Source organism: Ursus americanus, chromosome 1 (genome assembly GCF_024610735.1).
Source record: "Ursus americanus isolate L20-20 chromosome 1, mUrsAme1.1.p, whole genome shotgun sequence".
NCBI classification, from domain to species: domain Eukaryota; kingdom Metazoa; phylum Chordata; class Mammalia; order Carnivora; family Ursidae; genus Ursus; species Ursus americanus.
This window is the reverse complement of record NC_142127.1, coordinates 88,288,824-88,532,616: the sequence shown is the minus strand read 5'-3', so window position 1 is coordinate 88,532,616 and position 243,793 is coordinate 88,288,824. Positions and strand designations below refer to the sequence as shown.

At 43.3% G+C, this 243,793-nt stretch overlaps 1 long non-coding RNA gene and 1 pseudogene across 1 annotated transcript; one reads left to right on the top strand and one right to left on the bottom strand.

Moving 5' to 3' along the window:
• The first annotated feature begins 328 nt into the window (after positions 1-328).
• On the top strand, positions 329-108,313 carry LOC148110813 (uncharacterized). Its single transcript, XR_015726567.1, has 4 exons — positions 329-459; positions 2,396-2,506; positions 79,742-79,847; positions 108,032-108,313. It is a non-coding gene; the product is annotated as an uncharacterized LOC148110813 (long non-coding RNA).
• Positions 108,314-113,207: 4,894 nt separating this feature from the next.
• LOC123798337 (U2 spliceosomal RNA) lies at positions 113,208-113,308 on the bottom strand (annotated as a pseudogene).
• Between the last annotated feature and the right edge of the window lie 130,485 nt (positions 113,309-243,793).

The window sequence follows — 243,793 nt, the reverse complement described above, 5'->3', positions numbered from 1 at the left end:
AAGAAAGAGGCAGGGTATAAACATGGTATCTGCTCCCCATGTCAGGCAAGTCCCAGAAAGAAGCTAGCATGAAAGGTTCCATGCAGAAATGCTCTCTACCTCTGTTTGGAAACACTGATAAGTGGAATATAATGAGTTAAAAAGCTGTGCTTAGTATTGCTTGGTTTTAAACTCCAAACCATTGAAAAAAAGGGGTATATATGAAAAAGGTCTTACTAATAAAGTCCCCTAAGCAATCTTTAGAAAGCTGATAATAGTAACCATTGTTTATTGGGTGTGTGATCTTTGCCGTACTTTCTTCTCAGTGCCTTCTGTGTGTGAAACTCACTTCATGCTCACTACAACCCCTGGAAGTCTGTGCCACCAGTATCCCGTTTTGAAGATGGGGAAACCGAGGCATGAAGAGGTTAAATACTTTGCACAAGATGAGAAAACCGGCAAGTGAAGCCGGGGTTCAAGGTCAGGCATTCTGTCCCCTGAACATACTCCCTGTTCACTTCCAGTGCAGAAAAATGAGGTTTGATAAAATGTTGCATCTCTGATTCAGTAAAGGAATTCTGAGTTGCCTCCTGTGCACTAGGCAGTCTTTGAGTTCCCAGGAATACACAGGAACTCATAGCCTGGAGTCAGAAGACATCTGACTTGATTTCATTGGTTTCTGTATGTTTCAATGCAACTTTTTTGGAGGGATTCTACACAAGGTGCTAAACTTGCTTAGGTCAGTGGGGGATGTGTCATTGGGGAGGTGGCCTTGTAGCTGATTCTTTAAAGACACGTAGGAGTGGTTTGGGCAAAGAAAGGGGTAGACGTTAATACCAGGGAGAGGAAAATGCACGTGCAAAAACACGGAGCAAGGAAAAGAATGAGGTATTTTATATGAACTGTGGTTGTCTGAGGGTTGTAACACAGCGGCTGTGGTGTTCGGGGGGCAGGAAGTGAAATTGGAAGGGTGGGCTTGACCATGTTGTGTGGACCTTGAGAGACAACTAGGGCACTTGAGCTTACTCTGTCCACTTATTCCAGCTATTATGAGCACGGTGATTATGATTTATGGTATTGATAAGTACTTGGGGGAACCCCGGGAGGAATGGCTTAGTCATAAGATGACTAGTAACAGTGGGAAAGGGTGGTGATTTGATAAAGAAGAGGAAGGCGTCCAGGAGACCAGCTTAGGCTGTGCGGAAAAGCCTAGGTAAGAATATTGAGGACCTGAACTTGCTACAATGGAACTGAGGATCTGGAAGGAATGAAATTGAAAGATATTTACAAAGAAGGGTGAAAAGTTCTTGGAGACTAATTTGATGCCAGGAGCTGAGCTGAAAGAGACAAACAAGCTCACTTTTTTTTTCTTCTTTCTAAGATTGATTTATTTTTTTGAGAGAGAGAGGGAGGGGAGGGCAGAGGGAGAGAAAAACTTAATCAGATGCCGTGCTGAGCACAGAGCCTGACATGGGCCTCGATATCAGATCGCGACCTGAGTCAAGACCAAGAGTCAGAAGCTTAATCAACTGTGCCACCTAGGCACCCCAAACAGGCTGACTTTTGGGTCTTAGGCTTGGAAGACTGAAAAAAATGTTGCCATGAAGGTAGAGAATATAGGAGTGGGGGTAGTTTTAGGGGAAGAGTAAAGGATTTGGATTGTGCCATGTTGCCTTCGAAGGGCCAAGAAATATGAGAAGGGAACATAGGCGGGAGATCAGGGATGGTGATATAGAAACAAGATTTACTTTTTATTACCGAAACTATGTAGCTATCTGATGGTTCTACGTGCAATTTTTGTGGACCCCTACTCCCAGCTGGAGAAGTATTTATTTATTTTTTTTAAGGACACATTTGCACTTTACTAGTTGATAGAGAACATATGTACCAGGTAAAACCATCACTCAACTCAGATTTTTAGAAATGCAATTTACTTTTTTTTCCCCCCAAATTGAACTCAACTGCCGTTTTTACTGATGGTTTAACCCCTCCTTCCCTTTGTCTTTTTCACTCATGCCCGGACCGCCCTCTCCTCTGGCAGCCAACTGTTTGTTCTCTGTATTTAAGTCTGTTTTTGATGGTTTAAACTTTTAACCCTGCTCCTCAAAGTAAATTAGTTACTTGTAGTTTGAAATCTGATCTAGTTCAGGTTAAATTTTTGAAGCGGAAATGATTTTCCTTTTTCTTTTTTTCTTTTTCTTTCTTTCTTTCTTTTTTTGTTTTTTTTTGTTTGTTTGTTTTGTTTTTTGTTCTTTTCTTTGCTGGTGGCTTTTGAACAGAGATAAGCTTCTACAGTATCATGGTGGTCTTGGGAAAATATCTAGCGATGCCTAGGAAAATGTACTTATCGTCGTGTGGGGAAAAACCTTTGAAATGTTCATTTGTGTGTGCTTTAATCTGTTTTTCCCTCCTCTAGGTTCAAGGAAGTAGTTTGTGGGTAGGGCTTATATCACGGACCACAGACTCTAGAAACAGATGACCTGGGTTCAAATACCAGTTCTGCCACTGCCTAGCTGTGTGACCTCGGGTAAGTTACTCCGTCTCTTTGTGCCTCACTTTCCTTGTCCGTAAAATGGGATAACCGTAGGACCTACCTCATAACATTTTTGTGAGACTTAAATGCACAGCATGTGTAAAGTGCTTAGAACTTCGTGCTTTATTGCCTATGCACTTCGCACATAAAGAGGCTATATATGTTTTATATTTTATTAAATAGTGCTTTTCTTGCAGGATGGAATGTAGACGTTACATTGAAATCAAAGTCTCTCTCTGTCTTTGTATATGTCTGAAGCGACCAGCCTATTTTCTTGGTGTTCTAGAGTGGGAGGGAAAAAGGAAGGAGGCAAATATCTCGGGAGTGGCATGGCAGAGAGTGGGTAACCCCAGAGTGGGTTGGGGGGGGTCCTGGTGGTACCTGATGAGGAGGTTTTGGAGGGGATGGTGGTGTGGGGGACCTAGGGAGGCTGGCCTTGGGGCCCAATGGCACTGGACCCGAAGGGACTGGACTCTACAGGCTGGCACAAGGGCATCCTAGCAGGTACCAGGTAGATCCATTACCCTTGGCCAGAGGGCTCTTTCCAACATTGCCACCGTTTTGGGGAGAAGTCTCTTAGGAGAATGGAAGTGAATTTGTTTTGTTTTGTTTTGTTTTGCCCCTCCTGGTAGGTAAGAGACCTGGGATGAGGTACAAATGGTTTGAAAGAAAATGACAACGGATGCCCCTTGCACCTGTGAGCTAGTGGGCTCTCTGAGTTCCACACCCAGTTCCAGGGAGGGGCAGGAATGCGGAGCAAGCACATGCTGTCTGTGTGACTCGTTTTTGGGTTTGTGTGTGTGTGTGTCTGTGTGTGTGTGTGTGTGTGTGTGTGTGTGTGTGTTGTTTAATTTAATGTATTTATTTGAGAGAGGGAGTGAATGACAGAAGTATGAGCAGGTGGGGGAGGGGATAGCAGCAGAGGGAGAGGGAGAAGCACACTCCCCGCTGAGCTGGGAGTCTGGACACACCGATGCCTGGGCTCGATCCCAGGACCCGGGGATCAGAATCATGACCCGAGCGGAAGGCAGATGCTTAACCAACTGAGCCACCCCTGCACCCAATCTTTTTGTTTTTAATGAAAACAAACAAAAAAGCTCTTTCCTCGTCCTACTTTGGCCTCCCCTCGGAGAACTAGAAGTAGAGTCCTTGGTCTCTGAGCTTAAGCAGGCCCTCCCCAGAGCGGCGTCAGGCAGGAAGAGTCAGGTCCATTCCCCTCCACTTCCCTCAGACCCTCCCCGAGACTGACTGCCCTTCTGTGTTTCACTTCCTGTCCTAGTCTTAAATGCTCCCCTGTGCAGCGTTCCACAGCTGCTGGCCCTCCGGTCACCTCCCACCCCCATCACTTCCCTGTTGAAGGGGGCTTGGGGAGAGTTGAAAGGTGCTACATCAACGCACGACATTTCCTCCCCTGTCCCCTCAGCTGTGCAGCTCAGCTGTGTGTCCTCTGGCACCTACAAAATCAAGCACCTGCTGTCCAGATGTTTGCATCTACGGGCCGGCAAAGCTGCCTACAGCGAGTCCTTTAGCACGAAGACAGGTATTTCGTGGAGGGCAAGATTTAATGGACTTCTTGGCCTGAAAAGGCTTGCGGTGGGGGGGGGAGGTCATCTTTTCCATTTCTCTGCCTTCAGGAAGAATGAAGCTAAACAATCGAGTTCTTTATGCTTTAAAGACTTTAAGTGGAAGAGTCCACAACTTCCCTTGGGCTCATTGTCTGGTGTTTTCCTTTATGATGACCATATTTCTTTCTAAGTTTAAGGGAGGTAGGCTAATATCATGCAGAGCTAATGCACAATAATCATTCTTCCTTCCCCCCAAGATAATTACTAGGAAGGGAGGAAGGGTGGTGGTGTAGAATGACCATTGTCTTTGGGGTCCCACAAACCCATGTTCAAATCCAGTCTTGGCCATGTACTGGCTGTGAACTGCCTTCACCCCCGATTCCAGTTCTGTCCTTTTAAAAATTTGGATAGTAGTCCTTGTCCAGATGAGTTTTGAGGATGAAATGGACAATGTAGCATTGTTGCTGGCTCAGAATCAGCCCCCAGCAAGTCTTAGCTATTGTCGTTATTGTTATGGACAGTCTGTTTCTGCATTTAGGCAAAAAATAATTTTGTCCAGAATTAACTACCATCAGCCCCTTTATGCCAAGTGCTAAACAAGGCATCTCACTAGTACTTTTTCTTTAGTGCACAATTTCTTAAGGTAGGCTGTGGTCCACCTGCATCAGAACTGCCTGTGAGCACTTGTGAAAACTGTCGAAGCTATGCCCTAGCACCCTTATTGATTCAGAATCTGTTAGCTGGGCAAGGGAATCAGCATTTTGTCACGCACTTCAAATAATTCTTAATCATCTTAAAGTCTGAGAGCTACTTTTTAGGGTATGTTACAAAGGTCGGATGGCTCATAGGTCAAAGAAGACATATCCCTTGGTGTTTCCTGGAGCACAGAACAGGAGCTTTGCCACATGTCCCTTTGTTCTTCCCAAGGGCCAGCAGTCAGCAGTGCTACCTTCCTGGAATCACAAGGGCACGTAATGTTAGCACGGAAGCAACCTCAGAGGTCACATCATCCAATCTCTCACCAAATAGAAGAATCCCTTTTATAGAAACCTAGAGAGTGGACTGCAGGTTCTCCAGGGCAGGTAGGGAAGGTGGGACAAAAGAGCAGGCACTCAGGAACAGAGAAACAACAAGAAATGTCTGGCCAAAGACTGGAACAACTGGAAATATTATGGGATGCTCGTTGTATGCAGAGCCCAGCACTGGCTGTGGCGGGAAGACATAGAGGAAGGAATAGATAGGGCTCACCGTGTCTCCACCACGCTCTGCATCCGAACAGGAACTGAGAAATCTAGTTGGTCATTTCAGTGTTTTTAAGTGACCAGATGTTGCATGCCAGAATGTTGAGGAGTTCAGGGTCCCTTTGGAGGACAGAGTAGGGAACAAGGGAAACTCATGGAAATCGACAGGCAGAAAAAGAAAAGAACCCAACAAGATAGAGGCCACTGTTGGTTATTAAATTAATGAATTCAGTTATGGAGCCCTCCTGGGTGAAAAGCCTTGGATTTACAGAAAATAATCAAACATTAATGCTCCCCTCAAGGGGCACATAATGTGTGGGAAGAATAAAGACACTGGAATAAGATTCGAATTGGGTCTCACCACTTAGTAGCTCTGGGAACCTGGCAAGTGCCTTAATCTTACTGAGCCTTAGGTTTCTCAATAAATGTTGCTAATAATACCTACCTTTCTGGTTGTGGTAGGACGAAAGTAAATAAAGTGTGAGGAGTATCTGGTACAGTGTCTGCACATAGAAGTACTCCACAGTTGTTACAGTTCCCTTCTGGAAGAGGAAACATAACTCCTACCTAATCACTCAGATGCAATGGCACCATTAGGATCCTATTGAGGTTGCTTTTGGTGTCGCAAGGGCAGGATGGCCATGACTCTTGAAGACTGGAGCCCAGGTGCATGATCACCATGCTTTATTCAACCAGGAAAAACTCACAGAGCCCAGAAGTGACTGCAATGTTTGTTAGATCCTTGAAGTTCCCCATAAAGGTTATCTGGAGTCCTTATCCAATAATCCTGAGTCACGCTATGTGAGGACAGAGACAGTAAAACTCCCCAGCCCTCTGAAGGACAAATCCAGGTTAAGCAACTGTTTTGGTCATTTTGTCTTCTTATTATTATTTTAATTTTTTTTAATTAGAAAAATGTGGGGAAAAATTAAAAATCACGTGTATCGCTTCCATTTGAAAACGTTACAGAAGAAGATTCTGCTTTTGGGTAAATCGGAGTAAGCACATTCCAGCCTGTGTCTCCCAGTGAATCCAAAGCCTGTATAAAATGCATGGAGCAACTATTTGAGGACTCTGAAAAGTAAACAGTATCATATGGATTGGGGGAAAAGGTTAGAATTTTTTCCCTGAACTGGGAGTGAGTTTATTATTTCTCCTCCACTCTGGTATTTCCCTGACTTCAATCAGCCCAAAATCTTCAAGCAGGCAGGACGATGCAGACAAAAATGTCCAGGGGAAGTCCTTGAATTCTGGCTTAAGTAGGAAGGAAAACTCCTAATATTCAGAGAGAGTGTCGATGTCCCTTGTTTTCCTTTTCTTTTGGTCTTTTCTTCATTTCTTCTGTCCCAGCTCAAGCAATCCCATGATAGCAGCAGCAATGGGAGCCTGCAGGTACCTGAAACTGTAGGGAAACCCCTTAACTTGGTTCATGGACTTCTGGTCTAACCCTCTGGGCTGCTCATGTTGTAGACTTGACCCTAAAGAGCACATATAGATTTTGAGAACTGAACAATGCGATATACCACTATCCAAATCCCAGACTGGCCACTGGGTAGTATACCCGTGAGACAAATTCAAATAGTACTACAAAGGTGTTGAAAGCTGAACTGATGATACTGGAACCATAATCCTTATAAGGCTAATTAGAACTTGTGGCCTAAGTGCATTCTTTGTAGGATTTAAACACAACCCAGAATCTCAGAAAATGGTGCTCAATATGTCTAGGATACAATCCAAAATTACTTGGCACACAAAGAACCAGAAAAATCTTGACCCATACAGAGAAAGATAATCAACAGAAGTCAATGTCTCACTAACATGGACAAAAATTGTAAAGCAGTGATTAAAAAACACTCTAACAAGTAGGGGAGAACACTTCTGAAATGAGTGAAAAGATAGAAATTCTCCCCAAAGAAATAGAAGAGGAAACTTAGGAAAAGAAAGAAAGAAAGTGTGTTAACCCAGAGATAAAAATAAAACCTCACTAGATGGGTTTGTTAGTAGAACAGAGATGATGGAGGCAAGTCAGAACATGAAGATAAATCAATAGAAATTATGTAATCAGGACACAGACAGAAAAGATTTAAAAAAAAAAACAGGCAGTCCTCAAGGACGTGTGGGACAATAACAAAAACATCAGATATTCATGTCATCAGGGAACCAGAAGGAAAGAAGAAAAAGCATAAGGCCGAGAAGAAATTGTCTGAAAACTTTCCAAATTTGATGAAAGTCAGAAACCTACAGGTTCAACAAGCTCAGTGAACCTCAAACCTCAGATAAATCCAAAGCAAGCCACATGTGGGTACATCCCAATTAAACTGTTGAAAGCAAAAGACAGAAAAATCTTGAAAGCAGCCAGGGAGAAATGATGCATTCCTTGAAGGAAAACCTGATTCTAGTAACCAGATTTCTCTGGTTTCTCATCAAAAACCAGGGAGCCGGAAGAAATCAGAACAACATTTTTCATGTGCTGAAAGAAGGGAACTCTTCATCTAGAATTCTATGTCTGGCAAAAATATTTTCAGGTATGAGGGCAAAACAAAAATTCTCCAATGAAGGGAAGAGAAAAGAGCCTATTACCAGCAGGACCTGATCTAAGGGAATTGCTAGAGGAAATCTGCAGGCACAAAGGAAGTTATGCTAGGAGGAAACTGGGAACATCAAGAGTCAAGAAAGAGTAACAGAGATAATAAATAACTCAGTAAATTTAATAGACTACCTTTCTCCAGTGAGTTCTTTAAAGTCTGTTTGATGGTTAAAAACAACGACGACAAAATACAATGTTGTCTGACAGAATTTTCAGTGTTTAACCTAAGATGACTATGACATAAGGGGTCAGTGAAGGGGCCAACTGGTAGTTTCTACATTCCACTTAAAGTGGTAAAATATTGAACCAAACTAGATTGGGAAAGTTGAGTGTGTATATTGTCATTTCAAGAGCGACCACCAAAAAACCTATAAAAAGAGATACAGTAAAAAATACAGTGGATAGGTTACAATGGAATACTAAAAAATGTTCAAATAAACTCAAAGAAAGCAGAGAAGGAGAAATAGAGAAACAAAACCCAGAGAGGACAAATAGAACAAAGAACAAAATGGTAAATCTGAATCCAAGTGTATCAATAATTATAAAAAATTCCCTTCAAATGATTGGTGTCGGTTAAAAGTAAAAGGATGGGTGCTGGAATGGCTGTACTAAATTGAGACAAAGTAGACATCACAGAAAAAAAACTTACAGAAAAAAAAAACTTAACAGAGAGAGACATTATACAATATATAACGATTAAAGAGTCAATTCACAAGGAAGACCTACCAATTCTAAATGTTTTGCCTCTAACCACAGAGCGCTAAAATACAGATAGAATTGGAAAGAGAAGTGGGCAATTTCCCAATTACAGTTGGAGACTTTAGAAGTCCTCTCTCAGCAATCGATAGAATGAATATGCAGAAAATCGGCAAATTTGTAGAACCGGACGACACCATCAGCCGACTGGACATTATTGTCTTTCACACATGCCACCTAATAGTGGCAGGATACACATTCTTTCTACGAACACACAGAACTTTCATCAAGATAAACCATAACCTGGGTTATAAGACAAACCTTAACAGACTTAAAAGACTCAAAATCATACAAAGTATGTTCTGTGATCACAATGGAGTTAAGTAGATAACAGAAAATGTTCCAGAACATAGGAGGAAAAGGAAAACCTTGGTGATTTTGGGTTAGGTGAGGATTTCTTCGCTATGTTACCAAAGCATGGTCCACAAAAGAGGCAACGGGTAAATTAGACTTCATAGAAATTTAGGACCTCCGCTCTTTCAAAGACTTTGGTTAAGAGAATGAAAAGTTCAGCCAGGGACTGGGAGAAAGAAATTGCAGCTTACCTTTCTGATAAAGGACTTGTACACAGAATATGTGAAGAACTCTCAAAAGTCAGTAAAATTAAAAATGAGCAAACAATTTGAGTAGACACATCATCAAAGGAGGTGCACAGATGGCAAATACACACATGAAAAGATGTTCAACATCGTTCGTCAGTAGGGAAATGCAAGTTGAGGCTACGATGAGGGGAAGCTACTCTGCTGTGAAAATAGCTAAAAGGAGCAAAGGCCAAGAACCGTCAGGAGTCTAGTGGGGCTCTGCGCAGCGGGGAGTGGTGAGGAGTGTATAGGGGACACAGCGTGGGTGTGATCAGATCCTGTGGGCCCAAGAGTCCAGGTCTCACAGGCTCTGAGTTATTCCATGGTGTTTTCTCGAGGTGGGCTGGATTCTGATCCGTGAAATCTTGATGTTTCTCTTGGGGCCAACAGAGCTTTATTTCGAGATGCCCACTTTTGCCCCTTCAATGTTTTTTAGACCCTTGGGAAGGAGAAGGCGCAAAGCCCCATCACTCCTGCTTCAGAAGATGAAGGGCTCGTAGGTGTTGTCTAGGTGACATAAGGGAAGTTGGAAATTTTCATGAAGAGGAAGCCCAAGACAAAAAGATACAGGACTTTGCATTTTCTTCTTCATTTTCCAAGGACACCTTGGAAACCTTTGGCCGTGCCACATGGCCCCTTTGTCTAAGCACTTCCTCCTCTTGTCCTTTCCGTCCCAGTCCCACCCAACCCTGACCTGCCTCATGAAGCCATCCATTCTGAGTTTGGCTCTTCGACTCACTCCTGCACCTCAACGTCTAGTTCTGGAGCTTAGGTCTAGATTCCAAATCCTGCTGGTCGTTGGAATTTGGGAATTACTTTCCTTTTCTGACTTGATTTCTCTTTATGCTGCATCCAGTATCACTGAGTACAATTTCAAGCAGCTTCGACTCCTCAGTAATTATTCCCTGAGATGGTGTATAGGGCTTCGTGGGGAAAAGCTGCACGCAGAGTTCACAGCCTGAAGTTATGATGGGGAGTCAAGCAGTGTCTACACAATGCATTTATTCATTCGAGAAATGTTTATGGAATACCTACCGTATTCCTGGCACTGTTTAAGGTTAGCAATGAACTTTAAATGAGTTCCACTCCGGCTGGGGAAGAGAAAGAAAAAACCCACAGCAACAACACATTGATCACTATATGATACATCAAATGACAAAAAGCATTATGAAGAAAATCAGAGGAGGGTTAAGGGAGACAGAGGGACAGGTGCAAGGGGACGAGGGGAGGTTGCCATTTTATAGGGGGTGGTCAGGATATGTGCCCTGAGGTGAGGAGGTGGGCAAAGCGGGAATCTGGGAATCGAGTGTTACAGGGAAATGGAAAAGTATGTGGAGGGACCCTGAGGCCATATCTGTGTCACAGCAAGGAGCTGAGTGTGACCTGAGCAGGCAGGGTGCAGGCAGGACACAGGACTTACCACAGAGGTGGCTCCAATGGCGACTCTAATGTAAGTACTGCTTTAGAAAGTGAGGACCAGCTGTTCAAGGGTCGACCAGGAATGTTGAGGCCCCCAGAGAGGCGTGTCAGCAGGAAGCTGCCACCATCTGTGGGGTGGAGGGGACAAGGCGTGGGGTGTGGTGTCACCGGAATCCTGTGAGAGACAGCTCAGGAAGGAGGGCTCCTTGGTGGAAGCTGAGGAGGGGAGGGGTGCAGTCAGAACCCCAGAACCAAGCTGAGGCAGGGAGGGAGTGGGGAAGGATGTCCCTGATCTTTCTTCCTGCTGCCCTCTGATCTCCTACCAGCACCTTCCACTGGCTGAATCCAAAACACGCCAGCTGGAAGCGGCATCTTCAAGGCCCAGCCTGCTGAGGGGACAGCGCGGGGCAGAAGGACAGAGAATAGATCCAGTGGTGGGGCAGTGACCGTCTAGCACTGAGAACAAGAGGGAGAATGGCCACTTGGTGCAAAGAGAAGGAACAAGTCACTTTTAACTCAGAGGCATGGAGGTAAACTGCCAAACCAGATCATGCAGCAGAAAGCAAATGTCTTTTGGTGTTTCAGTGAACAACCTGGGCAGGCGGTCTCTGCAGGGGAGGCTGAGTGGCCTGGCCTATGCAGGTCAAGTGACCATTTCTACAGTCATCGGAACCAGGTTGCTGACCCGCCGGCTGTGTGCACCGCATTGTAGTGTTAATTTCAATCACACCGTTTTTCTGTCTTTCCTCTCATTTCCTCACTTAAAAATTAGACATAGTTCTCCTTCTGTCTGGTTGGCTTTCCTACACAAAAGTCTTTGAAAAGAATAACATCTAGTTCGGTTCAAGAGCTAGCCTGGGATTTATTCTCCAATCTAGGCAAGCTTGATCATGAAGACAGGAACTTTTAAAAAGAATGTAGGGGTCACCTGGGTGGCTCGGTCAGTTAAGCGGTCGACTCTTGGTCATGATCTCAGGGTTGTGGGGTTGAGCCCTGTGTTGGGCTTCATGCTGGGCGTGGAGCCTGCTTGGGATTCTCTCTCTCCCTCTGTCCCTCCCCCTGCTCATGCTCTCTCTCTCAAATAAATAAATCTTTATAAACAAACAAACAAACAAACCAACAAACCAACAAATAAATAAATAGAATGAGATTTAGAATCAGTAGGCAGTCCTGCTCCAAGCCAGAAGCACACATCGCCATCCACCCTACGAGTTAGCAGCTCCGATTCCCAGCCTCCGTCTCGCCCCACATTATCCCCCAATACAGCGTCTTCTCAAAAGGTGGTGCTGCAGATTAAGGAGAAACTCCTTGGCAGCCGGTTCTCGGGCTGTCTGGGGAGTCACTCTGGCAGGTCTCCAGGGATTGTCTGCCTCCAGGGCTCACCCTGGGAGTGCCAGCGCGCCCTGCAGACCTCCGGCAGCCCCGCTCCCTCCTGGCCCCGCACCCAGCAGGCTGGAGTGATCGTGGAGGGAAGGGAGTCCTGGTGGCCTGTCAGGTTGTGCTGTGTGGTTGTAGGGTGAGGACTGAAGTGACATCAGGAGAGCAGGAAGGGCAGGAAAAGCAAAGATGGAATGGGACACTCTCCAAGACTTCTCCTATCTCAAGAAAGAACAAATGAATAGCCTTCGGATAGGGGAAAGTGGGTCACTGTACCCCTGGGTAGCTGCTGCCTGAGCGTTGTGGGGTTCTGTGTAGGAAGGTGGGCACTCAACATAATCATATTCATGGAGACAACCGTCCCTCTTTTAATTATGGAACCCTTAGAAAAATGAAAAAGAATTCACTTAACCCTTCTGATGTGCATTCCATTTGGAACAATTAGCTCCATTTCTTTGTAACGGTCCTATGGGAATGGGTTGGGATATTCCAGAACAGTCTTGGCTGGGGTTTGGCGAGTTGGGCTAGTGTGTGTGAAGAGTGATTTATTCTGGTCTTTTCCTACAAGAGAGAACAGACGGATGTGGAAGCAAGATGCTGAATGAAGGACTACCCATAAGAAATCCCCCGTGCAGCTACGGGGTTCTTAAATGATTTAGGTGTAACGGGTTTAAGGCTCTCAAAATGAATTTTATAGTCCTCAGATGAAGAAATGAGTTCTGAATCAGTTTCTTTAATAAGAAATTTCTTTTCTACTTTATCCAGCACAAGCTTTGCAGTCTTCAGTGGAAATCTCTGAAGCTTGGATTGCTCATCTGTTAAGTGGGGCCAATATCATTACCACGCTGGGTGGTTGTTAGGAATAAATGAGGAAATGCCAACAGCAGGTCCTTAATCAACACTTATAAAATAAGGATGTGTGTCCATTTATAAAATAAGGATATAATCAGGTCCCTGTGGTCAGGATAGCTCTAAGGAGAAGGACGTGGGAAAATAGAAGGAAATAAGAGAGCTTCTTGGAATAAACATGCACTCGGTTCCAGTATTTTTTTAAATTTATTTTTATTGTGGGAAGATATACGTAACATAAAATTTATCATTCTGGCTACTTTTCAGCGTGTGGTTCTGCAGCGTTAATTAAGCACCTCCCCACGGTGCAGCCGTCACCACCGTCTATCTGTCTATCTCCAGGGCTTTGTATGGGATTGCAGCCTAAAACTTTAAGCCCATCAAACAATAACTCGCCATCCCTCCCTTCCCGCAGCCCCTGGCAACCAGCACCCTACTTTCTGTCTCTGAATTTGACTGCTCCAGGTGCCTTCTAGAAGTGGAATTATACGCTACTCGTCCTTTTGTGTCTGGCTGACCTCTCTTACCATAATGTCAAAATCCTGAATTGGAGGTCAAGGCCAATGAGCAGATAGACTGATGAGGGCAGGTCTATTGGGGAAAATGAGGCACTAAATTCATTGATGCTAGTGAGGAAGAGGGACAGACAAATCAGCTGTGGCTTTTACATCTCCCAAACCACTGGGACCAGGAAAGAAAAATCTCTATTTCCAATTTTTATTTGCTTTCTGCATTCATCTTAAGGACTATTTCCTTCACGAGTGCCTTGGATTTGCCCAAATGTGTGCTGACCCCTGCAAGAGGGGTGCTCCTTGGCGCCTTCGATGGCCTCTGTGGATAAAGGAAACAGCTCTCCAGACCCCTAGAAATCTCTAATTTCTCTTCTGGCTTTGCTACCCTGGGCTGCTGGGACCCCAAATTCAACACTTCCCAGATATTTCTAGCCCCCTCCGCTGTGACCTTAGGCCAGGCCACCGTTACTTTTTCCCCTGAGACCATATGTTCTCCCCGCCTCAAGCAGAGTTGTTGGGAGCACAAATCTGAACATGTCATCCCCATTAAAACCTCCCAGTGCCCACACCCCTCCCTCCCTTTCACCCCTGCCGCTGATCTCAGGGTGAGACTGAATTTCTTTTTTTTTTTTTTTAAAGATTTATTTATTTATTTATTTATTTATTTATTTATTTATTTATTAGAGAGAGACAGCCAGCGAGAGAGGGAACACAAGCAGGGGGAGTGGGAGAGGAAGAAGCAGGCTCCTAGTGGAGGAGCCTGACATGGGGCTCGATCCTGGAACGCCGGGATCACGCCCTGAGCCAAAGGCAGACGCTTAAGGACTGTGCCACCCAGGCGCCCCGAGACTGAATTTCTGATGTGGCCTTGCCTGCTCTGCTGCTCTCCCTCACTTCATCCTAGGCCCTTCCACACTGCCCTGCGGCCGCCCTGGGGTGATTTCAGCTCCGGATGGAGCCTGCGGGCCCATTGCAGTTCATTGTTTAACCGTCTGTCTTCCCTCCCTGTGAGGGCGGGGGCTCTTGAGTCCAGGGCTAGAACGCCCATGCTTGTCACAGCGTATGACACAACTGCTCTTTATTTAACAGATGGCTGACTTCTATTAATCAGGGTCTTTTAGTCATTTATTTTTCATTAAATCATCCGTCCCCCCAACAAATGAATGGTGGTTTTATTTGAAAGTAATATAAACCCAACTCTAGTAGCTTAAGTTTTTTAAAAAGGAGGTTGCATACTGGGAGGAGTAACAGAAAGCCCATGGGTGGGAGGGGTTTCAGTCACACCTAGATCCAAAGGTTTAAACGAGGCGTCTTCTCCCCCTTCATTTCTGCTCACATCTCCACACCACTTTTGCAACCTTGGGCTTTATTTTATCCTCTAAGAGATAGGTTTCTCCTCCTTCCATGCTTCCAGGATTCATGTCTCTCCTGTTCCATGCCTCCAAAGGTAAACACCTTCTCCACCAGCTTCAAATGGCAGAACCCTGGGTGGGAAGGAGGGGGGCAGGGGTGGGCGGACTCTCTCTGCCCTGGCTTGAGCCACATGTCCACATCCCAGACTGTAACTTTAATTAGGGAGATGTGGTCCTCTGACTGACCATGCCCAAGCCAGGGCCCATCCCCTGTGGCCAGGAGGAGGGTGGACTAATATAGAAGTTAGTTATAGCATAGGGTTGGGAGCGGGCATTCTAAACCTAGATCTCCTGGGTTCCCCTTCCAGCTCTGCCACTTAGTGAGTGACCTTAAGCCAGTTATATAACTTTTCTGTGCCTCACATTCCTTGTCTGTAAAAAGGATATAATAATAGTATTTGCCTCACAGTATTATCCTGAGGATTAAATGAGTGAATATATGTAAAAGCACAGAGGACAGTGTTGACTACATGGTAAGCACCACGTAATTATTTGTGAAATAGAAATAGCCAAGCAATGCAATAGAGGAGATTCATTCAAAGAAACAACCACCTCATTCATATTTATGAAGAATTCCCTATGCACTAGACAGTAGTGTTCATAGCTAATAGGAAAAAGACAGATGAAAGTTCTTTCTTTGTTACATTCCGAAGTGCTATGCACAGGATGCAGAAGGGATGGTCTGCATCCTTGGAGAAATTAACAAGTTGTTACAGGACCGGAAGCTCAGTGAATTGTACAGTTTTTGTTTTGTAGGGATCTAGTCTAATTAACAAGAAGCTACTGCCTAGCCGAGTACTAAATTGTCGCCATCAGCATGGGGACAAACTGGTGGGAAGGATGCTCCTGCAGTTATGTTGCCCTGCACAGAGGTGAGGAGAGGTCTCCAGGTACATAGTGGTGGGCGGAGGCTCACTGAAGCCCCCACCCCCCAGCGGTGGAGAAAATCAAACTTTAGATAGAATGGGCTACTCTTTGAGCAAAGTGGTTTTTTGTTTTTTTTGTTTTTTTTTTTTCCCCTGGGGGTAGGTTGGGTGAAGTGGGACAGCAGGAGACTCAATTTGCTAGCTAGAGCTGGAAATCAAAGGATATTCTTTCTGTCAATTGGGGGCCAAACTGAAAGGGACCTTTAACTACTATAAGGGGTAGTATTTTGTTCAAGAGCATATATATGAAGTGGAAATGCATATTGAACTTTTTAATGATAGGCCTGGTTTCTAGTATTCCATCATGAACCCTTTTAAATTATCAATATAGTGCAGAAACGATGTTACTTTATTAAATGTAACCTGTAATGATTTAGTTTTTTTTTTCTTATAATAATATTTTTTTATTGTATTATGTTAGTCACCGTACAGTACATCCCTGGTTTTTGATGTAAAGTTCGATGATTCATTAGTTGCGTATAACACCTGGTGCACCATGCAATACGTGCCCTCCTTACTACCCATCACCAGCCTATCCCATTCCCCCACCCCCTCCCCTCTGAAGCCCGCAGTTTGTTTCTGAGTCCATTGTCTCTCATGTTTCATTCCCCCTTCTGATTACCCCCCTTTCTTTATCCCTTTCTTCCCCTACCGATCTTCCTAGTTCTTATGTTCCATAGATGAGAGAAATCATATGATAGTTGTCTTTCTCTGCTTGACTTATTTCACTTAGTATTATTTCCTCCAGTGCCGTCCATGTTGTAGCAAATGTTGAGAACTCGTTCTTTCTGATTGCTGAGTAATATTCCATTGTATATATGGACCACATCTTCTTAATCCAGTCATCTGTTGAAGGGCATCTCGGCTCCTTCCACGATTTAGCTATTGGGGACGTAATGATTTAGTTAAGCATTATCATGAAAATATTTTACAGGCATCCCTTTGTCATAATACATGATTCTGATATTGGTGGGGAAAGAATATGCTGTGTAAGGACGCACTTGACGCATGACCCAAATTATTCATGAACAATGTTATTCCACAGTCAAATCATATTTTCTCTGCCAATCTCCTCCCATCGCCTGAAGGAGGTTGGGTGAGGGGAATAACCTGTGGCCACTGGATGGAATCTACTAGATTTCATTTTCCAATGACACGAGCAACTGTATCAGCTTTGTGTACTTTCGTATCCGCATCCCCTGATACCGAGAACAGCTAATTCTCATTGCCACTTACTTTGCTAAGCCCTTTGTGTGTTCATTTAATCTCTTCAGCTCTCTTAGGTACGTTCAATCATTTCTTCATCTTACCTGAGGAATCTGTGGCTTGGATGGATGTTGCCCCCTGAGATCATGTGCCTTGTAGGTGGTAGGGCCACATTTGCACTCAGGAAGTCTGAGCGGAGAGCCTGAGCGTGGGCCGTTACGCCAGCCTGGCAGCTGTGCAGGGGTTCAGTATGTGTGGAAGGCATAAATGGCAGGATGGGATGAAACCATGTGGCTCATCCAGGGACTCAGATCTTTAAACATGGCATCAAGGGTCCCTCATCTTCTGAAACTGGCCAGCACGGAGCCTCAGACTCTGAAAGGTGACCCCAAGCACCATATTTGAGATGTAGGGACTCTTCAGAATGCCTTCTCTGCTCTTGGGCACGTAGGGCGGCACTTGTGTTGATCTAGAGCCTGGGGTAAGGCATTACTGATGCCACCGCATGCCCTACAGAGACAGGGTCTCATTCATTTTAACACAGACCCGGGGACAGAGATGATGAAGGAATTGTTTGCCTCACTAGAGAGGCTGGAGCGTGGGGGCTCAAGAGGGAGTAAACAGGCACTCATCCTTTTTCAATGGCTGTGATTACTTCTTGAATCAGCAGAGCGTTTGCTTTGCAGCTCTGCTGTTTGTTCGTCTTCCTTTGCCTTGTATGGTGCTGTATTGGGATATTTTGCTTTTTGAGACCAGGATGATCTCCGGCTCGTATTAGATGCCTAAGAAATCAAATCAATTAATGTCTGTATGCATTATATGTCTTTTTAAATAAACTTCCTATTTTAAGTATAGTTTTAGACATACAGAAAAGTCACAAGATGGTATGGAGAGCTCTCATATATCACACAGTTTCCCCTATTGTTGATATTTTGCGTGGTGATGGCACAGTTGCTGCAACTAATGAATCAATATTGAAACGTTAATATTTTAAAGATTTATATATTTATTTTAGAGAGAGAGAATGAGAGCATGTGCTTGCAAATTGGGGGAGGGGCAGAGGGAGAGAATTTCCAAGTAGTCTCCCAGCTGAGTACAGAGCCTGACGCAGGGCTCAATCTTATGACCCATGAAGTCATGACCTGACCAGGACCTGAGTCAGACGCTTCACCAACTGAGGCACCCAGGCGCCCCTGAAACATTATTATTATTATTATTATTATTATTTTTAAGATTTTTATTTATTTATTTGACAGAGATAGAGACAGCCAGCGAGAGAGGGAACACAAGCAGGGGGAGTGGGAGAGGAAGAAGCAGGCTCATAGCAGAGGAGCCTGATGTGGGGCTCGATCCCAGAACGCCGGGATCACGCCCTGAGCCGAAGGCAGACGCTTAACCGCTGTGCCACCCAGGCGCCCCTGAAACATTATTATTAACCAAACTCCACTCTTTATTCGGATTTTATTTGTGTTTCCTAATGTCGTTTTTTCGGTTCCAGGCTCCCATTCGGAATAACACGTGACATTTAGTCATGTCTCCTTAGGCTTTTCTTGGCTGGGGCAGTTTTTCAGACTTTCCTTGTTTGTGATGACCTTGACAATGTTGAGGCATACATATAGCTCAGATGCTTTGCAGAATGGCCCACGGTTTGAGTGTGGCTCCTATTTTTGTCATGTTCGGACTGGGGTTATGGGTTTTTGAGAGGAAGTCTACACAGCTGCAGGGCCATTCTCAATATACTGCAACAAGAGCCCTACTATCAACTTGTCACCGGTGATGTTGACGTTGGTTATCTGGCTCAGATAGTGTTGGTCAGGTTTTCCCACTGCAAAATTACTTTTTCATTTCTCTGCATACTGTACTCTTTGTAAGCAAGACTCTACGATTACCCTACATCTAAGAGGTAGAGGGTTTCACTCCACTCCTTAAGAGGGTAGTATCTACATAAATTACTCGGTACTCTTCTGCTTGGGAAACTTACCTATTCTCTACTATTTACTTATGCCAGTGTTTATTTGTGTCAGTATGGATGCATGTGTATTTACTTGCTACTTCGGGTTATATAATCTAATACTATGTTGCTTGTTTTGTTGCTCAGATTGTTTCAGTTTTAGCCACTGGAATTCTGTTGGTTCCTACTTCTTTTTGACATATTCCTGTTGTTTCGTTCTTTGAGCACTCCCTTATTTTCTGGCCCTATAAGGAGGCTCCAGGCTCATCTTGTCTTTTCCCTGCCCCAGCTCTAGAATCAAGAGCCCTGGTTCCTTTTGTTGTATAATGGAATTAGCAACCAAGATCTGGGTGTTGGGTATGCTTGTTGCTAGCAGAATGTCATTGCTTCTAGACCCTCTTAAGAAGGCCTTTCAGATCAAGAAAATACGTATGTGTATGCTACTACATATCTAGTTTTCATATGGACCCATCAGTGTCTATATCGAGCTAAGCAGGAGTCCATCTGGCTATCTCTGGCTAACCCAGGACCACGTGGTTCATCGCTTTCCTTACCTATAACCTCCCACACCAGCAGTGAGAAACCTGGCTGCTCGTATCTGACATGCATTTACGTCTTTGTTCAGCCCCGGGACACAGGTACAGCCGTTTCAGAACTGTTATCTTGCTCCACCGTGGGAAACAACTCTACCCACTGGAGTAGAGTGCTGACGCAGAGTTCTCTCAAATGTGCGTCAGCGACGACAGATTTTTCCCCTCAGAATCATTCTACCCCATGCTGGACATCGAATGGTTCTTTCTTAAAAATCTCGCTTCGGTGTGAATGTACTTAAGACCACTGGGCTGCCCACTTAAGAATGGCTAAAATGGTAAACTTTAGGTTAGGTTAGTTCACCGCAACAAGATAATACGTTTCACCTTCCTCCAGATATTTGAATGAATTCATCTCTAAAGCAGGCTGATTATCAGAAGCCTGGTCTTTGTAGTATGAAGCCACAGTCTTCACTTGTAAAGAGTCTCCCACGTGACTGGCAGCTGCTTCTGAACTAGTGGACTTTTTCTTTTAAGAAAAGAAAATAAATACACAGCTGGGGAGGTCCTGGGCCCTGGGCCCTGCCAGCAGAGCTCGTCCCTCTGCACGATGAGGGGAGGTGCGGGCTTCTCCATGGGCTGGCCTGGGGCCCTCGGCCGAGCCCTCCTCCTCATCCCCTGCGCAGCCCGCCTGCAGGCCTGGCGCAGCAGCCCCGGCTCGGAGCTGCCTGGGCATCTCCCACAAAGGCTGTGCTGAGTTGCAGAAATTCAGAGCCCTGCCTCCCCGCTCCTCGGCATGATCTCAGCATGTCAGAGTTGCCACATGAAAGAAACCTGCTTGTTTCTCAGCACAGGTTGCCAGTCGGATAACCAAGTTTTGCCTCCCAGCCCATAATAAAACCTCTATTAAAGCCCTTTATTACCTTTCCCAGTCTGTAGAGCAGGCTTGCCTGGGACCAAGGACTGCTGAAGTCGGTTCCAACGTGGGTCCCCTGCCCCTTGCCTGCGGCTGTCTTCTCTGACACCTTGGAGGCCAGTAGCCTGGCAGTGAGCGGGGCTTTGATTCCAGAGCCTGACCTGGCCTGTGTAATTAGATGCTCTGGCTAGACCCTATCTCATGTCTGAGTCACCCAGAGGAGGGTGCAGTCAGTAGGCTCTGTGAGCCAGTCCATTCCCTTGTGCTGAGAGCTTCTGTCTCTACGGAAAAGCATACAGAGCCCCAGACCCTGGTGTGGTGATTCCGGGTCCTCTCCAAATCACTCACACTGGCACAGCCCGGATTTGAAGTAAGGGGACGTCATTTTGCCTGTATGGACTGATGAATCATCTTTGCTTTATGTGCTGCTTTGTGTGTTTGAGTGTAGGGTACGTAAATAAAAGACTGTAACCTAAACAGCTGACATCACCCAGACGTGAGAGAGTATGAGAGCCCTTGGGGACTAACTCTTGTGTTCTCACAGGTCCGAGGTCAAGAAAGCCACTGGAGGACATTTGAGAGGGAACCTGAGGTCAGAAGGCTGTTTAGCCAGTCCTTGGCTGAAGGATCTTGGGAAAGTCATGCATCTTCTGATTTTCTCTTTCTTTGGGAAAAAAAATGGGGTTAAAAAGATTGGTGCATACATTCAGTAAGAAAATGCCTATGAAAGTATTTTGTAAACTGCAACCCGAGAGGTCAGTGTATTACTGGTTAGACCAGATCGGACAGTAGATAATATCACTGCACTTCCCTAATGTGCTCCGTGCTGGCCCCATCTTGCCCTGTTCTATGCAGTCGCTCCGGATCGTCTTTCTTATCCACTGCCTGTGGCACAAAACACCCTGACACACCACCCGTTCCACCACCTTCGGGGTTACCTCTTGTTCTAAAGCTGTACCCCGAAGTCATCTCCTTTTTAGTTCCACTTGATCAACTACTTCTCCCCAGAATTCATTCATACACCACTCTGGTGAAGCTATCTTCTTACCAACTCCATCCGGAGGTTCCTGCGCTGTCCCCCTGGCATGTTCCCAGCCCCCCCCCCCCAGAATGACATGTACCCTCAGCCTTCCCCTAGATCAGCTTGCTGTAGAGCCGTGCCCCACCTTGACCATAACCATGGCCATTTCGGCCCTCAGTGAGTCCCTCTCCTTTGAAGCACAGCCCTCCTACCACACTATCGTTCTCAGTTGTTCACACGTCTTAGCACAGCCTCTCCGACAGAACCATGTGGTCCCATTGCCTGGCATGGTCAAGATCAAGAGCACTTGCTCAATAAAAAATGTGTTGATTGGGTGGTAAGGCCACAACGGTGGGGCTCTGACTTCTTCTACACTCTTTGGCACAGGTTTCTTATCCAACATCACCTGTGTTTCTCAGTTCTGATTGGTAATTTCGCATCATGCCATAGACCAGGGAAATGCTTCAGATAGGTACCCCTAACTGCACCCCTTGCCTCCTGTAGCCCCTCAGCTCATCTCTGGCATAGTTGAGGGGACTTCTTTTCACCCCTTCCTCATTTTACTTCTTGGCTTTTCACCTGCTGTGAGTTTGGGTGCCAGGGAGCTGACTCTGCATGCAGTCCTAGTATTCGGCATGGGAGGGAGAAGTGAGGACATAGTAGCATGGGCATTCTAGAAGACTCTCAGTGGTGTCCAAGCAGAAGAACAGGGATATTGATCCACGTGTCACTTACAAGGATTAGCACTGTAATTCTACATAGATGCAATGTGTGAAATCCTAGGAATGAGTGAAAGCAATGTTCAAAGTCCTGGGAATGAATGGGGCAGACTATAGGAAGCTTCTGAACAAAGCCCAATGCTTGGTCTTTGACATGTGACATCGGCAGACTCCAACTACTTTACACAGGAGAGTAAGTGGGGCCCCAGGGTCAGACTGGTTATTTGCAATCCTGTCTCTACCCCTTAACATTTGTGGGATTTGGGGATATTTGCTTGACCTCTTTACTGTCATCCCCTCAGTTTCTTCTGAAGGATAATAGTATTTGTCTCAAGGGGTAACTAAGTTTAACGACATCAATGCACGCAGTAAATGTTCAGTAAGTGTTAATAACGGGGGATTTTCTTATAAACCAGACCATGCCCTTCAAAGTGTTTCCTTATCCCTGCTTCTGCCTCAGAATTCCTCAATTTTTCTCCTTCCTTCTATGGTCAAATTTTGGAAGAATGTAACTCAATGCCTTCATTTCTTAACCCCCCACCTATCTTAACCCCCCCATCTTTATTTTTATTTTTTTTTTCTTCAAGATTTTATTTATTTACTTGACAGAGATAGAGACAGCCAGCGAGAGAGGGAACACAAGCAGGAGGAGTGGGAGAGGAAGAAGCAGGCCCACAGCAGAGGAGCCTGATGTGGGGCTCGATCCCACAACGCCAGGATCACGCCCTGAGCCGAAGGCAGACGCTCAACCACTGTGCCACCCAGGCGCCCCTCCCCCATCTTTATAACTTGGCTTCCATTTTTATCCTTCATGGAGGCTTTCTATTTTTAACATGTTTGATAACACTCCAGTCTCGAACTCATCAGAGGACTTTGAAGCTCCCTTCTCTTAATGGAATTTAGCATTCGAAGGCCCTCTCTTTCTTGATGTCCTCCTCTTCCTTGTCATTCCTTGACTTCCACTACTCTTAATACCCCCTCGTTCTCCTTCTTTGATTCTTCTTTGGCTCTTCCTCCTTTGACCACATTCCTTCAGTCAGCCCTTAGCACTTCCCAGTGTGCTGTCCCCAGCCCTCAGTACTTCTTGATTCCTTTTCTCTGCATGGGCATTTCACAGCCAGTGCTTGAAGTCAGTTCACTGCACAAAGAGGTCCATGATGTCTAACTCAAGATAGCATCAACTGCATGGTCAACAGGCAACAATTTAGCTCATGCAGTTGGTTCTGGCCACCATTCTTCTGAGCGAGCTGGTAATGGGAAATGGGCTTCTAGTGTTTCTCTTATAACAGACCCCAGAATGCAAGCCTGCTACTTCTCTTGGTGGCCCAATGGCCCCTCCACTCTGGAACAATTCTTGGTCCTACTGGACTAACAGCGCGATTGTATCTCAGTTTCAGATGTTACTTCTCCCTGAGGGACTTGCAGGGGTCATTTTGCCTCTGCTCAACATTGACCTTGAGTGTGGCCTTCAGAACCTAACCTCTATAGGGTTGCATTGCTGTCATCTCCCACACAGGTACCTGACTTGTCTCTTGCTAAGTCATTTATCTGTGACAGGTACAACTTGTCTAAAAATAATTTTATCATCACTTTAGTTTCCCAGTCCCATAACTTCTGAGTTCTTTATTGGCACATGCTGGAAAACCTTGAAACAACATTCGATATTTTCTATTTCAATGCTCCTTTATTCTTTAGGATATTGGTGGTTCCTCTTCTGGCCTTTGCTAAGAGCTTTCCAAGGAGTCTCCTCCCTCAGTCCTCTACCCTTCCATTCTCTCTCCTCATTCTGGCCAGAAAGCTCTGTGTAAAGAGCAGAACCAATCCTACCACATCCTTGCTCAAAAACCTTTCTTGACTTGACAGTGAATACAGACGGAGGTCCTGAACCACTAACTTATTCCTTAAAGCAGAAAACCTTTCCTGTTGCCAAAACTTTGCCTGCCATGTTCACTCAGCTTGGAATACACCTCATCTTCTCTGAATATCAGAATCCATTTCAGCATCAGGACTTCGTTCAGATGGTACCTCCTCTCTAAAGCCTTCCTGGATCTTGCTGGTGCAGAATTAATGACTAGCACTTGGGTTCCTATTGCATTTTGTTTATATTTCTGTGATGACACTTAGCACAGTCTGGCTAGCGGTCACTGGGTAAGAGTCTGCCTTCCCCGCTACGTGGAGGGCGGGGCCTCATGTTTCACTGCCTTAGTGGTCTTCTAGATCTCGTCTTCTTTCAACCTCTCAGGGCCCAGCCCAATTGCACGTGGAGGTTTTCCATAAATATTTGCTGTGGAAGCGAATTTATTTTGGGTGTGGTTGTAAGAAAAGATTTTCAAGTGGCAAGTGTGGTTCCTTTGCAAAGAACTTTGAGATCCGCATCCTGTTCTAAGGCAGACTAGGTTTTGGGGTGAGGAGATCCTGACACTTTGGTGGCACTATGTCCCACCCTCACTGGCCGCTCACCTTTCCCTTTGGAGTCAGTTGCCCAGGAGTAGCTGGATTTATAGCCATACCTTCTGAATCCAAGTCACTAAGGATTTGGATAAATACTGGCTGAGGCCAGCCCAGAGAAGCTGTGTTAGATGTCCAGTGTTGCACAGTAAACCACCAGGGAGAAATGGCCTCGCCCTACAGTTCTCCCCAGTCGTACAACAAATGTCACATGTATTCTCTTCTCTAGTAGTCATTTTCTGTGCTCGGCTTGATCCCCACTGTGCTTTTGGGGATACATAGGAGGTAAGAAGAACAAAGCTTAACCTCATAAGAAATCTGCTTGACACAAATGGTTATTTTCTTAAATCACCTTTATTCAGCTCTTTATGGTTCCACTACTTCTCAGCACTTCCTGTCTGGTCTTCATTTCTGGCTACTTTTCCTCTGCCCACTCTTGAACCATTGTGTCCCCGGGACTTACTCTTCTTGCTCCTTTATCCATTTCCATGACCTGAACTTTGTTTCCCTGCTGAGAACTTCCATATTGGCTCAGACCCTGGTTCAAACATAATTTCTTGCTTCCCAGATCCACAGAACCTCTTCAGTTCTCTCATCTATTATTTCCTGAATCTTATGTCCACTAAGGTATGCTGGGCCAAAGGATCCTTATTTCCATTTTATAGAAAAAAACACTGAGACTCAGATTCGAAAGGCAGACTCGAAGTCTCATAATATGGCGGCCAACCTGCAGGACCAGAAGAACATGGGCTCCTTGCTCTGTGTGCAGGGCCGAGAGCTTGTAGCCATGATGCAGGAATTTCCAGGCATGGGGCTCCACTTAAGACCCAGTACGCCACATCTTGGAGTGCTGTTCCCCCTGGTAAGATGAAAGGCTGTCTGTACCTTTTCCCTTCTCTTTTCTCCTTGACCTTTCCTTTGCCACGTGGCATGTATTTACTCATGAGAAACTTAGCTTGGATGCCACATTTTTTTCTTGCTTTCTACTATAAAATTTCCCAGATGAGTGTGCAGGCAGGAGGAAGTTGAAAGACTTATACAGTTGTTGCTGATGGTGGTGGTGGTAGTGATGTGTGTGTGTGTGAGAGAGAGAGAGAGAGAGAGAGAGGGAGAGTCAATGAAAGGGTTGCTTACCATTGTTACCTGGACCTTGATCGCTCTTAGGTTTTGCTAAAGTCATAAGTCAAGGGGTGGTCTCAGCTTCTAGACATCTCAGGATTCATTCCAAAAGCCAGACTTTTCTCTTGTGTTATCCTGCGTTCATTCCTTCTCCTGTTGGGAGGAGGCCTGGGGGCGGATGTTGCTTTTTTGGTCATGTTCCCTAAGGGACAATCGTTTTATTCTCCCCCTGTTCTCAGCTCCTACTGGGTCAGGTTTGAGAGCCAGATCCTACTGGGGGCTCTCTGTCTTTTCCATGCCTCTCCTCCATGGCTCCAAGCCCTCGGGGAGCGTGGACCTTTGTCCCAGCACCGCCTCAGCTCTCTGGAATGCTTTTAATCCTCGGCCTGGGTGAACCAAAAGCGTCTTCCTGTGTGAAGCTAGTGGAACATCCCACTTGTTTCCTTTAGCTCTCTCCTCCCCCCACCCTCCAGGGCTTGTGAATGGCTATTAAAACTGTGCTGTATTAGTCCTGATTGTACATGGCTGAGGGAGTTGGAAGTTCACAGAAGATGGAGGTGATGGGTACCTAGCTCCACCCCGTTTCCTCAGTTTACAGGCTGGTTAAGAAGCCTGCTCAGGGCCACATGTGCAGTTAATTGGCAGAGCTAAAACTCAGGCATTCTGACCTTCTGACCGTGGCATGGTGTTTTTTTCCTCAGGGGTATAACAAGACGAGGAAGAAATGATAGGAAGTAAGTATGAGAGAACCATACATGGGATGGAGCCTTTGGCCCCTGAGTCCTTTCACAGAAAATTGAAACCAGTAGTTCCTATCCCATCAAGACCTCTCATGGATTTGCTAGTAACCTGTGCGATCATTACTTACAGATGTAAGCTTCTTGAAGGAGGAAAGACTGGGAGGAAAGGCTCTTCCCTTGGGTTCCCGTTACTTACCCCAGGTCACTGCTTCTGTGAGTCAGACAGCATTACCTACCTAAGCTTCTGGAGAGTGAGGGTCAAGTGGAAGTTACAGCCTCCACTGTGTTGAGAAGGCTGGCTTCATAGAAATGCAACTGTTGGAAGCATTTGAACTAGACTTACCCATCAGTGGGGGAGCCAGTTGGCATTAAACTGTAGCCCTAAGATGGTGAGGTAGTCTTTAGAGAACAAGCTCCCCCTGAAAATAGTCTACCTGTCCTGACGCTGACAATCACCATTGGTGAACCTCTTCTCTGTCCCATGATGTGCTTGTCAGGAAGCACAATGTTTGGAGGAAATTAAGACCTAGAAGAGAAAGGATGGATGCTGGGAGAGAGGAAGGCCGAACCCAAAAGAAAAGGGAGTAAACTGGGGAAGACGAGGTGCCAGGAACAGCCGGGGCTGGTGCAATGGATGTGAATTGCTCTGTCACGCTCAAGGTGTGGACTGGTGTCTCAGACCATTTGGGCTGCTGTCCCTAATAGCATAGGCTGGGTACTTTATCAACAGCACTAACTCATCTCTCACAGTTTTGGAAGTTGGAGGTCCACGATCAGGGTAGCAGCATGGTTGGGTGAAGGTCCTTTTCCAGGTCACAGACTTCTCATTTACTTTCACATGGTGAGGGATCTCTCTGGGATCTATTCTATAAGAGCTCCAATCTTATTCATGAAGGCTCTACCCCCATAATTCTAATCACCTCCCAAAGTCCCTAATACCATCACCTTAAGCATTAGGTTTCCAACTTATCAGGTTTGGGAGAACACAACAATCACACTGTGGCAAATGGAAATTTCCTTCATTCTTGTAATAAAATTCTTGTATGTATGACAAAATCTGCGTCTAAGCCCCAGCTCACAGGGTGGATAAAAAGTCCATTTTTATGTCCCCCCGCTTTGCCCTTTCTGGTTGCATTCTTTGGTCAGTCTTTCGGAAGACACCCACTGGACAGACCTGCATGACCAATTTATTCTTATTTATTTATTTATTTTTTAAAAATAATATTTTTATTATATTATATTAGTCACCGTACAGTACATCCCTGGTTTTTGATGTAAAGTTCTATGATTCATTAGCTGCGTATAACACTCAGTGCACCATGCAGTACATGCCCTGCTTACTACCCATCACCAGCCTATCCCATTCCCCCACCCCCCTCCCCTCAGAAGCCCAGGGGGAATGAAGCATGAGAGACTATGGACTCTGAGAAATGCATGACCAATTTAAATTCAACTTTCCAAGGACGAGGTTTGGCCAGAGTACCTAGTCCCAGCTCCCAGAGTCTTAATACCCAATACTTCGTCACTGGCCAACCGTGCGACAGCCCTACCAGAGGTTCACTTGGGTTGTAGCCTTTGGGTAAGGGCACAGGGTTGTGCTCTCCTAAAACTTGTCACTCCCTATCCTCTCCGATATGAAAAATACAACTGCATCCTCTCTGACACTGGGCCACTGTTTCCCCCTGGATAGCAGCCTTCATCTCCTTCTCCTCTTGGACAAAGTCTGGAAATGTCTCCCTTGACCATAACACTAACTAACCTAACTAAATTCTTGAGACACTCAAGATCCTAGAAAGCATTGGCATGAGGGATCTTGGTGGTTTTTTTCAAAAACATTTAGAGTGTGAACCATAACGTGCTTCATCTCTGTGGTCATTGAGCTCCAGATGACTGGTTGCAAAGTTGTGTGTTCATCAAACGAACCTCATTATTCTCATTGATGGACTTGATACTAAATAAGTATTAAAATCTGAACTTACCTTAGAATTGATCTTCTGTTTTAACTTGGGATTTTTCATAGCATTTTATTAGAATAAAAGCCAAACATTTTTGGAAGCCACTGGAGAAGGTGACCAGACATCTCCCAGCTTGGGGGGCAGAGGTGGGGGGTGGGCTTCGGATTCTAAGCAGTTGTGTGTATGCTGACTCCACAAACACCTGAAAGACCCCCATCCCTTCTTGGCACTGACCTGTCTTCCCTCAGCCTCCTTACATCACAGCAAGGCAGAAAGAAAGGGAAAACAAAGCCAGCAGCGGGCTGCTTCTCTCTCAGGAATTCAGGGTCAGTGAGATAATGTCTGTGGAAGAGGCTCTGCAGGGAAATCTGCTCTGCAAATACAAGGGGCGCTCTTGTTATTTCTGGGCCTCCCGAAGCAGCCCAGGTAACTTGGCTCTTTCATCTTAATGGCCAGTTGATTCTGGGTCTAACTCTTTTCTCCCAGAGTTCAGGTTTTTCTTTAAAGAAATAATTAGCAGGTACTTTTAAACCTTTCCAGTGACTCATTCTTCTTTGAAATACTAACCTGAGGTTGTCTTCTTCAGAGAATAAAATAATAATGAGAGCAATTTATTTCATAGCTAGACCCAGGCCAACTAGCGCATGCCCTATGCCCAGAACTTAAAAAAAAAAAAAAAAGATCCCTAGTTTCTTTCAGCCCCAATGTGTCCTGAGAGTCCATTACCAGGGCTTTTCCTTTGAATGCTTGGGGTCTCCATAGGAGGAAAGAGGTCAGTGAGAGATCAGAAGTGGAAACCCCATAGGCAGCAGCTTGGGGGAGGGGTCTCCTGGACTTTGAACTCCTACCCATCTAACAGATCAGAGAAAGCCTTCATAGCCCTCCAGAGTCAAGTCTCCATCCAAAAAGAGGATGGGAGATGTTTTTCTATCATGGAGTTTCACAGTGTTCCATTTGTTCTTATAACGTCTCAAGGATGATTAGGAAGAGTACGTGGCTGACCAAGTGCCCTTTGTACTTGTATGATACGAAACGTTACTAACTTTCCTTGTAAGAGCCCATTCTCCCCACATCCCACTTCTACCAATTTTGACTCTCTCTGCATCCCCTATGAGATCAGTAAGGCAAGGATATCACCCAAGATGAGAAGAGCTAAGAAGACACTTTGGAAATGAGCTGTGTTGAATTCTCTTGTTGTCCCGACAGGACGCCAGAGGTCAAGAGGAAGGGAGAGCCCCTTTAGAAGGCCAGTACATGGGTTTTGATGCAACTGAGATTAAACCCAAAGTCTCCTGACTTCTTTGCTTTTTTTACTTCATAGCTTCAGATATTAAACTTTCACTGTGTTTACAGGAACGTGGGCCAGGTTTGGGAGTTAGGAAGCTTACGATCTTGGCAGAGGCCTCACACGTCAGGTTAAGTTACTGTATTTTGGTCTCCAATCCCTATTTTCATCTTCTGTGGGAGTGAAGGGCAGTGGTCAGCATTTTCGCCAGCCGACAACGGAGGCAGCTCACTCTTGGAGGCGTGTTTATCACTGTGGCTTGTGTCCCCAAGTTTCTTCTTTCTCTTCATTTGGGGGGTGGTGGTACAGACTCAGGAGTCTGAGAAAAGCTGAATCTTCAGGTTCTGGCAAAATGTTCCCATGTCTGAGGGGAGATTCTGAACTGTTCAGGGAATGGGAGATTAGACCATCTCGTCCAGTTGTTCGGCCAAGAGAACCAAGTGCTAATAAGATGAGTGTGGAGTTCCGCAGCGTGAGGTTTGTAAGCAAAGGTGACCTCACGCTACCTGAGCGGTTATCCAGCAGTCTTCTCCAGCTGGCTTCTGGCCTGTGATGTACTAAGCTTGAACAAAGTGCTTAAATTTGCTCATCCATAAATAAGCTTCTCTTTTCTCGAATATAGAATGGGAATAAAAATAATACCTACCTCCGACGTTGATAAGAGGAACAAAGAGATATTGCCTGTATTGCATGTGGCACGAAGTAAATAATCCATTTCACTAATTTTTATTTCTACTATTTCTTGGCATTTTTGTTGACTTCTTTGTTTTTTATTTTATTTTATTTTATTTTTTATTCTTATGTTCACTTAGCCAACATATAGTACATCATTAATTTTTGATGTAGTGTTCAATGATTCCTTAGTTGCATATAACTGTCGACTTCTTAATTCTTTTTAAGGTGGAATCCATGATCTATCTAGGGGGCTAGATGGTGTGTGAGCTGGGGGTGGAATGTGGGGACTGTGATTCTGTGCTCTGTGCCTTTCTTTGTAATGTCTGTTAACCAGACTTCCAGGGCTTTCCCTGGGCCATTCATCTATGCTCTCTTGTGGGAAAGACTGCCAGATTTATCTTCTCTCAGCTAGACAAGGACACCAGGCCAATTTCTCTCTCTTTATGGCCAAGTTAGAAGAAATCCAATTGGAGGGGGACAGCTCACCACCTTCCACGCTTGTAAATGAGAGCAGCTCTCTTCCCTCACCCGGGGCTAAGTTATTGTGAGGCTATAAAAAGATCCCTGTCCACTTCAAAGGACTATTTTATCAGCTCATCCATACAGATCCTGTTCAACTCTTCTCATTTTCAAAGGCAGAATGAAACCCCTTGGCTGAACCCCCAGCTAGGCTCTTACCTTCCTTAAAATATCTTTAACTTCAATTAAACTGATTCCTCCTGGCTCCTTTTAGCAAAGAAGTTGTCTTCACAAAGAGTTCCCTAACACTCCCTCCTCCTCCGCACACCCAGCCCAGACCCAGTCCCCGGGATGTCATTCTGATCTGCAGGCAGTTTTGAACAGTTGAGCCATGCGGCTCAGCCAGGCCCTGATGCCACTGGACCTGTTTCATCCCCTCTTGTTCCAGAGCACAACCCACTCTATACCACTTTTGTGGCTTTGAGAGAGGGGCCGTCAGTGAAGCGCTGACTTGGAAATTCACAGCCTGGGTTTGTAGACCTCCTTCCGTCCCAGACTCCTCGTGTGAATTCGGTCAGGCCTGGGCTTCATTTCCCTCCATGTAACATGAGGGGGGCAAATATAACCATTCACAACGATCGATTACTTTGCTGTCATTGCCTTTGTCTAAGTCTGTCTCCCCAACAGAGTGTGTTCCTTGAGGGCAGAAAAAGTTTTCCCACCTCTGCATCCACATTTCTTGGAAAACGTTTGTTGAATGAAGGTACCTGAGCTCTCTTCTAGTATGCATTTCCATCATAACCATGTCTACTTGTTGGTGCCAGATATGGCGTCTGTGCCTCCTTAGTTTCTCGCAGCTTCACGATCTCCCAAACCCTTAGCTGCCTTCCTCTGCCAGGACAGCAGTTTCCAGGTGGAGAAGACTGAATGCCAGACTCCTCGGCTCTTCCCACCTCTTCCAGGTGGGGTGCAGTGCCACACTTCAGGTTGAAGGATCTGGCTTACCCTGAGGCTTTTGAAGGGGTCAGGTGATGTAACCCAGGACAGGAAAGATAAATCCCCCGTGGGTAAACTTTGACCAGTGGAGGAGAGGAAATAGGAGGGTGTCTACAGATAAATTCCTGTTTTTTTTCTACTTTTCAAGACTGTTTTTTTTTTTTTTTTCCTTGTACAACCTGTGCAGAGATGTCTAGGGTGATTGAGTGACTCTTTGGACTTCTCTGAAGCATGTAAAGCTGTGGCTAGGTTGATTGCTGTTGCTATGGTCTAAATGTGTCTCCCCTAAATTCATATGTTGAAATCCTAACCCCAAAGAAGATGGTATTAAGAGGCGGGGCCTTTGGGAGTTGCTTAATTCTAAGGATGGGGCCTTAATGAATGGGATTGGTGCCTTATACAAAGGCTCCAGAGAGATGCCTAGTCCCTCCTACCCCATGAGAACACAGTCAGAAGGCACCAACCATGAATCAGGTAGAGGACCCTCTTCAGAAGGTGACCATGTTATCACCTTGATCTTGGACATCCAGTTTCTAGAGATACGAGAAATACATTTTGTTGTTTAAAAGCTACCCAGCCTCTGGTGTTCTGTTATAGCAGTCCAAATCAACTAAGACTATAATACATCATCTTTGTTCTCATTCTTCCTTGTCTCATGTCCCTTTTCCCTCACTCTTGATGCCTTAGGACTGTACCTCCCAATCTAAGTCTCTACTTAGATCTTGTTGACTGGGGGAACCCAAGTTAAGATGCCGTCTATCCAAATCAACCTACTTGAATCCTATTTATCCATAGGGGTTCGTGGAAAGGCAGACCTAGAAAAGATGATGCTGTCCTCTTACTTCTTTTAATAGATAATACAACAAGGTCTAGAGAAAGGAAGTGACTTTCTCAAGGGTAGCAATTGGGCTAGTACTAGAACCCAGTGTCTCTAATTCCTAAACCCAAGATCTAGGAATAGGAACACGGAGAGGGAGGAACAAGTCCTTTTTTCTCCCTGTTTCAGCTGGTGGTTCAGTAAGTGAGAGCTCTTCACAGTGGTGGCAGCCTCACAGTGGAACTTCTCATTCCTAGTTAGTCCCTGCACAATTTGTCAATAATACGGGACATCATAAGCAAGACAGGACAAAAGACATTTTGTACAGAGAGGAACCATTTGCTTTTGATCAGGAAAAACAGAAGCACTACCCTGGATGGGACTGAGAATCTAGTTATCTGCTACACACAGGGACTTTGGGAGCAATGCAAAATGAAATGGTATCTTCGCTCTCTCATTTGGGCTTAACTGTTATTCTGGTTAAAGCAAGGGTCTGGACAAGACTTTTTGAAGGGTCCTTTAGGGCTAACAAGTGAGTCTTTGTGCATGGCACCATCTGAGCTCCTTCTTTTTCCCAGGGATGTGACTAACAATTGTGAGTATGAGTGCTTATCCACATGACTGTTGTCTGTTTCTAGGATAAGAGAAGCAAAGAGAACAAGGAGCTCATAGAAACACAGAATGGAAGGGAGCTTGGGATTCACAGAGTTAACCATTTTACTTTACGCGGATGAAGAAACCGAAGAGCCAAAGGTCATGTGACCTGACCAGGGTCAAGCAGCTGATTGGAGCAGATCTGGATTTTGAAATAACTTAATTTTCTAATTGAGAAAGGTACTTTAGAAAAGAAACTGAAGTTTTCCAGAAGTTGGATAGGGTAAGAATCATAAAGAGGACTCTCTCTCTCCTCCTTCTTTCCTAATCCCAGGGCTAAAATGAAAGGCATCCTCATGCTAAATTTTAGAACATTCGGTGGTCTCAAATTTCCATGGCTGTTCCTTCTTCTCCTGTTTCTTTCCTGAGCTGTGTGGGAAAAGAGAATAATCTGAGAGAAGCACTAGGGTGTGATAGTGATGTCGATGGTGGATCTGAGTCAACAGACAAGGGCCGTCTTACTAACTTGGGAGCTTGAGTGAATCACGCAACTCTTCTGAGGCTCTACTTTCTTACAGACTAAAGTGGGGATAAGCACATCCGATTCACAGGACGGTAGAAAGGAAGAGGTGAGATAACACGTGTCTAAAAGTATCAGGAGGGTCCTAGAAGGAACCAAATGAGGAAGTACACTCAAATTAGGATAATTCAAGGAGAGTTTACTTTGTAAAGAAAGGACTTTACAGAAGTGTGGGCAGAGTTGACAAATCACACAGGTAGAGCTGTCCCAGCGTTAGTACCATGGAGGGGTGGGGTGAGGGAGGCCTGCCAGAGCACCAAGGTAAAAGGGTGAGGGGAGGGAGTAGTTGCCAGAACCTGGAAGGAGAGAATCAATGGTCTGTGAGAGGGTCTTGGATAGGAGCCACTGACCTCCAGTTGGAGGAGGTGTCCAATCCAATGTGACCTTGCAGACATGGAGCCAGGGCAACAAGCGTGCTGCCCTCCCTCGTTTCCCTCCCTCTGATCTTCGGCCAAGGCTCTACTGGCTGAACCCAAGTGGGAGTCAGAGGGCATGGGAGCCTACTGATGTAATCCATACAGGTCAGCCTCCCAGGGCAAACAGCGGAGTGGAGCAAGGCAGAGAGTGGATCCAGAAGGGCAAAAGGAACATGCTTGTTAAACTCTGAAGTATTTAACATAGGGTAGTGGATTCTGTGCGGTACCATCCAGAACCACCACACTGAAGCTTGTGTTCCCCCAGATGCTGCCAGTGCTCCTGGCTGATTGCTTGCAGCTGAATCCTATTCCAAGACTTGCCCTTGCGTTATAGGCCTCCCCCCGCCATCTCATACTCTTCCCAAGGACAGCTGCCATCCCTGATTGATCTATACAGTGTGTATAAGGGTCCAGGCAATTTGCCCAAATTCTAGACAATTCAGAATGACCATCCCAACCGCAGAGCCCCCTAGAGAATGGGCTGAGACTTTGTTCCAATTCCATGGTGGTTCTTTCGCCCTGTACCGCTTCCTTCCCCCCCCTCCCCCCGCTAGTTGTTGATCTTGGCTGTGTATCCCTGAATGGGGATACTCATCTCTGAGTCTGCTTGTTGGGGAACCTGACCTGTGACACATAGGATTGTACCATTATTGTTGACATGTAGATTTTGAATAACTGTTGTAAGCCAAGCCTTGCACTTAGCTTATAGTTGTGCAGGTTACACAAGATTGTACGGGAGCCTCCAGCCAACTAAGTCAAATCAGAGCTGACATCTATTCTGCACAACACTCCCTAAGCTGTCCCTCCTGGCATGGGCTTGTCTTTTTCTCATTTATACAATTTCTGTACGGGCTTTTGCAGCCTTGGCTTTAGGCACTTTCTTTTCAATGACGTGTCCCTAAGGATGAGAGAGAAAGGAAGAACACAATGTCTGGGATGAAGTTGCAACATCCTCTAGAAAATTAAGAACAGGTTGTCTGTTCTTATAGACTCTCAGAAGGTGGCATCGAGGGTGAGACAAGCTTCCTCAGTTGGCCCTCAGGAATTTAGTCTGTGTTTCCTGTTGCATCCCAGCTGGTCTCATTCACCAGAGCATGGCTGGTTTGAAGTGACTTAGAGAAGGAGTGGGATTTGCATTGAATTCTAAGTGGAATTCTCTTGCACAAGAGATTTCTTTTTTTCCGAACTTGAAAAGCTAATTCTGCCTTTCTGTGGTCACTGGAGAGGATCACTAAGAATGCCCTTAATTCAGCTTCGACCCTCTCGTTTTATAAGAAAATGAAGTTGGGGAGGGGAAAGGACATTCTGCAGGCCCTGTAGCTCTTCAGTGGCAGACCATGGGTCTGGTGTTTTGACTCCATCACACGTCAGTGCCACCGAAGCGCTAACATTTTATTTGGATGGTGAAGAAGTGTTGAGGAAAGGAAGCGAGGGAGGGGGCAATGGCGGTTTTTCCAGCAGTCCCAGCTCATTCTCCTCTGGACAATCCCAGGAGAGCCCTGGCGGTGGGTGTGCTTCCTTCCCTTCTTGGCTGCAACTGAACTTTTGAACTCCCAGGGCAGGATCCGCAGAGGCCACAGGGAGCAGACAGAACCATGCCTTTCATGTAGCTCGAGAGAGAGAGGCCACTCTCCTTGACCAGCGGCTGGGCTTTTCACTTGATGTAGACATTTCCCGTCTTTCCTTTGCTTAAAAACATCCCTGCAGGAGATAAAATATTATACATTTATAGCTTTGGCTTGCCAAGAACAGCCCCTTAGCTCATCTCATAAATCCCCCCAAGCCTCCCTCCAGTAGCAAGTCATGGTCGGTCCTGCCAAGCTTGGGGCAGAGCCGGCGTCACTGATGGGCCAGCCCCAGGCCAATTAGCAGAGCCACTCTGCACCCTTGGGAGCGTGAGTCTCCTTGTCCTTCCTGCCCTCTGAACTTTGAGTCACAACATTCCCACAAGCAGTCAACAATTACCTCCAAAGATAATTTATATTCACCCTCTCTCTCTTTCTCCTTCTCCCCACCCCACCCACCATTCCACCCTGCTTTGTCATTCTAAGTTTACATTAAATGCAAGCTCTTTCTAGTCACTGGTTCAGAAGTCTCAGGCCAGGCTCATGCCTCCTTAGTCAAATCATAGTACTTAACATTTATAGATGAAAGAGTGTCTTCTTAGCCAGCCACAAGACTTGGGTAGATTATTTCCTCTGTGTTAGCTGGGTGTCTCTACCTACCTTGTAGAGAGATGGGAGTTCTAGGGCCCAGAGCAGGTGGGAAGACAGGGAGGCAGCTCTGTCTTTTTCTACTCTCTCTTTTTCTGCCAGCTTTGGGCATCCCTACAGGTTGCCTTGGGTCTTATCCAGTCGTAAGTTGAACCAACACAATTGATTTCTCTGACTCCAAACTATTTTTCCCTTTGGACGCTCTTCTTGGCCTCTCTTTTCCAGGTGTTCTTCCTTGTGCTGTATGTTAAACTTGGTTCTCTTGTTACGCTCTATTTATTCTGAAGCTCTACCTGCTTCCTTGTGCTCTCTCTCCTTTTACCTCTTTCTTTTCCCTTCCAGTCTCTCCAGTTCATAGGACAACAGGTGTAGTGCAATGTCATTAGCAGAGTAACTTTAAAGGTCAAGCCAGACAGTCTCATGTCATGGGTTAAGAGTCTGAGACTGGAGGGGTGAAGTGTCTTGCCTGTTGTCATCAGGACAGTGGAAGCCAAAGCTATGAGTAAATCCCACCATGCCTTACTCCTTAACCAATGCTCTTTCTGTGATACCACACTGCTTTTCCTTTTCTTTTGCTTTCAGAAATTCATCTCTAATAATTGCTTTTTGCTCAAACTTCTATCTTGGCCCTTTTTAGTTTCTGCCTGTATCCAAATTTTTGTGGACCCTGGAGTGGGAGGGAATGGGAGAAAGCCAAGGACTCAAGTTGGAGGCTTTGCCTTGATCACTAAGGTGGTTGGGCTTGGAGCTTTGTTCCAAAGCTAAGTTACATTATTGATATGAGATACCATAGGTATGGGGCCTGGGATGCTTATGGGTTCCTGGAAGGGTGAACAGTGATGAAACTACCTTCTCACTCTGATGCTTGAATGGAACAAATGCTGAGACATATTGCTTAAATAAGGGAGAAAACAGACATTTTGTTCCTTTCTCAGCCACCCAAGGAGCACAGTTGTAACCCTTTCTCTTGGAAAGAGAAATCAAAGGTTTCCAAGTAATCAGAGAACACAAGATTCATTTTCTCTCTGGGAATGACACATGCCTTGTCCCTTGCTCTTTTTTTTTTCAAGACATAACATCTCAGTTCTGGGTACTGCGGTGCAGCACGATCTGTGCTGCTTCTGGGGTAGCCAAAGATGGCAGAGCTGAGAGAGAGACAGAGACGAAGACAGAGAGAACTGCCTTACTGCCTGAGCACACAGGCGACCAGCTGAGCGCTGCAGAGGGTTCACTGTTAGTGGCTCTGTAGACAGGGCAGGGATAAGCTTCTAGCCAGGCAAGAAGGTTCCAATGAGATAAGAACCAATCTCCTCTGAGGGAAAGGCTGGTTGGGGGATTCTCTATGTCTTTGTCATGTCTTGCTTTGGGCCCAACATCCTGTAAGCCATTTTACTCCAGGTGCTGACTGTCACATTCCCTGGGGACAAGGGTCCCAAAGAGCTCCTTGGAGATCAGTATCCCCCAGGAATGTGGCAAGCTTTTGAGGGTCTTGCATTTTAGAGCAACCCCAGCCAGTGGTCAAGTTCCCTGAAAGGTAAGGTAATTCCGTCTGTGTGTGGGCACCCAACCCGGTCAGTCTGGGAGTCTGCACGAGATAACAGAACACTGCTTTTGAGCCATACTGACCTCAGTTAGAATTTCAGATTTATTTCTCAAGTCCCTTGCTATCTTTGTGGGCTTGGGTGAGCTTTTAAAAGACTCAGTTTCCTCATCTATAACACAGGGCTAATAATTCTGATTTATGGGGCTATGGAAAGGAAAGAGCGGGTTTATAAGTACCTGGAATTGTGTCTGGCCCCCAACAGGTGCACAGTCAATTTTAATTTTGTTGTCCCCAATGCCACGTCGGCTCTTCTACCTAAAACATCTCTAAAAACAACCTGAGTTCCCTGGGATCCAACAATCTCAAACTCTTGAGTAACTTTGTTTTCTGCCTTTGAAGAGTCATAAGTAAAAAGAAAGAAAAACCAGAGCACAGCTTTTAAGGGCCATCACAGGGTCATAAGCATTTGTGTAAGGGCCTGAGATGCCCAGATTCTGCCCTGGCTCTTTCCTCCTCCCTGTGTGACCCTGGGCAAGCCTCTTCTGATGTGTGGGCAGGGATCGGTTCTCCTTTCTTCCCCAACTCTGGGATTCTCTCCTCCCACTTCTAGATAGTTATTTGGACTTCTACCAGATACTTAATCAACAAAGAAAGATTTGTTGAGGTTTTATCACTGTACCAAATGAAATTAGAAGGTAGAATCAGTCAAGGGGCACATGCACCCCAAAGTTTATAGCAGCAATGTCCATAATAGCCAAAATGTGGAAGGAGCCCAGATGTCCATTGACAGATGAATGGATAAAGAAGATGTGGTAGACACACACACACACACACACACACACACACACACACTGGAATATTACTCAGCCATCAAAAGAATGAAGGAATGAAGTCTTGCTATTTGCAATGACGTGGATGAAACTAGACTGTATTATGTATTAAGACAATTGTCATGAAACTAGACTGTATTATGTATTAAGACAATTGTCATATGATTTCACTCATATGTGGACTTTAAGAAACAAAACAGATGAAGGGGGAAGGGAAGGAAAAATAAAATAAGATGAAAACAGAGAGGAAGGCAAACCATAAGAGATGCTGAGCTCTAGGAAACAAAGTGAGAGCTGCTGGAGGGGAGATGGGTGGGGGATGGGGTAACTGAGTGATGGGCATTAAGAAGGGCATTGAGTGTTATATACAACTGATGAATCACTAAATTCTACCCCTGCAACTAATATTACAGTATATGCTAACTAAATTGAATTCAAATAAAGAAAAAAAAAAGAACCTGGTATGCAATTATAAAAACAAAACGAAGGTGGAATCAGGCATTTTAGACAAGATTTTAAAGTAGTTTACCCCAAGTAAGCAACCCAGATGACCCTGAACAAAGGTTTATTATTATAGATTGCTTGCAGGTAGAATTTTCTGGGTGGCTAGGCTACTTTATGTTGAATTGATATAATCCCTGTGTTAGAGGGCAATCTAACAAAGATGGTAAAATACAAATCCTTCCATGGCTTTCCATTTTCCCCAAATCCTTTGCACACCCTACAAGACCCTCATTATGAGGCCTCTGCCTATCTCTCTCTCTCTGCTTCAGCTCCCCTGGCTTCCTTGTAATTTTTGTGCCTCTCTCTCCTCTCCCACGACCTGAATGCCCTCCTCTGATTCCCCCAGATAACTCTTATTCATTTCTGAGATCTCAGCTTTGACATCCCTTTCTCCAGAAAGCTTCCCCATCCTTCAGACCCCTCAGCTTGCTCAGAATTGGCTCTGATTGCTACCTGTACCTTCCACTCTTGCCCACAATTATGATTACATCACTTACCGTGTGCTGCTATTTAATGTCTGTCTCCCCTTCTTGAACTTCACCTCCATGAGGGTAATGCTGGTCTTCGTCATGCCGGTAACCTCAGTATGCAACACAGTGCTTTGCCACTGTAGAAACTTAATGGGTGTTTATTGTATGAGTGGATGAATATGTCAGGTTAAATTTCACTGCAAGAGCCGAGTTCTCACATTAGACAACAGTGCTGGGCACCAGACAACGCCTGATACATTGTCTGACTGGTGTAAATGGTGGGATAGATGGAGAATGCTCTGAGTTCAGGGAAGTGGTGGTCACTGTAAATCGGGCAGGCTTCCTGGCTGAGATCCTTAACGGGTGTGGGCCCCTTCATTCCTCTCACATTCCAGTTCATCAGGTTTAAATCTACAGACAACTCTGCCCAGATTCTTAGGATGTTTCCATGGGCCAGAATACCAACATGAGTAAGCACTGCCACCGTTGTGCTAAGTTTATCCAACAGCAGATGCTGCAGTGTATTGGCTGGAATTTGTTGATCTCTTATCATGGCAGGGTCCGAGTCCATGTTCCAGCAGCTGTTTCCGGTATATTCTTAGGGTCATACTTCTGGGATGGTGTTAATCCTCCTACTAACTTACAGTGGACAGATAGCAGCTGGTGTGCCATCTTAGCTGCATAATCTTTCTGGAATAATCTACAACGCCCAGGGGAGCATACCCTTCAGTACTTCCGTCTTTCTATAGTTACCTCACATGAGGGCAGGCACCAGGTGGAGCCCTGGGCATTGCTGTGTACCGGGGGCAGAGGAGGGACCAACAGGGATTAGGGAAATATAAATGGAAGAGCAGATATGTCTAGTGTCTGCAAAAAGGACAATCTAAAATAGGAGGCAGAGCATCTGAGAATTCTTTGCCATCATTATATGCTCAAAGTACACCAGAGTGCTAAGCATTTCACCTGGAACTGTGAATAATACATCTTTTCATTCCTAATTACTCTTTTTTTACCTCTGTGAAAATTGGCATGGTGATTATTCTGTATATATTTTTCTTTTTTAATCAAGATATAATTGAGATCCAACAAATTACATGTGTTTAAAGTTATAAACTGGTAAGTGTTGACAAACATATATGCCCATAAAACCATCACCACGACCAAGATAATCAATGCATCCTTTACCCTCCAAAGTTTCTACTGGTGCTTTTGTACCTTCACCTCATCCTTAAGCAGCCACCAAGCTGCTTTCTGTCATGATAGATCAATTCGCACTTTCTAGAATGTTATATAAATGGAAATGTAACAGTGTGTACTCTTTATTGTCTGTCTTCTTTTACTCAGGAACGTTTTTTTTTTATTCATTCATGATGATGTGGATATCAATAGTTTGTTTTTATTGCTGAGCAGAGCCCATTGTATGGCTATAATATGATTTATGTATCTATTCATCTGTTCATGGATGTTTTGGTTATTATAGTTTTGTTATTACAATAAAGCTTCTATGAACATTCACGTACAAATCTTTATATAGAGATATGCTTTCATTTATCTTTGGTAAATATCTAAGAGTGGAATTAGAGTGACTGAATCGTATGCTTAATTTCTTAAACTGCCAAACTGATTGCCAAAGTGATTGCACTATTTTATATTTCCACTAGCAGTGATGAGAGTTCCAGTTGCTCCACATCTTTGTCAACACTTGATAGGATCAGTCTTGAATTTTAGCCATCCTAGTGGGAATGTAACAGTATGTTGTGGTTTTAATTGGCATTAAGTTAATTCGAGTTTTAATTTGCACTAACGACTAATGATTAACGTGGCATCTTTTCATGCACCTGTTTGCCATTTTTGTATCTTTTTTGGTGAAGTATCTTTCAATCTTTTGCCCATTTACAATTTTTTTTCTTATTAATGAGTTTGAGAGTCCTCTACCAAGTCTGAATTTGAAAATATTTGCTTCGAGTTTATCACTTGTCTTTGTATTCCCTTAACTGTGTCTTTCAAAGTATAGAGATGAAGTCTAATTTATCACATTTTTAAAAAATTGGTCACACTTTTGGTGTTGTATTTGAATATTTATCACAATTTTTTTTCTGTATTTTCTTCTAAAGGTTTTATCATTCTACACTTATACTTAGGTCAATGATACATTTTAAGTTATTTTTTTTTTGTATACAGCTTATGGTATGAATCATTTCCTTTTTTGCATATAGATATCAAATTGTTTCAGGATCATTTATTGAAAAGATTATATTTTTCTCTACCAAATTGATATTGTACCTTGTCAAAAATCAGTTCATACATATATGGGTCTATTTGTGAACTTTCTCTTCTGTTTTATTGATCCATGAGTCTTTCTTTATGCTAACATGATACTGTATTGATTATTTCAGCTTTATATTAAGTCTTGAAGTCAGGTAGTGTTAGAACTCCAATTCTGTTTTCTTTTTCTTTTTTACATTTCCATATACATTTTAAAATAAACTTGCTATTATAATAATAAATTTTTAAACAAAAAATAAACTTGCTGAATTCTAGAGAAAGTCTGCTGGGATTTTGTTTTGAAACACATAAGCAAATTTGGGAAAGAATTAATATCTTGATAATATTTAATTTTCTGAACCATGAACAAGGTATATAGCTCCATTTATTTAAGTTTTCTTTAATTTCTCTCAGCAGTGTTTTGTTTTTGTTTTTGGTATAGACATTGCATGTATTTTCTCAGATGTATGCCTTAGTATTAGATATTTTTTGATGCTGTCGTAAATGGCATTAATTCTTTATTTCACTTCTGATTGTACATTGCTGACATATAAGAATACAATATTGTATATTCATCTTGTTTCTTGCAATCTTGCTAAATTCATAAGTTCTACTATTTGTGTGTGTGTGTGTAGATTCCAAGGGATTTTCTACATGATCATGTCATCTGCGAATAAAGATGGTTTTTACTTCTTCCTTTACAAAACAGATACAATCTAGGTGCTTTTAATTTATTTTTTCTTGACTTACTGTACTGGCTAGAACTTCCAATAAAACATGGAACAGAAGTTCTGAGAGTAGACATATTGTTTTGGTTTTTGATCTTAGGGACAAAACTTTAATCTTTTACCATTAAGTAATGTCTTACTATGGTTTTGGTATCTGGGTCATGCTAGCTTAGTGAAATGAATGGAAAAATATTTCCTCCTCTTCAAATTTTTGCTAGGGATTGAGTAGAATTGGTATTCTTTCTTCCTTAAATGTTTAGTAGATTTCACCAGGAAAACAATTTAGCTTAGAGTTTCCTTTGGGGGAAAGTTTTTAGCCACCAATACATTTTCTTTTATAGATACAGAGCTATTCAGGTTATTTCTTCTTGAGTGACCTTTGATAGTTTTTGCCTTTCAAGGAATTTCTCCATTTCATCAAATTTGTCAAAATCATTTGAATGAAGTTGTTCATACCATTCTCTTATTATCCTCTTAATATCCATAGAATCTGAAATAATGTTACCTTCTTCATTCGTAATATAGGTAATTGTGTTTTATTGACTTTATCAAAGAACCAGCTTTTGGTTTTATTGTTTTTCTCTATTATTTTTCTGTTTTGTACTTCCTTGAGCTAGGTCATATTCTTTGTTATTTCCTTTTCTCTGCTTCCTTTGGTTTTAATTTTCTTTTCTATGTCTTAAGATAAAAGATGAAGAGAACTAGACAGGTATCTTCTTATTATGTCCTTCAATTTGAATTTGTCTGATGTTTTCCCATGATTAGTAAGAGTTACAGATTTTTGGGAAGAATACCACAGAGGTGAAGAGCCCCTTTATCACATCATACTAACATCTACCTGATACCAACATGACTTACTACTGGCGAGGGTGGTTACTTATTACCTTACTTGGATAAGGTATTATCTGCCAGGTTACTATTTTTCTTTTTTGATGTTCTATTTGTTAGAAATGAGTCATTAAGTTTAATGGACACTTGAGGAGACAGGAATTAAACTCCACCTCCTGGAGAGAGGAGTATCAAATAATTTGTGGACATAGGTGAAAACCACTACAGTAATTAATAAATATTTTGGGGGAGTATGTAAATATTCTGGTTCTCCTTAAAGTTTCCACAGTAATTTTGCCATTCATCCATGGATTTTGCCTACACCAACTTTGGTGTTGTAATGATGACTTTATATTTCTCTGATTCCTTCTATATTCATTATTTGGAATTTTTCTGTTAGAAGTATTTGTCCCTTCTCCTTCACATATTTACTTACTCAATCATTTCTTTACAGCAGTATGGACTCATGGATATTTATTTTATCCTATGGGTTGATTTTTGAGTACATTGTGTATCATTCTGTACAACATTCTCTACGTTTCCTGTAGGAGATCTCAGACACTTTATACATCAGACAATGTGACTCATGCACTCAACGTTTCATATATCTGTAAAATACATTGCCATGAGATAAAAGACATTGAAAATACATAATTCCATGAAATGATTTGACTGCCCAAACTTTACTTATACACATAAGTGAATAGAAGCCTCATTCTTTTCTTTTCACAACTGCTTTTCCTCCAGATTCCTAAGGCCAACACTCAAAATCTCAACAACGTCCACAGGATTGCTATAATCCTGTCTCTGTTGCATGTGGACACACATCTCTGAAGTTGACTCGTCTTCATTGTGTTTGGGGGGAAGGATGGGTTGTAGCAGAGTTTGAAGGCAGGAGAAAGAGAAAGAGGGCTTAATCTGACCAGCACAATGGATCAACTGCTCTCTACCTACGTGCATACGATTGAAAATAGCGGATAGATAATTTTGTGATTGGATCAGAATTTTCTTTTTTTTTATTATGTTCAATTAGCCAACATACAGTACATCATTAGTTTTTGACATAGTGTTCAATGATCCATTAGTTGTGTGTAACACCCAGTGCTCATCACATCTTGTGCCCTCTTTAATACCCATTACCTGGTTACCCCATCCCCCTACCCCCCTCCCTTCTGTAACCCTCAGTTTGTTTCCCAGAGTCCAGAGTCTCTCATGGTTTGTCTCCCTCTCTGATTTCTTCCCATTCTGTTTTCCCTCCCTTTCCCTATGTTCCTCTCTGATATTCCTTATATTCCACATATTAGTGAATTGTCATTGTTTTTTCCAAAGAAAAAATAAAATCAGGCAGAGAAGAAATAACAGATAGGGTGATTTAACATGAAATATAAAACCTCTTACCATCTGACAGCTTTCTACCTTGCTACTCGATATCAAGAATTTTCATGGTTGAGCTTTCTCTTCACTGGACTCTGGGTGAGTTCTCTGCACTAACAAGTGTATCTGAACATGGCTCTCCAGCTAAGGCTTTCAGATCCTGGGAACTCCAAGAGAAAATGAGAACTATATAATCCATCATGTGATGGCATTACCTACCTGGATTCATATAACTGTTTTGGCTGAGATTTTTTATTGAGTTCGTTTACTTTTTTGCTAGCCCATCTGAGTTGAACAGTGCTTTTGGCATGGATCAGCCCCCATTGCATGTCCTTAGCAGTTGTACCTTTATGAAGCAGAAGGGGGCCAAGCAGGGCAATCTGGGCTTTTGAATGATCCCATTCATTCCACAGAGGCATTACTTCCTGACTCACAGCCTCCCCAAAGAAAGCTCTTTCCATTTCCTTTCTGGTTCTCCATGGCTCTATAACTTTAGCTTTTCATTCCCCTGCCACGTGGGTCATTTCCAGTCTAAGTTTATTTAGGCCCAGCGTCTTTCTTCATATACATGTATATGTTGGGTTTTTCAATGTGCTCAGTTTCCTCCCCTCACCAGCTGCCTTTTTCTAAGGATGACAGTGTTTGCGCTCAAACAGGAAGGAAATCCATCCTCTTCGTTCCTGGGGCAGCCACCTGCCTTCAGCCTCCGGAGCTCTCCTGTTACACTTGATTTGGGGTAAGCTGTAGAACTGGATATGGTGGAACAGAGGTCCAGAGTCATTTACCTGAGCAGTTTGTATCCTTTGGCCCCCTCTTAGCTAGCTCTGTGTATCTCCAGTAAGGTTCAAATTCTTTTTTCTGACCTCTCTGGCTCATAAATTTCACCTTATGTGTGAGCTCTGTGTCCACATTTCTTGGTTTGTTTTGACTCACACCAGATGGGTAGTTAGAGCGGATGAGTGGTCCATTATGAGTATTTTAAAATACGTATACACTTCTATGTATGCATACATTCATTTAAACTTGTTCTGCTGGCATTGACGAAGCAGAGAGGAAGCACATATCATGAGCAGATGATCCTAATGTATTCAATTATTCCTTCAAAAGCCATTTTCAGGGCAACCAGCATTGTCATGTAGCCATTACTGTGGCTTTCAGGTCACTACCATGAACTCATTCATGAAGTCGACTATGCAACCAACATCTGCTGAGAACCAATTATGTGCCAGTCTCTCCTCAAAGTTCCAGAATGGCAAGGATGGACAAGACAGGGAAGTGTCCTTGTCCTTAAGAACTCACACCCTAGTGTATTCATGCAAAGTGTAAAGGAATAAAACTAACACTTGTGTTGGGTACTTCATATAATGTACTAAACTCATTAAATTCTCACCAACATCCTATAAGGTATAGTGATGTTTTTATATGACCTTCTCAGTATCCTCTAGTTCTCCCACCTGGTCCCTTTCTCATTATCTTTATCTGTGGTGAAGTTCACAGGGATGACACAGACATGAATCAAATATGCTGCGGAATATGTACAAAATGGTCAAGATGCTAAGGGTCAAGAAAGAGACATTGTTCACTGCCCTGGGAGGTAAGGCTCCTCAAAGTGTTTTGTGCATAAGGATTACTTGGGAAGCTTGCTTGAAATTTTTTATGCCTGGCCTCCAGTCTCGGAGATTCTGATTCTGTACATTTAGGGTGGGAAGCAGGGATCTGTGTTTGAACACATACCCTGAGTTATTCTAGTGGAGAGATTTTTTGGATCACTTTGACAAAGAGTGGTCTAGAAGTAGGTAAGACTCCTAGGTCATACAGGTGACTCCTTTAGGAGCCCAATGTGGCCAAATTAGTTTCTTTCTTTTTTTTTTTAAGATTTTATTTATTTATTTGACAGAGAGAGAGAGAGAGAGAGAGAGAGACAGCCAGCGAGAGAGGGAACACAAGCAGGGGGAGTGGGAGAGGAAGAAGCAGGCTCATAGCGGAGGAACTTGATGTGGGGCTCGATCCCGTAATGCCGGGATCATGCCCTGAGCCGAAGGCAGACGCTTAACCGCTGTGCCACCCAGGCGCCCCCCCAAATTAGTTTCTTACTGATATTCTAATGTATAAAATCGTTGCCAGATGGATTTATTTATCCATTTCTTGATTGTTTTTCTGGATATCACTATCATTTAATACCTTACTGTGAATTATATCATCAACTACACTGATCCTTGACAGAAGAAATGAATGCAGCATAAAACATGAAGTGAAGATAAAAAATAGTGGGGAAAGGCAAAGACCCCATTCCCAGGGCTCAGTTGAGAGACAAAGCATGAGGCTCTGTGTGAGACTTTTCTCACGAGTCACTGCTTCAGGCCAGGTATATGGAGACTAGCTCAGTGCCCCTCGCCTCATTTCTTCTGCCTGAGACCTACTTCATGCGCTCCTCCCTCTTCTCTGAACTCTTTCTTTTCTGATTGGACATGTCTCAGAATTCTGTCTTCCTGGGGCCTTTCCAGACTTCCAGACATCCCTTTACCTCTTCACATCCTCTCTCAAGATTCCCAGGCCCTTTGCGTGTTGGGCTGAGCATGTGTTCCCGAGTATGTTATTGGTTACAGGTATGGCTCTTAGCCCACAAACTCAGGTGTGTAAGAAATACTGCCTTTATTTTCTCTAAATCAGCAAAAATACAACTCTGATTCCTCATCTCTTCAGACCATTTGGAAATTCAATCTGCTCTTCTAGGGGTCCCTGGGCAGGAAGGCACAGGAACTTTGGGGAGGACTTTCTAGTCATGGACAATGGTCTCCATTGGTTAGGGCTGCCTGTCATCCCTTCATGGTGCTACTTCCAGTCTGGTGGCTCTGCTTATTTGTATCGCACTGAGAATATCGAGACTCTGTGGAGGTTGGACCCCCACTGCACATGGACTACGTCCCTTTGGTCTCACAGGTATCCTCTCTGAGTTTTTGCATAGTCTCCCCAAATAATGCTACCAAGGAAGAGGGCATGGTGCTTCACTCATGGTGGGAGCTAGAACAATCTGTTTGAATAGTTTAGGTTTTGTTTGGAGGTGAAATTGAAAGCCAACTTCTTCTGTCTTTTTGTACAAGTCACTGTCGGGAGAAATATTAAGGACTTGTGTCTTTTTTTTTTTTTTTTTTTTTTTTTTTTGCAGTTAGAGAGGAGGGAAAATGATTTCTTTTTTTGGCTGCCTTTTTTTGGAAAATAATAATATTGACATTGAAAGCTTACTATATAATAGGACTTGGACTCTGCTATCCTGTCTAATCTTTATAATACATTTAGAGAGAGATAGCAACCTCTAGGGTTTGCAATGATGGGGGAAGAATAAGGGACTGAGAGAGAGTACAGGATTTATCTAATACAAAAAAATTTAGGTACGGAAAAGTGAAGTTGACATGGGTCTCTTGGCTCTGAGACCACTATTTGTCTTCCCACATACTATGGGTCTATCTGCTGGTGCTGTACATTTGACTAAAAAGATTATTCCTCTAACACTCCCTTTCTTTAGGGAGCAGTGTGCAAATTTAGATTGCTAAACTGCTTTCCCATTTATGATGACAGCTGTAAAACATCTTTAGTATTTAGACAATGAAATCTTAGCAGATGTCTAGGAGTTTCAGTTAAGAGTTTCTTTGGTCATTTGCTTGTGGGTAGAAAGAGTCTAAGAAAAATCAACCTTTGAAGGTTACATCCTAAATCGTCATAACCACTGAGCGTCATTTTCTACTTTTGACTCCTTTTCCCCAAGTAAAATGTGTAATCTGTTATAAAAAAATCAGACAAAAACTTATTTTCATGGGCAAAACGATCCTTATGGTTTGATAGAAATCGTCCAGTGTCTAAAGTCACGTTGGGAGAGTTAGGTCACTTTCCAGTATGTGTTCTGTCCTCCAAGTGGCCTGTGGCTAAATCAGCCCAGACTGATGCATGCATGACCTCATTCAACTTCAAACTCTCTAGAGGAAGAAATCCTTCAACTTTTCTTCTTCTCTTATTTCACAATTCTCTATCTTAAGCATGCTTTTCTACCTGTGCAACTTACATCTTGCCCGCTGTGATTTCAGTGGTTTCCTCATGATACATCTTCAGAAAAGATGGAGAACAGCTGGCCTCTGCTCTGTGTATAATAACTCCTCTGAGACCCGAATGCTGTTATTCATTTCCTTACCTTTAGTGGAAGACATTTTTGCCGGACATTTTAGAGGGTCCACCGGATACAGCTTTTAATAAAATATCCATAAACTGGAGGAAAGCCACCAGATAGGAGATGACCTCTCTTGGAACCAAACCATCATCAGGACCATAAAATTCAAAGGCAGAACCCATCTGGAGGAGTCTGGGCTGCTGGGACCCGCCACCTTTGTTTCCCTTTTCTTTTCTTTTTTAACAAGTCAGTGTTTTATTCTAACCCGTGTGGTTAGAATCATCCATCAGTGGCAAGATATTGGCACCACTGATATTTACTCTCAAGTAACTAACTTAAAATCAAAGGGAAATAAGTTTAGATATGAAGAAATCACAGCAAGGAGAACAAAAGAAGGTGCAGGAGTTGTCATCATTTGTATTTTGGTTCTTGTTACTTCCAACATTCGATCATCTCACAACTTCTTCTGCCCCATGGTGTCCCAGGCACTGCCCGAGGCACTGGGGCTATAGGTGTGACAAAAACAGGTCATCATAATTATCCCCTTAGATTAGATATCAAATTCCCTCAAATAAATCTTGTTAATTACAATCCCTGCCACTTAAAACTCTTTAAGCCAAGATAGGAAGATTGATATAAATCCACGGAAAGAAAGTAAAAAAAAAGTGAAAAATATTTTAAAAAGTGATAGGCAGCATAGTCTTTGAAGAACCTTGGAATGAAATGCCTTTGGCAACTGTAAATGCCAAGTCTTGAGGTTTTGGTGTCTTAAGGAAAGGCAAGGAGAGAAATGTTCTGGGAGCACTGTCAGAGGGAGCAATGGTGGGAGACGAGGTCAGAGAAAGCCAGAGGTGGGGCTGCTTGCAGACCAAGCTTCAACCTTGGGACACTTATGGAAGACACACACAAGAAGGGGATGGTTAGGGTCCCTGAGAGGGCAGAGACTTGGCTGTCTCCTCAGCTTATACAACACTGTCTGACTTGTAAATGGATCAATAACTATTTCTTACACTGAGTGCGTTCATGCTCACCCTCTGATGTGCCCCCTCTCAAATGTTTTCTTTCTTGTCAGGCAGCTTCTTTAAAGAGGCAGGGGATTGAAAGCACCCCTCTTAAGCTGCCAGGCCATTGGGCAAGACCAGGACCTCCTGCGAGGTACATTTTACATCGATCGCTACAGCCCTGAGACATGAGCTTCGTCTCACGGCTCACATGAAATTGTGGGGAGGTCGGCAGTAAAGCACATACCACGCTCCTCGTGCTGAGCCAAAGCCGGAGCGTAAGTGGCAGCTGCTTTCTCTGTCACAGCCCCCTTCCCTCAACTGGTCTGAGCCAAGTTGCTCTACAGTCTCTCTACGTAACTTTTGGTTTGAACCAAAATGTGGAACTTTATATTTATTGCCATTAAATTTCATCTTCTTGGTTCCTGCTCTTTGCCTTCTGGACAGGGCTGAACCCACTTGTTCTTGGGAATGTGGGTGAGAGGCCATGCAATCTTCAGAACAAAGGCCGTCATGGTGTTTTCTTAGGAAATGATGGTGGTAAGAAGAGCGTGTGGCAGGTGGGCTGCCGCGAGAGACAGATGAAGAAAGCCATGGATGGAACATAAGAAATAGGAAGATCAGTAGGAGAAGGAAGGGAAGAATGAAGCGGGGGTAAACATAAGGGGGAATGAACCATGAGACACTGTGGACTCTGGGAAACAAACTGAGGGCTTCAGAGGGGAGGGGGTGGGGGAATGGGATAGGCCGGTGATGGGTAGTAAGGAGGGCACATATTGCATGGTGCACTGGGTGTTATACGCAACTAATAAATCATGGAACTTTACATCAAAAATAAGGATATACTGTATGGTGACTAACATAACATAATGAAAAATTATTATTAAAAAAATAAAAAAATAAAACCTTTTCTAAGAATGTCAAAAAGAAAAGAAAAAGAACGGCATGGAGTCTTGTAAGACAGGGCAGACTTGGAAGTCAGGTTGGTTTGCATTTAAATCACAGGTCTGCCACCTGCTAACCTGAGAAGTAGCTAGTCTGTAACCCACAGCAGACCCTGACTACAGGAGGTGGTTACTGCTGGCTGAGTTGTTAGGCAGTGTTCCGATGGGGTTCTAACACTCCTGGGACCCTCATGCAGAAGACATTATTGTTTCCAGTTCCTAGTTGTGGAAACTGCGTGGTTAGGGATTAGTGGCAAGTAATCGCTAATGAGTGATTGAATCAGGATTCAAATCCGGGCTTGTTGCATGCTGTCCGCCCAAAGATCAGAGACTCTGTGATCCCCCTGGAGGTTAGGGAGGTTAGAAGAGGTTTTTCTAGTGGGATGGGAGGCCGAGTCTGAGGGGAGAGCCTGCTAGTAGTGTGACAGTGAGGGCACGGGGCCCCCCTACACAGTAGAGCTGCTGCAATGATCCAGCGAAACCACAGAAGCGAAGAGTCAGCGCAGGGCCCGCCCCCTATAGTAGGTGTAAAGAGGCCCGGGATAGGTAAACTCTTAGGAAGTGGGGGCATTCCTTTGAGCCTGGAGTGACTTCGGGCTGTTGTATTCCTTTCTGCCCTATTCACTTCTCTTGGAAAAGTTTGATCAGCTCAATTTATCCCTTAGATTACCTGGAAGTGGCCAGCTCCCTTTGGGGTAGACTGGCTCCCCTCCAGGGAAGTGAGGCAAGAACTGGAGGAGGCAGAGAGAAGAGCAACAATGCCATCTTGCCGCACTATTGTTTATGTGTGATTTACTGAATGCCTAGCGTGTAGGAGGCACGACACACTTGGTCACACGGTCACATTTAACCCTCCCTGTCTCTTTGCACTGAGCACAGGTTGTACGACCTGTCCGTGGTAGGGGCAGGCCTGGAAGTTTGACCTTAGACTCTCACTTTAGAAGTTCAGGTGAGGTTGGCTCAGCAACGGGGATGGCGTGGATTGAAGGGGTGTCACGAGGTGCCAGGGCCTTGGTCCAAGCTTTGGCATGCAGAGAGCTTTTGCAAGGCTGGGCTGGAAATCGCCCTTACGAAGGGTTAGCCGTTTGTAAGATCTTGTGGGTCCAAGACATTAGGTGAAGAATCTGACTCCATCTTTCCACTCACCATTCTCAAGCCAGCTTGGGCGGCTCTTCATATCCTGCATTCCCATTAGTCTGTTTGGACACACCAGGAGAGCACAAAAGATCTGTGTAGAAAATTAGTGATTTAGGTTCTTTTTCAGAGAGAAGATGGGAGACGAACTGTTTTAGATAACTTAACACATCTTTTTCTTTCTATGCTGGGGGCGGGGGGCGGCACTTGAGTTTTATTTTAACCCCAGCAGCTTTCGCGGGGCTCTCACAGCTGATGTAGTAGCGGGGAATAACTTAGCAGCCCTTGAACAAAGTTATGCAGTGTGGAGGGGGGAGTTTCTCTATTTCCTTATTTTCAGTTCCAGAAGAATCCAACCTTCTGTGGAGGCTGTCTGACATAGGCCATGGCCTTGTCGGTGGCTCCTTAATTAACAAAGAGCTTTTTATTTATCCAGTGCAAAGCCTGTCTTACCTCCTTCCCCATCCACTAAGCCAGCCATGCAAATCAGCACGTACTGAGACCTCAAAGCAATCCAACAGTGGACTTGAAAGAATCCATGCAGCTAGCCGAAGGGAGGGGGTGGTTAATAAGCCTGGTCTCTCCTTTTCTTCTCCTTGCATTCAGTTTTTATAGGACTGTCAATGCGTTTGCTGGGGAAAAATGCTGGGGCTCCCGGAGGCAGTCAGGGAGTTGGGGTGGTTAGGGGTGCATTGGGAAGGTAAAGGGAAGTGTGGCTTGGACGGCAGCCAGTGATTGGACAATTCAGAATTTCCACAGCCTTGTGCTTGGGGAAAACACTTGGCAAAGCTACAGCTTGAAATATATAAGCCTAGCTTTCTAGCCTCGAGGGCCTCAAACGGTGTACGTTCCCTTCCCCTGGAAGCCTCAGGCTAGCTTTAATCTCTCTTGCAGAGAGTCCTGGGCTGACTGGCCCAGAGGAGCTGGGCTTTCACCTGCAGGCTCTGGCCCCCCTGAATAGTTATAAAGGCCTCTTAGGCTGTCAGCCTCTCAGGGAGCAGCCCCCGCTGCTAACAGAATTAACGTGGTGACTGGCGGCCTCCATACATTCCAGAAAGGGAGGATCCACCTTCTCCAGGAGATAGCGAGAGGACAAGAGTGCCAGGTTTTACGCGATCTTTGCTCTCAGCTGAGCTGTTGGGGGAGGGAACCAGCTACGAAGACACCACAACAGTTGCCTCAGTAATCCGCTCTGAAACTCACTCATCAGAACAAGAGGAGAAAAGATGAACAATCAACAAAGTAGAAAATGTTTCCCAAGGTTGGGACCCTTCTGTGTTTGAGTATCTTGCCTAAAAGACTCCTTTTGCTCCAGTTAAAGCATTAAATGGTAGAGGGAAGGGATCCAGGGCTTCTTGGCTGTCAGAGTGGTGAGCCACCATCCATTGGGTCCCCATCCACTGGGTCCCCACGGGCAGTAGAGCCTTTCAGTACTCTCTTACTATGCATGTGCTCCCTTTGTCTTTGGATTAGAGCCATGGGAGTAGTTCTGGCCAATGGCTATCATCAGAAATGATCTATGCTACTTCTGGGCCAATGCAGAGAAGAGCCACTGTGCCACCTCATCTCCTCTTCCTCTGCCGGGGCAACTTAGAAAGGAATATGCTGAGATGGAGAGGGAACTCGATCCCTGAGGCAGTGGTTGGAGAAAATCCCCTACCAAGCCCCCTTGAACTTCCAGTCAGTGAGAATTCAATTTTTGTTGTGTTAAGACACAAAGATTAGGAGTTGGCCTGTGCCAACCACCAGCAATAATCATCCTCATAGATTGGTGTTGAGCTGGTTGTTTCCAGGGAAAGTATTCTAGCAAGAAACGGCTATTCTCCAGAACAGGCTGATGGAAGCCTGTCTCTGCGTAGTCTTGCACATAAGTTTTTGCGAGCTTCTTCTGTGGGAGCTGGGAGTACTAACAAATTGCAAAAGGGCATCTCTGGATTGCTGAGGTCTCTACAGCTTGATGATTGGAAAATACTTCCCCAACGTTCAGAGAGCTCTTACTGAGTCTGCCAACATTCTGGCTGCACCAGCCACAACCAGTGGATCTGACTGCATTGATTCAGTCAACAAGTAATTACCAGGTACCTACGAATGTATGGTTGCATCTCCCATCCTCCCAAGATGGCACTTACATAACATGGTGGAAGGCGCGCACTCAGGAATGGAGCTAGGTGCCTAACCATATCAAGGACCGCCCCCAACTTCTCAAGAACTTGTTAGGTAAGAATCCTTCTGTTGCTCTTACAGATAAGGAGCCTGACTTCCAGAGAGCCTCCAGGTTACAAGGCCAGGAAGTGCACACACTTCTCAACTCCCAGACTCCCTAGCTTGTGCACTCTTTTTGTTACACATGATTGCTCCAAGATTCCTTCCCTGATTAGTTACATGACAGTCTCAGGATGTTCTCTCCATGGTCAACTTTGTCCAGTAGGCAGAGAACTTTCTTACAGGTCACGGGATAGCTGGTTCAGATTTCTGGTGAGGATGTGTGGCCCAAGAATCATGAAGTAAGTATGTTTCTAAGAGACATGGATATACACCCCATAGAGTCAGAAGTAGGACAGGGTTTGGAGGAAATCTGGATTGGTCCCTTGCATTCTTCTGGGATGATAGCATCCCTTCCCGCTCTGTCCACACCTCCCCCATTAGCATATTTGTTGAGGAGGAGATAGATACTATCATCCTTTTGATTGTCTCTTTTCTGTGGTCTTCCCTTTTTGGCTGGCAGGGAGATTTTGTTTTCCATTCTGAGTGCATTTTCTTTGATTTAGACTTTAGTAAAGAAGGAGAGTAACTGTGAATTAATCCATCAAAGGATTGCTATAAAATATGTCTGTGGCCCTGGTGTGAAGTTTTAATAATAATGATTACTGGATCAGGGATGGGGAGAAAGGCTGGAATTAAAAGAAATTTTCTAAAGTCAAAATGCGTATTCTTCGAGCCAGAATGCGAGAGAAAAGAACAGACCCAAGATGTGGACTAAGGAGTCATCTTGTTTCAGAGCCAAAGAAATTGCCAACTCAGTAAAACATTGCCTTTGATGCTTTTGCTGCAGGGACTTTCTCTTTAATGGGAGGTAATTAATTATCATCATCCACTCTTACTTAGTAATAATTCTTTTATAGGCACTTGGGCATTCCACTTGCATGCCATTGTCTAATATCTAAGCTGGAGGGAAGTGGTTCTTGGGTGGATGAAAATTGCATCCCTGGACAGCTCCTGCCTTGGGGCACGTTCTGCTTAAAACTCTGTGATGCACTGGGTATATGGAACTTTGAGAGCTAGACGTTTTTTTGCAAGGCCTGTGGAACCCTGGGTCATCATATTCGGGATGGCCTGAGGGAGTGGGAAAGAGTGGACACGACCCGGTTCTTGCTCAGGAGGCAGAAGGACACCGTGAGCCCCTTGGTGATTACTGAACAGTCATCCACGATGTGCTGCCTTCAGTTCATCTCTGTTCTGCCCGAACAGCATTGGGCAGGTCACTTCCTGGGCTGAGCCCTCCAATCTGAGGCAGGCATAACAAGTGCTTCTAATCCTGACCTCACTCAGCTGTTCACGAGGGCGACTGAGCTCATCCAGCGGCTGAGAGCCACAGAGCTCTTCAAGGACAGGTGTAAAAGAAATAAAAGCTATTAAGGTTGACCTCATGATGATTACATGCCTCGAACCAGTGTTGCAGCAACCTGCCCCTGTGTTCATGGCCTTTTCTCCCCTTACATTTTTGGCTGAGAGTTTGTTTTTTATCATGAAGGCGGATGGTGGGAGGCAGGATGGGGAGTGGGGACTGACATTTAGAGGGCATCTCAACGGTCCAGTACTTCGCCAGGGCACTTCATCTGTGTTTCCTTGCTGAATTCTCACCACTGCTCTTGAGGTCGTACCACTTGATTTACAGGTGGAGAAAGTGGGGCTCAGAGAAGTTAAGTGCCGTGCTCCCAATCACATGGCCAAAGCTGGTGTCCATGGGGCCCGGAGGCTGGGCTGTTTCCGCTCTGCAAGACCACCTTCTAGGTAGAAAAATAAGGGCAAGAGTGAGTCAAAGCCAGGAGGAGAATGAAGCCAGCTTCACCATCCCTGATCTTTCCATCTGTCTTATTGTTTCTTTAGGATTTATCTATTTGTTTTAGAGACAGAGAGAGAGTGGGAGGGAGAGAGGACAGAGAGAGAAAGAGAGCGAGTGGGGGCAGGAGCAGAGGTAGAGGAAGAGAATTCCAAGCAGACCCAGAGCTGAATCTGGAGCTGGACTTGGGGCTCAGTCCCAGGACCCTGAGATCATGACCTGAGCAGAAACCAAAAGTTGGATGCTTAACCGACGGAACCACCCAAGCGCCCCTCCCTCTGTCTTATTCCACACCTCCCTCCTTCTAACTTAAACCGTGTCCATCCCAAGAGATCAGGCATGGTGAAATGGCATGGCTGACAGTCTCCAGTCCTGCCCTGCATTCCTGATGGCAACATCCCCTTTCCCTCCCTCCGCCCTTCTAGGGGCAGCTAGGAACAAGGCCCTCTCACCTTGCTCCTCCAGGGCCAGAGCACCCTCCTCCCCTCTCCCTCTTGCCGCCCCACCCAGAGCCTTGTCCTGGCTCCTAGACTTGCCAGGCTCCTGGCGACAGGGAAATCAGAGGAGGAACATGGGCTGCCAGGTCGTGTCAGGTACCTCGGACCTATCTGGGGAAATAAATGGAGCGCCCTGCCCTTTCTGCAGTTTCTGGATCACTGAGAAGATGGAATTCCAGAGATAAAGTTCCCTCCCTCTCCCCACCATTGGCTGTTGCTAATGGAGCCTGTTGATTTCAGTCTTTGGAAAGGGGTGGAGGGGGACCTTCAGGAGCGCAATGCTGCAGGTGCTCCGCAGAGCAGCCCGGAAGCCACGCGCTTGGTGCTCAGCTCTGAAAAGCCCCTGTTACTCTCGGTCTCTCCTCTTTAACTGTCCTGCATGGCGTTTTCCCAGATGAAATGTGCTAAGAGAAACAGTAGCTAAGGAGCCGGTACTGAGCAGAGAGAAAGTCCTTTACGTCTGAGAAATTGATGACCTGTGTTCCAGCTTCTATGGGGATGGAATTGAGACAAGAGATGAGGCATGTGTGCATGTGAGAGAGAGGGATGGATCACTGAAGTCAGATATTAAGAACTTCCAACTTGGGAAGGATATGATGTGAGGGCTAGAGGTGGAAGAAAAAGAGAAAATTTCTTTCTTCCTTTCTTTCTTTCTTTCTTTCTTTCTTTCTTTCTTTCTTTCTTTCTTTCTTTCTTTCTTTCTTCTTTCTTTCTTTCTTTCTTTCTTTCTTTCTTTCTCTTTCTTTCAAGATTTTATTTATTTATTTGACAGAGAGAAAGAGAAAGAGAGAGAGTGAGAGAGCACAGGCGGGGGAGTGGCAGAGGGAGAGGGAGAGGGAGAAGCAGGCTCCTTGCTGAGCAGGGAGCCCGATGTGGGACTTGATCCCAGGACCCTGAGATCATGACCTGAGCCGAAGGCAAACGCTTAACTGACTGAGCCACCCAGGTGCACCAAGAGGGTCATTTCTAATAGAGGTCTCAGCTCAGGGGAGAACTTAGAGGAAGGGGGTGCACTCAGAGGGTAGCTTCTGGGCCAGGTGGTTTGATGGGAGATGAAATAAAGCACAAGCCACCGCTAGGATCCCAGAGCCCGAAGGCATCATCTAGAGAAGAGTACATTCTGGACTGGGTGTCCCTTCCTTTTTCATTACAGTATCATCACTGTCATCGAAATAGGTGAGCTGCTTTGTCTCGCAGGCCATGGAAGGAAATTCACACACCAGAAAGGAGTTCCTGGCTCAAATGTTTTTCTAACCTCTTAAATTCACAGCCTTTCTAATCTCCCAGATCCAAACTGCACAGTGGTGATCTCATTACAAAACACTTCATACGCACTCTCTGTCTACGGCCAAGTACCTAGCAAGGGAAGCTGGCTGCATACGCACTCCTCTCCTCGTGATGTATTCCCTGAAGGGTCTTCCCAAGCATCGTCTTGTCCTAAACACCACAAACAGAATTCTGTTTGGTGGAAGAAGATAAAGAGGTTAAGCAATCACCCCGAGAATCACTGAGGAACAGAGCTGGGGTGCAAACCTGAGCAGCCCAGCTCTAAGACTTGTGCTTTGAACCTAGATGTTGGAGAGTCTCCGCTTTGGAGAAACGACCCATCACATGACAGGGTTCCTGCCTACTTACATTCTGTTCTGTTATTTATTACTGCTGAGCAAACCACCCCTCAAACGTCATGCCCTAGGATTTGCTTTCCAATTCTGAGAGTGAGAAATTCCGAGAGGGCACAGTGGGAATGGCTCTTCCCTCTCCATGACGTTTCAGGCCTCAGCTGGGATGGCGCAGGTGGCTGCAGGTTGGAAGAGCCAGGCTGGGGGATCCAGTTCCAAGATGGCTTCTTCACTCCCAGATCTGGTGCCTTGACTGGGCTGGCTGTCACCTGGGGCGTTGACTTATGGCTTCTTTCGGTCATGTTGGTGGCACAGAGGAGACTCAGGGCTCCAAGAGTGAGTGCCCCAGTGAAGGTGGAGCTGCCTCCCTTTGTAGCTAGCCTTGGACATTATCTAGCCTCCCTTCTGCCATCCACCGCTGGCCAAGAAGTCTCAGACTCACTCACAGCTAAGGGGAGGGGACATAGACTCTTCTACCTCTCACTGGAGGACTGTTAAAGCACTGGGTGTTATATGCAACGGATAAGTAACTGAACTCTACATCTGAAACTATTGATACACTATATGTTAACTAATTGAATTTGAATAAGTTAAAAAATAAAACCACTATATATGTATTAAAACTGTCAGTGGGTTGAACACTTCGGATCTCACACATCCCAAGGACAAAGTACTTGTCACACGGTTTTTTCTTTCCTTTTAAGATAACATAACACAAAGGGTTGAGATGGAGAATATGTGGGCCTTTATTGCCTGAAGGCGTCTTCTTTCTCATCACCATGGTGACGCAGTGGGGAGGCTATCAGCCCCGGACAGAAGAGCAAGTGAGCACCATCTTCTTGTGGGGTGTTGACTGAAGGGAACCGAAGAGCTCTGCCACCTTGGCTGTGGTTCACATTCCGAATCAGCCCACCTGGTCCAGCTCTTTCATTTTACAGCTGAGAAGGCTGAGGCCCAAAGAGGAGAATAGACTTGTGGAGAGACTTGTGGTTCAAGATGGCAGCCACTAGCCACGGGCAGCTATTTAAGTTGAAATGAACTAAAATGAAAAACTTGCTTCCTCGGTCACATTGCCAGTGCTCTCCAGCTATGTGTGGCTGGTGGCTACTGTACGGGACAGTGCAGATACAGAGCATTCCTATTGCTGCAGAAAGTTCTCTTGAACAATGCCGTTCTAGAGTCATACCATCAGTCTAGTCTAGTCTAGTCTAGGGCCGAATCCTAGTCTAGAGCCCTCCCCCTCTGTTGACCAGGCCCAGAAGTTCCCCCCAGGGAAGCTGCAGTGACTTGGGGCATTGTCTCCAGAGGCTCAAAGCACATCTTAAAGCACAGAGCTCGTCTCTTGTTTGGCCCATGCACTTTTCTGGCTGACTCTCTGGTTAACCAGGCGCCACCTTCAGGTGTGCTGAAAGACGCTGAAGGACAGGGAATGGGTGGCCCTGGGGTCCCTGTTGGGGCTGGGAAGGACATAGGAGATAAACTTTTGGCAGCGGCATGAGGGGCTAGTCCTTCAGAGCCGGGGCGAGCCCCCTGCCAGGGAAGGGAGGCTCCCTGTCCTCTTGCTGCAGTCAGCACAACTGCGTTACCGGCATTCCTCTGGCTGCAGTCCTGGCCTGTCAGCAGGCCCCCGGCTCCTGTTCTTCAGCCTGGCGGCTCTCTGGAATCACATTCCATCTTGGATGGGGGTCCTCCCTTCAAGGGCCTCTTAGATCTGCCAGCCTCCCGCTGCCCTCCTGGGGGCCAACACTGCCGCCCTCTGCCCTTTTACCTGCTGTGGCAAGGAGAGAGCCATGGGGACCTCCTTCCCCATTCCATTGCCAGGTGCCACCACGGTCTCTAGGTCCCAGTGCCCACTCAAGGGCTGAGTGGCAGATGCCTGAGTCCTGGCTCCTGTCCCCAGCTCCACTCCCAACCCTGTAGGTGACAATGGTCGTGTCAGTTCAGCTTTATGGACTTCAGTATTTCATCTGCAAAATGAAGATGGGGGAGGCTTAGGTCAGTGCTTCTCACACTTTACCCAAATCTCCTGGAGAATCTTGCTAAAATGCAGTTTCTGATCCTGTCGGTGTGGGGTTGGGGCTGAGATTCTGCATTTCTGGTAACCTCCTAGGTGATGCTTCTGCTACTGTGCAGGGCAAAGGCTCAGCTCTTCTAGAGAACTTTCTGTGGCATTAGAAGTGCCCTTTATCTGAGCCCTCTGATATGGTAGCCTCTAGCCACTGTGGGTATTGAGCACTCAAAATGTGGCTAGTGAGTCCAAGGAAGCGACTTGTAAACTTCTCAACTTCAATTAATTGACATTTCATTCTGTGTCATTCATCTTGGACAGCATGGATGAATAATCTCTAAGACCTGCCACTGATGAGTGGTACGAATTCAAATAGGTCCCTTAGGCTCTCGGCACTTGAGCTTTCCCACTAGTAAAGAAAAAATGATGTGAGGTATCACTCTTTCTGTCTCACAGGGCTATTGGAGTGGGGCAGTGGTAAGTTCTAGAATAATTTGTAGATTGTATAGATGTGGGTTACATAGTAATGACGTTGTTGTTGCTGTTATTATTATAGGACAGGCTGGTGGGAAGTAAAAGGGACCTGGTGTCAGACAAACCTGGGTTCAATCTCTACTTCCAGCACTTTCTAGCTCTATTTGGGCCCCTGTGAGCCTCCATTTTCTCATCTCTAAATTGCAATAAACAGTAACTCTTTCACAAGACTATCGAGGGAACTAAATGGGTAACAGGAAGTGAGGAGTACAATGCGTGGACACGGTGCTCAGTTCATGTTAAAATGTCACAGTGGAAGGTCCCTCCCCTTGTCAATGGACTGGGGTTCAAATCCTGGATCTAGCACTAGTAGGTATGTAAACTAAAGCTACTGAATTAAACTCACCTTGCCTCAGTTTTACCATCTTTCAGATGAAGATCATACTACTTGTCATACAAGATTCAGTTATTCATTAATTTTGCCATTCAGTGAATGTTAATTGAGCTCTCTCTACGTATCAGATTTTGCACTACGTGCTTGAGATTAATGGCAAGAGAAAATGAAACTGTCCATATGATGTGCTATGTGCTGAATCAATCATCACAGAAAAGGATAGAGTACTATGAAGCAGAGACCCCAGGGGCCGCAAATGTCTGCAAAGGGAGGCTCTGGGATGGCCTCCCTGGGGAAGAGACATGGTATGGGCATGACCACACATTTGCTAGCTGGACACTGGAAATGTGGGTCTGGGGCAAGGAAGACAGGGGCTATGAATTCATGAGCTGTCTACTCACAGTTGTTGGAGAGCAAAGGAGACAAGATCTGTATGGGGTCAAGTGCAGGCTATGCCTGAGGGACTTCACATCCTTGAGGGGCTCAGTATACAGTGGTCTCTTGTGCCCTTCCCTACAGGAAGCTTTGGAACAGCCTAACCTCTGTACTACAACCTTCCATCATCATTGTAGCTCAGATCTGCCTGAGTCTGGGACAATTCTCTTTGCTGGTTGAAATGATTTATCAACAAATTTGGAGGCACCAAATAAAATGCCATTAGAAATTTACCAGCTGGTGGGCATTTTACTTCATTTCTGGATAAACAAAATGTCCATAAATTCAACCTAGATGGAGAATGAGATCTGAAAGGGTTTTCTGCCCAGGAGAAATGGCGGCCTGACTTTGAGTTACTGGTCTGCACGCAGCATCTCTGAGTTTTGGCTGCCTTGCAGTCTGTCCTGATCCTTGGCCACCATGTAAAAAAAAAAGGACCACTTCTGTCAGTGAAGCTTAGTAGTTTTGAATGAATAAAGCATTAGGTTTTCTTCACAAGGAAGAAGCTTGTTTTGAGGGACAAGCCTCTGCATCTTTGTGTAGCCATCAGCACTGCAGTCCACTCGGGGTGTTGGTTATCAGGGTGACTCAGCTCCCTGGCCCTTACCCCCAAGGCAGATTGCAGCGTCTAAAGGAATGAGAAAAGCCACAGCTTACCCCACTACCCTGAAGCCCTTGCTTGGAAACTTACTCCTTTCCCCCCACTTTTACATATTCTTGAGTCTGAGTCAAATTCCCTGAAAAGCAATTATTAGACAGCCAATTTGCCAAATGGCCAATTTCACTTACTGACTAATGTACCAAATTTACCAAATTGGATAATGTGTAATATTTGACTAGAATGTTTAGCCACTTTAACGGGAATTTCTTAAAATTAATATAAACTTCTCATTTTTGTTATGAATGATGTTACATAAAGAAACATATTTTATCATTAGTAATGTTATTTCAGCATTTCACATGGGAAATTTTCAGTTTATGCTAATATTTATGTGTAACTGTTTTAACTGATGGCTACTTTTGATTTTGTATGCTTTGGAATATAAATTTTAGTTTAGTCTAGTTTAAAACTGATTCACCTTGCATGTTTTCTACTTTCAGATTAAATTTTGGATTTTCTTGATATTGAAGATCTAGTTTAAATTTAAATTTAATGCTTTTAATGGTTTTTTTAGTGCTTTTGAATATAAATAGAATAATAAATTTAAGTGCCAAATTGCCAGGAGGACGAAAATTATTGAATATATGAACACCACTGAAAAGTACTTGATGTTTAGAGAAATGGAAAATAACATCGTGGCACAACAGAATTCAGCAGTGGTTAAAAAAACCCATTCCCCACACATAAGTCTCTCGATTTTGTAGCTACTCTCAGAAATAAACCATGTCTTATGATAAGTAACATTGTCCCTTTTTGGCAAATCAGCTAAGCAACTCAAAGATATTCTTATTTTATTTAATTTTTTTAAAGATTTATTTATTGTGGACATTGCTGTTATAAACATTGGGGTGCATGGGCCCCTTCTTTTCACTACATCTGTATCTTTGGAGTAAATAGAAGTGGATGTTATATGCAACTAATGAATCATTGAACACTACATCAACAAGTAATGATGTACTGTATGGTGGCTAACTTACCATAATAAAAAATAAAGACATTTATTTATTTGAGAGAGAGAGAGAGAGAGAACACATTAGTGGGAGGGACAGAGGGAGAGGGAGAGAGAGAATCTCAAGCAGACTCTGTGCTGAGCGAGGAGCCTGATGTGGGGCTGGATCACAGGACCCATGAGATCATGACCTGAGCCGAAACCAGGAGTCAGACGCTCAACCAACTGAGCCACCCAGGTGCCGTAGAAAGATATTTTTATTTTTTTCATTTTATTATAGCTTTATTGATAGAAAGGCACCAATATATAGGCTCTGAAAGATATTTTTAAACGTCAGTTTGGGTTTTTGCCAATCTTCTTGCATTTTTAGTATTTTGCAGATAGTCAATCTACCTTGATTTATTATTCCCAGTCACTAGCGGCCACATTTTAAAATGCAAAATGATTGCTTTGTTGCTTCTCAATTGGTTCTTCCTAGACGATATGCCTGGTTTTTGACGCATGACTAGTGTGGCAAATCTCTTCTGGTCATCTTCAAAACCCTTCCACTGTTTTGGTGTGCCACTTCCTCTTGAACCTTTCTACAAACTGCTGGCAAGTCAATGTAAAATCTTACTTAAATTAAAATGGAAATAAGTTAACTTTAAACAGCAAGCAAAATAAAGCAGAGTTTCAGATGTCATTAATGTATAATTTAAAATTTAATTCCACAGCAAAACCATTCAAAAGAAATCAGAAGTAGCTGGAAGAAAATTTCCACTTAAAAATTATAATATGCCAAAGAGATTTCCTTATTTCACACTGAAATTCAGGGGATAAATATTTCCATTAAACATCACAACATGTGAATTTGGAAAATTCAGTGAATTGGTCATTTGGCAAATTGATCTTTCTAAGAACTGGCTTCCTGGGAATTTGCTTTCAGCAAATTGGCCTTCCAGAGAATTAGCTTTTACCAACTGGGCATTTATTGAAATGATGGGTTGATTGAACTGAGCTGGTGGGTTTCTTTTTTTTTTAATGGGTTTTTATTTTTTATTTTTATTTTTTTATAATAATATTTTTTATTACATTATGTTAGTCACCATACAGTACATCCCTAGTTTTTGATGGGTTTCTACTCCTTTCCACCCTCACCTCTGGATTTTTCTAGAATCCTCTATTGCCCCTACCAAACCCCTGTGAATCTCTAACTAGCTGGATTTCTCAGGGGTGCAGATTCATTGAGGGCACTTAATGGCCAAGCCTTTAAGAGGTAGAGGGAATATTTATATAATTTCTTTGGGGCCTTGGGCATGCCAGAAACTCAGGCTTTAAATGGGTCTGATGATATGGGTGTGGTATTGTCCCCTTCCTGTCTTTGCCTTGAAAAATGCAAAATTACCGAATTGAGTTCCATCTATGCAGCTAGAGGGGGAAAAATATTAAGGCCCCTCATTTAGTTCTAGAGTTGGAAGAGACCTATGATCACCTAGTCTAGATTTTCTTAGCCTCCACGCTGCTGATGTTTTAGACCAGATAATTTTGTATTGCAGGGGCTCTCCCGAGCACAACAAGATGTCTAACAGAATCTCTGGGCTCTCTGCACTAACTGCCAGTAGCACCTCCCAAGCTGTGATGATTGAAAATGTCTCCGGAGTTGTTAAATGTCTCCTTGGGAGGAGGGTAGTAAAATCATCCCTGGCTGAGAACCTCTGATCTGTTCTCCCATTCAATCTAGAACTTTCCTTTATACTTTATAGCATATACCGTCTGAATGTTGCAGGACCCACCTTCTCACCTTGGTGTTCCTGGAAGTCAGCTTTACTGATGTCAGGAGAAGAGCATGGACTTTGGGACATACCAGCCTGGGGTCAGATCAAGTCTCTGATTGAGTGTGTGTGTGTGTGTGTGTGTGTGTGTGTGTGTGTGTGTGTGACCTTGGGCAAACCTCTTAACCCATTTCAGCCTGTTTCCTGACATGTCCTAATTCCTGCTCCATAGATTTATTGCAAGGACTAAATAGCAGTGTATATAAAATGTTTGGCCCTTTGGTGTGCTTGATAACTTTATTCCCTATATTGGGCCCCCATCCCCCATCTTTAATTTTTCACCTACCATGGTGAATGCTTGTGTCCCTCAAAATTCATATGTTGAAATCCTAATGCCCAACGTGATGGTATTATGAGGTCAGGCCTTTGGGAGGTGATTAGGTCATAGGGTGGAGCCCTCAGGAATGGGATTATTGCTCTTATAAATAGGTCCCAGAGAGCTCCTTTGCTGCTTCTACCCTGTGAGGCCACCATGAGAAGTCAGTGGTCTCCACCTGCAAAACGATCTTCACCAGAACCTGACCATGTCAGTATCTTGATCTTGGACTTTGAGCATCCAGAACTGTGAGAAATAATTGTCTGTTGTTTACAAGCCATCCAGTCTGTGGTGGTTTGTTACAGAAGCCTGAATGGACCAAGACACTCTCCCCGGCCACGGTCCGACACCTCTGTGCCGTGCCAGACCATCAGCTCTTCGGACCTTGTGATAGCTCTCCATCCAGCTGTTGCAGGAGGCATCCTGTGCCTGCTCCTGGCTGACCCAGCTCTATAAATCTCGATTCCTTCTCAAACATTCCAGAGACAACAGCCCATGGCATTGTAAGGGGAAGTTCATCATTAAGTCTGCATGAAGCTGGGCAGAAAGGAAACTTGAGGCTGGCACCACAAAGGACTCCTGAAGGCCTTGCCTTGCCTGGAAGGTGTCCCCCTCCAGAGGCTGCAACAGTCACCGCAGAGGGGCTGGATGCCCCTTAGCCTGTGTCCAGAGGAAGTGGCAGATGACATCTTTTTTTTTTTTTTTTTTAAGATTTTATTTATTTATTTGAGGGAGAGAATGAGGGGGGTGGGGGGGCGAGAGAGAGGGAGAAGCAGACTCCTGCTGAGCAGGGAGCCCGATGCAGGACTCAATCCCAGGACCCCAAGATACCTGAGCCAAAGTCAGATGCTCAACCGACTGAGCCACGTAGGTGCCCCCCCCGTCACCAGAGACATCTTAGAGCTGCGTACCCCACGAGGTCTCAGGCTAGGAGACTGTGGTCACGTCGCCCTTGGCATCTCTCTTTCCCCACTAGTTGCCTATTTGGAAATAGCTCCCCACACTTTCCAGGAAGTATAAATGAGACATGAACCCTCGAGCCTAGGGATCTGAGAAGCCACATGACCCCTCCAAACCGCCAGCATTTGCTGAGCAGTTTTAAAAAGAGCATTGGCATCAGGGAGCCACCAGATAGTTCTCCCAGGGGACTTCGACACTCCTCCCCTTTGGGGAGGCCACTGGCTGGGCTCACCTCATATGCCCCCATGTGTAACCTGGACTTAATAGAGCTCAATTGCTCTTGTCCATTTCATGTCTGGAAAATACAGGCCCCAGGTTGCTGCCTTGGGTCAGGGGAGGGATTCTGAGTCAAAGTACTGGGGATCCAGAAAGATCCGCCAGTCAGGGATGTTAGGCCCTGGATGGGGCTGTGGATGGAGGGGATTTGTTTCAGTTGATGGTGATATTATTTGAGAACATTTTCTTAAGTGCCAGAGATGGCTTTTGTTTCTCTGGATGAGGGAAGAGGAATTGGCTCTAAATGTTTGTAGTTTAAGTGGATGGTCTCCCAAAGCCCCATTAGAACCAGACTGAAATCATGGATAATGTTGGGACTTGCACAGGACGGAGTCTTGCCTGCATTCCCTGGAGCAGGAGAGCCTGTTGGCCAAGGGGATTAGACCAGATGGTTTAAGTACAGGACCCCTGAAGCTGGCCTAAGGCTCTGTGCAATTTACTCCTGGACAATCTCTCAATTTATGAGTCTAAATCACATTAAGCACAATTGTGAATCACCAGTGTGGATCCCTTGCAAGGTTTTGAAGATAAGGGCTCCAAACAGGAGATTTCCCTGCACCCAGGGAGGAAGACAAGAACTGTAATTTCTAGGTCCATGAAAAAACATTAAACTGCTTTGTGGGCATCTCTGGAAATGTGAGGAGGAGGAGAGAGGCAGTTTTAAGGTCTTTTCTTCTCTGTGATTTGGCTTGGCTGATGGAGAGAGGGGAAGAGTGAGAGATGGTCACTTCCATTGGAGGTACCCCACTAGGGGACTGTCTACTCTCTATGGAAGGCCTGTGCTATGCTAGACCTTCGTGAAACAAACATGACCTCAATCCCTCCAGAAGCATCAGGTCTTGGGCTGGAAAGAATATCTATCTGGATCTAGTTTAGTCTCTAGTTCAGTTTCCTGCCTCAACTGTAGGGCTGTAACCAAACTTTTCCTTTAGGACCACTTAGGTTGGGTTTCAAGGGTCTTTAGACATAGTTAGCCCCCATTGTCATGACCTCAGAGGAAGTCAGAGAACTGAAGGGTCTCAGAGGCCAGTCAGCTCAATGTGGCAGTTCTAAAGTTAAAAACCTGAGGATTGGGGGGGGGGCGCCTGGATGGCTCAGCCGTTAAGCGTCTGCCTTCAGCTCAGGTCATGATCCCAGCGTCCTGGGATCGAGCCCCACATCGGGCTCCCTGCTCAGCGGGAAGCCTGTTTCTCCTTCTCCCTCCCCCTCCCCGCCCCCAGCTTGTGTTCCCTCTCTCACTGTGTCTCTGTCAAATAAATAAAATCTTAAACACACACACACACACACACACACACACACACAAACCCTGAGGATTGGAGAAATGTCATGGCTTGCCGAAAACTGCACATTGATTCATGTCAGAGTCTGGACCGTGATGTCTTTCCTCCTAGTCCCAGGCCACTTCAGTGAAATACCCCCTGCCCCACCCCACCCCACCCCAACCCACCCCCGTGTTCTCCAGTTCCACCAACTGAAGAGTATTTCATTGCTTTTGTGGGTTTCACTTTTTTCTTTCTTTCTTTTTTTCTTTTTTTTTCTTTTTTTTTTTTTAAAGATTTTATTTATCTATTTGAGAGAGAGAGAGAGAGAGAGCATGAGCAAGGGGGATGGGCGGAGGGAGAGGGCGAAGCAGGCTCCTGCTGAGCAGAGAGCCTGATGCAGGACTCAATAGGACCCCGGGATCGTGACCTGAGCTGAAGGCAGCCGCTTAACAGACTGAGCCGCCCAGGCGCCCCCCCCCCCGCCACTTTTTTCTTTTCTAAACAGCTGTCCTTACCACTGATCACAATAATGAGCCATGCAGGATAGTATCATCTATATGCTCCCTTTTTCCTTTTTCTCTTTATTTTTTAGCATGTCACTTTTTAATTTTTTTTTTAAATTAAGACTTTTTATTGCTGTATAGTTGGTATACAGCATTAGGTGAGTTGCAGGTGTGCAACACGATGGCTTGACAATGCTGCACATTACTGCTCGCCATGAATGTGGTCACCATCTGTCGCCGTACAACGTGCTGACAACATGATTGACTGTCCCTTTCCAACTGGAAGTTTGTGCCTCTTTTTTTTATAATAATATTTTTTTGTTATATCATGTTAGTCACCACACAGTACATCCCTGGTTTCTGATGTAAAGTTCCATGATTCATTAGTTGCATATAACACCCAGTGCTCCGTGCAATCCGTGCCCTCCTTGGAAGCTTGTGCCTCTTAATCCTCGGCACTTATTTTATCTGCCTCCCTCCTCACCTCCCTCCCCTCGGGCAACCAGTTAGTTCTCTGCACTTATGATTCTGTTTCTGTGTTTGTTCGTTTGCCTTGTTTTTTAGATTCCACATATAAGTGAAATAATACGGTGTTTGTCTTTTTCTGTCTGACTTATTTCACTTAGCATAATACCCCCTAGTTCATCCATGTTGTCACAAATGGCAAGAACTCATTATTTTTGCAGCTGAGTAATATTGCATTACTCATTTTATATCTATCTATATATCACATCGATATATATATCACATATATCACACATTATATATATATCATGTATATCACACATTATTATATATATATATCTCACTTTTTCTTTATCGATGGGCACTGCTTTTTTTAGAGTTGTTTTAGGCTTATAGCAAAATCAAGAGGTAGGTATAGAGATTCCCCAGACTCCCTGTCCCCGCACACGCAGAGCCTCCCCCTTGACAGCACCACTCACTGGAACGGCACATTTCTTTACTGAGGATGAACCTACATTGACACTCAAATCATCCAAAGTCCGTAGTTTACCTCTGGGTTCAGTGTTGATACTGTGCTTTCTGTAGATTGGACAAAACTATAACGACATGTATCTACCATTGTAATATTCCCCGGGGAATTTTCACTGCTCTGTGCTCTGTTTATTCGTGTCCCTCCCCCACCACTAGCACCTGCAGATCTTTTTATTGTTTCCATAGTTTTGCCTTTTCTAGAATGTCATATATGTTGGACATACATACAGTATGGAGCTTTTTCATACTGGCTTCTTTCACATAGTGATGTGCGTTTAAATTGCCTCCATGCCTCCTTTTCATGGCTCGGTAGCTTATTTCTTTGGAGGCAGAATAATGACCCATTGTCTGGATGGACCTCAGTTCATTTATCCGTTTACATACTGAAGGCCATCTTGGTTTCTTTTCAGTTTTGGCCATTATGAATAAAGTTGCTATAAACATCTGTGTGCAGACTTTTGTGTGGACATAAGTTTTCACCTCTTTGGGTGAATATCAAGGAGTGTGATGCTGGAATGTATGATAAGAGTACATTTAGACAGCCACACTGTATTGCAAAGTGGCTGCACCATTTTGCGCTCCGACCAGCAAGGATGAGCATTCCTGTCGCCCCACATCCTCATCAGCATTTGGTGCCATCAGTGGTCTGGGTTTGAGCCATTCGAATTAGGTGTGTACTAGTTTCTCACCGTAGTTTTAATTTGCATTTCCCCGATGACATAGGATATGCAGTATCTTTTCCTTATGCTTATTTACCATCTGTATCTATAACAGAGGGGGTGTCTGTTAAAGTCTTCGGCTCATTTGAAAAACCAGGTTGTTTGTTTCCTTATTGTTGAGTTTTAGGAGCTCTTTGCATATTTTGGAGAACAATCCTTTATTAGGCATGTCTTGCGCAAACATGTTTTCCAGGTGTGTGGCTTATCTTCTAATCCTCTTGATGCTGTATTTTGTGGAGCAGACATTTTTAATTCTAGTGAAGTCCAGTTTATCAATTATTTATCTGCTGGATGGTGCCTTTGGTGCTGTGTCTAAAAAGGAATCGCCATCCCAAGGTCATTAGGCTTCTTTCCTATGTTACCTTCTAGGACTTTTATGGGTTTTCACTTTATATTTAGTTCTATGATTCATTCTGAGTTAGTTTTTTGGTGAAGGCTGTAAAATCGGCATCTAGCTTCCTTCTTCTGCGTGGGTGTCCAGTTGTTCAAACACCATTTGTTGGAGGCACTAACTTTGCTCTATTGTATTGTTTTTGCTCCTGTGTCAAGTATCAGTGGACTCTATTTATGGAGGTTCCTTTTTTCCTTACTGATATTTAGTGGATATTTATTTGCTCAACAACAATCATTGAATATTGACTGAGCCCTATCTATGTGCCAGGGATGATGTTAAGAGCTCTGTGTCTATTACCACATGTAATTCTCAAAGTAACTCTAAAGTACCTACCTTTGGGATCTCCATTTCACAGATAAGGACACAGAGCCTTGGAGAAATAGCCTAACTGCCCAGTTTGCACAGTTAGACATGGGTTTGAGTCCTAATTCTGCCATTTTCTCCCTGGTACTTGAGTTGGTGATATTGACTATTACGTTATGCTAGATCTCCTACTCATTTCCAACGAATTCCAGTTTCAATTCAAATTAGCTCTAAGGTCATGAGTAGACTTAAGTACTTCCATAAGGTGGCCATTTGCACACTGGCTTGCAATGTTTTACCTTGCCTATATTTTTTCTCTTTTCATAGGGACCTTCCTATTCTTCCAACCCCACATGGAAATGAGCATGGCCACCTTCAACTGGGCTAGCTCTATTTCTTCAGGGCTGGAAAACACTTTGGGCCACATGACGCTTATGGAATAGCTGACCCCAAGGTTAGAGAAGACACATCAGTCACAGTACTGCCAAAGGAGAAACATGTTTTTGTTATTTTTGTCTTCTCGTTCAAAAAAGTGTATTCTAAAAGCTACAAATCTTGATGCATCAAATATTTTGAGGCTCGTGGTGTACTATGACTGCTCTGGATATCCAACCTGGAGACGTTGGGGAGAACTGAGGCCAAATAGGTCACGAAAAGTCTTAGGAAATGTCTCTTAGGAAAGAGATAGTCCAGATGCTCCCTGACATGGCCCCAGGACCTCTCTGACAGTGAATATCTCCTGCCCCCTCCTTAGATGCATGCTTCAGTGTAGCCCAATTTAATCACTCACTGTTTTCCAAGGGTATTTCCTAGAAATTTCCTAGAAATTGGCCCCCGTGGTCTTTATAACTCTATGTCAGTGCTTGGTAAGGCATTACCTTTTTGGGACGCCTGGCTCAATCGGTTAAGCGTCTGCCTTTGGCTCAGGTCATAACCCGGGGGTCCTGGGACTGAGCCCCACAGCGGGGCTCCCTGCACAACTTGGAGTCTACTTCTCCCTCTCTCTCTGCTCCTCCCCCTTATTGCTCCTGTTCTCACTGGCGTGCTCTCTCTCTCTCTGTCAAATGAAAAAAAAAAAAAAACCTTTAAAAACAAAACAAAAAAACCCATAAAACAAAAAACCCCATCACCGTCTCAGTGGAGCTTGCCCTGTGTCTCTAGCTAGAAGGAATTTCTCCATCCCCTGAGTTCCCCTTCTAACTTCTTATCACACTTGGCACAGTCCACTTGGTAAAGTAGCTGTGTGCTGACGTGTCTTAGCTTAGCTGACCTTAGAAGTGAGAAGCCAGTGAAGGGTTCTAAGCAGCAGAGTAAGGGTCAGATTCCTGTCTGAAAGTTGTTCTGTTTTCTTACGGAAAGAGCTTGGCCAGAGAGAGTCTGACAGAGGGTGAGATCAGAAAGAGACTTCCTGACCTCTGGAATGAATTGGTAGAGACAGTTGGAGTAGATAAGAAAGCTCTTGATTTTTGAGGGTGTTCAGGGGGCTACGAGTCTGTTCTTTCTGGCCTCTGGTTTCCCAATCTTTTGCCCAAGGATATATTTCAGTTCAACATATCTTCCCTTTTCTCTGACATACCTAACTACATGGGTGCACATGTGTGTTTGTGTCTTTGTGTGTGTCATGTGTGTACCCATGTGTGCTTGTGTGTGCACACCCATGTGTGTGTGTTTGTGCTGACCTGCTATTGTTGTCACCATTGCGGCCAGTGTCCCGGACACAGATGCAGAGAGATAGAAAGCCTACAAATGACAGTGGGTATAGTTTTGGAATGAATAGGGCTGGAGATTAGATGCTGATAAAGGAAGTCTATTTCTGCTTGGCTTCCTGAATGTCAAAGTGTTGGGAACCCTTGAGCAGGTGACTGAGGGGGCAGACTCACCCTTTGACCTTGACAGCTTAAAAATAGGAGGATCTCTCTACCCATCCCATACTTGCATCTGTTTATAATAGGTGAGGGTCATTTTGGTGGGAGGCAAGGGCACTGCCAGGGTGACCCAGAGGGCCCTTCCGGGATGAATCACCTGTGCCGTTGTGTCTCAGGCTTCCACGAATGGGGAGTATGTGTTATTATTGTAGCCATATGAAAACTGAGAACACTACATAAATTCGTGTTATTGAGCAAGAGTGGTTATGGTGACGTGGTATGTTTTCTCATTGACCCTTGCAATGTCTCTGTGCTTTCCCTACTTTGGTTTATTTAAAATTATGGTCTCCTGTAGGAGTGGAGATAGAGGCTGGCTTAAAGGCAGAAGCCTGTGCCTAGAGGAGCATGGAGGGGAGGGAAGGAGGTGGTGGTGGTGGCTTCTCCTTGCACTTGGTGAGGACTGTGCGTGCTTGGGAGGGAACATCCTGACCTTGTAAAAGAAACCCAGAGCAGACACGTGGCAGCTCCCAACTGAGCCCTCACCTCGAGAGGGCTGCAAATTGAATTAACAGAGATCTCAATTCTTTTTAAACCAGGAAGCAAATTTATATTTATTTATTTTTGTCAAGACTCAGCTTACACCCAACTAGTTTTCTCTGTGATATTAAGGCCCGAGTTGTAAGATGCCAGTTAATTTCATTTGCATGCCTAATATGGGGAGGGGCGCTAAGGGTGGAAAGAGGAATGGAGGAGTCTAGTTTATTGAATATCAATGGAAAGACTCTTGCAGATATTCTTTCACTAAAAGAAAACTAGCATCCAGATTTAAGTGATTTGTCCAAGGCCACATAGAGCATGAGTGGTAAAACTGGCCCGGAAGCCAAGGGACCTGACTTTAATAAGGCTTTATTAGTAATCCTAAAAATTAGTTTTCTTATGGTCAAAACAGTTTTAAGAATTCCCTGAGTCGATAACGACTTCCAGATTCTTTCTTTTCTGTCTGTCCGTCTCTAATACGCACACACACACAACATAAGTAGGAGAGAGAACGCCCAACTTCAAATTACATTAGAGTCAGAACGTGAGCTCCCAGGTACAACGCTGTCAGCGGCAGACCACGTCATCGGGAACAAAGAACCAGGTAGAATATGGTAAAGAAAAGAGGGGTCTGGGGGCTTTGATGATAAAACCACAGATAAACTAACCTCCAGAGAGAGAAGTTTGCCCTTGAGTGAAAACTAATGAGAACAACTCTGAGGCCAGCTGGGGAATTGAATGGAAGACCTTGGCTTTTCATGGGACAAGGGTTGGCAGTGTGGGTAAGGAGTTACTTCTGAAGGAGAGGAAGCCACTGGGCAGGGGTGCTTTTGGAAGCTTGTTAGTGAAGGGAAATAAAGAAGTGAGAATATTTTGCCAAACAAAAGAGAATCTCAAAAATCAGGAGAGATACCAATCCCTCCCTCCAGAAAGTGCCATCAATAGAAGAATCTACACTTTCCAGTACCAACAGAAGAGGGTGCTCTTGAACTAAGAAATATTGTCAGTCACCCAAACACCACAGCTGTGCCTACATACAACCATATATAAACTCTTAAGAATGAATACCACCAATGCAAGGCTAATAAGGAAACAAAATATGAGCATCCAAACATTTCAGCAGAAGCAAATGCTCTTATCAAAACCAAACATGAAGCAGAAGAAAACCTTGACACAACACCCAGACTCCATTAAATATCCTAAAACAAGCATCCGGAAATATAAAACTGACATCCTAGATCAGAAGTTTCAAGGCTCAGAAGAGTAATAGACAAAAACTCGGAACGTGTGAGGTAAGAGTTGAATGAACTCAGGAAAGAAATGAAGGACAAGACAAAATCACCTAAATATAAAGGCTAAGTTACAAGGTACTCATGGGACTAGATCTCCCCGACCACCTAAGAGACGCTGAGGAGAGTCTGAAAGGGGCTGACAGACGAGGAATGAAGCAAAAAAGAACACAGAGACTATAATTGGTAGAAGATAGGCCCAGAAGAGTTTTCAAAGGAAAAACGTTCCAACGGAAAACAACTACTATTTCACCCTGTGAGCTAAGACAAATTACCAAAGTTAAAAGTATCACGAAACACTACATCCAAAACTCATGGAGCACTGTGTGGTGATAACATAACATAATAAAAATAAGTAAATAGAAATAAATAAATAAAATAAAAAAACATATTATTAAAGATTTTGTTGGGGTCTGATTACAAAAGGAATACACTTTAATATTTTAAACAGGGAAATATAATACAGAGAAGAATAAAACATAATTTTTCATTTAGGTGTTTATGCTTCAGATTCTTTTCATTTTGTAGGTGTTTTTTGAATTTTACAAAATACTACTTATTTTTTTTGTTTTTTAAGTATTATGATCACTTTTATATGTCATTTTAAATAATTGCATTATATTCAGTCACACACATGAGTATTAATTTATTTAGCTATTCTCTCAATGTTGGAAATTTAGATTGTTTCAAGTTTTTTACTGTTACGAACCGGCTGAGACAAACATCCTAGCAGGTAAATCTTTGTAAAAATCTCCGATTATTCCCCTGGAATAAATTCTTTTTAGTGGAAAAAAAAAAAAAAAGAAAAAAAGACTTGAGTTGGCAGGTTTAAAAGCCCCACTGTGCTCCTAGGAAAATTAACCTGGAATGGTGAAGTCCAAGACACATACCAGGAAAATATCGGACTTACTTAAAGACAAAGAAAAAAATTCTCTAGGTCTCCAGGCAAAAAGACCAAATCCCTTACAGAGGAAAGAAGAGCGAGTAAGCATCAGACTTCTCATGTAAAATGAGAGAACAATGGAGCTGCATTTTCAAGAAACTACAGGAAGTGAATAGGAATCTTTTCTTTCTAGATGAGCTCATCACCAAGGATGAGGACTGTGACAAGCAGTGTTCTATGTGCAAAAGCTCAGAGGTCACTTGACATTGTTCTGTAAGGGGTCGACTAAAGGGTGAATATGATTCAATCAAAACAAGAGCAGGACCAGGAAACTTGGGCAAGTGGACTGAGATTGAGCATCAGGTATATTTTGGTGTAAATCTGTAGTAAACAAGGTTGGGACAGCTGATACATATTCTGAACTGAGACAATACATTGTTGCATAGGTAAGGGGTAGGAGTGAAGGATAGTACTTAAAACAGACAGACCAATGAGTCGAGGCTAAATAAGAACAAATGCACTAAGGGCATGATGATAGGTATTGGTGAAAAGCTAACTGCTTTTCTGACCTTCCTAAACACAAGAAGAAATATAAAATAGGCCCAGAAAACAAGCCACATAGAGAAAAAAGCTATGTGTACTAACAATTTTATACACAATATGAGTTGAGACCAAGTACATCAGTCATATTAATAAATTATATCTGTGATATCATAATAATTTGTTAATAAGCTTATTAATAAATTGCAAAATACCTCAGTAAATATGTTATAATTGACTCACAGCAAAACTTAATTCTATGAGATACATAAGACACACTTATAACAAAGTGGTTCAGAAAGGCTAAGCATCAAGGGATTAACAAAGATATTCCAGAAACATGGAAACAGTAAAATAAATAGGGCATAAAGAGCTCCTCAGCATAATTAGTGAACGTATGGATATAGAGCAGATCTCAAGCCTTGGTAATATAGAGAATATATTCTCTTCTGAAACCACAAACATGGTGTTCACAAAAATGGTCCACGTGTTGGGTCACAAAGAAAGTCCCAGTAAGTGCCAGAACGTAGAAATTAATAACAAAACTTAAAAAGGTCCTTCTATCTGAATTTGAAAAACAATAATAAATACTAAACTACTATTGGGTGAGAGGAGCTATATGACACAAAATTGCAGAATTAAAAAAAAGAAGCCCAATAATTAGAATGAAAATGCACACATCAGAATTTGTGAGACACAATTAAAGCAGTGATCCAAGGAAAACCCATGATCTTAAATACTTAAATTGATAAAAAAAATTAAAATACACAAATTTAATTCCCAATTTAAAAATATAGAAAAATCAAAAGATAAGTCAAAAGAAAGCACAAGGAAGGGAATAATAAAGAGAAAAGAAGAAATTAATGTGGGAGAAAATAGTAAAAAGAGTAGAGCCAACAAATGAATCAAAATTCTGGTTGTTTGGGGGGAAAAAAAGTAAAATAGACATGCCAATAGCCAACCCAATCAAGAAAAGAAGGAAAACACAAACATACAAAATAAGGTAAGACTAGAGGGAAACAACCATTGTAACAATGAAAATAAATCATAAGTAGACTACTTTACAAAACTGTGCAAATACATTCAGAAACTATGAAATTGATTATTCTCTGTAAAAATGTAATTTACTAAAACAGACCCCATTTGATATAGAAAGCTCAGATAGACCACTCTCTGGAGTGGAAAAAAGATGGAAAAAGTTACCAAATGATTATATTGAAACACAAGACCCAGATGTTTGCATAGGAGAATTCTACAAACCTCCACAGCTCAGATAATCTTAATGCTCTGTAAATTGTTTCACAAATTGTCCCAGAGTGTAGAAAATGAAGGAGAACTTCCAAATTCATTTTAAGAAGTAAGTATAATGTTGATATCTAAACCTAATAAAGATTAGTAATAGCAGTAATGATAATAACAATAATGTAGCCTAGAGGGGAACTACAGACTAATTTCCTTTATAAATATAGTTGCAAAAATTAATTAAAATTTTAGCAAAAAGAATCTCAATCCACCATAATAAAATAAAACATCAATAGCAAATTTCAGGAATGCGAGGAGCTTCAATATGAAGAAATCCATTAATATAATTTACCTTATTAATAGATATAAGGAGAAAAATCATATTATCTCCATGGGTGCTGAAAGATTTTCAACAACATTTAAATCCCGTTCCTGAAAAATGCACTCAATAAAACAGCAATTAATGGATACTTTCTTTACGTAATTTCACATATGTACACACATGTATGTATGATTTGTGTCTATATGTATGTATATGTCCTAAACTTAGCATCTTATTTAGTTGGGAAGCATGAGATGCACTCTGGCCAAGACTAGAAACCAGGTAATGATGCTCCCTCTCTCTACTATTATTTAACACTGTATTGGAGCTATTGATCAATATCATTAGATAAAGGTACACAAATTTGAGAAGAAAAACTATCTCTATACGTAGGTGAAATGATAGTGAATCTTGAAAACCCAAGAATTAGTGATTAAACACATGGGAATTAGATAAGGAATTTAGGAAGAGAGTAAGATATAAAATTCACTTACAAAACTCCATTGCCTTCATATGTATATAGATAGCTAATTATAGGATACAACGTAAGAGGGAAAACTCCTTTATGGTTGCAACAAAAAGGTGAATCTTAAATATGTATTTTAGATTCCACATATAAGTAAAATCATATAGTATTTGTCTTTCTCAGTCTGACTTATTTCACTTAGCATTATACTCTCTAGATCCATGCGTGTGGTTGCAAACGGCAAGGTCTCATTCTTTTTTATGGCCGAGTAATATTCCTGTGCGTGCGCGCACGCACGTGTGTACATATATGCATGGATACATATATCTTTTGGGGGGTGGGGGATGGGCAAAAGGGCTGAAAGGACATGGGAGATTCTGGCTTCCAGTTATGGAATGACTAGGTCATGGCGTTGGAAGTTCCAGCACAGGACATACAGTCAATGGTAGTGTGATAGTGTTGTCTGGTGACAGATGGCAGCTACACTTGTGGGGAGCACAGCAAAGCGTATAGAGATGATGAATCACTATGTTGTACACCTGAACCGAATGTAGCATCAGGCGTCAACTGTGCTCCAATTAAAGAAAAAGGAAATATGTAAAATCTACATAAGGAAATTTTAAGATGCTCCCAAGAGACATGAAAGTAGCCTTGAGCAGCTAAAAAAGCATCCATTGTTCTTGGAGAGAACGACTCAACATCATTCAGATGTCAGCTCTTCTCAAGTGATTATACAAATTTAATCCAATTGCAAGAAAAAAGCCAACAACCTTTTTTTTTTTTTTAAGTAAGTTGATTCTAAAGTCATGTAGAAAAATAAACACACAAAAAGAGCTAGGAACTTCTGGGCAGGGAGGAGGGTGAGGAAATGAGGGAGAATGACCTTACCTGACAGTAAAACACACCCTAATTGGTCGCTGGTTAATACAGGGGTACTGGTGTGCAAGCAGAGGGACCAGAGAGACCAAAACCAAAGTCCAGAAATGGATTCAAACATGCACAGAAATGTATTATTTGGTAAAGGTGGCTTTTCAAATAACTGGAGAAAAGGTGAACTTTTTAATAAATGATGCCGAAACAGCTGGATTGCCATTGGAGAAAAGATAAAACTGGATTGACACCTTATGCCATGTGTGATAAACTAAAAGGATGAAAAACCTCAATGTAAAAAATACAAAATAAGGGGCGTCTGGGTGGCTTGGTCCGTTAAGCATCTGTGTTCAGCTCAGGTCATGATCCCAGGGTCCTGGGATCGAGCCCTGCATCAGGCTCCCTGCTCGCGGGAAGACTGCTTCTCCCTCTCCTCCCCGCTCATGTTCTATCTCGCTCTCTCTCTTGCTCTCTTTTAAATAAATAAATAAAATCTTAAAAAAAAAATACAAAAGAAACAATCACACCAGTACTAGAAGAAAACACAGATGAATGGTTTTGTAACTTGAGTGTGGGAAAAAGATTTCTAAATGTGACTCAAAATCCACATGCAAAAAAAAAAAAAAAAAGAGAGAGAGAGAGAGAGAGAGATTGACAATTTCTACTACATAAAATTAAGAAAAAATTGCATGGCAAAAGGTAAGCAAAATCAAAAGAAAAGTGGATCACTGGAAGAAAATGTTTGCACCGTGATGTATCAGAAATAAGTGACTATCTCCCTAATGTCTAAAAGTATTTTTAAAAATTGAGAAAAAACCTTCCAATCACCCCTTTCCACAAAAATAAGAAAATGATCTTTAAACCCACAAAAAGATGCTCGGCTGTACTCAGAATAACAATAATACTGATTACAACTGTACTTTTTTCCCACAGATGAAAATGGAAAAACTCACAAGTTGGACCATCCACTGCTGGCGAGGCTGTGGAGAATCAGGCTGGGTTGTGTGCTGGGCTGCAGTGAACAGCTCCCACAGACTAGGTGAGGGACACACAGAAATGCATTTTCTCACCGTTCTGAAGGCTAGTCCAAGATCAAGTTGTTGGCAGGTTTGGTTTCTTCTGAGGTCTCTGTCCTTGGGTGCAGATGGCTACCTTCTCACATGGCCTTTCCTCTAGGTAAGCACATCTCTGGTATCATTCTGTGTGTCCAAATTTCCTCTTCTATGACACCAGTCAGATTGGACGAGGGGTTACCTTACTGGAGTTATTTGAACTTATGCACCTCTTTAAAGGCCCGATCTCCAAATATAGTCACATTCTAAGGTACCAGGGGTTAGGGCTTCAATATATGAATTGTAGGGGGAGATAATTCAGCCATAACCCAGGTACATACATTGCTGATAGAAATTTGAATGGTATATAATCGATTTGGCGGGAGTTATGGCAATAGCCAAAAAATTATCTGTGCAACATTTACCCTCTGCCCCAGCAATCTGATCCCCTAGAACTTTGCCCTGAAGCTGACCCTTCAAAACAAACAAGCAAAAAGCACATGCACGATGTTACTCAGCAAACTGTGATTTGTGGGAATAAAGTCATGGAAACAACCTGAGTGCCAATACAGGAAATATTGGTTAAATAAGCTGTGATACATCCACACATTGGAGTAGCTATTCGACTATAAAAAGAATGGGGGAAGATCTCTATTAATTGTTCAGTTATTTCTGGGATAGAATTCAAATTAAAACTACAAAGTGAAAAAGAGGACATATAGTAGCTACTTTTTATGTAAGAAAGGAGAGGAAATAGGAAAGAAGAACACACACACACACACACACACACACACACACACACACACCATGTTTTTGCAAAAAGAAACTTGGGAAGAATAAACTAGAAGCTAATGAAATAGTTGCCTCCATGACAGGTGTAGGGTAGGAAGGAGAAAAGGGTAGAGGGATGAGGAAACAGTGACACTTTACTGAGTTTGCCTTCTCATAAAGTTTTTACTTTTAAATCATCATAACATTATGCATATTCGAAAATAAAATTAAATAAACCAGAGCCCAAACCCCTAATTTGAACAAAAAGAGAAACAAATGAACCCTACTGTACAATCGGTTGATAGCAAAGCCCCAAAGAAAGAAAGAATCATCCCAACTAACTGAACACAAAACCTTGGCTGCACATGCTTAGTGGGATATAGTCTAAAGGCAAAAAAGAATTGCAAAGAAATTTGGGCTTTGCGTGGTAGGTTTGCTGTAGGATGTGGTACTGGCGTCACAATTCCCGTACTACTTTGTGCAAATTATAGGATAGAGCAAATGAGTTAGCACTGGGTGTTGTTAGGAACCAGGTTTTATCACGAGAGAAGGGAGCTACAAATATGGGATAGGAGGAGATGAAGAGCTCTCTGTATTGGATTTGAAAGTATTAGAATGACTCATGATTTCAACACATATTTCTTAACTCTGTTGAATGGGGTATCAGGAAAGAACAGTACAAGCTGAATCTGGAGTATCTTACTGTCTCTGAAAGCAAGAGAGTGTTCAAAAACCGATGCGGACATATCAAGTGAGCACAGGAGCTAGACTGAAGAAGTTCCCACTAGCCAACTTAGGGAACCATTGAGTGTCCCAAGAACAATGATAATAATGTCTTTTATTAAATTGAAATAAAAACTGACTTTCAAAAACAAGCAAGCACACAAGACAAAATGAGAGGAGAGAGTGGAGAGGGGTTCTTCACAGAAGAATGCTGGTGGAATGTAGAAGGAATGACAGAAAATGACCATTTTGTCACCATTGAGGTAATGATTAATTCAGGCAAGGACAGCAATAGATACTAAAATCTTTTGGTGAAAGAGTCTTGAGTAACAAGATATTCATACCATTTTAAAGTTTAACTTCACAAGTTACTTACTAATTAAAAAAAAAGTTATTTCTACTTTGAAATAAATCTGTTAGGCATCTTTTAACCAGTAATCAAATAGCATTACCCATAATGGGATAATCTGACATTATTGTTTCCTGATGTGATGCATGGAGAAAGACCCAATGTCATTTACGTTATATCCTTGCCAAATATGTCTACTCGGAATTTAAACATGAGAAAACAGTCAGGAAAGTCCAAGTCTGTGGGATTTTGGGTGTTGCAAAAATCTCACTCTCAACGAAAGACAAGGGAAAAAAGTGAAGGAGTTGTTCACGAAGAATAAAAGGACATGACAAATGACTAATCTGTTTTACCAAATTTGACCTTTGATTAAAAATAATTAACCATTAAAGACATTGTCAGGATAACTGGGAAAATTTGAAAATTTCTTGTGTACTAGAAAGTATTATGGCATCAATGTTAAATTTCTCTAGAGTGATCATGGCATTGTGGATATGTAGGAGAATGTCCTACAAAGAAGAAACCGGTCCTAGAGAGGATATTTAGAAGTAGGAGCATAAGGTGATGAAATCAGGGGAACTGAAGACCTAATACTTCTAAGTACATCTAAAAAGTAAATGGGATTTCAGGTCTGTTTAGATGAGATAGGATGGACTCAAAGAGAGTGTGTCTAATTTGAGTGAATGGGTGGATGAAATTGGCAAGTGTACATACTGAGTTGAGAGAGCTAAAAGACACTCATGAGGAAACCTTCATGGGACCATTAGAAAGGTTAGTCTAAAAGTCAGGAATCTAATTAGAGACGGAAATTCCAAACTGAGGTGACAGCTGAAGATATTGTGGGAGGTCAGATTTCCCAAGACAGTGTAGAATGGGATGACAGTGGGGTTGCGCACAGGGCATTGGAAAACATCTGCATTCCTTACCCTATTGTCCTATCCATCCACTGGAGCGCATTTCAGCATATCAGAGCTTCAAAGAACATGGCTTCACTGTCAGTTAGGAACACCTGTGCATAGTAAAATCCCACCAGAAAAGAAAAGTCATTGAGATGGTCTGTCTTCTAGTGGTGTCAGAAGAGTTGAGGAAACATAGAGTGTGGGGGACCCAGTCTATAATGGCAAGAGTGGGAAACCATTTCTACTTTTATATCAAGGGGCACAGAGAAGAAATAATGCTCCTGGTACCTGGTGTGAGTTGGAGCCGTGGAGGAGGGACTGCCCGGTGGGAAATTTAGACAAAGAACGTGCCTGCTGCCAGAGAGGCCTAACTGAAAAGTAGTAGAGGGGAGAAGAAATACCCCAATCTCTCTCACATTCACATTAAAAACACTGAGATAATTCACATAAAATTTCACATAACATAAAACTCACCATTTTAAAGCATATAATTCAGTGGTTTTTAGTATATTCACAAGGTTGTGCAATCATCCTCATTATCCAATTCCAGAACTTTTTAATCATCTTGAAAAGAAACGCCATACCCAGGAGCTGCCAATTGTCTCCTTCCCTCAACCCCTGGCAACTACTGATCAGTTTTCTGTCTCTAATGGATTTGCCTATTATGGAAATTTCTTCATTTGAAGGAATCATACAATATATGGCCTTTTGTGTCTTTCTTCTTTCCCTCAGCATAGAATTTGCAAGTTCAACCATGTTGTAGTATGTATCACTACTTCCTTCCTTTTTTATGGGTGAACAATATTCCAACATATGGATATACCACGTGTATCCATCCATCCATCCATCCATCCATCCATCCATCCATCCATCAATTGATGGATATTTGGGCTGTTTTCACTGATTTCCTGCTTGTACAGAGCCTCCAGGTCAGCCAGGGCCAACTCAGGTCTTTCGTGAAAATGTGTATAACTGCATGCATAGGGTGTCACAATCTTCTAGATTTTCCAAGTGCCTGCAGAGAACTCACTGTCTAGCTTTTTCTTCTAAGCATTTTGCTTGGCCTATTGTTTTCCTCCACGGTCTCAAGCAGTGCCCGTATTAAGACACTAGCAGATAAATGATTTCAACAAATGCCTCTACCCCGAAGACTTTCAGTCCTAGGCAAGTTCTGAGGTGGGTGAAAAGACTTTGGAGTGAAATGTAACTTCTTGAGTGTCTACTAGAGAACCAGGAGGCAGGTCAAATAATTATTATTCTTTGGGAATGAGTCTCTGAAAGTGCTCCAGCTTCATTCTGCCCTGTCAGGTACCAGGAATGCAAGTTATTTCTCAAGGCTTCCGCTAAGCTGGGGAGTGGGGATGGGCCTAGGCTAAGAGTTGCTGCTCTTACTGAGATTCAGTTGTTTTTCTTGAATAAGTTACTGGGTTGCTACAAGCAGAGTTCTGAAAAAAACCGATTCTGACAGTTTTTGGAAATTTTATGGTGGCTACTTTTATGGAGGGGATTTTTTTTTTTTGGAAGTCCTTGTTCTGCCATTTTGATGACATCGCCTTGCACCCCTATTTTTAATATCCTGTTAGTGGACAGGGCATAGCTGGCAGACAATGGAGTGGGGCAGGGGTGAATGGTAAATCATTAGCTCATCCTAGAACAGTAGTCAGGCTTTGACATAGTACAAGATCAGTGGTCAGTCAGAACCTATCTAAGCCTCAAATAAATCAAAGTTCTCCTTTGATACCTGTAAGTCAAAAGGAAATACAGAAATAATTTTGGTCAAGAGATCTCTCTTTTTTAAATAATTTGTTATTATGTTATGTTAGTCACCAAACAGTATAGGCTTAGTTTTTGATGTAAAGTTCCATGATTCATTATTTGCATATAACACCCAGTGCACCACGCAATACGTGCCCTCCTTACTACCCATCACCGGCCTATCCCAATCCCCCAACACCCTCCCCTCTGAAGCCCTCAGTTTGTTTCCCAGAGTCCACAGTCTCTCATGGTTCATTCCCCCTTCAAGAGATCTTTTGAATCTTTGAGACACCAATATGGTCCTAGTTTCAACATCTTCTTGCAGCCCTAGTGTCCACCGTTTAATACAATATCCTTACTATACTCTAAGGAAAACCTTTTTCAAACCAGCATTCTTTTTAGGAGGACTAGATGAAGAATTTTCTTCCCTTATTCTTCCATCTTGCAGATGATCAGGTCTTATAAGAAAGAAGAAAGAAAAACATACAACAAAAATCCATATGACACCACACTATCCCTCTCTCCCAGAGGTTTATGCTGGCCATTTAAGATAGGTTCATTTTTCATTATCTCCTCCAGTGCCATCCATGTTGCAGCAAATGTTGAGAACTCGTTCTTTCTGATAGCTGAGTAATATTCCGTTGTATATATGGACCACAACTTCTTAATCCAGTCATCTGTTGAAGGGCATCTCGGTTCCTTCCACGATTTGGCTATTGTGGACAATGCTGCTATGAACATTGGGGTGCATATGGCCTTTCTCTTCACTATGTCTGTATCTTTGGGGTAAATACCCAGTAGTGCAATGGCTGGATCATAGTGTAGCTCAATTGTGAAATAAGTCAAGCAGAGAAAGACAATTATCATATGATTTCTCTCATCTATGGAACATAAGAACTAGGAAGATCGGTAGGGGAAGAAAGGGATAAAGAAAGGGGGGTAATCAGAAGGGGGAATGAAGCATGAGAGACTATGGGCTATGAGAAACAAACTGAGGGCTTCAGAGGGGAGGGGGTGGGGAAATGGGATAGGCTGGTGACGGGTAGTAAGGAGGACACGTATTGCGTGGTGCACTGGGTGTTACACGCAACTAATGAATCATCGAACTTTACATCAGAAACCAGGGATGTACTATATGGTGACTAACATAATATAATAAAAAAACATTAAAGTAGAAAAAAAAATATAGGTTCATTTTTGTAGTCAGTCTCAGAATACTCCATTTGTCCTCAGCAGGTGTGGAGAATAGCCTGACACCATCTTATGTAAAACAATTCTTCACAAAACTAAAGACTGTTATGAAATGTGTGGGTCTTCCATCAGATATCTTTCCCATGAAACCAATGTGCCTGTGGGTAGAAAACTTCTGGCCCACTAGGAGAGGAACTTTGATGTGGTCTGCAAATTTATCGGGTTCCAGAAAGCAATCACTAAGGTACCACTTACTCAAGCCCTTTAATCTCCCTGCGCTGCTAGAATCCCGTCGACTCCTCTCTCCTTCTTGACGAGGCACGTGTGTGAGACAATGTGCATCATTTAGGTGGTGAAATTCAGCCAGTGATTTTATATTCTGTGACTAGCCTAGGGCTCCTGAGGGGGGACTTTACTGCTCTATGTTTGTCATGAAAGAACAATATGAAGACCCTTCTTGAGGAGGGCTGGGGACGTTGTCTATCGATCCATGAATGTCTAGAACTCCTGTTGGGGTCTTGGATCACCCAAGTACATTCACTTACCCCTCCTATGCGCACTGCGGTAAGAGACCTCATGGTGAAACTGGATTCCAGGCAGAGTGGCCCAAGAAGACAACTGCAGACCTGGGGGCAGTGGTATAGTAGTGATATAAGCAGGAATTATGGTGGCAGGATTTGACCCTGGGCTCTCAGGCAAAACTGATATTTCTCCTTATGCAGAGTTTCTCATTCCTTCTGCCACCTTCCTTTGCTCTACATCCCCACTTGCTTTTGACATCCCGACTTCCCGGAATCTCAAAAATCAGTGTCCAATCGGATTTGCTTTCCCAATGTTAAATTAATTAAACAGGGAGGCCGTTAGACTGAGGTGGCTTTAATGCCTTAGTAGCCCATGCAAGCAAAGTAAAACCCATGTCTGTAATGCCTAAGAAATTGAAACATAAGGATAACCAATCATAAACAGCCAACAAGGCTTTCCCAAATAATGTGTAGTTACAGCCAATCAGATAATTTCCTTACTTTGTTTCTGTGTGTCCTCTATAAAAGTCTTTTCCCTAGCTCCCGTTGGTGAAGTTCTCCCAACCATTTCTGGTTGCCCAATTAGAATTGATTTTTGCTCAAATAAACCCTCAAAAATTTAATATGTCTCCATTTATCTCTTTTTTAAATAATATTTTTTTATTATATTATGTTAGTAACCATACAGCACATCCCTAGTTTTTGATGTAAAGTTCCATGATTCATTAGTTGTGTATAACACCCAGTGCACCATGCAATACGTGCCCTCCTTACTACCCGTCACCAGCCTATCCCATTCCCCCATCCCCTCCCCTCTGAAGCCCTCAGTTTGTTTCCATTTATCTTTTAACACCAGCATACCATGTTCCAATTTTTTCCCCTTTCCTTCTCACCATTAAAATCTACCTACCTCACATTCCTATAGCATCAGAACGTTGGGCTGACTACTAATATATATCAAGATGACAACCACTAAAAAGATGGCTGTTATTTCTTCCAAGTAACATGTTTGACTTTTAACAGTACCTTTCAATCTTTAACTTGAAAGTGCAATCAAATAAAATTCCTGAGAGACAAACCATGAGACATTCTTGACTCTGGGAAACAAACTGAGGGTTGCGGAGGGGTGGTGGGAGGAGGGATGGGGTAACTGGGTGATGGGCATTAAGGAGGGCACGTGATATGATGAGCACTGGCTGTTACACGCAACGGATGAATCATTGACCACTACATCTGAAACTAATGATGTACTATATGTTGGTTAATTGAATTTAAATTAAAAAAAAAAAAGAAAATTCCTGAAAAAACAGCAAGGTGCATGAGCTGAATATTTTATAGTCACAATCCCATTCCTCTCCTGTCTACGCCAGCTCTCCACAGGAAACTTTTATTTATTTATTTATTTATTTATTTATTTATTTATGACTCTTAAGTACATTTTATTTTTAAATTTTTAAAAAAATTTTTTGTTATGTTAGTCACCATACAGGGCACTTTAAATACACAGTCAATTCAGTCAATACACAGATGACCCTATGGAGAAGGTATTATTCTATCATTCATAAAGACGAGTGACACAGGTAGTCAAAGGCAGAGGTGTGATTTAAACCCAGGTTATTTCTGATTTCAAAGCCTGCAGTGCCTTTCCCGGGGCAGCTACCTGGGCTGGAGGCAGTTTGGACTGAACATCTCCTGCCAGAGACACTGTGGGGGAATTCATGTACTTGGCCTCACCACATCCTCCCGTTTTCATTCTAGTCAGCTAGGTAGTCCCTTCCAACTTAGAAATCTCCTTCCTTGCTCTAATTTTTATACCTTTTCCCCAATTTAAAAATACTATTATTTTTCCTCCCATTTTGGGCTGAACTGACAAGAGAAACCTCAGGCCTTTCTCTTTCAGTGGCTTCGAGTTGCTCAGAGACCAGGGAGAAACAATAAAAAATGCTGATCCGTTGGAAACAGTCCTTCCATGAGTCTTGAAATTAGTGAACGTTTAATAGCTAGGTAGCCCAGAGGAGGGTTCTGGATGAAATGAAGGGCCATACATAACACCGTTATCTCAAAGGAAAGGCAGAAAAACACCATTATGCCCTTCTTTTCTCCTCCATATGTTGTGAGTTGTGAGACTCAGGGGAAAGACACAGCGTGCCATGAGGGGTGTGAGGGAAATGTGAGCACTGGGAATGATGTGTAGCATACTCTGATCTTAATGAAACACCACGTTGGGAATGCGGTAGGCACGAGCCAGGAAATTCTAAGGCCCGACTTGCATTTCAGGGAGAACAACTCCCTTCTGATGACCTGTGAACAGGGTATCTGTGATCAAGTCGGGACCACCTGGCTTCTTCTCCTGCCATGTATCCAGTTGGGAAAGAAACCTGGGGCAGGTGGGCTAGACATAAATTATTCTCTGTCTCAGTTTCTCACATGTTGGTGAGATTCAGGCCCCAGCAAAGAAGGGATTATATGTTTGAATTTACCTATGATTATTATAGAGGAATCAAAAGCCAAATTTGGATAATAATTGCTTGCATATTAGCTACGACTCTTCCTCCATCTACTGCTGCCTGGGGTGGGTAACTGAGCTGGCCGAAAGGGATCCTAATTTCCACGCTAGGCTTGAAGTCATCTAGAGGTAGGACTCTGGGTGAACATACCGACTATGTGAACTTTGGTCATATTCCGCAAATGTGGCCGTAATCCATGTCCTCAGTGTATAGGTTATTATGCTCTGTTTGCCTTCACGGGATCCTATGTCCTGATTTTTTCTCTTTTCCATCATTCTCCACTACTCTTTACAAATGAGCAGTATGTCCTGTACATTTAGCCTGAAGCAGAGGGAAACAAAGCCACTCAGAGATTCAAAGGAGGGTGAGGCTAGCCACTGGCGAGGACACTTGGACCCAGTGCCAGAGACCCACAGGGTGCTTCGTACGTAGTTGGAATTGGATCTCAGTCCATATTTGTTGATTTTCACAAAATGGCGGTCTCTGGATTTCAGGTTGTTGGCAAGAACTAAATATAAGGTGTGGCAATGTGTTTGACCACAGTTAGAATTTTTTGGTTGTGGTGAAATCTGAGGGCAAGATCGAAATCCCGTCTTGCTCCCTCAACTAAAGCCACTGAAAATAGTTCCTCATTGTGGTTTCTGACAAAGAAAAGACAGCTCTAAGTGGTTTATTACACAAGGTTCGGAAGGCTCATGGACATCTAACAGCTCCCACCACGTTGGATTTTGATGGGTTAAGTGTAAGTGAATCAGGAACATACGGATTAAATTTCCTCTCCAATACACACGGGCTTGAAATGAGGGGAAAAGGTGCTTGGGGCATAATGCATTTATTTGCCAAACCCAAACATTCAAAAAATAGTTCAAGATGTCTCAGTAAATTCAGCCAGCTTCTCTCCCTGCAGTGACTGTCTGCATACACATGTTGATAGGTACACAGAGAGCCACGCCTAGTCTTCTGGAACACAAGTCTCTGGTACAGATAGCTGTGAATTCCCAGATAGCCTAGTGATAGTTTTAGCAGTCTTTTCCCCGAAATATGAAACAAAAATTCCTCAAGCCATCTCCTCTCACCCCATATCTGCTCCACTACATGTCCTCATGAAGTAGAGATTTTGTATTGACCAAGAACCAGTGTCTTAAATACTTAGATCGAAAGCCCTTACTTTGTCTCCTGTTTGCCTGCGGTAGCGTATTAATGACTATTGGCTGGCTTGACGTGAGACCCATAAGTGGTGAATATGTGGCTCAGTGTCTCTGGATCCAAATCTATATATGCTAGATTACAGAGGTTAAAGGGAAAGGAGGAGGAGGGCATAAGGGTATGAAGTGAAGGCTTCACTGGGCATCTGGTGGTGAGGACATGGAAGAGAGGGTAGAGCTACAGAGCTAGGGGGAAGTTGAAGTCCAAGAAAACTGCTGAGTCTACACGTCCTGTGGCAAGCAGACGGGAACAAAGGGTTCCACCAATCTAATTTGTTTGGGCCAATTTTAATGATGAAAAGTAGGGATGGGAATTGTTTTTTTTTGCTGGTGGATCGGACTGTCTTAAGTTAAACTTGTATTGCAACAACACAATGATCACATCAGAATCTACTGTGGTTGTGTCTGGCTACCCACTGAGGTATTGGCAGGGTTTAGAGATGGAGTGGATATGGGGGGGCGGGAAGGAGAGAGAAGATGCTTCCAAGTGATAAGCCCGCTACTGGGCAGACTGAAGTGTCAATGCTGGGTATTGGAGAAAGGGTATAAGGTGAGGATGATATACAGGGATGCCTTGAAGTATCATTAGTCCATATTTATTTTGGACTTATATGCATTCTTGTGCTTGTTTAAAAACTGTTGTAATTTAAATAATATAAATAGATGAAGCTGTCCTAAATCCTTATTTCACTTTCTAAGAGAAGTACATAGTACAGTACAGAGCATTCTACAGATAAAATCTCAGTGAGTTGAATTTTGATGGTCACCTCCATTCCTGACTTTTTATTTCCCCTGGATTCTTATTCCTCTCTGTTCCTTGGGATTTCCTTTCTTTGTTCACTGAAACATGGAATTATGCTTCTTTAATTTTAATAGTAGTGACAAAAAATTCATATTAGACCTTTAGCGCCCCAAAATCTGTAGGATTTCCATAAAATCTTCTATATAGAGAGAGCATTTGATGATATTTCTGTGTTGTTAATATTCAGCCCTAAGCTTTACAAGTTAAAAGACTCAGTCATCACTTTAAAATGACTACTTAAATAAGACTTGGTCAAGTTCCTTGATGAGATGTCATTTTATTCCCAATTTCCTCTCCGAACAGGGAAAAAGGAATAAGGTTGCCATCATCCTAGTTATAGAGATTAAAGCAGAGGGATATGTATTGAACCTGAGTAATGCTGTGGGTAATTGGTGAAGTTAAGAAGAGGAACCAGATAAATCAGAGGGTATCAGAGAAAGGAGAGGAGAACTGGAAAGAGTCATATGGATGGTTAAGATGGAATAACTATCAAGAAGTGAGCACCAGGGGAGCCTGTGTGGCTCAGTCGTTAAGCGTCTGCTTTTGGCTCAGGTCATGATCCCAGGGTCCTGGGATCGAGCCCCACAACGGGCTCCCTGCTTAGCGGGAAGCCTGCTTTTCCTTCTCCCGCTCCCCCTGCTTGTGTTCCCTCTCTCGCTGTGTCTCTCTCTGTCAAATAAGTAAAATCTTAAAAAAAAAAAAAAAAAAGAAGTGAGCACCAGGACAGCAAGCATTTTAACTGATAGTATATGAGAAACAGGACTCCGATCTCAGGTATATGTAGGAATGGCCACATAGCTGACGGTGCACATTGCTTTCCAATGAACAGGGGTCCACCTGGGAGAGGACAAAACTGAGGGGTGATAGGTGGGCTTCCAGAAAACTCAGAGGTGGAAGTGACTGTTACCATCCCCTGCATCCTGGATGATAAATTTGATAATACATTTGTTAGACTGGAAAATGATACCAAACTAAGAGGTTGGGAAAAGCAAAGGTCACAGGAATAGAACACACAGTTGTAAGTGTTGTGAATTAAGAAAAAAGGCAAGAACGTGGTGATCCATCTGGGGTGAAAAATCAAACTAAGTTCCCCAAGGGTCCCAAATTCTCCTCCTCTGATCGAAATGGAACGAGAAAGCGTTCTTGAAGCCCACACAACTTGATGAGTGTGTGCTACGACCAGAAACTGTGTGGGGTGCTTTCAAATGTGGTATTTTAACTCATGCTGAAAACACGTGAATGAAAAAGGTTTTATGACTTTTTACAATTGACCGTTGAGGAAGCTGAGGTTTGAAAGGACAGGACTTGCCCAAAATAGCACAGGTCACGAGTCTCAGAGTTGGACCTGGAATGTGGAGTTCATGACCACACACTCCATGTCTCTCTTACCATGCAACACTTCCATGATTTTGTGGGAAGGATATTTCTGTGTCACTACTGAACAAAAATGGGCCTTTAAAAAACAGAAAGTCAGAGGACTGGACGTATGACCTTTCCTTTAGCTGCTCGGGGCTGTTGATTCTTTCAGGACCCTATTTCTGAGTTTTATTATTGGTCCTGGTAACTATCTCACCATGTAACCATAGACAAATCACAGAGTTACTGAAGTCTCAATTGCCTGGTCTGTAAAATGAAAGCCTTGAGCTGGATCGTGAGCCCCTGACACTGTGACAGTCACATTTTCAGGGATCTCTGGAGTGGCTGGTCACCTGCCAACTCGGAGTCTGCAGTGTTTCAGAGGCAACAAACCAGAAGGAAAAGGAAAAAACACAGACTTGTTTCTGGGACAACCGGGAAGTGAGGAAGTGGGGGAACCGGTCTCTGACCTTGCTCCCACTCCTTATGGCCTCTTCGATTCTTTAAATGTCGACTTGTGAGTCTACACCCAGAGGTCCTTGTGTCAGTTTCCACTCAGCCAGTTCTCCCAAGAGCTTGCCAACATGGGTTTAAAATGTTATCTTGTCCCTGGAGCACTTAGTCTTGAAGAGTTGACTCTAATAAGTAGAAATTAAAGATATAAAAAAAAGCTAATGGATTTTTGAAATGCCAGTTTCACGACTGTGTGTAAGAATGGCATGGAGGAGATAGTTGTCGGAAAAGATGCAGTAATTGGATAAAGATTGCCATAATCAAACCCAAGTTTGAATCAGAGGTGGCTGAAGGAGCCCAGGAGCCTGCACACAAGCAGTTGGGTGGGATACAGCTTTCCCGCCCATCGACTGTTGCTCATGACCACTTGGCCCTGCGTGTCTCTTCTTTCACCAGACCGGTCAATGGAACCAAAAGTTCCGCATCCTGACTGTGCTACTATTTGTATAATCTTCACAAGTTACTTTGCTTCTCATCTTGGTTTTCTCATCTGTCACATTGGGTTGTTTCGAGGATTAAATCTGATGGAAGGCATGCAGGGGAGTGGTTAAGACAATCAAGTCTGGGACTAGACAGTCTAAGGGAGAGCCTAGCTTCCTCCATTTACTAGCTCAATGAATGAGAGCAGCTTACTTTACCTTCCCCTGCCTCAGTTTACTCATCGGCAAAGTGCTGCGGGTAAAGACATCTACCCCATTGTCTTGTCAAGGGTAAATGAGTTACAATGTGGTGCAACAGCGTCTGGTTCCCAGTAACTGGTGTAAACCTGTTCACTCTCATTGCTGCTATTAGGATGGCTTGCCTCCTTACCCTATACTCTGGTGGAAAAACTCCTTTTGTTCTCACTCCTGTCTAGGTTACACTCCGCCGGCTGTAGGCAAAGTCCATTTCGTTTGTTCAATTCACGTGACCAGAAGATAAGTGAACAATGACTGAATGATTTGAAGTCTCCCTGTCTTCAGAGTTGGAGGAGTTAGGAGAAAAGCTGTGAGCTTTTTGCGTGCGGGAGACCAGGGATGACTCAGCGTGCAGGAGCCAAGCTGTCCCCATTCCCACTCCTCCTCGCACAGGAGCTGCAGAGAGGGAGGCTCTGGGGGTTCCCACCACACTCTGGGTTTGCTGTTTGCCTCCTCAGAGCACCCGTGTTGATTTAAATCATAGCTCTGCAGCGGGGGCACAGCTCTTGGGGTTTCCCTAAGATCCCCGCTGAGTCGGGGGAGGGGTGGCGGTTCTGAGCTGGGAGAACGCGCAGAAAATCTGCCAGTCCGCAGCTTTGAGAAACCAGGCAACCCCCAAGGGGGATCCAGGTCTGGGGCGCAAAGACCCCCAGGGAGCCAAATCGCCAAACAGTGAGTTGCTCCTAAATAGGAGTGGGGTGGGGGGAGGCGGAAGAAACCAGTGAAATCTGTAGGCATTCCCTGCCAACCTCACATCAACACAGAGAAGGCAGCGCTGCGGGCTGTCTGCAGGGTGAGCGCGGTGCGAGTGCGTGCTGGCGTGCACGCGCATGCACACGCACACGCACACACGCGCACACTCATTCTGTAATGACCTCCACGGAAAACTCCTCCGCCATCCTTCCCATCCGCGGTGTTGGAGCAATTAGGTAGGACTTGGGCAGGATGATTCATGCTTCAATAAATTCAGTTTCAACAAAACATAATTATGGTGAGTCACCTAATCGCAGCTGTAATCACGGCCCGCCCCTCCAGAAGTCAAAACAGTTGAGGGCATTCAGCAAGGGCGTCTGGTCCCTCATTATGACTGAAGTTTGCATCTTTTGCCAAGCAGCCATACTTGGGACGACAGTTCCTTTCCAATTTTGTAAATTGCGGAATATCTCAGACATACATAAAGGGGCAGTGCATACCCTCGTGAAGACCCTTGCATGCGCCAAGCAGCTGAAAAAGAAAATGGTACAAATATGCTTGAATCCCTGATCCTATCCCTCTATTTGTCCGTAGAGACAGCAGTATTTGCTTTCGGCATTTCTCATTCCCATTGCTGCCTCTTATATGTCTGCACGCTCTCTCTGTAGCCTTAAAATCACATAGCACTGTGTTCATGTGTTGAGTGTTATTAAAAAAAAAAAAAGTTTTTATTTATTTATTTATTTATTTTAGAGTGGGGAAGGGCAAAGGGAGAGGCAGAGAGAGAATCTTAAGCAGGCTCTGGGCCCGATGTGCAGCGGACACCAGGCTTGATCTCAACACCCTGAAATCATGACCTGAGTGGAAATCAAGAATCTGTGCTTAACCGACTGAGCCACCCAGGCGCCCCTTGAGTGCTAAATAAATGGCATCATTTGTCTATCCTTCTGCAACTTGGTTTCTTTGCTTTACTTTTTGGTATTTTTCATATTGAATGTATATCTCTAGTGTTCTCATATTAACTGCTGTTTAGAATTCCATATACAAATACATCAAAATGTATTTTTTATCCATTCTCCTCTTGATGGACATTTAGTTTGTTTCTAACATTTTCTACTACAAGTGATACTTGCATGAATATCCTTGCACATGCTTCCTGTGCCCACATGTGAGTTTCCCTAGGGGTGTCCCAGGAGTGGGGTTGGCACTTACTGGGTATCTGCTTTGTCAATTTTAGATGCTGCCAAATTGTCCTCTAAAGTACTTGTACCCATTTGCATATCCACCAGAAGTTTAGAAGAGTTTCTGTTGTTCCTTGTTTTCTCACCAGTACTTGGTACTCTCAGACTTTTAATTTTTGCTTATTTGATTAGTGTGAAACATTTCCTCATATAGTTGTAATTTACATTTTCCTAATTCTTGCTGAGATCAAGCAGCATTTCATAGGATGAGGAACCACTCAAATGTCTTCTTTTGCGAATTGTCTGCTCGCGTATTTTGCTCCTTGTCCATTGCTTATCTTTTGGGGAGGTTTTTGGTAATACGTTAAATCTGTCTCAAATATGGCAACTTATAATTTCTGTTTCTTTCCTTATCAATTTTAATAAGTTGCATTTTTCAAGAAATTATTCCTTTTATCTAAGTTGTAAACTATGATGGTATAAAGTGGTTTCAAAGTTCACTTACTTTTTTAATATCTATAGGATTTGTGGTGATAATCCATTCTTTATTCCTGACTGACAGTGGTGACATGCTTTCTTTCTCTTGTGAGTTTAACTAGAAATTTGTTGATTTTGTTTTGTTCTTCAAAGAACCAGCTTTTGGCTTTATTTTCTTTATAAACCATTTTCACTTTCATCGATTTCTATTCTTATCCTTATTTCGTTCTTTTTACTTTGGGCTTACTTTGCTCTTCTTGGTAGAACTTGCTAAGGCAGATTAGGTCATTGTTTTCAGGACTCTCTTCTTTTGCACTTAAATCTATGTTTCCCTCTGAGCACTATGTTAGCTACATGTTATAAATTTTTGTCTTGTATTTTCTTTATCATTCAGGTCAAAGTATTTTCCAATTTCCTTTGTGATTTTGTATTTGACCCATATTTATTTAAAGGTATGCCATTTAATTTTCAAATAATTGGATTTTGCTAGCTATCTTATTATTGATTCATTCTCTTGTGATCATAGGATATGATCCACGTGATTTCAGCCCTTTTGAACTTATCGACACTTGTTTTATAGCATAGAGTATAGTCTAGGCTGGTGAATGTAAAAGGAACTGGTGCAGCCACTCTGGAAAACAGTATGGAGGTTTCGCAAAAAGTTAAAAATAGAGCTACTCTACAGCCCAGCAATTGCACTACTAGGTATTTATCCAAAAGGTACAAACATAGTGATTTGAAGGGGCACCTGCGCTTCAATGTTTACAGAAACAGTGTCCACAACAGCCAAAATATGGGAAAAGCCCAGATGTCCATTGTCCAGCCACAGATGAACTGATGCTGAAGATGTGAGATAGATATAGATATATATGGTACATATCACATATATATATATATATATATATATATATATATATATATATGATATTACTCAGCCATCAAAAAGAATAAAATCTTGCCATTTGCAGCAACATGGATGGAACTAGAGGGTATTATGCTAAATGAAATAAGTCAATCAGAGAAAGACAGTTATCATATGATTTCACTCATTTGTGGAATTTAAGAAACAAAGCAGAAAAGCATAGGGGAGGGGAAGGGAAGGAAAAATAAAATAAGATGAAATCAGAGAGAGGGACAAACCATAAGAGACTCTTAACTCTAGTAAACAAACTGAGGGATGCTGGAGGGGAGAGAGTTGGGGGCAGGGGGTAACTGGGTGATGGGCATTAAGGAGGGCACTTGATGTAATGAGCATTGGGTATTATATGCAACTGATGAATCACTGAACTCTAAGTCTGAAACGAACAATACATTTTATGTTAATTAATTGATTTTAAATGAAAAAAAGTAAATTGAAAAAGAAAAAAATAAAAGGAATGTGTATTTGGATAGAATTCTATAAATGTCAATTAGATCGGGGTGTTAATGGTGATGTTTATGTCTTTTAAGTGTTTTATCATTGATCAGGGAAGGGTGTTAATACCTACTATGACTATGGAATTGTCTATTTTTTTTCTATAATTCTATTAAGTATTGATTCATGCAGATTTCTTATTAGGTGCAAATGCATTTATAATTTTGTCTTCCTGGTGAATTGTCCCTTAAAAAATTTATCCTTGATTATACTCTTTTTAAAAAAGATTTTCTTTATTTATTTGAGAGAGAGAGAGAGAAAATGAGCAGGGGGAGGGGCAGAGGGAGAAGGAGGCTCCCCGCTGATCCCGGAGCCCAATGTGGGCTGAATCCCAGGACCTCAGGATCATGACCTGAGCTGAAGGCAGACACTTAACCCACTGAGCCACCTAGGCACTCCTTGATTATGCTCTTTGTCATAAAGTCTATTTTAAAAATCTGATATTAATATCATTATTGCACTCTTTTTATATTTACTGCTTGCATGGTACATATTTTCCATCCATTACTTTCAAACTACATGTGTCTTCATATTGAAAGTGTGCTTGTTGCAGGCAGTGTAGTTGAGTCTGGCTTGTTACATCTACTCTGGCAGTCTCTCCCTTTTAATGCTTAGACCATTAACATTTAATGAGATTAGCGATCTGGTTGAATTTAGGTTGACTATTTTATTATATGACCATTTGTTTTTTTGTTGCTCTGTTCTCCTTTCTCTGCCTTATTTTGGATTATTTGACTATTTTTAGTATTCTATCTTAATTTAAATATTGGCTTAAAATTATACATTATTATATATTTTCAGTGGTTGTTTTATATATTTGTAAAATAGATAGATCCACAGTCTATTAAGATTTAATATTACCACTCATGTAAAATATAGAAATTGACAACCCAATGGGTCCCTTTACTCCACACCCACCACACTTTGTATTAGAGTTGTCATATGTATTACATTTACACACTGAAAACCCCACCAATATACACTTTTTTAGCTCAAGCAGTTACATGTATTATAAGGAGCTTAAGAGGAAGGAAAGTAGTGTTTTATATTTATCCAGATGTGCTGGCTTTTTTGATGTGTCCACTTGGGTAGGCTGAACTATGCAGTCAAACACAGATCTAGGTGCTGCTGTGAAGGGATTTTGTAAATATAATTAAAGTCCTTAATTACAACCAGTTGACTCTAAATTAGTCAAAAGGTATATTACCTTGGGTTAGACCTTTACAGGAGGGCTTAGGCTTCCCTTGAGCTCAGAGACTCCAAAACCTGTGAGCTTGTAGCCTACTGATTATCTTCCCTTCTTGACCACCTGCTCTAGCCAGACCCATAATTGTATCAGCCAATTCTTTGTAATAATCCCCTCTCTCTCTCTCTCTCCCTCTGCCTCTACTTCTACCTCTACCTCTACCCCTACTCTTATCTATATACTTCTCTGGTTGAGCCATGAACTATATACCTGATATTTACCACTTACCATTTTTGATAGTCTGTTCTTTCCAGAAGATGCAAGTTTTACTCTAGCTTCATCTTCTTTCAGCCTGAAGAACTTCCTTCAGCAGTTTTCTGTAGTACAGGTTTACTAGCAATGATTCTCTTACATTTTCTTTATATGAAAATATCTTTATTTTTACCTTCATTTCTGAAGAATATATTGCTGAATATAGAATTCTGGGTTGGTAGGTATTTTTTTTCCTTTCAGCACTTTAAGATGTTGTTCCACTATCTTTTGCCTCTGTGGTTCCTGATGAGAAATCCCTTGTCACTGAAGTCATTGCTCTCCTCCATGTAGTGTATCATTTTTCTCTCACCACTTTCAAGATCTGTTCTTTATTTGTAGCTTTCAGCAGTTTGATTACAGCGTGTATAGGCAGGGTTTGCTTTGAATTTATCAAATGTATGATAGGATTTTGTTGAACTGCTCGAATTTGTCTTTCACCAAATTTGGAAAGTTTTTTTGATCATTATTTCTTCGAATATTTCTTTTGCCTTGATCTTTCTTTTTCCTTCTGGGACTTCAGTGACATGCATGTTAGACCTTCTGGTGTTGTTTTACTTTTACTGATTAATTTTTGGAGTCCATTTTATATCCTGGCTATTAAGCTTTTGTCAGCTTTGTGTTTGCAAATATCTTCTGTTAGTCATCATTTATCTTTCCAAATTTTATAATATTTTTTGTTATATATAAGTTTTACATTTATTTTAATAGAAGTGAATATATCAGTCCTCTTTAAAGTTATTGCTCTGAACTTCTTGCTAGACCCATCTCCAAAGTCAAGAGAGACAAAGGCAAAAATAAACTATTGAGACTTCATCAAGATAAAAGCTTTTGCACAGCAAAGGAAACAGTTGACAAAACCAAAAGACAGCTGACAGAATGGGGGAAGATACTTGCAAATGTCTTATCAGATAAAGGGCTAGTATCCAAAATCTATAAAGAACTTATGAAACCCAACACCCAAAGAACAAATAATCCAGTCAAAACATGGGCAGAAGACATGAACAGACATTTCTCCAAAGAAGACAACCAAGTGGCCAACAGACACATGAAAAAATGCTCCACATCCCTTGGCATCAGAGAAATACAGATCAAAACCACAATGAGATACCACCTTACACCAGTCAGAATGGCTAAAATTAACAAATAAGGAAATGACAGATGTTGGTGAGGATACAGAGAAAAGGGAACTCTCTTATACTGTTGGTGGGAATGCAAGCTGGTGCAGCCACTCTGGAAAACAGTATGAAGGTTCCTCAAAAAGTTAAAAGTAGAGCCACCCTATGACATGGCAATTGCTCTACTAGGTATTTACCTCAAAGATGCAAATGTAGTGATCTGCAGGGGCACCTGCACCCCAATGTTTATAGCAGCAATGTCCACAATAGCCAAACTGTGGAAAGAGCCCAGATGTCCATTAACAGATGAATGGACAAAGAAGATGTGGTATATATATGTACATATATATATGTATATATATACATATATATGTGTGTGTGTGTGTATATATATATATATATATATATATATATATATATATATATGCAATGGAATATTATTCAGCCATCAAAAAGAAAGCAAAGCCATTTGCAATGATGTGGATGGAACTAGAGGGTATTATTCTAAGCGAAATAAGACAGTTGGAGAAAGACAATTATCATATGATTTCACTCATTTGTGGAATTTAAGAAACAAAACAGAGGAGCATAGGGGAAAGGAAGGAAAAAAAATAAGATGAAATCAGAGAGGGAGACAAACCACAAAATATTCTTCACTCTAGGGAACAAACTGAGGGTTGCTGGAGGGTAGGGGAGTGGGGGGATGGGGTAACTGGGTGCTGGATATTAAGGAGGGCATGTGATGTAATGGGCACTGCGTGTTATATAAGACTAGTGACTCACTGAACTCTACCTCTGAAACTAATAATACACTATATGTTAACTAATTGAATTTAAGTAAAAAAATTAAAAAAGTAATTCCACTGGTCTGAATGTCATCCCAATTTTATATTGTATTTTTGTAATATGTCATTCCCCTTGTTTCTTTAGAAAAGTTTTTGCCATCATCAGAGGAAAGAAATTGTCCATCTAGGAAGCCTTCCTGGTGTCCAACCAGTACCCAAAAGAAGGCCAAGTTAACTATAAGTGATTTTTAAAGACCACTAGGGACTGCATTGGCCCTTCCAGAACACTTTTTAAATTTATTGCTGATTTTCCAGAGAAGGGATTTAGGGGAGGGAGAGGAGGTGGTCAACTGGCAAATGCAATCTCTCAAGTTAGTGAGCTTTGGGAAGGAATGGCTGTTAATCAATAGTTTTGTAATGTGCAAAGACCACTAAGCTTATTAAAAATCAGTTGACCTTGAGAAAGAACTCTTGGCTGTCTTATCCCATCACTTTTCCAACTAGCAAAAGCTATTTTGCCCAGGAACACCAATTTTGAGTGTCTTTGGTAGAAATAGAGGGATTTAGGCTCCCTCAAACTCCAGCTAAACTCAAATATCTCAAGCTCAAGTCACACCTTTGCTCTTGGGAAGAGGGCTCCTTCTCTAGCCTTTCTTGGTGATCAGTGAAGAGCTACGGGAAAGAGTTGGAAAGCCTCTTTTGACCACTTTTCCTATGTTGAGCTACATTCACAGCCAGAAAGCATTTCAAAGGATTGGTTTATATTTGGCTAAAAAAACCCAAAAAACAAAAAAACCTGGTAGTTGTGATATACTTAATCTTTCAGCTCTTTTGACTTTGCAATAACTAGTCTGTTCAGAACCAATGGCAATGATCAGGTACTCTGGGGCTGCACATGTGTTGACTGAATGTTTATCCCAGTGTGTTCTTTCTTGCTGCAAGAAAGGGTTGACACAAAATTCTTACTCTGCCCAGTGATCACTGAAGTAGCAAAAGATTAAAAAAACTTTTAGCTTTTTTATACGCAACTAATGAATCATCGAACTTTACATCAAAAACCAGGGATGTATTGTATGGTGACTAACATAATATAATAAAAAAACATTATTATAAAAAATAAAAAAATAATAAAAATAAAAAAACAAATGGACAAACAAACAAACAAAAAAACAAAAAACAAAAACTTTTAGCTTGTGTGTATGTTGTACCAAAAAGCTAGTTTGAGAAATCCGAGAAATACACTATTCAATTTTTATTTTTGCCAAATTGTCCTTCAAGTGTAACATCCTCTCTTAAACATACACATAGATTGAATCCTTTGTTTTTATTTTCTTGGTAGGCACAATTCCCTGCAATACCTTTATATTGTCTACAAATCCCCTTGTCGTCTCCAGGTTGTACTCTAGGGCTGGAAATGAGCATATTCCTTTGCTTCTTTTCTTTTTATTCTGAATTCAAAGTGCTTAGAACCACCTCTCAAACACACACACACACACACACACACACACACACACACACTCCTCAACATAAAAATGGGGTGAGGTCTCTTAAGCCTTCCATTGGCTCTTCCTTGGCCATTCACAGACAGTCAGCAGTTTTCCCCACTAATGGACGCAGGCACACCTGTATCAACATACTGCTGAGCTGGCCCACGGACTATCAAAAATAACAGAAAATATGAAAACTGTAGGTTTTGACTTAATTATATCACCTCTCTGTCTTCTATAAATTCTGTCTTCAGCTGCGTCAGGTCAGCATGGCTATAGACTGAGAGAAGTGTTCCACAGGAGAAAAGCACTGGACCAGGGGCATGACATACCTGCTTATGTCACACTGAGAGCTGGATAGCTCAGGCAGACCATTTTTCTGGTTCTCAGTTTTCTCGTCAGCAAAAATCAGGGGTCACAATGCCGAGTAGGGCTAGTCATTTAGGGTAAATGAGATAAGCAGGCCTGGTTGGTTGTTTGATGCCCTAGAGTTTATCTTCCCCCTATGACACCTGTCTAAAGAGGAGGGCCCAACTTTGATCGTTGCCATGGGACTGAGGTCCACGGTGTTTCCAGATCTTCTGGTTCTTCTAAAGCTGCAGTTATATGAATTTTTAAAAAGGAATATCTCAACATCTAAGCATTGGCAACTAATTCAAAAATTTAAAAATTAAACTTTCCGTGGCCCTAATAAAATATGTCTCAATCCCTGGGTCACCAGTTGTAACCTCTAGACTAAATGGTATTTAAAGTCTCTTCCAGTTCCGAAATTTTATACTTTAATTATCCAAATGGTCTGAATTGAAGGCAGAACTGGTGTTTGAATATGAGGAAGATTTTCCTGGCACCCAGTTCTTATATTTTGAAACAGGTGACTGAGGGAAATTGTGAAATGTCCTTCAAGTGATCTTGAAGAATAAGAGACACCTCCTTCTGTCTGGGAGCAGTTAGGAGCAGTTGCCGGGAGGGGATGGAGATGTTCTCTTGCAATTCTTCTCAGTTTAGATGTTGTAAAAACTGCATTTTGTGAGTTTTGTTTCACATGTCCTCAGGTCCTTCTCGGGGAGGGAGGAGGTGATAGTTTGGTTTCTGATTCCCAGGGCCTCTCCCTGCTCAATTCCTGGAATCATCCTGGGGGACTTGTAAGCTGAAATTTAAAGTTTCAGTTTCTAGCTTCCCTTCTAAGGTTTAGATTGGGTTTCATAACTTGAAACCGAAATCAGGGCAGTAGTTGGAGTGCAGATGAAAATGTCTACAGCTCCAGCTGTCTGCAGACTGATGAAAAGCAGAGAAGGCAATACTAACGGTGGAGATGAGTGATGGCAAAGATAAGAGACTTTTAACCTAGCTCCGTTTTCGCTACAGTTCAGTCCTTAAGAAAATCGATCCTGATGACCTCTATCCATTTGCCTATGGATTAAAAACACCTAAGACACACACAGACATCTTTTGTACACTTGGCATGTTCACGCCCAGAATCAGAGGTTCAATAAGCAGGTAGAATGCAGTGTAGTTACTGATTGTATCAGGTAAGTCCTAGGTCTCTTATTCCACAGTAACCACAGCAAAATAAATACACTACGGCCCTTCGGAAGAGGCAGAAGATAGAGGCCAGAAAGAAAGAAAGAACATACACATATTTAGTTATTAATCAAACCTATTTTGACAGCACACTGCATATTGACTGGGGAGAAGAAGTAGAGGAAAGCCTGGAGAAGCAAGCTCGGCAAAGGATCCACTTTCATGTATCAATGAGTAACCCAGATCCTTGACCGAGCCCCAGTGCTTGTGATGGCTAGATGGGAAGATAGGGCTGTCCGAGATGGGAATTCTCCCCTCACCACTATCATCCCCCCAATTTAAGTGCTACTCTTGTACCTGCTAAGGTGGGTGAGGGGCAAAAATGTCTACTTAGATACCGTACGCGGTGGCCGCATGTCGTCTGCACCTGCAGCATCAGTTCTCCCTTCTGTGACCCCACCGTGCATTCCGCCCGGGGTACCACTGCTCCAGCAGTGCACACGGTCTTGGCGAGCCTGTCCATCAACTGGCAAAATGACAAATGGTTGGATCTAAATAGCAACAACCAGATTCGCTCTGAGGAATTTGAATAAGTGGAGTGACAAAAAAGAAGTCCAGAGTCCATCCAGACAGAGCATCCCGAAGAGACAGCTGATTTGTTCCCTGAAGCTATTCTAGGCCCTGTCCTTTTCTGAGGTCAGATAGTTCATTTTTTCCAGTGACTCACAGAACTATCCCATAGCCTTAAGAAAAATCCTACTTTATATTTAAGTTAGCCAGTCATTTCTGTTGCTTGCAATCCAGGAAACTTAACAAGTATGTCAAACATCTTCCTTGTGATTTCACCAGCCGAGAGCTGATGGTGAGGAAAAGACAGACCGAGAATCTATTGCTAAATCATTAGCTTTAGTAGGGGATTTGATGAGGTTATCGTATCCAAATTCAATATACAAAAATCAATTGTATTTCTATATACTAGCAACAAATCATTAAGAAATAAAATCAAGAAACACATACCACTTATAATAGCATAAAATATCAAATACTTGGAGATAAACTGAAAATTGCTGGAAGGGAGGTGAGCTGGGGGGAAGGGATAATTGGGTGACTGGCACTAAGGAGGGCCCTTGATGTAATGAGTGCTGGGTGCTGTATGCAACTGATGAATCACTTAATTCTACCCCTGAAATTAATTAAAAAAATACCAAATACTTAGAGTAAATGTAATGAGTCTTTATGTATATAATCCCTATATAGACATCTATAGAATCTTATTGAAACTAAAAAAGACTTAAATAAGTAGATTGTCTTTTTAAGCTGCTAGTTTGAGAGATTTTTGAAACAGAATCTCAGAGCTGACATAGTCAAGTTCACCTTTTTTGGAGATAAGGAAAACAAGACTAGAAGGATAAAACAGCCTATTCAAGTTAGCCGAGAAAGACTTGCTCAAGTAGCCCACTACCACCGGCTTGCTGTCCTGGGCTGCCAATCTGGGCATCCCTACAGTTGGGGCTAGACCACACTCCATGTCTCCAAGCACCAATGCTTAATACTGGCTTTGAGTTGGCTCAGCCACTTTTCTCAGGCCATTCTAACAATGAGGTGTCTTCTTTCTCTCCATCTTTCTTGAGTATTTTAGTACCCATGAAAAATTGATAGGATGGACTCACTATGAGATTGTCTGCCTGAATTAGGCATGTAAATCCATGTTGATTTCTAGGGTTGGCAATCTGCAGTTCTTCTTCTGATTATTTGAAAGTATCAGCTCATCGCCAGGAGACTCACTCATTCCACCTAGCTCAAGGGATCACAAACCAACAAGAGGCATCTTTTCATTACATTTTTCCAGTTTCTGGTCATAGACATTGTATAAACTCCCATTTCTTCTTTTCCATGTGGAATAACCAGACTTCAATAACCAAACTCAGACTAAGAACTGTAGTTTCCTCCCAACCCCCATGCTTGACTTTCCCTCTGCTGTTTTTTCCTCTCTTCCATGGGTTATTTTTTCCAACTTGGGAGACAAGGAGAATGTGTATCCCAGGTAAAGCGAGGAGGGAAGGGAGGAGCCATGGCACAGACACATCAAAAGAGCCCTTTGTGCTCAGGGCACATTATTCCTGGAATCCAATCAAGTGCCCAAAAACCCGACCAAGCTTTTCAGACAGCACAGAAACCAGTCATGCAGGCCTCTTGGGCTTTGCTTTTTTAAAGCTTTATAGGGTACACTGAATTATTTGGTTGGGTCTTTTCAACCGTGTGACATTTGAGTTTTCAATGGCACAAATGGAGTTGATCATTAATTATTTGGACGCTTTAATTAAAAAAAACACCCAACTTCACTGTGGATTTATGAGGGTCTGCTGGGGGGCAAGGACAAGGAGGCCTTTAGTGATTCCCTCATTTGAATGAGAGTGAGGGTTGGGAAGGTCTAGAAAGGAACGCTATAGAATCGTCTTCCAGGAAGGTCTTAAACCCAAGTGAGGGTTTATTTGAGGGAGGAGAGGCCTACAATGAAGAAAATGGAAAGGACACAAGGGAACAGTCCTGGGACCTGCCAAATGCAGGGTGTTTAATAAAAATCAATGGTTTAGCAGGGAGCCATCGGGGGCTCCTGAATCAGTACCTTTCACATGAAAACCAGAAAGTCCAGTGGATTGGGGTGGAGGAAGGGCTGGTTTTTGGAACATTCGATTAACTGAACCCGGGAGGGGAATTTGTCAGTGGAATGTTGAATGCCCAGAGGGACAGGGTCAGTGTCTTCCAGTGTCAGAACAGCGAGATAGTGAGGGCATGATGTTTGCTCTCTTCATTTCGGGGCATGTTCTGCAACCTTGCCTTCTAGTCTAACAGGGATGTGTGTCCTGCTTTAGTCTCACACACTCTCCATTTCCTGAAATCCTGAAAGGGCTCTCCCATCCCCAGAGGATTCCACTCCTCAGTGCGTCTTTAAGAAGGCACCTCATCTCAGTGACAAGTGATCTCGGCTGGGTCTGGGGAACATGGGAAAGGAAATAAGCGCTTCTGGGGCGCCTGGGTGGCACAGCGGTTAAAGCATCTGCCTTCGGCTCAGGGCGTGATCCCGGCGTTGTGGGATCGAGCCCCACATCAGGCTCTTCTGCTATGAGCCTGCTTCTTCCTCTCCCACTCCCCCTGCTTGTGTTCCCTCTCTCGCTGGCTGTCTCTATCTCTGTCAAATAAATAAATAAAATCTTTAAAAAAAAAAAAAAAAGGAAATAAGCGCTTCTCCAGAGACACCAGGAACTCCCATTTCTTCAGCCTCTTGCATCCAAAAGCCTCAAGAAAAAGAGATTCAGCACATTTTAAAAATGATGAAAAGTGCTTATCCTTGACGTCAGAGCACAGCCATCCCATATGTGGGAAAGAAACACAATGATTTGTGTGCACCTCTTTGCTGGTTTCCCCACTTGGATTTTTAAAGCCCCTGCCTCTAGTCGAAGTAATTCGATATGAAGAAAAAAAAATCCCCCAAATCTTGGATGCCCTTGATGTCTTTCCTTCTAAAATGCACAAAATTATTTTAGGAATTGTTCCTACGGTGCCAGCTGACTAGACAGTATTATTTATCCCATTTTGCAAAGGAAAGAAACTGAGTCTGAAGGAACTCAAGCAACATGCCAAAAGTTATAAAATATTAGTGGGCTGGAATTTTGTCCTCTTGGAAACAGGCGTTTCTCACAAAGACGTCACAGTCTTATCCACGGGATTATAGAGCTAGGCTATCCAGATGGTGTCTCAGGAAGAAATCCAGAGCATTTACAAGTGGGTTGTTTTCCCTTACAGCTACTTCCATGCAAAGTACGCATCCATTTTAGAGAGGAGGGAAATGAAAACGATCCAAATTTTTTTGTGGCAAGTCTGTCTGAGGTGTAGCGGGTGGAGTGGTGGGAGTGTTTGTTCTGTCCCAAGTTTAGGGCTGGAGGGGTCCTGAAAGATTCTGAAGGCAAACCTGGCTGAAGTTGATATTTGGAGGTAAAATGAGAGAAAGACTGACTGAGAAATATGCTACGATGGGCCCGCTCATGAAAGCAAAGGTGAGATTTAATGTCTCTTCCCAGCCTCAGAAGATCAAGTTGGAGGGCAAAGTGTCTGGGGGGAGGAGTCCAAAACCCGAGAGGAAGGGTTGGACCACAGCTTTCACCCCTGCAGGTAGAGAGGAGTGGGCCATTGTTCCAGGAACTTGTGGGCTCCCCAGGAGTTTATCTACCTCAGTCAGTCAGGGAACACACAGGGACAGCAGCAGTGGTTTCAGCAGGTAAAAGTACAAAGACATGGTCTGGAGAATATGTTGTTTTACCTCCGTTTTCCTCACAAAGAGAGGCAGGGGCCTCACCTGAGTGTGGGAGTTCTGGGGTATAGTGATTGAGAGAGGTTAAGCATTCCTGGCGGCACAGTCCAGGCTCAAGGCACCGACCAGTTTTCATTCCAAAGTATATGGGTAAAAGCCAGCCATACTCTTGCATGTGCACCTAAATTTAAGATACTCTAGTATGATAAAGCTTTATCATCTTGTTTCTAGCTCAGGGCTTCTAGGTTTCGACACATTTTGGGGCTGTCTGATGACGAAAGATGAGACCTGCTACGTACGTGGTATTTATTTGGGGAACTCAAATCCTGAAACAGAACCACCGCATTTGATGTAACTCTACCTGGAACCTTCTTCCCCCTGGTCTTTCTCTAACAGACTCATCTTCTTCATTCTTGTCTCAGCTCAGTTCAGCTCCTCCGAGACGCCTTCCTGTACGCCTAGGTCTGAATGAGGTCTTCGTGTAAGGTCTCTCCAAGCGTCCTGTATTTTCCTTCAGAGACCTGAAAAAGAAGTTGCAAACTGATAAGTTATTTAATCCTTCTTTCTGGCACTGCGTAGAAAGGTCCTTGAAGGTAAGCACCATGTCTGTAATGCATGCTTCTAATGCTTCCGCTGTCGAGCAATATTTGTTGAATGAAGGAAGGAATGGTCTCATCAGGAAAGCTGAGATTCAGTCTGGATTCCGCCACCGTCTGCCTGGGTGGCTGTGGTCTTTCTTGGCTCATGTGTCCTTATCGGCTAAATGATACCGCGAGGATGGATACACTGAGGCCCCGGTAACAACGCCTCTCCAGGAGCCACTGTAACCCCCCTGTGGTTGGGTCCTTCTTGCGCAGCTCCTTCAGCTCTTTCATTTGCCCCCCAAATAATCCCAACTCCCCACCATATTAATGACAAGGAATCTTTTCCTGTTGATTCCACGGCTCTCTTGGAGGATACTACAGCTCACAACTCTTGCCATTCTACCCCCTAAGTTCCCTTTTGACATTTCTTCCTGATTCGCTTTTCAACTCTCTGCTGCTGTTTCTGCCTTCCTGGGCTTCTCTCTCTCCACTCTCTGCAGCCTCCCGAAGTTCTCTCTTTTACTTTGAACAGCTGCACCCTTGCCTCCACAGCCTGCTCACTCAGCTGCCTCAGGGCACATGGTCGTTTCTCCTCAGATGTCTGGTGAGCTGGCTGCATCTCAGCCTCACTGTGTGGCCCGCCCCTCCCTTCCTTCCTTCCTTCCTTCCTTCCTTCCTTCCTTCCTTCCTTCCTTCCAAGATTTTATTTATTTATGAGAAAGAGAGAGAGCACGAGTAGGGTAGGGAGAGGGAGAAGCAGACTCCCTGCTGAGAAGGAGTCCGATTTAGGGCTTGATCCCAGGACCCTGGGATCATGCCCTGAGCTGAAGGCAGACACGTAACCAACTAGGCCACCCAGGCGCCTCATCACTCTGTGTTTCTTTCCAACTCCACATTCAGTGACATTGTGTCGGTAGCGTACGTCAGCCGCAGTGGGAGTATTTGCCACAGAAATCGGCAAATGCTAGAAGCCAGGGATTTTCTGTCTTGGAGAACCCGTTGTTACACAGTTACCAGCACACCACTGTCTGAGTTCTTCCAGCTAGGTTATCACCTAGTTGAGGAAGTTGGTTGAACCCAAAGACCCTTCATCATTACACTTAGACATAGTTTTTAATTCCTCATGGTCTAGGCAGAGTAGTAGGAGCTGAGAACGGTTCATATACAATACAATGGTAGTTGTACTGGTCAAGGTCGCTCCAGGCAAACATAGTCTATGCCAGATAGGTCAAGAGAGGAACCTTAATATGGGAACCCAGCTACATGTTAGGGTTAACAGAGCTAAAAGGGCACATGGGTGAAGCAAGCCCTAGATTAGCAGGATGCCACGACTCCCTCTAGGGCTGGAGTGACGGGGAGGGGAGGTGGTGTTACCAGAGTTTGGAAGCTAGAATTGTAGAGGGAGAGGATTCCCAGTGGAAATGGGACCCCAGAGGAGACTAAGCAGCTGTTGGGATGTCTCCCAGAACATGAATGAAGGGAACACCTGGGATTTTTCCCTCCCCCAGAAAGGAAATTGGCCAACCTTAATCAGAAGCCATGGAATGGAGTTTGGGAAATGTAGCAATCAGGGGTCAGCCCCCTGTGATGCAGAACAGGACAGAGCAGGGCTGGCAATGAATCTGACGATAAACAGGCAAATCATCATCCTAATAACTTATCATATTCTGGATAATAATGTCCCTAAAGGGACATCCAGTGCCTTCAAGCTTACAGCCAGTCACATGGCTTTCCTAGAGTCCCACAGTCAAGACTCATTCTATAAACCCAAATAATTCCCTTGGGTCTGGCTCCCAAATCCATTCTACAGTGAAGACAGATAAAGTTCCAAAAACTCATTGTAGGATACTGACAATCCGAAGATAGCTTCATGACCGCAAGAACCAGGGATGAGCACATTTGTGGAAAGATAGAAGCTTTCCCATCTTTTACCAATGGGGCCAAAATAGTAACAACTAGAGACATCTCCTCCCCGTCTTCCTTTTATTTATTTGTTTCTTATTTTCTAAGAATCCAGGTACTGTACCAGACACTGGGGTTACAAAGGTGTTCCAGAACTTGTCTTCAGAGAACTTACAGCATGGGTGGGAAGCAGATAATCAGAGGCAGTGGCCAAGGGCCTGGGCAATGCTGGATTCATGGACTAATCCTAAAGAAACACAAACTTCTGCTTCTTGGCCTGCTTTCACCTGGGCTGGCAGCAGGGCAGGTCATGGGTTGCTGGGGCTCTTCTCAGAGGCTTCAGTGGCTCCCTGGCACTTGGACACATTGGGGTTAATCCCTTTCTTCCTCACGTGAGGCTCATCTTCCCCTGAGGATATTTCTACATTTGCCTTTTGGTAAACACGCTTTTCCACTTGGCTCTCTGCTCATTTTCCCATAGGGGGATAGTCTCAGCATCTTGTCTCTTGTACTGCCAGTGACTATAACTCTAGCGTGCTATCAGCTCAGCACATGTCGGATTTCTTCCCTGCCTGCAAGATGAGTCTGACTCTCAGGCCTAGATGGGGCTGGGCCCAGTGACGTGTTGGAGCCATGTCTGTGCTGTGGTGTGTTCCTGCCAACACACTCCCAGAATTGGGGCCCCTTGTCACGTCTGTCATTCCAGCTTATCAAGGGATGCCGGAGTTAGCCAGTGATCCCTGCTCAGCTCGGACCTCCAGTCTGTCCCCTCCCAGACAGTCAGACACAGAGAGCAAGGCATGAAGAGAGCAAACGTGAGACTGTGAAAACGAGAGAATGCGGAGAGTGGGCGTGGGGGAGAGAGAGAGAGAGAGAGAGAGAGAGAGAGAGAGAGGCTCTTTCCTGCTGCCACGGTGGCAGTGGCAGATACTGGAGAGAGGAGAGATATGTAAAGAGGATTCAGAGGAAGTTCTCTGTGTGCTCTGAATTTCCAGGGGGAAAACACTTGTGAAGTTTCTTTCAAGAAACTCAAAGAACGAGGTGCCTGGGTGGCTCAGTCAGTTAAGTGTCTGCCTTTAGCTCAAGTCACGATCTCAGGGTCCTGGGATTGAGCTTTGTGTCAGTTGTCTTTCTGCCCTTCCCCCTGCTTGTGCTCTCTCTTTCTTTCTCAAATAAATAAACAAAATCTTAAAAAAAAGAAACTCAAAGAACAACATGTATAATTCAATTTTGTGATTTGGGGTGCTTTCACTTTTGGTGGTGGGATTCCAAGAAACTCAACTATATTCAGGATACATTCCAGGGGCCTGGATTTCACTAGGTTGTTGAATTACCTGGTGTTCAAATTATGAGCAACCCTGAGCCCCTGCAGAAGCAAAATGCACAGGGTGATGGACAGAGCCCTGGACGCAGTGCAGGAAGATGTGTTGGCTGCTTCCCCCCCACGTGCGTGCACTCAAGCAAGACAGTCATCATCTGCTCATCAGTGTCCTCATCCACATGAGGCGACGATGAGTGTCCTGGCCAATTTACTCAGGTCTGTCGGGAGGCTTGGCCAAGTGGAAGCACTTTATAAATTGGCATGTATTGCAGCCATGCAAGGGGATGTTATTTAAATGACATTTCCTGGTAGGGTGTGGCTGCCTTCCACAAAGTGAGGGTCCGCTTACTAATGCCACCCTAGTAGATGAAATGGGCCCTACTCTCATCTTCTATTTTTCTTTTTACTACATTAGAAACACAACCCTCAGGGCTTATAGGTGATAATTGCTAAGCAGTGCGTCTAACTTAGAAATGCCTACAAAAATTCCACTTGACTTGGTTTAAATTGTCTGCATTGTGGAGGAGGAAGCCATCAAGGTTTCTCCAGAAAGAACTGTGTGACCCAGGCCTGGTGGGTTAAAGCTTCGAAGGGCTGGAGACTCTAGCAGCCAAAGGGCCCTCCAAAGTGCACTGGAATCGAGTTTCTCAAGGTTTCAAGGGCGTGTTCTGCAGTCCACTCACTGAGCATTTGTGTGTACGTGTGTCTTTGTATGTGCCACTGCATTTATTAGAGGATGCGGTGGCGACTTAGGGCAGGTAGGTTTTGAGTGCCAACAAACTGCTTGCTTTTCAGAAAGAGTAGAGTTTTCCTTGGCTCCACTGCCAGCTCCTTTATCTGTTTTCATTTTAAAGATGTGTTTCCAAAGCACCATTTCCTGAAATCTTTTGGCTGCAGCCAGGTATGAGATTCCCAGATGCAAGCCCAGGGAGAAGGTGAGCTGCCAGGGAGAAGTTTACAATAGGGCGGGCCATTCAGAGGAGTGCCAACTGAGGTCCTGCCACGAACTGGAGACGAAGCCAGAAACAAGGACCCTCCATGGGAAAAGTTCTCCCTCTAGCTCTGACTGGAAAGTCGAGTCTAAGAATTTTAGTTTGAATAATCAGACTGAGCTCTTGTAATTGAGGAGGGGATATCAAGCTTCAAGTTTAACAGAGTAAGACGAGTCGAAGTGAGTCCTTTCCCATGAAGCCTTTCTGCTAACCCCCTTTATAACATCTCCCTGTGTTTAGCGTCCACCCTGTCTAATCTTGATCACATCTTTATGTGCTTACTGCTGCTTGGGTAAATATCTCACCTACCCTACCAGGATTTGAGCTCTGAGCTCATGTCACATTTACTTACAAATCTTCAGTATCTGGCACAGTGCCTAGAATGCTGTTGGTGCTTAATAAATGTTGGTCATGTAAATGACTCAATGATGCAAACCTAGAGCCGTCAATAAGGTTTTGATGAAAGATTCACTTATTTCATATACATTTACGGAGCACCAAAATACGCCAGTCCCTGTTCCAGGCAGTGGGAAAGAGGCTGGGAACCAAGTACACGTGAAGATAAACAGAATGACCTAAAAGATAACTTCCTTTCCCCCTACTTTTTATATCCCTGATTATTGACAAACTTTTGGCAATGCTCAGGTCCTTGTCTTGTCTTTCCCATATTTCTGGCCCCTTGGCCCTGTCCAGGGCCTGCCTTAGGCTCTGGGACTTATTTTGTTGGTCCTCAATAGATCTTTAAATAGCCCTGGGCTAGTTAGTAAACAGTGTATCTCTCAGCTCTCCCATCTGACCTAAACACTCAAAAATAGGTTTTTTTAAAAACCAATTCCCTAGCTGCAAAGCTGATAAGAACAGATACTACACTTGATCTTAGCCAAAAGACCAAGAAGCGATCCCAGTTCCCTAGCTATCGAAGCTTACACACTTGCATCGTAGCTAGTTCTGGAGACCAAATCCTCATGTTTCTCTCGGACCCAGATGGAATTTAGATGAAAATGAAAAGCTGCCTTAAAGGACAACAGAAGTGGCTGAAGAACCCTAGGTGGACATATGTGGAGAGGGGAGGGGCAGAGATAGGAGCATTCCAAATGGAAGAGCGTTAGAGAGTCTCACGGTTTCATGGGAGTCTCCTCTGTTTCTCCCACAATGGCTGGTATTCTTCAGATTTCATCGTGGGAGAGTCCTGAAGAACATGGGCTTGGCAGATGGCAGTTCCCACGTTGTTATATTTGCAGAAATGGGAAGAACCGGCACAGAGAAGGGAGTGATATTTTTCCCCCGTGTGGCCCCACAGGACTGAGTGGGGCTCTCTGGGTCCGAGTTACAGAGAGGGAACTTCTTCCTTAGCTCAAGGGAAACCCTTTTTGTTGTCTAACAGTGAAGTACGCACAGAATTAATGAGCTCCCTGCTATTGGAAGTTCTCAAGGAGAGAGACTAGATGGAAAGTTAGGGGGTTGCTGAGGTGGCTTTTACCTCAAATGACCTCTGAAAGTTGAGATGAACTGTGGTTCATGCATTCCTCTGTCTGACAATGCTTCTGGTCATTGGGCACTGGAGTATCTGTTCTTTTTTTTTTTCATTTTTTTAATAATAATTTTTTATTATGTTATGTTAGTCACCATACAGTACATCCTTAGTTTTCGATGTAGTGTTCCATGATTCATTGTTTGCGTATAACACCCAGTGCTCCATGCAATACGTGCCTCCTTAATACCCATCACCGGCCTATCCCAATCCCCCACTCACCTCCCCTCTGAAGCCCTCAGTTTGTATCCCAGAGTCCATAGTCTCTCATGGTTCATTCCCCCTTCTGTTTACCCCCTTCATTCTTCCCTTCCTTCTCCTACCAATCTCCCTGCTATTTCTTATGTTCCATAAATGAGTGAAACCATATGATAATTGTCTTTCTCTGCTTGACTTACTTCACTTAGCATAATCTCCTCCAGTCCCATCCATGTTGCTGCAAATGTTGGGTAATCGTTCTTTCTGATGGCTGAGTAATATTCCATTGTATATATGGACCACATCTTCTTAATCCATTCGTCTGTTGAAGGGCATCTCGGCTCCTTCCACAATTTAGCTATTGTGGACAAAGCTGCTATGAACATTGGGGTGCATATGGCCGTTCTCTTCACTACGTCTGTATCTTTGGGGTATGTCAGAGCTGCTGAACTGCTCCTTTCTGGTTTCTGTCTGCCAGGGTCTGAAATTGCTAAGCGTAGCCTATGGAGGGCAAGTTGGCTCAACCTTCCCCGCCAGCAGACCAAAGATGGCAGCTCCTGGAGGTTGCATGAGAGGTAATTTAAGACAGCAGGAGAACTTGTGGTCATGTAGCCAAGTTTTGCGGACTGCCAAACGGCTGGATGCATACCTGCCATTCCTGGTCATCTCTGTTCTTTTTCCCTTGCATATTCTAAACAGAAGCCTTTTGGCTCAAATCCTTCCTCTTGCTATAGTTCCCATCAGTCTTCTCTCTTTCTTTACCTTTTAATGGTTCTGAACACTGGCTCCTTCCCTTTTCTATGAAATAGGCTTTTCTAGGATTCTGTTATTCATTAAAACAGGGCAGTGGGGCATGAGGGGTGAGCTAAAGGTGTCCAGGAAGTCTGCTTTTCCCTGGCCCCTTCCCTTATTCTATCAGCTGGTAGGATGCTGAAATTCCATGGGACTTTGTTAAAATGTAAAGACCGTCCCACCCCCACCCAGGAGGCAGTCACCCAAATAACAGTTAGACTCCAACTATATAGTGCAGAGTGTTTGTTCCAATTCTTTTCCTCTGAGAGTATGGGGCCCTGGGTGGGAAGCTGAGAAGAAAGAGGGAGCTATCGGGGTCTTACTGCAGAACAGGGAAGGAAGCCACGAGGGCTGGGAGGTTCCAGACTGGTAAACTGTCTCACTTGAAAGGGGTCTAGTCTGACTTCCTCTTTGTGCAGATGGGGAAACCAAGGACCATGGAGGCAAACAGATTTGACCAACATCATGGGTGACAAAGGCACACTCTCATCTTTCCCTGGTTTGCCTTTAGGATTCCTTGAAGGTTTCTGTCTGAATTCTTTTCCAGGATGAAAGTGAGATTCTTCAAGTTGGAAAGTGTGGGTAAACGATGGTTACTGCAGTATTGCAGAATGACAGAAAACATCATAGGTCTATATCTCGATTTGAAGCTCTGTCAAGGCCAATCAGTGCTCCTTCTCTGGTTCATCTATTTTGGAAAAAAAAAAAAAGAATAGTAATTTCCTCTTTCATAGAAATTGTAGGAAACGTGAAAGGATGCTCTTGGGTTTCTAGCTCTGGATGCCAGATCTTATATTACACATCCTCTCAGGCCCTTATCTGTAACATTTTTGCCTATGGAATTCCTAGCATGAAGTTGGTATTCCCCACATGCTTTCAAAGTAGGCTAAAAGTCCACCGTTCATACTTGTGGGAAGCTGTCGGGTGGGGAGAGGAAGTAGATTGAGATCCTAAAGACATTGCCTACTATTCTATGGATTCACTATGCATCTTGTAATAGGACTTCCCAGACAAATGACAGATATTGGGACCATATACTGCTCATCCCAGGGGCTCAGTGGGATGGCAGCAAGATGTCCTTGCCCGTCTAGGACTCAAGCTGTCCTGTATAACCATATCACCACTGAGCAGAACAGAGGCTCAAAATGGTCTTGTAATCCCTTTCTCCTTTGGAGGAGATTGTCAGTGTTTTTTTTCAACACTTTCAAAATCGCAATTGTTTATGGTAACCAGAGATGGTAGAACCTGGCTGAGGGGGGAAGGCTGAGTTTTATCTAACCCCTAATTTAGTTCTCTTAAGTTTGTCCAAGTTCCTGAGACGCTTTTCCCCTGTAAGTTAAACCATTGTTTGTCAAGGGAAATATAAATTAAGAGCTCTATTTTCTGAGTTAAATGGAAACTTGGTCCAGGGAAGCAGATTCTTGCTATGCTCCTCAGATCTCCAATATAACATAGGAACCAGAGTCAGTGTATGACTTAGACTTGATGAATTCTGAAGGAATCCAAAACTCAAGGAATGTGGGAGTTATGCAGAGCCAGGAACCCAGCCTAGGTTTGACTCATCAGAGCTTTTCATAATCAGGTCGGAAATTCCATGGCATTATTGAAAGGAGCAAATCTCTTTCCCTTTACACAAAATGGATTCTGAAACTATCCATATCCTCTAATTGAACTCCTGGATGGATGAGCCAAATGTTATGCCCAGACCAAGAACAGTGACGCCCTGGTCATCCCCATGTTTATTGTAGAAGGGCAGCTAAACTTCTAGTACCACATCAACTGTCCAATTATGGATCTCTAGATTGTATGATTTGGAAGACACGCAATTAAGGGGATAGCTCTGGCCAAACTTGAGTTTGTAAAACTGGTATGAAGCCAAAGAAGTAATACAAACCTCCTTCAATTTCTCTTTGCAGGGCTAGCAATCATGCTTTGTAGGCTCAAAGCCTTTACAGTAAAGGCAGAGATATGGGAAATCACGTGCTTTCACGGACACTCACAAAACACTATAAATCCATCTTACGCACCTCCCCGACCTGATGACCAAGCCAGCAAGCCCAGCATTTCCCATGGTTACCTTCACAGACCTCAGAAAGCATGAAGAACAGATGATGAGCAAAACTATTACAAAGCATTAATGGGCTGAAAACAACAGCCCTATTTAGCTAAATTATTAAAAGCCACACAGATAATTCAAATAAGTCCCCCTGGGATAGTATTTTTCAAGAGTGGTCAGTGGCTGACCACCATTTAAAAAACACACTTGGGGTTAAAATGCAGATGTCAGGATTCTACATCCAAATCCACTGAACTCAAGTTTCTGGGGGTGGGCGGTGGGTCCAGGGATCTGCATTTTGAACAAAACGTTGCCATAGACTGAATTGATGGTCAGCTTTGCACATCTATGTACTATGATTTTTATTTTTTTATTTTTAGTTTTTAAAGATTTTATTTATTTATTTGACAGAGAGAGAGAGACAGCCAGCAAGAGAGGGAACATAGGCAGGGGGAGTGGGAGAGGAAGAGGCAGGCTCCCAGCAGAGGAGCCTGATGCGGGGCTCGATCCCATAACGCAAGGATCACGCCCTGAGCCGAAGGCAGACGTTTAACGACTGAGCCACTCAGGTGCCCCTGTACTATGATTTTTAAATACAGTAAATGCTGTTGGGATGAACAAAAACAACTCAATTCAGAAATGCTGAATTTACATAGCTTTGCATCTTGTTATAGTCTCTTAATCCATAGGTACCAAGCATAAGACAGTGGCTGATGAAATTTCTTGGCTTTAAAAAATGATATTCACACACTTAAAGGCTTGCTCTGCCCAGAGATGTAAAATATACGTTACGTGGCTGCAGCCCTCAACCCACGGCTGTGGCGTGTGGTCCTGCATGCTGTGGCAGGAGCCTGGGTTGTGTTGGAATTAGGAGGTGGGAGGAGGCCTGGGGCTGGCAGAAGTGCTTTGCCTGAGTGATCCGAAGCCTGGAGAATTATGACTCCGGGATGAGGTGGAAATTGGCACCTCATGGCTTTGTGAGGCTACTCTGACTCGTGCCTTACCCTTTCGGGGTGCCAAGTTGCAAGATTAGCTCTATTGCTTTGGGAGTGGACTTGGTGTTTGGAAAACTGGTGACTCCTTGGGGTCAGAGCACCACCACACCCTCTTCCTCCTGCTCTCCGTGTTGACCACCCAGTCTGAGCACACCACCTCCTACTCCTGGGATGGTAATGTGGCCTGACCTCCAAAGCGGAGGGCTGGGAAGTCCTGTGGGCAGTCCTCCTGAGGTTACATCAGGACACGTGTCTTTGAGGCTGTCCTCTGGGGGCTGGCATGAGGAAGTCAGGGGTCCCTTCCAACTCTGTTCCTACTCCAGTTCACTGGACACATGGATGTGTCATCACTCCGCAGGGGCAGTCTCAGAGAAACAAAGCATATATGCCACTCGGATGAATTATGTAATTGTTTCCTAAGAGCTAAAAATGAGAATTTTCTAAAATCATTCTCTCAATGCTAGGGGTATTAGAAGTTCATCACCTCTTTTTTGGATATTTAGAAACATAGTGGAAGAGTTCCAAGAAATTAACTGACTTTTTCCCACTGATATTTACGCCATCCAACCCCCTGACACCTATGTGTGTATGTGCGTGCGTGTGCAAATGTGCACACACATGTATGCACACACACATACACACATGTACACACACATACTCTTTTTGACCTAGTGGAATGTTCTCAGGGCAAGGTAAGGCTAACGTCATGTCAGAGAAGAGAAACAAAGGCTATCTTTGGCTGTAGTCTTTTTTAGTATAGAGGTGTAATTGACACATAACATTATATTCGTTTCAGGCATACGACATAATGATTCGACATTAGTATACACGGCAAAATGATCATGACAGTGAATCTACTTACCGTCCATCACCGCATGGAGTTACAAGGCCCATGACCTTAGGGAAATGGAGAGGAGAGGACTCAAAGCATAGTACAAAATGCCTGGGAGAACCATCATGGACAATAACCCCCCAGGCAGAAGTGGAGAAGGGAACGGACAGGAAAGTCATGAGGTTTTACTTTTGGTGGGTGCCAGAAGGAGAGGTCCTGCTTCTGAGACAGAAGCTCAGGTTAGGAATGTCTGTGCTGTGAGTCTCAGCAGAAAATGCAGTACCGATGTTTCTAGGCCTCGGAATTAGCCCACAGGCAGCAGGATGGGATCTGTATCTGCAAACGGGAGGGCAGGGAGTCCCTGGGCCTGAACTGGAAAGTGGGAGGAGTGAGGGACAGCTCAGCAGCAATCTGCTTGGACCGATGGCCATTGGTGACCAGGTATGCAAAGGGTATTGCTGCAGACACCCAGATGGACAGATGCTTTGAGGCCTAAGGGGCCTCTGTCCTCTGTGAGCCCCAAAGTTATCTCCTGTCTTGGGGAAAGTGAAGAATTCTTGACAGGATTAAGCATAAGCACATCAGAATAGAACCTGAAACCGTAAATTTAGTTGTTAACCCTCCAAAGGGTATGTTTACTCTATTCCCTGGTGGTGTTCTGAAACCTGGCACCCATTGCACAGGAAACACTACTGAGACTTGGCAGAGCCGGTGGTCGCTCAGTCCCTGTGTCTTTCTTAAACACCTGTGATGGTGTTAGAGGAGGCTCCATGGTCACTTAGGGCTTTGAGACACGTTTTAGTGCGTCAACTCCAGAGTTAGGGCCAAGGAAAGACTATGTTACAGCCTCTTAGTCAGGATATTTTCTCTTGAATCTGCATGATTTGGAAAAAATGTGAGTCAGGACAGATGAGAAAGACAGAGGGAAATGTAACATCTGAATATTCCTAGGTTCGCTCCTTCAGGCCCACAAATGAGCGTCCACTTTAATCCTCTTGTCTTTCATTTAATCCCTCAGATGTGTTCCTTCTAAAAAGCAATTTTGAAGGGGGAGAGGAGTAATCGATTTATGCCATTGTAAAGGGGGCATCCTCCCCAGAAGTCTAGGAAATGTCTTGCAGATTTCAAAGGCTTCTTAACCTTTTCTGACATTTAAAAGCAAACAGAAACGCTGCCAGATAAAAGTGAGCTGAAAACAACGGTCAAGTTGATGTCCAACTGGAAGGAGGCTGGTTCCTCCAAATTCCTTCCCTTTTACACAGTGTCCATTATGAAATGGCACCATAGAACACGGATGTTTCGCTCTTAACACACACACACACACACACACACACACACACACACACACACACACCACGCACGTGCGCACCCACACACTAAAGTTACTCGTCGTGGCTAAAATAAGCCCAGGGCAGACTGTCAACAGGACATGGTCCAGATGATATTTTATCCCTTTTTCTATCATTAGGGTTTAAAGGGTGGGATTTCAAAACTGGGAGGATTAGAACAGAGCAGTTGAGAAATTTACAGCTGAGCCCAGACTCTCACGGACTCTCTCTCTCTGCCCTCCCTCCCCATCTATTTAACAAGTTAGCAGCATGTGGCTTGCCCTTGTTCCAGCAGCGATTATTAAAATGAAAAACACCTTTGGCCATAAACACAAGTGAAAATTGAAACATGCTCATGAAAGTTTATTATTTTTCACTTCAACAACTTCACCCTACGTGGAGAACTTTATTTGCCTCGGGAGGTCTTTGGGTTAGGTAATGAAAAAACATGGGGGGGTTAGGAGATCCCAAGTCATCAGGGTTGGGAAGCAGCTGGGGTGGCTTGCACCTTGGCCTTGGGCTTCAGTGCTGCTCAGGCATGGAGGCTGTCACGAGCTGGAGCCCGCTTCCCCTCTCTCTTTCTCGTTGGGGCTGCCCTGCCTTAAGGGTCATGTCCAGGGAGCTGGGCACTGAGCTGGTTTGAAGCCATTATGCCCCTCTGCTGGTTTGCTGGCCCTGCATTCAAGTCATCTGGCTGATTCTATAGGCTTCCTGCTGCTTGGCTTTGACTTAAGGCACTTTTAGCCCCTCACTGGAATCTTCCACACTCCCAAATTCAAAAGGGATCTGGGAAGGGGTGGGAAGGCAGATAGTGAGTGGGCAATGAAGAAACACGGGAATGAGAGGAGGCCTCCAATTGAAGAGGAGTAGTTCAATGGGGGATAATTTACTTCTGAGAAAAGGCTTGACTGTAATACCTGGAATGATCTTTATTTCTAGGTAAAGAGAAAAAGGATTTGAAATACAAGAAGTGGACCTTGCTTTATGCAAGAGGGAAATCAACTTCTCCATTCACATGAGTTATTTTAGGTTTTTTTCTCACTTGCAGCCAAACCTGGTCCTAAATATACAGGCACCTATTACAGGGTAGAGGCTGTCTGGTGTAGAGACTGAGCACAATGTTTGAGGCTAAGGCTTCCAGGACCAGTGTGATAATCTTTCTCCATAACATTCTTGGGGACCAAGACCCCATAGAGCTCATCACTCCACCATCCTTGGAATATGGCCCTTGTCATCATGGCCCAAGATAGTGCCATCCATATTCAAGGCAGCAGATGGAGAAAGGAATGATAAAGAATGGGCCAACGGGGCAGGCCATCTGTCTCCCAAGGAAGGTTCCAAGGGGCTGCTATGTGCACTTGAATTTATATTTTACCGGCAAGAAGTTAGCCCCTTGGCCACACTTAACGCAATGGAGGCTGGAAAATTAATCTTTATTGTGGGGAGCAATATGATTAGCTAAAAATCTTATTAAGGAAGAAAGACAAGTTGCTGGAGGAAACGAGAAGTGTCTCCCACCACAGTTGACAGGAGCCCAGTCCTTGCTTGTCTTTTTTTTTTTTTTTTAAGATTTAATTTATTTGAGAGAGAGAGAGAAAGAGAACAAGTGGGGAGGGGAGTGACAGAAGGAGAGAGAGAAGCAGACTCCCTGCTGAGCATGGAGCTCAACGTGGGGCTCGATCCCAGGACCCTGGGATCATGACCTGAGCTGAAGGAGGGTGCTTAACCATCTGAGTCACCCAGGAGCCCCTAGTCCTTGCCTGTCTTAATGGCCTGTGTTGGGCTGGTCATTCTGTTCCTTCCATTGTTCCATGAATCTATGTCCTTATCATGGCCTCATTAATTTCATCTCTGTGACTTTTTGTCAGTGTTGCTTCTCTGTGCTTTCACACAGATTCCCGTTCTTTGTCCCATCAAAATTTTCCTCGAGGCAACTTTGTCTGAAACCTGCCAGCCTCATACTGTAGACTCAGAATGCAGAGCCAAGAATATGGAGAGAAAAATGTCAAGTCTGTTGACCCCTTTTGTGGCTTTACCACAATTTGTTGTTGTTGTTGTTGTTGTTGTTGTGAGGATCCGGGCACAGGAATGTGTGCCATTTTACATAGCTTATTCTGTACTCATCAATGTGGTATAAACCCAGCTCGCTTCTCAGAGCCTTCCTGGGAATGGATTGAGACCAGAATCTCCTTTGGATTCTGCCTGGCTCAGGAACTGGTGTGTTGTTTCCCTGGGGGGCTGTGTGGTTTCAGCCCCTCATCCTGGGTAGCATGACTCATATCCCATCACATCTCCCTCTTGCTTGCTCGTTCTCTCCCGGCTGCCTCTCTCCTGTCCACGTGAGGCATTTCTGGCTGCCTCCCTTTCCAGCATAATTAAATCCAGTAGGCCTTCCAGTTGACCTCATGAGTGTGAGTTAAGCCCATTTATGAAATATGAAATGATCCCAAATGCTCATGATCCAGCTTTCCCAGGGGGCTGCGGAGGCGGGTCATATGCTAAGAGCTTCCTGCTGGACGTGCTGCAGGGAAGGCAGATGTGGCGTCCCTGGAGATAAGCAGTGCCTTCCATGGACTGATCTCTGGTCTCAAGTGGCAGCGATGATTCTCAGTGTTCCCTAAGAGCCTTCCATCATCTCCCCGTCTCATTTCTCTCTCCACTTGAGGGTACTTGCTCTTATTTTAAGCAAGCGAGAAAAGCCAAAATAATGTCATGTCACATTGGGCTAATGCTTTGTGTTGAACTCTTCATTTTAATTGGAGGCAATGGGACAGAATTTAATGAACTGATCTATATGCTCAAAGGCGTTGCTTGCATGCCTCGGTGAGAGGTCTGGGTTTATTCTGTCCCAAGATTCAAGGTTACCTTGGCCTCAAAAAGAGAACGGGGGAAAGTATGAATGACTCAAGGCAAATCAGCTCCACTGGGGAAACAGAGTTCAAAGACCCTTTGCTCATATGGGATAGTTGGGACACAATCATGAAGTACATGAGACAAGGCCTGGGTAAAGTAGACATCACTCATTACTTGGCTGTTTGTACTTTTGTAGAGGAAAAGGGACTTCTGCTGCATCCCCCAGCAGGAAACAGAATTGAAAGAACACTTCTGGCTCCTCCCTCCATAGCCCTCACCTGTTGCCTGAGCCCTCTTTCTGACAAGCAAGGAGGGAGAATGACTCACTGATTAGACGAGATCATGTCCAAGGTCACTGCTTTTGGTGGCCTTCCTCTCATGGTAACTAGCTCAAAATTGTGCTCTGCCTTCTCTACTAGTCCCAGATAGATCCTTGTATCTGTATTATGGGGTGTGGGAGAGGGTGGTAGAAAGGAAGTTTCCTATAGAACTTTCTGAACCAAAGAAGGTTTGAGTCATGTCCTCCAACACAGTAAACCAGAACCCCTCTATTTGGGGGCAGGGGAACAAAGCTAATGCTTACTTTGATCCTCATCTGAGTCCTGGTTTCAATTTTGTAGGAACCTGGGGGTGGGGGAAAGAAGGCATGACAACAATTGGCTGTATGCCTGGCCTGCAGGCCCCACTTCGAAAAGGCCCTCCTGGCGTAAGGTTCCTGTTGAGTGTTTCTTCTTCACTCCAGGATAATTCTGTCATCTTCTGTTGTACTTACGAATAGGGAGGGAGGGCAGTAAGGGAAGGCATTAAGGACAAGAAAGGTAACTTACAGTGGGAAAGTTTTGTGGGACAAAGTGTTCAAGTGAGCAGAAGTGTGTTGAGGAAGCTGACAATTCATCTTCTGTCAGTCCTGGACTTGAATCCTGATCTCACTTCCTTCTAGCTGTGTGGCCTCACAAAAATTCTCTGACTCCTCTGTGCCTCAATTCTCCAAGCTGTAAAATGGGTGAATTATAGTGCTTACCCCATGGGATTGTTTTGAGGGTTAAATAAGTTACATAGCGTCAGATGCTTAGAAGGTGTTGGGTAAGTATTGGCTGTCACCATAGTCATTCTCCCCACTGTCACATTATCACACATGTGGCATTGCTAGACATAGGCTTAGGTCTGGCTTAACTGGTGAACAGGAGTCAGGTCTTACTCTCTGAAGGAGTTGCAGGGATAGTGTCAAGGTTATGGACTCAGAAGTGGCATGCTTGAGTTCTAGTCCTTGCATGTGGCCTTTGGCAATGATTTCCTCTCTGAGTCTCAGTTTACATAGTTTTTGTGTTTTTTTATAATAGTATTTTTTATTACATTATGTTAGTCACCATACAGTACATCCCTAGTTTTTGATGTAAAGTTCCATGATTCATTACTTGCATATAACACCCAGTGCACCATGCAATACGTGCCCTCCTTACTACCCATCACCGGTCTATCCCAATCCCCCACCGCCCCCGAAGACCTCAGTTTGTTTCCCAGAGTCCATAGTTTCTTGTGGATCATTCCCCCTTCTGTTTACCGCCCCTTTCTTCTTCTCTTTCTTCTCCTACGGATCTTCCAGTTTACATAGTTGTAAATAAGACGTTTGGTGTTCAGTGGCTCCCGGGGCTTGTCTGGAGACTGGGGCTGGGCTGGCCACCTGAGACTTACCTGGGAGCTTTTCACCAATGCAGATTTCCTGCCCACCCCCATCAGGATTCTGATTAGGTGGGTCTGGGTGGCTTGGGAGCCTGGGTTCTTACCAAGTTTATGCTGCACTCCCCATGTACCGCCCTTGCATCTGGGCATCACCATGGCCCCAGGGCATCCTTGGGGCCTAAGCTCTTAAGTGCCCTGGTTGTGTTGCAAGAGGAATGTGAAGGGATGGAAGGAGGGGGCGATTTGAAAAACAAGTGACGGAGTAGAAGTCAGTTGGCAGAACTTGAGTGAAGGATTATCCTTTACCATTTTGCTCATTCAAAAACCAAGGGTTTCAGCCCAAATGCATAACAGACCTCAATTCTGCATTTCACCAGAGCCAGTCTGGTCCATTCTCCTCTGCTCTGGGACACAGAGCCAGGAACTGTTGTCACTGCCAACAGCAGGTCCCCGGAGGAAGAGGAACTGCCCCAGATAAGCACGAGGAATCCTCTTCCCAAGGCCCGTTCCCAACAGCTCTCTGTCCCTTGGCCAAACGTTCATTTGATTAACCAGGATCTTTGGCGACCAGGAGCAGCAAAGAGCATCCATCTTGTCACTCCAGCACGGGGTGAGGCTGTTCTCAAACTATCCCATCTCTGAGACTCTTTCCTTGGCAAACAAGATGGTTTTGCTGTAATCCCACAGTGTTTTTCTCTTTAATCCAAAGAATGAAACAGGAAAACAAAAACAAAACAAAACAAAACAAAATGGTTCCTTCCACCATATAAACTGGAACCTCTTTCATCCATTGAATGACATGGTTTCTTGCTTCTTCCCTTCACCATGGGGACGGGGTGGAGCCCACATTCCCTTAAGGAACCCAAGGTCACGACATTCATGGTGAACACACTGCAGCCTCTAGAATGCATTTCCAGTTAACACACACAAAGCGTTTCCTACTGTCTCTTAAATTATGGTTCTATATTTATCGCTGCCAGACCCTCCCTCCCTTCCCAGCGCCCCTCACAGTCCCCGCTCTTCCTTTAATCGTTTGCAGAAACTGTTTCCATTCTTTCCTTCCATTTTCGGAACGAATTTTGTTATAAGAAGAATGTAATTGTTGCTAACATTTTGATTTCCCTGTTCAGAGAGATTTACATGATGCTGAGGTTTTGCGATATAATTCCTCATTTGCTTCCAAGTTTTCTGTTGGGCGTTTAATCTGTGCAGAATTTCATTATCATCTGATTTACTGTGGCCTCAACATAAGGAAAGACTTTTCAAATGTCAACTTTTTTCCTCTTTCCCTTCCCGTCTCTCTCTGTCATCCTTCTGCACATGCACGCACGCGCGCGCGCACACACACACACACACACACTCACGCATGTGTGTTCATGTATATTTCTCTGTCCCTCCTCTCCTTTTTTCTCTTTATCCCCCACTTCCCTCCCTCTGTCTCTCTGTCTTTCTCTCATATCTTCTCTCCATCTCCCCCCCCCCACCAACATTTTTGAATTTCAGGGTTCATATCTAATGGATTGACTTCTTGGCTTTGTCCACCATTCCCAATCATTCTTCAGAGGACTCCTCTGAGTACAGAACCTGTAAGGGTCTATTCTCTGGGAGACAAGGGAGCCTCTCCTGTTAGGGGAGTTATATGGGGGATCCAGACAATGGCCCCAAAAGTCCTATTGAATCCCAAGACTTAAATTATGGTTCCATATTTATCACAGGGGTCTGACCCTGAGTCTACAAGAAGATGAAGATGGGCCTCAGGTTTCTAAGGAGACAGAGTCAGGAAAACTTAAAGAGCATGTTTTTTGCATGATAGTTACATAATGGTAATCCTATAGTGTGTGTGTGTGCAGTTGTGAGTGAGTGTGTGTACGTGTATGTGTGTGTAGAGACAGAGAAAGAGAGAGTAGAATTCCCATAAGTCAGCAGGACTCCTCCTCTGCTACTTGTCCCCATAGACGCATCAGGCCCTTAGAAGGCAGATGTACACAGGGTAGGGCTGTGGATTTTCACAGAGGTAAGGGATTGGGTTCCTCAAACTCCACCCAAAGGTAAATTTTTGTCATCCATGTTCAGTTTCAGGACCCCTTCTCTTTTTAACTGTTTTCCTAATACTCATTTCCTCCACATTTTTAGTGACTTTTCCCGTTCGTTTTAACCCCCTGCACTTGTACTCCTTTCTCTTCTCTTTTCCTCCTCTTAGACCATTTATTTTTTTTATGATAATAATATTTTTATTATATTATGTTAGTCACCATACAGTACATCCCCGGTTTCTGATGTAAGGCTCGATGATTCGTTAGTTGCATATAACACCCAGTGCACCATGCAATACGTGCCCTCCTTACTACCCATCACCGGTCTATCCCATTCCCCCAGCCCCTCCCCTCTGAGGCCCTCAGTTTGTTTCCCAGAGTCCACAGTCTCTCATGCTTCATGCTTCTTAGACCATTTCTATCCTTTGACTTGCCTCTGCCTCCTCCCTTGTCAAAATTTATCCATTCCATGTGGCTTACCTCTCTCACTCCCAAGGCTTCTTTCTTTCTGGTGGTGTGACTGGGGGACTGAGAAGTTGATGTGTCACATTTTCACATTCTAATTAAGGCAGGCAGACCCAGAGAAGCATGCTGGCTGGTGGGAAATCGAGGTGCTTATAAAGCCCACCAAAGTGTATGAATAGACAGAAACCACTTAGGTCCTCTCCAGTCACACTTTGCCTAAAAAATTCCGAGGGCACTTTGCCTTATTAAACCAGGGAGACAAAAATCTCCAATGGCTAGCCAGAGAAGGTGCTTCCCACTTGGAATCTCCCATTGATTGTTAAGACCATTTTGCTAGAGTTCTCTTTTGCTCTCTTAAGACTTTAGGATTCCTACCCTGTCCTTATTTGTCAAAAGTGCGTGGGTGCCTGCTCTGCTTCTCCCTCTTTGAAGCTCTCACTAGCTGCTTGATGTATTCTGATGGACTTCACTAAATTCCCAGCTTCAGGAACCTGGAACAGGAGTGAACTCATTCTTTGTTTTTAACTCTTGAGACAGCTGTGTCATAATCTACATAATCTGGGCTGAGCTGAAGGATTCAGGAATGCCAGAAGCCAGGAGAATTGAAAATGATATTCCTCCATTATGGGGTTACTGTTGGCCCAAGGAAGCCCCTACATTTTCATCTTAACTCAGGGTCTACCTGGTAATTGGTTGAGAAGAACCCCCAAATCAGGTCAATTGAAAACTGACCTAGTGTGGTGGTTACATACCGTGTCAGCGAATTATTTGGCATTCCTCCTATCAAAAGTTGGAGCCCAGTTTTCCTCCCCTTGAGGCTGGGCCAGGCTGTGTGACTGCAGTGAAAAATAGACTATGGCATATATTACGTTGTGTGACTCTCAGGCCCAGGTTATATGGAGTGACTTGACTTGTGCCTGGGTCTCTCTCAAGACACTCACTCCAGGAGCCTGGACATAGTGCTCTGAGTAAGCCACATGAAGGGGACACATGTAGAGTTCTGGTCCCACCCCCAGCCGATGTCTAGCTGATGGCCAGCATCAACAGCTAGACATGAGAGTAAACAAGTCTTCAGATGATCCCAACCTTCCAGCTGTCTCAGCTGATGTCCAGTGGAGCAGAAATGAGCTGTCCTCACAGTGAGCTATCCACATTTCAGATTCACAAGCAAAATATGTGTGGTTGTTATTTTAAGCCACTAAGTTTTGGGGTGGTGTGTCACACATCAGTAACCGGAAAAGCTACCTCCTCTACCTCTTCCTTCCCCAAAGACGTCAGTGCTTTCACATTTTCTGAAATCTCTGGCTCTGTCCTAAGACACTCTTTCCTGAACGTTCGAGTCCTAAAATGACACACTTCCATGAATTGATCCTATGGCATGTGTCCTGATGTCGAGGTGAGTTCACCTGTTCCCACCAGCAAAGAGCCTTGCAATTACACCGCTAGCCCAGGGAATGAGTTTCCTTAAATGTAAAATAAGGGGGATGAGCTAAATAAACCCGAAGGCTCCTTCTACTTCACTTTTATCTCCTTCCTCGTGGATCTGCTCTGTCATCAAGGGTGAGCTTGCTTCATAGAAGGTCAGCCGCAAATGACTGAGAAGATGGCATAGCTCCCGTGACTTCTCTTTGTAAAACTCAAGTGATGTGTTCAGCACTGGGTGTTATAAGCAACTGATAAATTATTGAACACTACATCTGAAATTGGTGATGTACTGTAAGTTGGCTAATTGAATTTAAATTAAAAAAAAAAAAAACACCTCACTGACCATTTAACGGCAGCCTATAGTGCCTTCCTCCATTAGAAGGAAGGTTGGGGCACCTTGGGGGAATGGCTGCTTTGTACTGGATGTGGAACACTAGTCCAGAACTGACTGCTGCCAGATGTCTGGGACTGCATTTGACTAAGCTAGCTTAGTCACTGGCTCCCCTCTTCCTTAGGTGTGGCCTGAGATAGGTAGTCAAAGTGTTCCCTGTCCAGCACAGAAGGCCGATGCTCCTGGGCCAGCAATGACCTATGAGGACCTGGAGGGTAGATATTGTGCCTCCACTCAGCGACAGTGTGGATTCCTGAAATGCCCCAGCATTCTGGACCTCTTCCTGGTCCCACTGAAAGTGAGTAGTGTTTCTCCCCTTCCTGCAGAAGCGGGAGACAACTTGTCATCAGTGAGGAAACCCCATGAGAAGAATTCATGTCCAGAGAGCAGTTGCTTCTTAGTCAGGGTCTCCTGAGAAACAATGAGCTGGCTCAAAGCGATGGGGAGCAGGCCAAAGTATGTTGTGAAACCAAAAGCAAAAGGAGAAGAAAGAAATGCTGGAAAAATAATAAAAAGGGTTGGAACTCTTGTAAAAGCCCAGACCAACAGTGGTAATTCTGAAAAGTGTAGGATTTGATTACATTGCCTAATGAAGGATTTAGTTCTGAGCATGAACTGTTAACCACACCCTTTCCCCCTTGCCTTTGCTTGCCCGGGCAGACCATGGGTGCTGCCCAGCTGCTTCTGGTCCTGCCTGGGATCTGGGGTCTTGATCTCACAGCAAAAATGATGCCAAAGGCTCTGAATTTACTAGCCCCCAAATTCCAGATTCTTAGCTTGGGCCTGGAGACTCCCCTGATTGAGCAGCTGGGTATCCAGGTTTTCTTATCATGGGCACTCTTGCCAAATCCAGGCACCTCTAGTCTCCTCTGTGAAGCCTTTGTTGATGTTTCAACCTGTGGAGGTGTCTGGAATCCTTGAGTTCTTTGGATGCTCCATTGTTCTCTGCATGTTTGCTACCCGTGGGTCCTTTTTTAATTTTTAGATTTTAGTAGAAATAATAAATAAAGAATAAGTAAATAATAGGAAGAATAAATGCATGTCTATGGTTTTAAAATGTACAAATGGATGTGTGTGTATGTGTGTGTGTGCATGAGTGTGTGTGTGTGTATGTGTGAATTCTTCCAGGGCTATTCCATGACAGCATAAATATGTACACAGATATATGCCTGGGGGATTGGGAGAAGTGAATAAGGATGAGCCCTCTTGTGCGCAAATGGTAACCGATGATATTTACCATTCTACACCTTAGCTTAGTTTTTTATATTACCATATATTTTGGAGATCCTTTGTTATCAGCATGCTTATAGCCACCTCAGTCTTACAATGGATGCATTTTTCTTAGTGCAGGGAAATATCATCCTTCATGATATTAGTCCCCCAGTGCTGTACTTTCAGATCGTATCCGTGTTCTGGTCACAGTAAATCCATAGAGGCGTTCCTTGCTCTAGTCTAGCCTACAAGCTCACTGAGGGCCAGGCCTAGGGTTTATTCTTTCTTTATATCTCTCCCAAACCGGCAGTCCAGCATTTCTCGTATATGTCATCCTTCTGAAATTTATTAGTTTATAGCTTTACATGCTATTTTGCAGCTGTAAGTCTTCTCTACTTTGTCAATGGTTGTATGAATGCTGAAGACCAGTAATAGGTATCTGCAAAACTTAATTACTCTGGAGTGATAGTGTATTTGGACCTATGGAAAAAGAAGTTGTCTGTTGCCACTTACAAGAAAATGCTTCAAGGATCAAGGTCAAACAGCTGATAAAAAGGGAGGAACGCAAGTAAAGAAAACTGCATTTTCTCTAAGATAGATGATAAGGGGAAAACCTGCATTTTCTCTAAGATAGATGATATAGCGTAGAAAAATGACCATCCCAAAGGCCACCCTTGTTTGCTGTTCCAAAGACTATGGAAAACAGAAATGAAGACAGAGAAAGAGGGAGAAGGAAGGTGCTGAGCAGGAGATGGGATGGTGGGGATGTAAACAGCCAAAGTATCTGGACATAATGGAGTTTGAGGCCAGGGAAGCATCTCCCTTGGCTCTTGGAGGGGCTTGCTTGAAAAGCACCAGCCTAGAGATGGGCACATCAAAGTAAAATTGCTGGTGCCCTGTGGTTTGGGAAAGAGAAGACTGAATTTAGTTCTCTCAAACTGCATTGGTGCCTGCACAGTATGAGCGGGATGTGGACATCCCAGCTTACAAGTGGGAATGAGAAGTTGGCCAAGAGACTGAAAAGGAGCTCACTGAGGCCATGGGAGTGGATTTCTGGAACAGGACCAAAGAGCCTTGTAGCTCTCAAATGGGTCGCATGGGCCAGAACTAGAAATGTCTCAGTTAGACCCTTGGCATGACCCACAGAACAGCGGGAGCCAACCAGAGAGGGTTCTTGGGCTGAAAGAGAGAGGCTGAAACACAGTTTGAACCATGAGTTCTGCTGGCCAATGCCAGGAGATCGCCCAGGGTAGAACGGTCTTCTTAAATGGTTCTTCTTAACAGTGATGGTCAACAAGGATCCTGAGGGTGTCATGTGGATTCAAGAACCTCTTCTCTCCCCACTGCTTTGAGGACACAGTAAGCCACCCTCATTCATATGCCCAGAAACCATACTGGGAAAGGAAGGGGCAGGAGATTTATGACATCAAATTCTGAGAACACGGGCATTTTACCTAAAAGCATTGTTTAAATTATTGCATTTGACTGAAATTACCCAATTGAATTGCATTTACTTTTTTCTTTTCTCAGCACATGTGGGCATCTGGGGAGGATCATATCAGTTATAGAGACATGAAGAAGCCACATTTTCTCGCACATCTGGGTGTAGTATGAATCTCTGAGCCCAAGAGGTCTGGGCTGTTATTAGATATCTTTTTTTTGGTAACCACCCAGAGTAGAAATATCTGGCAAACATCCTCTGGCATAAGAAGGCCTGTACTGTCCTATAACAAATTTGAGATTATTCACAGTCATGGGGGACAGGGAGAGGCTGGATCATTGAAGCTTCTAACAATATTTCAAAATTCTCGTTTTTGCTGAGTGTTGACCATTGACCAAATTTTCCAGTTGCTTGGAAGTCGCCAAATGGACTGATTTGAACTGTATCTCTTTATTGCCTCTATCAGAAGAGTAAAGAATCTCTGCTATAATTAAGCACAATCCTAACTCCCCCTCATTGCTGGGAGTGGGCATGGAGGTGGGGGCTGAAGCTGGGGCTGGAGTGGGTGTCTGAGTCACTAGGACAGCCCTAGGGGTTTCTCTCAAGCTGACCATGAACCTCCCTCAAACCTCTTCAAAGACTTCCCAGTACATCCAGCATAAAACTTAAGCTCCTGCCCAGGCTGCCTGACTTTCTGAGCTCGTTGAGCCACTGCCGTCTGCCTCACTCACTGAGCACCAGGTGCTCTGTTTTATGTCAATGTACTTTTTTATTTTAATTTTTTATACAATTCTTAGAAAACCCCAAGCTCTTCCCTGTCCCTTAAAGTCATTACTGTCTTTTTCCTTAAAATCCTCTTCACTTATTTCTTTTTTTTCTCTTTTTTAAATTTAAACTCAATTAGCCAACATATAGTACATCGTTAGTCTCAGATGTTGTGTTCAATAATTTATCAGTTGCGTATAACACCCAGTGCTCGTCACATCACTGGACCTCCTTAATGCCCATCACCCAATTACCCATCCCCCCCAGCAAACCTCAGTTTGTTTCCCAGAGTCAAGGGTCTCTCATGGTTTTTCTCCCTCTTTGATGACTTCCCATTCTGTTTTCCCTCCCTTTCCCTATCGTCCTCTATGCTACTCCTTATATTCCACATATGAATGAAACCATATGATAATTGTCTTTCTCTGACTATTTCGCTCAGCATAATATCCTCCAGTTCCATCCACATCAATGTAAATGGTAAGTATTCATCCTTTCTGATGGCTGAGTAATATTCCATTACACACACACACACACACACACACAACATCTTCTTTATCCATTTATCTGCTGGTGGACATCTTAGCTCTTTCCACAGTTTGGCTGTTGTGGACATTGCTGCTATGAGCATTGGGGTGAAGATGCCCCTTTGGATCACTACATTTGTATCTTTGGGGTAAATACCTAGTAGTGCAATTGCTGGGTCGTAAGGTAGCTCTATTTTTACTGTCTTAAGGAACCTCCATACTCTTTTCCAGAGTGGCTGCACCAGCTTGCATTCCCACTAACAGTGTAAAAGGTTCTCCTTTCTCTGCATCCTTGCCAACATTTGTTGTTTCCTGTCTTGTTAATTTTAGCCATTCTGAAAAGTGTGAGGTGGTATCTCATCACAGTTTTGATTTGTATTTCCCTGATGGCAAGTGATGTGGAGCAGTTTTCATGTGTCTGTTGGCCATTTGTATGTCTTCTTTGGAGAACTGTCTGTTCATGTCTTCCGCCCATTTCTTGACTGGGTTATTTGGTTTTGAGTGTTCAGTTTGATAGGTTCTTTATAGATCATGGATACTAGCCCTTTATCTGTAGTGTCATTTGCAAATATCTTCTCCCATTCCGTAGGTTGCCTTTTAGTTTTGTTGACTGTTTCCTTTGCTGTGCAGAAGCTTTTTATCTTGATGAAGTCCCAATAGTTCATTTTTGCCTTTGTTTCCCTTGCCTTTGGAGACGTGTCTAGCAAGAAGTTGCTCACTCATTTCTTTCCACACTTGTCTTCGTGTCTTCTACAATATTTCAATTTAAATGTCTTCTCTACAGAATAGACTTGCGTGACCTTCTTGACTTCCCATGACCTCCCTTGACCTTCCATGACTCTGCCCCCATTATAATCTTCCACTACATCCTAGTTGTTGCCTTCTTAAGCACTTCTCACAAGTTGCAAAAATTTATTTATTGATTGGTTTGCTCCTTTGTCTGTTCCCTGCCCTGGGATATAAGCTCCCAAAGGCCCACGTCTGTCCTGCTCCTCACTGGGTCTCTAGTAACTGCAGGGTGCCGGGCAGGTACTTTGCTCTCAAAAGCAGATAGTTGCTGAACAATAAAGTGGGCAGACATTGTGTAATGCTGTGAGCTCAGTTCATACTCATGGTAGCCAAAGGAGGAGGAGAGACAAGTCATCCCAGAGAGTCTGTAAATGGGATAATGCCCCTCAAGGATCTGTGCCCTGGTTGGCCCCAGGGAGACAGGATTAAGTGTGGAGGATGCAGTGGGACTTCCAGTGGCAAAGGAAGGGTTAAAACTGAGGAGAAAGAGAAAAGACAAATGAAGACTTTGCAAAGCAAACCAGATGTTTCACCTTATATCCACTTTGTTTCCATGAGGAAAAGGGGGAGCAGAGTGCCGGGGGGAGATGATGTTTGCCTGGACTTCATTTCTTCCTGAGAGTCTAGTCACTGGAGACCTGGGACCCTTGGCTCCCTCCTCCTCTTGACTCCTTTCTGCCTCAACAAATGACTCATGGTCAAAGCATTTGTGCAAAGCACAGGCAAGTGGCAGAGAGGAAGGGGCTGGAGAAAATTCAGGAGCTGGCTGTTCTGACCCCCAGAAGGCAGGAGTGATTGTTTTCCAGGCCCAGGAGGGAATCTGGGTCCCAGAGAACCTGTAGGGTCCTGGGAGAATCAGGACAAGTTTCCATGAGTTGTAAGGTACCTGGGACATTGGGATCCTGAAGATCCAGAAAGAGCATCCCTAACTTCAGATAGGTAGAAACTTCACTTGAGGCAGGAGACAGTCAAAGTACTTGGCCTTTGGCAGGATGATTGATTATTGGCAGGGAAGGATATTGTGGAGTATAATCCTGGAGTGACACATAAATGCTCTCTGACACAGAGGCTCATATTCAAAAAATAGTATTAGGCACCTACCGTGTGCCAGGTTTTGATCTTATCATTGAAGATCACCAATGAGCAAACAACAAAATGTAGCCCTTAAAATACTTACATTCCAGGGGGCTAATGACTTATGAGGACTCATGGAATTTATACATTCAGTCCTATTTTGGGGGATACTCTAATGCTGAAAGCAAAGCCATTCTGTTTGGAGATCTCTGAAAATTGTGATATTGGTGGCTTTCAGTAGTTTCAGGGACAGGGGCAGTGGCAGCTAAGATCTCGAAAGAGGGAAAGCAAAAAAGGCATTCACAGGAGAAATGACCATTTAAGCCCATTGTGACATGGCTGTCATGTTAAATGGTCCCATTGTAACATGGCAGTCATGATAAGTCATGAGGGGCAGGAGCTAAAGAACTTCTTAGAGCCAGGATGAGACTGGTTCTTGGAGCACAGGGATGCCCTCAGCAGGAAGGGAGCAGCTGGGTTTGCGAATTTGGTATCCCTGCAGAGAGTGGAGCAGATTCTCACTGCTCCTCACTGCTGTTCCCAGACCATTTGCAATTTTGCCAACCCAGCCCGGCCTCCTGAGAGGTGCTGACTTTCGGTTCCACCAGCCTCCACTCCTTCCCAGCTCTGCCGTCTGCAGGCAGGTTACCCTGCGTTCCTGGCTGTGCTCCATTGTTCTCACTGCTTCCCACCTCTTCTCTCTAATGTTCTAGGTGTGGGTAAGGTGGGAAGGGGGTGAGCAGGGCCATCAGGAGTTGGTGACTCGAGGGGCTGCTGAGAAAGGATCATTAGTTCCCTCTCCATCCTCACCCCCTGGATTTCAGCAACTCCTGTCAAGACGACACTACGAGTGCTCTCATCTTCCAGACCCTTCCTTTTGAAATCGAAACCACTTATGCCTCACTGACGCCACCTTGTCTTCCTTCGCTCTCACCCCACTGCTGGAGTCATGTCTTGGAAGGCACTGAGTGTCTTTGTTCCCCCAGCGCATTAGCTGATAACCAATCCCCTCTGACTCAACTCTACTTCTTTCCTACTCAGCAGACACCCTGTGTTGTAACATTGCAGCCTTTGTTACCAGAGGAACATAGACCCCCTGAGTGTAGCCATGTGCCCCGAGGCTCTGACCATCTTGTGGAAAGACAGGCCCTGAAAGTACAGTCGGTGATCACCACCCTGGAGAGTGGGGAGGCCCCAGGCGCTGGCTCACCATGCTTTTCTCTCTGCACCTCTAACCTGCTTTCCTGGGTCTTGGAAGTCAGGGCCCCAGAGCAGCACTCAGGCGTGAGCGCGGTGACCACACTCGGGCAGGCTCCATGAGCACAAGCTAATTAACTAGGGAAGGTGCACACACAGGAAACACGCTGCTCACCGGCTGTCTGCTTCGCTTTGTCTCTCTCTTACCTTGACTTCTGTTAAGTGCCATCGAACCATTCAATATCTTCCATTTTTCATATGTCTGACATCTTCCCTTACGCTTTGGACACTGAACACTTAGCAGTGACTCTTGTCTTATTAATTTGCTTTTTATAAACCCCAGCCTCAGGTTAGGTCTTTGCACTTCCTGCACCTTCTTCCAGGAAGGCTCTGTCTTTGGTCCTTTGGTTGTCCCTGACGGCCACCTCCGCCTCAGCGCAAATACTGACTCCTTGGACAAGCCTTTGCACCCCAGCCCCTCTGCTGCCTGTCCCTCACTAGCATGCCACTTTCTTCCCTGCTGAGCCTAGACATTTTCTTTCTGTCATAGTCTTTGGCACCAATTGAAATGCTCTTGTTCGTGTGTGTACTAGTTTAGCGTCCGTTCAGCCCATTAGAACGCCAGTATCTCTCAAAGGGCAGAAGCATCCATCCTGATGCTTCCCTGCACCAAAAACTGTCTGACTTGACACAGACATCCAAACGTCGTTTGTAGAACTAAAGCAGCCTGGAGAAGAGGAATTTTGCAAAAGCCCATTGCACATCATAGGTTGTCTGTGCTGTGGGCGTAGGGCAGCCATCAAATGCTGAGGACCAGCCCTCATGTCAGCTCTCGGTCTTAAATGCCCAGTGCAATGATGTTCACACAGGGACGTTCCTCTCCCGCCCTCCTTCCCAGTGTTCTTTCCTGTACACTTGAGGTATCAGATGTAACTCACAGATGTTAAAGCAAGCCCTTTTATATCCATCCCCACCCAAAGAGTGGGGCTTTTGTTGCTTTTCCAGAACGGGGAAGATCTCTCTTAAAAGCTTGGTTAGAGGTGCATGCCCTTACTTGCGGGCTGCTAATCCCCCCTCCGCCCAACTCTGAGCTTTTATGAGAAAAGGATATCTCTTTCTCCCCTTGATCTGCCTGCACTGGAAACCCTCGGGCATCAGCAGAGTCCCCGCGATTCTCCTTGAGAGTCCACAACTTCTTGCATGACTCCGCAGATATTTGGGTGGGTTTTCATCTTGGCTGTGTATGTCTCCTTGTATTAAGTCCAATCTCTTCAATTTGAGATTTAAAGGCTGCCTCTCCCCACCTCCAAACTCCCCCAGCCCAATTTCACCATATAGCCAACCTCCCATTATTTGCAGCCCCCCCCCCCAATGCTTCCTGGTCCCGGTCTGCATGCTTCAGCTTCCATGCTTTCCATCCTCTGCCCATGACAACCTGCAGAGAACTATCCTGGCCTCTCCTTGTTACGACTTTCCCCTCATTCACAAATCTATACTCGAAGCTTTTTCTCATAGAAGAGCTTTCCTGATTTACTCCCTCCGGCTTGCCCTACCTGAGTAACTCAAGCCAACTCTCCAATGTATCCGTCTGTCTGTCCCAGATCTGTCTCTACAGGGGCCTGACATGCGCAGATGCAGGTAGATATCAGACTTGGGGGCCATTTAGCCTTTCTGTTTGATGACATTTTCTTTTAGGTAAGAAATGTGATTTTCTGGGTCTGGGATGGCAACGTGTCTACATTTTTTTTTAAACTAACCCTCTTTCTCTTTAGTGGGCATCAGAGTAGAGTACAAATAAGAAGACTGTAAATGAGTAATCGTGATTCCAGGGTTTTTCCTCCTCGTCATCCCCGCCACGGCTCATCTGCTCGATCTCTCCAGAGCCTGTGGCTGACAAATTGTGACCCAGAGAGATGATCTTGAGTCAAACAGTAATTTCTCTTTTTAAGGCAACCCAGCACGGGCTTGGCAGGAGGAGGCAAGACAGCAAAGAGCCTCTGGCTTCAAGGGTCTTATAGTTCGTCAGAAAAGGGGAATCTTAAATCGACTTAAAGGCAAACACAGGGAGGGGGGAGCTGAAGGGAATGGCTTGAAACCCAGAATCTTGGCTTTTGGAACTTTGTTTCACCCACCATTGACTCTCCTGGCAACTGTCTAGGAATATTTCAGAGTCACTTGGGTAGAGCCCGAGAATGAATAAAATGTCTCTTTTCATAGACCCACCGGGCTGGCCGAGAGCTGGGAAGGTCATTCTTTCTGCCCATTCCCTTGCCCCAGGCCAGACCACATCAATTCCGCCTGCCCAGTCAGGGGTATCTCCTGTTTCCAAACCTCATCCGAGACAGATCCTACCCCGCTCTCGCTGTCTGCTCTTCCTGCCCGGTGGTTTTGAGCCCGGGTAGTGAATGGCTGAGACAGCTGCATTCCTTGGACCGCCTTGAAGCCATGCATATTTGTCAAGCACTCCTGGGGAGGGACCTCAGGGGATCTAGAGGCAAAGGCCTGTGCGGATCTGCCCAGCCACACTCAGCTTTTTCCACTGGGCGTCTCAACTGCATTCTGTCCGTGCTCCAAGGGGGGGGGGGGTGGATCCCGTTTGCAAGGAGATGAATGCTGGCACTTGACTTATTGCTGTATCAGGGCCCAGAAGTCCTGGCAGAGACTATGTCTCTTTAATTTGGAAAAAAAGGACGTTGAATTCCACCTGCCCGCTCAGTCTTCAGTACCTCTTCTCCTTCCACCCTGCTTCTCTCTTCTCACCTGTCAGAGGAACAGAGGGGTAACATGGGGTGCCGCCTGCCAGGATAGGACCTGCTGCTGGCCCTGTCTTTGCTTAGGGTTCCATAGTTCAACTGTCCATAAGGTAACTGCTGTCAGCGGATACTGCTAGTTGCTGCCAGTTGAGGCTCTGAAGGGAGCCAGAAGTGGACTGGGGGGAGAGAGCACATCAAGGGGACAGAGTATTGATGGATGGCTGAGATTTACATATTTTTTAAGATAGGGGCGCCTGGGTGGCTCAGTCATTGAGCATCTGCCTTTGGCTAAGGGAGTGATCCCAGGGTCCTGGGATCGAGCCCCACATTGGGCTCCTCCGCTGGGAGCCTGCTTCTTTCTCTCCCACTCCCCAGGCTTGTGTTCCCTCTCTCGCTGGCTTTCTCTCTGTGTCAAAAAAAAAAAAAAAAAAAAAAAAAAAAAAAAAGACAGATACCTCTGTCAAGTTTTCTCTATGTCTTCGCTATGGAAACTTACCTTCCTTCCAGATCACTTCAGCTTCTCCCATTCTGAAGAGTGACTTTGTAGAGTTCGGCTGCCAACTGCACGGCCACTGATGATAAGCAAGAAGCAACAGCCATTACACAAGTTCTTTCTTCTGCTGGTGCATGTTTTCTACCCTCACCCCGCCACCACCCCTCCAGCCATGGTTGGCTTCTCTCTTCAGAGCCTTCTGGTCTTCCCTGGCTGCTGCTTCTTCAGCCCAGAGAGCTGCTCCTTCTCCATGCAGCCACTGCAGCCCAAGAGAAGAACTGGGAAAAAGTGTCCCTACAGAAACCGAGAGAGGATGAGGCTTTCAGAAGAGAATGCCTCAAAGAAGTTTGTAAGAATTGAAATGTTTGGACTGGGCTTAGAGTTCAGCAGGAAATCAGTCTTCTCTTTGAGAGAGACTCCAGGGTTTGCAAAGTTGTGAACTGGAAGGGAGTGAATGAGAGTAAATCACAGACAGTGCATTAGACCACTCCTTTAAGAAATGACACATAAAGTAGAAGATTGAAAAGGCAGTAGCTGAAGACTGGGAAGTAAAAAAGGAAAATAACTTATTTTTGTATTTTTTTTCTTATAATAATATTTTTTATTATATTATGTTAGTCACCATACAGTACATCCCTGGTTTCTGATGTAAAGTTCGATGATTCATTAGTTGCGTATAACACCCAGTGCACCATGCAATACGTGCCCTCCTTACTACCCATCGCCAGCCTATCCCATTCCCCCACCTCCCTCCCCTCTGTAGCCCGCAGTTTTGTATTTTTAAGATGGAAGTGAGTTGAGAAATACATAGTCTTGGGACATTCTCTATTTACCACATCCAGATCCGTGCTTGACCTTTTCCAAGTGTGCCCTGAGAGGCTGACCTTTCATGACTGTGGTAGGAGCCCCCTGCAGTCTGGCTTCCAGGTGGGTTTGGCTCCTGGGAAGCACCAACAGGACATTAGAGAGTGGGAGAAGAAGGAGTTTGTGGTATTTGCTTCCTTGTTTCTTTTCTCAGCCAGTCAGGGGTTGGAGGGGACCATGAGTCCTTATCAAAGGCTTTAAGTCCTGCCAGGCAACCATCTCCTCTAGCCATGGCTCTGACATTCTGCTCGCTTTGTTGACTGCTCTGCAAGTTCTGTTGACTGCTTCTTTTCTCTTTGCTTCTTTAGACCTGGGGCTGGTGTCAGTTCCTGCTCTTGCTGATCTTGAGACAGCCACTAATCTTTCATGATTTCTCTTCACTCTGACCGCACCCTTGCAAGTTGTCCCTTCATTAGACTCTCCTGAATCACCCCATTTGAGTATGCCACCTGTTTCTTACCGGGGACTTCACTGGCAAAGGGAGTGGTGGTGATTAAAGACCCTGCTTTCATCAGAAGTCTCTGTCTCTGTGGCTCTCTGTCTGTCTGTCCATCTGTCTCCCTCTCTGTCTCGGCCTTTATATTTTCATGAAGCAACACTTGACTTTGTTCATCATCTCTACTGATTGCTGCTATTTCATTGGAATCGGACAGAGTTGAGCTGGGTGCTGGGAGAAGGCAGAAGCCAGGTAGGGAAACAAGGAGGCAGGAACAGAGACAAGCACACCTGGGAGAGGAGGCCTATTAGGAGGGGGGTCAGATTTGCGGCCCAGGTAGACAGGTATATATACAAATATCTATGATTCTGTTTCTCTCTCTGGAGAACCCTAATACAATTGGGGGAAAAAAAGCTCAGTGATACAAACAAAATACAGACAGAAAGAGAAATTTTATATAAGATACACCAGCATGTGACGGACAGGTGAGAGGTACGGGAAATGGGTTGAGAGTCTCCAGCATACATCTGATTAGGAGTTCTAGGGGAAAATTGCAGAGAACGATATAAATTCTCTGAATTGAAATCTCGAATCCTTAGGTTAAAAGTTCACATGAAGTGCAAACAGAACAAATAAAAATAAACTTATATCTATTTATGCTGTAGCAAAGCTGCAGAACATGAACGATAAAAAAATAAATATTAAAACTTACCAGAAAGAAAAGACTGCTCAGCTACAAAGGAATAACTATTAGATCGACAAAGGCATTATCTTCCGCCACATAAGACCCCCAAATACAGATGAGTTAATATCTTCAAAGCACTGAGGGGAAAAAAACAAGTTTATCTAGAATTTCATACCTAGCTTAATTATTATTCAGTTGTGAGGGAAAAACAGGGACACATTCAGCTACATAAAGAATATGGGTATTTACTGCTCACAGACTCCTGTGCATAGTTCAGGAAGGAGAAAAGTGAAATTAGAGGGAAGAGTTGGAAGGAAGAAAAAAATTGTTGTAAAGTATTTCAGTAAGTGTGTGAATTATTGACAGTGGAAACATAAATTTTGTGTTAGAAATAGAGGGAGAGCTGGAAGTTGAGATGATAAACATCCAAGAATGCTGGTGGTGGGAGTGCTGGGTAGGTAAAACACACTGACATCCTTGGCTTACATAAGACGGTGCTAGAGAAAAGAAATAAATTTAGATCTAGGAAAAATGTGTATGAGTATGCGTGTTAGAAATCTGTGAGTGGAGCACCTGAGTGGCTCAGTCGGTTAAGTGTCTGACTCTTGATTACAGCTCAGGTCATGATCTCAGCATCCTGGGAGCCAGCCCTGTGTTGGGCTCCCCGCTCAGTGCAGAGTCTGCTTGAGTTTTTCTCCCTCCCTCTTCCTCTGCCCCTCCTCCCCCTACCCTCTTTCTCTAAAAAAAAAAAAAAAACCCAAAAAACAAAAACAAAACTGTGAGTAACCATTAGACTATCAGAAATGCAATTGAACTTCTAAACCAGAGTCACATGGGGGAAAAGGTGGAGACGGTGGTGCGGAGGAGGGGTGAAGAATTGCTACAGCTCTGTTAATACAACTAAAGGCATGGAAGGAGAAAACAAATAAGGATTTAAAAAGAAACTCAGGAGAAGAGTAAACACAAAATGAGTGAAAATAAACACTGGTTTAAAAAAAAGCAAATTGCAGAATCTTAGGTACAGTATGACACCATTTACCCTTAAAGTTACCACACTCACGAAATAATGGTAAATACTTTTCCATAAAAATGTACTGAAAACACAGAAACCTGTGCAGATGGGATACACACCTTACAGAGGGGAGAAAGGAAGGAGAAAAGGGAGTTTCAGCTGTATCTTTAATGGTTTACTTGTTTAGTTTTATAAAGCCTGAAACCTATCATCATATTAACATTTAAAAATATCAGTGGTGTGTGTGTATGTTTATTGTTCTGTATGATTTTCTCTATATTTAAAATATCTCATGATTTTTCAGGAGAAAACACTGAAAGATAAAACTGTACAGCTGGAGAAAGAGGATGAAAACCAGTATGGGTTGATGGCAATGTAGGATTTCCTTAGGTCCAAGGAAAGACTTGGGGAGGGTCCTCAAGGTCACAGCTAGAGAGATACAGGCTGAGTCTGTAGATCAAGTAACGTATTCATGCAAGTTTCGCCTTGGTCTGTTAAGAGCTAAGAAAGTGTAAAGTGTGAGTTGGAAGTAAATCAAGGGTTAGGTTCTAGGAGATGTGGCATGGGGGAAGGAGACTTGGCCATCAGAAAGGATGAATACCTACCATTTACATCACCATGGATGGAACTGGAGGGGATTATGCTAAGTGAAATAAATCAAGCAGAGAAAGAATTATCATATGGTTTCACTCATATGTGGAACATAAGGAATACCATGGAGGACCACAGGGGAAGAGAGGGAAAACTAAATGGGAAGAAATCAGAGAGGGAGACAAACCATGAGAGACTCTGGATTCTGGGAAACAAATTGAGGGTTACAGAAGGGAGGGGGCTGGGGGGATTGGGTAACCAGGTGATGGGTATTAAGGAGGGCATGTGTTGTGATGAGCACTGGGTGTTATATGCAACTAATGAATCAGTGAACACTACATCAAAAACTAATGATGTACTATATGTTGGCTAACTGAACATAATAATAATAAAAATAAATAAAATAAAATAAAATAAAATAAAATAAAATAAAATAAAATAAAATAAAATAAAATAAAATAAAGACTGCAGTAGCTATCTTATAACCAGTAGTTACCTAGCACAAGGATAGGCTCACACAACGAGGATGGTAGACCAGAAGGATGGTAAGAACATGGGCCTTGCTGATATCATGGAGCTCTCTATTAACCAACTCTGGAACTTACCTACCCATGGACTTTTGTTACGAGAAGTGACTTGTTTTCTTAATTGTTCAAGCCATTTGAAATGTACAGCTTTCTGTTACTTACAGCTCAAAGCACCCAAACCAATTCAACTACCATAGCAAACTCTTGCTATTAGGGGAGAGAGAGAAATAGCGCCATGGAGTCTTTGACCATTGAAGGGCACCTCCAGGCCTATGGTTTTGTCACTGAGAGCAGGGAGTGAGTTATGGCAGCACCATGACAGTGGAATCTGGTTTCTCACATCAAACTAGAAAAGGCCATTCCATGAACTGTGGAGAAAGGGGTCACCAGTTGCTAAAGAAGCAGAGCTCCCCCAGCCCTTTAAACTGAAGAGCTCCTGGAACAACTAAACAAGCACCATCCAGAGGGGGGCAGGATGCTCCTGGAGCTTCCCCCAACTCAGATTAAGATGCATGAAGGTAATAAAAACCACCCAAAAGGAACTGTAAAAAGAGACCTCGGGAAGCCCATCCAGGAGAGTGGAAGGAAGGAGAACAGAAGGAACCCGTGGAAAGAAAATCTTCCAGACCAAATGACGGTCCAAAAATAATGAGACCAAAGTTCAAAGAAGTAATTTAAACCAAATAAGGCAGGGAAGGAAGGTTGAGCCAGTAAGGGGCGGGCTCACTCTGCAGGGAGCAGGCGGGCAGCAGGGGTGGAGTTGAGAGGAGTTCAGTCTGGGACAGCCCATGGGTCAGGAGGGAGAAAGGCACTCGTCAGCTGGCCTGGAGCTCCCACTGCCCGGGTCAGAGAAGGGGGCCAGGCTAGATGGGTATCTTCTTCCCTCTCCCGCAGTCAGGAGCCAAGGAGCCTCATCTCTACCCCCACCGCTGGCAGGACTGCTTGCATTTGCAAGACTTACCCTATCTGGGTGGGCTTGCTGTCACTGCCAGGGAGAGCTGCTGGGACGAGGCAAGTGAAGGAAACACTGCTTGCTTGGAGCCAAACTTCTTTAGGCCCTATTTTATATTTCATTTCAGCAAAGAATTACCGGGATGCCAGGGATGATGGATGCTAAGCCCATTAACTGCCTTCTGAATTTGGGACTGGGGCTTCTGTTGATCCTATAGTCCAGGTGATTGCCCAGCAGCTTAGCGTCGGAGCATCCATCTGGTTCGCTTGGGTCTTCCGCATGTGCATGTGTGTGTGCATGTACGCATGGAAAAAAGTTTCTGTTTACCCTTTCTACTTACCATAGTCCCTATTCTAAACTGAAACTCCATCTCTTCCACCGCAGCCTTTTAAGCCACAATACTGACTTAAAACAAACAAAAATTAATGTTTTCACAAGAATTAAGCATTTAGAGAGGTCAGGGAACGAATGTGGAGAATTTAAGTTCCTAGAGCGATCTAGAAAGGTCTTCCTTGCATGTGCCTCCCTTGATTAGGATCTCTCATATTCTCACCACCGAGGACAAAAGTGAACTATAGGTCACATGCACCGATTGAGTCACACTGCATTCAAATATACAAAGAAAATGTGGCTCACATGGCTTTTACGATTTTTCTATGACTGATCTGAGTCTCAACAGCACTGGCGAGGGAGGAAAATGACCTTGCCACTTACTGATACTTCAGTCTCTTGGGTTAAATAACACGAATCCCAAAGGGAGCTGGTGTTCTTTGGCATTCTCCTCCTCTGAGATCACACCTGGAGGTTCAGGGTGACTACAGCAACTTCATGGTGGAAGGAAAGAAGGGGGCTCTGAGTCAAATGGTATCCCCTCGACTCCTTCCAGTTTTCACTGTGGAGTGGATGGTTTGGTCTGGTTCCTGGGTTGGTGATCTTTAGTCTCAAGGGGACTTTGGGGGACAGTGTGGCACCTTCTTCTTAACCTGGGACCCTTTCCACACTCCTTGGCCTCTCTCTGGAGCACTTATAAACTTTTGGGCCCACTGCTCACCACCAATGGTCTGTGTGTTGGGAGTGTGAGAAGCATTGCTGTTGGCTTGCCTATCCAGCCATTTCTATGCTCTGCTGCTGGGCTACTACTGCCTGGGCCACCATGACTGTGGCTCTGTGTATGGCTCTGCCAACAAGCTCATGACCTCCTCCAGGTTGTGCTTGGGGAAGAGCGTCTACCCCAAATGTTCTTAGGTTCCTCTCATACCTACCTAGAAATTTCCACCATGCCTCCTTTGACTTTGGAGTTCATCCTGGGAGGGGAAAATAGGGACATGTAAGTCTTTTGCCCTCCTTTTCTGTTCTTCTTTTCTTCCCCTACCCTCCCTGGGGACACACAGGTAGTTCCCTTCCACTCTGGCCTACAGGTAGAGTGGGCTTGGAACATTCCTCTATTCTCTTTCCACTTGAGATGCTATTTGCCCTCATTTTCTGAGTCATGAAGGCAAATAGGGTGCAAGGAATGAGAACTTGTTTTCACAGATAAGCATGCATTACTTTTGAAATACTTAGAAAAATACAGCAATTACATTAGCATATATAGATGATTGAGATTGGCTGGAGCTCTATTTAGGGAAGGAGCTTAGTAAAGGCTGTTTTCAAGCTGAGAAGAGAAAGGGAAGGAGAAGAGTTTAGACAGCATGGAGTAACATCTTTAAGGTTTCTGCAAGTTTCTTTCCCCTCTGAAATACAGGGCTCTTGACTGCTCCTACTTCCTTTTAATTTCAATACAGCACATACATCTCATCTCTCAATATTCCTCCTGGTCCTACAGGATGTTCCCAGGATCAACATCCTCAAGGATTAATTTCTAGACCCACGAAACCGGGTGGCACAAATGAAGATGTCCCCAGGAGAGACGGATCTCCAATTCTTTTTTAATTCAGTAAAGTCAATAGAATAATATGATAAGCACACACATCTCCCTGCTCATATTTAAAATGTTTACTTGTCACTTAGGCTTCAAATAGTTTCAAAATGTGTGTGTGTGTGTGTGTGTGTGCATGTGCGTGTGTGTGTGTGCGTGTGTGTGTGCGTGTGTGTGTGTGCGTGTGCGTGTGTGCGTGTGCGTGTGTGCGTGTGTGTGTGCGTGTGTGTGTGTGCGTGTGTGTGTGTGTGTGCGTGTGTGTGTGTGTGTGTGAACTATCTTTACATTTAAAGTTGAAAACAACTTTGCTCTTGTTCCTTATCCCAGGCCCCTGCCTTTCTCTCCAGAGACACCCCTGTCAAGGATTTGATTTGTATCCTTCCAGCCCATGGTTTTACTAGCTTATTACAGATTTAGATATCAGAAACAGCACTCTTTTGTATGCTTGCAATTTTTTCCTAAATGATATCATATTGCATGAATTGTTTTATGACCAGTTTGCTCAGTCAACAATGTTTTTGAAATTTAGTTTTTTTAAGGCACGTAGACCCAGTTCATTGATTTTAAATGACTTGCAAGTTTTTAATTTGTTATCCCATAACGTATTAATTATTCATATTAACTCCACATTGAAAAATATTCAGATTTTTCCATCTTTTCCCTGGTATTTTATTTTATTTTATTTTTTTAATTTTTTTATTATATTATGTTAGTCACCATACAGTACATCCCTGGTTTTTGATGTAAAGCTCGATGATTCATTAGTTGCGTATAACACCCAGTGCACCATGCAATACGTGCCCTCCTTACTACCCATCACCGGTCTATCCCATTCCCCCACCCCCCTCCCCTGAAGCCCTGTTTGTTTCTCAGAGTCCATAGTCTCTCATGCTTCATTCCCCCTTCTGATTACCCCCCCTTTCTTTATCCCTTTCTATTTTATTTTAAATAATAGGAACTATTGGCTCATCCTAATACTTTAATTTCAGGCCTAAACTGGCCAGAAGACATGTTGCATATAAAGCAACTTCACCATAAAGGTGGCTCTGAGTAACTATCACCCAGCAGGTATTGGAGCAGTCACATGTACCCCACACAGTTACAGACTGTGTATCTCTGGGCCTCTCTCTGACTCAGTTTTCTTATCTGGAAAATGGGATAGTTGTTTCTATCGCCTTAAGTTGTTGTGAGGGCTTATGGATTAATATGGTGAAGTATATGCCACAGTTACCAGCAGATAGTAAGTCTTCTGTTAATCATAGATGTCCTCACTAATTAATGCCTAATAGAGAACTAGAAAGCAGGCTCCACCCTGGCCAGTTTCTTTCAGAGACATTCTCTGCCTGCATTACCTCTGTAGGTAAGACCCTGTCTTGAATAGTTTATGGTCTGTGAGGACACAAGTCCAACCCATGGGAGGCAGGGGCAACAGGTAGAGGCAGTAGGCCGTAATGTTAAGTGTTGGGCTAACCGCCCCAATGCTATCAGGCCTCACAAATGCTGTGAGCCGACAGCTGTAGTCTGGATCATTCCGAGCATGTCTTTGCAGAGCCTGCTTGGGCCTGCCCTAGTTCAGCTGCCTGCAGGAGCACAGCTCAGAGCCCCTGCTATGGGCCTGTTCTTTGCACAGATCTGACCAATCAGAGCTCTGTTGCTACGCAGCCCCTGCAGGCAGAGCCTCTCTTTTCAGTCCTGGTCACAGCCAGCATAGCTATCCACAGACATCCCTTTGCTATTTTTGTTTGAATTGATTTTTTACAAAGCACCTGATGCATATTTTTCTTCTTATTGTTCTCTTCCTTTTCTTTACTCCGTTCAATCCGTACTCAAGGCCCCACCACACACACACACACACACACACACACACACACACACACACAAATCAAACTCAGAATCATTAACAAAGAAAGCTTGGTCTAAGACAGAAAACAACCTTTAAGAAGACACTTACTCCATGCTTGTGAATGCTAGGGAAATCTGCTTTCTCTGATATTTGGGAGCACTAATTATGAGGTGGCACCGCTGTCACATATTTAATTTCCCACTCTTCTCTGCCTCCAGGAGCAGAGAAATCAGTAAGAGAGAGATGATAAGGTTTCAAACAATCTGCCACCCACCTTCTATTACCACCTCTTCCAAGAGCCCAGCCACAAAACCAGTGTGACTAGACAAAGATCATTAGCACAATGGGGCTCACAGACTCCCTGCTTTTCTCTTCCTATGACAGAACATTTGGATACCGTCTGCTCGTCTTCTCCCCACCCTGTACTCTCTGATAAGAGAAAGCACAAGCACATTCTTGAGAGAGAGAGAGAGAGAGAAAGAGAGAGAATGCTGCATACAGCAGAGCCTCATGACACCACCCAAGCACACTGCTGGAGACTGATGATTGAGAGGCCAAGATGGCGGGACAACATGGCAGGAGTTAAAGGGAAAGCTCTACCCCAGCATGCAAATATGAGGGGCCAGGGAGTTTGGGATGCTAAAGAACAGGAGAAGATCAGGACACTAGATGCCACCTCGACCTATATTGTCGAACCTCCTGAAATATCAAGAAAGAGATGTGAGTAAATTTGTAAGACCTGTGTAGCCGTGGTGATTCGAACTCAGTACCACTTTGGTAAGGAAACACGTCCCACAGCTTTTGAAGCACTACACTTACTCTGATACCCACCTATTCCCCTTTTTAGGCAATTTTGTAAGAACATTCATATATACATAAATGCCATTAAAATAAGGGTTAATTTTTTTAAGTCACATGGTATAGGGCAGATTTGGATGGGAAGACTTATTTTCTAGAAACCTGACTAAAGATGGTTGTTAGACCATCATTGTTAAAAGAATAGGGTAATCAGGCAGAAAGCCACGCTAGCTTCCTTCAAATGGTTTTTCTCCGGAGAACAGATCCTCTGAATTTCTCCCATCCCTTCCCCGTCACTGATAGATGTGCCCATGCAAGGAGGAGTTTTAGTGCAATTTATGTAGCAAGAATAATGCAAAAGGTTTGAAGCAGGAGTGAAGAATAATACAAACACTTGGTGACTTCTGATTATATTTCTGAAGAATATAGCTTAAAACCACATGCAAAATGAAAGCCTGGCCTGAAAAGTCAGTGTCTAAAAGAAAAAGAATTTTACAAAGTAGTCATTTCCAAACCTTAAAGCTTTGCCACTCCTCCCCACTGCCTCCCTACCCCAAACAAAGAGTGCTCTTCTAGGAATTAGTATCTCATGTGGTCAGGAAACATTTTTCTGATATGCAACAATTACTTTAGTTTCCTAACAATCGTTTTCTTTGTTTACATTCAAGCAAACTTAGTACTTCGGATTTTAAAAAACTAAAAAGTAATAAGATCTCAGTTTTGTCGAAGTATGCCCATCTCTATACATGGAGAACTGTCAGGAACGTTTACTTACTGGTGGTACAGGTTATTTTAATGGTGGACATTGAGGTGATTGTTCTCTTTTACCTTTTTTGTACTTCTCGGTTTTATATAATTTTGAAAACAAAGACTGGGTATCATTTTCTACAAACGTAAAACTTTCTTGCGAAGGAAGGAGAAATTAGGCAGTGTCCTGAGCAGTAATTACAGGCCAACTACTCTTCCAGGTGGCTTTCATGAGGTTTCTGGTGTGTGTGGAGCAGGGAGTAGCAGTGTTTCAGTGCATCTGTTCCTGGGAGACACTGCTGTGTCTGAGCTCAACCCGACGAGGACCCAACAAAGGGGGCAGAAGGAGTGAATGAGAAGAACAACTGGGGACCAGGAAAATTAGACATGACTCAGCAAAAGCACATGAGGAAATCGTCAGAAAGATCTGGGTCTCAGAAACAAGTCACCCATCCCCCTTGCTTCTGAATAGAATGGTTTCAGTTAGATGGGTGCCTCAGCGTATGTTGAGTAAACTCTGAGAGGAGGTGGAAGAGGAGAGAGGGGGAAGTGTGCCAACATGACTTTCCTCCTGCCAGACAGGTGAGTGGGCTCTCTGTTGTCAAGGCGCAAGCAGGGAATGAATGTCTTTTCTGTAGCTGGATTGAACTGGGGGAGGACTGGAGGCCTCTACTCGAAGGCCAGCTCTTCTCAGAAACACAGCGGAAGTCTCCCAGACAAAGCAGACAGGCTGGCATCCCTTTCCTGGGAATCATAAGATGGGGAAGGAGTGAGGCATGCCTAGCCAACATACCAGGGACAGTGGTGAAATCTTGAGAATCTGGGGGGTCTGCCAGCCATGCATGGGCAGCCACTTTCCATGCCCCCACCTGGAGAACCTGCATGACCTTGGTTGCCAGGCCATAAAGGGAAGTCCCTGGGCTGAAGGACCAACTGCCTCTTGTAAATTCACTTCCTCATGCCAGCTCTCAACTGTAGGGATCTATGCCATTCTGGGCCCCTCTGCATGGGTCTTGGGACTCTTAGGGGATCCATTCTTGTGCTTGTCATCCTCTGTCACCCTCTCTCTGCTCTGGCTCCTCTCCTGCCTTGCCAGACACACGACTTCCCAGCCATCAATGCCTAAGCACGCTTATCTGGTGTAAACAAGGGCTCGGAATCATAGCTGAAGTCCAGTTTGCACAGAGATCACTAGCCCTCCTCTTTTACCCCAACTTCTCATAACCTACAAGGAAAATAACACATGCAAACAAACAAACAAAAATCACCAAAGAATAGAAAGACTATTTCTAGGCCTTGGGCTGGAGGCACAGCAGGAAGTGGTAGCCACACATCTATGCTCTGTGGACAGAGGCATGCGTCACGATCCGTAGGCTGAGCAACCCGAATGCAACACCAGGGTGCTGACATCTGCTCTCTTGCCCTCTGGTAGGTCAGCTCCTAGCCGTACTATAACTTTCTAGATGGAAAATTCCAGAGAGAAGTGACCCGCTCTGTGTTACACAGCTAGAAATAAGCAAAATGAGGAGAAGTGACAGGCCTAGATCGAGTTATTTGACATCCCAAGACCCTTCCTTTACAGTGCTGTAGCAACTTGGCTGGATGGATATCTGGCAAGTGATTAGGACAGGAGGCCAGACTGGCAGACCTCATTGCTTTCAACTCTGTTTCAGTTACATTAACTTTTCCTACCTCATTACCTGAGTTTGGGATGTCAAGTGGAAAAAAAAGCACATTTGCTTAGAACTATACCAAAGACAGAAAGTAGAAATCCATATCATGCTTGTGTTTCTTGGGCCTCAAGCTACCTAACCTATTCTCTCCAACTCAGGATCATTACCCCTTTCCTGCACATCAGCTACCAATCCAGACCATTCTCATACCTCACTGATAATGTAGTGGACACTCCAGTTGACTAATTTTGATCCACAGCAAAATAAGCTTCCTGCAAAGAAAGAAGAGACATGAATTTACAAAAAGAAAGACTGTAGAGAGATGATATGGTAGCATCTTCGGGATGGTAGGACTCTCCTCTGGGCCATGGCAGCTTCCATCCACAGTCCCGGCAGAGAGGCCATTCAGATGCTGTGAAAGCAAAGACATTACCTTGTCTCTTGTTTACCACGTGAGTGATTCACTAATGGATGTTTGTCTTCATTACAGGTGAATTTGGCTCAGAACAAGAGGCTCCAAAGGTTTACCCGAATTATTTACTGGGACTATCATATTTTACTCTGTAGTGTTATATAACATTGTTTAGCCAGACTTTCTACAGTTTATGTCCCTGAGCAAGGACTCAAAGTTCGGTTAGATGCCACTTTCCTCCAATTCACTTTTATTTGATGTGCAGTTATACGCTGAAATATAGTGAGTCATTAGACATGATGAAGTTGAGAAAAGGAAGGAAGCATGTTGCACGCTTCGGGTTGAACCTGTGCAGGGGTCATTTGGATGGAGCACAGTGTCCTACACCAGATGAACAAATGCACCTGTAAAATCAGTCAAGAGCTTGTTCATAGAGGACTCTATTCATCATGATTGATGGCCGTGTCAGTGCTCCTCAATCTTTCACTCTCCTCTCTTGTTTTAACCTCACTAATCTGACGTGGGATAGGTGGGTGTCACCCTCAATTGATCAATGTGGAAGAATGGGCTTTAGAGGTTGGATTATAGACAAGTCCCCAAGCTGGTGATGGGTAGGGGCAGAGTAGTATCCCACTTTCCCATCCTCTTTTCCCCTTGACCCCACTGGCCTTCAATGAGGTGTCCCCAGAAGCCACAGTCATGTCCTATTTGTGAGACAAATATGAGTCTATCTTGGCCCAGTACTCAGAGAACAGAATATAAAAAGACATTTCCTCTGTCTCGCCAGATGGCTTCAGGATAAAATTCTTCCCCAAACCAAGTGTTAGAGTCCAGCTGACTATTTCAGGAGGGCAAGAAGTAACAGGGAGAAGAATTCCTCCTCCTCCCCTAACACACCACTACATCCAAGCTTGGTGGGAGCAGGTCCTGCCAAAACAGGCGAGATTGTTGAACTGAAATCAAGAGGATGGGTCCCTGGCAGGGCAGACCCTTTCAAGGATGAAGATTGGATGCTGGGGAAAATCCACAATCCACAGATCTGAGGTTCCAGACTGGACTCAGCTCCTGGGAGCTGGTTGGGCAGGACATGGAATAACCTGAAGAATACTGAGCCCCATCCAACCCATCTGGGAGCCCACAGTGGAAAATAATGGGGGTAATACAGTGGGACAGCCCCAACTTCTTGAGATCAGTACATACCTCTGGGCTTGTCTGCATATTTTGTATAAATTTTCATTTTGAAAAAACTGAACAGTTAGCATTAAGAATGGCTACTCATTCTTAAAATGCTTTGGAGAAACCAGAACTTGGAGAAGCCAATGCGAAGGAGGGTGGGGATAAACAGGGAAAATAGTCTCCCAAAAGAAACATGAAGGAGCTAGATGTTTGATCTCAAACTCTGTTCTACTAAGTGCTTGGACATTTCATGCTTGGTTTTTATGATAGAGTTAGCCTTGGGACCTTCAAAAATTCTTGGGCCATGCATGATGCTCTTACTTGGCACCAAATATTGGCCAGGCACAAAACAATTAAGGCATGGCTCTTACCTAAAGAATGCCAAAAATAATAAATTAGCCTCTAATCAAATGAGACTGAATTACTGAATAACCTTGAGGAACATTCAATTACTTTAAAAAGAACAACCACAGACACACATACAATTAGTGGCAAATTTTCCCGGGTCTCCTTTAGCCCCTTTGTCCAATGTGGCACCCACCTCTCCTAAGAATTGCCCAGTTATCTTTCATTTCCCTTACATCTTGTTAAACCTAGACGCAGAATTTTAGAAGAGCCTGGAGACCTGCAGTGCTAGCTTGCCCCAATCCTCCCTTGTGTAGATGAAGGAACAGAGGCTCATGGAACACAAGTGCCTGAGACAGCTTCCTGAATGGTTTCTCAAGTCTGTGTCTCCCACTTCCTGGGTTAGCAGCACCTCAAGTGACTCGATCTTAATGAGACAAAACTTCAGTTGTAATCTCATAAATAACAGGAGACCTTCAGGGTCCCCCAAGCTGACCAAGTGTGGTTTGCACAGGTCCATTCCACGCCTCCAGCCTTATCTGCCACAGCCCCCCTGCATGTATCCGTCCTTTAGTGAAAATGGAAGCTAGGGCTCTCTAACAAGTCTTTATCCTTTCTCTGCTCCTGAAATTCTGTTACATAACACATTGTATGGTAACTGCATACTGTAAAAATCATTTTCATCTTTCAAAACCTACTTCTCTTTCCCTAGGATTCAAACCCTTTCTTCCTATTTTGATTCCCAACAGTACTGTGTTCTTGCTTTGTCATCAAAGCGCTTCTTCTCAGTGGGGATGATGTCTATGTGTAACTGTTGGTGGTAGGACCTGATATGGAACATTGCCTGTCTACTTGCTGGGGAACAATTTCTTGAAGAGAGATACCCCGTAGACCCCCAACTCACGGATGGCAGGACCAAATGCAGAGCTTCAGTCCCATGACTCCTACCCTGTGCTCTTTCTCTTACACCCTCTGACTCCTAGTTCACCAATTTGTGGAGCTCATTTGAGATCCTGATTCACACCATCGTCGGAGAAGCTTGTTGCCTATTTACTAATGACACTTTGCTGAATTCAATGAGAATCGAGTCTTTGAAAGCATAGACTTCGATTTATATGTTGGCTTTTACCGATTTTTCTTTGCTCTTCCTTTTTCCCTCTTCCTTACTGTTTCTCTTTTCCCCCTTTCCTCTCACCTTTTCTGCAATCCCCCGTCTAAGTCAGCTAACAGGAGACAGTCCAGGTGGTTGCGATTTTGTAAATACTGATGCAACATCTGCCTGGCCTGAAGAGACACATGGTACACCAGACGTTCGGTGTATGGGTCAACAGAGCTTTCAGGGGACTCTCTGAGCGGAGGCTGATCTTAGAGGTACCTACCCTGAGTTACATCTGGGAGCCGTGACTTTGTGTCGGTTGTGGCTTTGTACGACCTCATCATACTGGGAGGCCTAGGAGGACCAAACGGGGCAAATAGATCGGAGATCTTCCTGCCTCATCATGACCAGGGAAGGACAGAGAGGCAGGCAAGAGCAAAAGTTCCTAGAGCCTGGCTATGCACACTTGGGCTCACAATCCCCGGGTGCTGGAGTCAGCTGCTTTTGGCTTTCACACACCTACTCCCTTCCCTACCCCTCTGGCATCTCCTTAGGTTTTGTGGTTCTTTTTTCTGTCCTTGCCTCTCAAGCACCAGTGCCTTACAAGTGCCCTGTTCTCTACTCTCTTCTACAGATTTGTTTTCACAGAATGACTTTGACTCCACTCCCATGACTGCCATTGTCACCTGTATGCTGTTGTCCCTCAGAACTGACCTCTCTCCTGAGCTCTAAGCCTAACTGATTATTGGACATTGCAACTGAACTTCCCTCTCAAATAGGAAACACAGTTTCACATCCTCTCCTGTGTCTCTTGTCTTAATAAATGAAACCACTGATTCACCTGGTATCTCACAGCAGCAATACAGTTACACCCGAGATCCCATCCTCACTGTAACCCTCCCTAAGGGTCACTAAATACTGATCAGTTTCTAGAGATCAGCAGCCAAACACTTTTGTTCTCACTTGCTTCTAGTGTTCTTCAGACCCTTTCAGTCCTGTCTGCAGCTCTAACAATAGCTTTCTTACCTTCGTGTGGTCTTCCCACCAACACAACCATGACAGGGGCCTTTAACCTCTTACATTTCTCCATCTGAAATAAAAGGGCATTGGACTATATCTCTCAGAGCTGTCCCAGCCCTGACATTCCTTCACATTTGTCAGCTTGCACGTATCACAGGCCTAGAGTAAAAATCCATGTTTTCCACCCTTTTACCCATTCCCTGCCTCTCAATAACTTTTTCATTCTTCCTCCTCCTCCACTCTGCTAAAAGAGCTCTTGATTGAAATGTGGCAGCCATAGGACCCAACTCTTTAGCCAGGGTATGATTTCTCAGACATTCCGAGGGAGACAGTCTTGTGTTCTTCCCTTCTGCAGGGAAGGGAATTGTCTGGAGCTGTGGCTTACACAGAACGGCTGTTCTTTTCCTCTTTATCATCACTGTTATTGTTTTGAGGGCACTACTCCTCCACTCAGCAGAGGCAGACACAGAGATGGAAAGTTTTAAGACATTTTTCTCCCTGCAAATTAATTAGAGGGTAAATATCAATTCCTTGATCCCATTCCACCCTCACCACCATCCCTTCAGCCAGGACACTGAACTTGATGAGGCAGCCCCTAAGGCTTTTTGCCCTGAGGACCAGGCTCCTTTGGTCTTGATTTAAAAGCTTTATTGAAGAGACACCAAGGGGAGCAGTGAGATGTGCACCTGCCAAGAGGTGGTGAACTAGCCCTTATCTCTGACAGAACACCTCTGTCTCCATATTTGAGCCACTGCCATTCTTCTTGTCCCTGCACTGCCCCCCCCCCCCCCGCCTTTCTTCTTCTATTGGGAAGCAGATGCAGGGTACATCACAGGCTGGGAAGCAGTGTGATGCCATATTGGCTCCACATTGTGTGTGTGTGTGTGGGGGGGGGGGGGTCCCAGCTTTCTAGATTCTTGAAGCTGCTAGACAAGGGAGAGAGAAATGCAAGTGCATCCCATACTGATCCTGGTAAGAAGCTGGCAAAGACTATTCGAAGGATCTTAAGACATCTCTGAACTTTATAAAATATTAGAACCAGAATAAGAATGTGAAGTTATATATGCACTCCCCAATCACACCTGTCATTTTACAAGTATGGAAAATAAGGCTTTCAGCAAATTAGTGAGCACTCCCCATCCTGCGTACTTCCCATTACAATCTGCTTCTTAACTGGGTGTGGGTTTCCTATTCTCCAGAGCCAGGGAGCATCAACATTTGGCTTCAGAAATGCTGCTAAATCCTGAGCAAATAACTATGACCATGCAAGGTTGTGCTCAAGATTTCTTACTCTCAAACCTAGATGTAATGTTTGTGTTCAACCCTGGGATCCAGGCTTGCTTCATTGCTTCCCCAACTTACTCTCTATAGGTAGGGGAGGAAATGTGGGACCCACAGATGGATCCTATTCTCCAGTCCTACATTGATTCTTAAAAGATGGAGGGGGTTGTTTGTGTGTACGGAGCAGAGAAAGACTTTCCTAAATTTTGGTCAGCAGTGTTTGTCTTGGATTTGGGAAGAGTGGAAGAGTGGAGGAGGTTTTAATTGGAGGGACTTCATGGAGAACTGGGAGGGCTCCTCTTTTTGCCCTCTGCCCCAATCATTGTTTGAGTTACATTCCAACTTTAGAGTTCTTCTAAGATTAAAAAAAAAAAAAAAGGGGGGGAAACATACAAGGTTAGGAGTCATAACTCTTAGCCTGGTTTTGTTCCTGTAACTCATCCATCCATTCGTATATTTAGGAAACAAAATAGTCATTGAGCTACTATATGCCTGGTACTGTTCTAGATGCTGAGTTATTTGGTGTGGGATAATGCAAAATTCCTGTTTCCATAGGTCTTACGTTACAGGGGGAGTCAATAATTGCCACGTGAGTAGTATCATCAAATGATATGAAGAAAACAAAAATTGAATAAGGCAGTGGAGAGTACCTGACAAGAGGGTGTGTCTGTGTGGGGGTGTGTCCTGGTCTTTTAAAATAGGTCCATAAATTCTTTCACACTCTTCTCAAAATGTGAAGCCTAATTCCCCTTGCCTTGAGTGTGGGCTATATGTAGTGACTTGCTCCTAAGAAATAGACTGAAGTGGAAGTCATGGGATATGACTTTGGAAGCTGGATAATAAAATCACTGTGTCTTCCTCCTGTTTTTGTTGAATTGTCTACTCTGAGGAAAGTTCACTGTCATGTCGTGAGGACACTCAAGCAGCTTAAGAGGCTCAGGTGGCAGGGAACTGAGGCCCCTGGCCAACATCCTTGTAAGGAACCATCTAGAAAACTGGTTCTCCAGCCCCAGACAAACCTTCAGATGACTGCAGTCCTTGCCAACATCCTGACTGCAAGTGAATGAGAGATGCTAAGCCGGAACCATCCAGATAAGCTGATCCCAGATTCCTGACCAAGAACAACTTGACGTAAATATTTGTTGTGTTAAGTCAGAGCTTTAGGGAATGATTTGTTAAATAGCACTAGACAGCTAATATACGGATTTTAGGGATGCTGTCCCTCTGAGAAAGGAATAGTTGAACAGGACCAGAATGAAAAGGAGAAATGAGCTAGATTAAGATGCATATGAAGAGAGCTTGAAGCAGAAAGCGTAGAACTGGCAAAGGCCCTTTGGTAGGAACATGCTGGAGATTTTCAAAGATGTGTCACAGAAAATGGTCCAAGATTTGGAAATGGACAAGATATTACTGAGTATCGTTTCAGAGGGCAGCTGGGCATCACTGAGGGTTTTTTCTGGGGCTTATCTGATTATGCTGAGGTATTCCTCTTTGACTGAATTTTGATTGCCTAAGTTACTTTAGAATTCCATCGAGGTGGAATTCAACTTGTAGAAAACTGATAGGAATGCAAATGATTCTTTTCTAAAGCAATATAATTAGTTTTTGTCTAGTAGAGATATAACTGAATTCTACCCTGTGGGAAAGATGGCCCCAAACAATACATTTTAAGCAGCTTTAATGATTTAAAACTTTTAAACTATATAATTCACCCATTTAAATCAATGTTTTCTCAGTATACTCACTATAGTCACAAGGTTATGCAAATATCACCACAATCTAATTTGTGTCCACCTCATAAAGAAAACCCATACTCGTTAGTAGGTTCCCGTCCATCATCCTCTCCATCATTCCTCTCCCCCGTATCAGCCCCAGATAATCACTAATCTACTGTCTGTCATTATAGATTTGCCTATTCTAGAAATTTCGTATAAAGGTAATCATACACTCTGTGATCTTTTGGGACAGGCTTCTTTCACTTAGCATAATTTGAAGGGTTATAGCATGTATTCATACTTCATTCTTTATTACCAGATATTATTCAATTGTATAGAAATATCGTATTTTGTCTTTCTATTTATTAGTTGATGGACATTCGGGTTATTTCTACTTTTGGAACAGTGTGACTAATGTTTCTATGAACAGTCAAGTCCAGTTTCTGTGTGAATGCATGTTTTAATTTATTTGGGGTACCTGCCTAGGAGTGGAATTGCTGGGTTCTATGACAGGCCCACGGTTAGTATTTTGAGGAACCGTTAAACTATTTTCCAAAGTGGCTGCACCATTTTTTATTCCCTGTAGCAGTGTGTGAGGGTTCCAGTTTCGCCTCATCCTTGCCGGCATTTATTATCATTCATCATTTTGGTTATAGCCACTTCAGTGGGTAGGAGGTGATCTCTTGTGGTTTCAGTTTGCATCCCTAATGACTAATGAGGTTGAACATCATTTCATGCACTTCTTGGCCATTTATATATTTTTCTTGGAGCAATGTCTATTGAAAGCCTTCGCCAATTTTTAAACTTGACTTTTACCGTTGAGTTTTTAAGAATTCTTTATATATTCTGGGAAGAAGTCTTTTATCAAATATATGGCTTACAATTATTTTCTCCCACTATACAGTCTGTCTTCACTTTCTTGATGGTATTATTGGCAGAAGAAAAGTTTTAAGTTTTAAGTCCTTTTCATCTATTTTTTCTGTTTTTGCTCGTGCTTTTGGTATTGCAGCAAAGAAACGATTGCCTGACCCAAGACCAGGATTTGCTTTTATGTTTTCTCCTAAGAGTTCTATTATTTTAACTCTTACATTTAGGTATATTATTCATTTTGACTTAATTTTGTGTATGTTATGTGGTAAAGGTCTACATTAATTCTTTTTTTTCCCTCCAAGTTTTTATTTAAATTCCAGTTAGGTAACATACAGTGTAATATTAGTTTCAGGTGTAGGATTTAGTGATTCGTCACTTACATACAACACCCAGTGCTCATCACAAGTGCCCTTCTTAATACCCACCGCCTATTTAACCCATCCCGCCACCCCATCCCCTCTGGTAACCATCAGATTGTTCTCTACAGTTAAGAGGCTGCTTCCTGGTTTGCCTCTCTCTCTTTCCCCACCATGTTTCCTGGTTTGCCTCTCTCCTTTTTCCTCCATGTTCATCAGTTTTGTTTCTTATCCAGTTGTCCCTGCACCAGTTTTTAGAGACTATTCTTTCCCCATTGAATTATCTTTGCACCCTTGTTGAACATCAGTTGAAGTGTGTTTTTATTTACGGACTCTCAATTTTATTTCATTGATCTATGTGTCTGTCTTTATGCCAGCACCACATTTTCTTGGTTACTATAGCTTTGTAATAATTTTTCAAATTGGGAAGTGAATTCTTCAACTTGCTTCTTCTTTTTCAAGATTGTTTTAACTCTTCTGAATTTCTTGAATTTCTATGGGAATTTTAAGACTTGCTTGTCGATTTCTGGGGAAAAAAAGACTCATTTTGCTGGGAGAGACTCTATCTCCCTAGTTGCTTTGAGAAAGCAAGTGGCCATGTTATGAAGGATCATGTGGCAATGAGCTGAGGGTCACATCTGGCCAATAGCCAGCAAGAAACTGCGGCCTTCACCCTGACAACCCACGAACTGATTACTGCTAACAGTCAGGTGATCTTGGGAATGAATCCTTCCCCAGTTGAACCTCAGATAAGACTTTGTGAGATCCTACAACAGAGGACCCAGCTAAGCCATACCCTGACTTCTGAACCATAGAAACTGTGAAGTAATCAATGTGTATTGTTTTATATTGCTGTTTGTGGTGATATTGGTACGTGGTAATAGATACGAATATGGATAAATACCTAGCAATGGAATGGTTGGTAGGTGTATGCTTAACTTTTAAAGAAACTCTCAAATTGTTTCTTCAAGTGGTTTTGCCATTTCTCATATCTACCAGCAGTGTATAAGAGTTCTAGTTGCTCCACATCCTTGTCAACACACAGTATGGTCAGTTGTTTTAATTTGAAGCCACTCTAGCGGAAGTATAGCGGTATATCATTGTGTTTTCAATTTGCATTTCCTTAATGACTAATTTTGGATATCTTTTCATATGCTTATTTGTCATCCATTTATCTTCTTTGGTGAAGTATCTTTTCAATTCTTGTGCCCATTTTTAAATTGGGTTATTTATTGTCTTATTACCACTGAGTTGTAAGAGCTTTTTGTGCTTTTTATGTTGTATTCAAGGAATATTTGCCAAAAACAAGGGCACTAAGATTTTTTTTTTATGTTTTCATCTAGAAGTTTTATATAGTTTAAACTCTTACATTTAAGAGTTTAATTTCAAGTTTAATTTTTGTGTATAGCCATGAGATAAATGTGGAGGTTTATTTTATTCTGCATATGGATATCAAATTGTTCTAGCTTTGTTGAAAAGATGATCCATTCTGTGTTGAATTGTCCTGGCACCTTTGTCAAAAATAATTGACATATAATTCCCAATAGAATTTTACCCCATTAAAAGTATATTTTTGATAGCTTTGTTACTCTGTATTATGGTTATTTTATATTCTTTATTAAGGTGAAAGCTCCTTGAAGACACAACTATCTTACTTACCTCTGAATCCCCTGGAACTAAGCATGTGCTTTGCCTATAGAAAATGCTCAATAAAAATTTGATGTGTTTAGGGGCACCTGGGTGGCACAGCGGTTGAGCGTCTGCCTTCCGCTCAGGGCGTGATCCCGGCGTTATGGGATCGAGCCCCATATCAGTCTCCTCTGCTATGAGCCTGCTTCTTCCTCTCCCACTCCCCCTGCTTGTTTTCCCTCTCTCGCTGGCTGTCTCTCTCTCTGTCAAATAAATAAATAAAATCTTTAAAAAAAAATTTGATGTGTTTAAGTAAAAAAAAAAGACAGCAGGTATCTTGATAGGGATAGTTTTATATCTGGGGAGTAAAATCATATAACAATATTAAGTCATTTGATCCATGAGCCCAAAATATTTGTCTACTTCTTTAGATGTTCCTTCATTTCTTTCAGTGACAATTTGTAATCATCAGTGTATGTCTTGTACTTCTTATGTTGGCTAATTGAATTTAAATTAAAAAATGCTAACTGAACATAATAAAAAAAATAAAATGTATTCTTAAGTATTTTGCTATTATAACTAGAATTAAATTATTAATTTAATTTTCAAAGTTTTCACTGCTAGTATATAGAAGAACAAGTGATATTTTAAATCGATCTTGAATTTTGCATATTCGCTGAACTCATTTACCAGTTTTCATAGTGTTTTAGTGGATTCTTTAGGAATTTCTATATACAAAATTGTGCCATATGCAAGTGGATAGTTTTACTTTTTCCTTCCTCATCTGGATGACTTTAATTTTTTATTTTTTTCTTGCCTAAATTCCCTGGCTAGACCACCTAACAATGTTAAAGAAGTTATAAGAATAGATGATCTTGTCTTGATCCTGATCTTGTGGTGAAAGCATTCAGCCTTTCACTATTTTTTTTAATGTTTCAAGTTTTTATTTAAATTCTACTTAGTTAACATATAGTGTAATATTAGTTTCAGGAGTAGAATTGAGCAATTCATCACTTACATATCACACTGAGTGCTCATCACAAAAAGTACCCTCCTTAACACCCATCACCCATTTAGCCCACCCCCCTGCCCACCTCTTCTCCAGCAACTCTCATTCTGTTCTTTACAGTTCAGAGTCTCCTTTATGGTTTGCCTCCTTCTCTCTCTTTTTTTCCCCTTCGCCTATGTTCACCTGTTTTTTTCTTAAATTTCATCTGTGAGTGAAATCATATGGCATTTGTCTTTCTCTGACTTTTTTCACTTAGCATAATACACTCTAGCTCCATTCTTGTCATTGCAAATGGCAAGGCTTCATTCTTTTTGACAACTGAGTAATATTCCGTTGTATATATACACCACATCTTCTTTATTCATTCATCAGTCATCGGACATTTGAGCTCTTTCCATAATTGACTATGTTTTTTTTTAAGATTTTATTTATTTGAGAGAGAGAGAAAGAGAGAGAGCATAGGGGGAGAAAGCAGGGGCAGAGGGAGGAGGAGAAGCAGACATCCCACTTAGCAGGGAGCCAAATGTGAGGCTCAATCCCAGGACCCTGAGGTCATGACCTGAGCTGAAGGCAGGTGCTTAACCAACTGAGCCACCCAGGAGCTCCTTATAATTTGGCTGTTGTTGATAATGCTGATATAAACAATGAGGTGCCTGTGCCCCTTTGAATCAGTGTTTTTACCCTTTGGGTAAATACCTGAGTATTGGTAATGCAATTGTTTGGTCATAGGGTAGTTCTATTTTTAGCTTTCTGAGGAAGCTCCATACTGTCTTCCAGAATGGCTGCAACAGTTTGATTCCCACCAACAGTGTAAGAGGGTCCTCTTTCTCTGCATCCTCACCAACATCTGTTGTTTCCTGTGTTGTTAATTTTAGCTGTTCTGACAGGTCTAAGGTGTTATCTCATCATGGTTTTTATTTGTATTTCCCTGATGATGAGTGATGTTGAGCGTTTTTTCATGTGTCTATTAGTCATCTGTATGTCCCCTTTGGAAAAATGTCTATTCATGTCTTCTGCCCATTTCTTCACTGGATGATTTGGTTTTTCGATGTTGAATTTGGTAAGTTCTTTATAGATTTTGGATACTAACTCATTATCAGATATGTCATTTGCAAATATCTTCTCCCATTCCGAAGGCTGCCTTTAGTTTTGTTGATTGTTTCCTTCCCTGTGCAGAAGATTTTATTTTGATGAAGTCCCAATAGTTCATTTTTGCTTTTGTTTCCTTTTCCTCTGGTGATTTGTCTAGCGAGAAGTTGCTGAGGGCTGGTCATCTTCAATTTCCTTCATAAGTGTTCTATAGTTCTCAGAGTACAGATCCTTTACCTCTTTGGTTAGGTTTATCCCTAGTTATCTTATAGTTTTTGGTGCAGTTGTAAATGGGATCAATTCATTGATTTCTCTTTCTGCTGTTTCATTATTCATGTATAGAAATGCAACAGATTTCTGTACATTGATTTTGTATCCTGTGACTTTACTGAATTTGTGTATTAGTTCTAGCAATTCTTTGGTGGAGTCTTTTCAGTTTTCTACGTAGAGTACCACGTTGTCTGCAAATAGTGAAATTTTGACTTCTTCCTTGCCAATTTGGATGCCTTTTATTTCTTTTTGTTGCCTTCCACTATTAAGTATGATAGCTGTGGGTTTCCATATATGGTCTTTATCACAAAGAAAGAAGTTCCTTCCTTCCTGATTTGCTAAGTGCTTTTTTATAATAAAAAGTTTGGGATTTTTGTCAGTTACTTTTTTCTATTTCTACTGAGATAACCATATGGCTCTGTCCTTTGTTCTACTAATATGGTGGATTACATTAAGTGATTTTCAGATGTTAAAGTAACCTTACGTTTCCGGGATAAGTCACACATGGTTTTGGTGTAAGTCCTTTTTTATATGTTGCTTGATTCAGTTTGCCAGAGCTTTGTTGAGTATCTTTGGTCTCTATATTCATAGACATATGCTCCCATATGTCTGTTCCAATATTATTTTTTTGTGATGTCCTATGTCTGTTCCAATATTACTTTCTGGTGATGTCTTTGTATGTGAGGACAAAGTAATACTGGTATCACATAAGAAGTTGAGAAGTACTCTTTACTGCATTCTTTGGAAGGGTTTTGATGATTGCTATTCATTTTTCTTGAACATTTGTTAAGTTTTAAAATAACTAATTCAATTATTTTACTTGTTATAGGTCTATTCTTATTTTTTATATCTCTTGATTAAATTTCTATTATTTGTCTCTTTCTAAGAATTTATCCATTTTGTGTAAGTTATCTAATTTGTTGGTATATAGTTGTTCAGAGAATTCCCTTATAAATATTTTTATTTATGTAAGATTGGTTATGGTTTTTCTTTCATTCTTAATTTTCGTAATTTGAGTCCTCTCTTTTTCTCTTGGTCAGCCTAACCAAATATGTATCAATTGTATTGATCCAAATGTTGTATTTCAATGTCTCATATGATATTAACCAGTTTTGCATCTATTAGCAAATTCACTTCAACATTTCTGAAAGCCTCTGTATACATATACATCTTTTCTTCAAATTTTCTTCTGACCAAACCTTAACAGGTTCTTTCACCAATAAATGAGTTGAGGAAAATATTTGACATGTGTTGTTTGCATATTTTTATGGAAATAATGTTTTAAAGTTTTGAAAATTATACTTTAGCAGAAAGTAGAAAAATCATTGAAGAGTCAGAGAGTGGTGGAAAATGAGGTCAGAGAGAAAGACACGGAACAGATCATGTATATCCTTGTAGGCCAAGCAAAAGAGGTTGGTTTTTATTCTAGGTGAGAGGAAAAGCTATTAGCATCCCCTCAGACAAGTTCCTTCTTTAACTGGGACCTCAAATACCTATAATATGTCTCTATGCCACTTCATAGGATGGCTGTGAGGATGGAATGAGATTATGGGATCGAAAATGGCATTGTTACTGTTAGCACTCAGCCTGGCCACCTGTGAGGTCAGTTTTCAGGGACTCATGACTTGGTCCAAAATCTTGTTTTCAAATCCTTACCTATTGGCAGGTTCTTGAGGAAGGAAGACTTAGGGAATTCCAGACGGCTGGACCTTGATTCCTGAGAAAGGCAGTCTTTCCCATGAAGATGCTGGGAATTTCATACACAAAATAAGGGCTAGTATGGTCATTAAACCCCACAGAGAAGAGGAGTTGGGGTTAAGGCAATTTAAGGGCTCCAATGGTGGGTGTGACTTATCTCACTATCTCTGGCCAGGGCTGGTTCTGTGTGATTTGAAGGCCAAGGTGGTGGAGGGGCAAGACTGAGGAGTAGCAAGTCAAGAGAGAGAAGCTAGGGTGTGTTAAATAAGGTTGACACAAGGCCTCTGAATTCAAAGGTCAGAAGTTTGAGCTTGAGGAGGAAAGCAAAGTGCTGGAAAGTGACTAAGCCATAAAACAAGTTTGGGATGTGACTGTATTATGGTGCTCGGGGCTGGGAGAAACAAAGGCCAAGAAGAGGGACGACAGCGAACCAGAGAGAAAACAACCTTCAGACAGTTTGCCTTGCACAAATGAGCAAGCGTCTCTCTCTAGTCCGCACCTCAGAGTACTCAGAGATGGGAAGATGAATCAAATAAGAGTATCTCTCTCATTCAGTCTTCTTTATCTTCATTTTTTCTGCCCCTTGGCTTGATCTGAATCTTGAGCTATTCATGGAGATTTTAAAATATATTCTAGCACTGAGAATTCTCTCTGGACAACTTCTGCTGTTTGTATAATTTAAATTCTTATTGTTTATGCTAACTCCCATTTTTTCTCGTCTTTTCCTCAATAGTTCTGCAATCAGCCTTTCCCAGGGTTCAGCTCAAGTCCTGAGGAGCAGTGGTAAACCCCAGACAACCTTCAAGGCAAGTCTAATGGGCTGGAATGGGTGGGCCTTCAGGGAAGGAGAACACTCTCAGGAAACGGTCTGACCGCACAACCCTGGTTGCTTGAAGTAATAGAAACCTAAATTGCTCTGCTAGCAAGCCTAGTTTATCAGCATGACCTGAGTACAGGGAGCTATAAAGTGTGTTCTTTGAGGATTTTCTTTTCTTCCTCTCTTTGCAATTAAGGGTAGAAGTCCCCAGGAAAAGAATCATATAAACATAAGGGTAGAATTAAGATAATGCATTCCTTTTGCTTAGGAAATTTTCCATGATGAATGACTAGCTCTCTAGCCCTTATTCAGCAAGGTCAAGTGCTGGCTTTTTAAGGAAGATTCACTTTTCTAGAGCTGAGGCTGGGTGCTGGGGCTGGGGGCCTTGAGAGAGAAAACAGTTTTCTAGAAAAGGAGAACTAATGGTCAATGCTGATCTCTCCCAAGAGGTTTGCTGCTCCTCGGTCATTTCAGAGCTGATGGTGGACCCTGTGATTGCTTTGGGGTCTCTCTTCTAGTCAGCCTCTGGAGCTAACTTGACTCTTAACAGCTGATGTTGTGAGATCTGAGGGCTCTTCCAATACAGGGTGGAAACAAAACTTCTATTTCTCATTATACCCAAGAGTGAACAAACATCAAGATAATATGTTAGAAATGCTTCATGGAAGAAAGGCATCAGAAAACCTGGGTTCTGACCCAGCTCTGTCACTAACAAAGCTCAGAGAATGCCAATGGTGTGTCCACTCCCTGACGCCACAGCTGGTGAGATTGGCAGAAATTGGGCTATAATTCCTAAGTTCCTCCAAAACTCTGACATTCTGTGTCTGAGTGTCATAGAGACCCCTGAACATTCCTGAAGGTCCACTTGCTTTGTCTAATTGCCCTTCTATATCTCTACCTCTGTAGTGAATTTTTAGAGGGCTTGGTATAACAAAGGTAGAAAGCCGCTGAACAGACAAACATCAACTGAAGAATCTTGTTTGGTTTTACATACTCTTAGTCTTGAAAGCAAGTAAAGATGAAAAGACCTAGAACATAAGGTGTTCTATATTTAGGAATGTCAGGCCCAAAGGACATACTAGAGTGAAATCTTACACATTAGGGAAAAAAATCATGTTCCTGGAGGTGAAACAACTAGAGGAAGTGATGAAGCCCATCTTTATAGATGTGTTTACTGCGTGCTAATGCAGAGGTTCTGCTTATTAAGGGAAGAGAGATGCAAGTGGAAGGACATATGGATAAGGAGAAAGTGAGGTGGGAACACAGGTGGTGCATTGCTTTGTCACTTTGTATGCGTTTTCAAGACCTTTGGCCTTCACCTTAGCAAGTGAACCTCCATTGGATCTCCACTGTCACCAAGAAGTGAATCTAATCCTGGACCCATGATTGAGACTTCTTGGCCACTTCTCTCTGGAAGGTTAACAGAGTGGATTTCCATGCCATCCATACACATTAAAAAAATGAAAATTAAAAAGAGGAAGGAAAAGGAAAAAAAAAGAGAGAAGGAAAATAGTTCTATCAAAAGAGTCTAGTCTTCAGTAACACTTCAGAAATTTAATCTCTTTGTTTCATCTTTAAAATAAAGACTTTTATACCTCTTGGCATCTTTTTCCCTGATTCTTAAATACTGCTTAATCACTCTTGAATATAGCTGAGGTCTTAGGACCAGATTTGTTTAAAATATTCCTTTCCACTCACACCGAACCCTTTTCTTGGAGTCAAACTTCTTAGAAACTTGTCTATTTCCCTGAAAACTTTGACTATATTTCCACAAAAAATAATCTCTTAGAAATTTTCAAATATTTGGCAGTGGTAACCCAGAAGGAGTCCAGTGATGGGTAAAGCTGGGGAGGCATAACTAAACCTTCCCAGGACTCTTGGTTTTCAACTAGATGGTGCAAGAAGGCATGAGAAGAAGAAGAAGAAGAAGAAGAAGAAGAAGAAGAAGAAGAAGAAGAAGAAGAAGGAGAAGGAGAAGGAGAAGGAGAAGGAGAAGGAGAAGGAGAAGGAGAAGGAGAAGGAGAAGGAGAAGGAGAAGGAGAAGGAGAAGGAGAAGGAGAAGAAGAAGGAGAAGGAGGAGGAGAAGAAGGAGGAAGAGGAGGAAGAGGAAAAGGAAGAGGAAGAGGAAGAAGAAGGAGGAGGAGGAGGAGGAGGAGAAGGGGAGGAGCAGGCTAGGAGGAGGAAGAGGAGGAAGAGGAAGAGGAAGGAAGAGGAGGAAAGCCAGCATTCTGCATTCTCTCGCCACTTCCTCTGTTCTTTTTCTTTTCTTCACATCTTTCTAATCACTTCCTTCTGCAATAAGAAGGTGGCACTAACACAAACTGCCAAGTTGGCATTATGGAGCTAGCATAGGACTATCTAGTGTTTCTGGTTCCTCAGGTCTCTCTGAGGTCCTAGCAGGCTGCATTCATGCCCTTCTCCCGCTTGCTCAGGCATATACCTCCTGGCCCAGAAATTTCTACTCTCACCTTCGCACTCACAGTTTAACACAGGCAGTGATGCCAGTGAGTTGAATTGGAGGAGGGTGGTAGGGATTGGAGACTCAGCCTGGGGGACCGTTGACCTGTCAGTGACGACCCTTTTAGGAATGTGTAGCTCTACATGTAGCTGCTTGGTCTGGAAGAGGTAGAAAGAATTCCTATAAGTTGGTTCTGGGAATTCTCAAAATCCCAGAGGACGTGCAACTGCTGTAACTCAGGAAAACCAGAGAGGGAGTGTTTATAGTGACATGGGAGACTCAGGCCTGCTTCTGGGTGGCTGGATATCCTCATAAGGATGGGATAGATGGGATGGGAAATGGCGACTATAGACAGACCACAGAAGAGATTGCGTTGGGATGAATTTAGTTGGGGGTTTTAACAAGAAAGCCAATCATAAATTCTTTGAGTTAAGTGGGAGATTGAAAAATATCATTAGAAATCAAAGCTGGTTTTAGAAGCTATTAAGAAAAGAACCCACAGGTTAAAATAGAGGCAGAAGACAGAAGCATAAGGTAGAGACCTATACACGAAGGAGGTGAACCCATGCTTCACCTGCATTGCACCTAACCGTGTTTGTACTCACTCTGGTCAAGAGCAGCTCTCCATGCTTCACATCCTCAGCAAAAGGGAGACTTGAATGAGTCAGGTTACAGGACCAGGCTATGTTTCTGGAGAATCTGACTTTGGATGTTTCTGGCAGGAGTATTCTAAATACTGGGAGGGATTTTGTCGATTTAATTGGCCATCTTTAGACGGCCACATTTTCCCCACTTCCAGCTAGAAGCATCAAAGTTGCAACTCAAGGGTTGTGTCCTGGAATGCCTGAGATGCCCAGGGCATGAGTCTAACACCTTCCCGGTTCTGAGTCACAGCTCTGGAAACTACTTTGTGGTAGTGGCAGTAGTGGGAGGGGGTAGGTGTCCAAAGAAATGTCAGTTGCCTGAGAAAGGATCCCAAAATGCAGACCAGAGAATAAACTAGTGTCTGAAGGCACAATCAAGTGGTATGGATTCTGACATCTTCCAATTGTTTCATACCATAGGTATCACTGACAAACAAAGATCATTTCTGAATCCCATTAGCTGGTGGGGCAGAGCACTGGATATTCTGCCTGGTTCTTGCATCTTTTGTGGGAGGGAATTCTGGGTTCTTTCAGAGTAATTATTTTGAGATTCATCTATATGTCGATTATATCAGCCCCTAATTCCTTTTTGTTATCCTCATATGTGCAGTATATACCACATCCTGTTTAACCATTCACCTGTTGAGGGGCATCTGGGCCATTTCCAGTTTGGAGAAATTATAAATCAATCTGCTATAAACATTCATGTATAGGTTTTTGTTTTTTTGGTATGAAGATAGTTTTTATTTCACCTTGGAGTGGGATTGTGGGTCTCAGGATAAGTGTGTGTTTAACTTTTTAAGAGACTGTGTTTCAAAGTTGCTACACCATTTCGCTTTCCTACCAGTAATATATGAGAGCTATAATTGCTCCACATCCTTGCCAACACTTGGTATGAAGCAGTGTATTAAATGTTCACGACTCCAACAAACCTGTAGTGATATCTTGTCCTTTAATTTGCATTCCCCTAGTAACTAAACATGCTAAGCATCTTTTCATTCACTTATTTGCCAAACACACTTTCATGAGTGAGAGTCTGCTTGAATCTTTTGCCTGTCCATTTTGCTTTCTTATTAATTGAATTTTGAGAGTTCCTTACAAATTCTGGATACAACGTCTTTATCAGATATATTATTTGGAAATATTTCCTCCTAGGCTATTCTTTGTCTTTTAGTTATCTTCACAGGGACGTTTGAAGAGCAGAACTTTTAAATCTTGATTAAGTTCAATGTATGCATTTTTCCCTTTTATGGATTGTGCTTCAGAGGTAGTGCTAGAGAAATCGTTGCCTGATCCAAGTTCACAAAGGTTTTCCCTTATGTTGTCTTCTAGAAGTTTTATAGATAGGTTTCAGGGCAGAGGGCTTTCATATCTTCTGTCACAATTATCTATAAGTATTTCCTATTTGTATTGTTATTATAAAAATACTGCTTTTAATATCAATTTCCAATGGTTCATTGTTAAGATACAGAAATCCAGTTGATTTTTTTTTTTAAGATTCCATCTGATTTTCTACGTAGGCAATCATGTAGTCAGTAAATAAAGTAAATCTTGCTTCTTCCTTTTCAATCTGTATAGTTTTCACATTTTGTTCTTGCTTGACTGTCCTGATTAGAACCTACAATACAATGTTTAATGGAAACAGTGAGAGCAGTCATCTTTTTCTTGTACCCGATCTTAGAGGAAGCATATTTATTCTTTCACTATTAAGGATGTTTGAGGCAGTTCCCTTCTATTCCTAGTTGGCTGAAAGGTGTGTGTGTGTTCTTAATTTTAATTTTTTGGTCAGGAATGGATATTGGATTTTGTCAAATGCTGTATTGTATCTATTAGGATGATCTTTGTTTGTTTTAGTTTGCTAATATAGTGAATTAAATCAATGTATTGTCGAATGTTAATCTAATCTTGACTTCTACTTTATCACGTGTCATTTTCTCTATACATATAGTTGGACTTGATTTACTAACATCTAAGTTTTGCACCTATGTACATGATGACTTTTAGTCTATAATTTCCCTTTCCTATGATGTCTTTTATGATTTTTGTATCTGGGTAATGCTGGCTTTATAGGTAGATTTGGAAAATATTCTGCCCATTTTATTTTATTTATTTTTAAAAAAAATTTATCTATTTATTTGAGAGGGAGAGAGAGAGCACCTAAGTGGAGGGAGGGGAGTGGGAGAAAGAAGAAGAAGGAGAGAGAGGCTCCTTCCTGAACAGGGATCCTGACCTGAGCCCAAGGCAGATGTTCAACCCATTGAGCCACCCAGGAGCCCAGATATCCTCCCTTTTTCTTTTTTTTTTTTTTTAACTTTTTGGGATTGTTTATATAGTTACTTCGGCCTAAAATATAATTCATTAATGAAGGCTAAACCTGGAGTTTTCTTTTGGGAAGATTTTTAACTACAAATTCAATTTCTTTATTTCTTTCTTAGATACTGGGCTACCCATGTTAATGTGATCTATTTCTTCTTTTTTTTTTCAGCTGCTAGAAAACAAAGGTGTTTTTTTTGAACTTCAAAAAGTTTTTTATTTTTGAATATTTTAACCTATATTTTTATTATTTTTTATTTTTTTTATACTGGAATTTTATTTTTTTTATTTTTGAGTGTTTTTTTAAATATTTTTTATTATATTATGTTAGTCACCATATAGTACATCACTAGTTTTTGATGTAAAGTTCCATGATTCATTACTTGCGTATAACACCCAGCGCACCATGCAATACGTGCCTCCTTAATACCCATCACCGGTCTATCCCGATCCCCTATCCCCCTCCCCTCTGAGGCCCTCAGTTTGTTTCCCAGAGTCCACAGTCTCTCATGGTTCATTCCCCCTTCTGTTTACCCCCCCTTTCTTGTTCCCTTTCTTCTCCTGATCTGTTTCTTCTTGAGTGAGCTCTGGTAGTTTGTGTCTTTTAAGAAATGTATCCATATCATTTAGGTTCTCAAATTATTGGCATGAGGTTGTATATAATATTCTCCTCCTACCCTCTTCATATCTGTGGAATCTATAGTGATGTCACCTTCCATTCCTGATGTTAGTGATTTGTGTCCTCTCTTTCTCTCTGATTTTGGAAATCAATCAGCATGATAGAGCACATTAATAAAAAAAAAAGACAAGAACCATATAATCCTCTCACTTGATGCAGAAAAAGCATTTGACAAAATACAGCATCCTTTCCTGATTAGAACTCATTGATTTGTGCTTTGATCTTTATAATTTCCTTTTGAAAATTTACTTTGGGTTTGGTTTATTCTTCTTATCCTATTTTCTTAAGGTGGAGACTGCAGTAACTAATTTGAGATTTGATTTGATTTTTCTTTCTTTTTCTAATTTTATTTTATTTTAATTCAATTAATTAACATATAGCGTATTATTAGTTTCAGAGGTAGAGTTCAGTGATTCATCAGTTGCATATAACACCCAGTGCTCATTACATCAAGTGCATTAAAGAGGGCATTTTATTTTTCTAATATAGGTATTTGGTGCTATATATTTCCTCTTAAGCACTACTTTAGTGACATACCACAAATTTTGTTTTTAATTTAGTTAAAAATACATTTTAATTTCCCTTTTGAGTTCCTCTTTGATAATATGCTAATTATCAAAATATGACAATTGGATAATTATTACACTGTAAACAAACAGAGCAATGGGATAAAAAAATAATAGGGGATTGTCTTCACTTTAGATGAGACCAAAAGGGAAGACTTTTTGGAGGAGGTGACATTCCATCCAAGACCAGAAGAGTGAGAAGGAATCAAGCAGGTAGAGTTGACGCAAAAGTATTGTAGGCATAGGGTCAGCAAATGCAAAGTCTCTGAAGCAAGAAAGAGGAGGAAAGAATCTGAAAAGAGGCAAAAGGTGAAAGAAAATTTGTCCTAAGTTCTATGATGAAAACGAGCTGCTTCCAGATACTACAAAGCACAGGAAAATGTAATAGCCATAAAAACGGAGGACTTCCGTATTTGGTCTGACTATAGCTCTTCTTAGAGTCAGGGTAATGGGTAATATTGTCCCTGGAGAAAGCGTGCCACCCCAGGCATTCTATCCGTGTTAAGTTGTTGAGGTATGACTCCACCCTAAAAATGCGCTGCTGTACATCTTTAGTAAATTCAATTCTTTTTTTTTTTTTTAAAGATTTTATTTATTTAACAGAGAGAGACAGCCAGCGAGAGAGGGAACACAAGCAGGGGGAGTGGGAGAGGAAGAAGCAGGCTCATAGCAGAAGAGCCTGATGTGGGGCTCGATCCCAGAACGCCGGGATCACGCCCTGAGCCGAAGGCAGAAGCTTAACCGCTGTGCCACCCAGGCGCCCCAGGAAATTCAATTCTTGATCCTTGAACTTTGCCATGAGTGATCACTGGATTATTATTCTTTCTTTCTAATTTTTTTATGCTCTAAAGAAACTTTCCAGATTGACCTCAAATAACTCATTCATATCAAATATATTTATTTGCCTTTTCCTTTGCTCTAGCCTCCCTGAATGGGGCTCTTTGATTCTTGGTGACAAGATTAAAATGATAAATCATGGATACAATCGGGTGCCATCCATTTTCAACTTTGTTCTTTTCCACCACAAGGGATCTGTGTTGGAAAACGGTCTTCAGTCAGCCACAGCTGGCTCCCGGACCACAGTGAGTTAGTACACATCTGTTAAAGACAGGCTGAAGACGTGCCTTCCTTAAATTGTTTTCTCCAAGCTGGCTCACTGAAGAATTGTTCTCTCTATCTCTGGAAATCTTTTCTTGTGCTCGTTCTCCTCCTCCGTTCCCCGAGCTTTCATCAGCTGTCCTCAAGTGAATGATTCAGAGCCTGTATATTTCTCCCGTGTCAGGCTTGAGAAAGTCTAGAGAGCATTTTATCTTTCCCCTAAAGGAGAAAACTCTGCTTTTGGACTCTATGCCACAGGTACCTTAGACCGTCACTTCACTTTCCAGTAGAACATAGAGAACTTGGGTTTTACAAGCAGGGGCATTATTTTTGCCCATTCCTCAGGATCAGCCAGGAAGACGGCAGGGTGGGATCAGTCAGAGATATTGCACCACGAATGCAGTTCCCAGGATGGAACTACTTCAAGAGGGAAAATGAAGAATTCTGTGCCACTTGGGATGTCTCTCTCCTCAAGAGCAGAATGGTTGGGTTCTCTCCTGGTCTTTAAAATTTCTAGGGGAAGGTCTTCCTAAAGGTTTGGGTTTTTTTGTTTGTTTGTTTTCAGATTATGTTTTTGTTTTTTCAGTTCCCCTAGGTCAGGAAGTCCTTCCTGATAGCTGGGAGAAGGGACAATTATACTGTTCTCTTCTCATTTGTTCTTTGGCTTGTAGAGAAGGAATACAACGCTCCCAATCTTATCCCTCCAACTGCTTATTTTCTCCTCCCCAAGGGAGGAGGAGCAACTAAGCTGACTGGTGAGGGACTGACCTTCACTGAACAACATTTAATAGTAGGTGGAGTGACAGTGTTAAATGTTACACAGAGTTGACACTTGGTATTGTTTCTGTGTTCTCTCAGGGGAATTGCAGGCTCATAGTTTTCGGTCTTCTCCTTGTGGTAAACTCCACGTGGTGAATTCCCCTGAGCAAGTTCTCCCAGTATGGAGGGGAAAGGAAGGACATCTATCTTTCTCTCTCTTCTAGCTGTCCTGGAGCATGGAGGCAGGCCTGTAGTCCTTGCAGTAAACTAGGCAGGCAAACTCAGATCCAAGGCCATAGATCAGCTGTCCAAACAGGTGGGTCTTAAGTCCAGGATTTGGGTGGGTGGGATAGAAAGCCCCATTAAGCTTAAGTTTTTTGTCCAACAGTTTTCTCTGAGTCTTACTTTAAAGACTAATTGGGTACATTCTTCTTCAAATAAACAGTCTGAACCGTGTATCTTTTCTCTCAATGGGGTGGATCTTAGAGGAAGAGAATATAGCCCCCCATTTCAGCCTCCATCTAAAGTGCTAATGCCATATATAGTCTTTTAAAATGAAAGTGATTTTTAAAGCTATGCCAGTTGATTGTCTCCCAGAGTTCCAAAGTTTCTTGTGTGTGTGGGGGGGTGTCTTACCTCCATTAGTACTCGTGTCTGAAAAACTCAGAAGCATCAAATCCAGGCATCCAGCAAAATAGGGAGGTCAGCTGCCTTATCTAGAGTCAGAGATGCATTGTCAACACCTTCCTCTTCACATCTTTCCTTTGGCGTTCAAATTGAAACAGCATATTCACATCATGCCTCCTTCATTGTGGAAAATGAAGATGCCATGCTAAAGAGGTCAAAATCTCATCCATTCCTTCTGCATGACTATGAATCACCCTCTTTTTTAAAATGTTTTTTATTATGTTAGTCGCCATATAGTACATCCCTAGTTTTTGATGTAAAGTTCGATGATTCATTACTTGCATGTAACACCCAGTGCACCATGCAATACATGCCCTCCTTACTACCTATCACTGGCCTATCCCAATCCTCCACTCCCCTCCCCTCTAAAGCCCTCAGTTTGTTTCTCATAGTCCATAGTCTCTCATGCTTCATTCCCCCTTCTGATTACCCCCCTTTCTTTATCCCTTTCTTCCCCTTCCGATCTTCCTAGTTCTTATGTTCCATAGATGAGAGAAACCATATGATAATGGTCTTTCTCTGCTTGATTTATTTCACTTAGCATTATCTCCTCCAGTGCTGTCCATGTTGCAGCAAATGTTGAGAACTCGTTCTTTCTGATAGCTGAGTAATATTCCATTGTATATATGGACCACAGCTTCTTAATCCAGTCATCTGTTGAAGGGCATCTCGGCTCCTTCCACGATTTAGCTATTGCGGACAATGCTGCTATGAACATGAATCACCCTCTTGACTCTATCAGAATTCTGCATCTAAAATCCTGGACGATAATCCCAGGAACAAAATAAGTCCACTAGGCCCTTGGAGAGACTGGATTAACCCATCAGCTACATCATCAGCCAGTATTGATGACCCATGTTTTTTTCTCTGTGGTTATCACCAGTGATGTGTACGTGGCGATGGACCAGTGATTTCAGTCACATGGAAGGAGCTTTGGATGTGTTTAATTTCCTGCCATACTCTGTGACAAAGAGCTAAGTTCACGTCTTGTGATCAAATAGCTGTAACTTTGCAAGAGCAGAATTTGTTGGAATAGGGAGACTCCGGGTCCTTGTGTGGCTTGGGACGTTGCCAGGGCAGCTATGGGGTCTGAGTGAGTGTTTTCATTTTACCCTTGCTTTATTGCCCCTGCCTAATTCTCCCATTTCAAAATGTTGTGGAATAGGCTGGTGTCATTTGTTTTCATAAATTAATGTCGATTGCAATTTACGGCCAGATGGGCCCTGAAAAATAGGAGGCTTGTGTGTCTCTTGGAAGGTCTAAAGAAAAGCAGTGGGCATGCTTGGGGTGAACTTTTGCACTTCAATGCTTCGTTCTGCAGGGAGAGTAAATACTTGTGAAAAATCCTGTTTTATAACAGCTGGGGACAAAGGACTCCTTATTAGGATTATTTTTTGCCACTGCTTCTGATTCCTCTAGCAACTAGAAAAAAATGTAAATATTGTAATTCTTCCTACTGGGAAGCCCTGTGTGTGCTGGGGAACAACTTGGAATCAGAGGTCTAGAGTCTGAATCCCCTAGATATCTCCACAGCCAGCTAATGGGACTAAGGGGGCGGGAAGGTGCCTATTGGATCAAAGCATGTAAAATCTCTGACTCAATATATATATATATATATCTTTTTGCTACTCCTTCATGGACCAGGGAGAAAAACTGGGTCAGTGAGAGGCACAGAAACAAGAAAAAAAAAAAAACTAGAAAATTTGATGAGTCTATGATTCTAAGAAATAATGGCTTGTGGGAAGCTGGAATACAAAGCCAAAGAGGAGGCCGCTTGGCCTCTGGAAGCATTCAGAGACCACGTGTAGCTAGATAACGCTTCCTCCCACATTGGGCACATGCCTCAGGGTATGTGAAGGACGGGACTAGAAGACGCTTTTTCTTAGCCCTTTTGGCATACAGCTATGCGGCGAGTCACATAGCTTCTCAGCGGATTCTCTTTTTGGGTGAAACAAAGTATTAAGACAGGGCAATTTCCAGGGTCCCTTCATCTCTGACACCCTTTTGATGGTAATCTTTGTTTTATGAAATTATGTTAGGATCAGAGTACTATTTTATTCTCCTATTCAAGTAATTGGCTTTAAAGTTTTCTTAATAAACATAAAGTTGTCTAATGATCTTTACCCGACCAATGTCCTGGTCATATTTACAACTTAAAAAAATCATGTTTGTATATAAAAACTCTGTGAGGAAGATAATAAAGGAACTGTGATTTGACCTCACAACTGGAGTGGGATTTAAACTCAGTTTCTTGGAGATGTCACCACTCTATCATTCAACAAAATTGACTGAATATTTTTGAGCACATACTAGATAAAAAGTACTTCGTTGGGCAAAAAAAAAAAAAAAAGAGGAAGAAGAAGAGGAAGAAGAAGAAGAAGAAGAAGAAGAAGAAGAAGAAGAAGAAGAAGAAGAAGAAGAAGAAGAAGAAAAGAAGGAAAAGCATCAGTAAATAGGACAGATGCAATCCATGTTCTCAGGTTGCTCATATTTTGTAGAGCAAACAACACTTAACGATAATGGAGTGTGGTGTGTACAATGGAAGAGAATGGGGACATCCAGTAGGAGAATTTATCCCAGAGGAGAGGTAAGTAAAGATCTTCCTGGAAATGTGGCATTTAATTCTTCTCAAGAATGGAGTTGCTACATCACAAAATAATGATGTACTGTATGGTCACTAACATATCATGAAAAAAAAAAAAGAATGGAGTTGCTTTAGTTAGGACAAGGGAAGTTAGGGAAGAATGTCCCGGGCAGCAGGAATAACATGGACTTTGTATTAAGACAATATTTCTCTAATACCATGTGCATAGATTGGAGGAGAGAATATAAAGAGAAGGAAAACAGGGACCGATGGCAAACAATGGGCACCTCAGAGGTTATTTTCCACTGTGTCTACATATAAAATAACCATTGAGATTGATGTCCTACCTGAATACTTACAGCTCCCTTGTATAAAAATTGGTACATTTTGGTTAATTTAATAAAAGATCAGATCAGTGTGTATGTTGAGCAGTCCATGAAACTCTGAATACTCATCATATCCATACCCTCTTCTGTGGAAAGCATCTGCAACAGATATTCCCTTCCTTAGATGTCAACAGGGTTTGTACCATGTGACCCTCAGCACCCTGGAGACATCTGATTGGACCAGGGAGAGATGTCCGAACCAGTGGCCATCATAAGAGGTGGCCTGAGGGGAGAACTGGACCCAGCAGTTGTGCACCAGACTGAGTCATGAATAAAGGACATCAGCGTGTTTACAGGTGAAATAGAAAGACAAAGAGGCCAAGAAGACACACTATGGCTTCAGAAAGTGATAGAAACCAAGAGTAAGAAGAAACCACAATAAGATTGTGGGAAATTAGAGGGAAAAAAAACTGAGGACGGTTTAGCTGCAGTGCAGTGCTGGGTGGGAAATAAAGGCAGAGGCCAGGATAGAAAGAAGACGAATGCTAGAAATAGAGAATGACTGAGAAGCCATCGACTCAGTTAGAAAGTTGCAGAATGCCAATGGTTTGGAGAGGATTATGCACTGCTGTTGGGAGTGTTGCCAGGAGCAGCCTTTCTGCAGAGCAATCTGGTAACAACTTAGTCAAACTAAAATGAACCTATGTATATTTCCCAAGAGTATCTCACACAGGCCAGTAAGGGGATGTGCTTGAGGATGTTCATTACAGCGTTGTTTGTGGTGACAGGAAGTTGGCAGCAATCTGGAAATCCATCAGTGGAGATTAGATAGGCTACACATGGCGGGTATATATCATGGAGAACTAAGCAACACAGAATGAACGGCCTGCACGAATGTTTAATAACGTGGATGAACACAGAGACAGTGATGGGTCAAAAAAGAAAGATGCATGACCAAGTATGGTTCTTTAAAACTGAAAATACACACATTTAAAAAAATGTACTTGTTACACAAGAACAGATAGAAGCCAAAAGATCTACATTAGACACAGATGAGAGTGGTTGCCTAAGGGGTGGGGGCAGAAAAGAACACGATGGAGTGGGGATAAAAGTAAATAAATAAGAAAGAGGACAGAGAATAGGCAATGGCCTGAGAAGTACAAGGTACTCAACCTTCTGCAACTGACTGAGGAAGGAAATGTGAAAATGAGAGAAAATGAGGAATAGAGGGTCAAGGATTCTTCCTTTGGAGACAAGCGGAACAACACTGTTTGGTCATATGACAACTTATGGCGCCATAGCCTGAGAGGGAAGAATGATTTTCTATATCTTGGAGGCCTGGCCAGGCAGCTGTGGTGCTTCCTGGACTTTCATGCCATATGTCTTTATAATAAACCCTAGTCCTCTGACGTCATCCTGAACAGGTCTCCATCCTTTGAAATCTTTTTTTTTTTAAGTTCAATTAACCAACATATAGTACATCGTTAGTTTTTGATGTAGTGTTCAGAGATTCATTACTTGTGTATGACACCCAGTGCTCACCACATCATGTGCCCTCCTTAATGCCCATCATCCCATTACCCCATCCCCCCACCCCCCTCCCTTCGACACCCCTCAATTTGTTTCCCGGAGTCCAGAGTCTCTCATGGTTTGTCTCCCTCTCTGATTTCTTCCCGTTCAGTTTTCCCTCTCTTCCCCTATGTTCCTCTGTACTATTTCTTATATTCCACATAGGAGTGAAACCATTTGATAATTGTCTTTCTCTGCTTGATTTATTTCACTCAGCATAATCCGCTCGAGTTCCATCCATGGTGATGCAAATGGTAGGTATTCATCCTTTCTGATGGCTGAATAATATTCTATTGTATATAAGATCCATATCTTCTTTATCCATTCATCTGTTGAAGGACATCTTGGCTCCTTCCACAGTTTGGCTATTGTGGATGTTGCTGCTATGAACATTGGGGTGCATGTGCCCCTTCTTTTCACTACATCTGTATCTTTGTGCTACAGTAGTGCAATTGCTGGGTCATAGGGTGGCTCTATTTTTAATGTCTTAAGGAACCTCCACACCGTTTTCCAGAGTGGCTATACCAGCTTGCATTCCCACCAGCAGTGTAAGAGGGTCTCCTTTTCTCCACATCCTCGCCAACATTTGTTGTTCCCTGTTTCGTTAATTTTGGCCATTCTAACTGGTATAAGGTGGTATCTCATTGTGGTTTTGATTTGTATTTCCCTGATGGCTAGTGATGCTGAACATTTTTTTCATGTGTCTGTTAGCCATTCTCATGTCTTCTTTGGACAAGTGTCTGTTCATGTCTTCTACTCATTTCTTGACTGGATTATTTGTTTTTTGGGTGTTGAGTTTGATAAATTCTTTATAGATCTTGGATACCAGCCCTTTATCTGTAATGTCATTTGCAAATATCTCTACCATTCTGTAGGTTTTGTTGACTATTTCCTTTGCTGTGCAGAAACTTTATCTTGATCAACTCCCAATAGTTCATTTTTGTCTTTGTTTCCCTCAGCTTCAGAGACGTGTCTTGGAAAAAGTTGCTGTGGCCAAGGTCGAAGAGGTTACTGCCTGTGTTCTCCTTCATCCTTTGAAATCTAGTGGCACCTAACAAAAAGTTGTAAGATGGGATACAAATGACAAATCAAGCTACTCTTATCAGACAGTTATTATGTACCAGTCCCTAGTATAGGTTTTTAAAATATATGAAATATTTAATCCTAACAACTGCGTTATTATCTTTATTATGCAAATAAGGAAACTGAGGCACAGAAAGGTTAAATCATGTACCTATGGTCACATAGCCAGTAGGTAGTAAGCTGGGATTCAAACCCAGGCAGTTTGGTTCCAGAGCTTGTCCTTGTAACTACAAAGCTGTAGCAGAAGATGCTCTTAAGTAAACTCCATTTGAAGGGGGCTAGTTTTGCCCCATGTCAGGCTTGACTAACTTTTCAAATTCTTGGATCATTTCCCTCAATCACCCCAGTAAAGACAGTTAATAAGACTTAGACTGATTGCAAAGCACTCAGATTTAGAAAAAAGGAATTGTTATCTCTGTGCCATGACACCTTCATTTCTAAAACTGCCATCTCCTTGTCCCATTACTGAGATTTCATACTGAGGACACTGGGTCTAGAGTCAATGGCTCTGTCTCTCTCAGGCCATGTGATCCTGGGTGATTCAACAGGCTTTTTTTTTTTTTTAATTTTATCTTTTATTTTATTTTGTTTATTTTTTTATTATGTTAGTCACCATACAGTACATCCCCAGTTTTTGATGTAAAGTTCCATGATTCATTACTTGTGTATAACACCCAGTGCACCATGCAATACGTGCCCTCCTTACTACCCATCGCCGGCCTATCGCATCCCCCCCCCCCCCCCCCCGCTGAAGCCCTCAGTTTGTTTCCCAAAGTCCATAGTCTCTCATGGTTCATTACCCTTCTATTTACCCCCCTTTCTTCTTCCCTTTCTTCTCCTACTGATCATCCTAGTTCTTATGTTCCATAGATGAGAGAAATCATATGATAGTTGTCTTTCTCTGCTTGACTTATTTCACTTAGCATTATCTCCTCCAGTGCCGTCCATGTTGCTGCAAATGTTGAGAAATCGTTCTTTTTGATGGCTGAGTAATTGTCAGTCTCCTCATTTGAAAAAATTGGGGCTAATAGCAACTCTCCTATCTATTGTTAATAGGGATCAAATGAGATGATACAAACTAAAGAACTTTGAACATGGCATTGCCTACCCTTGGAGACTGGGACACACTACTTGAGATGCTTCTTCAGCTTGTCTCCTCCCACGCTCTGCCTTTCATTGCATCTCAATACCAGCCAGGGCAGCCTTAGCATCTTGTTGCTGGGGGCACCTTGCATGAACTTCAAACTGGGAGAGGGTTTGTGGTAACCACCGCGTCCATGGCATTACTCTGCCTGGTAATACATGCACATGATGATTGAGTTTGGCCTTTGTGTTGTCTGTTTTCTCATCCTGCACAGGGCAATGTGGCCCTTCTGGTTTTGTTTTCAATTTTCTTGGCAATTTGAGCATCATGGAACAAATCGCCCCACCCTCACTTTCTTTGTTCCGCCATGTTCTTTCTTGCTGATAATTGTGCCCAACCCACGTGACAACATTTCTTGACCAGGCTACCCTGGAGTCTCCTCTGACACCAAAATCTGATGTGTCCTTCCTTGGAAGTCTTTTAAAACTAAGTTTGTCTTTTTCTCGAAGTGCCCAATCACAGCTTTGTTCCAGTGATGAATGTGCTTGTCTTTTCTATGCCCGGTTTAGAGTGGGATTCTTGAGTGGTCTTGCATGTTTTACCTTTGTGCCCTCCCCAGCCTTTCGCCTGGTATCTGCCGTGTAGACACACATAAAAGATGCCTTATGAACCCAAGGGCACAATGTGTGCTCCAGCCTGAGCTGGCAAGATCATTCTGGTCCTCCAGGCTGCCCACCCATCCTTCAGGTCACCCACCTTGCATGAAATGGGTTGTCTTTGATGAGTTGCAGGTCCTATTGGTATAAAGCAAGCCCCAGGGTACCAGCGGTGGCATCTGACATCAGCTTTCAAGCTCCCCGTCATTTTTTTCTAGAATGGTCATAAACTTAGCACTGTTTTACTGCACTGGTTCTAAGACACAGAGCTTTCAATTATGACTATTCATTTCTTATGAATACATTCAGGAAACATTTATGAAGTGCTTACGCGTATCTGACTGGGGGTGTGGGAATAAGAATACTAAAACATGACTCTTGCCCATGAGAGGCCATGGTCTGATGAGAAACATAAGTAGAGGCAAAAAATTAAAACACAATAATGAAAAGACATGACAATAGGGGTGAGGGAAAATGGCAGGGAGTGGAGTCAGAATTCCTCAATTCAAACCAGGTCCCAATGCCTATTAGGCTGCAGGACTTGACTCTCCAAGTGTGAGTCAGTTTATTCATGTTATAATGCTTACCCTGTAGGGTTGCTGTCAGGATTAAAGGAGATAATTCATGGAAAGCCCTTGGCATCATGCATGGCCCATAGGAAGCACTAAGTAACTGTTGGCTGTAGTCCTTGTTCTCTGTGCTTCAGTGTTTCTTCCCTGTAAAATCAGGGTAGTCATTGCACCCCACCACATAGGATTACTATCAGAATCAAATCATGAAATGCACGGAAGGTGCTGGACACCATGCCTGGCAGAGGAAGCACTCGGTAATTGGTAGCTACAATTCTTACTTTGCATAAAGTAAAAAAGAAGGGCACACAGAAAAGTTTTCAGGCATAACGTAGTAATGTCTACAGCTGCCTGGAGCACATAAAAAAATCAGACGGATCAGGTAGATGGATAAAGGTCTGGAGAGACGGAAACAAATATAACACAATCTTAACTGTAGAATCTAGATGGTGGGTACGAACGGGAGAATCACTGTACCATTTTTTCAACTTTTCTGTATGTTTGATATTTTTCATAATAAAATGTTGGGAGAAATAAGGGAGTGACTGAGTGTTTGGATGATCTTTAATGCAGAGTCTGAGCAAGGAAATCATGTGGAAGGAACGAAAAACCCTGGAATGATCTGCTCTTTGCTTGCCCTTCTCTACCGTGAGAACAGCAAGTGCCAAGGCTCAGAAACAGGAGGGAAAAGATATCCTTTGGGAGAGTGCGAGTACTTCTGAGCTGAGATGAAGGTGCTTGAAAGAGGGGCAGAGGTCGTAGTGGCTAAGAGCATATACGTCCTAGGTTCAAATCCCAGCTCTGCACTCGCTAGCTTTGTAACTTGGCAGAAGTTGCTTTTGTTCTCTGTGTTTGGGTTCTTTATCGATAGAGATAACTATCTACTTTATAAGATTGCTTTGGATATTAGATGAGTTAATATTACCGTCATCATCATTTTCTTAGGAAAGCTTGTGCTCTCAAAACTCTTCAAGGCTTGGGGTCTTCTCCATGTCTCCACCTTATTCCTTGTAGAATGAGAGACAATTCAGTTGGAGGAAGGAAAGGAGGGTGGGAGGAAGGGTAACAGTGGGTGAAGTTAGGGGAAGAACTGAATGAGAGTCTGGGGTCTAAGAAAGACAGCTGCTCAGGCCCCAGTCAGGCAGATGAACTCAAGAGGCCCAGGCTGATTGCTTGCTCAGAGTCATGCCCTTGGCTTCTAATGATGTATTTAAAATGCTGGTGAAATTATAATCCTGCTGTAGTTCCTTCGGAGGCTCGTTCATCAACCTGGGCAGTGCGTGTGGCTGGCAGGTGGCCAGCATCATCCCCTGACTCCCGCCTCCATATGACTCAGCACAAATCAGACACTTTAATAGCTCTTGATTCCAAGTTTGAACTTGCTCCCAAATGAAAGCCTCCCTCCCCCTCACCATTCTTCCCCCCACCTTCACAACCCACTCCCCACTTCCAATTTATCAGCTAGTAAATTCTGAGTTGAACTTGGAGCCAGAGTTTCATCTAGTTTTGGCAAAGGATCAACTTCTTCCAAGAGAAAAGAGAAAAGAAAAAAAATAAAAATGGAGGCGGGGTGGAGAGGAAGGTTTTTAAAAAGCCCAGCTAAACAAAAAGTGCTCATGGAAACAGCCCTGCAACATTAACTTAGCGCAGAAAGAGACCTGCTTTTTGATACGTTAAGTGCCAGTGAATTTGAAGGTGTTTGAAATGCTCTGAACATGCAACTGGGGTTACCAACCAAGCCCAGATGAGCTACTGGTTTGGAAAGGTTATGGGGTCACCAGTCGTTAGCTGGTGACTTCAGAACTGGAGAGAGCATGTGAAGGTGACCATGGCAACCACACTCATTTTCACTCTCGATTGTGTGGCCACTGTCCCTGTGCTTGTGGATGACAGAAGACCTGTTGACCTAACACTCTGCCCTGCTGGATCTGCCAACCCCCCAAAGAGACAAGGATATTTCCAACAATGTATCTAGCATCCTGAGTTACAGGAAAAGATATGAATAACTCATCCTCACTCATAATGGAAAAATGCAAGCCAAATCATCAGACTGGAAAAAATTTGATGCTCTCCATTAGCTTGGGAAAAAATGTTTTTAAAGTTCAATTGCATCTACTGCTGGAAATGGTATGGAAAATAATGGCCACTGTCTTATATTGTAGGTAGGAACACCAATGCTAATACCTTTGTGGAAGGAAATCTGCCAATATTTTTCCTTACCTCCTGCCTCCTCCCTCCCTTGATTCATTCATTCATTCCCTTTCTCTCCACAGTGAGCTTCTACCATGTTTCACCTAACAATACCCCAGTGTTGGACTCCCCACTTGCCTCCAACTCCTCACCTTGGCCAAAATAGAAAAAAAAAAAAAAGCTGCAATGAGTATGTACATGAATATATCCCTTTATGGGCATAGAGGAGGATTTCTCTGATGTATCTTTCTCTTATCTCTGTCATCTCTATATCATTATCTCTACATATACATCCACATCTGTATCTATATCAGGATAAAATTACTGGGTCATAGTATGAATGTATTTAATTTGATTAAGTAGTGCAGCAATTGGACGATATTACCTCAAATTAAAAATTATACATACTCTTTGACTTGGCACCGCTAAGAACGTATCCTATAGATATAATTCCATATGTTTGCCAAGGTTGGCATATAAGGATATTAATAGGAACACCATTCATATTAGCAAAACCCTGGAAAGCTCTGGAATGTCAGGGGAGTATATGTTTAGATGTGTCCCTTTATCTGTAGAGAGTGCGAGAGCACAATCTCTGGGGGCCCAATTCATTCCTTGAACCCTGATCCTAGCACTTGCTGGCTGTGTGCCTTGCACAGGTACTTACTTCTTTGCCTCAGTTTTCTCAGTAGTACAATGGGGACAAGGGTACGTGTTTGTATCAGAGTCTCAGCAAGAAACAAGCTGGGTATTCAACTGAGTAGTTTAAAGAGAGTTTAATAGAAAGAACTGTTTCCAAAAGTGTAGAGAGGGTCAGGGAAGCTGTAAGGGACAATGTAGGGCTGGCCAAGGTGGAGCGCCATGGGTACTCCCCAGCCCTGAATTAGTGAGAGAAGGGGGCAGCCTCTGAAATGCACAGAGAGCTCTGCGGTGAAGGCCACCTGACAGGTGCTGTGGCTTGTACTCCAAGAATGGAGCAACGCCAGCTGATCATCAGGGGACACCAACTACTAGGGGACTAAATACATGACTTCTGTCTTCACTCTCCCTCCTATCTCTTCTGGTGCCACCTAGTAGCTGGATTCAAATGGAAGCCAGAAGCAAAGGAGCCCTTGATGCCTTATCTACAGATCTGGCCTTTGGTGCACCCATCAGAGCATAGAGAGGATTGGGGAGGGGGCTGGGCAAATGGAAGATACTCAACAAAACACTTCATGTGGTTTTGGGGAGAATTGAATGAATAAACACATAGAAAGTGCTTAGAACAGTGAATGACACATCATAAATGCTTAATAAATATGAGTTGTTATTATCGTTGATTTATTAATATTAGTATTAATTCCCCTTTAAAACCATTGGGTCAGATCTAGATGTGCTGCAGTGGTCTTAGGTCTTCAAGATATACACTAATGAGAAAGGAAGATGTGGCTTAGTGTTAAGAAGTAGAAGTACCCTTTTGTGTAAAAGATTTTTTAAAAAATTGGTTAATGCTATTTGGAGTCTTTTGTGGTTCCATAGAATTTTTAGTATTATTTGTTCTGGTTTTGTGAAAAATGTTGTTGGTATTTTGATAGAGATTGCATTGAATCTGTATATTGCTGTGGGTAGTATGGACATTTTAACAATATTAATTCTTCCAATCCATGAGCATCGTATATTTTTCCATTTGTTTATGTTGTCTTCAATTTCTTTCATCAATGTCTTACAGTTTTCAGAGTACAGATCTTTCGACTCCCCAAGTTTTTTCCTTTCTTTTTGGTGCAATTGTAAATGGAATTGTTTTCGTAATTTCTCTTTCTTCTATTTCATTATTAGCATCTATACACTACTAATTTCTGAGTATTAATTTTGCATCCTGCAACCTTACTGAGTTCATTCATTACCTCTAATAGATTTTGTGTGTGTGAGGATGTTTTCTGTATACATGTCATATGCAAATAGTATAAAACCAAATAATTTAAAAAATTGGTTATTGGCCATTGTCTTTGCAGAGAGGGTCAGAAGATTACATGGGAGTTGGAAAACCTTCTGTCATGTTTATACTCTTAAATCATGCTCATGCATTATTTTTATTTTTGAAAATGTCAAAGGTGTTATCTGGGTGGTGTGTTCATGGTACTTGACTTTCTTTTTTATTATTCTCTATATTTTTAAAATATTTGTAAGTTTAAGGATAAAGTACTTACTGAGAAGCACACTGTGCTAGAATATTCTAAGTATCAAAACTGGCCTAAAATAGTATTTTTGAGAATGTGAAGGCATCTGATGTGCTCATTATTTATTACTTAAAGGTCACCTTGACCTCATATATCCTCTTTTTCTTAGTTCTAGAATCTATGCTTGGAATGAATGACTTCCAACAGTGGTAAGCAATGAGAAGGGGGTCTTCATTCCACAAAGCAAATTCTTGCTGAACAGGAAGATTATATATATCATATAAGATCATATATGTATATATATAGATATACACAATTTATTTGTAAATACATTATTATTTCTCTCAGCTTTTAAGGATGTGTATATGTGGATTTTATAGATCTACTCAAATACATACATATAATACATATATATATATGTATATGTGTGTGCGTGTGTGTGTATAGTTTTTTTTTCAACATGGCACAAGTGTGCTATAAAGTGTAAGCAACTTAGCTTTGAAGTCACACTGCCTAGATGATAATTCTGGCTCCACACTTACCAGCTAGTAATTGTGGGAAAGTTACTTAGCTCCTTTAAACCTTGGTTTTCTCACTGGAATGGCAATTGCTACTTACTTCACAGAAACTTCAGAGGTTTAAATAAGATAAGCATGCTTGGCATTTTAGTAATCACTCAATATATGGTGGCAGTTATTTATAGTTAACAGTAACAGCCCAAATCAGTTTTGCCTAGCGAAGAACTTTTATTCCAACCCAGTTCCTCTAACTCATCTACCAGAAGTTTCCCAGACTGGGAAAGGGCTGGAGTGGGTGAAAGTGGATATCTTCAGACATGCAGCCCTATAGAATTCTGAGTTCTTTGAGCTCAATTATCCTTCTAACTTTGGCATTTTCATTTATGCCAATGAGAAATACAATGTCCATGGAAATTTACAGATCCATCCAAGCTCACAAAGCTGGGACTTCAAAACCAGATGTCCTGACTTCCAGCTAGGTACCCTTGAAGTACTTAGGACCTCATCTATGCATGGCCACCAATGGCTATTTGTTAAGGATGGGGAGAATAGTATCCACAATGAATCCTCTGGGTGCAAGAGTTATAGAAGGTCATTTGGTCCATTGTCCTGCCTTGCACTTCCTCTTCTACTATGACACTCACTCATGGGCTAGTGGCCAGGAGCAAAGGCAGCTTCCTGCATGAAGGATGAACTGACCTGAGCAGGCCATGACTATGACCTAAGTGCCACCTTACTTGCTCCTCACAAATAAGTTTATGCTTCTCTTTGTGGTAGAATCCCAGCCTTTCAACTTAGATGCTTTATGGATTCTTTGAAATTGGAATCACTACTCATTGTCACTCTTTTTAAATCTTACTGTTCAAAAGACTGGGCATTTTTAGTGTCCTCTGAGCTGGGCACCAAGCCCCACCACCCTGAAGGGAGTTCTGCTTTGGGGTGATCTCCAGGAGAAAGGAAGTGTCATCTGAACCAATGTCACCCTTGTAATTGTCGCAGAGACTTTGGCAGACCAAAAGCCCTGGGCATCAGTTCAAGCTAAATGACTTAAAAAAAAAAAAAAAGTCCCTGCCCTCTAGAACCTGGCATGTTTTTGGTTCAGTTTTAAGGAATCTTTCATCATTAGAGCTGTCTGAAAAGAAATAGCAAGTTTCTCGTCTTTGAAAATGTTTAATCATAGACCGGCAAACCACTTGACATAAATATTATAGAGGAGTTAGATGATCTCAAAGTTCTTCAATCTAGGGCAAGACATCTTTTCCCTTAACCACCAAAGAGGTGATGGTGTAAATGAGGGGAACTCCATATAGAGTAAGGGAAATTTCACTAGATTTCCCATACTAAAAATTGTTTCCGTGAAGGAAAACCAATGTGGTGAATAGGATTAAACCTTGTATTAAGACATCTGGCCAGGATCTCTCAACAAGCCGAATAGCTTTTGTGCTCGGTGATTCTGCTCTCTGGGTCCCTGTTTCCTCACCTATCTCATGAAAGGATGGGGTCAGAGAACCACTAAATTTCTTTGTGTTGAGAACTTCGGTTGGGAGTTCATAATTGGTCAGAAAATAAAGTTCAAACATCTGTATGAGGTGAACGTATGACAGGTCTATGGTGAAAGAATAAGAGCTTTCAGTGGTATGCACGCCATTATTCACTTATGTTGCTGGCTGAGAGAAGTGCAAATTGGTGAAAGAAATGGAAGAGGAAGTCTTGAAACCTTCTGCACCGATGCTGCTCAACTTGGTCGTGGAGGCCTGTTCACCAAATCAAGGCTCTGGTGTTTGCAGCTTCTGCTTCAGACCAGAATAAAGAGATTGTCCATGTTTTAAATTCCCAGGAAACTTGGCTTCTGCAGGCTAGGAAGATACTTCCACTTCCATCTAAGCTACGCCTGCCAAAACCAAAGTACCATAGACTGAGTGGCTTAAACAATAGAAATTGTTGGTCTCACAGTTCTGTAGGCCAGAATTCCAAGATCAAGGTCTCTGCAAGATTGGTTCCTTCTGAGGGCCACGAGGGCAGAATCTGTTCCAAGCCTCTCTCCCTAGCTTGTAGATGACATCGGATTTCCATGTCTCTTCACACTGTCTTTCCTCTATATGAGCTTCTCTGTCCAAATGTCCTCTTTTCATAAGGGCACCAGTCATACTGGAGTAGGGTCCACCCCAATGACCTCACTTTACCTTGATTGCCTCTGTAAAGACCCTATGCTCCAAGTGAGGTCACCTAGTGAGGTATTGAAGGTCAGGACTTCTACACATGACATTGGGCCCGGGGCACAATTCAACTCAACACCATGCATACAATCGCACTCACTCCACTGCACGTCCTCGGTCATGTCGCAGTTGGCAGGATGGGCCTTTGGTAGTGAGTCAGGAAAATGACCACGTTCTCCTTTAGGCTCATCCATCTCATTTAGCCTCGGTCCTCCCCTCCCTCCCCCCCAGGGTCTTTAAACTAGTATTTGTTTCTTATATTAACATTCCCTTTGATTTGGTGACAGGTATGTACATGTCTGCATGTGTATGTGTGGGGGAGAGAAAAACATTAGCACGTGGTTCCTCCTCTCAGTGCTCCTGCTCTATAGAGAAGTGGATCATTTGCCTGTAGGCTGTATACACGTCTAACTCCAAATACCTAACTAGCTTTGGGCTCTTATCTCAGGGTTTCCCTGGCAGCAATCTTGATTTGTGAACAGTAAAGCTCTGACTTCCTGGGACTAAGAAGTAACCTCACATCCACACCTACAGGCAAACAGTCTTGGTGTAAATCAAGTCTCATTTCAGTAATTATCTCACCACACATTTATGTTGGATTGGGTCCCAACGCCCTACCATAATAGCCATCATCTCCATTCTGGACTCAGATGGCCCATTTTGCAGTTGAGTTCATCCTGGAATCCCATCAGGAGGATGGGAGGAGGGAAGACCCTGAGGAAGGTCTGTTACTATGTGCCCTGGGTCCTCAAAGGCTGGGGGCCACTGGACTTGGTGGTGTTTAGGATGGAGAGACTGCCTGATCAACGCCCAACTGTCTAGGGATATTAGCAGCAAATGCCTTCCAAGCCTGTGCTCCCAGTACATTCTTGACCTTCTTTTGGGTTTAACAGCCAAAGTTAATCCATGATCTTGTTCACCCTGTGACTAGCTAAGGATTTAAACTAACTGGGAATAAGTGTCTTAAGCCCATACCCCCGAAAACGGTTCCAACTCCATGTATTGGATCTTTCTAAAGTATGTGAATGTAGCAGAAGCAGGTGATTTTGAAGAGGCAAGAACTCACACGGGGAAGGCTAACAGCCTGATTCCGATCTTCGTTGGCTCCGTACATGAAGATGAAGACTTAAACTCCTGGTTCCCAGTTGAGACCCGTTCCAGCAGACAACCCCACTGCCTAATGTGATTCAACTCTATAAAGCTGCTGAATGAACATTCCAAAGCTGATGGACCAGTATTCTATTATCCATTTCTCAGATCTGTCAACTGTGACAACACTGGACCTTCCCAATTTCCAGGGCTGGAGACAGCTTTCTCATTCTAACACAGCACAGGTCTTACTAGGGAATGCTGGTGAATAACAGCATGGGTTTTACTTATCATCTGGAAGCAAGCAAGCAATATAAGCAAATATGAGATGGACGGAGTGAGGGGTAAGGAAGTGGTCAAGAAACTCTGGATTCTCCATCCTCTGAAGATCATTGAGAGTTGGTAAGAAATGGACACTACCACTTTCAGAGTTAACAGTAATAGTAGGTGATATTTATGAAGCATATATTATGTTTAAGGCTCATGCTACGTGCTCGTGCATTTTCCCATTGAATCCTAACAAAAATCTTTGGTCGGGGGGTTAAACGTCTGACTTTGGCTCAGGTCATGATCCTTTTTTTTTTTTTTAAAAGATTTTATTTATTTATGTGACAGAGAGACAGCCAGCGAGAGAGGGAACACAGCAGGGGAGTGGGAGAGGAAGAAGCAGGCTCCCAGCGGAGGAGCCCAATGTGGGACTCCATCCCGGAACGTTGGGATCACGCCCTGAGCCGAAGGCAGACGCTTAATGACTGCGCTACCCAGGTGCCCCTCAGGTCATGATCCTGCATCAGGCTTCCTGCTCGGTGGGGAGTCTGCTTCTCCCTCTGCCCTTCCCCCCTTTTGTGCTCTCTCTCTCTCTCATTCACCTTCCCTCAAATAAATAAATAAAATCTTTTAAAAAAAATCTTTGGTAGTAACCATTTCTATGAGTGTTGAAGATCAAATGTTCTAATGTTGTAAAAGTGCTTAGAAATAATGAAGTCTTATCAAACCACAAAGATTCAATGCATGCTATTATTTTATTAAATGACCCCTGAAATTCCTCTTAGTCTAAGACTTACATAGTGAAATAATAGATGCTTAAAAGATACGTGATACAGCCCTATCATATACCACAAAGCATCACCCAAAGAAGTGACATCAGCTTGTTGTTGGAGAGAAATGCTGTGCGACCTGCTCAGGGAACCGCAATAATGTGGAACGTTCCTTCTAAAACCATAAGGGCACTCAGGTCAAATAGGTTGGTGACCCACTGAGACATACCTGTTAACACCCCCTAGTTCTGGTGGAAAAGAAGCCAGATTTTGCACTGTCTTTTGCATTCTGATTAGTGGCTCTGATCAGAAATACAGAATTCCCAAGGTTTGAACGCTGCTGGGCTCAGTTTTCATATCAGTGGAATGGGGCTAATATTTCATATTTATACTAACGCATTATATGAGCTGATGTATTTGAAAACATCTATCAAAGTGCTGACATACAGGAAGTAATAAACATAATAATTAAACACCCACTGTTCTGGCCTGGCTGGGAAATGAAGACTCAGAACTGGTGGGATTTATGCAGACTGACACATTCTATAAAACGGGTGGTGTTTAAAGGAAGTGAGTGTAGAGGCATCAGAGCTAGTGGACTCAAAATACCCTTTGGGCAAGAGCTTTGTTTGTTCTGACTCATACAATGCCACCCACCTTGTCATTTGGTCATTCACTCTTTGTTGGCAATTGTTTTTTCTGGAGCGTGGAGGCCTATGAAGGAGTTTGTGTGGGGACACTGAAGAGTTGTCTTTAATTCCATTAAGAATTATTTAGTGAGAGGGGCGCCTGGGTGGCTCAGTTAGTTAAACCTCTGCCTTGGGCTCCGGTCATTATCCTGGGGTCCTGGGATTGAGCCCTGCATCAGGCTCCCTGCTCAGAGGGGAGTCTGTTTCTCCCTCTGCCCCTCCTCCCACTTGTGTGGTTTTTTTCCTCTCTCTCAAATAAATAAATAAATAAAATCTTGGGGAAAAAAAAAAAGAAGGAAAAGAAATATTTAGTGAGAGAGGCCAGGACTAAAGCTGAGAACATTCGATCAGCTATCCAAGTGACTACCTCAAGTAAATGGGTTGGAGATGTGCTGCTGCAGTGTTAAAACAGGGTCTTGACTCCTACATTGTTGGTGGGAATGCAAGTTGGTACAGCCACTCTGGAAAACAGTGTGGAGATCCCTTAAAAAGTTAAAAATTGAGCTACCCTATGATCCAGCCATTGCACTACTGAGTATTTACCCCAAAGATTCAGACGTAGTGAAGAGAAGGGCCATATGCACCCCAATGTTCATAGCAGCATTGCCCACAATAGCTAAATCGTGGAAGGAACCAAGATGCCCTTCAACAGATGACTGGATTAAGAAGTTGTGGTCCATATATACAATGGAATATTACTCAGCTATCAGAAAGAACGAATTCTCAACATTTGCTGCAACATGGACGGCACTGGAGGAGATAATGCTAAGTGAAATAAGTCAAGCAGAGAAAGACAATTATCATATGATTTCTCTCATCTATGGAACATAAGAACTAGGAAGATCGGTAGGGGAAGAAAGGGATAAAGAAAGGGGGGTAATCAGAAGGGGGAATGAAGCATGAGAGACTATGGACTCTGAGAAACAAACTGAGGGCTTCAGAGGGGAGGGGGTGGGGGAATGGGATAGACTGGTTTTGGGTAGTAAGGAGGGCACGTATTGCATGGTGCACTGGGTGTTATACGCAACTAATGAATCATCGAACTTTACATCAGAAACCAGGGATGTACTGTATGGTGACTAACATAATATAATAAAAAAACATTAAAATAAAAAAAAGCAAAAAAACTCCCAGGATCTTAAGAATTTGACAGACTTGTGTTTTTGTGGGCAAATTCCTGAACTTCTCTGAACTTCAGCTTCAATGATTAGCTATGGCAATTCATGGAAAGCATTTGACCTGTGCATAATAGATGTTCCATATTATTATTTTCTCCTTTTCTTTCTTTCTTTCTTTCTTTCTTTCTTTCTTTCTTTCTTTCTTTCTTTCTTTCTTTCTTTCTTTCTTTCTTTTCCTTCCTTCCTTCCTTCCTTCCTTCCTTCCTTCCTTCCTTCCTTCCTTCCTTCCTTCTTTTCTTTCTTTCTTTCTTTCTTTCTTTCTTTCTTTCTTTCTTTCTTTCTTTCTTTCTCTTTCTTTCTTTCGTGAGTAAAGTGATAGAAGTTTATTAAGTGAAGATACAGAAAAAGCTCTCAAGAGTGAGAGGGGTCCCGACAGGGTTGCCAACGAGGACATTTAGGGTTGGTCTTTTATTTATAGAAAGCTAACCAGGGAACTTAAATCCTTTAAACATCCCTATTGATAACATATTATTATTTTCACACTTTTATATACATTGTTCTAAATTATTTCATTTAGAAGTGAGGTGAACAGGGTAGGAACTAGAGACAGAGATTTCCCAGATGAATGCGCTTCTTAACACCTCCAACTCTGTGTTCTAGTTCTGGCTCTGACAACAGTCTGATCAAGCAGCTGTTGGTCTGCTCTCTGCTCTCCGGTGGAATGAAACTAAATCATCTTCATGTGGTGTCGTTCAAATGACTGTACAATCACATGTGTTCCAGAAGTGCAGGGCGAACTTTGTCCATATTTAGAAGTTGAGGTATGAGAGCGGAAAGAGTGGAGAGGTGAAGGTCCAATCACATGGCCGCCATTCAGTCACAGGGTCTTTTGAAGGATTAGGCTGGTGAATTCTGGAAGGCAGGTCATCCCTAGCCCTCCAGCTTCAGAGTTGCAGAGGCAGACTCCCAGATGAAGGAACTCTTGGCTCTTTCCTGTGGCCTGACTGCCCCACACAAGGTTGGGGTGTTGGGGTTGGGGGAGGCCTGGCTCCAGAGAGATGAAGGGAACAGATGGAGAGATGGAGCTTGGTAGACCTGGTAACTGTGGGTGACTGACTTCTTGTGGGCCCAGCATATTCCCTCCAGAGGGGGTAGCAGCAGAAAGTTGGTGCTATCTTCTGCCCATTCTCCACACTCAACATCCAATACGCTGGCCCAATCCATCATGGCAGGCTTTTTATTTGTATGTATATACAATGTGTGCATTCGGTGTGTCTCTTGTTGGATTACTTGTTTAAGGTAGATGGCTATACCTCAAATAACACTCTTCTAACAGCAAGGACCCTGTGCTTCAGAGTGATTCTCCAGATTGCAGTTGCTCCCCAGGCAAACAGCGTGTTCTGCCTATTTGGTGTGTTATTCTACAAAATACATCTTTTTTTTTTTTTTTTTTTTTCAGGGGAAGGGGCAGAGAGAACTTGGATAGAGTGACAAAGCCTAATTTCAGGGCCTCTGAAAAACCTTTATTCTTGGTCACAAAATGATCTGAGATTTTGTTCTAGAAATGGCCACCTGTAGAAACTCTTCTCTTTAAGCTTAAGTCTTTGTTCCCAGGCAACATGCTAGAAAAGCTCTGTATAGGAGGACACATATTACTCCCATCTCTCAGTTACCCTCAAATAAGGATGAGTATCAGCTTTTACAGAAAATTAATTTTGCCAGGGGAGAGAGGAGGGTTGTTTGACCGGGTTGGCGGGGGGATGGGAGGAGGATGGGAGGGCTGGGAAGCAGGGCTCCCTTTAAGAGGACAGAGGCATAGAAATAACTCTGTCATGATGCAGAAACAAAGCTTTCATTTTCCATCATTTTGAGGAAAACCTGCCCTGACGGTGAGGGTCTGGGAACACTGAGGTGCTCTGTATTTTGGGCTTCTCTTCAGCCGTGCCACTGCAAAAGGGTAAAGCCGCAGCTCTTAGACATTATAAAATGAACACATGTCCAAGGGTTTCTGTAATTCAATAATTAATGAGGGAACCAGCGAGATGTTACTACTGGTTTGAAGAAAAAGTCAAAGGACGGCACAAGTACAGACCATGCAGAATGCCAAAATCAACAATAAATGGTGACATTTCCTGAACTTGCCCCAACTTGAACGAAACACCCTATCGACAGAAGCCTTGGTGCCCTCTTTATTGATGGCGGCGGTTCAGCATCCTCTCCGACAGCACAGCCTCTAGTTGTTGAAAGCAGTAATAACAACTTGATTGTGTTGCAATAACTGTGGAGAATTGCTATGAAGAGGGTTTCCCAGTGTTGACTTGCAAGCCTCTGAGCTGCTCTCTGCACATGGGAAGGCCCTGCCCCGGAAGTGATGATGGAGAGGCAGAGAGCTTTCTTCTTCGTCCCTGATGTCCCCTGTGTTCTAAGAAGCCCCACATCTCAGTTTTCTGGGCGATCCCACAAAACGGGATCAGGATATCAGCTTTGAGTTAGCTTTCCAAAAGGCTTTTCAGGAAAGCCAGGAAAATGATTATCAAGTGAATTTAAACGACCAGCAGCCCCGTACCCCAGCACAGAAGTTGCTGAATTAAGCTCTGGCTAATGCACCCAAGTAAGGAAGAGGAAGATCTTCCATGGCCCTGCCCAACCTGATTGGTGGAATCCTCCTCAAGTCACGAACACCCTTGTCATGTCTCCTGGCAGCCTTCTCCATGCTGTTTGTTTGCAGGGACATGACATGCTGGCGCCTGGAGACAGGGCAGGGCAGGGAAGGCTTTGGAATCTGTGCAAGCCATTGCCCTCCCCACCCCCGCAAAGCTTTGTCCTCAAGCTCTGTCTCTGGGGCCCTTGGATCAGATTGCTTGCTTCCAGGTGCCAGAGAGACACTTTTCTGTTTGCTCTCCCACCCAGGCTGCCCTCGGTTTGTCCTTCCCCTAGGTGGGGGTGGCAAGTGACAGAGGCTGTTTAGAAAGGAGTCTTTCTTCTTTCCCCCCTCCCTTTCTTCCCCCTACCCCCTCAAATTGCAAGAACATTTTGGCTTCTTTCCATCACTTGGGGCTTGTGTTGGAGATTTGAATCGGCTCTTGTGTCCTATAAATAGCCCGGAAGTTCAGAGAGAAGTGCAGCCTTTACAGGTGAGCTGTTTGGGGAGCAGAAGCAGGCATGCATGGAGCTGGCTGCATTGCTGATAGAGTTTTGTTTTGAGCCTGGCCCGGTGAAGCCTATGGTCTCCCTAATATTTCCAGCCTAGTCTATGTAGCCTTGTCCCTGGCTTATTTGCCACTCCCCCCAGGCATCAATTATTACCCAATCTGAGCACCTTTCATGCCCCAAACAGCTGGCAAAGTGCCCTGTCCTATTGTTAACCTCTCTGGTCTATGCCTCTTTCCTAAGGGTATTTAATTTTAATTTTAATTTTTTTTTTTTTGAAGAGGGGAACTGTTGGTCATTGAGATGGCAGAACTTCTACATTAGGGAGGAAATTTTATGTTGCAAGTGGATAGAAACCCAGCTCAAACTAGTTTAAGCAAAAACAGGAAGGTAATGCTTCACAGAGCTAAGTCCAGGGGTGCAGATGAATGCAGAGACCCAAAGGCTGTCACCAAGACCAGGCTTCCTGCTGCTGGGGTTGCCATATTGAGCAAAGAAAAATACGGGACACTCGGGGAAGTTGAATTTCAGGGAAATAGCAAACAATTATTTTTTTTAGTACAGGTATGTCCCATATTGCCTCCTATATTTTTTCTGGCTACATCTGCCTGGCACTCTCTGTGGGCTTTCTCCTCCTGCTCATGCTGGGATTACTCTGAGGCAGGCTCCAGCCATGAGGCGACAGAATGGCTATTGGCAGCCCCACACTCCCATTTCAGAGCTTAGGAACCTTGGAAATTGGGCCCCTTTGCCCCAAGAGTTCTAGCAAAAACCCCAGATTTCACCTCCTTGATGTGGCTTGGGTCTTGTGGCCATCTCAGAAGTGAACACTCTGTCCAAGGGAATAAAATCCTGGGCAGGTCTGGGTCGTGTGTCTACTTCTACTTCTGGGGTGTAGATTTAGTCATGTATGAACCACTTAGAGTAAGAGTTGGTAAGAGAGTCCCTAAAGGGAAACCAGAGTGTTGTTATTAGAAGAAAGATAAATGCTAGCCAGACATCATCTCTGTGGTCCAGTGGTAGGCACGCTCTTGGGCTTCCTAGAGTCTGATGCAGATCACAGAGGTCTTCTCCCCTGCAGGGTGAGCTTGGAGGATGGGTGACAATCTTGGTAGGCCCTGAACTAACAGCAATGAGAGTACAAAAACATTTCTTTAGTATCTTCTCTCTGTGGCCTGCGGTACCCGGAATGAGTCCTACATAAAGACAAAAAGGAAGCCATTGCTGATGTCCATGAACTTACCTTCGAGTGAGAGATATCATCATTTTGTACTTTGCTCTAGAGTCTTATAATCCTTTCTTTGTTTCTCTATACAAGTAATTCTGAGTATGTAAGGAGGGGATGAATTAATTCCAGATAAGGCTTGCTGGAGGAGATGCATTTGAGCTGGATCTTAAAGGATAGATAGAGTTTAGCCAGGCAGCTATGGAAGAACGAAAGAGAAAAATTCCAGAGGAACAAGAAGCAAACTTGTTGAATTCACGCTGCTGCTGGCCTGTATGAGATGGCGTGGCCTTCCAGACGGCTGCATCTTGACTACACTCAGGGCCATACAGACATTTAGGAATCCCAGGAAAATGAATGGTTGGGTACTATGGCATTCCTTCAAATCCTTGTTCATAGTTAATGTAAAAGAGAAGACTGAGTGATGGGGGGTGAGAGGGAGAGTATGTGGGGAAAGGGGCCCTAGTTGGGGACACTCAGCTCCTTTTCTATTGCCCTTGGTAATTCCACTCTGGCCCCAAACTAGTGCAGTCCACTCAACAAAGGAAAGACCTGCAAGTAAGCAGAAGAATTATCTTCCTTACTTAGGAGAAATTAAGGTTACTTATGCCTAACTCTGGGAGGAAGGAGGGTCTTACCTCCTTGCTCCCAGGTGCCTTAATATACCCTCTTCCTGAGGTAAGTTCTGATCAATTTTATTTTCTCATGTTGTCAGGATTTTTTATTTCCCTGGTAATGCTTAGTGTGATGGCCTGCCTCGTCCTCCAAATCTGACACTTCTCCAAAGGGTTGATATTGGAAAACATTTGCCCCTACAGTCCATGGCTGCCCGAGTGTGTTGTTCAGAGAGATCGGAGTGTATGCTGCTGGCTCCCTGAGGAAGGACCACACAGAGTGTGAGGTCTCCTGGAGAGGCCATCAAAGGCTGCAGTAGAGGCTGGGAGCAGTTAGCTGAGATTCCTGGGTCCTCCATTTACCTTGGAAATTCAGAACAAGAATTGAGATGCCATTGTTCACCTGATGATGCTTCTCTAAGGACCCCCATCTTCAGAGATGAACATCCTTTGTGGCAGAACAGGTGTCCAGTCCTTGAGCCCACATCTCTTTCTACTCACAGGCCGCACTAATCCCCAGCCAGGAGGTCTCCTTCATTCATGCCTCCTATTGATATTGGCCTGATTAGGATTCTGACACAAAAAATTCTGAATTAAATTTTGTTCAATTTTTTTTTTTACATGCATCCCTATATTTATAAACTGTTCTTGTTTCAGGTTTGTGGCTTTGGGATTTTTTTTTTTTTAAGACAGATTCCCTGGTGTACTATATGTTGGATAATTGAATTTAAATTAAAAAAATAAAGACACATTCCCCTGTGTTATAGTGAGGACCCTAAAGAAGTGTCTAGAATATATGGCTCTAAAAAGGATAGCAATGAACAAAAAAACTGTCCATAAAAATAATCAGTTTGACCCATTATAGAGTCAAGTTATATTTTTGAAACAATGATTGGAAATTGAATTAAACTAGACAAGAACAAAACAACATAATGGGATAATATGGAATGGAATGGGATACTAGATCTAAATGATGTCGTATCATATTCCTGTCCCCAAAACAAATGGCGTCTGTCCTCCTGGGGGAACATTGAGTTGTATTCTCTACCAGGGAGGAAATGGACCAAAACCACTTCATTTTAGGGCTCAGCCATCAAGTTAGTTTTTGCGGACAAACTCAAGCTGCTCTCGGCCCCCTGCCCTGCCCTCCCATGGCGTGTGTGTTTCTTTGCGCCCCTGCCCTTTACCACATGCGTGCGTTACTCCTTTTATCTTGGGATTTCCTCCTCCACAGTGACTTTGTCCTTTGTACCTCAGCTACTGGGTGCCAAAAACAACAGCTCAGCCTAAAATGTGTCTTTTATCTGTTCTCATTCTCCGCATCTCTCTTGAAAGGCACTCTTTTCTTAACGTTTTCAGAAAGAGTCCTCCTCAAGGAGCCTTCCACGCACGTGGTTAAGTGAAAGAGACCGGTCTGAAAAGCTGCCGAGCATATGCTGCTGACTATACGATGTTCTGAAAAAGGCGAAACTATAGAGACGGTAAAAAGCACAGTGGTTTGGGGGTACGGGGGAGGGCAGTATAAATATGTGGAGCACAGGGAACTTTTAGGACAGTGAAAATATTCTGTACGCTACGGGAATGGTGAGTGTACAACATTGCGGATTTGTTGAAACCCATAGAATGTACCATATGAAGACTAAACCCGGATATAAACTATGGTTTTAGGGAATAATAATGTAATACCATTGTTAGATGTGCCACAGTAATGCAGAAAGAGGGGAAACTGCGTGGTAGGGAGGGAATATATGGGAACTCTCAGTACTTTCTGTTCACTTTTTTCATAAGCTTAAACTACTCTTTATTTTTTTGTTTTTTGGGGTTTTTTTTAATAATATTTTTTTATTATATTATGTTAGTCACCATACAGTACATCCCTAGTTTTTGATGTAAAGTTCCATGATTCATTAGTTGCGTATAACACCCAGTGCACCATGCAATACGTGCCCTCCTTACTACCTATCACCGGCCTATCCCATTCCCCCACCCCCCTCCCCTCTGAAGCCCTCAGTTTGTTTCCCAGAGTCTCTCATGGTTCAATGTCCATTAATTTCAAAAAGAGGAGTCCTTTTACCCCATGCATGTTTTCCCCTAGCTCTCCTATCTCTGAGTCTCCCTTCGGGAATGTTTGAGTTGAAAGCACTTAGATTTACTGAGAGTCAAATTTAGATCCCCAAATACTCTTGCATCCAGCACTTCAAATTATTTCATTAAAACAAAACACAAATTTATGTTTCTGTGCTGATCATAAATAATTGGCACATGTTCACTCAAAACATGAAGCTGAGTCTTGGGCAAACTTCAAGATAACAAGATGTTCTTGCGCCTTTAATTCTGTTCTCAGATCATCATGTCTTGGTCCTTTTTTTCCCTGTGCCTTCTCACTGACGTAAACACTCTCCATAAGAAATGAATGTAAGGTGCTTGTCAGCAGGGATCTTGCATGTAACTTTACAAGAGTCATTTACTCTTGGCCTGGTTGGGAAGAACTTGATCACATTCCTTGCAGACCCTTCCTGACCATCCTTCCGTGCCTCCAAAGAGCCGACTGGGGTATCCACTGAGCTTGTCTTAAGAGTGTGGTTCAGCATCTTAAAAACCCTGGTCACACATATCTGGGATGATCCCTGAAGACTCTCCAGATATTTATTTAATGAGAGCAGCAAACCCAAACAGAGAGCTGTGTGGTTACAAAAAGAATTTTAAACAAAGTCCTTGAGTAGTGTTTGACCCCTCTCTTCTATAAACAGGCCCTCTCTGTCATCACGCTGGCTACTCCACAGGGGCCAGAGTTATCTGTCTTGAGGCACTGAAATCATGGTGTACTGTGCTCCTTAAGGACAGAGAAAACAGCCCCCAGACCTCAGGGATGGAAGCTCACAGGCAGATCCTTTAGCAGGGCTGTCTTAGGAGCCAGAATGTTGCCATTTCCCCACGTTCAGTCCCAACGGTAGGGTTCCAGGCTGTGAAGTAGAGAAGGAAGACTCTTCTTGGGCCCTGCAACGTATCAGGCACTATGTAAGACATTTTATATGAGCCAGTCGACTTAGCTCTTGGAGGTGGGTATTAGCATTCCTCAGTTTATAGATGAGGAGAATGATGGGCGGGGAAGACAAGAAACACATCCAAGGTGAAACGTCAGGATCATCCCTCTAGGGCAACACTATCCAATGGTAATGTAACACAAGACATGAATGGGAGCCGCATATATGATTTTAAATTTTCCAGCAGCCATGTTTTTGTAAACATTAAAATAAACAGTCAGATGAAATTAATTTTAATAATATATTTTATTTAACCCGGTGCACCTCAAATATCATTTAATATCATATAATAATTGTTGATGAGATTATTTTCCCTCTTTTGATTGTATCAAGTCTTCAGAATCTGGTGTGTATTTCAGGTTTACGGCCATCTCCATTCAGACCAGTCGTATTTCAAATCACACGGGGATCAGAACCCCCATATTAGACAGCACGTTCTAGATCTTTTGCCCTTATCCTTGGGTACAGTAGCATCACCCAAGGTCTGTTTTGCCCTAACCCTTCACTGAATTGTGTTTTAATATGATGCCCTTGACTTTCAGTGAAGAACCGAGCCATATGGAGTGTCAAAGCCTCTACTGATGGAGTATTCACTGCTCCCTGCAGCCTCACGCTATATAAAGGATGTGTTTTATTGTTGTTCTTCCAAAATGGCATGCCTCTTTCTTTTCCATAATGGGTATTTTATAGCTGATCCTGTGTTTTGTTTTGCATTGGCTACCAGGAGGCTCGGGGCCAAATTGGACACAATTTTCATTATGGTTAGATTAGTGATTTAGTGGGGCAATGCAATAACATATAAATATTTCGGACTTCATGAATATGCATAATATGCTCACAGTAAAGTTTTCTTTCTGCTAATGGGCTGTATCTGTTTCCCTGCCCAGGCAAAAGGTACTATATATAATTTAATATGCAAATAGCCCTGGGGAATCTGCTGTTAAATTATGGGACATAGAATGAATAGTTTTTTTTAATTTTAATTTACTTTTGAGGCTTTTAGTAGGCTTTTCTTTCTTGAAAACTCTTACTGTGCTTCCATAATTATGTAAACCATGGAGTACTATTTTTGCTTGCCTTTGTGTTATATGAAGAAATATAGAAAAGAGAGGATCATGTTTTCTGAACGATAACAAGAAAAAGACTTTCTTACTTCTGTGGAAATGATGCATAGCTCAAGGTCTCTTTCTGCTTCTCTCCGACTTCTGTTAAATTCACAGAAGTCTGCTGCTATTCACTCTGTTTCATGAAGCCACGCCAGAGAGGTCCTCACAGTTGCTGCATTGCTGGCTCTCTCAAAGGCATTTGCAAATCACTGTAGAAGAGAAGATGGATCTGAAGGGAGCCTTTCAAATCTTTGGGGTCCCTTATGTTACAGATAAGGAAACCCTAGCCACATCCACCTGCAGGGACAGTAACATTTGCAGTGGTGTCATCTATCAGATTTGCAGAGAGCGGGCGCAATAATGGACTCTGCAAGAGGAAGGGAAGGCCATCTCAGAGACATGGGAATTAGTGGGATGCATCTTCTTATCCAGACTCCAAACTTGATCACTTGAGCTCATGGGATTTTAATTCCTTAATGGTGTCACCCTGCCAACTGAAGCCCAAACCATCACCACTCAAAAGAGTTTGTTTCTGCCTAAAATGCCTTATGTTGTTGGTTTATGCCATCTTTGATGGTTTGGGCCACCATGTGGAATTGGAGTGCTTGTATAAATATGTGTATGTACTGGACATCCACCAAGGCCATGCTGCTGGCCACACAGATAAATAAGATAAGCTCATGTTCCTTCCTTTTAAGTATGCAATGGAACCCTTCTTCTACCTCCTTTTTCCGCTCCACCACCAAGTCTTTTTCTCTCTTCGTCTCTTCCATCTTACTAAAATCTGCCTTACCACAACCAGGGACATTGACCCAAATCAGAGGGTCATCCTTGATTCCAAACTCTCCCTTGCCACCATCCCACACTCTCATCTAGTCATTATTCCTGTGTTTTCAACTTCAAACTATGGCTCATCCTCTCCGTTCCTCTCCACCTGCACTGCCACCAGGCTGGATTGACGCCATCACCTCCATGTGAGCTCCTAGACTTTCCTGCTCCACTTTCCCTCCTCCATAATCTATTCTTCACAAAGTAGCCAACAAGAACACTTAAAGACCAAATCAGATTTCTTTACCTTCCTGCCGAAAGCCCTTCAATGTCGTCTGGGTTACATGCAAACTCTCTAAGATCACCTGTGGTGTCTAGCCCCTTCCCACCTCGGCAGCCTCATCTCACTCTGCTCCTCTCTTCACTAGCAAAACCCTGGCCATGCTGGGTACCTCCCATCCCCTTGGCTGCATTGTCTGTAATAAATCTCACTGCATTTCTGTAGAAACAGTGTGGTGTACCTGTTAACTGAGTGTGCAGGTTGGCTTCCATCTGCGCTCTAGGGGGGAATTAGATAATATTCCAATCACCCTAATAAAGAGTCCACGCTCCAGAAATGGCCTCAGCAAGTGCTTTAAATATCAATTTCTCAATCTGTGTTAAAAGGCATATTAATTAGCATAAGTAATGTTAAAAATAATGTTTCATTGATGAAATAAGTGGTTTTCAAGATATATGTTGGGCTGGAAGGTTGTATAACACCTCCACCTTTACATAAATAAAATGTGAGAACCTGGCAGACCCAACATCTCTGGGTGACATCCTTGGTCCAAACCTCCCTTTGGCATTGGGCGCCTCCACTTAGTGGATGGCCCTGACAACACATCCTACTGTTAGAACATTGTTGCCTCTACCTCAGAGTTCACATTTCAGACAAGACAGTTGTGGGGTGCCCTGAAGACCAGAGCAGGCTGTATGTCTGTCTTTCTATGTGCTAATAAACATTTGAACATCTGGTGGAATTTGGTCTGAGGCTTGCTTCCATTGCAGTGTGCCACCTGGCACATGGTTGCGGCAGGGCCATGTGGCTAAGTTCCTACTCTGATTATCTAAAGAATGTGATAGTCAGGAACAGCCGGATAGGCTTTGGATGAGGCCCTGCCACCCCCCAAAAGGCAGAGCTCCTTAACACCTCAGGAACTTCCATTCTCTTTGCCAGGAATGCTCTCCTTCTATGTCTCCCTTGATGGTCATCTCATTTCACTAGTTTAAACTTAAATTTCAATTTTTCAGAGTGGCCATACTTGACCACTTTTTCTGAGTAGGTCCTCCTATGTTAGTCACCCACCTGATTGCCCCCTGCTCACTTCCATTCCACTCTGAATCATAGGGAATGGGCTCTGGCTAGGTTTGGCCAATGGGAGGCACTAGTAGCATACTGGAGGGACGGTAGAAGCCAGGGTATTTTTCTCTCTCTTCCTTTATGTCAGTTGGCATCCCCAGTAGATCAGCCCTCACTTCCAGTTCTTACTTCCATGGAGCAATGACCCTTCTACGATTTTAGCTTCCAGGCAGTACCAGTTTCTGGGCTTTGCTAGTATCACCTCTTTCCACTCCCCTCCAGGCCTGGGGGTGGCAGAGGGCTTCCCGTGTTCCTAATCTCTGACTGCTCTCATAGCCCTCTGCTCTTTCCATTGTGTGTACAACATACTTCTTGTATTGAATTCCTTCTTATTATGATACTTGGGCTCTGCTTCCCGAGTAGGCCTTATTCTATTGTACCCTGTAATAGCAGAGTATGTCACTCCGTTCTGTTTTCTCTCCATAACTTCTTACACAAGTTATAATTATTTACTTGTTTATTTGCCTACTAACATCTCATATCTTTCCCACATCAGACTGCTATCTCCATGAGAAGGGATTCTAGGATGTGGTCACAGCACATCCTCAAAGTCTTCAGAGTCCTAGGTGCTCAATAATAATTTATTAAGAGAATAAATAAATCCAGTGCCTGCATTTTAAAATCTTGGATCCATGAGCCACTCAGGGCACCCATGGATGAGCTTCAGGAAATAAATAAACCTTTGACATTGAATGCAAATATTTGTATGAATTTGTTTGTGTGTTTGCCCCTCATTGGCAAGAGTTCATAACTTTCATTAGAGTTTCAGCATAGTAAGACTTGAAAGTTAAAAGTCAGAGCATCTGGCAGGAGAGATATACACATGTACCATTGTTACTAGAGTTTTATAATATTGATATTAACAAAAGTACATGGGGGCAAGAGGAGGACTGAGAGTCCCTCTTTCCAGTTGTTGAAGCCAAAAACTTAGGAGTCATCATCCCTGATATCTCATTTTCCCTTATTCTTCACATCCAATCCATCAGCAATTATATCAGTTGGCTCTACCTTCAAAACACATCCAGAATTCGACCTCCACCATCATCACTCTGGTCCAAGCCACCATTATCTCTTTCCTGGACAGATGAAAAATGACTCCTGTCTGTTGCTACAGCTCTTCCCCTTAAATAGTCTGTTCTCAACACAGCATCTCCGTCTGACAGAAGGCAGATCGTGTTAGGGTTTGCTCCAAAGTCTCCAACGGCTCCCACCCCACACAGAGTTAAAGCTAAAGGCCTCCTAAAGCCCTCCATCATGCAGCTTCTTGCTCTATCTCATTTTCTCCTTCTCTCTCATTTCCTGCCTAACTCCTCCCTGGTCCAAACAATGTGCCTAGTTGGTCTTTCTTCTCCTACCACAGGACCTTGGCTCTGTTCTGCTGGCATGCTCTTCTCCCATACAGCTTCTTTTTTATTCCTTCATCTCTTTCAGGTCTCTGACCACAGAACAACTAACACCCATATACCCCGATTTCTCTGGTCGGCTCATCGTGCTTTACTTTCATTCAGAGATGAATACACCCATTCATAGCCATCAAACATAGCAGACATCACCACCTAACACAATATAATCACACCTTACACAATAAAGATGACCCTCTAACACAGCAGGACCACAATCTAACACAGCCGGGATCCTTGTTGAACATAACAGGGATCCCCTGATAACACAACAGGGGTCACCATCTAACATAACAGGGATCACAGGCTAACACAGCAAGGGTCACCACGTAAGCCAACAGGGATAGCGTGCTAACACAACAGATCACCGTCTAACACAGCAGGAAGGACCACGTAGCTCAGCAGGGATCACTATCTAACACAGCCCGGATCCCCATGTCACACAACACAGATCACCATCTAATACAGCCTGGATCACCATCTATTTATTTACTTACTTACTTATCGTCTAACTTTTCCAGTAAGGTGTAAGCTCCAACAGGGCAAAGATTTTGTTTAATTCAAGCCTGGAACAGTGCCTGGCATGTGGTAAGTTCTCCATACATATTTGTTGAATGATTGTGATGGTGGTGACAGTCATAGAATCCTAAACATGGTCTGATTTGGAGGGGCAACGAAGGTTGGGTGACCAGGAGGGAGAACGGTAAGTGACAAGCATCTGTCAAGGCTGGGCTGGGACAGAGTTTTCTCTTCCTGAGTATGTTTTAGTTTCAGAATTTTTCATTCACTCATCACCCATCTCCCCTCCCCAGAGGTCTGTCCTGGATCAGTGCATAGCTTGAGAATGGTCCTGCCTCATCTACAGAATTGGCCCCACCCTTTTTTTATTTTTTCTTTCTTATTTTTTCCTTTTTCTTTTTTTTGCTTAGTCCATGCATATAAACGGGAGGTCAACCACTGGCTTAAAGGAAGTCAGGCTAGAGAGTTCAGTTAGCTATTGCTGTTTCAGGGTGTGTTCTTGACATACTTGACAAATTGATGAATAATGCAGCAGGTGATTGGGTTAAGGAGCAGGATTCGATGGTGGCAATTGAGCAAAGTTAAAAGGACATACATGTAATATATATATATATATATATATATATATATATATATATATATATATATATATGGGAGAGGCTGAAATGAAATAAGACCTTCCTGAACAGTGGAGGAGTTTGAGGTCATCCAGTAACTCTTGTTCAACCTCTCCATCTGTCATCCCAAAATACTGGTGAGATTGACTTCAAGGAACACAGTCAACTTTTGTTTTTGGAGACTGCAGGGTAAATATTACAGATCTGTAACTGCTGGCTCACAACTTCAAAGCCTTGAATAAAGCTGCTGGACGATTTGGAAGCCACCTGGCAGGAAATTTAACTTTTGCAGTTTTGGGTATTTTTTTCCTTCCTATTCCTTAATTCCTACCTGCCTTCCTCCTCCTCCTCAACTCCAAATTAGCTATTTGGATGCCATAGATGCAGTTTAAACCTGGGTACCGGCCAAGGTCAGGAAGCTCGGTGTATAAGAAATAAATGCCAGCTGTATTTCAGACAGAGTCTCCAAGGCCAGAGAGGCGGAGGGAGGGGGATCAGGGCTTCCTGATCTTGGATTTTCTTCTCTCTTTTGTGCACACACACACACACACACACACTCTCTCTCTCTCTCTATTCCTTTCTAGTTTTAATTTCCTGTTTTAAGAAAGAATGGTGTGGTAACTTTCTGTTCCTCTTCTATCTGCTTTCAGCCCTCCTCTCCTGCTTTCAGGCACTCTCTCCATGGATGCACTAGGTCTACACTCGAAAGGGTAAAAATAGGGAATAGTCAGTAGGGAATCAAAGAAACAAAAATAATAAATGGACCGGAGCTTAACAAGGGCTTTCGAAACCTAACTTCACACTCTAGAAGGGAGTAATAAGCATAATAAACTCTGAGAACTCAATTCAAACAAATATGTGATTATAATTATCAGGAATCATATAAACATGGCTCCAATTCATGGAGTTTGCTAATGATTGTCACTGGTGTCAATGTTGGAACTAAGTTCCAGACTTTCCTCTGGATTATTATATATAACAGTAAGCTATATCTATCTACGCACCCATCTATAGCTATATACATAAATACAGATGTGGTATATTTCTATAATGGCTCAATGTTTGCGCTCTGTGGTCGGCGTATACTCCACAAGCATGTGCCTTGGTGTGACCCACAGTCAGTCTGTTTCTGCCTTCTAAATGCTTCAGATCAACTCTATTCTTTATGGTGTTGTCCCTTGAACCATGGAATTCGGAAAATCTGTCTGATATGAAAAACTAAAATAAAAGCAAAGAACAGGCTTAAGATTTGCATCCTGTTTAGCTTAATGGATCCCCTCCTTGTGTATCACTGTAAACATCATATTTGACCTGCTTTTAGAAAGGTCATACCTTGGCTCCTTAAAACCCAAAAGCAATCCATATTTAAGCAGTGGATTTATAAATGCGACACGTTCACTCACAAAGCATGTTTTTAAATATCTGCTTTGTACCAGGAATGGTGTCAGACTCTAAGGGTACAGAGTAAATGAAATTGTGCTTGCCTCAGGGAGTTCACAGCGCCGTGGAGATTCAGGCAACACCAGTCCAAGGTGCTAGGTGCTATAATACAAGTAGTAGGCATAGGATAGGGTGGGAACCGCCAGTACACCTGACCTTCGAGGCGCTCTCCGGGGAAGGGACTCTGGGGGAGGTGATGGAGTTTTGAAAGACTAGCAGGAGTTAGCCAGGTGGAGGAGAGGGAGTGGGAGGTCAGAGAGAGTGTGTTCAGAGAGCAGGGTGTGAAAAGGAGCAGTCTCCCCAGGAAGATGTGTGCCACTGAGACTATGTACCTGGCGTCTCCAGGACAAGAGTGTGGGGACAGACAAGGCAAGTAGGCTGACAAGATACTGAGTGAGAAACAAGATCTTAATGGGAAAAGAAAGAAAGAAAGAAAGAAAGAAAGAAAGAAAGAAAGAAAGAAAGGTACATTGTGATCTAGAAGCCAAGTTTACGTTCCAGAAAAATCTTTGCTTCCTTAATTCCAGCCCACCATCATTTCAAGAACTGGATCCTTCTTTTACCAGCTGTGAATATAGCTCCTGAAGAAATGGCTTTTTAAATTAGATTCTGCAGAATAATAAACACCAATTAAGACTATGGACTCTGAGAAACAAACTGCGGGCTTCAGAGGGGAGGGGGGTGGGGGAATGGGATAGACCGGTGATGGGTAGTAAGGAGGGCACGTATTGCATGGTGCACTGGGTGTTATACACAACTAATGAATCATCGAGCTTTACATCAAAAACCAGGGATGTACTGTATGGTGACTAACATAATATAATAAAAAAAATATTATTATAAAAAAATAAAATAAATACCAAGTAAAAGCAGAACCCAGATCAAATAGAACAATTGAGTATAACATATCTTAGGTTTCAGAGATATAATCAGTGTTGTCACGAGCAAACACCTATTGTTTCATTAGGGTTGGTAAACTTTTAAGGATTGGCAGGTTTTTAAAACCCTTGGCAATATAATGCTAAGGGATGGTGGTCTTCAGGGACTCTAAGACAAGCCCTAGCATGAAGGGTCATCTTGGTTTCTGAGTCTCGTTGGCAAATAAGACGGAAGAAAAGGAAGAGAACTTTCTGGCATGACCTCGATGACAGACTGCGAGTCCAGCCTGGGGATGGAGAATGTAGTTTGGATCCAGGCTGGAGGCTCGGCTTGGGGCTAAGTGGAGTCTTCTGGAACTGAAAGGTGGAATCCCCCTTCCTCTACTTACTCGTCAAGACTCCTTCTCTCTGTCTCTGTCTTCCTTCTGTAAAATAAGGATACTTACCACAGCCTACCACTTGGGGCTATGCAAGAATTAAATATAAGTTAGAGCATGCCCAACACTTAGACTCATGCCCGCAGGGTGAGAGATACGAAGGAAAGAAAATGTCCAGGAGGCAGGGGTGTGCATGGCCTGTTGGTGATCCACTGGGTGCTGAACTGTGGCTCTCCAGGCAGAGCCAGGGACTTATCCATGGTGGGCGAGTCTTTGGATGTCACTCTGCTGAGTCCCCTGCCCTTCCTGGGGAAGACACGCAAAACAAAACTTTGCCTCCGGGAAAATTGCATCTTTGCCACGCCCCGAAGAAAGCTCTGTGCCGCCCTGTTCCCTACTGGCTGTGGATTTTCTTCTTCAGTCCAAATGCATTTGCATTGTTCTGGAAGTCTGACTGAGGCTTGAGGGGATTCCATGTAATCCCTGGGCTGTTTTCCTCTGGTTCAAAACACACACACTCACATGCGTGCACACACACAGGAGTGCACACGCATGCTCGCACCTCATTCTCACCAGGGTCCCAGGCGGTGAAAAGCCCACTTTCAAATGTGGCAGGCTTAGGCTCTGAGGCGCCTTGCGATTTCTCCGTGAGTACAATGGCCTGATTGTGCAGGCTTGTCAGGCCCGTGGCAGGTCGGCAAGCCGGCCCAAAGCTCATCTTAAACAACCGCCTCCGACCTTAAACCCAAACACCACGGCTGCACTCCTGGAACCAGGTCTGTTTTCCTAGAATATCTGGTTACAGCATTTTTAAAATGAGCAACCTTATTATCAAGTGTTTCTGAGAAGCCAGCATTGTTTTAGAAAATGTTAGCTCTCCAGGGCTGGCAAGAGCTGCGAAGTACACGCATTCTCTCGCCTGCCTCCCCTCCCCCAGGCAACACCCAGCCAAACCCAGCAGGCTGGCTTGGCAAAAATGAACGCCAGGACTCCATTTTGACTAAGGAGCTGGGGTCCTGGGCGACAGAGGGAGGGAGTGGGGTCTCCTTCCCCAGAAGTCTTAAAGAATAGGAAAGACTTTTTAGTTGTACTCAGTCAGCATCGCATCATAGTGAGAACATTGGGTTAGAACCTGGGTTTTGTTTCCCAGCTAGAGCATGGAACGTTGTGTAATCTCCCACAAAGCACTGCCATTTTCTGAGCCTCCGTTCTTCACCTGGGAAATAGTGATTATTGTGAGGACCCAATGACATAATGTATGGAAAATTGCCTTCCAAATCAGAAAGACTTCAATATGTAAAATTATCCTATTCCTCTTAATACGATCTTCCTTGTTTCATACATACGTGTGTATGTATGAAGATCCATGGTAAAGAGCTACAGCCATTGTGAAGGGCAGTGAGATATAAAGCTTTGTTGCTGGAAGAGACCAAGATTTTTGAGTAGTTTATTGCTACAGCATAAATGACTAAAGCTGACTAATAAAAATATTGGTACCAGAACTGGACTATAATAGGAAATCCACACTGTGTGCCATTGGCTTTCAGGTTAAGCATTCCCACAGCAAGGAAACTTCTTTGTTTTAATTTAATTTTTTAAAAATTCAATTTAATTAGCATATACTGTATTATTAGTTTCAGAGGTAGAATTTAATGACTCATCAGTTGCATACTACACCCAATGCTCATTACTTCAAGTGCCCTCCTTAATGCCCATCACCCAATTATCCCAAGCCCCCCTCCACCTCCCTTCCAGCAACCCTCATTTTGTTCTCCATAGTTAAAAGTCTCTTATGGTTTGCCTCCTTCTCTGATTTCATCTTATTTTATTTTTCCTTCCCTTCCCCTATGTTCATCCGTTTTGCTTTTCAAAATTCTCGATGTCTCCCTTTATTCAGTGGAGAAATGTTTGGTAAACCTGTTGCTTGCAGTATCTCGGAAGGTGGATGGTGTAACTGTCCAGGAGCTAAGTCTATGTAAAAATCCTGTGTGACAAACCGCCCAAGGCTCGGGGCACACAGACGTAAGCATTCGTTTTTTATTCATGTACCTACAAGTTGTCTAGATTCAGCTGATCTAAAACTAGGTCAGGCTGGGCTTGCTGCCCGTGGTATATTGAGCTTATCTACCTCTTGCGCTTCTCCAAGTTCTTAGAGAAGTGGCTAACTGAAGCGTGTGCTTCTTGGGATGAAAGTTTGGAGCAGGGAGACACGCCCCTCCCACGGAGTGGGTCAGAGAGGCAGTGGGTATTTGTTAAACCATGACCTGATCTCCCATAGTATCTAATGAGCTTGTGGCTTTAAGTGAGTAAGTGGGAAAGAGCACAGCGATCGTAGTCATGTGTGTTGTTTTATTTGTGGTCCAACAGTAAGTAGATGCTTGCCTTGGGCAAGCCACAATTTCTCTAAGTCTCATTTAAAAACGGTGAAAAGCAAACCAGTAGTTTTTGCAAAGAATGGAAATTCTAGCTAGCTCAAAGAAAGGTATGATCGGGTAATGGTGTTTCTCATCAGAAACATTTTGTGGAGTCCAAGGGAAACTTAACCCTAACTGGGACTTAGGACAGAAGAATCAGCAGCCCCGGGGATCCTCATCCCCTCAAGATCTTCAGTCGATCGTTCTGCAATTAATTTGCCTTAGCCGAACCCCATGGGTCTGTTTCTGCTTTAGTGAACTTCAGTTACATGTGTTTGCGTTAGTGAACTTCAGTTACATGTGTTTGCGTTAGACACACATGTATTGCAGTCTTATACACAAACAACACTCCCAAATATTTCTATGACATAGGAATAAAGTTCATTTTGCTCTTTGGATATAAAGGAGAATATAAAAAGAGAGCTGTTCAACACTCAGGTCTTCAGTAGAGTTAACTAAAAATACCATGTTTGGTGTAAGAATAGTTTTTCCTAAAAATTTGTCAAGTGGTGGCATTTCAAGTTTGGGTCAGTGTGAGGCAAAACAGGAATTATATCCAGCTGGAGATTAGGGGACCATGAATACACAAACCCTGAGAAAATAACAGATTTTATGCAGGAAGCTTTGGGCTTGGGGGTGGGGGTGGCGAGTTTAAATGTAGTTTGCCTAAATCTGATTAGCTCTATTCCAGATCCAGGTGACCAAGGTCCTTATTCGGGGCCCTCCACTTCAGAGGGCCCCTTTCTGGCTCTCCTCCAGCTGGGACCTTCCCTTGGGAATAAGGACTTTTCAGAGTCAGTGATATGCACATCTGGGACACACGCCCTTCATGGGATTCTGGAATCTCCTGTCCAAATTATCTCAAGCTGATTTCCTAGGCCTGCACAGGTGTCTTGCCTAGAACCCTCTGAAGAATGGACCACCCTGCCAGTGTGTATACTTCTAGGCTAAAGGAGTGGCTAAGGAGATTTGGTAACAGGGATGTGGATGTAAACTGGGTGTTGAACGAAGGGGCGGGGGGTAAGCAGAAGGGGGAATGAACCACAACAGACTGTGGACTCTGGGAAACAAACTGAGGGCTTCAGAGGGGAGGGAGGTGGGGGATGGGGATAGGCTGGTGATGGGTATTAAGGAGGGCACATATTGCACGGAGCACTGGGTGTTATACGCAAATAATGAATCATGCAACACTACATCAAAAACTAGGGATGTACTGTATGGTGACTAACATAACATAATAAAAAATTAAAAAAAAATAAGTTGAGTGTTGGACCCTAAGATTTCTACATTCATACGTGTGAGCCCCTCCTGGTGTTGGATGGAGCCTGGGATGGGAAGAGAAAGGGTAGGGACAGAAGCTTCCATTGGTACTCTTACCCCAGACCCTGCAAATCTGAGAGAAAGGTTTATATCTGAAGGACAGGGAGGCCCCAGCTGACATCCCACATAATATAATTTGAGGAGCATTGCAAAGCCCTGCCTGTGATACAGGGAATGCTTTAGGCGAGGCTGTTGCGAGAATTAACCACAAACCTCCTTCCTAACTAGTATGGTAATGAGGCAGCAAGAAAAATCCCCCTACAATTTTAATTTTCAAAAGCTCATTATGCATTATGATCTTGTAAGAAAAATATTCCATATGCGGCCATCTGTAAAGTGAAATAGGCAAGACTGGGTTCTCACACAAGGCAATAATTTCTCCATTTGGAATGCTAGCAATGGTCTCCTTGGAAAGTTTATAGAGCTTATATCCTGCCTGTATGCCTTTAATAAAGAAATGTTAAATATTTTAAAATAAACTTTCTTTAATAGGCTAGAAATACATATCCTCCAGGTCTTTTGCTTCTTTAAACATCCTGAGGGCTATAAAATCCCCTGGGTTGGATCAAGTGCCATATCAGGGTGTGCCCACCTCACTTAGTTTTTGGGGTTCTCTCTGGTTTATGGGGCTGCAGCTGGGACGGGGTGAAGATTCTGGGCACCACTGTTCATTTATTTATGTCTGTCATCTATCTGCATTCTTCTTGCTACTAGACGGAGTGAACTGAATGCTTTCCAGCTTCTGTGCTTACTTTTCTTTGCCCAAAGAGGCTTAAATTCCCCATTATGTGTTCACTGTCCACACAGGACTCTGCCTGTACAAACCAGTGCTTAACCTCTCATCCCTACTATCCCTCATCCTCCTTCAGGATTCCTCTCCTAACTGTAGACAGGAAAGGGCACTGGGCTTGGAACCAGATGGCCAAAGCTGCAAATCCAAGGCCCTTCATTGACTAACTGGGTAATGTTGGGCAAGTCAGTCAAAACACTCCTATTAGAAAGAAGCCAGGCATTCATTTATTCCTTCAAAAAATACTTACCTGGGACTACTACGTGTTAGCAGGAGAAGCACGAGGAAAACAAAGATGAAACACCCAGGTAAACGGAGAGTGAGCAATTTACCTTGCAATTTCTTAAAGAGATTAGTAACACCTACCTTGTCTTTCTCCCAGGCGAGTGGCGAGGGTCAAATGTGGGACTGTTCTAACTGGTCTGCAGATACAAGTGATCAATTGTGGTGGAATAGGAGAGTGCCAAAAAAAAAAAAAAAAAAGACCTTATTTCAGAGTTCTGCACATAGATGGTGTCCAATAACTGCCTGAGCCAAGTAAATCTACCTTTCCAGTATTTGTAACTGTTGTTTATTTTTTGTGGTCTCACCAGCAACTTCCTTTAAAAATATATGGCAGAGTGCAAGGAGGTTGAAGTGAAATACAATAAAATTTGTTTTGATGATTTGAAAATGGGATCCCCCTGGGATATTTCAAAACGAGGCTCAGGACCTCAATCTTGGAATAAGTGGATGGTCTTTCATTTTCAGAGGGCAGGAAAACAGCAGGGGATCTCCAGGCTAACAACAGAGATCACTGTACATGGATGGGTCAGTGGGGTCAAGACTTAAAATCAGAATAATCTGAATACAAATCATGACATAGAAAAAGGAGATTTTCCACCTCTATAAACTCTGTGAGCCATTGATTGGAGTTAAAGATATGCTCTTTTCTCAGCAGAGATGTATTAAGACCATATGTGGAGATAAATATGCTGGTTGGAGCGAGATAGGAAAACAAAAAGCCAAGAGCATGTCAGTGGGGTACCTCATGGACTGCTGTGTTTCCACCCACACGAAAGAATACTCAGAACCACAGGAGGTTTAGATCCTGCTCGCCCTTTCATTTGTTCATTTATTCAACAAATATTTATTGAGTGCCTGCTGTGGGCTGGGAATTCAGAAGGAAGGAAAATCTGGCATGGGCCCTGTTTTCATGTGTGTTTGTAAAGGACACTGACATTAGTCAAATAATCACACAAACCCTTTTTGGTCGTGGCGGTGATGGTTGTTGGGAAGGTGAAGCACAGAACACAGAAGGAGGCCACGCAGAAGAGATTTGACCTCGAGAGGGAAGTCACAGTAGGTTCTGCCGAGGCTGCAAGGCTTGACCTCGGCTCCCATTGCCACATGTCTTTCTCTCTACCTTCTGCCCTTCCCTTCCATCCTTTAGGGACCCTTGTGACTACGTTGGGCCCACTTGGAAAACACAGGATAATCGTCCCATTTCAAGATCCTTAACTGAATAATATCCACAAAGTCTCTTTGATACGTAAGGTTACATAGTCAGAGGTTTGGGGGATAAGGATGTGGATGGACTAGCTTTGGGGAGTCGTGATTCCGCCCACAACACCAGAACATCTGTATTTAAACCTGAGGATGAATGGGAGAGTAAGTGATATATGAAAAGCCATTTTCAGCTTTAAGCGACCGGAGATCATAGCCTAACCCTATCGGGCTCAGTTGAAGAAAAGTGTAGGGGGGCACCTGGGTGGTTCAGTGGGTTAAGCATCTGCCTTAGGCTCAGGTCATGATCTCAGGGTACTGGGATCGAGTCCCATGTCGGGTTCCCTGCTCAGCGAAGAGTCTGCTTGTCCCTCTGCCTCTGTCCCGTCCCCCGCATGAGCCTGTCTAAAAAAAAAAAACAAACCAAAAAAAAAAAACAAAAACAAAAAACAGTGTAGGGAAACGTAGGCTCTCAGCAGGAGCAGTGGTAAGTGAACGAGATGCAGAGCCCAGAAGTTAATGCCTGAATGAAATGTTTATGGTGTATAAGGCTGGTCCACTCTAAAGGCAAATACAATTCTTGATAATCCAAAGGGATTTGTGAATTGATTTGGAAGTACATGGACTCTGGCACTATGCCTTGCCATGTATATAACAGGGCTGCCTGTGACAATCCCGCGGTGTTATTTCTCTAAGTGCATCACCCCTGCCCTTGGAAGGAATCTGGTTTCCTGCTCCTTTGAAGACTCCAAGTGTGTGCTGCTCATTAGCACCATGTCCGCCCCTCACACATACCTCTTCTCAGAAGAATCTATGGTTTAATCATATTGTATGTTTCCCTAGTAGGATTTTGCCAGTTCTAGCTTTCCCAGTTTGCTTTGATGGTAGTATTATTTTTCGGTCCCTCCTCACCTTCCTCAAATATAAAACATGGCTGCTCCCCTTAGCTTTGCCGATATTGACCCAAGGCTTTTGCTCTTTGCCACCTGTTTGCAGGGTATGGGGGAGAGACCCCTTGCATTCTCCTTACCTGCAAGAGGCAGATAATCACATCCTATCTCAGGAGAGGTGATGTGTCATAACGTATGCAAAGCCCTTATAACAGGTGTGGCATCCAATAAGCTTTTAATAAATGTTCACCAAGGGCCAGGGTGGTGATCACCGTGATTCCTCAACTGCTTTAAACCTCTCTTATGGTTGGGTTCTCGAGCTTCCAAGAGGTGGGGGACACTTAAAACAAAAACAAACAAAACAAACAACACCTCCTGGTCCTTTTCCCTAACTTTGCTGTATTGATAAACAAAATTCTAGTAACTTACCCTGCCCCTTACTTATTGGCCATACACATAACATTTTTCTCAAATTTAGCTTCAATTGTTTGTTACTCGTGTCTTGGTTGCTTTCTGTAAGTGACCATCTCTGAGTGACTGGCTGCTGTGTGACGGTGCTTGTTGATTATGATCGTCTGGGGAAGAGCTCTCAAGAGAGAATTCTATAGCTTCCAGTTCTTTAGATTGCATTCCTCCCAAAGCACTTCTTTCAAAATGTGAACTGTGAAACATGTTGAGCAGTTCTGGCTTAAATCATCGGGTTACACATTCCCTTCTCCTCGTAAGTTGGAGAGTTCAAAGTGGGTTGTGAAGATGACCTGCTCAATGTTCTGCTGCCCCCCAAATAACCAAGTTGATTAGAGACAGACCAGTGTTTCAGATGTTCCTGAAGACCCCTTCATGACCCTTCTGCTCTTTCATGCCTTGCCCCCAAGGAGCCCTTTCCCGTCTCTCTCAGAGGGTCTGAATGCTTGTTTACAAGACTCACAGAGGGAAGGAAGAAAAAGAACACCAAGATGATGGTTCATTGCTCAATGCAGCCCCTGACAACAGATCCCCCTGGCTTCTTCTCTTTGCAGCCCATAAACTGCTCTGTAAAAATTAAAAAGCGTGAATTTACAGGGCCCAAGTGGAGCTAGGAGGTAGAGACCCATCTCCAACCAATGGGTCAGGCATACTGATGAAGCAGGAATATGAGGCCTTGCCAATTTCTGGCCAATAAAATATCTTCCCTGCCTTCCCAAATCCTCGACCTTCTCTTTCCCACGCAAAACTAAGTAGAGACACAAATGAAGGGGAAAGGTCAACAAAAAAGCAGCAAAACAAAGCAAAATACCCAGCATTCCCTGACCTTGTAGGGAAATAGTTGGGTCACAATGGCCTCCCTCCTGGGCCCTTTATTCCTCTGTGGATCCAATGGCCATCCTGCCTGATTAAGCACCTCGTGATTTTCTATTTCAGGGAAGCCTGGGTTGGTCACTAGCAAAGACTATTGCCAAAAGACTTCCAGCTGGAAATAGAAGACTAAGGTCCTGTAGAAATAGGGGAGACTGAGTGAATCCTGTGGAGTGATAGAAGAGACACAGGAAGAGGCTTGAGAGACATGGCTGGCCTCTGCCAGCTTTGTCTCTGGCAGGCCACTTTAAATATCTGTAAGTCTCAGCTTCCTCATCCCTAAAAGGAGGGCATCAGGGCTGGGATGGATCTTGAGATTTCTTCATCCAATATCATCTAGTTCTGAAGTAGGTCTGAGACCGAGGGCAGACGGGGTAGCAGGAATTGGCAGGGTGAACAAATGGGACAATATGGGACTGAAGCTCTGAGCCTTTGGCTTAACCTTCTGCATGACCACCATTACCTGCATGTTGCCCATTTATCTAACTCTGACCAAGATTACACTGACTTGTATTCACATGGCTGGAATGCTTCTACTTCTCTGATTTTGAGACAGAGAGCGAGAGCAAGGGTGAGAAAGAGAGTAGGAGAACGAGATTGAGGATGGACAAAGCTGGATTGGGTAAGAGGAATAACTCTTAAGGAGGTACCAAATACTGGGACAGACAGTTATGATAACATTCCTTGGTTTCTCCTTTGAGCATAAGTACCAAATACTGGGACAGACAGTTATGATAACATTCCTTGGTTTCTCCTTTGAGCATAAGAGGCATATTCTCTGTAACTTAAGGATGCAGCCAGTTACCCACCCCACACAAACTTCCCAAGGAGGTTATGAATTCAAATTACAACCAATCATCTTGTGGCATGTTGTACACATGGAGCTCAGTGGTGGAGGAAGTTCAGATGAGTTACTGTTTAGGTAGTGAGTTGCTGCATAATTATCTACCAAAACCTGAATTTGATGAAAACAGATGACTAGAACACAGAGAAGGCATCGGTTAAGCCACTGGGTGGGCTCGGGCTGAAGCTGAGAGTTAAATGTTCAAGGTTCATCCAGGCTAAGATGTAGGTATAGAACAGGGATGGTTCCAAACAGACTTTTCAAGGAAAAGGTAGGTCAAGACAGCCTTCCAGAAATGTAGCGACTCCAGGATGCTGGGTGCAGTGAAAGAAAATACCTAACCAGGAGAAAGGCTCTAGTTTCCTCCATTGAACTAGATAATCTTCGAGGTTTAGAAGATAAAAGTAGTTTAAGGCCACTTACCTGCTTAACTGATGGGCTGAAATTCATACTCAAGTTCATTCACTCCTTTGCCAATAGGTATCAAGTGTACCTGTTCTGGGCTGGATGCTATGTGCTTTGGTCTCCCGACACCTGCCCAGTTCTCTTCCTGGTGGATCATGATACCTTGATTCCTACTAAATGCACAGAATTGTCAAAACCACACACTTCTTTCCATGCCAAACCTTTCTTCCTTTTGTTAAGATAATGGGATGGAGAAAAAAAGCATAGATGATAGATGTTTCCATTTAGAACAAGAGTAGTGATCGTGAGTTAGGGATGAGGTCTCTATAAGTATTCGATAAACACTGGGCTGGGCTGCTTTTAGGCCCCTTTGCCAACTAGGCGGTCTAGGGGGCTTTGCAGGGTCGGAGTATGTCTCAGAGCCAGGGGGACATATTCAGAGGGGATTTGCAAATCTGAGCCCTGGAGAAGTAACTTAGAAGAGCAAATCTTTGCTAATGCCCAGTAAGTCAAAGCTGTTCTATAAATAATATTTGTGGCCTCTGTGGTACAGTCTTGAGTTTCATGGTTATGTATTTTTTTTTTTCTTGATCAGTTTCTTCCTCGGTTGTATATGACCTCTGCATTCAAAATGGGCTTTGGAGCTTCCAATACATACATCTGTGTGTATGTGTGCGTGAATCTGTCAAAAGGAGAGTATCCTAGCCTTGTCATTTAGGGTAGATGGGGCTCGATGAGGTCAACCGGGTTTTGGAGAGTTCAGGTCAAGACTCCCACTGGCAGGGAGCAGTCACATCCTCCAAGCTTACTAGCCAAGTGCATGCTCTCCTGAAAGTCACTGAGCTGAAGATCAACATGGAGCCTGTAATAGCCTTTCCACTTGATGTCCTTTATTACATGTTCCATACATTAAATTCCTTTGCTTTACTCCTGTATTCTTCTGTATCTTTCAGAACAAACACTGAAGTAAGGGGGAGAAAAAAAAAAGCAAAATCCTCTCTCCCCTCCACCCATCCCATCCTTTCTGAGTGACTCACTTCAACTGGAACAATTAATCTTAATCAAGATGGTATGCCAGTAGAACGAAGACATCCAAAACAAAGCCCCTGGGTGCCAGAGACTTGGTGAAGCAAACAGCTCCTTCCGCTGGGCTGCAGTGGGGGCAGTCTGGAACTATCTGGTTGTTTTAAAAATAGCATTTTGCAGAATTAGAGCTGCTTGTATCTGCAGAATAGGCAGCAGGTCAGGGGCTGTGAAATGCCTGCGCTCATCACCAAGTGTGAGCAGGCACTTTAATAGTGTTGGCTGGAAGGTGATACAGGCCACTGGCCCCAAATAATCAACTCCACCTTCTCTGGGGGAGACCGAGGACAAATCATTCCTCGTGTTTGCACTTGTGTTTTTCTCTGAAGAACTCAGAGCTTCCGTGCTTGTAGCCCTAGCCATTATCCTCATTTTCTGACAGGTACAATTACTCATCTCCTCTGCTCTTTTCTGCCCATCTCCTGTTTTGTTTTGCTCTGTATGGGTCACACTTTCCAATAAGCCAGGGCTACACCTGGTACTCTAGAAAGCCTGGGGTGAACAGAGTGTAATTCTCGCAGACAGCTTAGCAAGTCCCAGGATGACCAGGAGGAACCACTCCATCACCTTAGGAATGTGGTCACCTCTTGTAATTTGCAATTAACTGGTCGAGTCCTCATTAACAGGAAGACCACTATTCCCCTCTTGAGGTCCAAGAACTCCAGGGACATAGTCCAAAGTGTACAATCTTGTTTTCGGACACAGGGCTGGGAGAACACTGGAGTGTACTGTCTGCCTCATTCTAGATGTGTTAGTTTTAGCTCCTTCCACAGGTGTCTTTCTTAAAAGCTCCCCTGGTACAGACAGATTCTCTGCACTCTGTGCCCTTGGGGACCCAGATATGAGGTCACTCATGGGCACCAAGTTTCCAGCCACAATGACTCATGATGTGGGAAAGGCTGTATTAGAGGTGGTGAGGTGGTGGTGGTGGTGATCTTGGGGGAGAGGTTGGTGGAAGGGGCTTCCAGTTCATTTAGGTGAATTCTGTTCTTTGAGGCTGTGGTATCCTTCTCTCTTCTAGCTTATCTCAGCTTGGACCATCCCAGTCCTCCTGATGTTCTGTCTTAGTCTAGTCAGGCCACTGTAACAGAATACTGTAGACTGGGTGGCTCAAACAACAGACGTTTGTTTCTTTCAGTTTTGGAGGCTAAGAAATTCAAATCAAGATGCCAGTAGATCCAACATCCAGTGAGAGCTCTCTTCCTGGATTGCAGATGGCCTCTTCTCATTATGTCCCAACATGATGGAGAGCCGAGAGAGAGGAAGCTTCTTGTGTCTCTTCTTATAAAGGTACTCATCTGATTCATGAGAGTCCTGCCCTCATAACCTGATTACCTCTCAAAGGCCCCACCTCCTATACCATCATGGTGGAGGTTAGGATCTCAACACATGAATTTTGGTGGAATACGAACATCCAGTTCATAATATGTTCCGCTAAGGTCCCTCTCCCAGGGGGCCCTTCCGCCCTTTTCCCCCTGCACATATTGTGAAAGGTATAAGGCCATTAGGGCTTCTTTATACCTTTTCCCCAAAGCAATGGGGAAATATACCTGCTGGCCTTAAATTCATAAAACTAAGAAAAGTCCAGTTATCTTCCCTATGATCTGCTATCCAGTGTCTTACTACCTTCTTTTCCAGAAAGAGTTTGACCTAATGATTTTCTGTACTCTGCCTTATTGTACACACTGTTGTACTGGGAAGAGAAAGTACCCTTTGGTTGGATTATGCTCCAGTGCAATCCCACAGCCTTTGGTTGTATTAACAAGCACTGGGTTTTATATGCAACTGATGAGTTATGGAGCTCTAATCTGAAACTAGTGATGCACTATATGTTGGCTAATTGAATTTAAAGTAAAACAAACAAACAAACAAAACCCCCATGTCATTGGCTGGAGAGCAGAGGTCATGATTTAAGATCAAGCTCCCCTGCCATCCCTTCATATTGGGTATGTCAGTGCAGGTGCCTGTTGGCACAGCATTTTCCAAAGTCTATTTTCGTTCATAACACAGACATTTCTTGAGCATGGACACCCCGCCAGGCACTCACCAGGGATATTATAGTACGGAGACAGAAATCATTGAAGGTATCTGCAATAATTATGTAGTTTAGTAAGGTGGGGTGATGTGTATAAAAAACTGTGATATAAAGTGAAAAGTGACAGGTTTGAGTACCCTTGAAAACAGAGCCAGATGCAAAAACTATTGTGCTACTTCTTTAATGGGGAGTGCAAACCCATGTAAGGAGGAATGTGGAGAAAAATGTGTGAGGAAGGAAAGGAGAACTATTATAAGAGGGTGTTTACCCAGCAGAGCAGTACCAAGTGTAACCAATGGCTCAGTGGCATAGGACTGTCTGCCTAGAAGCTTATGAACGACTGGGGCTCAGGAAAGTATAAGATGGATTGGGAAAGGAGAATGGAGAAGTTATTCACGGGTCCCTGCTTCCCGTTGGCCAGAGCTTCCGTGCAGGAGGCATTAAGTCCCTGTACTTATAGGTTTGTGAGTGCATACATCTCCTGTACCCCTCATTGCTTTAATGCCTCAGTAGCAACAGGGATATACCAAAATGGAAAGTGAGGGGTTCAAAACAAGGACATGCAAGTCACTGTTGGGTTGTGCTCATATGAAGTTGGTCAGAGGCCACACAGCGCTGCTTGCCTTGGTGGCAACTGAGGCAACAAGTGCCCCCTGAAGCACCTGAGAACTGGGGAAATCTAAGGTGATGCATCATGGGAACTTGATCTGGGAACACAAGTAAGATCTAGACAAAGTTCTTTGGGGATTTAGAGAAGGAATTGTTTCTTAGAAGGGGACTGGAAGTTGAGGGAAGCTTTTGGAAAAGGTGGACCCTGAGAGGTTGCAGATGGGTGGGGTTAGGGGTATAGTCCTGAGCGGTGGGGCTGGGTGGAGGCGTCCTGAAAAGGGCACTGTGATTGCAAGGACATGGAAGGACAGTATTGAGGATGAGTGAAGGACAGGGTTCTGATTGGCCAGGGGATGGGAAATGTGAAGGGATGTTGAGGGATAAGGCTGAAAATGTAGTTGGAGTCGGTGGGTAGAGCAAGGGTGAGGAGTTTTGATTGGCATCTTCTGATGATGGGAGACATTGGTGCTATTGCAATAGAAGTTTTAATTCAAGCTGAGGGCTTCAGAGGGGAGGGGAGGTGGGGGAATGGGATAGGCTGGTGATGGGTAGTAAGGAGGGCACGTATTGCATGGTGCACTGGGTGTTATACACAAGTAATGAATCATGGAACTTTACATCAAAAACTAGGGATGTACTGTATGGTGACTAACATAATATAATAAAAAAATATTATTATTAAAAAAAGTTTTAATTCAGAAATGTGAGTCCCTCTTCTTCACTAACTCTGCTCTGTATAGTCAGTCACTTGGGCACATAATGGCATTTTGAACAAGAATATTATGGACAAGATTTTTGGCATACCAGACGTCTATGGAATATACTTAAAGTCCAGTATACTGTCTTTTCCATTTGTCAAAAGAGCACATTGGGACTTGCAACGCATCATAATTGAGATTATTTTTATTGGTTCATGTATTTAGAGTCCAGGGGGTAGACCTGGCTCAAGTATGGGCTGAAGCTGAGCTCAGATGATGTGCTCAGGACTCCACACACTCCGCTTCTCAACTGCCACCCTCCTGTCCTGGCCTCAGTCTCAAACAAGTGTCCCTCTGGTGGTGACAAGGGTCATCAGTAGCTCCAGGTTTTAGCAAGTTCCAAAACTGACAGTGATTGGAAGAATAGAATGTCCCATTAAAAAAAAAAAAGAAAAGGTGGGATTCAGGCTGGAAGATGTAGAAATGAAAGGCACCAGTTGTCCACCCCCAAGATCAGAAGTGTATTGGCTTTATTGAAATTACATCTTAGTTGTCAACTGAGCTGTCTCTTGGAATTGGTGATGGAGAGCACAGGAGTGGGAAATAGCCATTACTACTTGTTTTCTTGTTTTGTTTTGTTTTAAAGTTCCCTGGACAAGACAGCTTAGATTAAGGTCTGGACTCACTGAAAGGAGTCCTGTTTGATGTTTTAAGAAGAAAAGAAAAGAAAAGAAAAGAAAAGAAAAGAAAAGAAAAGAAAAGGAAAGGAAAGGAAAGGAAAGGAAAGGAAAGGAAAGGAAAGGAAAGGAAAGGAAAGGAAAGGAAAGGAAAGGAAAGGAAAGGAAAGGAAAAAAGAAAGAAAGAAAAGAAAGAAAGGAAGAAAGAAAGAAAGAAAGAAAGAAAGAAAGAAAGAAAGAAAGAAAGAAAGAAAGTCGTAGCCTTACCCTACATGCAGTGTTGCTTATTTCAGCTTTCTTGTCCTGGGGATCTGAAGTGGGAAGCTTTTCCTCGGCATACTCCATGAGGGGGAACTGGTACTGGAACATGGCCTTCACTACCCAGCATTCTGGAAGAGAGCTTAGGCCCTTGCAACAGAGGAGTAGATTTAAAAATATAATTCTCTTAGAGAATGAAAGATGGCATGTCACCATTTTGGGTTTTTGTTTCTTTCTTTCTCTCCCCTACTTGAATTAACATGAAGTCAAAACCAGATCTTAGAGCAGAATTGGCTGCCACATAATTTAGACATGTTTGCATAACATTCCAAAAATAATTCAATAAGAATAGGTTTTTCTTGGAATTTATCACTGCCTGGCAAATTAGAGCCCAAACACAACAACTCTGTGCTAAAAAGGCATGAGACCCAGCAACTGGAAATGACAGTGGCAGAGTGAAAGGAAACCCAACAGCCAGTCAACTTTCATTATCCGTGATGGTGTGAAGCAGAAATAAAAACACGAGGCAGGGGCAGGGACAGACACAGCCTGCATTTCAGGCTCCCCATTTTATCCCGGGCCCAGCAGCAGCGGACAGGCCAAGGTGGCAAGAGAAGGGCATCTTAGGTCTCCCAGAAATGGTTCTGAGAAATTTTCTCATGCTGTATTTTTCTGGATCTTCGACTGAACATTTTTTTTTTCCTTTTGGTTTCTGATGGAGAGGATCCACAGGTTTAGAAAATAATAATGTAACATAAACATATAGAAGCAATAAATAGTAATTTCTGAAGACAGGGACAGAGCAGTAAACCTAAATCAGAAGATCTGGAATGATTTCAGTCTTTTCCATTCTCACTGGGACAAGTAATGTCTCCCCTCTCAACATGGGAGAGGATGATAGGGAACTCGGATCACGGTGAGAATCACTATTAGTGCAGTACTTCATAGCTGCAGGGCATTTTAAAATCCACACGATGTATACAGGAGGCCTCAGGTGTAACTCTGGCCCTTTCATAGATGGGGGGTACTTGGGGACACCACTCCACATAGGTCACAAGCTAAAGTCCTTGTAGGGCCTATTACATGCTCAGATCACCTGCCCGTGGGTCAGTGTGTGACCTTTGGACTCTTCCTCACTCTGGACCTTAGCTACTGAATGCTATGGGCAAAGTGAGGTCTCTGCTCCCTTAATGTTGGTGTCCCCAAGCCTCTTCTCTTCACACTCTTCCCCATCTTCCTGGTCACCTCATACATGCCATGTGGTATATTCCACCAAATGTCCTGTCTGGAGTCCATAGCTTTAGCCTAGACTTCTCTTCTGACCCCTGTGGTCCGCTCAACCATGTGGACGTCTGGCACCACCCGATCTGTGCTTGCTCCGATCTGAAACTGGAGTTGTTCCACTCCTCTTTTCTGTCACAGCATCTCAGAGAGTTCAGATCGTTGTAACAGAATTCCGTAGACTGGGGGTTTAAAACAACGGATACTTATTTCTCATAGTTCTGGAGCTTGGAAGTCTGTGATGATCAAGGTGTCGGCCGAGGTGCTGAGGGACTTCTTCCTGGCTTTCCCACCTTGTTGCTGTGTCCACACCTGGTGGTGGGAGGAAGCTCTGGTGTCTCTTCCCTTTCTTATAAGGGCACTAATTCCATCATGGGGGCTCCACGGTGACCTCATCTAAACCTAATTGCCTTCTAAAGACCCCACCTCCTAATACCAACACTGGGGGTCAAGGACTCAACATATGGATATTGGGGGAACACAAACACTCAGTCTATGAATACAGTGAATGATTCCATCTCACTTTAGGTACTCAAGCCAGGCACCCAGAAGGCAGCTGTGCCTTCTCTTTCTCCTTCACCACCTATTTTAAGTATATCAAGGTCATTCTGGCTTCTAACATCCCTCAAATGTGTCTACTTTTCTGTATTATCACTACCACCACCCTAGTTCAGGTTCCTCTTCTCTTGTTCTGGACCAGGGTCATAGCCATCAGATTGGTCTTACTGACTCCAGTCTGTCCCCGTCTAATTCCTTCTCCATGTCGTAGCCAAAATGATCTTTCTAAAAGGCAAATCCCAATGTGTCTTTCTTCTACTTCATGCTCTTCACTGGCTTCCCCTTGACCTCATTGTAAACTCTAAATTCTTTAACGATAATTATAAGCCTCACCTCCTCAGCTTGTCTCACCCCTGCCCTCAGTCCTACTTCGTGCCTTACATGCCTTGTGGTCTCTGTGCTTCAGAGATACCAATCTTCATACAGGATGAACAATCTCTTTTGTGCCTTTGCCAGGCACCTGCCCATCCTTCAGTTAACTTTTACTTCCTATGGGAAGCCTACCTGGATCCTCAGTCTTATTTAACTGCAGAGAACGAGGAAATTCCTAGGTTCAAAGTAGAATAATTATCAGGTTCTTTTCCTCTACCTAAGTGTCTTTTCTACAAAGAGGGCATACTCATCAGGTCTGAACAAAACAAAAGTAAGCTGTATTGTAATCTCTCACCTCTAGTGGAGCCAGTGAGGGGGAGTGGGAGTCCCTAGCCCATGGGAAAGGAGATTCAGACTTCTGGGCAGAATGCAATCACTCAGGGGTAAGGGCATATGGCATCTCAGCACTTGTAAGTCACCATAGGGTTTTGGGTCCAGGTTCACCAGTAGGTTCTATCAGCTGCAGTAGCAATGACATAAACAGTGAGTGTGCGTCCTCCATGACAGGATCAGAAGCCCCTCTGAGATACTGAACTCTTTCAGAGCAGCTGGGATTCAGCTAAATCACCACTTATAAATAATGATAAACATTCTTAAATATTATATTGCTAAAGCCAATCACATTCTAATAAATTCAAAGGTAGTATGTTGGCTACTACATTTTAAGAGAGATACATCATCTTGTCTATAACTGAAGGCTGTATTTTTAATTGATTTAGAGAACATTCTGGGGACCAGAACGAGTCTCATTACAAGGTGGCATTTTCCCGGGACAGAGGTCCTGAAAGGGGGGAATTTTCTAGGGACTCGTATGCAGTCACCTTCTTGGGCGGCACGAAATGCGCCCTCCTGTTCTGGGTACCACGTACCTGCATACTTCTCCCATCGTATCTCTTGACTCTTTGCCAAGATAATTTATGTACTACTCATCACTCCCATCAGAGCCTAAACTCTGTAAGTGTAGGGACTTCAAGTGATCTTTTTAAATGCTATGTCTCTAGTCCCTGAGACTAACTATGTGCTCAGTAAATTACGGTGCTCAGTAAAAATGGTAGAAATGCATTTTCTTCTGCTTCTGCTCAGGACGCTGGGGGAATGGGGAATAAGGCCTCTGCAAGTACACTGGCTTCCATCTGAATCAGACTGAACTGCACTTTTATCTCAAGGCAGAGTATTCTATCAGGGAAGCTGCCCTGTCCTTGGGTTAAGAGCAACAAACAGAAAGAAGCTTGTCATTGTACCAATCATAAAATGAGGTTGGGGTGTGGGAACAGAGAGGTGACATTAGAAGCCCATAAAGCAAGGAGAACCTTGTATGTGGGGTCAGAGGGGCTGCAAGTAGGGCAGTAGACACTTGATCAGTTTCTCTCATGTCACCTCAGTTTTCGCCAGCAATTAGACTGATGGAATATGTTCCAAATCCAAACATCTCATGTCCCCGAGGCCCTGGTGGTCTTGATGAATAGCCTCCTTTGTGAGGCAGGCTAAAGGCACTGCCCTGTCTGAATATAAATCATGCCATCTCTCCCTTCACCCATTCTACCCATCTCACCCCTAATCCCAACACTTTTGCTCCCTTTTGCACCACAAACTATTAGGAAGACATTAAGTAAATCATCCCAGCAGGAGTAGGACTGTAGGAGAAACACTTCATTCATAACCACCTCACCACTCCCTTTGCAAAAAGCAGGGTGAAATGAAGACTCCAGTGTCCTTTGGAAAAATTCAGCATCTGGGAAACATGTGCTAGGAAAGGCTATGTTTCTTCATCTCCCAATCTTAGGCAAGATGGATGACCCCACTGTGAAAGGGCGAGGGTGCAGCGATGGGGAAACCATACATTGCTGCTCTGACTTGGCACCCCCAAATACCCCCGAGATGGATCATGGTGTTTGGGGAGGAAAAGGAACCGCAGTGAACTAAGACCCAAAGGTGGGTACCATATGCAAATATTGCCTCTGTGTCTACCCAATACCCAGAATAGCAATTACTGTCTATCCTCTGAGGCCTACAAAACACCATATTTGCATATGCTTCTTGTCAATCCAAAGATGCATCACCATTTTAGATGAAAACATTGTGTCCAGCTTGCTAGCTGTGAGTCCTTTAACATCCGTACCTGGTGAATGCTGTGGAGGAGCCAAAGGGAGACATAATACCTCACACCTGTGGCAGAATTTTTGTTTTTACCCGTCTCCTCCTTTCCCTCAACTTTCTTCTTTTCTTAAAGTGGTCTTTGGCAAGAGTTAGTAAATATTAACATAGTAACATAGTAATTCATCAAAATTATGCTGTGAGAGGCAGAGTTGATCAGCACAAGGACTGGTTTAAATAGTTCAGCACTGCAGAGGGGGGCATGAACATGGAGATCAAGAGAAAATGGAAATCAAGAGGTTCTAAGGGAAAAAAGGACACTTCAGGCAAGGTCTGGTGATGTGATGTCATCAGTATAATTTTTAATGGTATGCACTGGTGGGTGTTTCCTCCAAGGATGGGGGAAGTCAACTACTGATGGGGTATTTCTTTTAATTCTCATGAGCCGTACCTTGGGCAACTGTCACAGCTGTCTTGCATGTTGGTAAAGCCGGAACTGGGATTTTTTTCTTTCTCTGAACCATTTAGAAGTGTGTTTACCTAAAAAGTCACAGAAATCTTATGTAGTTTAAAGATGTAATGATTTCCTTTTCTCACATAGCAAGAAATCCAGAAGTAGGCTCACCAGAAGTAGGAATAGCAAAAAATGCAGAAGTGGGTGTACTACGGATCTGAGATATATCAGGAACCCAGGCTCTTTCTCCTCTTTCTGTTTTAGAGCATATAACTTTTGCCTTCCTAGTCACAGGGTGTCTGCTCTATCTCCCAGCTCCACATCTGTGTTTTAGGCTTGAAGAAGGCTGAGCGCCAAAATGTTTTACTTTAGGCTTTAACTATTTATTCAGACATTCATTTATACCATGTTGGCTGGATTCGTGTCACATGGATAATTCAGGCTGGACGATGACTAAGAAAATCAAGCAGTTAGCTATCTAGCCTCTTTTACAGAGGAAAGCAAGAGAGAAGTTAGTTAGAAATGATTTTTAAGTGAGCCAAGCTATTTTGGTTACTGTACCCTCCCATCCTCCTCTACCATTATTATGCTCGTTGGAAACAGTAACATGCATCTAGATTGCATGTTAAAACTGCATAGTAAAATCTGGATTCTGGGACATGTATTTGCATCCCTGCTCTAGTGCTAGGAGTTTTGCTTATGAATCCATTGGTATATGCTAAGATAATTCTATTTCTATCCACTTCTCTTACACATTCAAAATAGGGACGTAAGAACTTGGCTTTAATTAATCCAACTCTGGAGATCCTGAAGGAATCATCCCATCCCAGCGACAGGCCGCAGATGCTGAAGGAACACCGTGAAGGAACTGGAGAGCCCTGCCATGTGAGACTAAGCACCATTGTTTTTAAACAAACAGAGAAGACATTATTTAGATTTTAATTTCTATAATCTACAGTTTAAGAATATTGTCCTTAAAAAAAAAAAAAAAGAATGGTGCTCTTCAATTTCTTTGGGTTATAATGTAAAGGGCGATTTGAATTTTGGACTTTAATTGCTCCCTGGGGGTTCAATACTGGAAGGCAGTTCAAATTCAAGTTTGAGTCACTTATTCTGCTGACCTTGTATTTAAGATCGTATTGCTGTTAACTTTTGATGAATTGTATCGAGCATCTTGGCCCGGGACAACTTGAGATGGAATATAGACAGGGAAATGGATTTCAAGCCTGACGTATTTAGTTAATATACCATTCATATCCATTTGAGAGCCTTTCGGAACAAAGGTGAAGCTGTCTTCTATGATCCAGGGAGTCTACACAATGGAGGGGAGGTCAATATGGGGAGAGACCTCACAAAACAGGGACTAGAACTGCCCTGAAAGAACCTAAGGGGACAGTCTAACCCCTGGTGGACTGCAAATTCCGTTACAACCAATGGTGTACAAGAACAAAATCTTGAGAGTGTTGGAGGAAACATGCTCCATTCCTCATGTTTTCAAAAAGGGGAGGACATTTCTACCCCATTACTCAAAAAGGAAAAGTAAGGAAGCACTCTCCTCTCCTTCTCCACCTTTGTCTTAAGTGATGTGTGTTTGGGTTTTAGGACTTAGAAGCCTGTGACTCAGTCCCTTCTGCATTTTCTTTTTTCACGGGCCTTTGCCCTTTCTTTCCTACTGAGCTCATGAGGGTCAGAGGCCAGGCGTGACTAATTACTAGAAATTGTCCAGAGGACAGACTTCCTCTTGACTGTTGGGGTCTAGTGACTGTGAGAGAGTGAATGTAGCGAAGGGTCTCTTCTCAGCAAACCCTCACACTCAACTGAGAATAGGTCTTAAAGTCTAGGTCCGAGAACTGAGAAGTATTGAGGAAGGTCAGTTGTGGCCATGGATCCAGGCCATAGTTTCCAAAGTAGTTTTATTAGCCATCAGGCTGATGTTTTTCTCTCCCCATCATCTGAGTCCTGCGTCTAAGTTTCAGTTGGTGCCAAAGTGAGGTGGAAGAGATGACATTAACTATCATCTCTAAATCCCCAACAAATATTAACGAGAGGAATGTTTGTTGGTTCAGTGGAAGATTCTCCCTGAAGGATCTGACCAGCTACATTTCCAGGGTGAAGCCTGGGTGAATTCTCTAGGGAATGGATAGAGTTGCACAAAGACTGGCTGGGTCCTTAGGGAAAGGGAGAAGGAGGGATGCCCGAGAAAGATGGGATTTCAGGTTGTCCCCTGGGGGAAGACTCTATATAGATTGATAAGACTCAGTGAAAAAGCAGAGAAAATTTTGTACCAGGGTCTTGAGCTACCTGCTATCTGTGGATGACTCATAATAACATTTTCTTTCTGGTGACGTATCAGATCTTCATAGCCTTCCATATATCACAGGAATTGCTAAAAGGATGCATATATCTGAGACATTTAAGAAATATCTATTGAATACATTAAATGAAGATGAGGATTTCTATTTCATAGAGTTAAGAAATCCAGCATGCAAAAGGGATGCATCAAGAAAAAAACAAAAGAAGACAAAACAAAATCTCATCTCTCCAGGCCAAAGATTATAGATAGGACTCACATGAACACTTAGCAGGAATAAGCAGGGGTCATGTTGTTTCACTCATATGTGGAATATAAGAAATAGAGTAAAGGATCATAGGGGAAGGGAGGAAAAACTGAATGGGAAGATATCAGAGAGGGTGCCAAGCCATGAGAGACTCTTGACGCCGGGAAGCAAACAGGGTTGTGGAAAGGGAAGTGTGTGTGTGTGTGGGGGGTAACCGGGTGATGGGCATTAAGGAGGGCATGTGATGTGATGAGCACTGGATGGTATACACAACTAATGAATCATTGAACACTACACCAAAAACTAATGATGTACTATATGTGGGCTAATTGAATTTAAATTAAAAAAAAAAGGAATAAGCAGGTGTAGAAGGAGGTACCAATAAGGAGATGATTGGAAAGAAAGAGGAAGGAGGGAAGGAAGGAAGGAAGGAAGGAAGGAAGGAAGGAAGGAAAGAAAGAAAGAAAGAAAGAAAGAAAGAAAGAAAGAAAGAAAGAAAGAAAAAAGATGGAGTGAGGGAGGAAGGGAGGGAGGAAAAAGGGAAAAGGGAAGGGGAAAAGAAAAAAAGGAAAGGAAAGGAAAGGAAAGGAAAGGAAAGGAAAGGAAAGGAAAGGAAAGGAAGGGGAAGAAAAGTTATATGTATGTATGGTATTTACTGGCTATATTAAGCTATCAAGATGACCTGACACCTTTATGTTAAATGATACTTTCCTATTACCATCTTTCTTGCAAATTGTTTCATTGCCACTTTAAGCCTGAGGACAATACCCCAGAATGACCCTAGGTGAGATTGCAAAGAATGGAACGTTCAAAGTATTTCCTTTGTGTTAAATGGAAAATTGTTAGGGTCATAGATGCCAGGATGAAGGATGGAAAAGAGAAACAAATCTAATCAGGAAATGCGAAAGCTAAGATTTTAGCAAATTAACTCACCCTGATGACTCATCCCAGATGTATTAAGTTTTCACATTTTACAGCCTCTTCATTGAAAATACTAAATACCATCTGTCTCCAGCAGATGAGTTAATGTTAGTCTTAAAGCTTTAAAGTTCACATTTCCTAATTCTTTTGTTTGGAAATAAATAACCTTTATGTTTCAGTGGCGTGGTCTTGGGAATGTAGTTTCTTTGCCCAGTTGGGAGGAAGAAATACAAAAATTACCAAACTGAGATCTCAGGTTGTGAAATGTTCTGTGGGTCAAAGGTTGGTACTGGGTACAAGCTGCCTCCACTGAATCCTTCCCTGGGATTCTTTTTAAGACTATGTTCCTTGCCTTTTTCACCAATCTCAATTCTTCGCTAAAATCAAGCCCACTCGCAATACAGGAAACGGGAAATACCTGTCTGGTCCAATCATGGTCCTTGGAAAGTTCTTTCAAAGGACAAACAATGGCCCTTCCATTCATCCCTACCCCTGTCCTCAACAACACTTCTTTTAAGTAGAAAAATGCTATTTGGTTTGTATGAAAATATTTGGCTTTGCACATTTAGGGTGCTTCAAGTAGTAATGGAGAAAGTTATAAAGAAAATTCACCAAAAATCATTTTCATCCCAGTATAAGAAGGATGATAAAGTGTAATTAAAGGGAGAAAAGACTGGCTGGGCTTTTGGGATTCCAGGGACCCAACTACAGACACAAATTTGTACCATGAATTTAATGGGGATAATGACTGGATCTCATTCTAAGATTAGATTCTGGTTCCAGGCTGGTCACTAACTTTCTGCTGACCATGTACAGATCACCTCTTGTCCTGGGTTCAGGGATTCCCTTCTTCAAGTCGGGGTGGGACTGAGATGGCCTAAGGCAATCTATAGATCACACGGAAGCAGAATGTTTGGGTACTAGGGAATGAACTTATGTACAGACACATGGTTTTTAGTAAACTGGGTCGGCAGCCCCAAGACAAATGCTCTGAGATCATTTAGTATTTTGCTTTGTCCCAAGCTCTTTGCACTTAAATTCTGGCTTTCCAGGCCTCCTGCAATCAGGCCCCAACTTACCTTTCCAATTTCTGTTGCCACTTCTTTCCTGTGCATGGGCTTTTTCTGCAAATTACCTGTTATGTTCCTTTCCCTGCTGTTTATGCTTCCTCCCCCCTTTCGCTCACCCAAATCCCAGTTCATCCTCTAATCACAAATGCATTTCTCAGTATGTCCTTCTTGACATCCCCTTGCTTAACCTTTTCCAGCAGTTTGATACGACTTATCTTCCTGTAATCCAGGCTTTCTGAACCTCAGCACTATTGATATTTTGAACCAATACTATTTTGTTGTAGGAGACTGTCCTGCTCATTGTAGGATGTCAGTATCATTCCTGGCATCTGCCCACTAGAGTAGTGCCCTTTCACTCCACCCCCAAGTTATGGCAAGTGAAGATGTCTCCAGAGATTGCCAATTATCTCCTGGGGGTGCAAAATCACCTTTAGTTGAGAATCACTGCCCTAACCCTTCATCCTCCTTGTGGTATTAGTGGGTTCAAAACCATGTAGACCTGAACTTGAATCCTGGCTCTTTTGCTTCTTACTTTGTGACCTTGGGAAAGCTACTCAACCTCTCTGGACTTTAGTTTTCTTCTGTACAATGTGAGGATAACAGTTTCTGGCTGGCAGAATTGAGAGGATTGTATGAGTTTTAGGAGTAATTCAGACATATTTGGGATTGTCTGGCAATCTTTGGGAATAGCCCTCCAGAAGCTGGTTTGCAGTGGGCCTCAGGAGCCTTCTGAGAGAGAATCACCTCTCAAGGAAGTCCTTGGACTTGTAGCAACCACAACAACAAGAAAATACTTATGTAGGGACCATTGTGCATCGATCCATGGTCTACACCCATTGTATACATTATATAAATTAAAGTAATCCATAGTAAAACTTAATGGATAGATGGGGAGTGAGGAGTGATGCCGAGAACACTTTGGTGACTCACATGTAACTGACATCAGGTACTGTTCCTGTCATTCATGCCTGGGTTGCTGACATGGCAGACACTGTTACTAAACGCTAACATGGAAGTTTAACTGAACACCATGCTATTTGTCACACAGGTGTCACTCATGTGGGATCCTTCTCCTCCTCCCACCTCCCCCCACATGAAGAGAAGGGAGTTAATTCTCTACCTGACCAGATCTCTCAGTATATATAGACACAAGGAGGGCTCCAGCAGTGAGGGAGCAGCCGAGGAGCAGTAGCACTGAGGAAGAGCCATGTCTGTGGCTGAGTTTCTGGGGTGAGCTCTCATGCTCCATGGAGCTCCAGGGCAGACTGAAGACATGCACAGGTGGAAGGCAGTATCAGCACAGCAAGTGTAGCGCTGCCTTGCGGGGGCCGGCACTGTGGCCTCTTGAGAGAAGGTACTACACTCCTCACATAACAGAGTAGCTGCAGCTTAAGTCCTCGTGGAAGTACCCTGGAGACTCTGAGAATTCTTGATGGAACTTGGTCAGCAGTGGAGGTCCTGCATCAGCTGAAGGGTGCAATAACTCTGGGAGATTGGAGTTACCACAATTTCTATAGCCACAGATATTATGCATCTATACCACTTTTTGAACTCTAGAAAAGTTGTCTGACACCCCATATGGTTGGTTCTCTACCCTTTGCCTTTGAGATAGGTGGTATTCTCCTGGTACAGTTGAAATCACCTACCATCTTCGCTTGCCATAGGGCTGGCCTGGCTTGGGAGGTTTTTATTCATCCTTTCCATTGTGTGGAAATAACTCTAGCAATCAGTTTTCCCGTCAAGCAGAGAGCAAAAGCCATATTTACAGAAATTTTCAGTAAGCGTCTCATCCTAAGCAGGGAAGTAAGTGAGGTACCCTGAGGGCCATTTCACGCTGAGCTTTTTTGTTTGGTGCAAAATGCCAAGATGATGTCAGTGATGACATCTGTAACTCATGTACACTCCCAGACTTCAGAAGACTCCCTGAGGCCTCTGGTTTTCGGTGTTGATGATTGGCTTTGGGAAATGTTAATGCAGACTCAGCCATGGGCATTGCCAAATCTTTTACTCAAGTAGACTGGTTCAATTTTATTCACATACAAGCATGTGTCATTTGATTATCATTAGCACAATTCACCAGCCACTTTGGGCTCTCTGCCTTCTGGGTGGTTGGTAGGTTTGCATCTCCTGGTGCTCTGCAGGTTGGGGCAGAGCCATGTGACTACTACCGACCAATGAGTTGTGACTATAAGTGATGGGTGTCACTTCCAGGCGAAAGCATTTAATTGCTGGTAGGAAACCATTCAAGCTCCCTTTCCCTCCGCCACAGCGATCAGCAGTGATCCAGATGGCATTTGCTTCTTGGGACTGGATCCTATGGTGAGGACAGTAGGGGACAGAATGTACAGCCAAGACACAAGGAGGTATAGCATGAATAAAAAGTCGATATTTGTTTATTAAACCACTGCTATGGTGGGAGGATTGTACCGCAGCAGACGTGGCGGTACTGAATGAGGCGTACCGCGTAGCTATGGTCTAATATTGCTTGAGCGCCGTCTATGTGCCGTGTACTATGTTAAACTGTCAGAGAAGATACGGAATTATCAAACCCAGAGTTTAATGACCTAGTCATCTCTCCCATCCCCATGAAAGCCCCAAAACAGCTCCAAATTCTGTAAAGCATAATTCAAAATCTTTTATTTTTACTCTCTCATTTACTTCTAATTTCCACTGACCACACTGTAGTTGCCTAGATATTAGAGGGCCTGGAAGATCGTCTGTTCTCAGTGTACATCTACCCTAATAGATCCACAAGCAAGAGAGCATGTGTTTGAAGATGCCAGGGACCCCAGAGTACATCCAGACCGCTGGTGTCAGGACCCTCGCATTATACCTCTATTTGCATAATGATACCTTACTAGGACACAGTGACTTTTATTTACTTCAAGGTGCTGTCACATAAATTATCTCACTCAATGGGCTGGTAGTTTTAATCGGACTGGCTTGGTTTTCATTACAAAGAGAAAGGTCACACAGCTAGCTGGTAGTGAAGAGCTAGAATCCTTCCAAATCTTTCTTATTTTCGCTCGACATGGTTCCAAGGCCATGCTATAATGCAAGGTGCTGGGCAAAGATGCCAGCTACCATAACAGAGGGCCAATGGAAAATGTGGAAAATAGATACAGATTTCGTGCTCTGACACTTACCATTGACCTCTCAAAGGATCATCCTGCTTGACTTTAACAAAATAAATAGTGTCTTTGAATGAAAAAAAAAAAAAAGGAAAAGAAATAAAAGTGAGGCTCGTCATGTCTGAGTATTTGGAGATCATTAATCCTAAAGTTTAACTTTAACCCCTTTCTTCTAACCAGATTGATAGCCCAATCTGATCTCTTATAAAATTCATGACCAAAGTGCCAATCCCCATGCTTTTGTCATGAAACTGAAGAGCTCACTTAAGATATTTATAATACTAGAATTCAGACTTGTTCTGGTTCAGTATTTTGAAACACTGGCCTGTGTGTTGCAAAAACAATTTCTTTTTCCTTCTTGCATTCTTCCTTGCTTCCTTACTCTCTCCCTCTGTTCCCTGCTCATCTGTTTCCTTTCCTGCTTCTCTCCTCCTCTTCAATCCTGTCATCCTGATGGAGGTATATAAATAATCTTTTGGGCCACAGCAGAATTTGGGTTCAGAAACGTGAGCTGAGCCAATCTCCCACTTAGCAACAGGGTCCCTTTCACAGAATCCTTGACAAAAGTATTTGGCCTCTGTTTAAAGTGTTCAGTGCTCCTTTGTTCCCAAAAGAGCTCATTCTAATGATTGATCGTTTTAGTAATTACATAGTTTTCCAGTTTTTAGTATTAGCGAGATAGGAAAAAGCATACAGGCTGTTTTGTGTGAGACTCTCAGCTGCCTGGTGACTTCGCTATGTTATTTTCCAGGAGTTCTATGGGCAGAGCGAATAGCTTGTGCATCTCCCTCTCCCAGGTAGTGCTTCTCTGATTTTTAAAAACCACAAAGGCCCAGTGTTTGAGACCACTCTTAAGGGCTTTAGTATGCATTTTGAGTTTCAATAAACTAAAGTGAAGTGGGCCCCAAGTTGAATGTGGTATGTGAGAGGGCAAGTTCCAAAGCTCTGAGAGAAGGACAGTTGGCGGCTGTTCTTGGAGAGTCCCTGCTTTACCCAAGAGAGTGCTTTTTGATGACCTATGACCTCCATGCTCTTCTGCTCACTGGCTTGCAAATACCCCTGCCCTCCTCCCGCCTACAACTTTCCAAAGCTTCTCCTGAATTCCCAACCTGGGCTTTTCTGCCTTATATTCGAACAATTGATATTCTCGCCTCCACTTCCTACCAATCTCATAGTAATATGAAATTCTTGTCAACATGAGGGCAAGCATGAGATATGACTTCTGTTTTTAAATCCTTACCCAGCACCTAGCACAGTGCCTTGGGCTCAGAATGGGTCTGCGGTACCCAAAAAGAGAGTCTGTGCCATTTATGGTCTCATTTATTCAAGGTGAGGTCACTCCAATAGGAATTTCACTCAAAGGAAATAAGTCCAGCCCATCACTCACGGTGACAAAACCACAGCTCATGAATCAGCCCTGGCACGTTGTCCTTCCAAAGCAGAAACGTTTAGGCAGAGGACGAGCTGCCTGGCCGAGCAGGAGCAGGGGTGCTACGGGAGTGGCAGGGAGGAAGCTACTGCATGAACTTCCCTGAATCTCTTATGTCACTGACTTACCAATAAATTGGCTTAAAAGCCAAACAAACAAACAAAAACCAACATGCCCAGGCATCAATCTGATCCCTCCCCAAACAGACAGGCACACCAGGCTGCAAGCCATGCCCACACTGCGCCCTCTGGTGTGACCTCGGAGGGCAGGGCCAGGAACAAAACCCTGGTTTAGGGGGAAACAGAGCTGTGTAAACAGTGCCCCTCCATTGGCCAGTGACACCGACATAATTTAAGGGTGATGTTTTCCTTTCTTCCGTAGGCTCTGGCCATAGCCAGGGAGGACAGCAGGACAGGACAGACGGGAATGAGGGTTAGCACGTCGTCGGTGTGCAAAAGGTTCTGGGGGTGGGTGGGTGCAGTTGCCAGGACAGTTGCCCTGCTAGTCTGCGAGAATTCTGCACGGTCATGTGCAAAGGTGGCGTGGGCAAGAAGCTGTCAGCAGCCCTGCATAATATCATCGTGCCACTGGAGGAGCTTTTGGTTTGGTTTTGTTTCTTAAATGCCAATTGTCTGGTTAAATAGGGAAAAGAAGCCTGCGCAGGGGTGTGGAGCTTCAGAAATCTCACCTGACCGTGCAGGGGGAGGGCCAGTTGTGAGCAAGGCCTCCGCTCCCAGCACCCAGCTCCTGGTCCGGCTTCATCACCCCTCATTCTCCTTTGCAGAAAGTTCTAAACCCACAAATAGCACATGATGATATGTTATCTTATTGTAGAACTGTCCGTAATTATATAATTCACATAATAGCTTCATCATTCAGTAGTTCAAGATAAGCTTTTTTCTCCCTGAATGGTTGTCAGTGTCTAGAGGGCTTCTGGTGTTCCCTGGTTCTTTTGTGCCCCATCAGGGTTGACATAATTCTGGGCACTATGTGGGAACGGGCGCCTTAACCAGCTTTATTACCTGATGTTGATAGAATTGTCTAATTTTCGTTACACCGTGACATGAGAATGTCTCCTAAGGGCTGAGAAAGAGCATGGACACCAGCCCTTATCTCTCTAACTCTCTCTATACGTGTAAATGGACAGACAAGGTGGTGCTGTTAAAAGGGGTGCACACGAGTGGCTCAGGGCACTGCAGGGGTCCAGCCTCCACGTGGGTGGCCCAAGCTTAATGGAAGCAAGCACAATAGTAATAAGAACTCACACTTACTGGGCGCGCAGTATGTGCCAGACGTGTCCTGAGCTCTTTTCATGTTTTCACGCATTTGATCCTTACAACAAACCCTGTATTTATCCCCATGTCAGAGATAAGAAAGTCTGAGGGAACTAACATAACATAATTTTAAAAAAAAGAAAGAAAGAAAGAAAGTCTGAGGGAAGTTAAGCAGCTGGCTTCCTTGGAGTGGCGGGCCTGTCTCTGAACGCAGGGAGCCTGGATGCCAAAACCACGCTTTTAATCACTGAGCTGCATAAGAAAAATACGTTCGCTCACATTGATGCCCTATCGCTTGATCTGTTTTAAAATAGCTCTGGAAAAAAATTGTTTTTATTTCATTGCAACGTGGGGCGGATTTCTTATGTTTTGCTTTCTCAACTGTAATGTTGGGCTAAGTCTAGGGCTGTTGTTGGCCATCAATTTGACAGATAGAGCTATCGACTGGCACTTTGGATCCGTGCACGCAGAGAAGAGCCTGGGAAGGGATCTACTGATTAAAGATGAAATGAGGCTAATGGACTGCTCTTGGGAAAAGATTACATGTGCTCACAATGGAAGAGTAGACATGACCATAATTAATGAAGTAATAATCACTTTTGGGACTTAAGTAAGACCTGATTCTTTGATTCCAAGTGTTTCCATTTGAAGAGAGCTGGAAGGACCCTTTGGCCTGTGGTACATAACCCATAAAACTGTTCCATCTTCGGGTTGTTGTTATGCTTGATCAATTTATCTGTCGTTTCCAAAGAGCTTTGGAGGCTTTCTTCTTCCCGTCTTTGTGCTTTCAATTGGTTTTAACCAGAGGCAAGATGCTGATGCAGCTTCTAGCCTGAATTTATTCCAGTGGTGCAAAGAGTCAGTGACAGGGTCACATTTGCATTTTTATCACTGTCTCTTAAGCCTGAATAATTTACCATGTTCTTCCTAGCCCCTTCTCCCCCCTCATTTTACAGAACCAGAGTGAAGTTCTTGCCTTCGCAATCAAACTTATTTTGGATATGCTTGCCATTTCTCATGGACTTCGGACACCCTGTCTTTTCAATCAGGGCAAAGTTGGTGGAATCGCTTCTAGGCTTTTTGGCGAAGATCAACTGTAGGGCAAAGTTTAAGGGAAAACTTTTTTGTTGTTCTTCCTACTGACTGATTCATGTTAGTTTTGTCAAGATTTCTTTGTATGGGTTGCCTTTCAAAGTGTGTGGATTCTGTAACAAGTTAACTGGTTACTAAATGAAAGAGTCCTGGCTAGAAATCTGATGTTTCTTATAAATGTATTTTTTTTTAAATGAAGAGATCAAAAAATGACAGTAAACTCCAGGGACATAATCTTATAGATTTCTACATGGGGGCTTCTTTCTTGGATAATTTCACTGTACAAAAGTGGAAATAATAGTCCTGATATAATCAACAAATTATGTTCATGGAAAGAAATGCTCCCCACTGTGCCAATAACTGAGACATTGTAGCTTATATCTACACAGACATGCTCAGGCACACACTGGCATATTAGACTTGAATGAAATGATCACATCCCTTTGTCAGTTAGGAAACGGATGAATAGGGCACACACGCAGCTCAAGCCAAGACATTTAGTGTATGACATTAGACACGTGTGAATGCTTCCTCAAACTAAAAAAAAAAAAAAAAAAAAAAATCACTGTTTAATTTATTATTTTCTGAAAAAATTCACCTTAGGTTTCTTAAAAAGCAAGCTCTTTTGTATATTTAAAATGGCTGTTGAATTACCAAAACTTTAAGAATTCCTTGGTCTCTTTCAGGGACCTACTTTAGGGTGGGAGCTCCTTAGGATTTATGGCTCTAAGGGTGTACTAAAATATTCAGCTGAATTCAGTTGGTGTGTTTCCTTCCCCACCCCCTAGGCACAGCTTCCCCAGAGGCACTGAAGCCTGGAGCACGTCTGGCACCAGAGATTCTCACTTTCCACCTCTCACAGGTTTCCAGGTGTGAAATTACAATCCTTTCTGGGGAAGATTAATAAATGACCAACGATGGTACAATGGTTAATTTCACATGGCAGCTTAGCTAGGCTGTGGTACCTAGCTGTTTGGTCAGACACCAGTTTAGATGTGGATGGGTGTGATTCACATGTAAATCAGTAGACTTTGAATAAAGCAGATGACCCTCCATAACGTGGGTGGGCCTCATCCAATCAGTTGAAGGCCTTAAGAGCAAAGGCTGAGGGGCGCCTGGGTGGCACAGCGGTTAAGCGTCTGCCGTCGGCTCAAGGCGTGATCCCGGCGTTATGGGATCGAGCCCCACATCAGGCTCTTCCGCTATGAGCCTGCTTCTTCCTCTCCCACTCCCCCTGCTTGTGTTCCCTCTCTCGCTGGCTATCTCTAACTCTGTCGAATAAATAAATAAAATCTTTAAAAAAAAAAAAAAAGAGCAAAGGCTGAGTTTTCCCAAAAAGGAAGCAGTTCTTCCTCAAGACTGCAGAGTAGAAGCTCTGCCTGAGTTTCCCCACCAGCTGATCGTCTTGAGGACTTCAGACTCAAGATGGTATTATCAACTTTCACCTGAACCTGCAGTCTGCCACCCCCCACTTCAGATTTTGTGTTCGCCGACCTCTATAATTATGTGAGCAATTCCTTAAAACCTCTTTCTTTCTCCTTCCCGCCCTCACTTCCTCTCTCTCCCTCTTCCTCTCTCTCTCCTGTATCTTCTATTGGTTCTGTTTCTTTGGAGGACCTTGACCAATACAAATGGCAATCATTCCTCCTATTCGCTCCCCAGGGAGGCGACATCCCAGCCCAACACACTCTGCATCCCTTTTAACAAAAAATTGTAGTGCACTTTTTCATGGTCAGATCCAAACGGCACTTTGTAGTATTGATTTGTAATGGTAAATCGTGAGATTTCTGTTATTCCTTACGACAAATCTCAACTCCTGGCATCCTTGGACTCTGTTCACAGAAGATCACGTGTTCCATGAAGCCTCCGCTGAGGAACCCTTCCCCTCCCAAGCCTGTACTAGGTTCCCCACTTCTATGTTCCTATGGCCCCTTCTGTGTATATACTCCTTCACTGGGTTTCGCACACTGCATTGGAAATTTTAAAATATCTTTTTCTCTCACTAATCTGAGCTCTGTAAGTCT